This window comes from Pelmatolapia mariae, linkage group LG4 (genome assembly GCF_036321145.2).
Source record: "Pelmatolapia mariae isolate MD_Pm_ZW linkage group LG4, Pm_UMD_F_2, whole genome shotgun sequence".
Lineage (NCBI taxonomy): Eukaryota > Metazoa > Chordata > Actinopteri > Cichliformes > Cichlidae > Pelmatolapia > Pelmatolapia mariae.
Window position 1 is genome coordinate 10,633,947 of NC_086230.1, and position 237,220 is coordinate 10,871,166.

The 237,220-nt window shown below is 41.3% G+C and overlaps 14 protein-coding genes and 2 pseudogenes across 17 annotated transcripts; 10 read left to right on the plus strand and 6 right to left on the minus strand.

Annotated features, from left to right (window-relative positions):
• The first annotated feature begins 7,501 nt into the window (after window positions 1-7,501).
• Window positions 7,502-22,975, plus strand: LOC134625978 (interferon-induced very large GTPase 1-like; annotated as a pseudogene).
• Window positions 22,976-24,526: 1,551 nt separating this feature from the next.
• Window positions 24,527-25,779, plus strand: LOC134625979 (interferon-induced very large GTPase 1-like; annotated as a pseudogene).
• Window positions 25,780-31,829: 6,050 nt separating this feature from the next.
• Window positions 31,830-34,043, minus strand: LOC134625306 (galectin-2-like). The gene is made up of 5 exons (XM_063470526.1): window positions 33,975-34,043; window positions 32,818-32,872; window positions 32,597-32,676; window positions 32,199-32,370; window positions 31,830-31,976 (listed from the first exon to the last, which is right to left on the minus strand). Exons 2-5 carry the CDS (start codon window positions 32,818-32,820, stop codon window positions 31,830-31,832), a joined length of 402 nt encoding a protein of 133 aa, XP_063326596.1. The 5' UTR covers window positions 32,821-32,872; window positions 33,975-34,043.
• pick1 (protein interacting with prkca 1) lies at window positions 33,603-41,388 on the plus strand. The gene is made up of 13 exons (XM_063470525.1): window positions 33,603-33,740; window positions 34,228-34,301; window positions 34,521-34,632; window positions 34,850-34,978; window positions 36,047-36,113; window positions 36,247-36,336; window positions 36,407-36,460; window positions 36,583-36,645; window positions 36,944-37,077; window positions 37,300-37,392; window positions 37,488-37,538; window positions 39,601-39,745; window positions 39,870-41,388. The coding sequence occupies exons 2-13, from the start codon at window positions 34,261-34,263 to the stop codon at window positions 40,124-40,126; spliced, it is 1,236 nt and encodes a 411-aa protein (XP_063326595.1). The 5' UTR covers window positions 33,603-33,740; window positions 34,228-34,260; the 3' UTR covers window positions 40,127-41,388.
• A 642-nt stretch (window positions 41,389-42,030) lies between these two features.
• Window positions 42,031-50,377, plus strand: LOC134625728 (phospholipase B-like 1). The gene is made up of 11 exons (XM_063470979.1): window positions 42,031-42,100; window positions 43,071-43,293; window positions 43,386-43,469; window positions 44,606-44,741; window positions 45,221-45,361; window positions 47,504-47,648; window positions 48,258-48,458; window positions 48,603-48,743; window positions 48,837-49,022; window positions 49,507-49,613; window positions 49,733-50,377. The coding sequence occupies exons 1-11, from the start codon at window positions 42,031-42,033 to the stop codon at window positions 49,907-49,909; spliced, it is 1,611 nt and encodes a 536-aa protein (XP_063327049.1). The 3' UTR covers window positions 49,910-50,377.
• A 5,410-nt stretch (window positions 50,378-55,787) lies between these two features.
• On the plus strand, window positions 55,788-69,651 carry LOC134625729 (phospholipase B-like 1). The gene is made up of 11 exons (XM_063470980.1): window positions 55,788-55,857; window positions 57,684-57,906; window positions 58,184-58,267; window positions 62,595-62,736; window positions 63,221-63,361; window positions 65,758-65,902; window positions 66,485-66,685; window positions 66,818-66,958; window positions 67,052-67,237; window positions 69,242-69,348; window positions 69,475-69,651. The coding sequence occupies exons 1-11, from the start codon at window positions 55,788-55,790 to the stop codon at window positions 69,649-69,651; spliced, it is 1,617 nt and encodes a 538-aa protein (XP_063327050.1).
• Window positions 69,652-74,435: 4,784 nt separating this feature from the next.
• LOC134625307 (phospholipase B-like 1) lies at window positions 74,436-80,648 on the plus strand. Its single transcript, XM_063470527.1, has 11 exons — window positions 74,436-74,576; window positions 74,928-75,150; window positions 75,255-75,338; window positions 75,655-75,796; window positions 76,247-76,387; window positions 77,384-77,528; window positions 78,132-78,332; window positions 78,477-78,617; window positions 78,711-78,896; window positions 79,711-79,817; window positions 79,928-80,648. The coding sequence occupies exons 1-11, from the start codon at window positions 74,507-74,509 to the stop codon at window positions 80,102-80,104; spliced, it is 1,617 nt and encodes a 538-aa protein (XP_063326597.1). The 5' UTR covers window positions 74,436-74,506; the 3' UTR covers window positions 80,105-80,648.
• Window positions 80,649-81,870: 1,222 nt separating this feature from the next.
• Window positions 81,871-87,475, plus strand: LOC134625309 (uncharacterized). 3 transcript variants are annotated; one of them, XM_063470530.1, is made up of 4 exons: window positions 81,871-81,976; window positions 82,802-82,959; window positions 83,249-83,431; window positions 86,818-87,475. In XM_063470530.1, exons 2-4 carry the CDS (start codon window positions 82,857-82,859, stop codon window positions 87,138-87,140), a joined length of 609 nt encoding a protein of 202 aa, XP_063326600.1. In that variant the 5' UTR covers window positions 81,871-81,976; window positions 82,802-82,856; the 3' UTR covers window positions 87,141-87,475. The 3 variants fall into 3 exon arrangements, with proteins under 3 accessions (XP_063326600.1, XP_063326601.1, XP_063326599.1); XM_063470531.1 differs by having other exon boundaries at window positions 82,849-82,959; XM_063470529.1 differs by lacking the exon at window positions 81,871-81,976 and having other exon boundaries at window positions 82,743-82,959.
• Window positions 87,476-88,157: 682 nt separating this feature from the next.
• gucy2ca (guanylate cyclase 2Ca) lies at window positions 88,158-105,634 on the minus strand. Its single transcript, XM_063470532.2, has 27 exons — window positions 105,433-105,634; window positions 103,762-103,874; window positions 102,253-102,320; window positions 101,948-102,169; window positions 101,733-101,851; window positions 101,402-101,501; window positions 101,186-101,291; window positions 100,963-101,107; window positions 99,054-99,139; window positions 98,842-98,959; window positions 98,653-98,734; window positions 98,356-98,449; window positions 97,808-97,870; window positions 97,649-97,720; window positions 97,455-97,559; window positions 96,021-96,107; window positions 95,636-95,768; window positions 93,460-93,597; window positions 93,177-93,265; window positions 92,918-93,009; window positions 92,554-92,712; window positions 91,352-91,544; window positions 90,986-91,160; window positions 89,734-89,832; window positions 89,511-89,605; window positions 89,287-89,363; window positions 88,158-88,359 (listed from the first exon to the last, which is right to left on the minus strand). Exons 1-27 carry the CDS (start codon window positions 105,632-105,634, stop codon window positions 88,158-88,160), a joined length of 3,234 nt encoding a protein of 1,077 aa, XP_063326602.1.
• An 11,044-nt stretch (window positions 105,635-116,678) lies between these two features.
• Window positions 116,679-126,524, plus strand: LOC134625980 (phosphomannomutase 1). Its single transcript, XM_063471411.1, has 8 exons — window positions 116,679-117,088; window positions 118,165-118,282; window positions 119,244-119,320; window positions 119,522-119,613; window positions 119,856-119,955; window positions 121,502-121,577; window positions 123,484-123,599; window positions 124,877-126,524. Exons 1-8 carry the CDS (start codon window positions 117,005-117,007, stop codon window positions 124,997-124,999), a joined length of 786 nt encoding a protein of 261 aa, XP_063327481.1. The 5' UTR covers window positions 116,679-117,004; the 3' UTR covers window positions 125,000-126,524.
• Window positions 126,525-127,668: 1,144 nt separating this feature from the next.
• LOC134625981 (cold shock domain-containing protein C2-like) lies at window positions 127,669-135,344 on the minus strand. The gene is made up of 4 exons (XM_063471412.1): window positions 135,186-135,344; window positions 133,334-133,705; window positions 132,319-132,441; window positions 127,669-129,875 (listed from the first exon to the last, which is right to left on the minus strand). The coding sequence occupies exons 2-4, from the start codon at window positions 133,513-133,515 to the stop codon at window positions 129,713-129,715; spliced, it is 468 nt and encodes a 155-aa protein (XP_063327482.1). The 5' UTR covers window positions 133,516-133,705; window positions 135,186-135,344; the 3' UTR covers window positions 127,669-129,712.
• Window positions 135,345-135,908: 564 nt separating this feature from the next.
• polr3h (polymerase (RNA) III (DNA directed) polypeptide H) lies at window positions 135,909-145,552 on the minus strand. The gene is made up of 6 exons (XM_063470533.1): window positions 145,311-145,552; window positions 144,497-144,593; window positions 144,231-144,317; window positions 143,200-143,263; window positions 142,835-143,069; window positions 135,909-136,467 (listed from the first exon to the last, which is right to left on the minus strand). The coding sequence occupies exons 1-6, from the start codon at window positions 145,419-145,421 to the stop codon at window positions 136,417-136,419; spliced, it is 645 nt and encodes a 214-aa protein (XP_063326603.1). The 5' UTR covers window positions 145,422-145,552; the 3' UTR covers window positions 135,909-136,416.
• A 12,511-nt stretch (window positions 145,553-158,063) lies between these two features.
• On the minus strand, window positions 158,064-168,050 carry smcr8a (Smith-Magenis syndrome chromosome region, candidate 8a). Its single transcript, XM_063471413.1, has 3 exons — window positions 166,885-168,050; window positions 163,463-165,235; window positions 158,064-161,623 (listed from the first exon to the last, which is right to left on the minus strand). Exons 1-3 carry the CDS (start codon window positions 167,484-167,486, stop codon window positions 161,167-161,169), a joined length of 2,832 nt encoding a protein of 943 aa, XP_063327483.1. The 5' UTR covers window positions 167,487-168,050; the 3' UTR covers window positions 158,064-161,166.
• Window positions 168,051-168,621: 571 nt separating this feature from the next.
• top3a (DNA topoisomerase III alpha) lies at window positions 168,622-187,820 on the plus strand. The gene is made up of 19 exons (XM_063471414.1): window positions 168,622-169,134; window positions 170,501-170,560; window positions 170,649-170,722; window positions 170,809-170,884; window positions 171,057-171,165; window positions 171,282-171,425; window positions 171,527-171,697; window positions 171,796-171,896; window positions 173,449-173,523; window positions 173,681-173,763; window positions 174,055-174,265; window positions 174,415-174,600; window positions 174,765-174,894; window positions 175,668-175,781; window positions 175,875-176,040; window positions 176,170-176,316; window positions 177,139-177,261; window positions 182,926-183,674; window positions 186,263-187,820. The coding sequence occupies exons 1-19, from the start codon at window positions 168,904-168,906 to the stop codon at window positions 186,424-186,426; spliced, it is 3,114 nt and encodes a 1,037-aa protein (XP_063327484.1). The 5' UTR covers window positions 168,622-168,903; the 3' UTR covers window positions 186,427-187,820.
• Window positions 187,821-191,606: 3,786 nt separating this feature from the next.
• On the plus strand, window positions 191,607-197,201 carry cbx7a (chromobox homolog 7a). Its single transcript, XM_063471415.1, has 6 exons — window positions 191,607-191,947; window positions 193,054-193,097; window positions 193,251-193,316; window positions 193,431-193,497; window positions 195,192-195,492; window positions 195,585-197,201. The coding sequence occupies exons 1-6, from the start codon at window positions 191,879-191,881 to the stop codon at window positions 196,109-196,111; spliced, it is 1,074 nt and encodes a 357-aa protein (XP_063327485.1). The 5' UTR covers window positions 191,607-191,878; the 3' UTR covers window positions 196,112-197,201.
• Window positions 197,202-202,936: 5,735 nt separating this feature from the next.
• On the minus strand, window positions 202,937-234,595 carry ep300b (E1A binding protein p300 b). Of its 2 annotated transcripts, none has more exons than XM_063471416.1 (30): window positions 232,447-234,595; window positions 230,242-230,840; window positions 228,979-229,158; window positions 226,654-226,966; window positions 226,100-226,213; window positions 225,708-225,950; window positions 224,775-224,880; window positions 224,550-224,678; window positions 224,297-224,414; window positions 223,999-224,182; window positions 223,703-223,780; window positions 222,995-223,074; window positions 222,700-222,858; window positions 222,088-222,594; window positions 221,568-221,807; window positions 221,283-221,463; window positions 220,608-220,726; window positions 218,458-218,697; window positions 217,390-217,478; window positions 216,207-216,317; window positions 215,190-215,246; window positions 214,962-215,039; window positions 214,409-214,476; window positions 211,206-211,356; window positions 209,630-209,890; window positions 209,354-209,519; window positions 208,959-209,126; window positions 208,688-208,849; window positions 207,586-207,867; window positions 202,937-207,431 (listed from the first exon to the last, which is right to left on the minus strand). In XM_063471416.1, the coding sequence occupies exons 1-30, from the start codon at window positions 232,538-232,540 to the stop codon at window positions 204,333-204,335; spliced, it is 8,376 nt and encodes a 2,791-aa protein (XP_063327486.1). In that variant the 5' UTR covers window positions 232,541-234,595; the 3' UTR covers window positions 202,937-204,332. The 2 variants fall into 2 exon arrangements, with proteins under 2 accessions (XP_063327486.1, XP_063327488.1); XM_063471418.1 differs by having other exon boundaries at window positions 216,207-216,287; window positions 232,447-234,594.
• Window positions 234,596-237,220: the final 2,625 nt, after the last annotated feature.

Sequence of the window (237,220 nt, forward strand, 5' to 3'; positions counted from 1 at the left end):
ATTAAAATATTTATTTAGGTCATTCACCCACCCCAAGTCTCCTGCAGCCTGGGGGGTTGGTTTTTGTCCTGAGATTGTCTTCAGGCTGTTCCAAACCCCTCTGATGTTGTCCTGTTGCAGCTGCTCTTCCATCTTCCTCCTGTAGTTTTCCTTCCCCTGCCTTATCTTCCATTTCAGCTTCTTCTGAACAACTCTCAGCTCCTGTTTGTCTCCAGATCTAAAGACTCTCTTCTTCTCCTTGAGGAGAGCCTTAATTTCAGGATTTATCCATGGCTTGTTGTTAGAAAAATAACGTACCATTTTGATGGGTAAGGTGTTGTCCACACAGAAGTTCATGTAATCCGTAATGCAGTCTGTGATGCTGTTGAGGTCATCCTCCAGGGGGCTGCAGAGGTTGTCCCACACAGTAGAACGGAAACAGTCCCTCAGGGCCTCTTCAGTCTCTGCCGACCATTTCCTAACTGTGTGTTTCACAACTGGTTCTCTGTGTACTAGAGGTTCATACACAGGCTGGAGATGAACCAGATTGTGATCTGAGCCCCCCCGGGGAGGAAGAGGTGGTGAGCTGTATGGCTCCTTGGTGTTGGCATACAATAAGTCCAATGTTTTATTGTCTCTGGTGTGGCAGGTAACATACTGGGTGAAGGTGGGGAGAGTGGAGGACAGGGAGATGTGATTAAAGTCTCCAGCAATCAGGAAAAGGGCCTGAGGGTGCTGTGTTTGTAGTCTGCTGGTTACAGTGTGCAGGACCTCACAAGCTGCTGCAGCATTAGCAGAGGGCGGGACATACACAGCTATCATAATCACGTGTGTAAACTCTCGCGGTAGATAGTACGGTCTCATGCTAACCGCTAGCAGCTCAATGTCCTTACAGCATAGCGTCTCTTTGATAGATAAATGCCCAGAGTTACACCATCTATCGTTCACAAACACAGCCAGACCCCCTCCTCTCTTCTTACCACTCTCCATTGTTCTGTCGGCCCGGATCAGATGAAAACCATCCATGTTTACGTGTGAGTCCGGAGTTAGCGCATCAGGTTGCACTCCCTGTAGCTCTCCGGACAAAGACCTCTTACCTCTTACTTGGGGTTTAGCATCTTGCTGAAAGATACTTCAGCAGACAGACTGCAGAAGCTGCCCTTCTAATTAGTAGACAAACCACACTATTACCTAACCCACAGCTGCCCAATGGGCTGTGGATGCAAAAAAAGACCTTTGTGGACTAAAAGTGGAAATGTAGATAGCACCGTGTTTCTGTATCATGTTGAGTTCATTTATTATTCTTGGAGTTATTCTATCGGTCCTAAGTTGTTTAGTTTATTGGGTTTCCCCTCCTTGTGTTTTATTCCATGTGTCCCTAGCCCAGAGGTTCCCAAAGTGTGGGGCCCGCCCCCTAGGGGGGGTGCAGAGCCATTGCAGGGGGGGCGCGGTATGAAAAGAAAAAAAAAAAAAAGAGCGCTTGGACACTGCTAGCATAATGGACAGGTTTTTGACGGGGCTCCCACACAAACGCAAAGCAGGAGATGAAGCATCGCCAAATATGTTTCCAAACCAACTTCCTTCCAAGCCAAAGACTAGAAAATATGGTGAAGCATATCTTCCCTTTGGCTTCACCTGAACAAGTGCCGAGGTAGGTCTCCCCTGCAGAATTAGTTTTCCCTGTGTTGGGAGCACGCGCTGAGCTCTCCAAATCACGGACAAACAGCATCCCACATTCTTGATTTTTAGTTCACAAACACTTCTTGTAATAACTAACTACTCCTGACATTTTGGACATGTTAGCTCTTTATGCAGTAAAGTTACAGTGGGATACAAATAATATCAGGCTGATCCTGCCGTAATTTGTTCCCCCGGTTCAAATCACGGACAAACAGTATCCCACAGCTTTTTATGTGTTTAAACCCATTTTGCACAGAGAGGCATTTTTTGAAAAATGTATTTATAGCAATGTTGAATATTATTACACAGGAAAAAAAACAACTACACGTAAAATAATTACACCGTGACGCCTCTGCCTTTCTAAATGGAGGGACAGTAACTGCATGTGTATATGTAAGCGTGTAAAACCTGCAGATAGTCAGATTAACAGTAACAGTATTTTGTCTCTATCTGCCATTCTGCAATCCAGCTCATGTAAACAATAACGTGGCGCACAGCGTGACGTGAAAAGAGGCACATACCTTTGACGTTGCATGACGAACTCTGTATTCCTCGTCCACACGTAAACGCAAAAAAGGAGTTTTAAATAATCTCCGTTTTTGGTGAATCGCAACGCCGTTTACGTGTTGACGAAAGGCCCAAACGCATAGAAACAGCTGCATTTTCAAAAATACTCATGTAGGTGTGGACGTAGCGTAAAAGAGTTAGTAGTGTATTTTATTACTACCTGTAATTTATTGCCGTTTACTTGTATTTGCTTAATTGTTTACTAAATGTTTGAGGTGTGAAATAAACCGCAATGGAGTTTGTAAACAAAATATGGGTGTGTGTGTTTGGAGGATGTGCTTATGCGGGCGGGAGGGTTAGGTGGTGGGGGGGCGCGAACATTTTTCTTGTAAAAAAGGGGGGCCTGGCAAAAAAAGTTTGGGAACCACTGCCCTAGCCCGTCACGTCTGTGCTCTCCCTTGTACTCCTCAGTGTTTTTCTCTTCCCCTCTGGTCTGCGTCTCTGCGTATTTCCTGTGTTACTTTGAAGGTCCATGTCTTATGTGAATGTGTCTAGTCTTGCTTCTCGCCTCGTTAGCCCTGATTTCTCCCAGCTATGTTTCCCTCCTGTCTCCTATTCCATGATTACTCCCCTGTGTGTAAACCTATATACTATTAGGTAAGTATACACTAATATATAATATATATTAGTGCTGTCAAACAATTAAAATGTTTAATCAGATTCATCACAGGGTTACTGAGGATTAATTTTGATTAATCACAATTAAATATCATTCATTTTTATTCTATATTAATTGCATTTCATTTTGCAGAGTCTGTTTGCATAGAGCAAACTGACTCGAGAAAGAAGGAAAACAGACACACTTAACATGTTTATTGAACATCTTGAACATTCATGTTAACAAAAAACTCTGTAAACATTTATCCTCTCTCTCTGTCACTCTTGGGGAGGCACTTCAAGTCCTTGAAACGAGGAACCAAAGCTATGTAAAGCGCGTGTTCTCAACGATATTAATAGGTCTTCAGTTTGTTGCAATCCACTTGACAATTGTGTCAGTCAATATGTCCGAGGTAGACTTACTGAGCCCCCGATGCTCCGTGAGTGGTTTGTCGCAAGCTGGTTGACGCTTTAGCCAAAGTCCTAGCAGCATCCTTGACTAACATATGCTTCATGTCAATGTGATATTTTAAGCTGGGAGTGCTTCGGTGAAAAGAAAATTCCTTCTTGCACAATGTGTATAATACTTTATGTCGGTCGACTATTTCGTCTTGTTATTTTTTTTAATAGTCAAATTTCCCATCGAGAGGGTCAAATTGCATTTATCATCTTCGATATTGAGTTGATTGGTTCAGCTGCCCGTCACTATCAGATCTACTGCCCATTTGCGCATGTGCGAGGGTAACTGTACTTGGACAAACTGCCCGAAATGCGATGATGGAATTATTTTGTCACGGACCTGGCTCTGGAGGACTCGGGGGTCCGTGAGCAGGATGGACCGTTATTATTATTATTATTATTATTATTATTATTATTATTATTATTATTATTATTGTTGTTGTTGTTGTTGTTGTTGTTATTTGGGGATGTGTGTTTTTCTGCACTATGCTGTGTTATTCTGTGTTTCACTTATTATATGTTGAGGCAGGGTGTGGGTGTGTGTGTGTACATGTGTGGCTGGAGGATGGAGGACAGCCACAGGCGGGCCTGATGGGTGTGGCCCTGCAGGAGGACTGGCCACACCTGAAGTTCCTGCCACACACCTGTTGGTGATCAGGGCTCGTCGGGGGAGCTACTTAGTGTTGGAGCTCCCACCAGCGCGGGATCAGGGGCTGTGTCCCAATTCAGGGTCTGCACGCTTGAAGTACGCACACTACGTACGGTGCGTACTATAAGTACGAGAAGTGCGGAAGTGAGAGGCTTGTGAAATGGGACGGTCTAGCCTTCGTCGTGCTGTTCAGGTTGCCTAGCAACCATGATACAAACTGCGATAAACGTTTCATACAGCATTGTGTGACAGAAATGAAGGAGAAAAAATGTTTTGTTGGTCATTCATATATGGGTCAAAGATTCAAGTTGCAGTTATTTATATTTCCTATCACCTTAAATCTTCACTCAAAGACAAGTATCTTTGACAGTGTATATATAGATGTATTATATATAAGAGACAAATATTGTTCGTTTAATATGTTGGCATTATTACATTTGGCTCAATGCTTACATACATGTGTAAAAAGGAAAATGTACGAGCTGTGAAAACTGATATATTAAATATTCCTTTATTGGGTGAGAAAATCATACCATGTCATAACTGCTTTAAGTCATACAGAATAGATATCAGAGCCTTAAACAGGCTGACTTCTGCTAAATGGGTCAAACTGGGCAGAAAGTATACAAACACATAACATCCTTATAGAATATGATGTAACACTATAGATCAACTTACCTCAGAATATATAAAGCACATAAACAATTACAGCAATATGATGCAACAAACACAGCAGTACTACTAATCCAAAATACTCAAAGCTTCATAGAACTGAAACAAACATTTATTTTTAGCTCCATTCTGCTGCTGATACATACTTTAGGTTTCTGAATATTAAACTTGTTTCTGCCTTTCATAGTGTTTACCTTGAAGGCCCTGAGTACTTTCTCCCACACTGAAAACACTGGAATGATAAAATTATTTGAACATTACCTAATAAGACTGATTCAGGACAGACAATTAGTTATGTTAAACTTTCCTAGCAGTCCTTCACAAACAGGAAACAGTCTGTCTATTCTCTCCATCTGTCAGCGCTTCCTCCTCCTCTTCCTCACACACTGCTGAGTTTGTCCTGGTGGATCATCAGGGGTGCAAAGCCTCACAGATGATGTGCAGCAGTGGGTCCCTCAGTCTGTCCTCACTCTGGACACTTGCAGTTGTCACACATGGAAATCAAATGTGTGATAAGCTGCAGGATTCAAACACAAGTGTAACTTGTAAATACATGTTCATACTTTTATTACACAATCAGAGAGAAAGAAAAAGAGAGAGAGTGCAGGACAGACAGACAGCTGACAGTCTCAGGTGTATACACTGCTACAAAACAGCACAAGAGAAGGAGGATTTACTGTTTGTGTTATTACGAGTGCTAAACAAGAAGAGTTCCCAGATGGTACGGTGGACACATGTGTGACTCCTGTGATTAAAGCATCTTTCTTTCAGCTTAACGAGTGAACCGTCAGCTCGTTCAAACACACGTTAAAGTCCGTTTGGCTCGACACCACCGAACAGAGGCAGCAATATAACATAGCTAACATTAACAGTGCAGTGAATCCTGCTTGTGCCGTGATATTCAGGACTGCAAACCGAGCAGCATCACTGACTTTCAGCTTGTTGTGTTTGTGGATATATGACTGACTTTAATTATCCATAAAATCATCACATTCTCTGTAAGATTAAGGTCGACTATATATATATTTAGAAGTAGAGGCTTTAAAACCAAGCTGACGCTGAAAGTACAAACATCACTAATGTCACATAACTTTGCCGACATGTGGCCAACAGTAATGTTTTAATGTTCTTCATTATTAAACATTCGCACATAAATAAGTGACATAATACTCAGTACTTACTTTTGACAGTTCACTCTTCGGCCGCTCCCTTCTGCCGTATTTTGCGGCAAAATTATCCACACCCACCGCTGCGCTATGAATTGTGGGATATATGGGACCACGAAGCGTGCAAAGGACCACGCTTGATATTTGGGGAAAACGATGGCGCATTTGGAGTATGCATTTGAAGTGCACTTCGGATTGGGACAGCCGTCGTCGCGTGGCGGTGATGTAATCGCACTTAAAATGCGTACTTCAAGCGTGCAGACCCTGAATTGGGACACAACCATTGAGTTGTCATCCCAAGTTAGTGTGTGTCAGCGTATGACAGTGCTGTTCGTGTATGCCCACCGGGGTTAGTGTTGACGGCTGTTTCTGTGGTTTTCCTGCAGGAGGAAGAGTGAACCAGAAAGGCAGCACACACGGGGTGTGCGGAAACACAACAGCGGGGAGCACGAGCACAGACGTCGGAGGGAAGCACACACACGGGATTCAAGGGAGCAACGGGGATTTATTGTGTTTACAGCTTTCACTCTAAATAAAGAGCACTGTTTGCATCGCAGAGTCTGCATTTTGGGTCCTCATTCCCCATATCCCCACGGTCTGCCAGCCAGACTGTGACAGAATGATCCCACGCCGGTGGGAGCTCCAACACTCTCCTAAGTAGCTTCCCCGACAAGCCCTGATCACCAACAGGTGTGTGGCAGGAACTTCAGGTGTGGCCAGTCCTCCTGCAGGGCCACACCCATCAGGCCCGCATGTGGCTGTCCTCCATCCTCCAGCCATACATGTACACACACACACCCACACCCTGCCTCAACATATAATGAGTGGAACACAGAATAACACAGCATAGTGCAGAAAAACACACATCCCCAAATAACAACAACAACAATAATAATAATAATCATAATAATAATAACGGTCCATCCTGCTCACGGACCCCCGAGTCCTCCAGAGCCGGGTCCGTGACACATTTCAGGGAGCCATTCTGCACTCATATATATGTATGGGTCAGGGCTGTTTTGACATTTTGCTGTCAAAACAGCCCTGACCCATCAGACATGGACTCGATTTCTAGGGTGGTGTATGTGATTAATTAGAACACAGTTGGATGTAAAAAAAAAAATAATAATAAATAAAAATACATAAATAAAAAGAAGAAGAAGAAGTGTATGAATAACACATGTTGTTTAAAGCAATTTGAATACTCAAGTAGCACTATATACAGTAAGAACCAGCCCATTTGAGATATATTTTATTTTTATTTAGTGTATACTGTATATCAAAGAATGTTTTGGACTGATATACAAAATAGTCAGAAAACTGGCAGATAATTACATTTAAAGAGGAAGACATTATGTTACATTCTGAGGGTAAAGACATGGACTGACCTCTTCTGTCAAGAACTTTTACAATACAGCACCACATCAAAGCATTTGAGAATAAAACTGCATCCATCGTGCATTGTATTTTGGATTTCATGTAAACTAGTAATTTTGTATATATTTCATACTTATGTTTATCATTATTCTTTAGTTTTCCCTGGCATTAAGATGTTTTGTGTATACTTGCTAATTTTTTTTTTTTTGCTAATTTAAAAACAAAACTGAAACCAAAACTGTCCCAAGCTTAGCCTTGATCCCGCGAGACTTTTAGTGTAATTCAACATGACGAAAACTCTTTTGATCATAAACAACCGACATTGAAAATCGAGCTAAGGATATATTCCCCACGGATCCCCTATTTTCCACTTAGACCCACTGGAATATTATATCAACTCTTGCTGCGACAAACTGTTGAAAATGGAAAAGAAAAAGCAGAAATTAGCTGCTACAAACTTCACACCGTGATCAAAACCCCCTGATTATCCTGACTCATTTACAGATTCACCGACCCAGACAGACATCGACGTGTTTTCAAGGTCAGTGGCGCAATCATTTCTTCAAAGCAAAAACTGTCTCCGCTAAATACAAGCAGAGCCCTCGAATACTAAGAGTCGCGTCATCTCCGTTGATAGACTTCGTTTTTTTTTTGTTTTTGTTTTTTAGAGCAATGGCGAATCATAGGCCCTCGCAACAGTACCCGGAAGTTAGTAACTATCCATAGAGTTGAAGCAGCACAGAACCTAGATGCACTGCGAAAAAGTAAGATGTTTAAAAAGAAAGCAGGACTGTATGTTATCAGCACACGTAATTTGTGTTGACTAGTGTATTCAAACAAGGTAGTAGATTTTTAATTTATTAGTTAGTTGATTTTTGACATATTATTTTGATGCCCAGTTAGGCTGGAAAATCCATAACTCAACACATAACTAGGAAAAACTAATTAATTGTAAAAATGCTTATCTTGATGTCATTTCTTCCAAAACAAAACAAAACAATTAAGAAAAGCCGTATTATCAGTATTATTACTGACTTCTGTCTCTCTGCAGTCACATATTCCAAATGCCCTCTCACCCCACATTCATCATCTCTGAGCTGATAAAAAGAGATTCCAACAAACCGAAACCAGTAACTGCAAGATTTGAAAATTACAAACACAAAAGGACTAAATACAAAACTCAAAAGGGAAAGGGAACTTGCTCGTTATCACTACAGGATAAATTCCACCTGAAATCCTAGAAAGGCACGGTCACTTACCTCCCATAGAAAGTACCTTGAATAAAAAAGGAAGGCAGTAATTGGCAAAGAAATATCTCCTTTGCTGTAATAACATAACAGTGCTAAATGTCAGAAGGTGTCATAGTCTATGGGCATGTGAACACACACAAGTTTCTAGTGCTTCTCAGGAATCCACATTGTTTATCTGTACTGCATTTCCGACATGCATCGTGTTCTGTTATATGTTTAGTCTTTTCTCTATGTGCTGTATGTCACTTTTTTCTTCTTTTTTTTGTTGCTACTCACTCATCAACGTTAGTCTACCTAAACACCAAATTTTTAATTACCCACAAATGTCCAGGCATGCAGAATCACACATCCATCAAAACCATAAATTCATTATTACCCTGTCACATTTTCACCAAATGTTCATGCTCTCTAGACTGGTTAACTTTATAAGTTAAAAAAAAAGAGAGGAAAAAAATAAAATATCATATTTATCAGTTAAATGTAGAACCATAAAATGGAGGCTTCTAAATCTTCTAAATATGTTTTTAACAATTCAAGTTTAGTCTTTGCTTTTTCCAATCATGAATTTAGCTTTACATGAAAACAAAGGAGACTTTTTCCTCCCCATGGTCCAGTATATATAAGAAATATACATATAAACAGTATACGGCCAAACTGTCTGACAAGGGCAGCCTAATAATCTGCATACAATTGTTCAAGTGAGTTAAATTGGAATCTCCCTGAATGGAAATTTGATTCCTATTTGAGAAGCATGTTCATTACATTGGCAAACAATATCCTGCAATGAGTGATCTGGCCCCGACGGCTTAGGCGGTTAATCATGAGAGGTTACATGAATGATTCTTTAAGCCAGGTAAGGAGAGAGAGGGACAACTAAGACATTCCGACACAGGTTTTAGTTTCCAGACCATCTCATGTTTTCTCTATGTCATGTTAACACTGCTATTTGATATGCAAGGCAAAGTAGACATATTCATTACAAACAAATAGTACAGCTTCTAACACGCCTAGCTAAGATCTGGGGCCAGATAATGGACTGGGAAGAAGGTTTCTTGTTGTTTTGTAAGGACAGAACAGAACTGTAGGGCTTGAACATTGTTGCAGTGGGAGCACACAGTTGTCCAATCCAGAATGCATTTTAAGATAATGCATTGAAAGAAAAAATTATATTTGTGCAAATACTTATAATATTTGACAATTGGATATTTTTCCCCACAAGCTTTGTTTATTTTTTCTATCTCACAAGTAAGTAAGTCAAAACAATTATTCATGCTCACTGAGAGGGATGGTATAGCAGCACATTTTCCCTCTCCGTCACTCCCTCAGTGAAAACTGCATTTGTGCACATCTATGCGTTATCTATCTATGGTTAGTCAGTCATATAGATGGTCATCTCTGTCTTTCATCAAGTTGACATCTTTTCTTTCCTCAGAAAGATAACATTTATTATGAGAGTAAGCAATACATATTGGCCCCAAGTAAGTTTGTGGCACATCCCCGCACCTCATGATCATGGCTGTCTGCAGTTAAGTATCCCCCATGATCTATTGACTCCATTTTTTTCACTGCATTTCTACCCTGGTAGGTAAAGACAGTTTGGCTCAGAATGCATTGCAGACATAATTCATAAAACAGTGGGGAATTAAGTAACACAAGGTGCCTAGTTGGTTAAAAGAAAAAGAAAAGCAAAATTGTTGGAATATTGGTTGGGAAGAGAAGTCACCATAACTTTCGCAAATCCCATATAGAATTGATTAAATATTAATTCATTAATTTATCCCCTCCTGCAACAAGAATTGCACAAACTCTCTTTTTGCCTTATATACTGTATTTCAATTGACATTTACACACGTTTTAACTAACGAATACTTAATATTTTAAGAAATATTTGTTTTCTCCAAAAGTTGATTCTGTTCATCTGGACGTAGCATTTTGTGGGAGAAACGTTTCGTCACTCATCCAAGTGACTTCTTCAGTCTCAGCTGACTGCAGGTTTCCCCAAATCTTATAAACAGTACATTTGCATAATGACTGAAACCAGCCCACTGAAGGACTTGGAGGTCAGTTCCTTAATCATAATTATGCAAATTCTCATGACCATTGATCAACAACCACTGACCAAAACCCACTGATCAAAGACCACTGATCAATGGCCATGAGTACCATTCATGAGAGTTGGGGAATGGCTGCAATCACAGCATTGTAAGATGGCGAATGATGTACCCTTAGGCCCCCTCCTCGATTCAGAGATGGTCTTTCCCTTTTCACGCAAATGGCCTCCTTGACTCCGCGCTCAAACCAGCGTTCTTCCCTGTCCAGGATGTGTACATCCTCATCCTTGAAAGAGTGTCCACTGGCCTGTAGGTGTAAATAGACTGCAGAGTCCTGGCCTGATGAGGTAGCTCTTTTGTGTTGTGCCATCCGCTTCGCTAGAGGTTGTTTGGTTTCCCCGATGTATAAATCCTGGCAATCCTCCTGGCACTTAACAGCGTACACTATGTTACTCTGTTTGTGTCGGGGGACCCGATCCTTGGGGTGGACCAATTTTTGGCGCAGCGATTTTTGGGGTTTAAAAGCCACAGAGACCCGGTGTTTAGAAAACATGCGTCTCAACTGTTCCGATACTCCTGACACATATGGGATCACTACAGGTTTTCGCTTGAGCAGCGGTTGTCCTTCTCTCCTGGATCGACTGGAGCTTTCTTTAGGTGCCTTTCCCGCTTTGACAAAAGTCCAGCTGGGATAACCACATTTACTCAGGGCCTTCTTGATGTGCTGTTCTTCTGCCTCCCTGGCCGCTGTGTCAGTGGGGATGGTGTTCGCTCTGTGTTGTAGCGTCCTGATGACACCCAGTTTGTGCTCCAGTGGATGATGAAAGTGAAACATTAGATACTGATCCGTATGTGTAGGTTTACGGTACACGTCAGCTTTTAGATGTCCCCCATTACTGATGGAAATCTCACAGTCTAAGAAGGCTAACCTGCCACTTTTCATATCCTCCCTTGTGAATTTGATGTGTCAGTCCACCGAGTTAATGTGATCCGTGAAATGTAGTATGTCCTGAGATTTGATTTTCACCCAGGTGTCATCCGCATATCTGAACCAATGGCTTGGTGGTGTTCCAGGGTAGGATAGCAGAGCCCTCTCTTCCACTTCTTCCATGTACAAATTGGCCACGATGGGTGAAACTGGGGAGCCCATGGTGTTGTGTGCCCACCTTATTACTAAATTAGGCAGAGCACTCTGAATTAAATCAGGACATAAAGCACGGTCTTTATCTTGCTTTATTGAATACCGTCCATCTGACAACTAGCCACTTAACGGGGCCTCCCTCAGACAACAACATCCGGTTCAAAAGTCATCACCTTAAGACATAGCCATATATCAATACATGACACATGGCACACCCATGTTTCTGCCTGTAGAACTGACCCTTGTATGTGAAGTAGGTGGAATGAAGACACAGTTCCAAAAGCAAACACACTTGGTCGATGCTGAGAGTGGTCCTGTTGCTGAGGTTGGTGTCATCCTGTAATCTCTTACGGACTACCTCCAACACTTCCGTGACTGGGATGCAAGTGAAGAGAGATGTAACGTCATACGAGACCATGGTTTCATCTGCCTCCATGATGACATCTCTCACCTTCTCAACAAAATCCAGGGTGTTCTGGATGTGGTGTTCAGAGCTGCCTACCAGCGGGTTGAGGATCGAAGCCAGAAACCTAGAGATGTTATAGGTGACAGAGTTGATCATGCAGACAATCGGTCTTAAAGGTGCACCCTGCTTATGTATTTTCGGTAAACCATACAGACTTGGTGTAGACTCCCCTGGGTACAGCCTGTGGTATGAGGTCCGGTCAATAGCCTTGTCTTGTTCTAACTGCTTCAGACAGTCTATCACCCTCTTCCTGTAGCCACTTCCTGGGTCTCGTTTCAGGGGCTCATAAGTAAACATTTCTCCCACAAACGCTACGTCCAGATGAACAGAATCAACTTTTGGAGATTTACTTTCCTGGATGATTGAGAATGCATCAAGAAATATTTGTTTTATTTACAACATACATATTTTTTATTGCTTATCATGTCTGTTTTTAACACTACATAGTGAAGAGTATTTATTTATGTCATTTTAAACTTCTTATTTGTAAATTCTGAACAGGATTATTAAGACATGGAGGACCAAGAAAAACCTTTGCCAATAACTATCCAGCTGCTGACAATATTGGAGGATTTGTTGCCTGAAGAGTTTGAAAAGTTCAAATGGATCCTGCTGCAGGATGAAGTCTCTCCAATCCCAAAGAGACATTTGGAAAAAGCAACCATAATGTACACAGTGGATAAGATGAAGGAGACTTACAATGAAAACTTAGTGAAGAAAACAACTGAGGTATTGAGAATTCTGAAAAGGAATGACCTGGTGCAGAGTTTAGAAAACTTGGCAACAAAAGGTAAGTAGAGAGAAAATGAGCAGACTAAACTGATGTACATATGTAACTAGAGTTCAGTTTGCTTGAACATTTATTTGTGATTCCAAAAGTTTTCAACAAAGTAAAGTGCAAGACAGAGCTTTCAGTTTTCAGGCCCCTAGGCATTGTATGATTAGTCTATCATGTCAAAATTATATTCAATCATCTGCCCATCCAGTGCAATGCTTGAGTGTAATGTATGGAAAAATAATGTGATTTACTATTACTATTCACCATATACATGCAGTTAAGCCAGGGCTTTTTAAAAGCTTTGTTTTTTCCTTTATAAAAATTTATATTTCTTGAAGCAGAGTTGACACAATCACATCATAAGGCATTTTGGAGGTTTGGCATAAAGTTTTAAACCTTTTAAAATTAAGACAGGTTTTATAACAATAGGCCCATGTAAAATAGAAAATGTCTCATTCTTTACAGTATTTCAACTGATAATGCTCTGACGTTCAAGATTCAATAGCAACTTGGTAATGCTTTTGATGCATTAAAGGTGGCACACTGAATTTAATTCACCATAGCACAGCACATTATAAAATATCTCAAATTTCCAGTCCGTTCTAAACTTAATTGATTTGACAGCTGATGTGGATTTCCTGCAATTTCCTGATTGGATTGTTTTTGAGACTGAATGACAATAACTTTAAGTAATAGCTTTTTGTCATTTCTGATTTAATTGAACAGTTTTTGTCATATTAATTACTGGAGGAGCAGAATAGAAATAATGGCTGTATAGTGCTACATCCTTACCACAACACAAGTGATAGTCACATTAAAATTGCAAAGAAGTCTACTACTTAGCTCACCTATTAACTGTAAACCATTCCCAGGTGACAGCCTAATGAAGGTGGATTTTTTAAAAAGTGTAAAGCTGTCATCAACAAAAACTGTGGCAAATATTACATTGCTAATACTTTATGTTCTCCACAAACATTTTCTTCACTTTTTGTTTATTGTATGTTGTTGTTATGGTTTAATTTCTTCAGTATATTTCACATGCTTAAAAAAGTAAAAATTAAAGACAAATCCTTGAATGAGTAGATGTGTACAAATATTTGAGCAGAACTAAAACATTTTCCACAATGTAGTAAGCTGTCCCTTTGCTAATCTGTTAAATCATTGCTGTTCTACAGGTACCCTCAATATGGATAAGCCTGAATACAAGGATAAGGTTAGAAACTCTTGTTTATTTTATAAAATCCAAAAGGTAGATTGTCATTGTTCTTTCCAACAGTAAATACGAACACTGATTTATTTACAAGTCATTTGATTTTTCTGAAGAAATCTGCGGAAAGAAACAGCATAAAATAGATGCTAATATACCACCCAGAAGATTTCCCCTTCAAGACAAATATAAACAGAGGTTGTCACCAGCAGACATCCTTAAAATAGGCCCTCCTGTGAAAAAGGGCCATGACATATCTGAGAAAGATTTAGCTCATATTTTTCATCAGAGGTTGATGATGTTAGACTACAGAGCCAGATATATTACTGTAAGACAAAACATTCCTGTTGTGAGCGGTTCACAGTCTGTTCTAGTTTTTGACAGTGATAATATGTTTAGTGACAGTGTAGTGTCTGATAACTCAATGCAGTTTCATTTGCATCCAATGGATGTTCAGATGGCAGTATTTCATTGTTCAGATAGCTTTCTGACGCAGAACCTGGTTACAAAGCTATCACAGTGTCAGTACGCCTTACCTTTGCTTGTCCCTGACCCAGTCACAAAGGATATTGAGTGTCCTTTGTGGATATTCAGGCAAATAACAAAACATGGACGATATCTAAAATCAAGGATAATTCACATGCCATCACCATGAAGACAATGCCCATCTGCAAAGCTGAGACACCCATGGTGTTTTTCTTCCGCCTGGGTTCACTGTCAGTGTCAAAATCTCAGCTCATGAACACTTTGATCAATGACCGTCACAGCACCTTCTTCCACAGAAACTGCCCAGGTAGTACCAAATGATGTGCTTCCAGACACGAAAATTTCCAAAATCAATGATACATTTCTCCCTTGTCAAGGCGATCTGCGGCATGAGTGGTGCAGAATAAACAAAAAACTGTGTCACCTTAAAGGAAATACTGAGGAGGAACAAAGTTAGAAAAAACAGCATTTGATGTTAATAAGACAAAATCAACACAAAGCTTCATGCAGTGAACTGATTGAGGGGTGGTGATAGTGGTTGCCCCATGATTGGAAGATTGGGGGTTCGAATTCACTGAATGGCTACCCTGAGCAAGGTACCGTCCCTACACACTGTTCCCTGGTGCGCCTGCTTAGTGGCTGCACACTGCTTCACTGAGTGAATGGGTCAAATGCAGAGAGAGTAATTTCCCCACGGGGATCAATAAAGTATACATTATTATTATTACATCATTCACAAAAAGCCTCTGGTGTTTGACATCAAAAGAGAAGGAGTACTTCCTGAAATGGACACAAATCTTAATAGATGCCCTGTCCATGAGAAATCTTCAATTATTCAAAGCTATGATGAAAAGTGGACTCAGGTCTTGACTCTGAAGAAAAAACATAACAAATCTGATCTGTTAACAAGGAAGCAAACTAAGCTTGAAGAAATACCTAAAATACTACAGTCTGCAACTTTTGGCTTTGAGCACATCTTCAGTGAAATTGGAGAAATCTATGAAGCTCTTACGGTGCGTTCACACCGAACGCAATAGAGGCGGCCAGAGCGTCAGGTTTACATGTAAAGTCAATGGAAAGAGCGCGATGACACGCGATTGCGCGTCCGGCGAAAATTCAGAAGCAGATTTGCGTCGCCAAAACGCCAAAACGCCTGAAACGCGCGTCAGTGTAGCGCGTCTGGCGCGTTTGACTCGCGAAGAAAACCACGCGTGTCAGATCTTGTGTTGCATTTTGTGCACACGCGCGTATCGCGCCAACCGCTCGAGTTGGAAAATCTGAACTCCAGCGTCAAATCGCGCCGCGACAACCAATCAGGAATTAGGGGCGTTTGGGGCGTTTTCGCTCGCGCCTATCGCGTTCGGTGTGAACGCATCGTAAGAAGGTTGTTGTGATTGATGTAGCAATACACAACAGGATGGTTAATACGTTTTATAAGGAGGTGTTTATATGTTTTTTTTACTGCTCTGCTCTCTGCTTGTACTGCTCTAACGGTGCGTTCACACCGAACGCGATAGGCACGAGCGAAAACGCCCCAAACGCCCCTAATTTGACGCGTGCACATTCGCACCTCAACGCGTGTCCAAGAAAAATCCATCGCGCCGCAAAATTGCATATTTTGACGCACGTGAACCGGAAATGTGGGAGGAATGTGGGAGGAAGTTGTGCCAGATGTGTTGTGCTGCAGATGTCCTCTGAATAAACACATTATCTTGTTAGCGGAAAGGTATTTGTACATCAGTGGGAAAATAACGGGACAGTAGGCGGGCTTGCTAGCTTTTGCGCGGCTTCATCGGGTCAGTCTGAAAATTAAAAAGAAGAATGAATGAACTTACCAGGTTGCCCAATCTCCTCACTTATGTGCCTCCAAGCTAGGTCCTTTTTATTCCTGTCTCGGTAGAAGTAGCAGCTGGCATCATATAGCTCTGGATGATTAGCCACGGCACTGATGAGCTTTTCCTCCATACTGAATGACGAATGAAGGGCTTTGGCTGGATCTGCCCCTTTGACCTAGTTACAGCCACGTCACCAGGCTCCTGATTGGTTGTCGCGGCGCGATTTGACGCCGGAGTTCAGATTTTCCAACTCGAGCGGTTGGCGCGATACGCGCAATCGCGTGTCATCGCGCTCTTTCCATTGACTTTACATGTAAACCTGACGCTCTGGCCGCCTCTATCGTGTTCGGTGTGAACGCACCGTTACTCTGGTTTTCCACCACTACATATGCTGGATCTATTTTTTTTCTGTCCACTCTGGTGCTGTAATAATGTGAATTGTCCAACTGTTGGACTAATAAAGAATGAACTTAAGTTGTTTAAAATAATCCTTTTCATAGTGTGAGTCTTTGAATGGACCTGGTGTTGCTGAACACTCCCAGCAGAATGATGGCAGCGCAGGGGGAGAAGGGGGGCACAAGACTGTATCAGTTGAAACTGAGGAGAAAGGTAACATCTTATTGAAGAATTACATTACATACTTACTAATTCAAATGTCTTTTTTGTTGTTTTTTTCTTTATCTTGTTAAATTTTTCCCCCACATGGTAGCACTTACAGCTCTTGCTGTATCAGAATGAGGCAACAGTGTAGAGTTGGATGTTATTCTAGTCGTTGCCCTCTTCTGACCCCAGAGTTTTTATCATTGCCAGTATAAAAGATTGATGTAGTTTCGAGGTCAGAAAAATGAAGCCATTGTGAAAGTGCCTTAAACCATTTTCTAGCTGAAGACCTCTAATGGCAGCAAATAGACTTCCTGTTTCATTGATCTGTGGGAAATGGCTTTCTGTCTTGACGCTTTGGCAAACAACTTGTCAATCTCAACTCATTACTACAAAAGCATGTGGTTTTGTAGTCATCCCCACCCATTCATATCACATCCAGGTTTTTGCAAATGAAATGCAACAAGTTTGCAAACAATCATATCAAGCCTTCAAAATGGGACTTCTGAAACCAGTGCCAGTAGCTGTATCCATCGTTTTTACTGAATATAGTTTGCGTGCAGTTGATATTATGAGGTTTGTACCCCTTAAAAACATCGCAGAGGAAAGATGGCGCTCTCTTCTGGATTTCTGAATTACAACTGCAAGCTATTTTTAAAATCAGTGATTTTCATGAAAAGGTGGGACGTTGGCAGCATGGTGAATTTCGATGTTTCACCATGAATTACAAAACTGTTCTGTGCTCTGTCGAATCTGCACTAAAATTCATAAACATGATAAGGGTCTCGCCCCAAATAGATTGATATGCTCGTTATCAGCAATAGTTAGAGTGCCACCTAGTGGGAACGGAAAATGTAATTATTAGTGTGGATGCTGATTAAGCATCCACAGTATTGTTCTTCTATTCTTTATTATCATTATATTTAATACTTTGATCCACTGCTCCTTCCAGGTTAAACACATCTGACTCAAAAGTGGTCAGAACATCAGATCTTGATGATGCTTCAAGATTTTAATTTTTAGTTTTCATTTAACGGTATACCCCGGCGGTTTTGCAGTTCACCATGAAAAGGGAAGCAGTTTTTGAGGGGCTTGGAAAGCTTGAAACACCATGAAATTTGGCACACACCTCCAATGAAATGAACATTTTAGCTTTTATGGCTCTGGTCATTGAATATTGGAAAATGGCTTCACAAAACCATCTATAAATTTTTTAAAAATCTTCACCTGCACTAACTTTCATCTATGACTCAGAAATTTTGCAGCCTTGGAGCCATAATAGCACATTAAAAATAATGTGAAATTTTGGCTGCAATTTTCACCATTTTCAGACCTCATTTTAAACTAATACTCTTTGAATTAAAACTCTTCCAAGGAATTGCATCAGATTAACGTGATCTTTGGTGCCACCAATCTAAAGATCTTGGGGATATTAAATTGCAAAGTTTTTGAGCTGTTGTGGCAGCATGTTGAATTTCGATCATTCACCACAGAACACGACATTGTGAAATCCCAATTATACATTGTCCAATATGATCCAAACTTTACATACTTGATGTGAGTCTGAGTCTCAAAACATCTATGTATCAGTATTAGGTCACAATTATTGTGGCACCTAGTGAAAATAGGAAATATAGAGTAAGTTATGGTCATCATCCAATCTAGATTAAAGTTAAAGTGCTGATTCCACCCATGATACAAATCATTGATTGATTAGTATTTGATTAGTATTCTCCATTGCCATCTACTGGGCATAAAAATGTTTATGTTTTGTTGGGTTGCAAGGGCCTTTTAATGACTGCTTTCAGCTTTAATCGTCTTGTTTTTACGTCAGAGCACTGTAAAGCTGTATCGATCATTTTAGAGCTTCCCTCTCAATTGTTATTTTAGCAAAAGGCTTGGTATTGGCTATAAAGCATCAAATTTTAGAAAGACAATGCAAAGCAGATGGGTTTGATAAGTATATGCATAGACACCCCACAACAGCACAATCTGGTCATAAATTCTGAGTATTGTGCAGTCATCTTCTTTTAACAGTATAGAGCTGCTTACACTTGTCAGCTCTATTTTTCCTTGTGTTTCTTGGGCCAAAAACAAAAACAGAAAAAAGAGTAGATGTCTTCAAACTTTGTGCTGTTAATACTTCCATGGTGAATTAATCTCTTGCTCTCCATGTCATAATTAATTCTGTTGTGCAGGTGCCTTCAAGGATGTGAGTGGAAACAAGGATAAGGTCAGAAACTTATACTAGTTTGCATGATGTTAGTGATGAAATGTTATAATTTCTGCCAATTAGTAAATTTCTTCTGTTTTTTTAAACTACAGACTTTGAATATTTCTGATGAGAGGAACAGTCAACGATTTCAAGCAGAAAGTGAAACACTGCTCAGAAGACTTAACCTTCAACACAAACAACAGAAAATGTCACCAGCAGAATTTCTTAAATTAGGCCCTCCTGTGAAACAGAGCCACGACACATCTGAAGACGATGTAGCTCATACATTTATTCAGAGGTTGATGATGTTAGACTACAGAGCCAGACATATTCAGGTAAAACAAGACAATCCTGATGTGAGTTGCTCACAGTCTGTTCCAGTGTCTGACAGTGAAGACTTTGATGATCTATTTAGTGACAGTGTCATCTCTGATAACTCAATACAATCTCATGTGCATCCAATGGATGTTCAGATGGCAGTATTTCACTGCTCAGACAGTTTTCTGAAGCAGAACCTGGTTACAAAGCTATCACAGTGTCAGTACGCCTTACCTTTGCTTGTCCCTGACCCAGTCACAAAGGATATTGAGTGTCCTTTGTGGACATTCAGGCAGATACAAAAAACATGGAAGAAAACTAAAATCAAGGATAATTCACATGCCATGACCATGAAGACTATGCCCATCTGCAAAGCTGAGACACCCATGGTGTTTTTCTTCCGCCTGGGTTCACTGTCAGTGTCAAAATCTCAGCTCATGAATACTTTGATCAATGACCGTCACAGCACCTTCTTCCATAGAAATTGTCCAGGTAGCACCAAATCTCGCCTGCTGATGGATGGTGTGGCAGAGATTGCCTGGTACTGCCCTGCTGGAAAACCCAATGACTCCTTCACTGACTGCATTGCCTTTTGTAATCTTCATGGTGATGCTCTGTCATTTGAAAAACAGTGTGAGATACTGACAGAAAAATCTTCAGTCACTGTTGTTCTTGTGAGAACTCTGGAAAAAGGCCAGAAAAGTACTACAGTCATCTCAGACCTTTACAGGTCACCAAAGCCTCTCATTATTCTCATTGCTGATAATGATGGTAGTGCAGTTCAAGTCAAAGATGGAAAATACAAAGTGGGTTTAAAAGACAGAAGCCAGTCAGATGTTTCTGAAGAACTGAGAGGAATTATCAGAAGGATTTTATATGAACCTCACACATCCTTCCAGCTTGAATCCATGGCCAAAGTCCCTGGAGTCAGAGTGGATGAAGATGATGAAGTCTGTCAAAAAGGGAAATCAGCTGCAATGAAAACAGTTAATATACTTCAACGGATGGAAATCTCAAAGATCAAAGATACATTTCTACCTTGTCAAGGTGATCTGTGGCATGAGTGGTGCAGAATAAATAAAGAGCTCTATCACCTTAAAGGAAACATTGAGAAGGAAAAAAGTGTGAAACAACAGCAGCTGATGCAAATAAGACAAAATCAGTGCAAAGCTTCATGTAGTGAACTGATGAAGTCATTCACAGAAAGCCTCTTGTCTTTGACATCAAAAGAGAAGGAGTACTTCCTGAAATGGACTCAGATCTTAATAGATGCCCTAACCACAGATGATCTCTCTTTGATTCTTCAAAGCTATGATGAAACGTGGACTGAGGTCTTGACTCTGAAGAAGAAACACTTCAAATCTGATCTGTTAACAAGCAAACAAACTGAGCTTGATCAAATATCCAAAAAACTGCAGTCTGCAACCTTTGGCCTGGAGCACATCTTCAGAGAAATGGGACAGATCTATGAAGCTCACAGAGAAGTACAAGCAAAAAGTAGACACACTGACTGGTCTAAATACCCTAAACTGGCTGCAGATTTGATGATTTCAGGACACCCAGTGGAGCTGATGGATGGTGATGCAGGTCATGTCCCGTTAACATGGATCTCTACTCTTTTAGATAAAGTCATCAAGAAACTAGGCGACCAGAGAGTTTTTGTGTTGTCAGTTTTGGGCGTACAAAGCAGTGGAAAATCAACAATGCTGAATGCCATGTTTGGATTGCAGTTTGCAGTGAGTGCAGGCAGGTGCACCAAAGGTGCCTTCATGCAGCTGCTCAAAGTGTCAGAGGAAATCAAGAAAGACCTCTGGTTTGAATATGTTCTAGTGGTGGGCACTGAAGGACTTTGTGCTCTTGAGCTGGAAAGTAATGCTACTCTTCATCACGACAATGAATTGGCAACATTTACTGTTGGTCTGGGAAACATGACACTGATCAACATCTTTGGTGAGAATCCAGCTGAGATGCAGGATGTCCTGCAGATTGTTGTTCAGGCTTTCATGAGGATGAAGAAAGTTAAACTTTCTCCAAGTTGTGTGTTTGTTCATCAGAATGTGACAGATATCACAGCTGCAGAGAAAAACATGGATGGGAAAAGACGCCTGCAAGAAAAACTGGACCAGATGGCTCAGCTAGCTGCTAAAGAGGAAGTATGTGATGCTGAGTGCTTCAGTGATGTCATTGCCTTTGATGTGCAAACAGATGTGAAATACTTTGCCCAGTTATGGGAGGGAAGTCCACCGATGGCTCCTCCAAATCCAGGCTACAGTGAGAGCATCCAAGAGCTGAAGAACATCATCCTGTCTAAGGCTAAACAGTCTGCCGGCATAAAACTCTCACATTTCAAAATCAAAATTCATGACTTGTGGAATGCCCTGATGAATGAACACTTTCTTTTCAATTTCAAAAACACATTAGAAATCGCAGTTTACAGAAAACTTGAGGTTGAATATGGAAAGTGGACCTGGGCCCTGAGGAGCAACATGCTGAGGATTGAAAACCAGCTTCACACCAAAATTGAAAATGAAGAACTTGACAAAATTGAGCGTAGTTATATTTTTAAAGAAATGAGCAAAACATCTGAAAAAATTAAGAAAGATATGTCAAACTACTTTGAGGATGACAAAGACAAAGAAATGTTGGTTCAGTGGCGAGGCCAATTTGAAAATAAAATAAAGGAGTTCCAAGAGGACCTGGTGACAGAAGTGGAAAGAAAACTGGATGAAGTTATTCAGCAGAAGAAAGCTTGTAAAAAAGCTGGATTATAAGAAGACAGACTTCGAGGACAAGCTGCTACAAAAGAGCAAAGAGCTCGCTCATCAGTTAAAAGACAAACCAAAAGATGACAGGGAACTTCAAAAACAGTTCAATGGTGTTTGGAGTGACTTGGTGAGAGAATTAACTACAAATATGCAACCCATTAGGGACATCAATCTTGAAGATCACCAAGCAAATATCCTTAATGACCTTGGTTTTGAATGGAATCTCATATTTGAATGCAAAAAGAATGGCAGATACAAAACAATATCCCAGGTCGGTGATTACACTGAATACGTAGTCCTTCGCAAGCACCAAAACACAAGAGATCAGGGGTTTGCCAGATGGTATGAAAAACTAAAATGTCAGTTTAAAATACTTCTTGAGCATGGGGACCAGGAACTGATTACATCACTAATAGCCAATGTTGAAAACCAGTCTCTTCATGAAATTATGAAGAAACCTGTAGCAACAAGAGGCTACAGTCCAACTTACAAGAAGTAGCTAAAACAGTTCAGGACACAGTGACAGAGTATGAATCAAATAAGAAATGTGCTTTCAAGATGGAGTTCAGAGTTGATCTCCTACTGTATAGTGAGTGCAGAATTATTAGGCAAGTTGTATTTTTGAGGAAAAATTTTTATTATTGAACAACAACCATGTTCTCAATGAACCCAAAAAACTCATTAATATCAAAGCTGAATGTTTTTGGAAGTAGTTCTTAGTTTGTTTTTAGTTTTAGCTATTTTGGGGGGATATCTGTGTGTGCAGGTGACTATTACTGTGCATAATTATTAGGCAACTTAACAAAAAACAAATATATACCCATTTCAATTATTTATTTTTACCAGTGAAACCAATATAACATCTCCACATTCACAAATATACATTTCTAATATTCAAAGACAAAACAAAAACAAATACAAATCAGCGACCAATATAGCCACCTTTCTTTGCAAGGACACTCAAAAGCCTGCCATCCATGGATTCTGTCAGTGTTTTGATCTGTTCACCATCAACATTGCGTGCAGCAGCAACCACAGCCTCCCAGACACTGTTCAGAGAGGTGTACTGTTTTCCCTCCTTGTAAATCTCACATTTGATGATGGACCACAGGTTCTCAATGGGGTTCAGATCAGGTGAACAAGGAGGCCATGTCATTAGTTTTTCTTCTTTTATACCCTTTGTTGCCAGCCACGCTGTGGAGTACTTGGACGCGTGTGATGGAGCATTGTCCTGCATGAAAATCATGTTTTTCTTGAAGGATGCAGACTTCTTCCTGTACCACTGCTTGAAGAAGGTGTCTTCCAGAAACTGGCAGTAGGACAGTGGGACCCGAAAAGGCCCCACAAGCTCATCTTTGATGATACCAGCCCAAACCAGTACTCCACCTCCACCTTGCTGGCGTCTGAGTCGGACTGGAGCTCTCTGCCCTTTACCAATCCAGCCACGGGCCCATCCATCTGGCCCATCAAGACTCACTCTCATTTCATCAGTCCATAAAACCTTAGAAAAATCAGTCTTGAGATATTTCTTGGCCCAGTCTTGACGTTTCAGCTTGTGTGTCTTGTTCAGTGGTGGTCGTCTTTCAGCCTTTCTTACCTTGGCCATGTCTCTGGTTTTGCACACCTTGTGCTTTTGGGCACTCCAGTGATGTTGCAGCTCTGAAATATGGCCAAACTGGTGGCAAGTGGCATCTTGGCAGCTGCACGCTTGACTTTTCTCAGTTCATGGGCAGTTATTTTGCGCCTTGGTTTTTCCACACGCTTCTTGCGACCCTGTTGACTATTTTGAATGAAACGCTTGATTGTTCGATGATCACGCTTCAGAAGCTTTGCAATTTTAAGACTGCTGCATCCCTCTGCAAGATATCTCACTATTTTTGACTTTTCTGAGCCTGTCAAGTCCTTCTTGTGACCCATTTTGCCAAAAGAAAGGAAGTTGCCTAATAATTATGCACACCTGATATAGTGTTGATGTCATTAGACCACACCCCTTCTCATTACAGAGATGCACATCACCTAATATGCTTAATTGGTAGTAGGCTTTCGAGCCTATACAGCTTGGAGTAAGACAACATGCATGAAGAGGATGATGTGGACAAAATACTCATTTGCCTAATAATTCTGCACTCCCTGTATGTATTTGACAGGGCAGACATTTGGCTTTCAGAGTCTCACAAAAAATTCACAGTGAAAAATGATGCACGCACTTACTTGGAAAGCAAGAAAACACAATACTAGAACATTTTTAGAAGCTTCTGCAAAGGAAACTCATCTGCTGTTGTGTTTGGAGAAATGATCCATGAAAAACTGAAGGTTTCCATTGTTGAGGCTGTTTGTAACAAGACTGCCATTGATCTCGCTGGAAAGATGAAGTGCAGCTACCCAGCATTCAGTGAGAACAGATTGAACTTAGAGAAACATTTGTTGAAGTCACTTGCAGAGAAAGAGGACTTTGATGCTTTCATCACCTACATCCGAAATCCAAGGAAGCAAGTAGAAGCTTTTATCAAAGAGAGAGTAAACACATACATGTCCGGAGAATCAAAACATGCAGCATTGGATATACTCAGGAAAAATGTGGATGACATCAACAAACTTGTCAGTCAAGCTTTATTTGATGCAACAAATCAAGTCACAACACAGAACGGAGACATTTACATGTGGGTTAAGGAGTTTTCCAGGTTCCTTAAAGATAAACTGACTCTTGAATCCATCTCTTGTCAAAACTTTGGGGACATAAACAATTTTGACTTTCTTAAAGAAGAGATTGAGAAAGGTCTTGTATCCATCAGAGAGGAGATGAATCAGCTTTCCCTGGATAAAATAAAGGAATTCAGAGTGAGACCTGATCAAATCCTCATTGATCAGCTGTGTGACTGCTGCTGGGAAACCTGCCCGTTCTGCTCAGCTGTTTGTACCAACACTGTTAAAGATCACGTGATTAAGGACAAAATTGATCACAGTTGCCCCTTTCATCGATCTCAATGGTGTGCACTACAAAAACACTAAGGAAATGTGTGTTAAGTTCTGCACAACAGAAGTTGCAAGTGATGGAAAATTTTACCCAGATGGAGTTTCAGAGGAGCTTTTTCTTTATAAAGAGAACAGAAAAGCTGGGCCGAGGTTTGCTGACTGGAGCATTACTCCTGATGAGTATACATCGAAGTACTGGACATGGTTTGTTTGCAAATTTAAGAAGGGGCTAGAAGAGCACTATGGTTTAAGTTTCACAGGACGTGGTGAGATTCCCCCTAAATGGACAGAATTCACTAAAGAAGAGGCTATTCAAAGTCTGGATCAAATGTACCGTACACACTGAATGAGTCAGAACATTTTCAACTCTGCTGAAAATCACAACAGCTGTTCTCAGTTGTTCATTCACAAAATAGATAATGATTACATATAATACTGATTTAAACATTTAATGTGAAGAATCAATAAGTGATTAAACTGGTAAACAGAAAACTCTTCACAGACATAAGCACACATGCGAGAATATACTAGCAATAATCATTTTGAGAATGCAGTGAGAAATATGTCAATGTTAATATTAAACCACTATGTCATCAACAAAGTTTGTGATTAGGAAATTTTTCTCATGTAGGTAAAGGAGAAGAATTTTTTTATTTATTTTTGAAGAAAAACACAAAGAGCAATGAAATTATTGTATGTAAGGATGTTTTAAAAATTGTATTTAATCATATCTGAAAAATGTAAAGTTTAGCTCATGCAGAATGCATGAATAGTGTTCTTCATTCCCAATGTTTTTGATATGGTATGGAAGTTCTATTAGTTTGCTAACCGGCTTATCTAATTTGAAATCACACCAATATTATCTTGAGTGTTTCAGTATTGAAAATGCTATATTGTCTATATCCTTGAATGTTTTATTATTTGCATTTTAAATGGGCATGATTTAAAAAATTTAACATGAACAGAGTGATATTATATGTTTCTGATACATTAAAGCTATTTTCTGCTGCTCCTGTCTTACAAGGGTTCACTGCACCAAATAGCTTCTCATGCTTGATTTTGGTTGAGGTTTAAGCCAGATGCCTTTCCTTGTGCAGCCCCGAAAGGGTCTCTAGCTGGAACTGAACCAACAACACTTTTGCTTGTCAAACCAATGTGTAGATCACTACACAATGGAAATATTATCTCTCAATTTAACATAGCCGAACATTACACTGAAGTTAAGATTATTTCTCTTAAGTAACAAATCTAATGCACTATGATTTTGTTTTCAAGGATAATTTTGTCTGATTACAATGCTGATAAATGCACCATTAGTAGTATAACATGAAACAATTAAGATGAATTATGAAGCTTAAAGGGGGTGATGGTACATCCAGTAATAAATCCACACTGAGAAAAACTGAAGTGCCTCAGCATGTGTCAGACTGACCCCGCAGCCAGTGAGCCATCTGTGCATGCATCTACTCATTTTCTTAACTGCTGGTCTCATTCAAGGTCATGTGTTGCACCATACCAACAGAATATAAGAATATTTGTTGGAAAGCATACCTTTAATGACATGTTTTGGCAAAAGGTTTGGAGATTTTTCTTTGGCTATAACTGCAATGTAATTATCAGACTGATAATAAACAGAGATGATATTCTATTCTTCAAGTCACTGATCGTCTGTGTCTTTTATCCAGTAAGTACAAAGCTATCACAGTTTACCTTTAACTATTAATACATGATCTTAGTCAAAGATGATAATTGTGGTGGAAGATTTCTTTTCTGATGTACTTATCATATATTTTAACCATATCACTTTAGTAACTGTAGAATCACATTGTCACCAGTTGTTTGCATGTGGACCACAAATGGGCCTTATGCTCTATCAAACATACACAATGGGGCCACTGTAAGTTCATGGGAGACGTTAAGCAGATAGTGGGGCTCCTTCTGCTTATCAGGGATGTAAATCTCTAGGTAACGGCTAAGTAGAAAACAAGTCGTAATTCTCTCTCTCTGAAGAGAAGGGTTTCAAGGATGAGCTGAGCTGAAGGTATAGACTCACCTGATGTGTTGAGGAATTTTCTTTGTCTCTGAGTTTGGTCAAGGCATATAAGACATGAGCAACCGCGCCCATTTTCAGAGACTGCTTAGGTGTTTGACCAGAGTCTCTCCATATTGCAATATGTTATTATACTCACCTCAAATCATAATCACCTTTGCAGGTTTTATTTAAAGCTTCCACGACATAATTCAGCAGGATTCCAATGCTAGATGGCTTTACTGATTTGACTGATATATGATATATTTGATTGGACTTGTTCTCTCGCACAGCTTTACTGATACAGATTAGGATGCAACCCTTTCAAAGATAATAAAACAAGGCCATTTGAATTTTGCACAGTATCATATATACAGTATATGCACAAACTAAACTTACCAAACAGTCCTACTGCTAATTGAAGACATAGGATGATGCTGTTTAAACACAAGTACCATCTTTCTTCTTGGGAGATAAAAGGTAACTTATTTAAAGTAAGAAACCGGTTTTAACATAACATAACTTAATTATCATCACAGGCAAACAGTGTTTTCTGTGAAAGCACTATAAGCTGAACCCATATTGTACTGTTCTTTTGTTTTTCTACTTTCAATAGCAAATAACTTTCAAATGTTATTTGCTGCACTGCAGTGATTTCATCATTTCATCACTATAACCCATTACTCACATATTGCACCACCCTAATTAATGAATTTATGCTGTGAAATAAAAGTTATAAAAACACCTTAGTAGTTACAGGTGCCCTGTTTCTTCACAGTTTTCATGACAAATTTGTTTTTGTTTTGTTTTTTTCCTTTTTTTATTCCCACTGATGCTTCTTGATTCAATTCAGTTTTATTTATGCAGTGCCAAATCACAACAACAGTCGCCTCAAGGTGCTTTATATTGTAAGGTAGATCCTACAATAATACATATAGAAAAAAAAAACCTATGAGCAAGCACTTTGGGGAGGAAAAACTTTCTTTTAACAGGAAGAAACTTCCAGCAGAACCAGGGAGGGACGGCCATCTGCTGCGACCAGTTGGGGTGAGAGGAGGAAGACAGAATAAAAAACATGCTGTGGAAGAGGGACAGAGATTAATAACAGGTATGATTCAATACAGAGAGGTCTATTAACAGACCTTCTTCAGAATAGATCTCGTAAAAAAAACACGAGGCATGCACTTCACCACAACCAAAACTCAAAACTGAGTAAAACACCATACCCATGTTACAAGATACACAACATCTACAGCAATATTTAGTTAAAGAGAGTTTTTTCATGGTTCAGGGGTTGCTCAGCTGAGGATGATTGATGCTAAAGTGTACAATTTATCAGAATTATGCCATTAAAATATAAAAAATGTTCCCTTTTTTTAAAGAAGAAAAAGAAATGTAGTCTTTTCATTTAAATGTATATTTTTAAACTGCTTAAAAATATAACCTGACGCTATGCTAGCTTCTAGCTTTGCTTGATAGTGTTAAGAATAAACCAGATAACACAAACTAGAAAACTTGAAAGCCGACCAAACACATCCAGAGGTTGAGGGATATGAGCAAGGGATGAACAATAACTATGTTTACAATGGATCTCTCTGCATCCTTCAAAATAACCCCTTTTATTTTCTACTCATCTCAAGCTCTCAGATCCACATTCTTCAGCTCAAGATGCTGAGAGATACATTTTTAGAAGAAGACTTGAGAATGAATGAACAATGGGTTTTTAGTTTAGCAAAAGTATTTTACTGTTTATTAGTGCTGATATTTATTATTTTCTGTTCCACCTGGAGGTTACCTGGGTCAAATATGCCCATAATTCCCTGACCTCCTCTTCCACCAGGTTGTCTTCATTCAAAGCCTATCTAGGGTAAACTGCTGATCTTTTTGTGCCTAAATTGCCTCTTCGATCAATCCCACTCCATCTTCCTTGCTGTTGACATTTGTGGAAGACCATCAAAACAGAATTGCTGCAAACAGCAAAACAGAATAAGCAGCTGACAGATCATTGTTGGACCGGCTATGCTGCAGGTCAAAAGGTTTTTGTTCCTCTAAAAATATTCTCTCACAAACTGAGTCTAAGAAACCAAATTTCATTGGACCATTTAAAATAGACACCATAGTTAACCCTGCTTCTGGATCAAATTGTGGATCAAATTGGATCATTCTGTGGATGGATCATGGATCAAACTGTGCTCCTCATGCTATTCCTGAGCCATTTCTGTTTTGTGGCAGGGCACATTATTGTGATGAAAGAGGCCAAAGCCATCAGGATGTACTGTTTCCATGAAAGGATGTTCATGGTCCATAACAGTGCTGAGGTAGGCAGTACAGGTCAAAGTAAAGTCCGCATGGATGGCAGGATCTAAAGCTTCCCAGCAGAACATTTCCCAAAGCATCACACTGCCTTCGCCAGCTTGCCTTCTTCCAATAGTGCATCCTGGTACCGGGTGTTCCCCAGTTAAGCAATGCAAACTCACCCGGTCCTCCAGGTGATGTAAACGAGAACCTGATTGATGAGACCAGGCCACCCCCTTCCATTCTTCTGTGGTCCAGTTCTGGTGCTGTGGTGGACAGGGGTCAGCATGGGCACCCTGAGTGGTCTGTGGCCATGCAGCCCTATATGCACCAAACTGTTATGCTCTGTGTATTCTGACACCTTTCTGTCAGAACCACCATGAACTTTTTTTGATGATCTTCGTTAAAGTAGCTAATCTCGAAATACACAAGCCAGCCAGTGAAACTTGAGTCCCCATGACCCTGTTACTGATTCATCACTGTTCCTTTCTTGGACAACTTTTGATAGATACTGACAAATGCAGACCAGGGACACCCCAAAAGAGCTGTAGTTTTAGAGATGCTGTGACTCAGTCGTCTACCCATCACAATTTGTTCCTTGTCAAGCTTACTCAAATTCTTACTATTACACATTTTTCCTGCTTCTAACACATCAATTTGAAGATGAAAAATTCACTTTCTACCTAATATATAGGGGTGAATTTTAAAAAAAAAATCGATTTTCTGATCCAAATCTTAGTTTGAATAATGTGAAATCGATTAATTAAATCCTCAATGGATTTTTAAATATAAGTGTATTTTGCCAGAAATGCCAAAATCTCAGGTGAAAGCTCACAAACAATTTAAAAAAAAAAAAAGTAAAACAGCTAAAACGGCAAATGAGAGCAGGTAAACGGATTCTACAAAAAGATGCTGTGCTTCACTTCAGCAGCATCAGGTAATGGTCATTTGTTGAGTCATGGTTTTGTTCAGTTTTTGTTGTACTGCAGAATATTTTTAAGGTTATCTGCTATATAAAGCCAGGCCAGGAAAATCTCCTTCATATTTTTCAGTTTTATTCTCAGTTACTTTGACACAAAGGCATCTGCTGTGATGTTTACACCTCTGAAGTCTCACAAGTATGAGATGTGTTTTTATACATATATATAACTATATGGATATGTACTGTTAAATGATCAGAATTATAATGTGACTCAAAAACTGCAAGGTGCCCAGGTCCTGTGGCAAGTCTAAATCATCACAACCTTCACCACCATACTTGACAGTTGGTGTGAGGTGTTTGTGCTGATGTGCTTGTTTGGTTTTCACCAAATGCGATCCTGTGTTGTGCATTACGGCCCAAAATCTTTGGTCTTTTCTGTCTAATTCAAATTGTTCTAAAAGTCTTGTGGTTTATTTACATCAAACTTTACAAACTTAAGCTGTGTTGCCATGTTGAAAAGGTTTTCACTACCACCATTCCAAGCATGCTATACTTTTAATCTTTTCTTTTTTTTTAATTGAACTGTCATGAACTTCAACACTTAATATGCCAACTGAGATCTATATAGTCTGAGATCTAACTCTGGTGTATTTTGAAGCTTCTCTGAGCGTTGCACAGATTAGCACCTAGCAGCTACTTACTCTCCTAATTTCTATTGAAACAATAAGGGAGTCTAAAGCACTCTGAGCTGTTTGAGAGACTAGACTAGAGCTATGAAAGTCATGTAAAAAAGAACGTTTCCACTGGACTCTATGCAGTCCTGTACACCAAATCACCAGTTAACCTAACATGCATATCAAAAGAAACTGGAAACCTATGGAGGCACAAGTAACATACAAACTCCACATAGAAAAGTGTTAACCAGGAACCCTCGTGCCCCACATGCATTTTGTAGCATTTGGAGCCATTTTTCTCTGCATGTTTTCTCTGCATGTTTACATGACTATAAATAATCAGTCATCGGATTTAGCAAAGAACTAATATATTTGCATTTTCTTCTATTGTTCCGTGTCATCATACTTTTACTCTTTCATGCCTCGACTCATGCTGTGTTTGTGAGAGGCTGCAAAAACATGATTATTTGACAAAACATGATTATTTGACTGTAAACATTTTATATCATTTTGCACAACAGGACATTTTAATTCACTTAAATGTATTCATTTCTCTTTATCTCTTAATGATTCTTCAGTCAATAACTGACTGTTATTGTAAGAATAACATTCAGACAGTCAAACCTCATCTGTAACTAAAGTGTTAAACACAGCATCTGTTTACTACAGTTATATCTCTTAGCAGATCTTAAAGGATTTCAGTTTGAAGTCCCCTGTGACTCTGATGTAGCTGATGGTACCCATACCAACACGATTTGGAAACTGGACTTCCTGTCCATCAGGAAGTTCCACCTCAAACGTGTCTTCAGCCAGCTTCAACACAATCTGAAACAGAAGAAAAATTCATAAGAAAACATTTTTTCCAAAACACAATCAAATGCAACCCAACATTCATCCCCCAGCTTAATATCTGCAAGAGTATTAGTGTGTTTTTTGTGTTTTATGTGGGTAAACCAAACATCCATTTGATCTCATCAAAAACCTTGTGATATTTATAATACTCAGACACTCAGTACATCATCAATTACTTCGATCACATTCCCTCACCTTGACATCAGCACCCCTCTGTAGGGGGTTGTGAATTTCCCGTTTTTCATCGCCCCAGCAACCAGCAATCTTTGAGTTGCACACCAGCACAGCACCATCAGTGTCATCATGGAACCGAGGATTGAAGTGCAGTGCCAGGTCATCTGCATCACAGCCGAGATCAATCTGGAATCTGTTGATCAGAGGTTGTACAAACTAGGTTTTAATATCAATGGCTTGCAGAGCTTTGAACACATAGATCACACAGTGGAGTACAAGATATAATATAATTTGTAAAAGTCCACTTTGTGCTAGATTAGATTTTCCTACTGCAGGATTGACAGCATGTGTAGCTTTCATTCAATTTATATGGTTACTGTACTGAAAAAATAAATGTTATATGAGTTTTGTTAGCTTACCTCTCTGCATCATGCAGAATTACCCCTTTTATTTTCAACTCATCTCCGGTTCTCAAATCCACATTCTTCAGTTCGAGTTCCTGAACACATGGTTAGAATATAATCTGAAGAAGTCTTGAGAATGAAATAACTTTGCATTTTCAGTTTTGCAAATAATTTATTAAAGGGTAAAATGTAGTTAATTTGCTGACATGTAGTGGCATACACAAACTTAAGCTTACCATACTGGTTGCTGGTGAACAGTCCTGGATGATGGAGTTTCAACAGAGGTACAGTCTACCGTGCCGGGAGAAAAAAAGGTAAATGGGGTAACTGTGAATTCTACTTTATTTATGATGCAAGACATGAGTTTTAGTAAGATTCTCTTTTGACACTGACTCATTCAACATCATCATCATCTTTGCCAAATACTATATTCAGTACAAGCACCACTCTGTTTAATCACCTGTAACAGCAAATTAGTATATGAACAAATTAGTGTGATTTTTGTATTTTTCATTGGAATTCATTTTGCACATTAATGAGGGCCTTCAATATACTGCAGATGACTCTAGAACAAACTAATCTATACTAGTGTAGCATACACATGCAATAAGTCTATTTTGCAACAATTGTATTTGTATGCTTGACATTTAAAATGATCTACCAACAAGATCATTAGTAAAATATACATCACTTTTTCCATCAAAACAAATCTGTAATAATATTATATTTGACAAATTTCATGCAGGTGCAGGTTGACACTCTAACCACTGGGTGGCAGTAAAACGCGTAGTCTAAATTAGAAACAAGCGAATCGTGGAAGGACTTTGATTAAATCTGCTAAAATACAATTACAGTGTTTTCATATGAGCTGATGAGAAGTTTAAAAGAAATAATCTGTATCATTTACACTGAGGAATATGGAATTATAGACTGTAAGAAAAAACTAGAAAATGATTATCCAGTCCTTCCTTTTGTAATACGTCTCAACAACAACTTCCGTCATCCTGCCGGAAGTGACAAAATAAAGTAAATAGAAGCTGTCTTTAGATCGAGAAGTTGAGATAATTGCGAATAAAAAGGGCGATTCAACAAAAGATATTTTGATTTTATGCACACTAAATAATATCTTTATGACGACTCTGTGCGACGTCTAAGAAAGGTAAATTGTTAATGGCCTGCTGACGTTTCAGGAGGGACAACATTAGCTAAATGCACCTGCTATTAGCCTACAGGCTAGCAGCTAATAATCCAACTTACTGACCTCGGTCACTGTAATGAAATCTAACAGTGACTGGTTTGTGTGTGAATGCAGATATATTAAGTGCAACAGTTACATTAATTAAAACGTATTTAAATGGTTGTTGTTAGTATGTTAGCATGCACTGCGGTTTACCAGCTGTTTGCTCTGCTCCAGCGTTTCTTCACTGACTCCACAGCGATTAAATTTGCCGCATCAGGAAAGCAAAGCTGCCAATTTTGGTGATTGTCGATAGTCCATCTGATCATAAATTACTTTTAAATTCGCCGGTAGCTCAAACTCTTAAACGTGTTCTGATTGTCACTCTTTTAATGAGCGTTTCTTGGGTTTTCTGATCACTAGATCCAGTTAAAACCTTTGATTTCTGTTTTATTGTACTCTCTCGCAGGTTTCACGGGGACAGGAGTGACGCTGTCCTGCAATGTTCACAGATATGGACTATGAATTGGAGGAGGACAAACTGTGAGTCATTAATGAGCTTTCTCTACCCATCCCGGCCAATCACATATGCTTTTTTATACATTATAAACATAAAACATTATTAAACATCTAAAACAGTAACTGATAGGGTGAATGTCTTGATATAAACTGTGATATAGTTCCCTCATTACAGAATGTCCCAGAATAAGCTGAACAAAATGCTTCAAAGCTCAATTTACTGTTTTTTTTCTCTCTTAACAGGGGGATACCAACAGTGCCTGGGACTGTGACTCTGAAGAAAGATGCTAATAATCTTATAGGCATCAGCATTGGTGGTGGGGCTCAGTACTGCCCTTGCCTCTACATTGTTCAGGTGCACACAGAATAATTTATTATGACTTTATTTATTAAAATGTCATCGATCACCAGATGTTTCCTTCATGCTTTAAATGTTATAAGATTGTATCTGTCTCAGTTTGCTGCTGTTTAGCATAGGGGTCATTAAATACAGCTTTATCGCCTCTTTTTCAGGAAAAATAACTGTACTTTGTTACGGTACTTTTTTAAATGCGGTTGCTGTTGCTTCGTAGGTCTTTGATAACACACCGGCAGCTTTGGATGGGACGCTGGCAGCAGGTGATGAAATCACAGGTGTGAACGGGAAAGCAGTCAAGGGCAAAACTAAGGTGGAGGTGGCCAAGATGATTCAAGCTGTGCAGGTACACAGACTCTGAAAGTGGGAGGTTATTAAAAACTCAGCATTACACTATTGACCATAACTGCTATTTAACATTGAATATTACCAGTGTGACAAAAATGCACACAGTTTAGAATAATAATACAGTCATTTGTGCATCTGTAACTACAAAAACTTTCACCACTTCCATGCACACTGAAGAAAAAGATGCATTTGACTGATAGCATTATTAGCTTTTTCAGATTTTTGGTAGTTGTTGTGATGTGATGATTATTTCCATGGATTACTTTGAATAAAATCTTAGTGTCATTGCAGTGAAAATCTTATGACAGCCTTGTTGAAATAATGATGTTAACATGAGCTCTATTATTAAACTCTTGTTTTTAATCTATTAAACGTAAAGACAGCGACTCTTCATACTCACCCTCACCTCTGATGACCAATGCCCCATAATGAAGGAAAAAAAGAACCAAACCACAGCTTTACTTGCATGTTGAAACACTGTGTGTCATTTAAAAGAAATTTTGAAAAGAATTCAAAGATGACTCACTTTTTTATGTCCAGCACAGTCCAACAGTTAGTGAGATATGAGCCCACCTTCCCACTGTAGACAGGACTGTAGGAGTGACTTCACTGGTTTGCTAAGCTGTGCTGAAGAGGTCGGGACAATAGCCCGTAGCATGTGGCGTACCATCACCGGTGAATAGTGGCGCTGTTGTTTTTGGCATCCTTTGTTCACAACCCAAAAAATTCCATGACTTCCTGCGTGGTGGGATAAAGATGGGGTTCAGTGTGGGATTAAAAGGATTAGGTGGTGTTGCTGGTGCCCGTCACTGAAAATACATTTCACACTTAGCACCATAAATGTTGCACATTATTAATTTTAACTTATCTACTAAGGTGAAATGTTACTTTCTTTGAAGCATGCATAGCAGTGCTTTGTACTGCATTCTTGCATAATCTCAACAAAAGCTAACACACAGTTCTATTTCTTATATTTAGTACTGCTACAATAGATGCTCTTCCTTTCACCATCCTATATTTATATTTATTTATTTGGGTTATTTAACTGTTGATCCTATTTTCACAGGGAGAGGCAGTAATCCACTACAATAAGCTGCAGGCTGATCCAAAACAGGGGAAGTCTCTGGACATAGGTATTTATATTTATGTTACTTTCTTTTGAAGCGTGCACTGCAGTGCTGTGTACTGCATTCCTGCAGAATCTCAACAAATCTTTTTCACTGCTGTGTTAGTTTGTGTTAAACATTGATATTTTATATGTTTCAGTGCTGAAAAAAGTCAAACATCGACTTGTAGAGAATTTGAGCTCAGGAACAGCGGATGCTCTTGGACTCAGTAGAGCTATTCTATGCAATGGTAAGACTGCTAGGATGGTAACTGCAGGTTTGTTCATATCTACTTAGATTTAACTCGTTGTACTTTGCAGATGGACTTGTCAAAAGACTGGAAGAGCTGGAGAAAACGGCAGAGCTGTACAAAGGTAAAGAATGATAAGATTCTTTACCTAAACAAGTTAATCACGTAGTGTGAAAACTCCATAATCACAGATATGAGAGAGCTTTTAATCCACAGAGATACTGTTGTTCTCTGTTTGCGTTGCAGGACTGATGGAGCACACGAAAAGACTACTGAGGGCGTTTTTTGAGCTTTCTCAAACCCACAGAGGTCAGTCACTATATCCAAAATCACAAACGATAAAAACAGTATTACACCAGTGGAATAATCCACTCTCACTCCAAGTGGAAGTTTGCTGTTGTTTTTTTGTTTTGTTTTTTCCCCAATAAAGGCTAAAACTTGGTGGAGCTTTTAGTTGAAACATGACCATAAAATGAAGAAAAATGTCATGTTTTCGTACAATGTCTGCTTGCTGGTGGAGTTGTATTTAATGCTTTTTGTTTTCTAACTTCAGCAGATCTTTGCTCGTAGCTATATCTGAGCGGTTTCTGGTTTTGTCCCTTTGCAGCGTTTGGAGATGTGTTTTCTGTCATCGGGGTACGAGAGCCCCAGGCTGCTGCCAGCGAGGCTTTTGTGAAGTTTGCTGATGCTCACCGCAACATTGAGAAATACGGCATTCAGCTACTAAAGACCATCAAACCTGTAAGTACAGATTTAATTTATGCTTTGAGTCATTTATTGTACTAAAAGTGCACACGTCAGTTAAAAACATTCATTTTAAACAAAGCTTTGGAAAAAAAAGTCTTTTATACTGTCTGTGTATACTTTGTATTGTGTTCCTTAAATCTGTCAAAGTGAATTTTATTATGTAAGATGTCAGTTTTCCAGTGGATGTTAGATTTTAAAGTCTCTCTGGTTGTGCAGATGCTCCATGATCTGAACACGTACCTTAATAAGGCCATACCAGACACCAAGCTCACCATCCGCAAGTACCTGGATGTGAAGTTTGAATATCTGGTGAGACCTGCAGTGCTGTCACTCTGTTTACTGAAGTTCACTGTCAGCCTGTAGGTTGAATAACAGGATTGTTTTTTTGTTTTTGTGTCTTTCAGTCATACTGCTTGAAGGTGAAGGAAATGGATGATGAAGAATACAGCAGCATTGTGAGTCACAATTTTTACTGATTTAATTATATCAGTATGATATTGACAGTTGATGTAAAACTGACATTTTGATTGCAACATTTTCTTCCTGTTCAGTAGTGCTGGGCGATATGACGATATATATCGTGCGGACGATAGAAAAGTGTCTATCGTGCCATTTGTCTTCTATCGTTTCTATCGTTTCTAACCCGAATTTTATAAATTATTACATAAAATATATCATTAACCCTTTACAACCAATCGGAGCAGGCACACTCTGTTTTGCATAACTATTTTTAAATCCCTGTAGAACTGGAACCACGTAAGCTAGCGCAATAATTGTTTTTGCATATGAAACCGGAGGAGTTGTACTTACATCTTATGCCATTAGCTTGTCCTAGGTCACGGTTTTCTTCCACATATAGCTTTGCAAAAATTGCATAAAAAGCGCTTCCAGCAACAAAAACATAATATTCCAGACTTGCAGGAACAAAAACATAATATTCCAGAAACACGCTTTGCCGATCCGATCAGCTGTTCATAACACTTCCTACGTTGGAATATAAGTCAGCGCGGACTATCGCATGTCCGCCATTACCTGTCCGAAACCGGAAGTGACGTCATTTTCGCGGAAAATTTAGTTTTTTACCTTCAAAGCCTATGTTGGTGTTTTTAAAAGTCATGTTTGACTTTATGCTTTTCTGTATCGTTTCTGGGATGCTTAGAAGTCAAATTACACTGTTGGAAATAGTTTATTTTGATGCACATGCTGTGTTTTTGCAAATTTGCATTATAATATTTATTTTCATTTTTCCTGTAGTATATTAAAATTAGTGTATCTCAAACATAAAACTATGAAGACACTCAAAATAAATTTCTTGTGGTTGGAAACTATTTTGTGCAACTTTTTTGTATTTACAGTTTTGAGGGATAAGCCTCTTAAATTTCTCTAACTAGAAATATATGTAAAAAACAAAACAAAAACGATTTTCAATTTTTTTGTAGTTTATTGCACTTTTTTGCAATTTATGTAGTTACTATGGACTTAATGCATACATATTATTAAAATTTGGGCTATAACGGTTGTATTGTTGTATAGCAACTTGAAATGCTCCCACAAATGGCACTACAGCATGTAAAATGTAAAGATAAGCTCTGGCGGACTTGGTTCTATGGTTGGTCTTAAAGGGTTAAATAGCCTGTGGCAAATATATTAGTGTTGTCTTCTCACTATACATACTCTTAACTTTATGGAAGAGAAAATAAAGTATAAAAAAATGATATTTTTCGCAAAGAAACTCTCGCTTGTGGTTTTGCGACATGGTGCTGCTTTATGTGCACCCGGATTTGCGACATGCTTTACGGTAACTCAAAACAAAGACTGCACCCTCTCCACTCGCTGTTTACAGACTGCATACTTTCCAGATGACCACAGGTCAGGTGGTATATCGTGATATATATCGTTATCGTGATATAAAAGAATTCATATCGTGATAAATATTTTTTCCATATCGCCCAGCACTACTGTTCAGTGTGTCAGATTATTCTTCTATGAGGAAAAATGTGACCCCAGGAAAAATATGACCAAAACCTGCTACTTTTTGAACGTTCTAAAGCAGAAAGATGTTGAAAACATTAGAAAAACTGACTGTAAGAAGATGGAACATCACATTTGTATCTGCAGACTCTAACTATAGATGCCCATCTTTAATTATCATGAGATCATTGTTTCTCTCTCTGTAGTTATAGGGATGGTACCTTGAAGTATGAAGCTGCTTGAGATGACTGCGCTTAATAATGTTCTGTTTTGTACACAGTTGTTAGATTAGAGTCAGACTCGGTGATAACAGGTGTTCTTTTTAAAAGGTGTAAATATTTACCATCTCAGCATGACCGCCTCTCTATCCTTCCTGCTCACAGTCAAACTTTAGTTCACCACACTGATGCAGACTTAGCAAGTGCAAGTTTTTTTTCTCTCATTTTCCGATAAGCACTCTGGGGAAGAACTGGCTATAAGGAGCAGATTTCCGCAGCTGAAAACATGTTTACTGTGAACCAGTAAATCTTATTTTTCTTCTAACAGGCCATGGGGGAGCCTCTGTACCGCGTCAGCACTGGTAACTATGAGTACCGTTTGGTGCTTCGGTGTCGGCAGGAAGCCCGCGCCCGCTTTGCCAAAATGAGGAAAGACGTCCTGGAGAAGATAGAGCTGCTGGATCAGAAACACGGTCTGTTCTTGCTGTTTTTCACCTTTAGCTATTCCCTTCTCTTTCCTCCGTGGCCTGTAAACAGATGCTGATGATTTAGTAGCATCAACATGTTGTTTTTGCTTTCTTTCTTCCTCGTCTCCAGTTCAGGACATCGTGTTCCAGCTGCAGCGTTTCGTCTCGGGCATGTCGCATTACTACAATGACTGCTACGCCGTCCTGAAGGAGGCGGATGTGTTCCCCATCGAGGTGGACCTCTCCCGCACAATGATCAACTACAGCAGCCAGCCGTTCTCCTACACAGACGAAGACGAGGAGGAAGAGGGAGGCGGCGAGGGAGGAGGAAGCAGTGCTGGCAGACAAGCAGAAAACGGAGCGGAGAAGCTAATCGATGACGAATGAGAAAGCCCGCATGCGTTTGTGTTTACCATCAGTTACATTTAATGTCTACACACTCAGCAGGCAGTGATCCTTGCAGCAGAAAGCAGCTGCAGGAACGGTTAACACTGTTCACACAGAGAGGAATGCTGATTAGAAATGCTGCTATGATACTGTATGTGGGTGTTTTTACAGTTGTTTCTGTGGAATGTTAAAAATTCTGTAGCTTTACGGTTACTTTATGATATTATTTACATTTGCAAATTTTCACTTAAAAAAAATCATTTATGGTGTCTCATAAGGTCATCACTGAAGGAGTGTGAGTGACACAATCAATTGAATGAAGCTTTATTTTGTTGTGAGTGATGTGTTTGGGTTTTAATGTTTCAGACTGGGATCTATAAGCATATGAGGTGTGCCTTCTTTGCTCTCTGTACAGTGAAGTGTACTGGGTCTGAGCTGTTTCAGTGTGGATAATATTTATTTTCTTTGCTGCAGAACCTGCTGCATCTTTGACGTTTATTTATTTACCTGCTTGAAATGATATCATACTTTAAATGTTTGTCACTGCAGAGAGAAATTCTCAGTGCAACAAACCACTGGATAATTTCACAACATGTCAGGGTGTTTGTTACATTCAGCCTTTTTCCTCCATCTTTGCACATTTTAAGTTGTCCGACCAAGGTTCTTTTTTTTCTTTGTCTAAGGTGTCTGTTTTATCTTCTCGCGCAGCATGCTTCAGGTGGAGTGTTCACATTCCCCTCACTACATTTGCATTCCAGCTGTGCCCTCACAGTATGATGAAGAAACTAAATGGATGCACAGCTTCACCGTGTTGTAAAAAGGAATTAAAAAAAAAAAACACTAGAAGTGTGTAGAAAAAGAAAAGAGGTGTAAGAGCTCTTTTACTTACTGTTTTATTTATTGTGTTTATCAAATTATATCTGAAAATTTAATAAGGAAAAGTTAATCTGATAGTTTATTAAACTGTTCCAAAGACTATCACTAGGGGACAGTGTCGCATCAGCTCTTAAATGTTTCTTTCTGTTTCTCTGAATGCAAAGAAAGGGACCCACTGTTTGTGTTTCTTGATTTTCTTGGTTGGTTGCTTCGTACTACGTCATAATGACTTTTCGGAACTTGACTAAATATATGATCATTTTAATGAATATGCTGTCAGTTTATTTTCTATTTTAACTTTCTTTTACCTCGATAGGGTCTGTTGCCACATGAATTGCGCAGATGCACTGTCCGTGACATTGTAATATATCAAATAAAGTAAATCCAAATATAAAGGAGGGTTGTGTGTTAATTATAAGAGTGTAATCTCGAAGCTTCCAATGGACATAAATATGGGGCTTTTGTTTTCAGTTGTAAAAACGGAACGGAAACATGCCGGCTGCGCAGACGGTGAATTCTCTTCGCTGTAGACGCGTCATGTTACTCTGAACTAAACCTAAAAGCCCACACATGACTCCGGACTCAGGCTCCTGTACCTACGATATGAAATCGTCGCAGGATGACTGTTATGATCTCTAAATACTTTCCTGTGAGAGTCACATAGCCGTACAGCCCCAGTGGCCTAATGGATAAGGCACTGGCCTCCTAAGCCAGGGATTGTGGGTTCGAGTCCCATCTGGGGTGAGAAGTTCTTTTCTTTCTTTCCTTGTCTCAAAACTAAAAGCCATGCGCTCTTGTTTACCAACTATCTTAGTTGTTCCAGCAGCTTGTCTCGAAGTGTTTTCACGTTTATGTACTGTTCACTTTTTCCGCTCCTGGCCGCAGCCAATCAGGAAACGCTGAGCTCGCGTCACCTTTGGACTTTCTCTGCATAGAAAACACAGATATCCTCTTTACCCGTGCCACTTCTGTTCGAACCATTTCTATGTCCCACAGCAGTTTTAGTTTTTAGCTCCATTCTCGCAGACATGTCTTCACTAAACTGGTTACATTTCTGTCTTTTATTCATCGTGGCTGCGACCTTCGGCTCTGCTGACAGTAAGTAGGACAAGTCCATGAGAAGTCACTGGTGATTGTTTAAGGATCTGAAGAATCAGAATGTCTTTATTGTCATTGTCGCAGGTACAACGAAATTAAAAGTGGTATCCGATCAGTGCATCATCCATAGAAATATAAAAATATAAATAAAAACATTAACATTTAATTAAATCACTAAATAAAATACTTAAAGTGCTAATAAGAATAGTATGAGCAAACATTCACATACATTCCCACACACATGCTTCAGTTAGTGCATGAATCATTTCAAGAGTGGCGTGATGGACATTTTTTTAGTAGCAGCATTCAGACATGTTATTGCGGTTGGGTAAAAGCTGTGTTTGACTCTATTTGTCCTTAAACTAATTGCTCTGTACTGTGTGCCCGAGGGCAACAGTTCAAACAGGGAGTGTCCAGGGTGTGAGGTGATCCAGTGATCCTTTGGGTATTAATGACCCTTGGTCGGTATTAATGATCCCTTGGAGTGCTTTCCTCTGAGCCACTGTGCAGCTAGTGTACCAGATGCATATGCAATAGGTTAGTACACTAAAATAGGGTTTTATATATGCCCGGATCTGGTCGTATGTAAAAAGCTGTTAATGATAATGGTGAACTCCCTTGGAAGGTCGATGGGCCTGCATTTATCAAACCATCTGTTGGTTTCATTCTTTCAGGAATGAAGTGGTGGTTGATTTCCAGTGTCCGTGCTGCTTGTATGAATGTGCTGTACAGATACTTTCTGTCAGCTGTTGGGTTTTAAGTTATTTTGGAGACTGAGTGAAGTGAAGGGTTTCATGCAGGGTGATCCCTAACCTGACATTTAACTTTCCTGGCATTTAACTTTCATTTTTGTTTGCGTTCACATAAGGATATCACAGTCAATATAAAGGGAAAAAATTCCATAAGTAAAGGAGCTGGGATCTGCGCCTCCCTTTTTGTTTATATTTGCATTGTGTTGATGTGTTCTCAGAGCTGACAGCAGCCACTGTGTACTGGGACCCCGATCACAAGCTTGTCAAGCTAAAGGAGGGGGTGATGGAGGTCGAGGGGGATGCTTACGGGTTCCTGAATGACACCCTATCCAGTACAGGCTGGAGTGTCCTTGAGATCCGAGCAGGGTATGGAGAGACTCCTGAAACGGATGAGATCACTTTCTTCCTGGCTGGCTACCTCGAAGGTTTCCTGACTGCCCAGTAAGTGCTGTCAGTTCTTATTATAACCTTATTTCTTTCACTCAAATTCTGAGTCTGGGCATTTTGTATTCATTCTTCCTTTTCTTCCCGAGGCAGATGATGGACCACTACACCAACATGTACCCGCAGCTAATCACCGACCCAAAGATGCTCGACCCGGTTCAGAAATTTATGGAGTGAGTCTGTTCCCTTTTCCTTTTAGAGTTACAACCCAAGCAGCAGAAATGTCACATGTACTTCACAATCTGCCATCTTTCACATCCTCTTCTGAATAAAAGTTCAACCAAACATTTAAGCACTCTCAGCGTTGGCATTCAGCCACTCTTGACCACAACAGAGGTGTGGTCAAGAGGCAGGGGAGAAATATAGGAGTGGTGGAGAACGAACTTAACCTGCGTGTCTATTGTCTTGCGTAGTTTGTGAGATGATGATGATGTGTCGGGTGGGCTGCTCCGGGTTCTGTGGGCCCTGGTCCGGAGGGTCCTGGGCCCCCTGGCCTTGGTGGATTCCAGAGAGCAGGGATGCCTCCTGGGGCTCGGTCCACTCTGGTACAGCTGGCTGCTGGCAGAGCCCACGGACATGTCACTGCAGCCCCCTCTGGCTTCTGCTCCTGGATCTCGTTCATGCCCTGGGGGACGGGGGTATAGCTCCCCACACCCTCTAGCAGATCGTTAAATGGAGAAACCCTTTGAATACAAGTGTGCTCATCCACACAGGTGTGCATATAGGTGTACACACGGGTGTTCACAAACACAAACTACACCTTTCTTGGCAAAAGCACATTGTGTGCTGTCAGTCTTGCGTGCTCCACAATAACATTCAATATTGAGTATTTACGGTTACTTACACTTAGCCAGATTATTGCAATGGTGTCGTATTTATTATATTGCTCTCTTTTTTACTTGTTTTCTTTTTTCTCACTGTCCCTCTTCACCTCTGATATTCTTTACCTCCCTCTCTTTCTTTCTTTCTCCCTTTCCTATCCCCCAGTCATGTCTGTCCCGTCTGTAAAACTGAAAATAAAATAAAATAAAATAATGAATAATAATAATGAAGGTCATTAAAATGGACCAATTCGGCAAGGCTGTGATGACCCACTTGGGAAAGTAAATCTGTTGGGCATCTTTCTTGGCCTTCAGACAGTAATTCTGACGGCTAAAGAAAAAAGACCATGTTGCAGAGTTAAGAACATTTCTGATCAGGTTTTTCTTACTGATGCAGTTTTACGGGGGGGGGGGGGGGGGGGGGGGTGTAAAGCAGCATTTATCTGTTTAGTTGCATGTCAGTCTAAATATGATTCTTGTACGTTTAGGGAGCAGGACTCATGGGTCAGACAGCAGGTGAACAAGAGCTCCGATCCTCTGTGGAAACACGCCGGATTCATCGTAGCTCAGCTGGACGGATTGCAGGCAGGAGTGGCAGCGTGGGCCGAGAAGCAAGGGAAGAAGGTAGGATAGCCATGTGGCTGGATTTTTGTCCCACAAAAGAGCAACTAAAAAGCAAGAATGGTAAAAAAAAATACTAACAAATAAATCGTCACACTTAAATGCAGAAGCATCAACCAATAATTTCATATCAGGTTTCACAGGCTTAAGTCATGTTAAATATAAAAAGTAGAAGTAATAGTACTTAAGAAGATTTTTATAAATATGCTATAGAGCCAATAGTGATATTAATGGCAGTAAAAGTAATACTACATACCAGCAGTTACTAATTCAAATAATTTATTTGTTTAAAGAATCCACTTTGATTTGCTGTAAGATGTGAATTACTTTTAATGTTTTCTTTTCTCATAAATAATTATTTTGTAGCTTTTATTCTGTGTTTTGGGGTTTTTTTTTTGATAAATGGCCGTCTCACTTCAGGGGCAGCAGCAGTGTTTGTTTGCATTTGCTGACCAGCTGTTTATCTGTTGTCCTTCCCAAAGCCGCTGACGCTGTTTGACGTCCAGTTCCTGAACGCGGTGGGAGACCTGCTGGATCTGATCCCAGCCCTGGTCCCCAGCTCCTACCCTTCACTCAGAGACTTCAAACTTCCAGGGATGGGCCACTGCTCTGCACTCATCAAGGTCAGAGGTCAAAACACAAGTTAATCACAGACTGTATATAAAAGATGGATATAGAGACCAAAAGTGAAGCTAGCGATGCCTAAAATCAACTCACTCTTTCTTCTGGTTGCAAAAGGAAGTCTGATTTTGAAGAAGCATCTGATCTATGAACAGTGTTGGGGAGTAACGGAATACATGTACCGGTGTTACGTATTTAAAATACAAAATATGAGTAACTGTATTCCATCACAGTTACAGTTTAAAAGGGTGGTATTCAGAATACAGTTACTTTGTTGAAATAAAGGGACGGCGGTCTTTTCCCGTTTCATATGTTAGGATAAATAAAATAAATAATAACAACAAAGGTCGATCAAATGGACCAATACGGCAAGGCCTCGATGATCCATTTGGCAAAATAAATCCATTGGGTATCCGTGTTGGTCTTCAGACAGCAATTCTGACGGCTAAAGAACCAAATGGGACAGGCAAAAAAAAAAAAAAAAAAAAAAAAAAGGATATGCCCTCTCTATTGTTGGTAATTCCACGCCGGTGGAAACCCAAACAAAACACGCATTAAGAGGCTCTAATGCTTGTGTCTCAATCTCGCGGCCCAGGTCACCTCTACTTGCGGCCTGCATAATGACGTGATGAAATATTTTAAAAATTATTGTTCAAAAAATTATTTAATATGAAGGCAATAGGCAGAGTGTTACAGGCATAGCCCTAAAGAATGTAGCCTCATGGACAGTGTAGTCCATTTGTAAGTAAGCTATTAAGACTCGACTGTACACTGTGTTCGTGTTTTCCTCTGAAACAATAAGTTCCGTTGGAGCAGCCTTTCAACGCCTCTCTCTGTCTCTCGCTAGCAAAGTTGACCCAGACAACAAAGTAAAGCTAGTTTTTGGCTACGAGCTCGACACGGAGCCCAACGCATTAGCCAGAGGTCCCTTTACTACAGTTTGGAGCCGCGGACCTGTTTTATATTCGCGCGGAATAGTTTTATATACGAGATCGCTGCAAAAAGTGCAGCCTTACCTAATGTCCACCCTACTGTTACTCAATTTATATTAGGATTTAAAAATCTAGTTGGTATTGGTATGGCGAGTAGCCTTCAGTAATAGTAATAAATCACACAGCAATCGTACATTCATGTAGTTGTAAAAAGCATGATAATATATTAAGTAATCCAAAGTATTCAGAATACATTACTCTCATTGAGTAACGTAACGGAATATGTTACAAAATACATTTTGGGGCATGTATTCTGTAATCTGTAGTGGAATACATTTTAAAAGTAACCTTCCCAACACTGTCCATGAACTCAGTAAACATCTTACTGATAAGTTCCTCCTCTCAGTCGCTGGTTTCAAGTCTTGGTGAATATATCAAAATGTTCCGTTTGTGCAACATAAAACGAGCAGTTGATAAGATTACTTAATAAAAATGTGGTGTCTCCTCTTGCTCGTCAAGATTGAGGGGGAAAAAATATGGCAACCGATAAAATGCCAGAACTGAGGACCTAAAACACAAGTCTGCGTACTACTTATGTTGGCCATCTTTTATTTACAGTCTACGATCCTGATCAGGCTCTTATTCTTATTAGATATTATAAAAAATGCAACACAAAAAGCAGCTGATGTATATGAGTAGTTCCTCAAATTTCCTTCACAGCAAATTAGTAATGCTTCACTGACATCAGCTGTAACCTGATTTTCATAGGTGTGCAAAATAAGAAGAACAAGAAACTACCAGTGAAGAGCAAATTTCCTGTGTAATCGAATGTGCTGGTGCATTAGTGCAATAAAGCATTATTCATCTTTATTTCATATTTAAAGAAACTAAGTTTCATTTTCAGTGTCATAATTAAATCAGGGGACAGTTTTGTACACAGAGGTGCATATTCTAAAATCTGTAACTTCAAAGTGTTTTTTGCACGGCAGCTTTAACAAATGTATGTTTGTCCTAAATAACAGGCCAAATTTAAAAGTCCTATAACATCACCTGTTCTGACTTCTTGTCTGTTTTGTTGCTTTTGTTGAAGGGACATTCTTGAATTTAAGTTTATTGTCTAACTAAACCAATGCTATTATGTTGGTTAAGCTACAATAACTGTTGGACATGACGCAGGATTGTCCCATTACTGATTTCTGTCATCATTTTTAGATGCTGCCGGGGTATGAGAACCTCCTGTTCGCTCATTCCAGCTGGTACACGTACGCTGCTTCGATGCGGATTTACAAACACTGGGACTTTCACATCACCGAGCCCAATACAGCCACTGGAAAACTATCCTTTAGCAGCTACCCTGGTATGTAAGAAAGCAAGAGCATCAGTAATGTAGCTTATTTATTTTGATTGAACCTTCATTTAACCAGGATAACATTACTTTAAGGTTACAAAACTCTTTTAAAACAATGTCCTATCCAAGACTGGCAGCATTACAATCAGTAACTGCATAGTCTAGTACAACACAGATGAAAATACACAGCAAAAACACACTAAAACTATAAGAATGTAAAACTGATGGAGTAAAATACAAACACAACCAACATTTATGAACTGCTGAAACAATAAATATAAATAAAAGTAAAAGTCACTGAGTTTATTGAACAGTACTGTGCTGTTAATATTCATGCAATACATTTGTAGTAGCTGCCTCCAGGTCATTTAAAGACGTCTTAAATGAATTTGGTGAGATCAGCTTCTTAAGTTTTAGATTTTTGCTGATGATTCCACTTTGTAATTCAGTCAGTGTCAGCCATCTCCAGAAGGCCAACCATTCATTCTGCTGTCTCTGCATAACAATTTTGGTTATCTCGCCCTCTTCACTCACAGCACACATGCAAAAAGAACATGTTTATCTTCTTATATCATCCATAAAGCTCATGTTTGTAATGTGGCTTGTTTGTGGCTTCAGGGTTCCTGATGTCGCTGGATGACTTCTACCTCTTGGGAAGTGGTCTGATGATGACGCAGACTACCAACGTTGTCTTCAGCTCCTCCCTTTTTGAAACAATCACCCCAAATAGCCTACTGGCCTGGCAGAGGGTCAGACTGGCTCACAGTTTGGCAAAAACCGGAGAAGAATGGGCCAAAACCTTTTCCATGTATAACTCTGGTGAGCATGTCTGCCTTATGTACATGGATCTTTATACACGAAGCACAAAAACTGTGCTGTGTTTTGATAGAAAAAGCTAACTCATGCTAAGGCCTCTTATCAAACTTTTTTTCTCTTCCATAAATCCACCTGTAACTCTTGCAGGAACCTACAACAACCAGTACATGGTGTTGGACAGAAGCAAAGTGAAGCTGGGCCACAGTCTCGACGACGGTGCGCTGACTGTGGTGGAGCAGATCCCCAGCTTGGTGGAGTACTCAGACCAGACACAGACTCTGCGCAGAGGTAGCTAATCTTTTTTTACTCTCAATTGTATTTTTTATTTCATTTTTAGACTTTTCTGTGATTTCCTTTCATCACTACATCCATTTCTGACAGGTTATTGGCCGTCCTACAACATTCCTTTCCATCAGAAGATCTACACAATGAGTGGTTACGTAGAAATGTGGGAGCAGTACGGAGAGGACTTCTCCTATGACCTCTGTGCCAGAGCCAAGATCTTTCGCCGTGACCAGGGTGACGTTAAGGACCTGGAATCCTTGAAGCACATCATGAGATTCAATGGTGTGTGGCTCCATCTCATCTTCTTAGTTTTACCTCATTCTGCTGACTCTTTGTATGTTGCTGTTTCATAAGCTAGATTTTTGGCTACACTACACTTCATTACTTACATCTTCTTAGAGGCACACATTCAACAAGCTGCTGGATTCAAATCACATCTAGTGGATAAAGTGACACTGGAGGCCACTTCAGTACTTTTTTTTGTGTTTGTGTAAATTGTCACTTTCAAAAAGGCAGTTTGAGATAATCTGAGCTTTGCGACATGGTGCATTGTCCTGCTGGAAGCAGCCATTACAAGATTGGTAGACCATGGTCAGTTTGAACTTTATTAGGTTGTCAAGTTTATTGTCTGATTAGATATTTGCATTAACAAGTAGTTGAACAAGTATACCTAATTAAGTGGCCTTTTTTTATTTAGCTATTCTGAAGCTCAATTCTCAAGCTGTAGCTTGAGCAAGCATGATATTTTTGGTTTGCTTGTTTTCAGACTACAAGAAGGATCCGTACTCCCAGGGTGACCCCTGCAAGTCCATCTGTTGCCGTAAAGACCTGCGAGGAGAGGGCCCTTCACCAAAGGGCTGCTATGACACTAAGGTATTCTCAGAGCACCACAATAGCCTTTTCATCAGTAGCAGTCATGCAGGTTTCATGAATTCAGATGCTTTTAAGCTCTACCCAGCTTTCTACTTCTTGGCGTTTTGTTGACTGTGCAGGTGACAGATTTCCACTTGGCTGGAGATTTCCGTGCGGAGGCGGTGAACGGGCCGACAACGCAGGACGGACTCCCACCATTCTCTTGGGACAAATTCAGCAGCATCAGCCATCAGGGCCTGCCACAGTATTACAACTTCACTTTTGTCAAGATGCAGCCCATTCTTTTCAAACCATGAGCATCAGTGTGTGACTGTGTACGCGCGACAGGGATTCTTTCAGGGTAATGAAGGTCCACCCCCATCGGTTTTATCTGTCCTTTCAATGTCCATCCTGCAGATTTTTTTTTCTGCATGTTTGCTATTGCATCCCATGAATAGATCTCCTTTCTTCTCAGCTGTCACTTTTTTAATAGGATTTCATTCAGCACTGGTAAACACAGATTTCCGATCTATTTCTAAACACGTTTTTTTTTCTCAGGGTGTCCCGTGTGCAGCCATTGGTGCCTTTGACGCTGACAGTAGCTTTATGATATGATAAAATACCAAATCACAAAATCAGCAGATGTGCCACCTTAAAGTAAAATCTTTATTTTTGATGCTTGAATGTCTTCATATATACAAACACTATTGCTGCAGGAGTAGAGGAAACAATCAGTGCAATGCTGTACTCAGGTGCTGATCATCTCTTATGATCTGATTTTTGTTTGCTGCTTTTTTTATTGTGCTGTGCAAAATTAAAAACCTCTTGTGTTTTTGTGTTTCTTTCTTTGCATGTCTACGATATGCCTTTATTTAATTTTTGTTTTACACTTAAACTCTCACAGTCTGAACTTTCAGCTACTCGGGTTTAGATTTTTTTTTCTGGTGCAGGGTCATTTGACGTGTGAGATTTTAAAACATATGTTTGAGTGATTAAGTTTAAATTTTACTCAGATTTCAGTTAGTTTTCCTCACAATCTAAACTCAGTTCTATTAAATCTACATCAAATTAAGTGAGCTCAAGTTTAGGCTTTAAATCAGATCCCCACAAAAAGAAATCAAACCAGGACATTAGGGTTGGAATCTCATCGAGCTCTGCGGTGAACTTTTCTAAATGAATGTGGCTCTAAGCCTCCATCAGTCACTTATCACCAGATTTAGCATTAGAGTTCTTAAGCCTTTGATCTTTTGTCACCAAAGTCAAATCTAGTTATCAAGAGGATTGTTCGTGTGAATTTGAAGCTTTCATAAATATTTAATGGAAAAGTAACAAAGCAAGACAATTTGAAAACATGTCTTCATCTGTAGCTGTCGTCCAAAAAAAGTCATTTTTGGTATTTGCCTGTAAACATGTCAATTTAATAAAGGCTATTAGAGCCCCTGGCTCTAATCGCCAAACAAGTGAAAATAACACCATAACACTTCTCCCACGCTTCACTTCAAATGGACCAAAATTTTCCACTCCAACAAAGCTAAACAGGGATTTCTCATGGGTCACTCTGCTTTCATGCAAGTCAGCCATCTGCTGCTGGCCTGCAGCTCCATGAAACCTTCTACAGCTCACACACCTCGACATAATGTTTCTAATCAAAATACCAGCACCAGGAACCCAGTATTTTTGATGCAGCTTCAAGAGTATGTGGTTCCTTTCACCATGAACCACTTCTTTATGAGTATGCTTCAGAATGAGATTAGAAATGTGAAGATCTTTGAACTTAAAATCTTATAAATAAACATTTTTTAAAAATAAATGTGTAGATCTTTAGCGATTATGACAGGATGCTTGGAATCTTCTGACATGACAGCCCTACTGAGACGTCCGACAGCCCGCAGCACATCATCCACTAGAACAGGATTCAACTTATGTATGTGGCTGCTTCGTTTCACAGCCTCTCCCCTTTGGAGGCAGGAATATCCTTTCGGGATATATTTTCCTCTGACAGAACTTGATTATTTGCATCTCAGCATCCTCAACCTCTCCCAATGAAAGAAAGCCGTGGCAGAACTCAACCCTATGATGAGCACCTTCAGACTGAGTTGTATCAGATGGAGACTGGAAGTGTGTCTCGTTCTTCCTGCGATGCTATTGCTGATGCTATTGCATCGCAGGATGATGGGTTGATTTTGAACCTCAAAATCCAACCCATCACCCTGATGAGACGAGTCCAGAATGAGGCACAATGGATTAAAAGGGTCAGAGAATGATCATCATAATGTGCTTGTGAGACGTCGATGGCAGCAGACACCTTAACTTCAGGATCTTCATGTTAAAGTTATTGCAAGTTCTGGGTTCACAGGCCAATTGTTCTCTGGCTGTGTAACAAAATGCAGGACCAGATATCCATTCAGTGTCACGTAGAAAGGTCTCTGCCTTCATACCTCTGGAGGCAAAGTCTGCAGGGTTATGTGTTGTGTTCACATTCCTCCACTGGGAGGCACTAGAAGCCTTGAGGATCTTTGACAAAAACACAGAACCTGGAAGTCTCATTATTGATATATTTCAACACTGTGGTGCTGTCTGTCCAAAATACTGAGTTTAGGAGAGGTAGTCTCAACTCCCTCCTCCACATTTTATCCACCGCTGCTGTCGTCAATACCATGCAGGGGATTGTGACTGCTTTTAAAGGTGCCACCCTGGACTTTCCCATTATGAAGGAACTGTGTGTCTGTGAGAAACTGGTGTGCAGCAGCAGGTAAGCGCCATACCCCTTCTCACTCGCATCTGCAAAGTGGTGTAACTGAGCAGTGGTTGTCTCTCCAAAATCAGGTTTTAAACATCGTTTGGTGCTGATGTTGTCCAAGAGATGCAATTCTTCCACCCAGCTTTTCCACTCATGAGCAACCGCCGATGGTATAGCATCGTCCCATCCTATCCCCCTCTGACACAGATCTTGAAGGATCCACTTCGCTGTGAAGATGACAGGAGCAAGGAACACCAGAGGGTCATAGAAGCTGCTTACTGTGGATAGGATCCCTCTTTGGGTCAATGGCCTATTTGGGATGGATACAGAACTTAAATGCATCTGACTGTAGGCACCACCACAGTCCCAATGCTCCCTCAACAGGTCACGATCCAGGTCTATGACCTTAACTTTCTTTGCTCTTTCCCCCTCAGGTATAACCGCCAGAATGCTGCAGCTATTACTCATCCACTTTGTTAAGTGGAAGCCACCCCTGGCACAGATATCTCTGAGATCTGAGTAAAGATTGATGGCTTCGTCTTTAGAGCCTATTGAAGCAAGGCAGTTGTCCACATAAAAACTATACAAAATGGTGTCAATCACCTGCTGGTTGAAGTATGCTTTGTTGTCCTCTGCGCACTTCCGCAGGGCATAGTTAGCACAGCTTGGAGAGGATGTTGCTCCAAACAAATGAACACCCATACTGTACTCTTGCATGCTCTGAAGTCACCACCAGGCCACCAGAGAAATCTCAATAGGTCAGCATCTTCCTCTGGCACATGCACCTGGTGAAACATAGCCTGGATGTCAGTCATCAAAACAATAGGCTCTTTTCTGAACCTCTTCAGTACTCCAAACAAAGCATTTGTTAAGTCAGGGCCACTGAGGAGCTGTGCATTAAGAGAGACACCCTGGAATGATGCTGCACAGTCGAAGACGACCTGCATCTTCCCCTTGGTAGGATGGTAAACCCCATGGTGAGGGATATACCAAAGCTTCCCATCACTGCCCTTTAATTCTGGTCAGAGAGTGCCAGAATTAATTCTCTAATTCTGGCACTCTCTTCGTGTACCCTCTAGATATGAGATCTGTCATGAAGGCCGTGTAGTCTTTGTGAAAGTCTTTATCTCTGATGAACCTTTTCTTCAAACCTAAGGCACGTTGCTCAGCAGTTGCAGGGTTATGAGGCATTCTTATGTCTCTGTCTTTCAATGGCAGGGCAATGCTGTAGTGCCCATCCCTCAAGGTCACTGTCTTGCAGGCCAACTCCAGGAACTTTGAGTCTTCCTTTGACACCCCCTCTGCTCATCATGGCTGCTCTCAGGGAAGTCCATCTTGAACTGCTGTTTCCATAGCTTATCCAGTGTGACAGCAGAAACTCTGTTGGCGGCAACTGTTGCCAAACATCCTGGCCTTCCACAGCATTCTCAATTAAGTGGCCCATTCACTGTCAAACCAAGCACAGTCTTAAAGGTGAAAGGTCCATCACCTACACTCCGGATGACCTCCAAAGGTTCTAGAGTTCTGGTCATATTCACGCCTATCAAAAGATCCACACTGGCCTTCATTTCTGGCAAATGAACATGCTTCAAATGTGGCCAGTCATCCAGGTTCTATTGATTTGAAACATTACCAATATCTACAGGCATTTTGTGCTGAGTGAAGAGGTCAGGCATATCACAGTATATGTCACTGTCCAATCCAGCAACTTCAAGTTCAGGTACAATGAAACTGTCCACCACTTTCTCCTGTCCCATGGTGCGCAGGAGAATCATTGTCTTCCTCCCAGCAATATTCAGCTTGTCCATAAGACCCACTGTACAAAAGGATGCTGAACTCCCTTGGTCCAGAAAGTCATATGTTTCCACTATTCTTTGACCTCTCTTTGATTTTACTTTAACTGGCATGATGGCAAGCTTAGAATCTCATTCACCGGCCCCAGTAAGACCACTAGTCTGGATTGTAACATGATTGTTATCTGCCTCATTATCAGGTTTGGCTTCGTTCTTCTCCTTGTGGTGGATATGGAGTATACTTGCATGTCTGAAATCACAGGTTTTACATGAAAGACGTTTTCTGCATTCTTCGCTGATGTACCCAGTATACAAACAGCCAAAACAGGTGCCATTCCTTTTAAGAAATGAAATCTTCTCATTATGAGGTTTCTTATCAAGGAGAGCACATGACTCCAGTGTGTGTCCGCCTTTGCAGAGCAAACAAGCCTTCACAGTACTGTGGCGATCTTGAGCCCCTGTTTGATTCTGTCTCTCAACATCAGAGTTGTACCAAAGCTACTTCTTTTAGCTCTTGGATGTGGCGAACGTTTCCCTCCATTGCTGCCCTTGGATGTTATATGTGTTGCTGGAACATCACATAGATTTCCAAAGATGGGATCTGTAGCAATTTTAAGTTGGTGCTCAAGGAATGAAACAATGTCCCACGCAAACACGGGGAGAACATAGCAGCTTGTAATCCACTCATTTTAAGCATTAAACATAAGGAGCATGCCAAAATCCAAAATAAAGGCAACAGCAATTCCTTCAAACTCAGTTGAACACCCGCAGAGCCACAGGACACACACGCGCACCCACCAAATCCAACAACAAACATAGCGGGGGCGTGTCACAACATCATCTTCGTGTGGTCGGAATCCAAACTGAGTTCAAACAAGCAATACGCAACACAAAACACAGGCTACACACCACTGTCGCCTTCTCTTTCTCTGTCAGACAAGCCACTTTTGTGGGTGTAATGGCGACGGTGCATGGGCTTGCGTCAGCTTTTAATCTGCACTGATTGCGGGAAGCTCCATTGTCGTCTCCTTTTTGCTGACAAATGTTGGCGACTGTCAAACCTTTGAGTCGCCGAGCAGCTGAATAGGGAAATAATGTTGATGCGCCTGCTGTTAAAACATTACTCAAAGTTCCCATTTAAAACTCATTTATTTGTTATCAAAATTCCTTAAAATCAATTGAAAAACAGTGATCAAACATTCCAGGTTTGAGCAGTCAGCAAAATTCGAGTTCCCCCATCACCCACTCATTCAGAAAAATTCCCTCGGGAGTCGAACAGGTGATATAGTAATCACTACTACTATTACCAATACCACATGACCCAAAGCTACGCCTATCCACAACACCAAAGCTCGTGGGTTCGAGTCCCATCTAGGGTGGGAAGTTCTTTTGTTTCTTTCCTTGTCCCAAAACTAAAAATCATGCGCTCTTGTTTACCAACTATCTTAGTTGTTCCAGTAGCTTGTCTCGAACTGTTTTCTGTATGAACACTGTTCCCTTTTTCCGCTCCTGGCCGCAGCCAATCAGGAAACGCTGAACTGGCATCACCTTTGGACTTTCCCTGCGTAGAAAACACAGATTTCCTCTTTACCTGTGCCACATCTATTCGAACCATTTCTATGTCCCGCAGCAGTTTTAGTTTTTAGCTCCATTCTCGCAGACATGTCTTCACTAAACTGGTTACATGTCTATCTCTTATTCAGCGTGGCTGCGACCTTTGGATCTGCTGACAGTAAGTAGGACAAGTCCATGAGAAATCATGAGTGATTGTGTAAGGATCTGATGAATCAGAATCAGAATGTCTTTACTGTCATTGTCGCAGGTACAACAAAATTAAAAGTGGTCTCCGATCAGTGCCTCATCCATAGAAATATAAAAATATAAATAAAAACATTAACATTTAATTAAATCACTAAATAAAATACTTAAAGTGCTAATAAGAATAGTATGAGCAAACATTCACATAGATTCCCACACACATGCTTCAGTCAGTGCATAAATCATTTCAAGAGTGGTGTGATGGACATTTTTTTTAGTAGCAGCATTCAGACATGTTATTACGGTTGGGTAAAAGCTGTGTTTGACTCTATTTGTCCTTACACTGATTGCTCTGTACTGTTTGCCCGAGGGCAACAGTTCAAACAGGGAGTGGTGTGAGGTGATCTATTAATACTGGGTGGTGTTAATGACCCCTTGGAGTTCTTTTCTCTGAGCCACTGTGCAGCTAGTGAACCAGATGCATATGCAATAGTAACCTATTGCATATGCATCTGGATGGTGGCTCTGTAGAAGGACACCAGCAGTGTTGGGAAGGTTGCTTTTAAAATGTATTCCACTACAGATTACATGCCCTACATGCCCTTACATGCCATAACCTACAGGTTAACCTGTAGGTTAACCTGTAGCTACAATAACCTGTAGTTTTAAAAACTACAGGTTATTGGTATGGTGAAGTTATTCGCCATACCATTTCCAACTAGATTTTTAAATCTAATATATAATGAGTAACAGTAGGGTGGACATTAATTAAGTTTGCACTGCATTGATCTCATATATAAAACAGGTCCGCTGCATTAGGATCTGGTCATATGTAAACAGCTGTTATTATGACAACGGTGAACTCCCTTTGCATTTGTCAAACAATCTGTTGGTTTCATTCTTTCAGGAATGATGTGGTGGTTGATTTCCAGTGTCCGTGCTGCTTGTATGAATGTGCTGTACAGATACTTTATGTCAGCTGTTAGTGTTGGGTCTGTGTTTCCACATGCCCTGCTAGTTTAGAGACTTATTCCTCATGAAGAACAGAAAACAAGACAGAACATCTTCAACCGGCTTTTTAACTCGCTAACGAGGGAAGTTTGGGTCAGAACCAGCTCTTGGAGCTCACGCTCCTCACCTGACCCCAGCCCAAATCCTTCAAAGAGCAGCTTCCCTCACAGCTATTTATTCCCATGACAGTTACAATACACAATACAACACAACACAAGCACCTCCCACCGTAAAACCCCCCAATGGTTCTAAGACAAGGCACTATGTGTGTGTATGTGTAAGCACCTGTATGCATGTGCAAGAACGTGTGTGTGTGTGTGTGTGTGTGTGTGTGTGTGTGTGTGTGTGTGTGTGTGTGTATTGGGGGTGCGTTTGTGTGACCTCCTGCTGACCAAAAGTATCATAAAAGCAGGAAGCTTACAACACAAGAAACAGATCTTTCAGATAGGATGTATCTACAATAAAACCTCCCCCAGCCCAGAGTGGCTGGAGAGGTGGTCAGAGACAAAGGAATGTCTTGATCCTATAGATTGAACTAAGACTTTCAAATTTAAGAAACACAAGGACAACATTCAACAATTAGACTTAACAGTTAGGTTTTAAGTTATTTTGGAGACTGAGTGAAGTGAAGTGTTTCATGCAGGGCGATCCCTAACCTGACATTTAACTTTCATTTTTGTTTGCATCCATTAAATCATCACTGGGGGGGAAAAAATCCCTAAAAGTAAAGGAGCTGGAATTTGTGGCTCGCTTTTTGTTAATATTTTCATTATGTTGATGTCTTCTCAGAGCTGACAGCAGCCACTGTGTACTGGGACCCTGATCAAAAGCTTGTCAAGCTAAAGGAGGGGGTGATGGAGGTCGAGGGGGATGCTTATGGCTTCCTGAATAACACCCTATCCAGTACAGGCTGGAGTGTCCTGGAGATCCGAGCAGGGTATGGAGAGACTCCTGAAACAGATGAGATCACTTTCTTCCTGGCTGGCTACCTCGAAGGTTTCCTGACTGCCCAGTAAGTGCTGTCAGTTCTTATTACAACCTTATTTATTTCATTCAAATTCTGAGTCTGGACATTTTGTATTCATTCTTATACTTGTACTCATTCTTCTTCGCCTCTGTCAGTGCGTCCCAGGGCAGCTGTGGCTACAATGTTGCTTGCCATCACCAGTGTGTGAATGTGTGTGAATGGGTGAATGACTGAATGTAGTGTAAAACGCTTTGGGCTCCTTAGGGACTAAGTAAAGCGCTATACAAATGCAGGCCATTTACCATTTACCATTCTTCCCAAGGCAGATGATGGACCACTACACCAACACATACCCGCAGCTAATCACCGACCCAAAGATGCTCGACCCAGTTCAGAAATTTATAGAGTGAGTCTGTTCCCTTTTCCTTTTAGAGTTAAAACCAGAGCAGCGGAAATGTCACATACACTTCACAATCTGTCATCTTTCATATCCTCCTCTGAAAAAAAGTTCAACCAAACATTTAGGTGCTCTCAGTGTTGGCATTCAGCCACTCTTGACCACACCTGTGGTCAAGAGGTGGGGGAGAGATATAGGAGAGGTAGAGAATGAGCTTAACCTGGGTGTCTATTGTCTTGTGTAGTTTGGAAGATGATTGGATGATGGCTCGGGTGGGCTGCCCCAGGTTCTGTGGGGCTTGCCAGTGCTGCTGCCGTGGGCCCTGGTCCGGATGGGCCTGTGCCCCCTTGCCTTGGTGGATTCCAGAGAGCAGGGGTGCCTACTGGGGTCAGCGGGGGAGCTGGCCCCAGGGAGGTGCTACTTGCCCCTCCCTTTCCTTCCGTCCCCATCCCCAACTGCCTCCCTCTTCCCGCTCCACCACACCCACCCACACATGCAGGGCCTTGGGATGCAGGTGTGTCACCAGGGTGCAGGGGAGGCATTCCCCCTCTGTCTCCTTCTGGCCACCTGTGCCTCAATTTTATTCCACAACCTAGACATCCACATACATATAGGGCCTTGGGGGTGGGCACATTATATGGTGTCCAGAGGACGGTCTGTGTATTCAACCTCACCTCTGGCACCGGTGCCGACCTCTCAGTTTCAAATGCATGTAGACACTGAGTCTAAGGAGCTTGGAAAGAAAAGCGTCTGGACTTCTTCTCGTCTCCTCCTCTTCTCGAGAAGACTTCTCCTTGACTTCTCCTCGAGAAGACTTCTCCTTGAGAAGACAGATGGTTTGAAAGAGGAGTAAAAGAGGCCATTTATGTCCACTGCGTCCACTGTGAGCGACCATCTTTAAACAGAGGCGGTGGCTTACGACACCAACTGTCTGTGATCTACAGTGGCTTGCAAAAGTATTCGGCCCCCTTGAACTTCCCCACATTTTGTCACATTACAGCCACAAACATGAATCAATTTTATTGGAATTCCACGTGAAAGACCAATACAAAGTGGTGTACACGTGAGCAGTGGAACGAAAATCATACATGATTCCAAACATGTTTTACAAATAAATAACTGCAAAGTGGGGTGTGCATAATTATTCAGCCCCCTTTGGTCTGAGTGCAGTCAGTTGGCGAGTGCTAATGACTAAATAGAGTGCACCTGTGTGTAATCTAATGTCAGTACAAATACAGCTGCTCTGTGACGGCCTCAGAGGTTGTCTAAGAGAATATTGGGAGCAACAATACCATGAAGTCCAAAGAACACACCAGACAGGTCAGGGATAAAGTTATTGAGAAATTTAAAGCAGGCTTAGGCTACAAAAAGATTTCCCAAGCCTTGAACATCCCACGGAGCACTGTTCAAGCGATCATTCAGAAATGGAAGGAGTATGGCACAACTGTAAACCTACCAAGACAAGGCCGTCCACCTAAACTCACAGGCCGAACAAGGAGAGCGCTGATCAGAAATGCAGCCAAGAGGCCCATGGTGACTCTGGACGAGCTGCAGAGATCTACAGCTCAGGTGGGGGAATCTGTCCATAAGACAACTATTAGTCATGCACTGCACAAAGTTGGCCTTTATGGAAGAGTGGCAAGAAGAAAGCCATTGTTAACAGAAAACCATAAAAAGTCCCGTTTGCAGTTTGCCACAAGCCATGTGGGGGACACAGCAAACATGTGGAAGAAGGTGCTCTGGTCAGATGAGACCAAAATGGAACTTTTTGGCCAAAATGCAAAACACTATGTGTGGCGGAAAACTAACACTGCACATCACTCTGAACACACCATCCCCACTGTCAAATATGGTGGTGGCAGCATCATGCTCTGGGGGTGCTTCTCTTCAGCAGGGACAGGGAAGCTGGTCAGAGTTGATGGGAAGATGGATGGAGCCAAATACAGGGCAATCTTGGAAGAAAACCTCTTGGAGTCTGCAAAAGACTTGAGACTGGGGCGGAGGTTCACCTTCCAGCAGGACAACGACCCTAAACATAAAGCCAGAGCAACAATGGAATGGTTTAAAACAAAACATATCCATGTGTTAGAATGGCCCAGTCAAAGTCCAGATCTAAATCCAATTGAGAATCTGTGGCAAGATCTGAAAACTGCTGTTCACAAACGCTGTCCATCTAATCTGACTGAGCTGGAGCTGTTTTGCAAAGAAGAATGGGCAAGATTTCAGTCTGTAGATGTGCAAAGCTGGTAGAGACATACCCTAAAAGACTGGCAGCTGTAATTGCAGCAAAAAGTGCTTCTACAAAGTATTGACTCAGGGGGCTGAATTTACGCACACCCCACTTTTCAGTTATTTATTTGTAAGAAATGTTTGGAATCATGTATGATTTTCGTTCCACTTCTCACGTGTACACCACTTTGTATTGGTCTTTCACGTGGAATTCCAGTACAATTGATTCATGTTTGTGGCTGTAATGTGACAAAATGTGGAAAAGTTCAAGGGGGCCGAATACTTTTCAAACCACTGTATAATCCAGTTTTGAGATCCCTTCCCAGACGCCTTAACGCCCACTCACACCCTGAGGTCAGATGGCCATCTGACCTCAGGAAATCACATGATAGGGTGGGGCTAGGTTTCACAATGAGCTCACCCGAAACCTTGGCTGATTGTGACCCACACCCGTTTTCACGCCTTGGCTCATGTGATTAGGTAGAGGATCATCAGGGGTCCTTTGTCCCTCTTTGGGGGGATACTCCCACAGGGTTTAAATCTGGGACTCTCCACCATTTGAACCTAGAACTGAAAAAGCTTCTCGGATGAAAGGTGAAACGTCTTCAAGCAACTTAAAGAAGTCCAGGTGCTTTTCTTTCCAAGCTCCTTAGATTATGATGACCAGGATGACTGAGAACCTTCACAGACATGTAGATATTGAGAAGTCTCGGGAGGGGCCGTGCTGACACCTGCTGCTCTCTGGCCGTGTTTTAAATGCACTTTAAAACAACACGCAGCAACACTACATGTGAGCGGGCGGAGGGAGGTATGGGGTCTTCACACACCCCCGTTTCTAGGTTAGCCATCGGAGGGGCTGGGAGGTGGAGCTGGCCATCCGGTTGGGGTCTGGGATACGGGGCCTCACCAGTACTGCGGAGCTGGGGATGGTCTGCTTGTCTCCACCCCAGGGAAAAAGGTAACATCTCCTGGGTCTAGGTGCGGTTTCCCCCTCTGGGGGTGAGGGTACCTGGACCTGGGGTATAGAGTATGTTTGGGGAGTGTGATTGTGTACAGTGTCCATTTGTGTCTGTTTCCGGGTTGAGTGCCGAGTATTTGTATATGTGTGCATGATGGTGGGAATGCACGTTTGTGTCTGTGTGTGCTGTATGTCTGTGTCTATATGTCAGGTTAGGTCTTAGACTCCACTTCTCTGGGAACATCTCAGGCCCTCCAAGGTATCAAGGCATATCTCCCCTCACCAGACTCCCTGCCGGTGGCTGATGCCCTCAGACATTGGTGTGTTGGTAGTCCTTGGTTTCCGGGGCTGGGCACTCAGGTATGTACCGGCTCACTCCCGGTGGCTGCTTGGCAGGGCCTGGCGCCTGTGGCTCAGTCGGGCCTCTTCTGGGGCCTGGGGCTCGGTCCACTCTGGCGCAGCTGGCTGCCGGCAGAGCCCGTGGGGGCATGTTACTGCAGCCCCCTCTGGCTTCTAGTCCTGGATCTCCTTCATGCCTGCTTCATGCCCTGGGGGACGGGGCTATGGCTCCCCACACCCTCTAGCAGATCGTTAAATGGAGAAACCTTTTGAATTCAAGCACTCTCATCCACACAGGTGTGCACACAGTTGTACACACGGGTGTTCACAAACACAAACTACTCCTTTCTTAGCTGCTACCCCAAATCACATTGTGCGCTGTCAGTATTGCGTGCTGCACAATAACATTCAATATTTAGTATTTACTGTTGTTTACACTTGGCCAGATTATTGAGATAGTTTTGTGTTTATTATGTTGCTCTCTTTTTTTACTTCTTTTCTTTTCTTCTCTTCAAATGGACCAATTCGGCAAGGCTGTGGTGATCTACTTGGCAAAGTAAATCCATTGGACATCTTTCTTGGTCTTCAGAAAATAATTCTGATGGCTAAAGAACCAATCGGGATGTGCGAGGAAAAAAAAGACCACAACAGACCTTAGAGAAGTTCACCCCTAACACTTATAATGTTGCAGAATAAAGAACAGTTTTGATCGTGTTTTTCTACTGATGCAGTGTTACGGTGGAGTTTTTATATAGTAGCATTTATCTGTTTAGTTGCATGTCAGTCTAATTATGATTCTTGTACGTTCAGGAAGCAGGACTCATGGGTCAGACAGCAGGTGAAAGGGAACAAGAGCTCCGATCCTCTGTGGAAACACACCGGCTTCATTGTGGCTCAGCTGGACGGATTGCAGGCAGGAATGGCAGCTTGGGCTGAGAAGCAAGGGAAGAAGGTAGGATAACCATGTGGCAGGATTTTTGTCCCACAAAAACACAACAAAAAGACAAGAACGGTAAAAAAAAAACTAACAAATAAATCTGCACTCTGAAATGCAGAAGCATCAACCAACAGTTTCATATCAGGTTTCACAGGCTTAAGTCATGTTAAATATAAAAAGTAGAAGTAATAGTACTTAAGAAGATTTTTATAAATATGCTGTAGAGCCAATAGTGTTATATTAATGGCAGTAGAAGTAATACTACATACCAGCAGTTATGAATTCAAATAATGATTTTATTTGCTTAAAGGATCGACTTTGGTTTGCTGTAAGATGTGAGAGGACTTTTTATGTTTTCTTTTCTCATAATTAATTATTTTGTAGCTTTTATTCTGTATGTTTTTGGGGTTTTTTGATAAATAGTTGTCTCACTTCAGGGGCAGCAGCAGTGTTTGTTTGCATTTGCTGACCAGCTGTTTATCTGTTGTCCTTCTCAAAGCCGCTGACGCTGTTTGACGTCCAGTTCCTGAACTCTGCGGGAGACCTGCTGGATCTGATCCCAGCCCTGGTCCCCAGCTCCTACCCTTCACCCAGAGACTTCAAACTTCCAGGGATGGGCCACTGCTCTGCACTCATCAAGGTCAGAGGTCAAAACATAACTTAATCACAGACTGTATATAAAAGATGGATATAGAGACCAAAAGTGAAGCTAGTGATGCCTAAAATCAACACATTCTTTCTTCTGGTTGCAAAAGGAAGTCTGACTTTGAAGTAGCATCTGACCTATGAACTCAGAAAACATCTTACTGTTTAGTTCCTCCTCTCAGCGGCTGGTTTCAAGTCTTGGTGGATACATCAAAATGTTCCATAAAATGATCAGTTAAGTTTACTTTATGAAGATGTGGTGTCTCCTCTTGCTCATCAAGTTTGAGGGGGAAAAAATATGGCAACCGATAAAATGCCAGAACTAGAGTTGGATGTCTCGAGACCAAGACCACTTTTACATGGTCTTGGTCTCGACGGACTTTGGCCTTGGTCTTGTCTTGGTCTCGACAGACTTTGGTCTTGGTCTTGTCTTGGTCTCGACGGACTTTGGTCTTGGTCTTGTCTTGGTCTCGCTGTCTTGGTCTTGCTGTCTCAGATCGACATAGCGGTCGGGAGATTTGGAGTCAACCATCGGCGGAGCGGGGGGTTGGCTTACTGGGCTTAAGCCCGGATCATTTTTTCAGAAGCCCGGGGTCTTTTGGAGTGTAATTTCTTTCATAGTTAGAGGCCTGACTGGCAACTGTATAAAACAAAAACTACACACAATATTTGAAGCACATAGTGCACAGTCGTAAATTCCCCCTAATTTTGGTATGAGCCAAGCTCAGACATTGAGCGACTGAGCACAGCACTTACGCATGTAAACGAGGGGAGAGAAGCTGCTGCCTGCGAGCAGTGTTGCCAACTTAGCGATTTTGTCGCTATATTTAGAGTTTTCAGAGCCCCTTAGCGACTTTTTTTTTCTAAAAAGCGACTAGCGACAAATCTGGCGACTTTTTCTGGTGTTATTGGAGACTTATTTATGACGACTTTTTGATGTGAAAGCGCGTATCGCTTTTACTCTTAACAAGCAGCGGGTGCTGCCGTGGGCACCTCGCCCTTTCCAAAGCGCTGACGGGCGGAGAATAGTCCTCCCCCCGCTGCTATCAGGGCAGGAGATGTTCACACCTATGCGTCCAAACTGCAAATGAATCGTGCATGAGCGAAGCCGCTGCTTCCGCACTGACTGTAACGCAGTCAGTTCTTCTTTTACTCTTATGCTGTTTTGTGGATCACAAGGTTTAAAACTACTTATAAACACACACACACATACATACATACACACACACACACACACACACACACACAGAGTAACTCCACCAGAGTGCCTATTTCGGGTCACTTTTGCTGGTCCAAGCCCGGATAAAGGAGCAGGGTTGGAATTGTGACATTAAAAAAACAATAATTGCTAAAAGAAATTTAATTTGTAGTTCTAAATAAACTCTAAATGCATTTAGGACGTTTTTTACTCACTTTATGTCTCTTCCACAATGTTATTTCTCTCTCCAACAACATAGTTTACAATTACATTAGCATGACCAATTATGCAAATTAGGCGATGACATAATTTAGCAACTTCTAGCGACTTTTAGGACAACCAATAGCGATTTTCTTTACTGAGGAGTTGACAACACTGCCTGTGAGTTTGCTGTTGGAGAAGTGCAGACGGCGGCAATGGAGAATGAGAAGGGCGAAAGCGGATCATTGAATGAAACGGATGAACCAGAATTGGTTTGTAAAAATGCTGCAACTTCAGTGGTGTGGAACTGGTTTAGCTTTCGTCCGTCAGATACACAACAAAGCACTATTTTTGGTAGAGCATGCTAGCGGGCCGTCGTTATTACCGTGTTTTTTGGAAAATACGGCACACTTAAAATCGATCCTTTAATTTTTCTGAAAATCGCCAGTGCCCCTTATAATCCCGTGTGCCTTATGTATGAATTCTGGTTGTGTTTACTGACCTCGAAACGATTTTATGTGGTACACGGGCTCGGAAAAGCAGCTGTTTTTTATGTTTGCAAAGAAGAATGGGCAAGAATTTCAGTCTGTAGATGTGCAAAGCTGGTAGAGACATACCCTAAAAGACTGGCAGCTGTAATTGCAGCAAAAGGTGGTTCTACAAAGTATTGACTCAGGGGGCTGAATTTACGCACACCCCACTTTTCAGTTATTTATTTGTAAGAAATGTTTGGAATCATGTATGATTTTCGTTCCACTTCTCACGTGTACACCACTTTGTATTGGTCTTTCACGTGGAATCCCAATAAAATTGATTCATGTTTGTGGCTGTAATGTGACAAAATGTGGAAAAGTTCAAGGGGGCCAAATACTTTTGCAAGCCACTGTAAGTTAATCATGTAACTAAACCAATGTTATTATGTTGGTTAAGCTGCATAACTGTTGGACATGACATGGGATGGTCCCATTACTGATTTCTGTCATCATTTTTAGATGCTGTCGGGGTATGAGAACCTCCTGTTTGCTCATTCCAGCTGGTTCGAATATGCTGTTTCGATGCGGATTTACAAACACTGGGACTTTCACATCACCGAGCCCAATACAGCCACTGGAAAACTATCCTTTAGCAGCTACCCTGGTATGTAAGAAAGCAAGAGCATCAGTGAAAATGTACCTCATTTATTTTGATTTAACCTTCATTTAACCAGGATAACATTACTTTAAGGTTACAAAATTTTGTTAAATGATGTCCTATCCAAGACTGGCAGCATTACAATCAGTAACTGCATAGACTAGTGCAACACAGATGAAAATACACAGCAAAAACACACTAAAACTATAAGAATGTAAAACTGATGAAGTAAAATACAAACACAACCAATATTTATGAACTGCTGAAACAATAAACAGTCACTGACTTAGGTCAAAAACAGCTCAGTAATATTCATGCAATACATTTGTAGTAGCTGCCTCGACGTCATTTAAAGATGCTTTAAATGAATTTGGTGAGATCAGCTTCTTAAGTTTTAGATTTATGCAGATGATTCCACTTTGTAATTCAGTCAGTGTCAGCCATCTCCAGAAGGCCAACCATTCATTCTGCTGTCTCTGTATAACAATTTTGGTTATCTCGCCCTCTTCACACACGGCACACATGCAAAAAGAACATGTTTATCTTCTTATATCATCCATAAAGCTCATGTTTGTAATGTGGCTTCAGGGATCCTGGCATCGCTGGATGACTTCTACCTCTTGGGAAGTGGTCTGATGATGACGCAGACTACCAACGTTGTCTTCAACTCCTCCCTTTTCGACACAATCACCCCAAATAGCCTACTGGCCTGGCAGAGGGTCAGGCTGGCTCACAGTTTGGCAAAAACCGGAGAAGAATGGGCCAAAACCTTTTCCATGTATAACTCTGGTGAGCATGTCTGCCTTATGTACATGGATCTTTATACACGAAGCACAGAAACTGTGATAGAAAAAGCTAACTCATGCTAAGACCTCTTATCAGACTTTTTCTCTACCATAAATCCATCTTCAACTCTTGCAGGAACCTTCAACAACCAGTACATGGTGTTGGACAGAAGCAAAGTGAAGCTGGGCCACAGTCTCGATGACGGTGCGCTGACTGTGGTGGAGCAGATCCCCAGCTTGGTGGAGTACTCGGACCAGACACAGACTCTGCGCAGAGGTAGCTAATCATTTTCTACTTTCAATTGTATTTTTTATTTTATTTTTAGACTTTTCTGTGATTTCCTTTCGTCACTACATCCATTTCTGACAGGTTATTGGCCGTCCTACAACATTCCTTTCCATCAGAAGATCTACACAATGAGTGGTTACGTAGAAATGTGGGAGCAGTATGGAGAGGACTTCTCCTATGACCTCTGTCCTAGAGCCAAGATCTTTCGCCGTGACCAGGGTGACGTTAAGGACCTGGAGTCCTTGAAGCACATCATGAGATTCAATGGTGTGTGGCTCCATCTCATCTTCTTAGTTTTAGCTCATTCTGCTGACTCTTTGTATGTTGCTGTTTCATAAGCTAGATTTTAGGCTACAGTACACTTCATTACTTACTTCTTGTTAGAAGCACACATTCAACATTGTGCTGGATGCAAATCACATCTAGTGGATAAAGTGACTTTTTTTTTTCTTTTTTTTTTTGGGTAAATTGTCATTTTCAAGAAAGCACTTTGAGATGATCTGAGCTTTACAACGTGGTGCATTGTCCTGCTGGAAGCAGCCATTAGAAGACTGATAGACCATGGTCATAACAGTCATAACAATACTGAAGTGGATTTTGGGTTAAATGAAGCTCAGTTTGAACTTTAGCAGGTTGTCGAGGTACTGCTATTGTATTGTCTGATTAGATATTTGCATTAACAAGTAGTTGAACAAGTGTACCTAATTACGTGGCCTTTTCCTATTTAGCTATTCTGATAGCTGCAGCTTGAGCAAGCATGACAGGGCTCTAGACTAACTTTTTGCTGCGGTTGTGCTCCCTAACTGCCTAACGCCTAACTTTTGTCCTGGTGCGCCTACCGAAAAAAAGTTAGGCGCACCCAAATTTTTCAGTCGCATCACTTAACACCGCAGTTTTGCATGTGCACTTTTTTGGGGGGGAAATTGCTGTCCATACAGACAATATTGATTTGTAAATGATTAACTAACAATCTTGTTCACACAAAGTTCTTTATTTGGAGCACAGTTTACAAGAAAGACACGTTACTGAAAAAATGCTTGTGCTTAAAGTGCTTTGGCACTCTTTGGCAATATTGTAGACAATGTTAAACTTAATCATCACATCGGCCTCCTCTGATGACCTGTTTGCTGCTGTCTGCCGCTGAAAGGCAGTGGGGAGAGGGGACACTTGGGAAGTGCATTTATCGGTGTATATGTTTTTTCTGGATACACTGCTTTTTCAACGTTCAGAGATTGATGGCTCCGTGTTAGAGCACTGGCTATGAATTTCAGAAGGATCAGGCCTTAACTTAACAAAAACGTTAGCAATAGTTCTTTTCATCTTTTCTTATTACCCACAGCTAAATCCACTTCTGTCCGGCCTAGGCTACTCACTAGGGCTGGATATCGTCACTGATTTCTATAATCCATTCGATTCCGATTCACAAGGTCCTGATTTGATTCGATTCAATTTTGCCTCAGACAGTCAGAAATATTATAAATCTGATCATTTATCAGTACTGATACATGTGAGACTTCATCAGAGGTGTGAGCATCACAGCAGATGCCTTTGTGTCAAAGTAACTGAGGATAAAACACAGAAAAACATGAAGGAGATTTTCCTGGCCTGGCTTTATATAGCAGATAACCTTAAAAATATTCTGCAGTAGATCAAAAGCTGAAGAAAAACATGAATCAACATATGAACATTACCTGATGCTGCTGAAGTGAAGCAGAGCAAAGTTACAGAGGTTTTATTAGAAACACAGGCAAACGTTTTGCAATTTTGCATCATTTTTAAAGTTTAAATTTCTTCAGTATTGAACAGCAGAAATAAGGCTTTCTTTCCATGGTCATTTAAGTAAAAAAAAGAAAGACAGCGGCCGACAGCGCTGTAAATAACGATAGACTGCTGGTAATGCAGAAAACAGAGATTTGAGATGGGAAACTGCTCTTGAAGTACACTGAGAAGAGAGAGAGAGAGCACTGTGTATGAAGGGTGATTTTTATCGTGGTGGAAGCAAAACAGCAAAAGTAAGAGGGAATTAATGACGACATTTCTTCTTTTGCTGCTGGTTCAGTGAATTTTGGCTGGAGAGAGACAAAACCTGCAGCTCAGAATCTAGCGCAAAAGAGACGTAAACACCAGAATCAGTGAGCTGTTGCCTTTCAGCCCCGACGGCGTGTCAGTGTACGTGTAGGATTTTTTTTTTTTTTTGTCGCACCATTGAAAAATTGGTCGCACTCTAGAGCCCTGCATGATATTATATGTTTTTGGTTTGCTTGTTTTCAGACTACAAGAAGGATCCATACTCCAAGGGTGACCCCTGCAAGTCTATCTGTTGCCGTAAAGACCTGCAAGGAGAGGGCCCTTCACCAAGGGGCTGCTATGACACTAAGGTATTCCCAGAGCACTACAATAGCCTTTTCATCATTAGCAGTCATGCAGGTTTCATGAATTCAAATGCTTTTAAGCTCTACCCAGCTTTCTACTGCTGCTGCTACGGCGTTTTGTTGACTGTGCAGGTGACAGATTTCCACTTGGCTGGGGATTTCCGTGCGGAGGCGGTGAGCGGGCCGACAACGCAGGACGGACTCCCGCCGTTCTCTTGGGACAAATTCAGCAGCATCAGCCATCAGGGCCTGCCACAGTATTACAACTTTACCTTTATCAAGATGCAGCCCATTCTTTTCAAACCATGAGCATCAGTGTGTGACTGTGTGCACGCAACAGGGATTCTTTCAGGGTAATGAAGGTCCACGCCCATCAGTTTTATCTGTCCTTTCAGTATCCATCCAGCAGATGATTTTTTTTTTTCTGCATGTTTACTATTGCATCCCATGAATAGATCTCCTTTCTTCTCAGCTGTCACTTTTTTATAGGATTTCATTCAGCACTGGTAAACACAGATTTCCGATCTATTTCTAAACACGTTTTTGTTTTTTGTTTTTTTTTTTCAGGGTGTCCCGTGTGCAGCCATTGGTGCTTTTGACGCTGACAGTAGCTTTATGATATGATAAAATACCAAATCAAAAAAATCAGCAGATGTGCCACCTTAAAGTAAAATCTTTATTTTTGATGCTTGAATGTCTTCATATATATACAAACACTATTGCTGCAGGAGTAGAGGAAACAATCAGTGCAATGCTGTACTCAGGTGCTGATCATCTCTTGTAATCCGATTTTTGTTTGCTGATTTTTGTTTGCTGATTTTTGTTTGCTGATTTTTGTTTGCTGCCTTTTTATTGTGCTGTGCAAAATTAAAAACGTTTTCTTGTATTTTTGTGTTTCTTTGCATGTCTACATTATGCCTTTATTTCATTTTTGTTTTACACTTAAATTCTCACAGCCTGGATTTTCAGCTACTTGGTTTAGATTTTTTTTTCTGGTGCAGGGTCATTTGACATGTGAGATTTTAAAACATATGTTTGAGTGATTAAGTTTAAACTTTACTCAGATTTCAGGTTTCCTCAATTTCTATTAAATCAGTTCTATTAAATCTACATGAAATTAAGTGAGCTCAATTTTAGGCTTTAAATCAGATCCCCACAAAAAGAAATCAAACCAGGACATTAGGGTTGGAATCTCATCGAGCTCTGCGGTGAACTTTTCTAAATGAATGTGGCTCTAAGCCTCCATCAGTCACTTATCACCAGATTTAGCATTAGAGTTCTTAAGCCTTTGATCTTTTGTCACCAAAGTCAAATCTAGTTATCAAGAGGATTGTTCGTGTGAATTTGAAGCTTTCAGAAATGTTTAATGAAAAAGTAACAAAGCAAGACAATTTGAAAACATGTCTTCATCTGTAGCTGTCGTCCAAAAAAGTGATTTCTGACAGTTGCCTGTAAACATATGGCAATTTAATAAAGGCGATTAGAGCCCTGGCTCTAATCGCCAAACAAGTAAAAATAACGCCATACCGCTTCATAAGACTTCTCCCACGCTTTACTTCAAGTGGACCAAAATAGTCCACTCCAACAAAGCTAAACAGGGGTTTCTCAGGGGCCATTTTGCTTTCATGCAAGTCAGCCATCTGCTGCTGGCCTGCAGCTCCATGAAACCTTCTACAGGTCACACACCTCGACATGTTTCTAATCAAAGTACCAGCACCAGGAATCCAGTATTTTTGATGCAGCTTCGAGAGTATGTGGTTCCTTTCACCATGAACCACTTCTTTATAAATATGCTATAGAATGAGATTAGAAATGTGAAGATCTTTAGCAGTTATGACAGGATGCTTGGAATCTTCTGACATGACAGCCCCACTGAGACGTCATCCTCCAGAATAGATTCAGCTTATGTATGTGGCTGCTTTGTTTCACAGTCTATCCCCTTTGGAGGCAGGAATATCCTCTCGGGATATCTTTTCCTCTGACAGAACTTGATTATTTGCATCTCAGCATCCTCAATCTCTCCCAATGAAAGAAAGCCGTGGCAGAACCCTATGATGAGCACCTTCAGACTGAGTTGTATCAGATGGAGACTGGAAATGTGTCTTGTTCTTCCCGCGATGTAATAGCAATGTCTTGAACCTCATAATCCAACCCATCACCCTGACGAAAGGAGTCCAGAATGAGGCACAATGGATTAAAAGGGTCAGAGGATGATCATCATCATTTGCTTGTGAGACGTCGATGGCAGCAGACACCTTAACTTCAGGATCTTCATGTGAAAGTTCTTGCAAGTTCTCTGGGTTCACAGGCCAATTGTTCTCTGGCTGTGGAAGAAATGCAGGACCAGATATCCATTCAGTGTCATGTAGAAAGGTCTTTGCCTTCATACCTCTGGAGGCAAAGTCTGCAGGGCGTTGTGTTCACATTCCTCCATTGGGAGGCACTAGAAGCCTTGAGGATCTCTGAAACTTGGTTTGCCACAAAAACACAGAACCTGGAAGTCTCATTATTGATAGATTTCAACACTGTGGTGCTGTCTGTCCAAAATACTAAGTTTAGGAGAGGTAGTCTTAACTCCCTCCTCCACCTTTTATCCATGCAAACTGCTACCACTGCTGCCGTCAATTCCATGCGAGGGAGTGTGACTGGCACAGATGTCTCTGAGATCTGAGTAAAGATTGATGGCTTCATCTTCAGAGCTTATTGAAGCAAGGCAGTTGTCCACATAAAAACTATACAGAATGGTGTCAATCACCTGCTGGCTGAAGTATGCTTTGTTGTCCTCTGCGCACTTCCGCAGGGCATAGTTGGCACAGCTTGGAGAGGATGTTGCCCCAAACAAATGAACACCCATACTGTACTCTTGCATGCTCTGATTGAAGTCGCCACCAGGCCACCAGAGAAATCTCAATAGGTCAGCATCTTCCTCTGGCACATGCACCTGGTGAAACATAGCCTGGATGTCAGATATCAAAACAATAGGCTCTTGTCTGAACCTCGTCAGTACCAAAGTGCTCATAAAGCAGAGTCTTTGCTTTTACATATCCAGCACTAGCAGACATATGTAGACAGTTTTTAACAAGTTCATTGGGCTGCCCCTTGGTGTACTGTGCAAGATAATGCAGGCAGTCGCCAGCATCGCCAGTCGTTGCTTCTATGGCCTGTTCAAACTAGCGCATAAAAGCTTGAAAATGTAAAGGATCGCCATCAAAGGTTTGAATCTCCCTTTCGGGCAGTGAAGAAAGACTTTGCTGACGGACCAACGCACAAGTTAAATCATCTTGTTTTTCCATAATGGACAACGGATTTTCATTGGCTACTGGATGAGCTGCTTGTTGATTAGACAAAGATGGAATTGGTCTAAAAGTGTCAGAAGGCCCCATAAGAGGGGGTGCAGGCCTTTCCCTTTTCATATTCTGTTGCACAGTTTTTACTTCAAGCTCTGCATTCCCAGTGATTGCATTACCTTTTGTAAGCATCTGTGAAGCAAAACTCTCTGCATCCGCATTAAGGGTTTCAAGCCTGTTTCCTTTTGTTTTAAAACATGATTCCATTCCACTAGATTTCCACGAAGCAACGCTCCGCACGGTGGAACCAGTTCTCAGCACATTCACTTTTGCAACAGTTGCAGCTATATCTGCCTCAAGCTGAAGTTGTTCTTTCTTTCTCCACAATTGCTCCTCCTGTTCTTCAAGACAGTGTTTTTCTTTAAGCATATGTTGATGAAAGCAGCCATTTCAGCTTCTGCCCTGAGACGTGCAGATGAAGTAGATGATACTCTTGAGCTCAACCTACTGCCTTGATTTGACACACTACTTGCAACACGTCATCCTGAACATCATTCTGGGGATTAAGAGATAACTGATATTCTTTTCCAATGTGCTCTTGCACCTCCACTTCTCCTTATAGGGAAGTTTCCAGGCCATCAGCTGCTTTGTCAGATGATGGCCTGCCTGAATGTTTGTTAGTTTCAGAAAGCCATATCTTAACATCCTCCATAAACCCTTTATTGTATTAAGCAGCGCTTGAGAGCCATTTTTTTTATCTTTCTCATCAAATGAGATTAAAAAAGTGGAGATTCAGGCAATGCACTGGCATCCTTAAACAGGACATAATCACACTTTTCATTTTGTTTACGTGCCTTTTCCGATCTGCTTGGATGGTTTCAATTTTATTTGCAAAAGCTTTATCAGTGAGAACAATTAATCTTTTATCCTTTTCAGGTTTTCCAACAACAGATGCAGCTTGCGTATCACTCATTTTAAGCATTCAACATAAGGAGCATGCCAAAATCCAAAATAAAGGCAACAGCAATTCCGTCAAACTCAGTTGAACACCCGCAGAGCCACAGCACACACACACGCACCCACCAAATCCAACAACAAACGTAGCGGGGGGCGTGTCACAACGTCATCTTCGCGTGGTCGGAATCCAAACTGCGTTCAAAAAACCAATACGCAACACAAAACACAGGCTACACACCACTGTCGCCTTCTCTTTCTCTGTCAGACAAGTCGTTTTTGTGAGTGTAGTGACGGCGGTGGATGGGCTCACGTCGACGTTAGAGTCGCCGAGCAGCTGAATAGGGGAATGATGTTGACGCGCCCGCTGTTAAAGCGTAAGTCAAAATTCCAATTTAAAACTCCTTTATTTGTTATCAAAAATCATTAAAATCCATGGGAAAACAGTGATCAAACATTCCAGACTTGAGCGTTCAGCAAAAGTCGAGTTCCCCCATCACCCACTCATTCAGAAAGATTCCCTCGGGAGGCGAACAGGTGATATAGTAATCACTACTACTACTATTATCAACACCACGTGACCCAAAGCTACGCCTATCCACAACACCAAAGATCGTGGGTTCGAGTCCCATCTAGGGTGGGAAGTTCTTTTCTTTCCTTTCTTGTCCCCAAACTAAAAATCATGCGCTCTTGTTTACCAACTATCTTAGTTGTTCCAGCAGCTTGCCTCGAAGTGTTTTCACGTGTACGAACTGTTCCCTTTTTTCCGCTCCTGGCCGCAGCCAATCAGGAAACGCTGAGCTCGCGTGACTTGGACTTTCCCTGCGTAGAAAACACAGATTTCCTCTTTACTTGTGCCACTTCTGCTCGAACCATTTATTTCTCCCACAGCAGTTTTAGTTTTTAACTCCATTCTCGCAGACATGTCTTCACTAAACTGGTTACATGTCTGTCTTTTATTCAGCGTGGCTGCGACCTTCGGCTCTGCTGACAGTAAGTAGGACAAGTCCATGAGAAGTCACTGGTGATTGTTTAAGGATCTGTTGGTTTCATTCTTTCAGGAATGAAGTGGTGGTTTATTTCCAGCGTCCGTGCTGCTTGTATGAATGTGCTGTACTTTCTGTCAGCGTTGGGTTTTAAGTTATGTTGGAGACTGAGTAAAAAGAAGTGTTTCATGCAGTGTGATCCCTAACCTGACATTTAACTTTCGTGGCATTTAACTTTCATTTTTGTTTCCATCCATTAATTCATCGTAGCCGATATAGAAAAAAATCCCTAAGTAAAGGAGCTGGGATCTGCGCCTCCCTTTTTGGTTATATTTTCATTATGTTGATGTTTTCTCAGAGCTGACAGCAGCCACTGTGTACTGGGATCCCGATCACAAGCTTGTCAAGCTAAAGGAGGGGGTGATGGAGGTCGAGGGGGATGCTTACGGGTTCCTGAATAACACCCTATCCAGTACAGGCTGGAGTGTCCTGGAGATCCGAGCAGGGTATGGAAAAACTCCTGAAACGGATGAGATCACTTTCTTCCTGGCTGGCTACCTCGAAGGTTTCCTGACTGCCCAGTAAGTACCGTCACTTGTTATTATAACCTTATTTATTTCACTCTATGGGCTATGGGCATTTTGTGTTCATTCTTATACTTGTACTCATTCTTCCTCCTCCCGAGGCAGATGATGGACCACTACACCAATATGTACCCGCAGCTGATCAATGACCCAAAGATCCTCGACCCAGTTAAGAAATTTATGGAGTGAGTCTGTTCCCTTTTCCTTTTAGAGTTAAAACCCGAGCAGCAGAAATGTCACATGGACTTCATGTGTCATCTTTCATATCCTCTTCTGAATAAAAGTTCAACCAAACATTTAAGCACTCTCAGTGTTGGCATTCAGCCACTCTTGACCACAACAGAGCTTAGAGAAGTTCACCCCTGACACTCATAATGTTGCAGAGTAAAGAACAGTTTTGATCATGTTTTTCTACTGATGCAGTATTACAGTGGGGTTGTTGTACAGTAGCAGTTATCTGTTTAGTTAAATGTCAGTCTAATATGATTCTTGTATATTCAGGAAGCAGGACTCATGGGTCAGACAGCAGGTGAAAGGGAACAAGAGCTCCGATCCTCTGTGGAAACACGCCGGCTTCATCATGGCTCAGCTGGACGGATTGCAGGCAGGAGTGGCAGCGTGGGCCAAGAAGCAAGGGAAGAAGGTAGGATAGCCATGTGACCAAAAACAAGAACAGTGAAAAGTTACTAACAAATAAATCTGCACTCTGAAATGCAGAAGCATCAACCAACAGTTTCATATCAGGTTTCACAGGCTTAAGTCATGTTAAATATAAAAGTAGAAGTAATAGTACTTAAGAAGATTTTTATAAATATGCTGTAGAGCCAATAGTGTATGTTAATGGCAGTAGAAGTAATACTACATACCAGCAGTTGTGAATTCAAATAATTATTTTATTTGCTTAATGGATCGACTTTGGTTTGCTGTAAGATGTGAGAGGACTTTTTATGTTTTCTTTTCTCAATTAATTATTTTGTAGCTTTTATTCTGTATGTTTTTGGGGTTTTTGATAAATGGCCGTCTCACTTCAGGGGCAGCAGCAGTGTTTGTTTGCATTTGCTGACCAGCTGTTTATCTGTTGTCCTTCTCAAAGCCGCTGACGCTGTTTGACGTCCAGTTCCTGAACTCTGTGGGAGACCTGCTGGATCTGATCCCAGCCCTGGTCCCCAGCTCCTACACTTCACTCAGAGACTTCAAACTTCCAGGGATGGGCCACTGCTCTGCACTAATCAAGGTCGGAGGTCAAAACACAAGTTAATCACAGACTGTATATAAAAGATGGATATAGAGACCAAAAGTGAAGCTAGCGATCCCTAAAATCAACTAACTCTTTCTTCTGGTTGCAAAAGGAAGTCTGACTTTGAAGAAGAATCTGATCTATGAACTCTGAAAACATCTTACTGTTCAGTTCCTCCTCTCAGCCGCTGGTTTCAAGTCTTGGTGAATACATCAAAATGTTCCATTTCTGCAACATAAAACGAGCAGTTGATAAGTTCACTTTATGAAGATGTGGTGTCTCCTCTTGCTCATCAAGTTTGAAGGGGAAAAAATATGGCAACCGATAAAATGCCAAACCCAAGGATCTAAAACACAAGTCTGTGTACTGCTTACAATGGCCATCTTTTATATACAGTCTACGATCCTGATCAGGCTCTTATTCTTATTAGATATTATAAAAAATACACATAACACAAAAGGCAGCTGATGTATATGAGTAGTTCCTCAAATTTTCTTCACAGCAAATTAGTAATGCTTCACTGACATCAGCTGTAACCTGATTTTCATAGGTGTGCAAAATAAGAAGAACAAGAAACTACCAGTGAAGAGCAAATTTCCTGTGTAATCGAATGTGCTGGTGCATTAGTGCAATAAAGCATTATTCATCTTTATTTCATATTTAAAGAAACTAAGTTTCATTTTCAGTGTCATAATTAAATCAGGGGACAGTTTTGTACACAGAGGCGCATATTCTAAAATCTGTAACTTCAAAGTGTTTTTTGCACGGCAGCTTTAACAAATGTATGTTTGTCCTAAATAACAGGCCAAATTTAAAAGTCCTATAACATCACCTGTTCTGACTTCTTGTCTGTTTTGTTGCTTTTGTTGAAAGGAAACTATCGAATTTAAGTTAATTATCTAACTAAACCAATGTTATTATGTTGGTTAAGCTGCATAACTGTTGGACATGACATGGGATGGTCCCATTACTGATTTCTGTCATCATCTTTAGATGCTGCCGGGGTATGAGAACCTCCTGTTCGCTCATTCCAGCTGGTACACATACGCTGCTACGATGCGGATTTACAAACACTGGGACTTTCACATCACCGAGCCCAATACAGCCACTGGAAAACTATCCTTTAGCAGCTACCCTGGTATGTAAGAAAGCAAGAGCATCAGTGATGTAGCTTATTTATTTTGATTGAACCTTCATTTAACCAGGATAACATTACTTTAAGGTTACAAAACTCTTTTAAAACAATGTCCTATCCAAGACAGGCAGCATTACAATCAGTAACTGCATAGTCTACACAGATGAAAATACACAGCAAAAACACACTAAAACTATAAGAATGTAAAACTGATGAAGTAAAATACAAACACAACCAACATTTATGAACTGCTGAAACAATAAATATAAATAAAAGTAAAAGTCACTGAGTTTATTGAATAGTACTGTGCTGTTAATATTCATGCAATACATTTGTAGTAGCTGCCTCCAGGTCATTTAAAGACGTCTTAAATGAATTTGGTGAGATCAGCTTCTTAAGTTTTAGTTTTTTGCAGATGATTCCACTTTGTAATTCAGTCAGTGTCAGCCATCTCCAGAAGGCCAACCATTCATTCTGCTGTCTCTGTATAACAATTTTGGTTATCTCACCCTCTTCACACACGGCACACATGCAAAAAGAACATGTTTATCTTCTTATATCATCCATAAAGCTCATGTTTGTAATGTGGCTTGTTTGTGGCTTCAGGGTTCCTGGTGTCGCTGGATGACTTCTACCTCTTGGGAAGTGGTCTGATGATGACGCAGACTACCAACAATGTCTTCAACTCCTCCCTTTTTGAAACAATCACCCCAAATAGCCTACTGGCCTGGCAGAGGGTCAGGCTGGCTCACAGTTTGGCAAAAACCGGAGAAGAATGGGCCAAAACCTTTTCCATGTATAACTCTGGTGAGCATGTCTGCCTTATGTACATGGATCTTTGTACACGAAGCACAAAAACTGTGCTGTGTTTTGATAGAAAAGGCTAAATCATGCTCAGGCCTCTTTATTAAACGTTTTTCTCTTCCATAAATCCACCTGCAACTTTTGCAGGAACCTACAACAACCAGTACATGGTGTTGGACAGAAGCAAAGTGAAGCTGGGCCACAGTCTCGACGACGGTGCGCTGACTGTGGTGGAGCAGATCCCCAGCTTGGTGGAGTACTCAGACCAGACACAGACTCTGCGCAGAGGTAGCTAATCTTTTTCTACATTCAGTTGTATTTTGTATTTCATTTTTAGACTTTTCTGTGATTTCCTTTCATCACTACATCCATTTCTGACAGGTTATTGGCCGTCCTACAACATTCCTTTCCATCAGAAGATCTACACAATGAGTGGTTACGTAGAAATGTGGGAGCAGTATGGAGAGGACTTCTCCTATGACCTCTGTCCCAGAGCCAAGATCTTTCGCCGTGACCAGTGTGGCGTTAAGGACCTGGAATCCTTGAAGCACATCATGAGATTCAATGGTGTGTGGCTCCATCTCAGCTTCTTAGTTTTACCTCATTCTGCTGACTCTTTGTATGTTGCAGTTTCATAAGCTAGATTTTTGGCTGCAGTACACTTCATTAGTTACATCTTCTTAGAAGCACACATTCAACAAGCTGCTGGATTCAAATCACATCTAGTGGATTAAGTGACACTGGAGGCCACTTCAGTACTTTTTTTTTTTTGTATCTTTTTTGTTTTGGTAAATTGTCACTTTCAAGAAAGCAGTTTGAGAGGATCTGAGCTTTGCGATGTGGTCCGTTGTCCTGCTGGAAGCAGCCATTAGAAGATTGGTAGAACATGGTCATAACAGTCATAACAATACTGAAGTGGATTTTGGGATTTAAATGATGCTTAGTTTGAACTTTAGCAGGTTGTCTTCACCATGTCTATGTGCATAAATGCACTGTGCTACTGCTGTTTTACTGTTTGATTAGATATTTGCATTAACAAGTAGTTGAACAAGTGTAGCTAATTAAGTGGCCTTTTCGTAGCTATTCTGATAGCTGTAGCTTGAGCTGATATAGTTTTATACATTTCTTTTAGGTACCTCTTCTGTTCAGACTTGTTGCACGTCTGTTTAAACCAAAGATGCACAGGTAGAGCATTTCTTTCCAACCAGGACCACGAGTGTCCCAGGGTTTCTTCTGCAGTAGCCAGTGTGATAGCTCAACTGTGACACAGAATTAGACTTAGTTGGATCTCTGTTTAATTTTTGAAATCTTGTCATTTCTTTTTCCAGTAGCCACCCATTTACATTCGCAAGCATGATATTTTTGGTTTGCTTGTTTTCAGACTACAAGAAGGATCCATACTCAAAGGGTGACCCCTGCAAGTCCATCTGTTGCCGTAACGACCTGCAAAGAGAGAGGCCTTCACCAGGAGGCTGCTATGACACTAAGGTATACCACAATAGCCTTTTCATCAGTAGCAGTCATGCAGGTTTCATGAATTCAGATGCTTTTAAGCTCTACCCAGCTTTCTACTTCTTGGCGTTTTGTTGACTGTGCAGGTGACAGATTTCCACTTGGCTGGGGATTTCCGTGCGGAGGCGGTGAACGGGCCGACAACACAGGACGGACTCCCGCCGTTCTTTTGGGACAAATTCGGCAGCATTAGCCACCAGGGTCTGCCACAGTATTACAACTTCACCTTTATCAAGATGCAGCCCATTCTTTTCGATCCATGAGCATCAGTGTGTGACTGTGTGCGCGCGACAGAGATTCTTTCACTGTAATGGAGGGCCATCAGTACAACCCAGTGAGTTTCTGGGAGACGGGTTTTATCTGTCCTTTCAATGTCCATCCAGCAGATGATTTTTTTTCTGCATGTTTGCTATTGCATCCCATGAGTAGATCTGCTTTCTTCTCAGCTGTCACTTTTTTTTTTAATAGGATTTCATTCAGCACTGGTAAACACAGATTTCCGATCTATTTCTAAACACGTTTTTTTTTCTCAGGGTGTCCCGTGTGCAGCCATTGGTGCCTTTGACGCTGACAGTAGCTTTATGATATGATAAAATACCAAATCACAAAATCAGCAGATGTGCCACCTTAAAGTAAAATCTTTATTTTTGATGCTTGAATGTCTTCATATATACAAACACTATTGCTGCAGGAGTAGAGGAAACAATCAGTGCAATGCTGTACTCAGGTGCTGATCATCTCTTATGATCTGATTTTTGTTTGCTGCCTTTTTATTGTGCTGTGCAAAATTAAAAACCTCTTTTTATATTTTTGTGTTTGTTTCTTTGCATGTGTACGTTATGCCTTTTATTTCATTTTTGTTTTACACTTAAACTCTCACAGTCTAGATTTTCAGCTACTGGGGTTTAGATTTTTTTTTCTGGTGCAGGATCATGTGTGAGATTTTAAAACATATGTTTGAGTGATTAAGTTTAAACTTTACTCAGATTTCAGTTAGTTTTCCTCACAATCTGAACTCAGTTCTATTAAATCTACATCAAATTAAGTGAGCTCAATTTTAGGCTTTAAATCAGATCCCCACAAAAAGAAATCAAACCAGGACATTAGGGTTGGAATCTCATCGAGCTCTGCGGTGAACTTTTCTAAATGAATGTGGCTCTAAGCCTCCATCAGTCACTTATCAACAGATTTAGCATTAGAGTTCTTAAGCCTTTGATCTTTTGCCACCAAAGTCAAATCTAGTTATCAAGAGGATTGTTCGTGTGAATTTGAAGCTTTCATAAATATTTAATGGAAAAGTAAAAGCAAGACAATTTGAAAACATGTCTTCATCTGTAGCTGTCGTCCGAAAAAAAGTGATTTTTGGTATTTGCCGGTAAACATATGTCAATTTAATGAAGCAGAAAAATGTTTATATTTTTTACACATACTTGTAATTTGCTGTAAAGTCCTATTTTACATCATCTGCCCTATGACAGCTGGGATAGGCTCCAGCGCCATCGCGACCCTGAAACGGATAAGCGGACGCGAATGGATGGATGGTCTTATTTTACATTGTTGGAAATGCAGCTACTTGTACACAGACTGGAAAACTGATCAGTTACATTCGTTGGTCACTAAGACCAACTATCAATCAAAATGAATTTCACTTTGATCTGCCAACAAAATAAAGAGATTTCCATGTCCTGGCTGTGAGACAGAAACATTTAATGTTTAAATGTATCCAGATTACAGAGCTCTGATGCGCACTCTCCAAATTAGAAACAAACATCAGCAAAATCCCAGATTTTCTGCAGCATTAATCTCTTGTCTTGTGTGCAAAGATATTGCATTTAACTGTTATTTTTGTTTTACATTCTTTATACATTTAATCGTCATCATTTTTTGAAGAAGTTGCACTCCTTTTTTTCTGCGGAAGAAGAGTCACATGACCCGAGAAATGCTCCTTTTTTTGTTTGTTTATGCGAACACAGATCCGGGGTGTACCGGAAGCAGAAAACCCGACTTATCAGAGAAAGTTGATAACCATCGTCGCGGCAATTATCTCCAGCTGAGGTTTGGGGGTTTGTCGCTCCAGCTAACGCAAAGAAAGACTGTTGTACTGAATTCCCTTCGTAGTATACCCCTCAGAGAGGGTGAGCTGCTGTTTTCATCATTGTTATCATAGCGAGCGAAATTTGAATTTGAAAGTTGTGGGTCCACTTTTAGATGGTGCCTGTTTTTGTGTGTTTTTGCTTTTTCCTCACCACAGTGGGGTTGCAGAAAGCCTCTTTACCTGAGCTCACTGTGGTTTCTTTGCTTTAACTGGCTGTCCAGTGTGCTGAACCGCATCACTGGGTGCTGAAATTTACCCGGTGATGCGCTTTGAGCATTTTAGCGGTTTGTTTTGTTCTTCTTTTTCTTTTTTTTTCTTATACTGCATTATTTCTTACATGTCCCTGCATCTCAGTATAAAACATGGTTCTTATTCAGTGATATGTGTCTTTGCTCAAGGCTTGAGGACCAGCAGCATATAAGGTCAAATATCTGAATAATTCTTGGCCCCTCTGTGCAAAGGGGTCTGAAATCTGACCCCATGGCCTGTGCATTAATTGCAAACAATATTTCCAGTGACTGGGGAAAAAAAGACAGATAAAGCCGTCATGTTGACGGTATAAACCTGCAAGCTTGCAGGTTTATATTAAACAGTCTCTTCTGCAGTGAAGAGACTGTTTAATATAAACCTGCAAGCTTGAAAGTCAGGAACTCTTTGTTTTTGAAATAGAAACGTGCTCTCTCTCTCTCTCTCTCTGTCACGCTGTCCCCAGGAGACACATGTAGTGATTCACTCTTTCCTATTAAACGGAGGAACTGAAACGTCTGTTGGGCCTTCTGCATTCATTTCACAAATCCTCCCGTCATAGCCCTCCTCTGTGTCTCACCGCTCTGTGTTTTTGTGTGTTTGTGTGTGTAACAAACAGCATTAGACAAAGGCAACAGTCCACTTTACTTCTCATTACTCACGTAGCACCAGGAATGGATAAGAAGTCTTGTCCTGAGGGAGAAAAGTTTGACAACTTAGTCCACATGTGTGTGCCCAGCAAGTCACTAATGAGATCTAACCCTGATCCACCAAAAGGTGAGTTTCACTGAATTCTAATCATTTTTTTCTGCCTCTGTCTTGGAGTATGTCTCAGTTGTGGATTCAGCATGTCTTTACAACTTTATCATGTAGACTTGAATTTTACCTGACTACCTAATACATCACAGTTATCGTCTTCTTTTTTCTTGTACAGCCGCTTATAAAATGAGTGAGCGAGTCAGACTTGAGTTCATCCTTTTTCTTTCTGAAACTTTTCTTACATGTCAGAATGCAAACTGTTTAACTGTTGAGGTAGTCAGTGTGTGGCTGTCCTCCCCCCTCACAGAGCCGCCCCTGACTGTCGTGAACCAGCTCAAAGCCATAAACACCACTGTCAAGCCCAACTCGATGGTGGTGCTGAGTCCGACTCTGTGGATTTCTGTGGTCCTGGTCGTGGTGGGGTCCATCTTGGCTTTGACTCTTTGGTTTATCATTTACAAGCGACAGACCAGACGCAGCAGCACCTCCGGTAAGGACAACAAGCTTTTGATGGTTTGTGTCACTTAGAGTGTTACGGTTTATAAGTTTGCCTAACAAGTGAAAGATCCCTGGTTCGATCACAGGAGGAGACGCAAATCCCTTTGGGGTAGTGTCAGGAAGGGCATTCGCTGTAAAAATCTACCAAAATCAAACACGCAGACCTCCCCGCTGTGACGACCGCTTGTGAAAAAGGAGGAAGCTGAAAGCGGCTTTTATAGTTGTTTCAATTTTGCTCATTAGACTAGATAACAAAATATACATCAGATGCTTTAATACATCTAGTGATCTAGTGAAGTTATAAGAGGTCTTTTCCTAAGTTTTACGAGACAACATGGTTTTTGAAGCCGTGGAGAGAAGTCGGTTTACTTAAAAAGAGGAGATCTGACACGCAGAGCTGACAGTCGGGTGGAGGAAACAGGGCTGCAGAAGGGCAGGTGATGAACTGTGACGTTCAGCACAGTAGAAACTCCACAGTTTCTGTTCTCTTCTTCTCACTTGTCCCAAGGGTCAGTCCCGCTCCCTTACCATCTATTCTGGTTTCAGCACACATCCGCTGGTTGGGCAAGAAAACGTAGGCACCCCCCACACAACACTGAAAACACATAAACAGACTCTTCCATGCCAGAGTTTGTACAGGGCTGTGGAAAAAGTATTTGGCCCCTACCTTATTTTTTGTGTGTTTTTGCTTGGTTATATTTATATGTTTCAGGTCAACAAACAAATTTTAACATTATTAAATACAAAATGATGTTTTGAAATGTTTATTTCCCTTGTTAAGGGGAAAAAGGTATCCAAACCATAAAAAAAGTAATTGTTTGCTCAAAAAATGAAATAGAACCGGTATGACAAAGTGAAGTAGGCTGAAAGATCTCAAAACAGCACAGCATGCCACCATCTAAAAAATACTTAAAGTCATTGATATCTATTTGTCTCGAAAATAGTTACAGATTCAATTCAAGTTTATTTATACAGTGCCAAATCACAACAAAAGTTGCCTCAAGGCGCTTTATATTGTAAAGTAGACCCTACAATAATAGACACAGAGAAAAACCCAACAATCATATGACCCCCTATGAGCAAGCACTTTGGCGACAGTGGTAAGGAAAAACTCCCTTTTAACAGGAAGAAACCTCTGGCAGAACCAGGCTCAGGGAGAGGCGACAATCTGCCATGACCGGTTGGGGAGAGAGAAGGAAGACAGAATAAAAGACATGCTGTGGAAGAGAGACACAGATTAATAATAAGTATGATTCAATCCAGAGAGGTCTATTAACACAACAAAGCAATTTTGAAAACTTTGGAACTCCACTGAACCACGGTAAGAGCCATTATCCACAAATAGAGAAAACGTGGAGTGGTGAACCTTCCCAGGATTGGCTGGCCCACCAAAATTACTCCAAGAGCGCATCCATCACTCATCCAGGAGGTCACAAAATAACCCAGAACAGCATCTAAAAACTGCAGGCCTCACTTTCCTTAGTTAGGGGAAGTTCATGATTCAACAATAAGAAATACTGGGCAAAAAATGGCATCCATGGAATAGGTCCAAGATGAAAACCACTGCTGACCAAAAAGAACACAAGGACTCATCTCATATTTGCCAAAAAACATCTTGATGATCCCCAAGACACAACAAATGAATTTTTTGGAAGATTTGCGTCCCGTTATGCCTGGCAACTAACGCAGGAGTTCATAAAGACAACATCATAGCAACAGTCAATTATGGTGTTGGTAGTGTGACAGTCTGGGGCTGTTTGCTGCTTCAGAACATGGATAACTTGCTGTAATCAATGGAACCATGGAATCTGCTCTCTAGCAGAAAATCCCGAAGGACAATGTCCGACCATCAGTTCATGGCTTGAAGCTCAAGTGCACTTGGGTTATGCAGCAGGACAATGATCCGAAACACACCAGCAAGTCCCCTCTGAATGACTCCAGAAATCTAAAATAAATGTTTTGCAGTGGCCTAGTCAAAGTCTGAGCTTAAATCCAATTGAGATCTTTTGGCATTCATGCCTGAAAACCCTCCAGTGTGTCTGAATTAAAACAAGTCTGCAAAGAAGAGTGGGCCAAAATTCCTCCACAGTGATGTGAAAGACTCATTGGCAGTTATCACAAACGCTTCATTGCAGTTGTTGCTGCCAAAGGTGGCACAGCCTGTTATTAGGTTTCGGGGAAATGACTTTTTCATACAGGGCCAGGCATGTTTGGATAGATTTTTTCCCTTGATAAATGAATCCATTATAATAACAGCATTTTGTATTTACTCAGGTTTTCTTCGTCAAATACTAAAATGTGTTTGATAATCCGAAATACGCAGCTGTGACAAACATGCAAAAAAACTAAGAAATCAGAAAGGGGTGCAATTACTTTCTCACAGCACTGTGTAGCCCGAGGCTGAACATTTGAATGCTACAGATTTACTTTGTGAAAACACAAAACCTGTGAAACTAAAACTGACAGTCTGACAGCCAATAGCAGCTGCTTTTAAAGGCCTCTGTGTCTGATGAAGGCCTGAATCAGACACACGAGTTTTTGTGTTTCGTAAATACACCAACATGACTGTGGCCATTTTTTTTTTTCAATCTCCTGGAATGCAGCTCTTATTCAGCCTTAACTTAATTTAAAAAAAAAAAGAGGAAAAACAAAGAAAGGGCTGAGGAGAAGCTCAAGTCACTTGGGCATCCTTTGCGTCAGTGAATACTCTGTCGACTCACACCTCTTACCACAGGAAATCTGGAATGTAAAAACATTACTAGCATTACTGCTTAGCTGCTTTTTGTTCTGCACACAATGCAATGCAGTAGTTCAAACATTTTAGTTGCACACCTACATTTTTCCCAATCTTTACTTTGATAACAGCTCGTACTGAGCTTTTTTTTTTTTTAAGTCACAGTAAAGTTTTCTCTAAGGGATGAAAAATGAGGAATTTAGCATATAGGATGTAAATAAAAAAAAAATCATATATGCACATTAATATTTAATTTTCTTAAATTGTCAGGAGGTTCACTGAACAATCAACTAAAAAAAAATAGAATTTTCTGGCAAATTTTTTTAATGGTACAGCCTTTAAAGGGGCAATATATTCATCCCAGGCCCGCAGTTCTGCCTGTGAGAAGTCCCACCCACTTTCTGTGCAAACCTTCTGTTTTTGAGGGGCAACCAGTCAGAAGAAATCCTGTGTTTCATAAAGGAGGAAACATTCATGTAATTATTTTAAAGCATGTTATAAGCCTTTAATTAAAAAAAACATTATTACCTTTAATATATAAAAAGCACCTTATTGATCAGTTGAGGAAATAAGGGGGGTATAATGTTGCAAATGGCTTTCAGCATGAACGTTCAGTGACAGTTTTTCTGTTGTTTGCGTCACAGAGGATGGCATGCCAAGACAGGAACTTCTTCAGAAAGCGCAGCCACCTGCCAAACTGCACCCTCTGCCCTCAGAAAGAAACGGTCAAGCTGAGATATTTCAGAGAGCGGCAGAGGCCCCGTCACCCTGCTCTCACGTGCACTCTGGGAGCCAAACAGGCTCAGAGTGGGAGAATGGCTTCACAGCTTGCAGGGACCTCATGATGCGTGGTGGAGCAGAGGTGGGCAGAGACTCGCCTGCATGCAGCACAATGGCGGAGCACAGGATCCCACTTCCTGCCACAGAGCTGGGTGGCACTGCTTTAGTTACAACTAAAACCATGTAAGGCTGCGGGTGTGTGGTCGTACTCTTTAAGCACGCTGTGGGGAAACACATTTGTTTGCTCACTAACATTGTGGCCACACCTCTCCCTTTTGTGGGCAAAAAGCAAGTTCATTAAACCTTAGAGTGAAGACTTGGCTTCAGGTTGGGGTACAGCTTTCATGAGTACTGAGAGGGGTGTCCATGAAAAGTGAGGTCGAAGTAATATTCTCTAAAGAGATGAAAACACAACTGTGTTCTTAAAAACTTATATTCACTGCATTTATTCTGCACGTTGTACTCAGTATACTGAGATTTCTGTTTCTACCATGTTTTTATGGGTTTTTTTTAAATAAGATTACGAATTTCTACAGCTGTTTTTATTCCTCTGCACTGCTTGTGTGAAAAAAATAGTGTACCATGTGACTGTGTATAGTTTGTTGTTTTTGCTGTTGTACAGGAAAAGTACAGGAACTGCTTTAAATCTTGTCATATTTCAAACATGTTTTAATAAAACAAACTAAAAATCAACACAGAAATATTTCTGATGCTGTGAAAACGGAAAGGTAGCATCATTACAGTGTGAAATAGTCTCGATGAGTACTGTTTGGATAGAGTTCCACTGTCTTTGAAGCAGAAAAAGATATTTACACGATAAATATATATTTTTTATCACGTGTTGCTCAATCAGTGAGCTTCCTGCAGGCAACACTGAAACATAAACAGAAGGATGGCTCAAAGTAAAGAAGAGTGCACTGGGTATCCTCATCTACGTTATCTGAATCGCTTATGGAGAAACATTTGTATATAAATAGGCCACTCTTTGTACCACAACAGTAACTACTTAACATCTTTAAAGGATCAGTAAGGTGAGTTGATCTCAAGGCGTTAGGCTGTTGGGGATGAAGAGAAGTGCTGCTGCTCCGGCGTCGTCTCTCCAACCGATGAATGAACAAAGCTGTCCAAAGAAATTCAGCAGTCCTGAATCTAACATGACAAACTTGTACAAAGTCTACGTCTTGTGCTGAAAGCTCTTCTATGATCACAGGTAGGTGCTCGGGTTCTCAGTGACAGCTAGGTGGAAGTACTCTGGCAGGCTGTCGCTCTGCACGCTGCTGTTGGTCTCCCTCCGGCGGATTTTGGTGGACAGGGTCTTCCTCTTTTTGAAGCTGTCCCCTCCACGCTTCTCCAGACTTAACACGATCATCTCTGCCAGATCCTTCTGAAGCGACTGGAAGTTCTCCCTGAGACAGTAACATTGTTTTATATTATTGTGTAATGATGTAAAACTAAAATTAGGTATCACACTGATTCTGGAAAAAATGTGGAAGGTAAAATATAAATTAAAAACAATGCTAGAAAGCCTACTATATATTTTATCTAATATATTTTATCTAATATTCAATCTATCTAAAAGAAAAATGCATTAAAAGGGGGAAACTTAGAATTTCTATTGCATAAAAACAAGCGTATAAAATATTGTTCTTTATAAACTCAGTGTGCATAACATTGGACAAGCTTTGAACCATCCCTTAGATCCATAGGTTTTTTTGGATTGTGCCACAATCATGTAATTTTGTCAGATCAAATATTTTAAATGTGACTGAAGTGCAGACTTGCAGCTTTAATACAAGGGGTTTAACAAAAACTATTGAATTACAAAGGCTCAAAAGTCATTGGACAGCTGACTGACAAGCTGGTTATTTCACTACCTATGAAGCAGATGAATGATGAAAAATGTTTTCAACAATTTGGAGCCTTCTTTGTGATACTTTTTCTTTCATAATATGAAAAATGCTTTCAGTGAGTGCCAGGTCTGAACTTCAGGCTGACCAGTTTGACTCTTTTAATGTAACATGTACACAGGGTAGTCTGGTATTGTCTCGCTAAAACAAGCAAGGCTGGCAAAGCAGTTATCTGAGTGGCAGCATGTATTACGCCAACATCCGCATAATTCCTCCTCATGTAGTAACTTTTTAAAAATTTACAGTTAATTGGTCTATTAATTAACAAATGAAGCACTTTAAAGTAGGTGGTAATCTTATAATATAAAGAACATACATTATTTATTAAATCCTAATACTGTTTATGTATTGTGTTCAGTGTATACCACAGTCCAGAGTTCTTCAACAGTTTGTGTAAAAATTCTTTATTGATGTAACTTTACTCACGCGCTCGGTGGCGTCGGCAGGTTGTAACTTCCCCCGGTCACGCCTGTTAACCAGTATGTCATCATTTTTCCTTTACCCTGTGGGTGAAGTGTAGACGCAGACAAACACATACACATACACGCACACACACTCGTGACCTCAGTTTGTGTGGTATGGCATTTCAAGTAAATATCTACATGTGATCTTTTTAAGTAAGTTAAAAAGCCCAACACCACCCAGCTCACCTTCAGATACGTCTCTCCTCGTTTTTCATACTCAAACTTGCAGTCCGTCCTCTGCAGGATGCTGATGGTAGACTGGCTGACATGAATTCTCAGAGCTGGAAAGATGATGTGAAAAGCAGCCATCGGACTCTGAGCTTGCATCTGCCCTCCCTTTGTGCCAATTCAAGCTAAGAGCCTAAGCTGCCAGTGTTGTGAGTGTGTAAAATGTGTGTGGTTGTCTTACGCAGGCCTGTGGACTCCATCCGTGAAGCCGTGTTAACCGTATCTCCAAAGAGACAGTAGCGAGGCATCTTGTTCCCCACCACTCCTGCTGCACATGGTCCTGGACACAATTACATAACAGGATTCAATTTATGCTTCTTTAAAAAAAAAATGTATTTAGTTTTTTAGTAGCATATAATTAACATTAACCTATACATATATTATTTGGCCACTAGATGTCAGCAGCTCCATGACAGACAAAGGAAAACCAAGTTTGAGGGCTACACACAGAAAGGTCTAAACTTAATGGTTTATAAAATTTTTAGGAGAACATAAAAAAACATGAAATTATGCTGGACTTCTGGGATGTGCAAACTGATATTTCCACTAATGCACCCCCATACCATCAGAGATAGACAATTATGAACTGAGTGCTTGCTGCTGAACAGCTGGATGATGCCTACCCTCTTTAATCTGGAGGATGTGGTACATCCATGTTTGCAAAAAAAAGAAAAAAAAAGAAAGAATGTTTGGATTCATCTGACTACAAAAGACTTTTTCCCTTTGCCTCAGTCTATTTTAAACGAGTTTTAGCTTAGCATAGACAGAAGTGTTCCTGCATCATGTTAATGTTTGGCTTCCTTTTTGTTTGTATTTGTATTTGTAGATGGCACGGTGGGCTGTGCTCACAGACAATGATTTTTGGAAGTGTTGCTGAGCCCATGCAGTGACAGAATCATGTCTGTGTTTAGTGCAGTGCTGCCTGAGAGTCCAAAGATCACAAGTATCTTTGTATTGATTTTCAGTCTTGGCCCTTGCATGGCGAGATTACTCCAGATATCTCAATCTGTGATCATATTATCTAGTGTAGAGATTATCAGTTTGTCAAAATCTTCACAATATTAGTTTAACGACCATTGTTATAAAATTGTTCCATAATTTTGAGACACAGATCTTTGCAGATCTGTGAACCTCTGCCAATCTTTACTGGTAAGAAATTCTACATTTTCTCCTCTTTTTTCCCAGCTTTTTGTTGTCCCATCACCCATGTTGCTGCTGTTAACCAACAGTTGCCAGGAGTTTTCATAAAATGTTACATTTATTCAATTTAAACATTTGATGTATTTTATTCTCCGTTGTGAACATCATTTGCTTTATGGCTTTATGAAGTTTGTAGATCATTTAACTCTGTCTTTATTTAGATTTTACACAGCATCCCAACTTTTGCAAAATTCAGATGATAACATAGTAAAATCATAGTGAATCTCTGGTACCTGAATGTACACCAATACGGATCCATAGAGGAATCCCAGGCAGGTGCTCCAGCTCAAACGTCCCCACAAATGATAGGATGTCCAGGGCCATGTGGGCAATGTCCAATGCATGCCTGTTGCCGTTACGTTTGGGCAAACCGGATGCAACCATGTAAGCATCTCCTATTGTTTCAACCTACGAGACAATGAAAATGTAACTTATCTATAAAATCTTTGTCTTTATTCAAAAAGAAAATATTTATGTCTAACCCTAAGCACTTTCTTAAAAAAAATATAGATTAATGCTTAAAGAAATTAAAACACAAAAAAAACGACTCGTGACCTCCTTGATAGCAGAGGACTGGGTGTGTTGTCCTGCTAAGCTACCTTGTAGACATCATGGTGATCAAGAATGCTGTCAAAGTTCTTGTAGATTTCGTTGAGCATATCGACCACCTCCATGGGGGTGCTGTAGTAGCAGAGGGTGGTGAATCCCACAATATCACTGAAATAGATGGTGACCTCCTCAAACAGCTCTGGCTCCACACTTCCCGTTTCCTTCAGGGAACGCACCACTGGGCTATGGAGACGCAGAGAGAGTGGAAAATGTGATTACTGTCAGATATATTAATGCTACATGACTACAACATGTAAACATGCAAATACAGCATGATGGGGTTTTTCAGCCTCTACACAGAGTAAATGCTGGAGTGCAAATTCTGCGCTCAGTCATGGCTATGCAGTTATAAGGCTGCATAGTCAGATAGAATGCCCAGAAGAGACGGCAGTCATTACATCAACAGTAAATGCACAAGTGTACAATCAAATTCATGATTAGATTTGTGATGGCAAAGTCACTTTGAGGATGATAATCCATCTTGTTACAGAGCAACGAATGCTAAAGCTTTTCTTGCTGAAAAGCAATCAAAGGAAAAGATCTGTATCTCTATCCAAATAAAAATTAATGAAAAACAAAAAATGGACAACAACAAACCTCCCCCCTACAAAGCTGACCCAGCAACTTATTTCTTACCTCAAAAAGTTGGAAGCAATTTGATGGCAAATAAGATTTTTCAATAGTAAACCCCAGGTCTGATACAATTCTGATCATTATAAAAGCTGGATGGTGTGCAACAAAGTATTAAGTGTTTTTAATACTTCTTAATTTTTTTTTCTTCTGCAAAAACAAAAGAATGAAGTGTGGTGATTCTATAGATTTTGCCAGGTATTGTATTACAAAATACTCCAATTATCAATCACTGATTATGATTGAAAATTTGCTATAATTATATTATGTTTATATGTTATGATACATGTGTTATATTTGATAACATTGTTAATATCAGTATTCATAAATGGTCTAAATCTGCATAACTTATGTCCCTAAACAGGTGGATATTTAGAGGGGTTTGTTTTTTTTAAACAAAACCACTGCCTGCTGCTGCTAAACCTGCTTATTTTTACATGTGTGGACTGCAACACTATAATCAGCACAACATATACAGAAACACTGTAAGGAGGAGGAGAATGACAGACTTGAAAGTTCCTGGTGTCAGATGCCTCTGAGTCAGCTGAGTGTAAAAACCTACCCAGGAAGAAGCATAAAGTTGAGGCGATCCGCTCTGTCCCTCTCAGCTTTGTACAAAGCCGTTCTCTCTTCCACGAGCTTCTCCAAAGTCCTGGAGTACATCTGCAGACGACGGATCAGGTTGTCCATGTACGTCTCTGTGGCTTGGTTATGGAGGTTACTGCATCAAATCAAAAATGTCTTATATTACCATATCAGCTGTTACTGCTACTTACTGCTCTTCATTTAAGAGAATATGACAGAAAGACATATTTTTGAGGATAACCTCCTCATTTGGGTCTTTGAGGTGAGGTGTTAGTTCGGAATGTGTCAAGTTATAAAAATTAATCGAAGCCACACTGAAGAAATACACAATGGGAATCTACCTGAAAATATTTCCAAGCATTAACTCGATTCTTTTAAAATCTGGCCTCCGTTCTGGGTCTTCCTCCCAGCAATTCTTTATCAGTGTGTACAGCTGTATAGACACAGAGATACACACAAAACACGCATAAAAAACACAAGAAAAAAAAAGAAGAAAGTGTTTTTTATCTACTTCATTTACTTGAATGGATCTAAATAACTTTATAAACTCTATAAGAATCAGGGTGTGTTGCTGTAACAGCTCCTTTTTTTTTTTTTTACCTCAATCTCTCTGTCTGACACACCCTCAAAGTTCAGGTCAGGTCTGAAGACATTGTGCCCAACAGGATGCTGCAATCTGTGGATCTTCTCTGTGGGTTTGCACAGCGGTCAGTTAAACAAGATAAGCATGGGACACACGTTACTCTGTGACCTCTGTGTTTCACAGTGTGCAGAATTTTGCATCTTGTATGTGTAAATGGTCTTTAAATCTACGAAAACCAAATGACAAAGACAGACACATTTTTTCAGTTCTGCTGTTTATGGCTGTATAATGGTGGCCTACCTCTAACATCAGTGCAGTACTGTGTGTAGAAAGGGGCTTGTCTCATAACAATCTCATGGGCAATGATGGCGTAGCTGTAGACATCGCCTTTTTGAGACACCCCGCCTTTACGAAGATGCTCCGGGGCGATCCACAAATCTGATTGGACAGAAAACCAGCAACATCAGTTTATCATCATTTACTTTCACCAGTCAGAATCACACCTTTCAATGTCAGACACATTTTTCAAATAGATTAATTCTATTTTTAAATCTGCAGCTACCCTAACCCTGAACATTTACAAAGTCAGCCCCCTTCATCTGACTTCCCCTTGTAGTCAGTGCTCATCTTAGCCTGGCTTATTAGAAAGTTCGTCAGACATATCTTCCTCCGCTGTCTTGCAGTACTTTGGATAAAAAATAAGAAGACTTATCTGAAATTACACATAACCCAGTGAGTTGCTGCTGGAGCAAAAAAAAAGGTTAGCTAGTCTTTGACAGCCAAGCCACAGGCGGTGCAATATTTCCTCAGCCTGACAGAAAAAGATAGTGACTCTCTATTGGAGATCCGTACTGTGTGTCTCTATGGGAGCTTTGTACAGGGACCTCCAGCTGCCACTGAAGCCTATTACAGGTACAGTAGACAAAACCTTCTTCAACACCTCTGACTATTCATAGTTGATGTGTTTGAAAAGATAATAATAGTGATCCTTCAGCAATGATGGAAAGTCAGGCAAAGAGATTAACTGTTTACCTGCAGAATGAGTCCTGATTACATCTAACAGGACAAACAATCCTGACTTTATCCAGCAGCCACAGAAGTTACTGAGACCTCACCCCAGTTTCCTGAGCCAGCCTGGCTGCATTTTCTGCTTCCCTGCAGACCTCAGACCCGCCACTGCTGTTACAAGGTACCTTTGAACACTAACAGAGCCGAGCATCCTGGGTTGTGGAGTAGAAGCTCCTCGGCAGTGTTACTGTTACAACCGCTACAAATGAGAGCAATCTCTTTTGTTTTTTAAAACAATTGTCCAAGTGTGGAGAACCCACTGGTGAAAAAAAAAGTCTATGTCTGGCTGGTCAAGGAAAACTTTAAAATAGCATCTATGCTACTCTGTGAAGTAACATGGGCACCATTTAAAACCAAGGTGTTTGTTGTTTATGATAGAGATGCTGCTGCTATGTGTCGCAGCCAAATAGCAAAATTCTGCTATGTGGCTACGAAGGTCGATCAGACCCTGCCCCCTCCAAAACAGGAAGGAGTCTTTCCCAAAGAAATTTTGTATTTTTTTTCTATTTCCTTCATTTGTGTCGGGGGAGGTTCTTCAGAAATAGAATAGTGCCACATTGTTCTTCAGTTAAAAATTCTGTATTAGTAGCCTATTTAACTCCTGAGAGTACTTTAAGATAACTCTTTGAATTAAAAGCAGTTTTTTTCCCAGTTTATACCTTTTATAATAACTGTTGTGTGTTTTGTGTGTTGCTGTCAGAAAACTAATTTGTTTTTCCTACTTCCCAGTCACGAGCTATGTCATCAAAATCGTTTTTTTCCTCACACTGACTTCAGAAGTCAGAGAAAAACTAACAAGAAAAACTTGTCATGATTTAGTCATGCACTGCAGTCGCCGTAAGGTAATGTCGGAGGCCAAACCAGTCATATTGTTGCTTTAGTTAAGCTAATGTTTATGTTTGATTAACATAAATCCTGGACAGTTTATGAGGGCAGGATTATTATTCAAGGAAGTCAGAATACCAGGAGCAAACCCTGCACAGAATGGCCACAGCCAACAGGGAGGTTCAGACCCTGATGCTGTGAGGTGATGGTGCTAACAACCACATCACTGTGCTCACCTGACCACAGACATATCATCCCAAGCTCAACCAACAGGTAAAGCAAGAGCAAGGCAACAATGACCATTAGAGAGCCATCAGTCTAACCCATCCTGGCAACCCTCATTAGAGAAGGATGATACAACCCAAGCATATAAAACACAATTAACCTAGTTAAACTCTCTAAGTCAAGAAATTATACGATTAAATTAAAATCAAGAAATTCACTCCAAAAGCTTCAAACACTCAAAACTCTCACACAAACATTCAACAGAGCAGGATTCTAACTCAACAGGAGCTTTTAGAAGAAAACGGTGATCTCAGAGCTTAGACTCAGCCACACTGATAACATTTTTTTTAAAGCTTACCTTTTCCTGGTTTTAGCATGGTGTTGCAGCCAAAGTCAGTGATCTTGACCACCATGCGGTTGTCGACAACACAGTTGGAGGACTTGAGGCGGCCGTGGACTGCAATATTACTGGAGTGGAGATATGACATGCCCTATCGAATATATACAGCAGAGCAGTGGTTATTATTTGCTATTTCAAAAAATTTTTATCATGTGTTCTGGTTGTTTTTTCTCTTAAGAAAATCCTGAAATTATATGTTGCTGAAACAAAATATGTGCTGGAGGTGCTTTAAATGTGGTATTTAAAAACAAAACAGTTACCCAAAAGAAAACAGGCAAAATAAAAATAAAAGAAAGCATTTAATAAATCACATAATCAGAAAGGCAACTTAAAGAAACAATACCTTTGCTATGTCATACATGACTGATATTTTAAACTCCATGTCCATGAATGTTTCATCTGGGTAAGAGATCCTGTCACTGAGAATGTACTGGGGGGAAAAAACATGAGCAAATTCAGGTTTTAACATTTTTGGAAACTGAAACAAGTCTGTGTGTGAGAGAGTCTGAATCATATGCATTCATACACACTGTAAGTGTTCTTTAAACACTGTGTGTCCATAACTTATCAACAAGTGAACATCAAAGTCACTGTGAACTATGCGTGCCACTGAGCACTGAAAAGTCAAATCAGCATAGGGTCAAAAATTGTGTTTTTCTGCATGCAGTGTGTAAATGTGGTCTTTAAACTGTTGCCATTGGAAACAGTAACTTTTCATTGCAGTCAGCGCAAGTGCTAAAGGAAGTTTTAAAATGATAACACAATATCTATTAAGTTATTGCTAAGTTTGACCATTATATAATATTAATAAAAGTGCTATTGAAATGTCATCTGCACCACATTGACAACATACACTCACTGGCCACTTCACCAGGTACACCAGTTTGACTGCTTGTTAATGCAAATACTGAATCAGCTAATCACATGGCAGTTACTCCATGTATTTAACCGTGCAGATTCTGTGAAGAAGAACTGCTGAAGTTAAAACTGAGAATCGGAATAGGGAAGAAAAGTGATTAAAGTGACTTTGAACATGACATGGTCGTTGGTGGCAGTTGGGCCGGTCTGAGTATTTCAGAAATGTCAGATCTGAAAGGATTTTCCTACACAACTATCTCCAGGGTTTACAGAGAATGGTTTGAAAATGAGAAAATATCCAGCGAGAATCCGTTCTCTGGGTTGTAACTTGTTGATGCCCGAGGAGAATGACCAGACTGCTTCAAGCTAACAGGAATGCAGCAGTAACTCAAACAACCACTCATTACAACCAAGATATCTCTGAATGCACAACATTTCAAATCGGGATGTAGATGGCCTTACAGCAAACACAAAGCTCAAATCATCTCAAATTGGTTCTTTGAACATTGTAATCAAATGGCCTCCACATCACCAGATCTCAATCCAGTCGAGCACCGTTGGGAGTGGGGGAACAGCATATCACATCATGGATGTACAGTTGACAAACTGTGTGGCGCTGTTATATCAATATGGACCACAATCTCTGAGGAATGTTTCCAGCACCTTGTTGAATCTGCACCACGGAGAATTAAAACAGTTCTGAAGGCCAATGGTGGTCCAACCCAAAACTAGTAAGGTGTAACTAATGAAGTGGCTGGTGAGTGTATTTCTGTGCTCATGGGTGTTTGTTTGTTTTTTATTGTTATACAGATTAGAAAACAATCTAAACGATAAGATAAACTGATTTACGAACAGAAATGCCAGCAGCAGGACCTGATATGAAGGTAGAAACAGTGTGTGAACGTTGCTCTGCTCTTACCCTGAGGGAGCCTCTCTGACACAGCTCAAACACACCGTACACACCATATTCAAACTTCACTGTGCCATAAAATTTGGTCAGATTGTAGTAGTCAATGCGCAGCAGCTGGAACATGAAGACAGTGGCAGGGAGAGTTAATTATTTTTTTTATGTACTTTTATTAACCTTTAAGATAAAACGCAGAGATATCTTACAGTGTTGAGCTCAATCCTCTGGTCCTCGGTGAAGTCTCCCTCTGTGGTTTTCAGCTCTTTCAAGATTACCGGCTGGAGAACACAGAGAAAAGGACCGACATGATCATTTCCCTTTTAATCTTTTTAAAATCAGATATCAATTTTTTGGATTGCTGATACCTTCTTGTCGTAGCGGCCTCGCTGCCTGAAGTATGTACTGTCCTTCCTCTTATCTTCATCAATCTGTTTCATAAACACACACATACACATTCTTATCTTGAACTGCCATAGATCTGAAAGCTTTTTGATCGTCAGTGGTAAAAACCTTGAGCTTTACATAGATTTTAGGACATTTTAGTCATAAATCTGGTACGTGTAAAGAACAGGTTTCATTTTCAATAAGATAGCTGCAGATGTATGGCCCAGAATCACTGAGCAAACAGGTCCAAAACAGAGCAGGCATCCATGACTTAACATTCACCTTCCTTCTAGGTGTATCATGTTCAACATGGGCTGCAAAGCAGCTTGCAGAGGCATTAAGATCATCTGTTATCAGCTGGGAAACTTTAACAATTTAGCACATGCTCCGACATTTTCATGTAGTCATATCTTATTTAATGTGTATCAAAAAAAATATAGCCTTATTGTGTCTTGTGTCATAGAGCTGCATTTTTTCAGCAGTCAGGGAATAAAATCTGAAGTTAAAGTTTGCTGATAAGAGCATTTACCTTCAGAGACACTTCCTTCTCATCCAGAGGGCCAATCAGGTGAGGTTCGATGTGAGACCATTTCTTCTGTAGAGAGCGTTCTTTCCTGTTCTGCCTGTCAGTAAAAAAATATTTTTAAAAAGCATGCAGTAAATGATCGTATATGTTTACTGCATAATAATATGTTGCTCCAGGTTGAAAAACACAAGGCAGTATTTAGCACTGCTGAGCAGAGCAGCTCAGCTCTAGTGATGCACTTGTGCTAAAATGTGACATGCAGCTCTTCTACCACAACTGGGAAATGAATCTGCAGTTTACCTGTAGAAGATAAGAGCGACTCCCGTCACCACCACAACGCTGAGACTCAGAACAATCACAATGATTTTCTGCATGTCAAACTCTGAAAGCAGACATGCATGAATAGAGTAGAAGATTCAGAGCTTTGCCTTGAATAAAGCATTAAATCATTCTATAAATTATTCTGCAAAAAGTTCACGTGTGTTTTACCATCCGGAGTTTTTGGCTTGTCGGGAGGCAGCTTGTTTCCTGCCCACGGCAGAGTGGGGTTTTGGGTGTAATTGATGGTTTTATTTTGTGATGTATCAAACAATAGCAGAGTTTTATACTATAGAGGAAGAGAGAGAGGAAAAATGTAAGATAAAAACAACTATTCACTTTGAAAGCAGCAGTGTTAACTGATTAATAGACAAAGGTTTCACCTTGGCAGTGTTAGCTGATGTGTAAATGACTGAGAAGTTAACATCTCTGTCCCCATATTCATCAAGCACATAGTGTCCTCCCATACCTGCTTGCACACACAATCATATAAACAGACAATAAAACATTTTGCATTATGCTTTTCCAAAAAGTTTAATTTAAAAAAAATGCTTTGACTCAATGTTACCTAAAAATTTGACATGAAAAACTGCAAATAATTATTTTATTATCAATAAATTCTGTTTATATCCTTTATTAACTGTTAGTTAATTGCAGCTGTGGAACAGAAGAAAATCTGCATTTCTAAAAGTCAAAGTTGATCTTTTAAAGCTTTGTTTTTTTCTTTTTTACACAATAACTACAAAACATAGAGATTCTTTATATACTCAAATCAAAATTATTGTCAGCTGAACGGATTAACAGACAAATCTCACACAAAATACAAAAGCACTACTCGAAAAATTAAAGTAATGATTAAGTGGCAAAAACTGCTGCTCCTGGAGTGGCCACTGGAGGTTGTCTCCTAAAGTGACTCAATCCTTATAGACTCCCATGTTTAAAAGCCCAAAAACTACTCATCCATTTGTATTTTGTTAAAACATAAAGTTCAGGATGTGGCTGCTTTGACTCCTGACGACGGTAACACTTTCATAAGTGGAAACTTGATTTATTGTATACATGCATAAAATAATACACCTGAAACTTAAATTGTTCTATGAATGTTCAAAAAGATATTCTTCCTGGCCCTACCTTTCACAATAAAACACGTGACTGCTGTAAATAAAATTGATTGGTAGAGACAGGGTACACCCTGGACAGGTCACATAAAGCATAGAGACAGACAACCATTCACACCTATGGGCAGTTTAGAGTTACCAATTAACCTAACCCCTCACATAACTACATGTCTTCGGACTGTGGGAGGAAGCCAGAGTGCCCGTAGAGAACCCACGCAAACTCCACACAGAAAGACCCCACCCTGATGGTTGAATTGAACTCAGGACCTTCTTGCTGTGAGGGAGCAGTGCTCACCACCGTGCCACTGTCCTGCCCTGACAGATTCCTAATGTTATATATAACAAACAACAGTTATGTGAATTAAACAATTGAAAAGCTGTTCATTTGTGACTGCAGCAATGACAGAAAGCATGTGCATTTTCACACAGCGTAGAACAAATCAAACCTCCATGTAGAAATCAAGAGGTGACAATCACTTCTGGCTACAAAAAAAAGAAGCCATTTTCCAAAACCCCTAACATGTAGGCTTTTATATACAGTCTGTGGCATTATTGCTGTAGTCGGTGCCGAAAAAGGAATCATAATGGAATCGTTTTCATACCTGTACCTTTTAACCCTAAAGAAAAATCCAGAAGACCAACTGACCCTTTTACTTGAGTACAAGTAAGAGGACAGGGTAAGAGTTAGCCAGAAAACAATAAAAGTTACCATAAAACAAAAGATCAAGGGCTGTTAATACTCACTTTGATCTCATACTCTGTATCTTGGAGAACAATCTCCACATTACAGTGAGCTGAACTGCAGTAAATATTAACTCGAAGAAAAAACAAGCAATGAAAATCTCTTTATCCTTTCAAAGTCATCTGAAGTCATCTTCAGGTATGATTGGTTTTGTTGTATGATAGCATCCAAAACCTCAACACAGAGCAGCAGAATTTAAAAAAGAGACGGCGGTTGTGTTTTAATGTGAAAGCCACCTTTGTTCCTCAGCTGCAGTCAAACTTTGATCTAAGCAACATCAGTCTTGTGGGCATAAAATAAAAGAATGTTTAAGTCATCCTTCTTATTTCAGCTACTTGAATAGGCATGGTGTCCTGTGACTGTGATACTGCTTATCACAGTCCTCTGGCATTCTGCCTCCAGCTGTGTTGAGTTATCTCTTGTCATACGCACCATAAAATAAGATGTTTCCAAATGGGTTGTCACCCAGAGAGCCATTATAGGTCCCGTTGTTGTTTTGTATGCTGAGCATCCTCTCTCTGAGCACTTTACCAAACAGCAGAGTCCCATCATGATATCCAGCCACATAATCGTTTATCTGCACGAAAGAATGGACGATAAAAGACTGAGCAGTTATTTCATGTGGTCTTCTTTCTGAGCTTGAGGTGCGACTCACCGTTTCATTGAATGAAGAGCCAGTGGTGTAGTTTCTCTGCGGCAGAGTGACCACTAAGACACTTTCCATACCCGCAGAAGATGTGGTGCTTAAATAATAATCAGGGCTGAATGAAGGAAAATAGTTTCTTAGTATTAAGATTTCTTGATTCCCACTTAATAAAAACATTGTGGTAGCAGCGCATGTGTGAAACAATAAATTCATGTCCAGGCTTACTTGTACACATCTATGAGAATAAACAGGAAGTCTTTGGGAATCTGGCCCACCATCTCCTTTATTGAAACTACCTCATCAGTGTTCCCACATAAGATTAAAACTGAAAGAAAGAAATCAGTTTTACAGTAAGCAAGAAGGAAAATTCTTCAGCTGTGTTAGTGCACTTCTTCAGTCTGCTGCAGTAGACTACTGGTTATTCAGCTCTTTCAGTCTTGACGACAGCTACGGCTTAAATAACCAACTTACAATGAAATCCCCAGAGGACCAAGGCATTTTCTGCTTTATTAAAAAACTATAAATTCTCAAAAACAGACAAAAAATAAATATTCACTGTTGCTGTGTCTTTTCGGAGACTGGAACATTTTTTTCAGGCCCTCCTCTCCATGAATTGTCTCTGTGTTTGTGCCCAGCATAAACTTGTTAGTGGCTGCCGTCAGCGCGTTGATATACCTGTGGCAAAGCAATGAAACAAATCAAAAAGCCGGTTCACGCTGGAGTACAAATGAAACAACAGATCTTATCCATAAGCACTTGAGCTTGGCTCACCAGAAGCAGTCCTCAGATACATTGTTGGTCTTCTTATAGACGTAGAATAGGCTCCATGGCTCCTCCTTGAATGGCAGAGTTTCATTCATAAAGTTAAGGAAAAAGTCACAGATCTTTCGTGCTGGAGGCAGAATTCGGGTCAGTTTAGGCTTGTAGTCACAAGAGAGGCCAAAACTCCCAGCAGAGATGATGGGAATGGTTAAACGCAGACCAATGTTTTCACTGGAGAAACACAAACAGGCAAAAATTAAAAACTCATGAATTAAAAAGTCTCATGAAAGTAAAAGAAAGAGATTCATACTTACTCTACTAACTGATAGGTGGCATATGTGCAGGAAGGGCCCAGCATGACACATCCAACTTCACCATTAGCCTGCAGAAAGTTACAACTGCATTAAGGAAAATGAACTTCAGAGCAGTTACTTCACAGTCTAGTACTTGCATTTATTCTTTTTGCTTCAATTCCTCCTACCTAGCTCTGTAATTTTGCAATATTTCCCCAAATCCATTTCATTTGTCTCCAGTAAAATTGGCCAAATCTGTTGCTCTTGACTGTGCTGGAGGATGCAGTATCAGCTGTTTGGCCTAATGAGGCAAAAAAGTAAGAGCTGCCCTGACTGAGCTCACTATGCAGCATGCTTTGTCTACATTGCACTCTGGTTCTATTTAGCCTGGTGTTTGTGGTGATACTTGTATCTTGACATTCCACTAATTTATAAGTATCATAACTTCTATATCACCAAATCCTCTGGTAAACTTCCTCTTTAGCTCAGCTGCCTCTGTGACCGATGTACACAGTTACCTTATCATCTTCACATAATCAATGAGTCTGTGGGATCAAGCACAAGTCATCAAGTCATCCTGCCCCCAACACCGGCTCAGAAAAATATTTCAGTATTTCTCTGATCTCTTTCACTTCTGCCCCCCTTCCTCTCAAATCTCTGCTCGTCTGACACTGGACACTTGTCAGATAATATCTCCAAGCTGCAGACCTTATATACTGACTATTGTTTACCTGAGGTCTACACTGTTTGACTTTTTGGTACACAAAATGAGCAAAAGTATTGGGTCATGCTGTCTGCCTTTACAATCACTGATGAAAGAGTGGGTTGTTCTAAAGAGCTCGCTGAATTCAGACGTGCCACTGTAACAGGATGTCATCACTGCAAGAAGTCAGTTCATGAATTTCTTCCCTCCTAGATACTCTATGATCAGATGTAAGTGTTTTTATTGCAAAGTGGAAGCATTTAGGGAGCAAAAGAGTTCCCAATCCCTCCTTGCATTAACATCAGCATAAAAACTGTCCACCGGGAGCTTCATGGCACCTTCTGTAGGTGTAACATGTAGATGTCCCATTACTTTTGTCCATATAGTGGATGAGGAAAGATGCTTTTATAAATCAAATATTACTATTATTATTATTTGAATTATGACGAATATAAGTGGTGACATTTAAGGAAAAACTCTACAGAGAACTGAGGTTATCACTGATTTCTTTGTTTTCTACTGGTGATGTTTTAGAAATAATATTTTCATACATCCCAAGAAATGAAAATGTCCATTCATGATGTTAAGTTCATGTTTACAACTAGAACTGTCCTGCTGTGTGTAATGATGCCAGTTACAAGCCAATTTAAGCATAACAATCTCAAACCGTCAGTAGTCGCAGAACTGCAAAAACCCCTCAGACCTATTTACAATATCTAAAACAAAGGCTTTAAAAAAAACTCAGGGGCTTTAGGAACAAGAAAATCATGTCAGAAAGTGTTATGTCTGATTGTGTGCACTATGTTTAAGCATGTAACCACACTTACATTTAGTTTCTTGAGTATTGTCAACCCCTCGCACGTGCTGCTCCCGCAGCCCTGCCGCTTGTACAAGTTGGTGTTGAACCCATTGAAGTTAGCAGTCAAAGTGAAGTCTAAACCTTGAGTCATGGAAAAAATTGATAAGAGTTATGAATGTCGGAAAACAATGAGATTAGATTAGTCTGACCTTATGCACTGGCAAAAATAGGTCTGATGGTTGAATTTGCATCAGAAGCAGGAATAAGAATAACATTTTTTTAAGGGGTCCCTTAATGACAGATACAGCAGATATGTTTAAATAGGTCATGTATGTCTCTAAATTAGTTTCATTTGTATCATATCTGTCAATATGTTTTTCCCCTACAGAATAAAATGCTAAAAATTACTTAAAATAGCATCATAACATGCTTTTGTCCACCAGAGCAGCTCTGGCTCCGCTGTTAACAGCACAGCCAAGGCTGATGTGTGACGGAGTACAGGATCAGAGTCAAATGGTGTTACAGGTAGCTATTAAACATTCCTGAGAACTGATACTTCTGCAAAGATGATAAACTGTGAGTCATCTTTTGTCCTTCTGTTGGCATTGACTGCAGAAATCTTGCATCAGTCCTTTTAGTAATAAAACGGGTAACCTTGAACTATTTAACAACAGCGAAAGTGACATATGATTTGATACATAAACCACAAGTTGATGATGTATTTAACTTTTTCGTAGTAAACACACACGAGCAGTAAAACACTGGTCAAACATCAGTGAGCCAGATTCCTGGAAGAATGATTTAAATACACAGAACACTTTTAAAAGCTACTTTAATGGTTTCCTAGCAGGACACGACTATTTTAGCCTCGCCTCGTACACGCAGTAAAAGGACCTAGAAAGAGATATCTTTTATATCTATCTACATGAAGCTTGAGAAAAATGTATTTATATGTTATATCTTTTTAACCTATGTTAAATACAATATAATGTGAAAATAAGATAATAGTCATACATAAATGTCATACTTCTAGACTAGACAAACAAAAACCAAGCAGTCCAGTTTTTTCATTTTTTGTTTTTAAGCTGAGTGTGAAAGTTGACAGTAAAGTATGTTTTGTGTAGGTTAATGCATTTGCAGAGAGTATCTAACAATGGCCCTTCAAGAAGTTTGCTTTCTTTGTTTTTGTTTTCTTTTTTGTGTATTTTTGGACTTGACCAAAATGAAATAACATAGCAGTGCATGGATGCACCACTGGCCTTCCCCATACTCAAAATAGTCTGGGAACAACACTAACACACTCGCTGTATTTAGTTTAGTTCAATCTGAAAACCCGTTCAAAAAATATTGAAATCACATTTCAAATATTTCTCCTCCTCAGGATTCTGTCCTTTTATTTACATAACAGTGACGAGCTGAAATCTCAATCGCTCGGCAAGATGCAAATCACTAGCCATGCTTTCATTACAGCCATCTTCATTTTGCGGTTGCCTGATTAACAGTGTGTAATGTAGCAACTAGTAGTTCAAATCCATCCATTTAAAACTTCTCCTGTCAGCTGAATCAAAACGTTCTGCAGTGAATAAAATAATTAGACTTTTAAGATATTGCTAAATATATTGATGCCCTTTTTGTTGTTCTTCAAGCCTGATGTGTTTTGTTTTGTGTTTTTTTCTGTAGGGTATCTATCTGTCCATACCATACTTATCGTTCTCCTGCTTGTCAGCTAGAATAGCTTCTTCCACGGCCGCCTTCACAAGCGGCATGCTCCATTCATAAGTGTTGTCCTCCAGCAGTACAATATTCATGTAGTAAGAACGGTTTGAATTCAAACAGTCGTCAATCATGTCACTGGCGACCATGGCGAGCGTAAGTACTCCCAGGTAAAGTAAACTGGACATCCTGATCACTGAGACTTTCATTTTTGCTTCTGAATTTTTGGCTCTAGTATAGATGTCAAAAATAGAGATCTCTGCTCAGGTAAACAGGATGCTGGAAGCACGACACATCTTCCCCACTGATGACAAAAGTTCAAAAACAGAAGTCAGCACATCTCTGCAGTAACCAAAAAGAAGTCGCTCTCTTGATCGCACACTCCTGATCCAATGCCAAGAATCCAGGTAAGAGATGTTTTGTGTAAGATCTTGACCCCCAAAACTTTCAGTAAATTCAAAATATCTAGATTGAAGACAAAAAAAAAAAGAAATAACAGCTGTTATGTTCCTCTTGGTAAAGACCGAGTTCAGTAATCGTCCACCTTAGTACAGGCTGGTCTCCTTTTGTTAATGAACAACTGCCGGGAGACAGAAGGAGGGCAGGGCAGGAAAAACTCACACACTCTACCTGGAATGACACCTTACTTTAAAAAGTGACCAGGATTATAATTTACCCTGTTTATAAACACCAAGTTTAGACCTGCCTCCCTATTACCGTCTACAAAAAAGTTTATTTCCTTGTTTTCAGTGATGATCCCGTCAAGTGTGAGAACAAATTACAATGTCAGATTTTTAACAACAGCACATTAAATCTGGCTCCTGGAAACAGAACACAACAGTACACAGTGGCACCACTTAAACACCTGTTTTGCCTTTTTTCTAACCGCTTTGTTTCCTGCACTGCAGACTTCTTTACGCAGAGGCGGGGGAGAAGCTTTCATGCTGAGGGGGTCAAAGCTCACAGGAGGCCATAAAAGCGAAGGCTTGTGTGGAGCTGATAAATATTGCCGACCATAAAAGCCAGGTCGATTAAGCCTGTAAAATTCTTTGCAAAATGCTCATAAAACCTGTGCCACTGCATTTTCCGAAGAAAAAAACATTTAAATCCTCAGAGGTGCTGTTCAATGTTTCAAGTAATTTCTGAAATCCTCAGCTAAGTACCTTCTAACTAAGATCATCTGTATTTAAAACACTATTAGTATATAGCTTATAAATAGTGTAATTACGACCCAATTAAGACAGGATTTTAATTATTATCACAAGCATCACATAAAACCCTATTTATCACATCAGGATAAAGGTCAAGAGCAAAGTCATAATAACCTGATAAATGCACTGATTTGGTATTTTCTGCTTCCAACTAACTAAAACTTTCTCCACCACAGAGTTCAAAAACCATTAAATATGAATTCACTTTAGCCAGTTATCCGACTTTTTGATTAAACGCCGAAATCTTTGACTTTCAGTGAAATGTATTATTGAATAGAATATGTATTGTCATGATTATCTTTTCATCACACCCACTAAAAATCTGCATTTTAGCTTTGCCATTTTGAGCAAACTGACACATAGCTAAAGTTATGACTATGACTCTTAATGGTGCCCGTTTCACATGGATTTGTCCAATTTGACTGGATTGATTAAAATAACTTAAGTACAGATTCATGATTCGCATCATCTGTCTTATGTGAATATTTGAGAAACTTCTTATCTGCTGGCATTTTTGGATGCAGCCTAAAAATGGCCTAAAAAAGAGGAACTATTCATTGATCATGGGCAGTGAGTTACTAACATGGACCAAAATCTGTGAGGAATGTTTCCAGTATGTCATTGAATTTGTGCCATGAAAAATTAAGGCAGTTCTGAAGGCAAAAGTGGATTCAACCCAGTACTTCAAAAGAGTACCTATCATATGAGTGCATAAATTCATAAAGGAAAAGTAAATGTCCATTGTGAGAGCATTTTGTGATAATATGAACATTTTTTAAAAGCAGAAATGAAACCATATTTAAAAGAAAACCAAAAGACCCAAGTTAAATCAAAGTTTAAACAAGAAAGTTTCCATTTCCTATAAAAAAAATTAAACTAATTAACTGATTACTAATTTTCAGTTACTGGGTTTATTGAATAATACACTAATTACTGCGGCTCCAGAAGCTGGGCGGAAAAAGGAGAGAAAATGTAAAAGTTACATTTCAGCTTAAGTAGAAATCACTACAGCAAACATTTGTTTCAAAAGGAAAGTTGAGACATCAGCTCAACGTCCCTTTCATGTGGTTGCAGTCCAGATTTATGTAAAACAGCCAGCGTCTTTCCTCTACAGAAAAAAACTGATTAGATCCCACTGTTTTAAATAATTATAGGCCAATTTCCAAAGAGAGAAAGTTGTTGCTCATCAGCTCTGTCAGCTTATTGAAGGAATTTTTACGACTTCGATAAATTCCAATCCGAGTTTTATTGAAGACTTCTAATGATATTCTAATGCACTCAGATAAAGGTGAACATTACATTTTAGTTCTGCTCGACTTATCGGCATCCGTTGATACTGTTAATCATGCTCTCTTATTAACAGACTACAAAACTGGGTTGGCATCACTGTACTGCTTTCAGGTGGGGGGGGGGGGGGGGGGGTTCATACTTATCAAACAGACACTTCAGAACTTATATTAATCAATGTATGCCCTCATCTGCACTGCTCGTATGTGGAGTCCCCCAGGGCTCAATCCTTGGACATGTTCTATTTTCTTTATATATATATGTTACCCCTGGGAAATCTAATTGATGGTTTTAACTGAATCTTCTACCACTGCTATGCAGATGGCACACAGTTATACTTTTCTGTCAAGCCCAACAACCTCAACAGCTTCTCCTGCCTAATGAATGTTTCTCTACCATTACTATTTGGATGTATTCTAATTTTCTCCTTCTCCATTCAGGTAAAACTGAGGCTCTAGTGCTCAGCCCAGACAGTTTCGCTAAAAAGGGCAGTCACTACATCAGCCACCTCACCAATAACATCAAATCATCTGCTAAAACCCTGGGTATCATTTTTGACTAGCACCTAACTTTGAAACTCATATCTCAAAGGTTACCCACTCTTGTTTCCTTCATCTCAGAATTATTGCGAAAGTTAAACCTTTACTGTCAGTCACTCATATTGAACACTTCAGATTTTTCCCACTTGAATTATTGCAGTTCACTTTACACATGTGTCGCTCAGTCCTCTATAGCTCATCTTCAATCAATTCAGAACGAGCTAGCAGGGGTTTACATATTACACCTATCCTTGCTTCCCTTCACTGACTTCCAGTGAAATTCAGGATTCACTTTAAAATTCTGTTATTAACACATAAGGCTCTCTATGGACAGGCCCCTGCTTATTTTGCAAAGCTTCTAACACCTTATCAAAGCAGCCACCCTCTCTGATCATCTACTCAGGGTCTTTTAACTGACGCTTGCTCTGATTTTAAAACCAGAGTTGACGTCAGCTGACTCTTTTATTTGTTTTTGCAACGGCTGAAAACTCATTTTTATATGTTAGCATTTCATATTATGAAAAATGCTGCAAATCAAACTGAGGCAGCCCAACTGTGTTATTTAAAGGTTACATGAAAATACTCTGCAGGTTAGTACAGGATAAACAGGTTAGTTTGCTGTACTGTGATAGATTTAAAGTAAGGAACAGTGTGTGACTGGTGCACAGTGGCTGTGGTGTCATGGTCAGAGTTAGGTTATATCAAGTGTAGCAGAGATTCATATGAATTTTAGCTGATGATGCATAGATTCATTCACTGAATTCCACCTTCATACCATGTTTATAACATCTAGAAAAAAGACAACATAAACAGTGTACTGTCAGTGTAGAGGATGGAAATCAGCCAGGACAATTCATGAAACATCTGCTGACATCTTGTTGAATTAAGTCGTGTACATCCGCAAAGAGCTGATCATAGCCTGTACACTAAAAAAAATCTACCGGAGCGCCCAATAGGAATTATTGTGAGTTATGATTTTTTCCCCAGAACGAGCAACTACAACTTCCAATTAGCTTCGCACAAAAATAGAAACATCCTCCAAAGAGCTACTTTTCACTTTCTTGCTTTGAGTACATTTCAGAGCCTGAACTTTTTAACTTTTACTTGAGTAAAGAAGTTGAATCAGTACCTCAACTTTTACTGGAGTATTCTCATAAGCACAGAACATCCGTGCTTTTCCCAACTCTGATGTTTTGCAACCATGCGTACATGAATGTGTGTATGTTGGAATGAATGTCTGTCAGTATGGCTGATTATGTTTCTGTTTATGTGTCGGCATGTTTTAACATGTGCACTTATCTTTGTTGTGTGGTTTTTATTTGAACTGTAAAGCATTTTTAAAATATTTCTCTGTGTTTTAAAAAGTCCTATATAAATAAAGTTATTATTATTATTATTATTACTTATTGAACATCACCTTGATGTCCTTGTTAGACTTTCTAGCATGAAAGAAACTTGCAATGTTGACATGAACTCATAACCTTGTGCTCTGAGACCCATTCAAAGTGCAACAAATGAGACAGAATTTAGATGTACACAAAAAGAAAAATGTAAAAAGTGTTGTTTAGGGTTTAAAAAAAAAAAAAAAGCTGTGTTCAGTACAACTAGTGTGTATATGACAAGAAGATGTTTTTTGACTGCCTGTTCACAGGTTAGAGGTCATTGTTTAAAAAGAACAAAACAAAGAGAGATGCATTAAAATATTGCATTAAAAGAGTCAGATGCAGTGTTGCAGTGAGTTTACCTGATGACTTTCAGCTGGAAGACTGGTTTGGATCTTTGTGTATCCAAAAGTGAGCACTGACCTTTCTTTACTGTGTAAAACTCATCTGGTGTGTGGGGATTATACCTTAAATTTAATATTGCAAAGTCTTTTGATTTATTGATTGATTTATTTGATTTATTGACATTAACCAGATGTGAATCTGAACATTTCATCACGCAAATCACATTTTTGATGGATGCATTTGTTTTTTCATAGTTGGTTTCTAGTATTCCAAAGTATTTCATGTGTCACTTCATTATCTTTCCATCCTCTGTACGCATTAACCAAATAAGCAACCCCCAAAGACGCCCAGCGCTGCAGTCCCAAATCTATTCCTAAATCTTCCTTGAGGGAGAGTCATTCTCTTTGCTTCAAGCCACATTTACTTGTTTCTGTGCACGTGAATTTAAATGGCATCCTGTAAAAATAAAGTCTTTCATACCGCTGTGTGCTGTGTTTACATACCATTAACATTAGGCATTATTAATGCCTAAGCCTGTTTACACAAAACCAACAAACATATCATTTCTTCCTGTACATCACGCAGCCTCCTGTCCGGCTGCCACCTTACAGGGTTGTAAACATCTTAAGCAAACACACACATATGACGGCGTAATTGCACAGTCAGCACAGGGCCACACAGTCATTAGTCCCATTGCAGTTCCATTTGAAGAGGCTTTCTATATGTTTTTACTCAGAGTTTTATCAGTCACAGGAAATTATAACATGTTAGAAGGAACACGTCTCTTTGTTTTATTATCTCATCTTGGCTGTTTAATGGCGGTCAGAAAGCATTAAAAGTGTCTATTATTGTTAGTCAGAGAAAGATTTAAATCTTCAGTATGGGCTTAGTGCAACAAGACAACTTTGGATTCAGGATTGGGTTTCCTCTTTTCATGGTATCTGACGGCAACAATTAATCTTAGTTTACAAAAGTACCAACCCGTGCTTTAAACAAAGGTAAAGGCTATAAGACTCCCGTCAGCTCGGGCTGCAGATAACAGAAATTTGTGTCAGAGTAAGATAAACAGGTATCTTAAAAATTTCAGTAGCTAATTATTAGTCTGTTTATGATTAGTCAATAATTGCCCAATGCCCCCCTTCTCATACACCATATTAACCATATCGACTGGCAGCATACTAATAAATCTGGAGCCTATAACTAGCGAGTTCAACTTGGTGGCACAGTGTTTTTTTTCCACAGCCCTTTCCACAGAACTTTATCGCTAATATTGAAATTCTGGTTCATGTGCAGTGGGGATTTATGGTTATTGTGAAAAATAAAACAGGCAAGTAATTTATGGTTCCACTATTAAACGTGGGGCTTGTTGCAAAACTGGACATTTCATCACATGCTATTAAGAAAAACTAGGTTAGTTCAGTTCAGTTTAGTCGCTGCAAAAGCATTACAATATTGATAATTGATGACAACAAATCTCACACAGCTTCATTTGGTCTGTGTTATATATTAAAAGAAATAAACCAATAAACCGATACGGGAGATAGTGGTGAGTGGGGTTAGATGAGGCTAATTTTATTCTACATTTGGGTAACCACCTAAATTTTATATATAGATCTACTGTATTTGTGGAACTGCCCTGAACTGGTTCAAGACTTATCTGACTAATATCTCTTTTTCCATTAACACTGCCAACTACTATTCTCACCTCCACTGCCTTCCTTATCAGTGGTGTACCTCAAGGTTTTAGTTTGGGTCCATTTCTGTTTTCAATGTGTAAAACTTGTGTCTCACAAAGTTTCTTCAAACCTAATGAAAATAAAACTGAGCACAACTGAGACACTCACATTATTTACACTCTTATGACACATACATATAGGTCCTTTGGGTGGGCACACAGAACGGTCTGTGCGCCTGTTTTGTCTCCGTGTTGGGCAAGTGTGTGTGTATTTGTATATGTGTACATGAGGGTGGAAATGCATGCTTGTGTCTGTGTGTGCCTGTTTTTCTATGTTTATGTGTCAGGTCAGCTCTTATACTCCAACTCTCAAGGAATATCTCAGGCTCCCATAGGTGCGGGGGCTTATTTTCCCCCACCACACTCCCTGCCAGTGGCTGATGCCCCCATCTGCAAGTGAATTGGTGGGTTCTCTGTGTCCGGGACTGGGTGCTCAGGTGTGTAGTGACTCACTCCCCGGGGCTGCTTGGCAGGGCCTGGCCCACCGGGCCCAACAGAGCCTGCAGGCTCGTGCCTTATGGGTGCCTTATGAACACAAGTGCACTCACACACGTGTACAAACAGGTGCTCACAAATGCACACTATCTTGGTCACATGTCATGTGTCTTTAGTTCTGCATGCTGCTCAGTAACACTTAATATTTATGATTTGCTGCTAGTTGTGCATATGTTGGTTGTTGATGTGACCCTGCTGTCCCTGCTGTGCTGGTGTTTGCTTGTTTTTTTATTGAGCAGATACTGAAGCAGATTTTCAGTGTCTTTTCTCTCTCTGTCCCTCTTCTCCTCTATTTTTGCTGTGCATTGCTGTGCAATGTTTTCTGTTGTGTCTAAATGTGTATTATAAATTATTTTACTTGATTTGCTTAGATTTTATTTAAAAAGTGGCTGTTTCTTGTGCCACGCCCTCTTCTGGCAAACATGACTAGTTCATCTTGTTTGAAAAGAGCAGCATGACTGCTGCTGGATGTGACAGTCATGCTGGACACTGTGCATTTGGATACAAGTGATGGTGAATGCATTTGCATTTGTGCTTGTGTTTAGGTTAGAATATGACTGCATTAAAGCTTTGTAAATATACTGCATTTTAACACAGGAAATCTGTGATATTCTGTTCTGACTGCTACTATCGCTCTCTCATTCTTCCCTCTTGTGGCTGCTGTGCTTCAATGATGATGATAAGTTGTGGAGAAGATGTAAATATTCTGTTTCTGTTATTCTGAGTTTGCATGTCAAAATACACTTTGACACGACCCACGAATAAGGTTGCAAATACCCTGAATTTACATGAAATTTGCAGGAAACAATGAAACAAGTACACTGTAAGCAGAAATGGGCAGTAACGCGTTACACGTAACAAGTTACTATAACCTGATTCAATTTTTTTCAAGTAACGAGTAAAGGGATTCCTACTGCAAAAAAGTAATTAGATTACTGTTACTTTCCCATAAGCACACTGCGTTACTAAACTGTGATTTTGTTTGTGAGAGTTTCTCATGACAATGACGTACGAGCGTGCGACGTCCGTGGTAGCAACAGACGTGTGCAAATCAACAAGGGATAATATGGCGTGCGGGAGAGTGTCCGACCATGCAGCATTTAAAGCTTGGAAGTATTGACATTACTTTCAGTTTGATTGTGACAAAAACATTACCGTCCGCTGTACACTGCATGGGAAGAAAACTTCTTTCTACAGTGAAAAATTAAACTTGAAATCTGAGCAAGCACCTAGCACGCTGCAACGGGAATGTGAAATTCACAGAGGAACCCCGGATCCCCCCACTGACATGACCGCTGCTGCACCAGGCAAACCTCCACCGGCCCCACTCCTGCTAAACAGGTGAAAATTTAAGATTTAAGAGCGACAGGACTTAGTGCTGCTGAATCTTTGATTTTATTTGTTTTTTGCTGTGTTTTACTTGCATCTATGTGAAAGTGTGAAATAAAAAAATATTTTATATGCTGGAATATGCAGAAAATTAATTAAATTAATTTTTGCTTGATGCAATGTGCATAAAGGTAAAAGATTAAAAGTAATAAAACAAGTTTTAAAAAGAGACTTTTTCTCTTGATTCAATTTTATATGATGGATTATGCAGAAAATTGGACTGAAAGGTCTATTGCTTTATTACGTATGTTTTTAAAAGTAACTAAGTAATAAAGTAACTAATTACGTCACTCAGTTACTTCACTCAGAAGGTCGTAAATTCGGCTCACTGGTCGGTCAACCCCCAGGTGTCTCAGTGGCCGACGCGAGAGCCTGCCTCTCTGAAATGACTTTACTGATGTGTCTGGGAGGAGTTTGAGATCGTAGCCAGGGGTTATAGTCAGGGGGCTTTTTCCAGTAAGTCAGGCAGGAGAGAATTTCTGGTCACTCGGGGTCGCAGGTTTTGAGCGAGGGTGGTGGTCATAGCCCCCAAACAGCTGTTTCACAGAGATAAGGTTAAACTGGACCTCCTGCACTCTCTCATTGATCAAAGCGAGAGCCTGCCTTTCTGAAATTGCTTTACTAATCAGTGGTTTTTCCCAAAAAACTAGGGCCACATCTATTTTAAATTGCTTTATTGGTGAATCGGGGAGGAGCCCCAGTTTGGGGGTCACACCGTTGAGTCAGAGAAACTGTCATTTTACCCACACTGGCTGCTGTGTGAAGACATTTTACTTTTCTCTGGGATGCTCGCTCCTATACGACCGTCTCCCACTGAGGTTGAGTGTTTGTAAGTCTTTGATTTTCCTTATTTGGATTAAACAAACGCAAATAAAATGTAATAAAGCTTTCCATCAGGCACGCAGCCTCTAACTGCTCCATCCTCACTATTACAAAAACACCGGTTTAACTAAGAATAACTTAAATGTAACTAGAGCCCAACCGATATATAAATAATAGAGCCAATTTGCCAATATATCAGTACTCCCACTTACAACAGCCGAAAAATGAATATTTAAAAAGTAAAGAGGAGGTCAGAGAAATGCCCTACAACACGGGTGTCAAACATAAGGCCCCAGGGCCAGATTTCAGTCTGGCAAAGACTTCAATGATGCCCGCTGCATAGCTCTGGAAAAACTTTGGACTTCTAACTGTATTTTCATAGGTTTTACAGCTTTTGCTACATTTATCTTACATCAAAGTAATTAAGTAATAGAAAACAATCAAATGACAGAAAACTTTTTTTTTCCTTTTTTTCTTTTCTGTGAATTAATAAAAATCTTCTTATTTATACTTACAGCGCAGTCTGGGCAATGAGCTCCCAGACTCTTATTCTGCATTTGTACACATGTAGAGAACAGCTTAATCCCACAGAGTCATGCAGACTGAATTCTTTCTTTGCTGGAGCAGCATTTCTTCATCATATAGAAAGACGGAGATGTGCAGTTGAAATTAGACTTCTTTTTCTAAAGATATCTCAGGGATTAAATGTGTACACTGACAGAAATTGGAATTTCACTAGTGGTGCTTTGTGTGTGTTTGGCACGATATAAATGAGCTGAATTGAACTGAATTGGTCTGGCCTGCTTAAGATCAAAGTGGACCACAATGTAAAATGAGGCTAATGTCCCTGTCCTACAACTATGCTATGACTAATGTTGCATAGTTTGTCCACCAGAGGGCACTCTGCAACTTCCCATTTGGAAAAGGAAGGCCACAAACAGCCAGCTGAGTAGTCCAGAGCATAAATTAATTTAACATTTTTAGACACAGTCCCCAATTTACAGAGGTTTAAATGTAACCAGACAAACATACATAATTTTATATATGAAAACTGTTTTTTATAGAAGGATGAAAATACTGAACTCACAGTGACCAATCTGCCTTTTACAGAGGCAAAACTGCAAAATGAGGCTATTGTGCAAATATTTAAAGACATAACTGCAATAAATGCAGCAAACCTGCCCATGGTCAGGAGACCATGACCAAATCAAAACCAGGGTTTAAAGGTTTAAGCCTGAGGACATGAATATAAAGCAAATGCTATTTGCTATTATAGGGTTATAAGAACAGAATTAACACATTTTTAATACAATATTAATTATTGTATTACTACATGGTCACAGCTTTAAATATCTAGCCATGAACTACAGATGAAAATTAGTTTAAAATAACCTGTGGCTAACTCTTGCATTTACAGAAATGTTTATTAATGTACATTATCCCTGGTAAAAAAAAAAAGAAAAAAGAAAAAAAAGAAAATAGAAAATAGAATGCAAAGATCTAATATGGAAAGCCTTAAGTTTCTATTCCAAAGATAAATTTTAAATGCATGTTAATACATTGAGACGAAACAGGAAGAGCTATAGCTGCATTGTGAAAAAGTCCCTGGATCATAATTCTGACTCACTGCAAAAACACAAAACTCTGGAGGAACGTGAGAATTAATTCATCTGGATCTATTTTATAAATACTGTGGCTTACTTTTCTAGAAATACCTGCATCATATGATATCCTGCTGAACCTGCCATTAGCAGACACTCTGGGCTTCCGCAATTGCAGTCAGCACTGTTATTCAGACTCTTCTCATTCATAAACAAAGCTTTACTCAGTGTCAAACATACAACACCCTCCTTATTCCAACCACTCCTAGCTCCTGCTCATAGCTTGTAGGTGAAAGGTCATCGGCCGTTGAATGGCGAGTAAATTAACCTGCCCCGCCTCCTGACGTCACTTATGTCCCCCGGCTGTGATTGGCTGGTGTTTTAATGAGCGCTGCAGAACAGAAACAGAGAAATCCAACACGTACGGCACGCTGCGTGTATTGAAGTGTGAGCAGAGCTGCTTCACTGAGCCAAGCGGACCCGAAACAAACCAGCAGGACTGCGGCTCAGAAGAAAGATAAGGGAGAGAAGAACCTCTCCGCCACTGAGAGACATAATCATCCTTATTTATAAAGTTAGAAGCTCATTTTATATTTTATTTTGTTGGTTTTTACACTGCAGCTGATAGCGGATGCATTTTTTCTCCATTATGTAAATGAGATATTTTTATGCGCCTCTTTGCACGAGAGTGGACCTTGCAGTAGCATTTCTGCTGAAAATCTCTAGATAAGAACAGTGAGGGAGCAGAAGACATGGAGAAAGCACAGGGCTTCTCTCCGGACAGAAACATCCTCTGCCTGTTTGATGTGGACGGCACTCTGACACCACCGAGAGAGGTGAGCTCGCTTCCCATCGATAATCTTATTATTATTGTTATCGGTTATGATCAGCTTTCATGACAGCTCTCTCCTCTTCTGCCCTCATCATTTACCTCTGATGAGAGGTACCTTACTTTACCTCACTGTAGAGAGAACATGATGTCCTGATGACTTCACGTGCTCTTTCTCACAGTGTTTACTTTCCTTTTTGCGCTCTTTGCGCCTCCTGTACAAATACCCAGGTACGGGTCTGCGGGGTTGCACATGGGTGTATATCTTCAATGTTATATTAATGGTGCTCCAGGGCGATCTCTGCAACTGACCAATCACAGGGCTGTGATGTCATAGTTGCATCTCGGAGAAAAAGACCCAAAAAAAGTGTAGGGCGACACTGTGCACTTTAAGATGCAATAAACTCATAACTGTCAACCAGGAGGTTTCAGTCCGATGTGAATTCAAACCTGGATTTATTATTTTAGGTGTTTTTTACAATTTAATTACAAAGTTTTTAACTTTTCACAACATCAACTGTGCATCAGAAAGTCCTTCTATCATAAGGTACTGAAGGCAGGTTTCGCCATGCAGCTGCAAAGCCTCTCAGTAAGGTGCACATGTTGCTGTGCAGAATATCTGGTAATGCATTGCTCAGCTGGCTTATTGCAGGAAATTTAAAATAACCATTTTTGTTATGTAAGGTTTAATGGGGCCTTTGATTTTTGTATCTGGAGCATTTGATTTATGCACACTCTCTTGTTCTTTTGTCTTTGACTTTCTATGCTCAGTTTCATGCAGGATCACTGGTGTGTGTGTGTGTGTGTGTGTGTGTGTGTGTGCGCTCGCGCGCGCGCGCGCGCGTGCGTGTGTGTGCAGGACGCGTCAGCGCCCGGATATTGCATAATGTGGTCTCTTCTGAGTGCAGTTCGGGGAGTTTTCCTCCTTACATTGGGAAACTTTAAATCTGCTCCAAATAAATGACACTACATCTCTTTGCAAGATAGACTAAGCTTGTTGATGCTGATATGTGTGTGTGTTTAGGTGTGTTTGTGTCATTAAAACATAAAGTGATAATTAAAGTGTGTTTTTCCTGTTTGTAGAAAATCGACCCGGAGCTGGATGAGTTCTTCCAGACTCTGCGTAAGAAGGTGAAGATCGGCATCGTGGGAGGGTCGGACTACTCGAAGATTGCAGAGCAGCTTGGGGAGGGGGATGATGGTGAGTAGACCTCTTCCTGTCTCAGCCACAGACGCTTGTGATTCAGCAAGCTCCATCCCAACATGCCCTGACACAGGCTGCAGGGAGTGGAGCTGAGGTTATGATTAATTCTGGAAATAATTTTGGATTTAAGCCGCAAATTAAACAAAAGCAAGCATCCTTCTAAAAGCGAGACCTGCCATAAATAAATAACAGCGCAAGCTGGTTCGGCCAGTCATTAACTTCATGTGTGTTGCAGTTGATGAGAATAGGTTAGTAAATGTCTCACAGTGACTAACAGGTCGAAACATGCTAAGCATCGTCGCCCCTGCACTGTGACTACCATCTGATTTCTCATGGTATGTTCACTTCACTTGATCTTGTGATTCCCCAAACCAGCAGCCAAAGCACACATTGTAACACTGGGCATTGCACCAGCAGCCTCTCAGCTGAGTTCACGCCCAGCTGCAGCAGGCAGACTGATAACCTGTCTGTCAGTCAATATGAGGTTACTGCTGGAATGCAGCTGCATTGTGCCTAAAAAGAGCAAAGCAGTTTCATTTACCCTGCCAAGTGTGCCAAAGGTGAACCTTCACTTACTTTGCGTTACAATGTCACAGGTAATATTAACGTTGTGTATTTGAAATTTGATACAGCTATTGTAACTAACATGTTTTTATGCAGTTCTGCATGCTTTTGTTTTACTGGCTTTTGCCACTGTTAAAGTTATAAAAGCAGCTTTAACTCAGGCTCAGCTACAGAGCTTCCTCGATGGCTGTCATTGTCTTAGCGCAGAGTGAGTGTGAAAGTCAGGAGGATTAAACTCGTCTAGCCAGCGTTACATACGCTTTAATCTGCTGTTGGGTAAATATAGCAGGTATGTCTTCAGATTAGCGAAGGAGCTGCTCCAAATTTAGTATGTAGGTTAAAGAGAAATAGATGAGCACATTTAGGTACATTTGACCCGTCTCTTTTCTTGCAGTGATACACAAGTTTGATTATGTGTTTGCTGAAAATGGGACAGTGCAGTACAAAGATGGGAAACTCCTCTCAAAACATGTAAGTGCTCCTGTACTCAGATACACGTTTTTATGTCCTGATTCAAAAAATAACAGTGAAAAAAATACAAGTAGAATTGTAATGAAAGGAAGATTGCACAAAAGCATAAACAAAGTAATTTGCTGTCATAAACCATGTTGTAAAACTTAGTTTTACTCCATTTGTTTACCCTGGTCATTTCGTGTATTTTAATCCCTGCAGGCCATTCAGAACCAGATCGGGGAGGAGCTGCTGCAGGACCTGATCAACTTCTGCCTCAGTTACATGGGACTCATCAAGCTGCCAAAGAAAAGGTGAGATAGTAAAAAGAACTCAGAAGAATTAGGCTACAAGCTATTTTAACCTAAGGCAGAAAGACAAACCTGAATTCCAGCTTTGCAGGAATGTGAGGTATTTTAGCACTGACCTGAGGCGCTGAAGCGAGAGAACACAATTGTGTTGTAATTTCTCATCTAATATGAAGCTATAACAATATTTTTAAAGTTTTTTTTTCACAAGTCAAGTATTATGTCCTGACCATGCCTTTCTGCTGCAGGGGTACATTTATTGAGTTCAGGAACGGAATGATCAACATCTCCCCCATCGGTCGGAGCTGCACGCCAGAGGAGAGAATTGAATTTTCTGAAATTGACAAGGTAAACTTCATTGGCAGAAGTACTTTATTCAGAAGCAAACACCAGTGTATTTATTTATTGTCCCTGCAGGCATTTTAGCAGCAGCAAAACTTCTGCAGTGCAGTTAAGCTGCCATTTCTTTGCTACAAAAAAAGGGGGAAAAAGCAATAAAACATTGTAAAAAAAAAAAAACATCTGAATAACATCTAACTTCTGGGACAAAGTCCTTTTGACAGACGAGACCAAGGTTAAGATGTTTGGCCCTAATGCACAGCATCATGTTTGGTCAAAACGAAACACAGCATATCAGCACGAACACCTTAGACCAACCATTAAACACTAGGTGCGGTGGAAAAAATCGATAAAGCATAGCATTACAATCATTTGTGTGGCAATATTGTACTGATAAGGATACAAGGACAGGTAAATATTTATATTTTATAAATTAAATTAAGACATTCTGGGAATACCTGTGAACAAGACTGAATACTGTCAACATGCACTGCCTTCTAGAGATAACATTAACCGAGCAAACTCGCATTAAATCGGCTGAACTGAAAACTCATCCAACACTGAACACGCTTACCTTGACAAAGCTCTCTGCTAATTCAGATCAACATAAGGTATCAGTATCTCTGCATGAGTAAAAATAGGACAGCAACCTCCTTAAGTCTAAAAAAATCTCTGGCTGTCTGCTGATCCTTCTACCAAGCACAGTAATGATTAAGCTTTGATTTACACCCACAGGACTTAGACTCAGATATTGAGTTCACCATTAACTCCTCTGTATACCAAAGTACTCTAGACTCAAATGCGAAGCCATCTGTTTAAAAGCTAAAGCTTGGTCCAAATTGGGTCATGCAACAGGGCAACGATCCCAAGCATATCAGCAAATCTACAACCGAACGTCTGAAAAAGAAAAGAATGAAGGTGTTGCAATCAAAGCCCAGACCAGTTTGATTAAAAGGCTGTGGTGGGACCCTAAAAGAGCTGTGCATGAACAAATATCCACAAATCGCAATGAACTGAATCAATGTTGCAAAAACGAGTCGGACAGAATTCCTCCACAGCTCTTCGAGTTATTGCTGCTAAAGGTGTTTCTACAATCTACTGACTCATGGGGTGCACTAAGTTTTTCACACACTGCATTTGATTTAGTTTTAGATTTAAATAATTTTAGAAGCTTTAGGACCAGATGATTGATTTTATTATGTCCTGACATATGAACCTTAAAATTAAATATCAAATATCAGTCACTGAGAGTTACAGCAAGTCGTGTTACTGTCTCGGTTACAAAGACAGAGGACGTTAAACAATGGCGAGCTTTCAGGACCGCTTAACAAGCTGCCCATTGATGGCTCACAGAGACAGGCGATATGGAGGAAGTTGAAGGTTAACTCTTCAGTTACCTGCTAACATTTAAATTACTGCATCCTCTGCTGTATTCATAGAGAAAATGACATGGCTACTGCAGCGGTTTCTGTGAACTTGACGAACTTTTACTTTGCAAAAGCACTTTTACTTTGTTTTTGCCATCGACCTAACTGGGTTGCCATTCCCTCCACAGAGAGAGAAGATCAGAGAGAAATTTGTTGCTGCTCTGAAAAAGGAGTTTGCTGGAAAAGGACTACGGTTTACTAAAGGTGAGAGAGTTTAAACTGAAAGCATCTTCACACCCACTGATAAATATAATAAAGCTCTCTGTAAATCTTCATGCAAGAAAGCTCCCATTACTGAGACACACTTCTTGAAGCAATGATTAAAATAGTATGCAACTGATACTATATGACTCTGATTGTAATGTATTTGTCTTGGTAATCACTTCAGTTATCATCAAAACATCAGCCAAATCAGTTTACCATCATCAGCTTAACACTGGTTCTTTAAGGCTTTGAACTATTTTAAGCGACTCACTCTTCTGGTTTGTCAGACCAGTAAGACCACCTTTGTTTTTATGTTGTTTTCATGTTCAGTCAAGTCAGTATTTAGCTCAATACCATGTAGTTTAATGACAAACCACATCTATCTGCCTGCTGTATCTTATCTCAGTTTACAAAGAGGCCCCTCTGTCTCCCACCTGTATGCAGTGTCTTGGACCTTGTGCTGTTGATCAGAGGCCTCGGTTAACTATTACACACACGCTGTTCCCCGTCTGGCTTTATTAAAGTGTGTCAGGGAAGGTGAATCAAGTACTTGATGTTTGCTTACGTGCTCCGTGAGGTGTGAACTTCAGCTGGTGATGCATGAAGGCTGCCCACATGCGAGACAGCTGGCCTTATTTACCCACGGCAAACTTGCTTGTGAACATCCTCGGCATGTAGCAGCAAAAGAAGGGATTAGATCTTACTTCCCCAGATAAATGAATAGAAAGATACTGAGCATATAGTTGTATTCTCTTTTGTTTAAAGCAGCTGTGTGTGTTTTATTAATGACACCTAAAGAAACAGGTCAGTCAATCCAGAGGATGTGCAGCGGTGGTGATTTATTAGTTTGTTTTGCTCAGAGTTTATCTTCTTGCGAATGGCTGCCCTCGTTAAGTGATATAGCTGATCTCTGCGATAGGAGTTATATAACTGAGTGACACTCTATCCAAGTACAGAATGTAAGGGACACTCTGCACACAAACCTTTAACACGAGGTCAACAACACCCTGTGTTTTCTTCAATTAAATCATGCCTGTGGTTTAAAGAGGACTCTGTTTATATGAGGAAGGTGATTAAGAAGTGGATGTATAACTATTTAGTTGAAGCGGTTGAATAAGTTTTGATAAAGGTCAGATGTGTACATCTGTGCAGTGTCAGCAGTCATCTGGGGGCAGTTGATGAGGGTGAAGAATGCATGTCGAGGGGGATGGGTTGATTATAGATGTGACTGACTGTTTAAAGTCTGAGGTTGAAGGTGTTTAGGACAGAGGCGTGTGGAGGGTGTGTGAGGGAAGTAGCGCTCTGACTGGTTGGAAGCTTCTCGGCTTTTGTTGTTGTTTTTGAGCTCTAAAGGCTTTAACTGAAAGACAAGACAGCAAAAAAATGTAAGGTATGATGGGGGAAGGATGAGAGAAAGAGGTCCTGCTAAAGGCCTCCGAGCCAGATGTTTCACCCACATTTCACAGTTCAAATGTCACCGGGGTCATTCAAGTCAGCACAGAGCAACGACAGAGCTTCTTCTGTTACATTTAAAGTTAAAAAAAAAAACTTGAGCTGTAACATAAATCACCCTGCAGCCATGATAATATCTCTGCTCCTATGATCCCACACATCACAAACACGACTCTTCAAACACAGAAAAGTGCTCAACGCTGTTTAGACAAAGATTAACGTACACAAGTGTGTTTTGGGGACACATTCCTTTTCCTAGTATGGTGTTTTCTCTGCCAACAAAGTTCCTAGAAAAACAGTGCTGTATGTTGTCAGTAAGAAGCCAAAAGTTTAATTTTTTTACTTTATAATACAAGCTATTCTTTGAAGTTATCATTCGCGAAACTCACAGTGTACATTTAAAGTCTGAGTCATTATAATGACAGCCATGTTTCTTGTCATTATCTCCTCTTAGGTGGCCTCATCAGCTTTGACATTTTCCCAGAGGGCTGGGACAAGAGACTGTGTTTAGAGGTGCTGGAGAGGGAAGGCTTGGATGCCATCTACTTTTTTGGCAATGAGACCTCAGATGTAAGTTCAGCCATAAACGGTTAAAAAGCAGGAATGTTCTGGAGACTACAACACCCCAACTGCATGTGATTGTGAAATAGCTCATTGATTGGCCAGTCAGGCTTTCATTTTTCATATTTTGTAAAGCTCTGTGCTTTGGCATGTTGAAGACAATTGTGAAAAACTCTTCACATTGTCACAAGTCATCAGCCACAGTGTAACCACTCTCTAAGTAAGGCCCCGTTGTACCTCTTGTTTTCCTATGGTGACCATAATTTATAAAATGAATGTCCATTCTATTAAAAATGACTTGAAACTATAACTTGCAAGGAAAGTGTTTATGATTTCTATCCAGTCTGACTTGTTATAGCTAACAGAGAAGTCCTCACCCCCCACCCCCCCTGCTGGCCATTAGAAAGAATGCTGGTTTAAAGGTTTACATCTGACTTGCTTTCACTTTTATATGAGAGGTCTAATTGGCACAAAGGAGTTTTGCAGTTTCAGTAAGCCTGTTTATGTTTTTCCTAGATGTTTTCATTTATGAGCAATTGCATATCTAGAAGAAGTGCAGAAATTTGACAAAGTGACTTGAATAATAGCATTAGATTCTACATGCACTGGCCACTTCATTAGGTACACCTGCTCAGCCACTTCAGACTATCAGAATGGGGAAGAAGTGACTTTAAACGTGCCGTCGTTGTTGATGTCAGATGGCCTAATGTGAGCATTTACACAGAAAAATAGAAAATATCAAGCGGGCTACAGAAGCAGAAGATTTGTTGTAAACAGCATGAAATCCATCCTGCCTTATGACAGTGTTTCAAGCTGCTGGTGGTGTAATGGTGTGTGTACCAACTGAGCATCATTTAAACACATCAGCCTATCTGACTATGTTCATCCCTCGTACCATCTGACAAATTTTCAGCAACTGTCTGATGCTATCATGTTGATATGGACCAAAATCTCTCTTTGAATCAGTTTGATAAGTTTTGATCAAAATATATTTTTACCATATTTGACAGAAATAACACGAGATGTATAACTTAGTTTTCTCTATGAGAATGTAAAAGGGTTTAGATGTGAAGAGAAACAACTGCACTACTGAGAAACCCTGGAAAGACTCCTGTTTGTTAAGTGTCCATTCAGTTGTTTTGCAATCTCAGTCCAAAGGTCCCAGAATAATCAGGCCTCAGCCAAATGAAGATTTATCTGTTTTTTATGGTTTGTTTTGCTCAGAGAGAACAAAACAAGCCAAACCAGGCGGCACTAATCTAATGGTTTATCTTGTCTCTCTGCAGGGAGGAAACGATTATGAAATTTTCAACGACCCACGGACCATCGGCTTCACGGTGTACTCTCCAGAGGACACAGCTCGGCTCTGTCGGGAGCTTTTCTTTGACGCTTTACCACATGAGTCCTGATGTCCCGAACTGCCCCCTTTCTCCTCATGCACAAGCCCCGTCTGAACACAAGTCTGTGGCCGTCTGCTGGCGACCCCAGGCTTTTTTAAACTGATGAAAGGTACCAATACCGATCTCTCCATGTTTTTAATATTTCTATTAAATTTAAATGGACTGAAGCGGGGTGAATGAGCTACACCTGTTTGGAAAGTCGCACTTCTTTTTTTTAAAAAAAGAAGGGACGTTGACGAGGGAAGTGTTACATGTGCGGAGGACTGTGCCCGGAGATGTGCTCTGACCGGAGAGTCGCGTTACTGTGACGTGTTATCACGTTCACTTTGAGAGATTGTAACACTTGATGCAGTTTTTTAAAAATGTAAGACTCCAGATTGATGATTTGCACTAATGCTGACATAATTTTTGCCAATAATTGGTATTGTTTTTTAACTCTGCTGATGGAGGAGCAGTGTGAGAGACTGACATTAAACAGGTGATTCTATGAGATTTTCTATGAAAACGAGATCGGAATTTAGGGCCTTTTTTAAAATCTCAAGTCGAGGATACAGAGGAATCATTCCAGATGTTTTTAATGTCTGAACTGTACGTGTTTGACTGTTTTACCATGTGATAACAGGAACATTGGATTTTTGTTTTAACTTCTTTAACAGAAAGAAGCTTGCTGCCATTTCTCATTCTGCTTCTCAAAGCTTTATAAATCACATCTAAGGGAAGGTTCTAAAGATTCTGACTCTGTAAATTTACTGTAATCAGTGAATTAAGCTACTGTCACTGTATACTTATGTGGCTCAATATGGAAACTTTTTCTTACAAGCTGTGCTTTTGCCTGCATGTGATACGCGTGACTGCATCTGCTGATGGGTTTCCAGTTGTATGACATTATCAACAGCTGCTTAAAGTGGAACATTCAGGCTCATTTCCAGCTGCTTATATTTATTCTTTGACTCATGCTGATCAAACTAGTCTTTATTTATCCTACACTGAGCCTTGCTGCAGATCGTCCTCTGTCTGAAACAAGCCACTTTAGCTCCTCTCCTCTTATGTAAACTTTCTTCTGATTGGCTGCTTGTCCTAAACCAAAGGTTTGAGAACAACAGGAGAGAATTGGGTACTGAGGATATCAGTAGATGGAGCCGATATTGGAAAAAACTCAGTGAAACTGAGGTTTTAGAGCAGTCTGAAGCCTGAGGTGTTCATTCATGTACAAGCATAATAGGTCCTCTTTAAAGTGTTTCAAAAATGCCTTTTAATCATGTTTAAAATGTGTTGGCATCATTTTTCAGTCACATCTGTTATTGGTTTGAAAAAATTCATCGTACTTCATGGATCATTGATGCGAATATGTGGATTTTAGTAAGTCATATATGGAACATATCTGTTTCTGACTGTAAGCACTCCTTCAACCTGAAAGACTACCAGGGTTGTGTAGACTGACATGCGCATCTGAATATGAGCTTGTAACACTGACTATACTGTAAGATTGGTAACATATGGATGAAAATGAACTGTATTAAATGTTTATTCATTTTCTGTTTCGTGTGATATGTTGTCTAAGGACTACAGTGTGTTTTCCAGTAAATTTTTATTGAAAATCAAAGTGTGCAGGAATCACTTGTCTACTCATTTCTCCAGCCAGAGCTCTCTGTTGGTGTTGTTGTTTTTCTCAGCTATTTTACATGGGAAGCACTTCAGGCTGACAAAAACTTTCTCTGTAATCTTGTCACGATTCCTTTCCTGGGTGTGCTCACACTGCAGAGACAAAAAGTTCAGCTCCACCTCTCTGTGGTTGGATTTGAGACTGAAGCCAGAAACAAAGCCAGATTGGGACAGTGGCTCTTCAGTAAACAGCCTTTTACCTGTCTTTCTCCACCCAGTCACTAGATGGCCTCTGACTTCGAGCTGTAAGCTGTCATTTTATTCATGCTTTTTGTTGCAGCTCTTTTTCTCACTTCCTCCTTCTTTGTTGTCAACTCCTTTGACTGTTGTCAGCTGATTATTGTGTGTTAAGCCCCTGTTCCTGCACATGATCCACATCCTGCCTTCCACCCTGACCACCACGCTTTCCTCCCACTGACTGGACATGTTCAAGTTGTCCTGTCCATCAATCAAGCTGCAAACATCATCACTGCACTGGCTGACTGTCCACTACGACCCTGAACTGAATGGTGGATGAATTATAATATTAGGCTGTACTTGTTTATACTTGGTTTTATATTGAATATATCTCAAACAAACCTTAATATAATTTCATTTCTAATTAAAAACCCATTAAACCATTGAATATTATATTTCATGTAACTAACTGTGCATGAAATAGTTACTGAGCAATAATAGAGGCTTGTTACTCATAGTCAGCACATACTCGCATTTAAAATGGGCTCAAAGAGAACTTCTATTGTTTTAGAAGCAAAATTAATCAGTCTCTAATAAACTGTGGCAAATTAGCTCTTGTTTAAAGAAAAATCACCTTTTTCCTTGTTTACTTATGCAATATTTTTATCAGTGCTTATTTCTTATACATATTAACAGCTTAACAGTTTAAAACAAGATTCTCCAGCAGCTACATCCACAAAAAACAGCTATTTCCTCTGCAAGCCGTCTACCACACAAGCTGCCTGAGTTGCAGTGGTCAGTGGTCAAGCATTTTTCAAAATAGACACACCTTCAAAGAGTCAAGTGAATCATAACCTGCTTTAATGTTCTTTCAAGGCTCAGTAGAAGTGATGACTAGGATTACCACAATGGTGGCTCGTCTACAGAAAGACAAAAACACCAATTAATGAAGTAAAATTTCACAATGAAAAAACAAAAAAATCAGGCAGTGACACTGACAGAAAATGATTTACAGTACAGTTTTCAACCTGAAGAACAACAATATGACAATATGCACTATTGGCACCCAGCTCTGCAACTCTGCCGTCAAGTTGGTTGCAGCCCGTTCTCGTTCTCATGGCGTCTAATACTCCCGTTTTGGTAAAGCCACTGGCGTCTCCCAATTACACACACGGTGGCCTTTTAGGTTTAGACATTAGGTGTGTTACAAAAACCCTTTGGGATCACATTTTTTCCCATCTTTCAGGATTTATTTTTCACATTTTTGCATTTGTTAGTTAGTACAGCGACAGGAAAGTGGTGAAATAATTATGGTGGATAACATGTCATATTTAAACTCGCTGGGAAAGCAGCTCTTCATAAACCAAGCAGTGTTTAGTGCCTAAACATGATTAGTAAGTAAAAGTGAAAATAAAAAGCGCCTGAAAACTAAAATCATCCAGCAAAAACCAAGTAAACCACATTTCAAAGTGTTACGCTCTCAAACAGGAAGCAAACCACTGAATCCTGGCTAACTATCTTCTGAGTTGCAGTACCACCATCCCTGCAACCTCCTCATGTGGACTTTAAAAGAGGGCCATTAACTTGCAGCATGCACAAACGCCACAGGCAGTGTGTCGAGGTCCAGACATCAAAGGACATCTTATGCATAATTTGGCAACACAAGCCGCATCTGAGAGAACAGCAGGATTTGACGCTCTGGGATGAGAACGCATTGGAAGTTCACAATCACAATGACTCAGTAAATCACACACATATATATTTCTATGAATAGAAAACAAAACGTACACACAAGTAATCCATGGCTCCAGATCCTTTGACGAAAGGATTTCTTTAAAAACAAACTAAGACAAATGTCTCGAGTACCGCTGCAGTTTTCGTATTGAAAGTTTCTTAAGTGCAACTTTTAACTGCATTATTTGAAAAACAAAGCCTGTAGTCTGACATACAGACACACAAACAAACCAACAAGCGAACGATAAAATGAAGTGACCACAAACAAGACAATACAGTAATGCGGTTATTCTTACAGGAAACGCTTGCAGTAGCCTGTATATATTTCATGTTTTTGAAATGTTAATGTTTGATCTTGTCTGCCTCGGTCTCCCATCACAACAGACAACAGACAACATTTAAAAGTTTACTCTAACATTGACAATAACACAGAAGAACACTTCCCTCTCAGTTGTGTGTCTTAAAATGGTGATCTGAAACAAAAAGGAGGTCCTGTCAAGGGTGCAAATATGGAAGTAGTTACTGTAAGATTTGTAGGGATTTAGTTTTTGTGGGTTTTAATGCTAAACCAGTTTTAACTTCTTTCTCTCAGAAACAGAGTACTTCCAATCTTTTCAGACTTAATACTCTTAATATTTTTTTAAATATTTAAACACATTGAATATGAAGTTCCTACTCATCTGTTCAAAGCTGGACATATGAGTATGTTGTGATAAGTGATCTGACCCAGACATGTGATCCCTGAAACATGGTGAGCTGCTATCAGGGGAAGTAAAACCGAATCCAGCCTGTTGTTCAACTTTCTCTCCTCAGTTTACTCCTCACTTATGTCAGTTTTCAGAACAATATAACAGAGCTGCATGATGTCTTTTCTATTATTTCATCCTTTACAGACCCATCGTTTCAAAGCTCTCACAGGTCAGTTTCCAATCCCAAACAAAATTCATGAGAGCAGTGGATACTTTTGAACAGGATATGTCAGCTCTGTAGGGTAGTCACAACAACAACTTCATTATTGACTCTTATTAACACCGGGCATGTTTTCTGTGAAAGGAAAACCTTTAAAAAAAAAGTGTCAGTCCCAGAGCACCTCTTTCAACGCACACCAAATCCAGTCCAGTGCAGCCCAACAGGCCCACAGCTCTCTCCCTACGAGCTGATGATCTGCCCAGACCAGGTCTCATGTTTCGTTCCTGGCTTGAGATGTGTGATCTTCACCTCCACCGCCTGCACCTTCAGGTTTTTGGGTGGGACCCGGCATACTTTGTATGTGACTTCATCTCCCTCGACTGGGACATATTCCCCCTCGATGCTGAAACGTAGAAAATTCAGGACAATAGAGCAGAATTAGAGCGTTTTGCTTTGCAATGAGGATAAAAGCTGACAGGAACACAGAGTGAGGGAAATAATTATTTGATCCACTCCAGAATTTGTAAGTTTGCTTGCTTACAAAAAACAAAGTCTCTAATTTATATGGTAGATTCAATGAAAAATGAAGCAACAAAAGAAATCCAGAAAAAAAGAACAGATTACATGAAAGTTATCAAATGATTTGCATGTCATTTGGTAAAAATGAGTATTTGATCCTCAAGCAAAACATGACCTAGCATGTGGTGGGGAAATCTTTGTTGGTTAGCACAGCGGTAGGACGTTTATTATAGTATACCAGGTTTGCACACATCTCATGACGGATTTGCTACTTCTCTTTACTATTACTACTACTCCTATGTTACTCTTTACAGAAACTCTACATCTTTTAGTTTTCTTTGCTGTTGCTTGGCAACTTAAATCACCAGCTCCCTCCACAGATTTTCTATAAGACTGAAGTCTGGAGACTAGTTTGGCCACTCCATGACCTTAATGTGTTTCTTCTTTAGCCTCTCCTTTGTTGGTATGTTTTGGGTCAGTGTCATGTTAGAAGACCCATCCATGACCCATCAGTGTTCTGCCTGAGGGAGGGAGGATCTTGTCCAAGATTTTGCAGTACATTGCCACATCTATTAGTTCCTCAACGAACTGAACCTGTCCTGTACCCTTAGCAGAAAAATAGCCTCAAAGCATAATGTCTCCACCTTTGTGCTTGGCTTTGGGGATGGTGTTCTTTGACTTATACTCAGTATTTCTCTTTGTCCATGCGGGTCAAGTTCGAGGCCCACCACAGGTCCAAAACTTGACCCATCATGGAGTAGATTTTGGTTTCACCTAACCATAATCCTTTCTCCTAATCCTTCTCTGAGTTATTTAGGTGTTCATTGTGAAACTTAAGATGGGCTGGTACATGTGCCTTCTTGAGCAGAGGGACTTGCAAGATTTCAGTCCATTACAGCGTGTTCTTGGTTACTGTGGTCCAAGCTGCCATTAGATCATTAACAAACTCCTCCCATGTAGTTTTTGGCTGATCTACCACCTTTCTCATGATCATCCTCACCCGGTGAGGCAAGCTCATGCATGAAGCTCCAGATCGAGGGCGACTGATATTATATTTCTTCCATTTCCCAATAATCATGTAGACAGGTGTCTCCTTCTGACCAAGGTCTTGCAGTCTATTCCATTCTTTTGCAGGTCTACTGTCTTGTCCCTGATGTCGCTTGGTGGGCCTTTGGTTTTGAGTATCATAGTGGAGAGGTTGGAATGGGAGAAACTGTCAACAGATGTGCTACATGTGCACAATGAGTTTGGATCATAAACATCTGTAACTGATTGATTGTAAGCTGTGTGCCACATAGGTACACAGCCAATCTGTGAGAGCCAGAATTCTTGCAGGTTTGTAGTGGATCAAAGACTTATTTCACACAATCACATGCAAATCATTTTTTTGTGAGTTAGGAAATTCAAAAATCAGCAGGGGGTCAAATGATTATTTAATAGCTGTTCAGGAGGCACCATCAACAATTAACAATCCGCCTATGTAAAAATTACAACAGAAAATCTGTTTTTAACTTTTTCACGTTATTCACACAACATGTGAGAACCTGTTTGAAAATCACGACCATTTGAAGCCTCTTCTAATTTAACTATTCTGTCTAAATTTCCTCCACACTGCACAATGAACCAAAGAAGCAGCGACTTACAGGGGTAGGCTGACATTTGGGAAAATACCAAAACCATTCACATGATTAAAGTGTGGTGCTAGAGCACACAGAGGAGGAGAAAACAGCTTTTCTCCCTTCAGTCAGAGCCTAACATTGATCTCTCGTCTCCTCTGAGCCCTACCAATTAACTTAAAAAGATTTAAAACAGTGGCTGTTGTTTTTACATTTATGTGTACTGACAGAGAAAGCTACATGCCTCCTCCTTCCACTCTCACAAACAGACATGAGAGTAGTAAAACGCCTCATCTCAGCAACTCAATCCTCTCCAAAGTGTAAGACTGCTCTCTTTAAAGGAAATGTTCCCTTTACACAATAAGGTCCAGACATCCGTTCATAGAAAGAAAATTGGAAGACAGCTCCAGGATAACAGGATCATCCTGCATAATCAGTTTGCACCAGTTTGCAGAGTCTTTACTAACATTTGCTGCATTGCTTGTCAAAAAATAATTTTAAAAAATCACTACAGATGAGCTTTTCCTGGATTCAGAGTAAGAGAAGTAATAAAGTGAGAGAGAAAAATGCTTTCGATTTGAAAATAAGTACAGAGATGTTTGCTCAGTTCTTCCTGTCCTTCCTGTGCAGTTGACACTGCGGATCTGCTATTTTATATTCAGCTAACACAACATATTAGTCTGCTGTGCGTTCAGCTTTATTTCCACTCACTCTGAGATGTGAACAAAGATGTCTTCACCGCCGTGGGAAGGTTGGATGAAACCGTGACCTTGTGACCTGGAGAAGTTCTTACATACTCCTTTAAAAACTGGACCTGAGTGAGCGCGCACAGTGCTGCGGACAGAAAGAGGAAGACAATGAAATCGCTTACATCAACAATAAAATAGGCTTTTTATAGTCCAAAAGCTGTTCTATTCCTCCAGCGGAGAGTAAACAAACAAGACAAAAAGCAGTTTGGAACAATGCTTATGTGATACATTTAATGGGTCACACTCTTTCAGCCTGACAAATGGAGGGGTGGGATAACAGAGAGAAACATTTAACAAGGAGGTGAGAAAAGCAGATGAAGTGCTGACGAAATCTGCTCCCACACACACTGCCTCACAACGTCACAGCGCAACGACAGCAGAGACGAGAGCACTAATCTGCTGAGGCACAATCGTTCCACGATGTGTCAGTCCTTGACACATTCTGAGTAACAATACTACAATTTAAAATTACTCTGTAGCAGGTAAAAGTACTCAGCAACCTGTGGTAACCTGTCAGTCAGTGTTGGATCAGATAGTTTAATGTTGCTGCTGTATTGAGTCAAGGTGGAACTACATTAAACTATTTTATATACCTTTAATTAGCAGAGTGTTATGTTTTATCACTTTATCATGTGTTTTCTATCTAAAACTTCACCAACGAGCAGCTTAACCAGCAATTAACTTATTTATGACCCTTCGAAAATCTATTACACCAAAAAGATCAAGTGTTTGTATCATACACTTAACACTAAACTTAATGCCTAACTTAAGCATACTTAAGTTTAAGCACACTTAAACTTAAGCAGTATCTTAATTGCCCCTTGGGGATAAATAAAGTCTCTCTGATTCTGATTATTCTCTTAAATGTAAGCCAAGCATTTTTTTTTAAAGTAAGAGATGGAAACATTGAAGTAAGATGCAAGTGCATGAGAACTTTTCATCTCTCACTGCTTTGTAAATAATCTAATGATACGTACGCAGAGTATGTGCGGGTGCGTTTGGTCGGCAGTGGGCTGGGCAGTTCTCGCGGCAGGGGCTGCTCCCTTCCTTCCTCCCACACCCGGCTCCTCTCGCTCAAGAAGGGGAAGGACAGGGTGACAGAGCTGCTGGGGGAGCGCAGAGGGGTCCCAGAGGGCGATGTGAGACTGGGGTCCGCCATGTCAGATGTGATAAAGAAGAGGACGATTTAGGGGTGGGGGGATGTTGTAGATGTAGCTGCTGACACTGCTGTCTGTCTTCCTGCGTATCTGTTGGCCCGTATGCTCAGAGGAGCCCGCTTCAGTTTGGGAAAACAGGTCTGGGGGAAATTCAGGTCAGCGCTGTTGCCTCAGGTCTGTTAAGAGGACTAGCTGTGAGGAAACAGAGAGCAAGAGAGACCAGGGAGATTAAGGAGCTGTCATATTTTGGCCTGATGGTTGAAGCCAAAAACCACAAACAATTCAAAGAACTAGATCCAAATGTATGTCTTCATAGATAGATAGATGAAGTTTGCTGAAGGAGAAGAGTTATTGTGCAAGCAAGTAGTGTAAATCGCGTTAATTAACAATACATACACTATAAATCTGCAGCCCTCCATGCACATAATGATTCACAAAGCTGGGAGATTTGTCACTGACAGATTAATAAGATGAGCAATGCAACTGGATGCCAACATCTCACATTTTTAAATCCTTAGCAGAGGTCCTATAGTGCAGATGTATAAGACGTGGCACATGATGACACAGTTAAAGCTCAGTTCTTCCTTTCAGGTTAAGAAGAGTCACTAAAAGCATTATTTAGCTGTTTCCGTGTTTGGATAAGTGCATAAACTCATTTAGGGATTACCTCTTTGCAAATATCGATTATATTCAACTTACAGCTACCTGAATTCCACTTCCAATCAATGTATCAGTGTACCAGTATCAGCTGCAAAAGCAGCTTATCTATCTATCTATCTTACTCAACTAAAACTAATAACATGGTCCTGAAAACTAACATCATAGCCTATATTTCATATAAGCTGGGTAGGATATAGCGTGTGTGTGTGTGTGTGTGTGTGTGTGTGTAGGGTGTATTTTTCTTTACGCCCACTCATCTGATGATGCAGGCACGCTACGTGACGTCAAAACAGCTGCAGAAGTCCGCGGAGAGTGGCGCGTTCGTGACGTCAGTGTAATCCCAGAGGACTAACATAATAGAAGGCCCACTTATACTAGCACCTGATATGGCAGTCTGCATGCAAATAAATAAATTAATTAAATTAAATTTAAAGAAAAGCAGCCCTCCGCGTTAATGATAGGCGACTTTTAAGGTGTTTATCACAGAGGGGGGAAAGAAATGAAGCGACAGTTTTCACTTTTACCCACATGCAACAGCTGGAGAACATCTGAATGACAAAATGAATCAAGCAAAAAGAATTTAGATGGAAAGGCCTGACTGATTGCGGAGTCTGTCCTCAGAAAATCCACTATTATACACTTTACAACCGGATAAACTGTTGTTTCCTTTGTTTTCGTTTTTCATAGCATAAAGAAACATTTTCCTCGCCTCACACCTGCAAGTGTGCAATTTCTGCGAAAAATAAGCGGATAAAGCGCTCTGTGTTAAGTTGGAACAAAAGCAGGGTGAAAAGTGGCTTCGTCAACAGTCAGAGAGACGACGGAAGGCGACCGATCCTCCACACAATCAGGAAAACACACATCAAGCCTGTCTTTTTCTGATCCAGCTCTGACTGTCAATCAGGCGTGCAAAGAATACAGTACGTCCCGATCCAAGCACAAAGACACACTGACACACACACCCTCTCTGCTGGCACTTACACACGTATGCATTCCCAGAAATGATACTTACTGCATCTGTTCCGTTAGTAGGCTGAGGACGGTCAGGGAGTGAGTGCGTGTGTTTTAAGTCAGTGCCTATTATATAACGAGTAATTAAATAAATAAGCCAAATCCGCGCAGATCGACGGAAAACCCTGATGTGACGAAGAGAGAGGCGGGGGGAGTGGGGGGGTTGGTGGTGAGTCTGCGCAGCTGGCGGAGATTCCGATGCCGTGATGTGACTCTGTTTGTGTGGGAGAGAAAATGACTTCCCTCATTCCTTGACTTCCATGCCAGCCTCGTGTGGTGAAGCCTGGTTTCACCGTGCATGTCATTTATGCGCTGTCCAGCTACTCTGCTACTGACGGCTTTGCATTTATAGATTTATATTGATGACTGCTGACACAGTCAGAAAGCAAAGATGAGCTCGTGTTCACATTATTTAGTACCCTACATAACGCTACTTATTCAAATGGTGACTTAGTTCATATGTAACATTTCTGCTGCTCCCTTTCCAGCGCAGACTGTCCTTGTTTCACAACATCAACCATGCAGTTGTCACATGAAACAGCCCACTGATTGCACAATAAACACATCTGTGTGTGTAGGCTGACATTAAGTGTGCAGAGGGCAGATCTGACTGTGTCCTTCACTGCCCATTACACTGAAGGATTTAAAGGCTGCTCACTAATCCTTTCTGATATACTTTCTATAATCACACAGAATGAAAAATCCACAGAGCAGCTAGCTCTCATTTTGACTTTTATTGTAGAAAAAAACAGGAAGGGGTGGGGGGTTAGCACACACTGAGGATGTGTGCAGCAGATCCTGGAGGTGGAGGTATGTCAAATAAAAATAACATCTTTTACAACATGCAATGCTGGTGACATATTCTTTTTGATTTTGCCGCTGGATGCAGTTTATATATACAGAAGGGTCACACTTATTTCTCCCACCTGCCTGAAAGATGTTAACTTAATTACATTAAATGGTAAATAATATTCTTGCATAAAGTCAGTACTTCCATACAAACTGTCTCGGTTCAGGAGGATCGTCCCTTTTAAATTACCCCACGTTCTGCATGTAACACAGAAAAGGACTGCTGCTCAAAAGGCACCAAGGAAGAACTGGTTCTCCATCACACAGACACCACATGGGTGGAAACAGGCACCAAAACAGTGGGGTTCAGCGACCTTTGCCGAGGGTCCCTCGTGCCTCAGATCAGCTATGATGTTCGAACAGCTAGCGCTAAAGACTCAGTGCTAGCTGTTCCACCATGACAGCAGCCCGAGCCCTGGCTCACAGATGGTGCCCTGAAACAAAAAGTGGAAAAGGTCAGGATGGGTGTGATCCTTGACTTTTAGAAGAGTTCAAGCCACTGCACATCCACAAGGCTGTCTAGGTCTCTTGTTTCAGGAAAACGTATACGTACCGGTCACATCATAGTCAAATTCTTGGCGTAGTGGACACAAAGAAAATCAATGCTGGCTACTATGCTTTCACATAAAGCTCAAGAGCTGAAAAGAGCAACTTGTCACTATGGAAGAATTTTACGGTCTTCTACTGCACTGCAAACAGCACGCCTGTCAGGAGTTCATAGGAAATATCTACTTTAATCAAGTGTTTTAGCTTGCTATCAGGACAAAGCAGTCTCTAGATGTCCAAGCTCCCAGCATCATTTTCATGAGACCGAACAGCATGACCATAAAAAACGAGGTCTAGCTCCAAAGGTGCTCCCCCCAGAAAAGCTAGAGAACAAAAACTGCTATTGCCTTCTTGTTTTTTTTCTTAGCTTGTGACACTGACACAACACATCCCACTGCCTAACACAGAGGGATGCAAAAGTCTTGGTCACTTTAGTTACACAGTGCTAATTACTTCTTTCACTAGAGCAATGAAAAGGATGGTTTTAAAAAACTTTCTTGTGTCCATTTAGAGACAGTTTGGTAAGAAAAACCTGGTTGACTCCTTCAGCCATACAGATGAAGGCAGCGCCTTAATTACCACACGGTTACTGTTAGCGCCATAATTTGTTGGGCACTTTTTTGTCGTTTTTGCCTCTCAACATCACTGCAGTGGATTTTATTAAATAATAAATAATATTAAATAATTTTTTGAACAACAATTTTTAAAAATATTTCTTCACGTCATTATGCGGGCTGCAAGTAGAGGTGACCTGGGCCGCGAGATTGAGACGCAGGCATTAGAGCCTCTTAATGCGTGTTTTGTTTGGGTTTCCACCGGCGTGGAATTACCAAAAATAGAGAGGGCATAGCCTAACATATGAAACAGGAAAAGACCGCCGTGTAATCCATTGATTTCAACAAAGTAACTGTATTCTGAATACCACCTTTTAAAATGGTAACTGTAACAAAATACAGTTACTCATATTTTGTATTTTCAATACGTAATGCCGGTACATGTATTCCATTACTCCAGACATTTTTATACAAAGTCCCTCATGTTCAAAGCCTCAGAATTAACTGATCAATAACAACTGGTTAATTGTCATTTAAAAATAGAGATAGTTTTTTAATAACTGGATGAAAACACTTTGTAGTCAGTGACTGTGAAGTCTTGAAAGACCCGTGGTCACCGCCAAATGCTCCGTCTCCTCCTTTCAGATGCTCTACCTCATTCAGTAGCTGCTTGTTTGTGTTGTATTTGTGGGTGTCAAGTGACTGACTCAGCCACCAAAGAACCTCCCGTTTCTTGAGTTAAATTTACAGTTTAATTCGGGTCATTATCCAGTTTTGCGGCATTTGTCTGAATCTCAACAGCGAGTTCAGCGCTCTACACTTCACAATTTATCCTGCTGCTTCAAAAATGGGTAACGTCATCAAAAAACACTAGTAAACCAGTTACACAGGTATGTCTATATGTATATATGCTCATGCAATAACATTTCCACTGCAACACTTCCATGTTTGACAGGCAATGCGGTATTATGTGGCTTATCACTCCTTCATACTTTCCTCTATCTGTCAGTCAAGTTCGTCTTGTTTTCCCTTTGTTGCTCTTTTAGATGTTTTCAGGTGAGATCTAATCTTACCTTCTTATCCTTGAGTGTAACCAGCAGTTTGCACTTTGCTATAAACTCTCTGTATTTCCATTAATGAAAGTGTCTCTAGCTTCTCCAAAAGTTGATTCTGTTCATCTGGACGTAGCGTTTTGTGGGAGAAACGTTTCGTCACTCATCCAAGTGACTTCTTCAGTCTCGGCTGACTGCAGGTTTCCCCAATCTTATAAACAGTACATAATGACTGAAACCAGCCCACTGAAGGAACAATGGGCTGGGAGGTCAGTTCCTTAATCATAATTATGCAAATTCTCATGACCATTGATCAAATACCACTGACCAAAACCCACTGATCAAAGAACACTGATCAATGGCCATGAGTACCATTCAAAGAGAGCTGGGGAATGGCTGCAATCACAGCGTTGTAAGATGGCGAAAGATGTACCCTTAGGCCACCTCCTCGATTCAGAGATGGTCTTTCCCTTTTCACGTAAATGGCCTCCTTGACTCCGCGCTCAAACCAGCCTTCCTCCCTGTCCAGGATGTGTACATCCTCATCATTGAGAGAGTGTCCACTGGTCTGTAGGTGTAAATAGACTGCAGAGTCCTGGCCTGACGAGGTAGCTCTTCTGTGTTGTGCCATCCGCTTCGCCAGAGGTTGTTTGGTTTCCCCGATGTATAAATCCTGGCAATCCTCCTGGCACTTAACAGCGTACACTATGTTACTCTGTTTGTGTCGGGGGACCCGATCCTTGGGGTGGACCAATTTTTGGCGCAGCGTGTTTTGGGGTTTAAAAGCCACAGAGACCCGGTGTTTAGAAAAAATGCGTCTCAACTGTTCCGATACTCCTGACACATATGGGATCACTACAGGTTTTCGCTTGGGCAGCGGTTGTCCTTCTCTCCTGGATTGGCTGGAGCTTTCTTTAGGTGTCTTTCCAGCTTTGACAAAAGTCCAGCTGGGATAACCACATTTACTCAGGGCCTTCTTGATGTGCTGTTCTTCTGCCTCCCTGGCCGCTGTGTCAGTGGGGATGGTGTTCGCTCTGTGTTGTAGCGTCCTGATGACACCCAGTTTGTGCTCCAGTGGATGATGAGAGTCGAACCTTAGATACTGATCCGTATGTGTAGGTTTACGGTACACGTCAGCTTTTAGATGTCCCCCATTACTGATGGAAATTTCACAGTCTAAGAAGGCTAACCTGCCACCTTTCATATCCTCCCTGGTGAATTTGATGTGTCGGTCCACCGAGTTAATGTGATCCGTGAAAAGTAGTACATCCTGAGATTTGATTTTCACCCAGGTGTCATCCACATATCTGAACCAATGGCTTGGTGGTGTTCCAGGGTAGGATAGCAAAGCCCTCTTTTCCACTTCTTCCATGTACAAATTGGCCACGATGGGTGAAACTGGGGAGCCCATGGCACACCCATGTTTCTGCCTGTAGAACTGACCCTTGTATGTGACGTAGGTGGAATGAAGACACAGTTCCAAAAGCAAACACACTTGGTCGATGCTGAGAGTGGTCCTGTTGCTGAGGTTGGTGTCATCCTGTAATCTCTTACGGACTACCTCCAACACTTCCGTGCAAGTGAAGAGAGATGTAACGTCGTACGAGACCATGGTTTCATCTGCCTCCATGATGACATCTCTCACCTTCTCAGCAAAATCCAAGGTGTTCTGGATGTGATGTTCAGAGCTGCCCACCAGCGGGTTGAGGATCGAAGCCAGAAACTTGGAGATGTTATAGGTGACCGAGTTGATCATGCAGACAATTGGTCTTAAAGGTGCACCCTGTTTATGTATTTTCGGTAAACCATACAGACTTGGTGTAGACTCCCCTGGGTACAGCCTGTGGTATGAGGTCCGGTCAATAACCTTGTCTTGTTCTAACTGCTTCAGACAGTCTATCACCCTCTTCCTGTAGCCACTTCCTGGGTCTCGTTTCAGGGGCTCATAAGTATTTTCATCACTGAGTAGTGACAAAATCTTCTCATGATAGTCTTTCTGGTTTATCAAAACTGTGCACCTACCCTTGTCTGCCGGAAGGATGATAATGTTGTTGTCATCACTAAGTGATGTGAGTGCCTTCCTCTCCTCCATGGTGATGTTGGATGCTGGGGGCTTTGCATTGCTGAGACAGGCCGAAACTTTCGTCCGTAGTTGCTCTGCTTCCACTTCTGCAATATTGTTGTTACGAACTGCTGTTTCTGTGGCTGTGATCAGCTCCACTAGCGGGATTTGTCTCGGTGTGACAGCAAAATTCAACCCTTTAGCAAGAATGTTTTTCTCTGTTTGGGTGAGCTGTCTGTCAGACAAATTCTTCACCCACTTGTCCACATCCTCCGTGTCGCATCCTTCTCTCTTCTGGCCGCTGAGGACACTCTCCGTATTTTGCGGTGGTTTCCAACATACAACAAGTAAGTCAAACTTCCTTTGTTGCCTGGTCTTAGACTTCTTGTGTCTAAAAGCATTGTCAGTCTCTGTCGGATCCGCTCCTCTTGAGATTTTAGCATGTCGATGGTAAGGAACTGACCTCCCAGCCCATTGTTCCTTCAGTGGGCTGGTTTCAGTCATTATGCAAATGTACTGTTTAGAGATGGACCGATCCGATATTACATATCGGTATCGGTCCGATACTGACGTAAATTCCTGGATCGGATATCGGAGAGAAATAAAAAATGTAATCCGATCCATTAAAAATCAAAAAAGCACCTCACAAAACTTACGACATGGCGTAACTCGGCTCATAACCGTAGCACGTCGGAGCAGTGTGCTCACGTGATAGAGCGGCTGTGTGTATTTGTAGCCTCGCTACCAAACCGGCATTTCATCTCCGAGGAAGTTATCCCAGAGAGAAGTAAAGCAAATGTGTAAGTTCATCTCTGAATGTTTGTAAAGCATTCCCGCGTTAAGCTTAACAACCGATATATGGAGCGACTGCCTCTCTCCCCCTCCCTCTCCTGTTGCTACTTCAATCGTGAAATTGATTAATGATCAGCTGATCGGCTTTTCTGTCGCGAGTCCGTCTCTCTTCTTTGTTTATCGCCCACTTTGCACCAGAAAGAGGAAACCAGCGGCTGAACAACAGCAGCACGTTTAACCTTGATAAGCTGTTGTTAGAATTTATTTAATATTACTTTCTACACCAGGATCCTTTTCTACGTAGCTGACGGCTGGTAACTGTGCAGGGGCGGATCTAGCAAAGTTTAGCCAGGGGGGCCGATAGGGCAGGGAAGGAGGGGAACAGGGAGAGGGGGGCACAAAGACATACTTTTCTTTCTTATTCTCATTTAAAATATCTAGCTTTTAATAAATATTTATCCGAATCTTACACCCAAAGTTTTAATCTGATGTAAAATGTATAGAAGTCCATTACTGTATATAGTAACTATTAAGTCTAATATACCCTAGTAAGCTATAGTACTTTTTCCTTTGGGAAGGTACCATCTGTGCTGTCTGCAATTCTGTTGAAGAGAGATGTTGAATCTATTTAATTATTCTTGAAAAATAATTGATTTCTGTGCATTTTTTTTCACACTGCATCAAATTAAAGTTCATTACGTCGATTAAGCATCATGAGGCAGAGGTGGGGGGTGGTTCCCTATTTTTTTTTTTTTTTGTTGGGAGTTGGCAACTGTGTTAGTTAGGTTGTTTAATATTACTGCTAAGTACTCTTTAAAATACCAGAATAGGAAGGATGGAGTAGGTTTAAGTTTATTAGATTGATCAGTTTTGCTGAACTATGAAATATTTTGGGTGCACTGTATTTTTTGCATACAAGTATAACAGAATAGCTTTAGTGTTTTGGTTTTTTTTAACTTGAGTATGAACTTATACAAAAAGCAGCAAGATATTAAAAAAACAGTTTTATTGATTAAAAAACACACTATATCGGATTCATATCGGTATCGGCAGATATCCAAATTTATGATATCGGTATCGGACATAAAAAAGTGGTATCGTGCCATCTCTAGTACTGTTTATAAGATTTGGGGAAACCTGCAGTCAGTTGAGACTGAAGAAGACACTTGGATGAGTGACGAAACATTTCTCCCACAAAACGCTACGTCCAGATGAACAGAATCAACTTTTGGAGATTTACTTTCCTGGATGATTGAGAATGCATCAAGATGTCTCTAGCTTGTACACTTTGGCACTCCTCAAAAGTGTTTCTGACTTGGTTAGATGTTGTGAAGTTGTTTTTCTTAATTCCATCGTCACACACTTTAGTTGTCTTCTGTGGTCTTTTCAGGCCTTTTGAGGTTGCTACGCTGGTCAGCTCTTCACCAGCTTGTTGATTTGCCTCCTACTGAGGTTTCTGCTGTGCTTCTCTGAGATGTTTTTATTTTGGATTTTCAGCTTAATGACTGCTTCTTTCACTGCCGCTGACATCTCTTTTGGCCTCATATACAAATTACAGTGAAAAGCAACAAAAATGTGAGGCCACAAAACCAGTTTTCCAATTCCCGTCAGAAAATGTTGGCTGTGTATAAATTTCTTAAACAGCCAATACAATTTTTTTTGTGAAACGCTTTGAATTAAAAGCTGAAAGTCTGCACTTCAGTCACATCTTGACTTTTGATTTAAAACCGATTGCGGTAGTAAAACACAGTTTAATGATGTTTATTGAAGAGGATAAGAAAGTGTATTTTCTTACAATCAGCGTATATGGTGCCTCTTTCTTCTCCCCGCCGTCTTCTTTTGGTGGTGCCGTTGACTGTCCCGGTTGTGCCGCCGTATCAGAGGCGGCGGTGGCCGGGCCTGTTGGTGACGTGTCCACAAAGACTTCATCTGTCACCCTGAAACGGATCTCCTCTCCTTGGTCCATGTAGAGGTCATGGGCACCCTCATCGGTCTCATACTCCCAAAGCCAAACTTGCTCGGCTTCATCACTGAAGTGGCAACTAAGGAAGGCTTCACTTAAGCTAAGAAAATAACCTAAACATCATTTTGATTATAATAACAGGGATTTGGAAACAAAACTGCACTTTATGTAATTCACAGAAACATATGTCAGGATACAATTTTGCAGGCTGCTGAAGTGACTCTGGTGGAATGAGAATGTCATCAAAGAAGCCCATGGTCACTGTGAAGCAGAGAAGTGGTTTAGAAAGGTACTTTTATATTGTCTGCTGCAGATGAAAGTAGGGACACAGGAAGTTTCTTAAGCAGACTTTAAAGAAAAGCTTCACGATCTACGATCAGCTTTAAATACCTTGTAGAAAATATTTTAATCAAAAATCATATATAAATATATATGATTTTTTATATACAGTATTTACAAAGACTGCGCAATGAGAAGATTGCACATAAGATGAAGTGAGAACTAAAGTGCGACCGACCCGCTTGCATATGAACTTCTTTCTAAAGGCACAAAAATAGGGAGGAGAATATTTAAATCAAGCGTCCAAACTGATTTACTAAAATTCACAACACACAGTGCTAATTGTTCCAATATTTAAAGCCAAAAAAAATCCCGTGATCGTGGTGGTAACACTCCAGTAACTGCAACTGAAAGCTGTTTGGTATGTAGACTTGAAATAGGGTCTTGTGCGGTAAGTTTGATAACACGGTAGATGAGCTCATCCATGATTTTGAATGATGCGGTGGGACTGATTTTATATTCTCCTGTTTCTATGATCTTTTTGATACAGGGTTTGACATTTTGTAGGTTCCTGCTGTGCCTTCCATACTGCCTTAACCATAATGGAAAGTTATTTGGAGGGTACCAATGAAGCATACATGAGGGTGGCACCTTCTGGCACTGGAGACACTGACAAGTTATTTATATTTTTTAAGCAAAAGTTTCCAAAATGTTGATTTGTAGACAGTCTCTGCATTACTGCACAGTAAATATCTTAAATACTGGTTAAAAAAAACTTCTAAAGATGTCACCCTGAACTCTGGGAAATTTTGATGGTTGGTTTCGAGGCTAATATCAGTCAGCAAGGAGAATGCTTGTTTGTTGCCGCCCTAACCTTCCTCTGAGGGTGTGGAGAATAAACGTGCAGACACATGTGTTAAAATGGTGCGGCGCAGATGTCAAAAATTACCGTAAACTCCCTCCTGACTGCAGTACTTGATCTTGCCGATGAGGATCTCATCAAGGAAGGGGTGAAAAACAACATACCTGAAATGAACTGACACAAAGACCAGAGAAGGTAAGGAGGAGTTACCACTCACCACCATCTACCTTGTTTGTGCACTAACAGTAGAAAAAGGTGAGTTTTGCTCTAATGTCTGAGGTATTACAAGCAGTATATGACTTTAACTCTACTACAGCAAGGCTGTCTCAGCTATTTGATGATGATCGTCATACCTTTGGTGTGAGAGGCTCCATCTCCTGGGAATATATAGGAGTCCTCGAGTTTTGTGATGTCGTACAAGCAGATGCAGAGTCCCACGTTATAGACCACCTAATGTAAGCACAGCACTACACAATTTAACACACAAACTTCTGCTAAAAGGACAATAAATGTTCAGTATTTTAGCTGCCAAATACTGGTATTATGTGCTTGCTAATAAATGCTTTCTTGTCTTAAAGTAAAGCTTCCTGTAGTTAGGAGTGCCAAACTTAAATAAATCAGGATTTTGGCTTTTTACCCACTTTACTATAAATCAGGACTCTGCTATATGCCTAATATAAATACAGTAGCAAAATATTTTTAAGGAAGAATATAAAATGTATCTTTTTTTAGCCAAAAAGACAAAGTAAAGAATATTTTTCAGAGGTGTGTGCACTTTTTAAAGAAATTTTAATATTTACATTTCTCACAGAATCATTTCCATTCCTCATTATGGGTTAGAGTATAAACTGATGATGGCAGGTTTATTTACAGCACTGTACATGAGGTGAACGATCAAGAACTTCAGTGTTTAAAGGCTTGTATCGTTGAAGTGACCTACACTGATTTCATCTGCTAAGGGGCAAAGTGAAACCAAACCGTACTGAATAACAGAGCCACTGAATCCACTCAGTGCAGAGGTCGGGTTTTTCCTTGCATTTGCCACCCACGCGTATAGCTTAAAACTAAGAGGATGAATTTATAAAGGACCCTGTATGAACTGTTAGTACAGTTTATGTTTTGTGTGGTGAAAATTGATCCTAAGTCTGCTAGAATTGTCTCCATCACCTTGTTGGCCAGCTTCTTGTTCAGTTCCTCCGCTACAGCCTCGTTGAGTTGCCGGTGAAAATCCCACGGCGGAATCCGCACCGTGTCGACCATTTCCACCAGCACGAACATGATGACCGGACACTGGTCACCTACCCACTAATTGACATACGTTGAAATAATAATATAAGCAATAAAAATATTAATTAATGATTAGAAAGTAGTATCCACGTTTCTTGTTTGTTTGTTTTTGCGACAGCTGATTTACGGCATGTCGCAATTCTAAACGACTACGGCAGGTTTTTGGTGCCACCCATTTTCTACAGTCATTGGTGCCACCTAGTGGGTGTAACACTGCAATTGCTAACAAATACCGCAAACCATGGACTCATTAGTGTAACATACCACGGCCTGCCACGACATGCCAGAAAGTGCCAATTGCTTGGAGGTTCTGGTACTTCATACCACCGGCTGTGTAGTCCAGATGGGTCAAGTCAAGTCAAGTCAGAAAAGCTGGTCTGTTGAGTGCAATTACCAAAGTCACCTTGAATTTGGTTGCTACTTTATTACAGAGATTACGGTAAGGGTGCTGAGTAGCTGAATAAGAAGTCTGCGCTGCAATTTTGAAATTGTTAATTTGTTTGCAAAAGTTACATTCTGCTACTTAATCCAATACAGGTTTTTATAATAAATTATTATATATACATTATAAATCATAACCAAAAATGTCATGAGTCATAAATCATGTAATACCTAAATCCTTAAGAGCTGACGACAAATCTGTAAAGAAATTCCATTTTGACTTTCGCTCTATCGACAATTATTATTGATTGATTGATTTTCATTACAACAAAGATTTAATAGGTTCCTGTAAATTATTATTATTAATAATAACCATAATAATTCATGTTTAAGTTTAACACGTGTCAGTCCATGGTAACTGTCTTATCATACTAGTGTACATTTAAAAAAATATTAGTGTTACATGTAATAAAATGTGGGGTTTTTGTGGCACTAATCAATCTCGAGGAGTGGGTTTACGTTTTCATAATTTTTACACACACAGCTGACAAAAATGGACACTGGTTAATGCCAGAAATCAAATTTGACCATCTGTTCCTCACAATGGTAAATGTCTATGTCTTTAATAATGACAGACTGGACAAAATCTCCTTTAAGAGTGAATTAAGGTGATTTCAATTCAGTTTTATTTTAGAAGACCAAATCACAGCAACAGTTGCCTCAAGGCTTTTTGTTAATGGCCGTACAGTAATAGAGAAAACAGAAAAACCCCAACAATCATGCGACCCCTTATGAGTAAACATTTCGGCGACAGTGGAAAAGAAAAACTCCCATTTAACAGGAAGAAACCTTCAGTAGAACCAGGCTCAGGGGAGGGGCGGCGATCTGCCGTGACCGATTGGGGTTAGGGGAGGAAGATGGGACAAAAGAAACACTGTGGAAGAGAGCCAGAGATTAATAATTAATAATAACTGAATGCAGAGAAGTGTATAAATACATAGTGAGTGAAAAAGGGTGAGTGAAGAAGAAACACTCATGGGAGTAGACCTCATCAGATCTTAAAGCACTGTATCTCACTGATTATATTATTGTGGGTGGTGATTGAATAGGTGGGGAAACAGCAACACAATGACATGATTAATGACTTTATGGGGGGCAATAATTTAATAGATATTTAGGGGACATTAAATGCCAGGCTTATAGGAGTTTCATGAATAAAGCCTAATAGACTGAATAGATCACCGTGGGATTATAGGCTGGTTAGTGATAACCTTTCGAGTTATACTTCACAGTCTGTAATCTCTAAGCGCCACTGTACATTTAATGTGACTTTAACAAAACTGAGTAATTATCTGATTCCTAATCTGTGCTTTTTGTCATGCTACTTCTTGAAGTGTTTGAACTCAATTAAATTCAATTTTATTTATATAGCGCCAAATCACAACAACAGTCGCCTCAAGGCGCTTTATATTGTACAGTAGATCGTACAATAATAGATACAGAGAAAAGCCCAACAATCATATGACCCCCTATGAGCAAGCACTTTGGCGACAGTGGGAAGGAAAAACTCCCTTTTAACAGGAAGAAACCTCTGGCAGAACCAGGCTCAGGGAGGGGCGGCCATCTGCTGCTACCGGTTGGGGTGAGAGAAGGAAAACAGGATAAAGACATGCTGTGGAAGACAGACAGAGATTAATAACAGATATGATTCAATGCAGAGAGGTCTATTAACACATAGTGAATGAAAAAGGTGACTGGAAAGGAAAAACTCAATGCATCATGGGAATCCCCGGCAGCCTACGTCTATTGCAGCATAACTAAGGGAGGATTCAGGGTCACCTGGTCCAGCCCTAACTATATGCTTTAGCAAAAAGGAAAGTTTTAAGCCTAATCTTGAAAGTAGAGATAGTGTCTGTCTCCCGAATCCAAACTGGAAGCTGGTTCCACAGAAGAGGGGCCTGAAAACTGAAGGCTCTCCCTCCCATTCTACTTTTAAATATTCTAGGAACAACAAGTAGGCCTGCAGTGCGAGAGCGAAGTATAGGGTGATATGGCACTACAAGGTCATTAAGATAAGATGGGGCCTGATTATTTAAGATCTTGGATGTGAGGAGCAGAATTTTGAATTCAATTCTGGATTTAATAGGGAGCCAATGAAGAGAAGCCAAAACGGGAGAAATCTGCTCTCTTTCTAGTCCCTGTCAGTACTCTTGCTGCAGCATTTTGGATTAACTGAAGGCTTTTCAGGGAGTTTTTAGGACATCCTGATAATAATGAATTACAGTAGTCCAGCCTGGAAGTAATAAATGCATGAACTAGTTTTTCAGTGTTACTCTGAGACAGGATATTTCTAATTTTAGAGATGTTGCGCAAATGGAAGAAAGCAGTCTTACATATTTGTTTAATATGTGTTTTGAAGAACATGTCTTGGTCAAAAATGACTCCAAGGTTCCTCACAGTGTTACTGGAGGCCAAGGTAATGCCATCCAGAGTAAGAATCTGGTTAGATACCATATTTCTAAGATTTTCATTGCCGAGTAAAATAACCTCAGTTTTATCTGAATTTAGAAGCAGAAAGTTAGCGACCGTCCAGGTCTTTATGTCACGAACCCAGCTCTGGAGGACTCGGGGTCCGTGAGCAGTGTGGACTGTTGTTGTTGTTATTATTATTATTATTATTATTATTGTTATTTGGTGTATGTGTGTGCACTGTTCCGCCGTCTGGGGTTTTGTTCCATGTCTCTATGTATAGGGAGGTGTGTGTGTGTGCGTGTGGTTGTGGCTGTAGCTAGGAGGCCGGGCTACAGGCACCGTCAGGCCTGTGGATGACAGGCCACGCCCAAGGAGGATGCCACACACCTGCAGCAGATCAGCGTCGGCGGAGGGAGCTACTTAACGGCTTGGTGAAGCCTCCACCGGCGCGGGATCATTGCGTGTGACTCCACGTTAGTCTTCAGTTAGTTAAGTTAGTGTGTGTGTATGCCCGCGGTTGTATGTTTCCTGACGGCTGCTTCTATTGTTTCCCCAGGAGAGGTGTGGAGTGCCAGACATAGGGGTCATATGATAGTTGGGTTTTTCTTTGTATCTATTACTGTAGGATCTGTTGTACAATATAAAGCACCTTGAGGCGACTGTTGTTGTGATTTGGCGCTATATACATAAAATTGAATTGAATTGAATTGAAATTGTTCATAGCACATCTTTTATCTGCCCATCTGTATAGCAACATAGAACATCTGCATGCTATACAGATCATCTATACACATTACATCTGTACATTTGTCTGTAGTTCATCTGTATATTTGCTAAACTTATCTGTATATAATCTGCTCTTATTTGCACTTACTACTCTTCCACTTCTGATTAGATGCAAAATGTATTTTGTTACCCTGTATTTATAAATGTGTAATGACAATAAAGTTGAATCCTACTGCAGCTGAACCTTTGTTTCTGTTTAGGCTCACATCTCCCTCCAAATGCGTTTAAGCAAAAGTAACAAGGCTGTTTTGAAACTGTAAGGAGTAGAAATACAATTTTGTTTGAAAAAAATGTAGGGAGTCAAAGTAAATAAGTAGTCAGAAAAATTCATCCATCTTCAGAAACTAGTCTAACTTCCAAAATTATTTATGTTAAACCAAATAAACAGTCAAGTATCTTTTGTAATTAAGTGTTTTGTAAACAAAATCCAGCTTTGTGTTAGCTAAGCAGTATATAGTACTGTATTTATTTACTCATTTTTGAAAAATGGACCTTCAAACTGGGTTGTGCTTATAGTGCATGTCCCTCCTGTATTCTGGTCTTTGTTGAAAATAATAGTCTCTGTTTTTAAAACGTTTTCCATCTAAATGTTTTAAATCGTGCTATTATGACTAGTTGATAAATCTATTACATGAGTGATTGACTGTTGTGTTATAAATATACTTTTACTGTCAGACTAGAACACTGAACACTAGACTTAACAAGCAAAAAGTATTAAAGGGATGTTTATGTTATGTATTTCAGTAAGTGAGGTACAGAAACTGCAGGACATTTTGGCCACAACAGATGTTAAAGGGAAAAACGAGCAGCATTCCTCATCAGCACCATGGTGCTTGCGTCAATCTGCTGCCCAAGATAAATGGGAGAAAGAAAGGCCCTATCATCCGTTCTGGCTGTTGTCTTCCAACGTGGGTCCAGAGAGGAACAGAAGCTACCGAATGACAAATGACAGTCCATCGTTACTTTCAGAACTGAAGGTCAGTCAGTCCAGAAAATTGCTAAAACTCTGAATGTGTCCCCAAGTGCAGTCGCAAAAACCATCAAGCGCTACGATGAAACTGGCTCACATGAGGACTGCTTCAGGAAAGGAACCTACTGAGGATAAATTCATCTGAGTCATCAGCCTCAGAAATCACAAGTTAACAGCAGAACAACAACAACAGAGTTCCAGCAGCAGAAACATCTCTACATCAACTGTTCAGAGGGGAGTGTGAATCAGGACTTTATGGTCAAATAGCTGCTAAGAAACCACTACTAAGGAAACGCAACAAGCAGAAGAGATTTGTTTGGGCCAAGAAGCACAAGGAATGGACATTAAACAAAGTAATCATAAGAAAAGGGTGGCTATTTTAAAGAATCTAAAATATGAAACATGTTTTCAGTTATTTCACACTTTTTTGTTTACTACATAATTCCATATGTGTTCATTCCTGGTTTTGATGCCTTCAGTGAGAATCTACAGTGTAAATAGTCATGAAAATAAATGAAAGGTGTGTCCAAACTTTTAACTGGTAGTGTATATAAAAAATTTAATAACAATGTATTTAATGGAGTTAGGAGTTAGTATCAGTGATGTGGTTGTAAAATGAGTAAATACAACCTCAGATTATCACATATTGCACTACATCTAAGGTTATTTAGCAAAAGTTGAGTCAAAATGCAGAAGCAGTATGTGAAAAACTATACTCTTACTGTTTCCATAGGAATTAAAAGGGTAAGAAGCAGTCATTAGATACTAATAATTTAATGCAAATGCTCTAGATTGACTTATCGTCAGCTAGTGTTGACCATGTCTATAAAATCAGAAGGTTTTGCAGGTCTGAAGCTTTAAGATGTTTCTTAACACAACTCAAAAGAAGAAAAACAAACTTGGAGGAGCAAATGCTGCTGCACATCAATCTGGGAAGGGTTATAAGGCCATTCCAAAAAACTTGTAGTCCATCATTCTACAGTAAGAGAGATTATTCATGAGCAGAAAACATTCAAGGCAGAAGCCATTCTTCACATTAAATTGTTCACCCCACGCTTGGTAGGTACACAAGCCAACTGTCAAGCAGGGTGGTGGAGGAGTGATGATATGGGTTTGTTTTACATCCACAGGACCTGTGCTCCTTTCAGTCACTGGGATCTCCATGAATTTCTCTTTATACCAAAGTATTCTAGAGTCAATGCAATGACCCAGACAAAGTTCAGACTTCAACCTGATGGAAATCCTTTAGTGCAACCTTAAGAGAGCTGTGCATAAACAAATACTCCCAAACTTGAATAAACTGAAGCAACATTGTAAAGAAGAGGACCAAACATCTTGACTTTCAGCCCTTATTGGCCATGCTATCTATGATAGAGATGCAAAATCTATAGATTTCCCTGTTAAACGGAAGAAACCTGTGGCAGAAGCAGGCTAAGGGAGAGGTAGCTTAAAAATAAACAATAATAATAATAATAATAATAATAATAATAATAATAATAGAAAATTCAGTGAAATTATCAACATAAAAGATGTTTGAATAAAAAAGTTCCAAACTGCTTTTAAAATAATTCACAGACTCCACTAAATGTTAGTGGTGTGCCATACTGCAAATTTTGGTATCATCCAATACCAAGTATATACATTTGCCAGTTGGTACTACCAATACCGATACATTCACATTACACAGGCAGTAAAAATCAATGTGTCATGATTTAGGAGATGAATCATTATCAGTCTGCAAAACTCTGAACATATTTTAATGACAGCTGATGTTTACGCTCCACTTGAGTTAACACAGCAAAACACACTTTTCAGCTTTTCGTGTATTTTTAAACTGAGTTGGGTTTTTTTGTTTCTTTTTTGACACCTGGAATGTAAATGTGCATTTCTTTAACGCATGAAGCCTCAGGGTTTGTGTTTGTGTGAACAGTGTGATTTATAATCGCCTGCACCAACATCGTGCCAAATGCATTTGCCTGTTAGATTTTAACTCACAAAAATGTACTTGTGGGAAACTGGCACAAGTACATGGGCACTGTGTGTGCTGCCCCCATTCATGCACCCAGCAACTGAATCAGGAGGAGCCACAGTCAGCTGATCTGGAGTCAGTTTCAAAGTAGCAGAGGGCCCAAAAAATGCACCAGTGGCTGAGCCCACCAAGGACTCCAAAAAGAAGGAATCCTCTCTGGAGAGTGACGTGTGCAAGGCTGAGCCCTCAGCCCCTTGTGATGATGTGACAGTGGAAGCGCCACTGTCAGAGGAACAGATGCTCTTTAAAGAGCTCATAAATGCCGTAATTACACGTGCCTCAAGAAAGGCAAAGGTGTCGCCATCCAATGAGATTCAACAGTGTCTCTTCATAGCTCTGTGGGCGCAAGTTAAAGAAAAACCACTAAATATCAAACAAAAGAGGATCAAAAGTCTTGAAAAAGCAATTTTTAAAGACATTTCAAAGGTGCTGGATATTCCACCTAATCTTGTCATCACTGCATCACTGCTGTAGCTCAGCCGCACCAAGAAGTGGTCATTTCTATATTCAAAGATCACCTCTTCCGAAAGAAGCGAAAACTACGAACAAGGTTATTCTCATGGTGTGGAAAAACAGAGGACGATGGAGACCAACTACCAGAAACTGAAAAGATGTCCGAAAACACTTTTACAAGAGTTTGAAGATAATATATTTCCAATCACCATCTGGTGTTAGTGGCAGATCTTATGATGCTGATGAAAAAGAGCGTGTGAGCGCACTTATTCATGCTGTACTCTCACATGCTGCAAAAACTTCCCACTACAAACCTTCGGTTAAGCAATGGATCCAAAGAGATGCAGAGGAAGAGGTGGAGGAGGAGGAGGTGGTCTAGGACACCAGGGAGGAGGTGGAGGAACATAATTGGCCATCGGGCTATTGTAAATGTCCCTGGTCAGTGTGGAGGGAATGTCACTATGTGCGCAGCCATCAGAACAACGAGGAATACTCCACTGCCGTGCAATTCTAGGAACCTATAACACTATGCTTCTCCTTGCTTTTCTTGATGGTCTAAGACAACATATGTTCCAGCTGGACTACAGGGAACCAGCACAGCCAGAGCAGCCTCACTACGTTGTTGTTTGGGATATTGTCAGCTTCCATCGTGCTGCTCTGGTTCATTACTGGTTTATCAATAACACATAGCTTTCTAACATCTTTCTGCCTGCATACTCTCCCTTTCTAAACCCAATAGAGGAGTTATTTTCGGCATGGTGGCGGAAAGTGTACGACAGAGAACCTTATGTCCGTGTTCACCTCCTACAGGCCATGGAAGAAGCCTGCCTAGACATATCAGTAGATGCATGCCAGGGGTGGATCAGGCATGCAGGAGGATTTTACCCCCACTGCCTGGCCAGGGCCAATATAGCCTGTGATGTGGATGAGATTTTCTGGCCTGACCCAGACCAAAGACAGGATGCTGAGGTGGAACAATGTTTTTGGTGTGTGTTGTACTGTATGGTACATGAATAAAAATGTGCCACTGTATATACATTGGTTGCGTCTTCTGTGTTCATTATGTGAAAAGGTTTTGAGGGGAAGAACCACAAGCAACGTAACTTGCCAGTTTTGGAAATATTGTTTATAATTTATTGCACCAATGTGTAAGACTATGTTGTGTGTGTGTGTGTTTTTGAGGACGTGTGTGATGTCTGTGGGCAAAGTTTGGTTTTTCAGCAAGAGTGAATGTTTTTGAGTTTAGAGCTTCATTTTGACCTGATAATACAATGTTTGGGAAATTGGGTGAGACGTTATAGATTTGTGTTTACTGTTTGATCCTTTTGATTTGTGATCCCCTGGAGCTTCTTCTCAACTGAGAGAGCAGTGACTCCAGCTGATGGTGAGCGTGTTGAGTATTTACCTAAACAGACCATTACTCCCCAAAATCCAGACTCTGTGTTTCCCTTCCTCTTGATAGACTCTTCTACCACACCGAGCATCCAGCTTGTACTGTCTCCAACCTTGACATCCCAGCTGTGAGTCCCTGAGTTAAAGCCCTCAGAGCCCAGGACAGAATAGAACCAATCAAACTTCTCTGGATTATCAGGAAGCCGCTGCCTCTCTCCTTCTCTCACACTGTTCAGATCTTCAGACAGGATAAGGTCTGGATGAGCAGTGTTTGGGTCCAGAATGAGAGGAGTGTAGGAGACCATGTCCTTCATGTTGTTCTAGATGTTGAAGGTCAGGTTGCCCAGGTGTTTGGCTCAGTCTATCAGAGCTCCTGAGGGCAGCTGTGGATCATCCAGCAGGGGGCAGCGCTGGACTTTTTCAAATGAGAACGAACAGCTTGTAGAACTGAGGGATCATGTAAGAACCGGAAAGGGCATGTTTAGAAGTGTGGGCCTGCTCCTGAAGTTAAGATATTTTATCTCCAAAAATGTGTGAGTGTGACAGCAGAGTGCCGATGTTTATTGCAGGTCAAAAAACCTTTTCTGAAGCTCAGAAAATAAATTGTGACTCAGTGTTGTCAGCTTTTGTTTCAGGCTTTGTTCTGGTTATTTGTCAGTTTCCCCAACATTGGGAGTGTTATCCAGTCACACAAAAACAGGTGGTGTTTAGATGGATTCACTTTGTTACAGACCTATAAAAGTGAAATGGATTGTAAACGTGTGTTTTTGGCTCCTCTCACTGAACAACCAGCAGTTACTGCAGGGGTGGGCAACTCCAGGCCTCAAGGACATCACCCAGAGATGGGCCTGAGATAGCCCTAGAAATCTCAGGACACATACACAGTTTGTGTGTGTGTGTGTGTGTGTGTGTGTATAAATCTCACACACACCACACACACACACACACACACGTTACTTGCCACTTGTAAATCTGTGGCAAGTAAAATCATTGGATGTGCTGTGAGAACGGGCTCGTTCAGTGAAACTTGTACATTTTTGCACTAATTTACAACATATTTTATTCTTTAGTAAAATCTTCAAAAAAACACCAAATATGACAGTTTGACATGTTTAAAATGGTATTTTTGCACCAACAAGGGTTTTTTAAAAAAAGAAAAAAGAAAAAAAAAAAGAACTATTAGCCAAAAACTTGGCATAACTCGGCATGATGTGCTGTGTGTCCTTACAATACAGGGCCAGTTGAATGGCCCCCAAGGTCTCCCGATCTGACCCCCTTAGACTTAGGTCATCTGAAGGCAATTGTCTATGGTGTGAAGATACGAGATGTGCAGCACCTGAAACTACGGATACTGGATGCCTGTGCTGGCATTTCTCCTGCGGTGTTGCTATCAGTGTGTGAAGAGTGGGAGAAGAGGGTTGCATTGACAATCCAACACAATGGGCAGCACACTGAACACATTTTATAAGTGGTCAGAAACTTGTAAATAACTCATGAAAGAATAAAGTTACGTTGAAACCAAGCACACCATTGTTTTTCTTGTGACATTACCAATAAGTTTGATGTGTCACATGGCCCTCTTCCTATTGAAAAAACAAAAGTTGTATCCAAGATGGCCGACTTCTAAATGGCCACCATGGTCACCACCCATCTTGAGGAGTTTGCCCCCTCACATATACTAATGTGCCACAGACAGGACTTTAATATCACCAACCATTCCCATGTTATTACGGTGTATCCATATAAATGGCCCACCCTGTACATCTGAAGAAACAACAGACTAATAGTATCTGGACTTCCCTGAGCCTAGTTCTGTCTAAGGATGACTATTGTTGTGATTTGGCGCTATATAAATAAAATTGAATTGAGTGATGAATCGAATTTGAAATTTTTGGGTTGAATCATTTTTCAGCATGACAATGATCCCAAACACACTGCCAATGCAGTAAAAGCAAACCTGGGGCCCGTTCTTCGTACCTCGCTTACTACATCCAAGATCAAATGACACATCCAAGATCAAATCATCGCGCTAACTTTGAGCTCGCTAATCCGGTTCTCCGAACACACCTGTTGTTGACGATTAGTATAGCTGGATGAAGTAATGTGAGATCACTGGGTGGCTTAAAAGGGGCTACGCATCAATAGTAGAAACATTGATCGGCAACCCTGTGATTGGTCGGCGAAGATGTCGAAAGAGCGCGCTCAGTATTTTACGGCAGCAGAGCAAGAACTCTTGATTGAGGGATTTCAGGAGTTTCAGAGTTTAATTAAAACGCAAGGGAACACTGCAAAGGCTGCAAAAGCAAGGAGAGAGGGCTGGCAGAAAGTTGCTGACAAATTAAACTCGTAAGTAATTTATTATATCATATTACATGATACCATATTATATTATATTACATTATATCCTCTTTCACATTAGAGCCACAACAGGACCCACTAGAACATGGGAACAAGTAAAAGTGAAATTTAAGAATATTCTACAGAATGGTAATATTTATCACTTATATTGCTTTTAGTCTCTTGAAAAGAGACCCTGAAATAATCTGTTTGTTTGTTTATAACAGCAACCAAGAAAAGGGCAGAGCAAATAAAGACAGGTGGTGGTCCCTCGTCACACCCCGGCAGAGGAGCTGGCCCTAGGGTTGGATGCCACCAGACCCATTGTGGAGGGCATCCCTGGGGGCAGCTCTTCCTTAGACCAGCAGCCGGGGTGCAGTAGCAGCAGCACCTTCATAACTGGTAAATGAGCTCATAATTCTATTTGTACAATGTAAAATATTTGGTTGTTGCCTTAATTAAAATGCTTTTTGTACTGTGTAATTTATTGGCATTGTGTGTTTTTTGTGTGTAGTTTCACATAACACTCCATCACTTTTACCTGTTCCTGAAACGTGCCACTCGCAAAGAAACGCAAGGCAATGCACACAGTTTGTGCAGTTGTTAATGCCCGACTACGGTGAGTGGAACTCTTAACATAGGGATCCAACAAGTTGGTTAAGTAAATAATACCCTCACGGGAAAATCGATATCTCTCTATGAGCACACTGTCGCGCTGAGCTAAAGGATCCTGTCTATCCCGCAATATACGCTGAATTCTGAGAACTCTCCTTATCAATCTTGCACCTTCCGCAATGGGTTGCTCGCGTACAAACGGACCGGACATGGCTGCGACAGACTTCCCAAATCCACCTTCGCTTTTATAGCCGTGGTCTCTCATCTTGATTACACGAAGTAATTTACTATTACTACTCTAAAATATGAATTACATCTGAAATGATCAAATACATGTAATAGAATGATTAATAGTACATTTCCCTTTTTTTCGGAAATGACCTGTATGTATCTGTATGAAATCAATAAGAGCATCAAATGCTGCATTATATTTAGTTACATTGATAATATTTATTTATGGTAAAACAGTGGCGAAATATCGCCGTTGCTTTCATATAACTGCAGCGGACATACCTGAGTGGCCGCGATCTAATCCTGTTTACATAAAGTAAACCTGCTCCCAAGCAGGTTTACGCTTACGGATCTGTTGCTATGACAGCAAGTCCCAGATGAGGTTCGGAGAACCGAACGATCCAAGATCACGCGAAATCGTCAACATTCAAATCCGGCTAACTTACTTAGCGAGGTACGAAGAACGGGCCCCTGGATAGGAAGAGAAAAAAAAACACACACACACACTGTGGAAAACAATCAGTCATGGATTGGCCTCCCCAGAGCACAGACCTCAACATTATTGAAGCAGGATGCAGGATCCAACATTGAAAAGAAGAGCTTTGAAGGTCCTTCAAGAAGCTTGGAGAACTATTCCTGAAGACGACTTAAAGAAATGTAAAAAAAAAAAAAAAAACTGAGAGAGAAAGAGAATAAGTGTGTTGAAGAATAAAGGTGATCGTACCAAATATTGACTTTCAAGCTTGTTAGAATTGCACACAGTTTTTGTCTTATATATGCACCTATATTTCCATTTCCTAGCTAAATATAGAGAAATGAGGAGTGACTTGATACTTTTGCACAGTACTACACATTTATATTTCTTCCAAAAAAACATTCTCAAAAACAAGATATAATGAAGACAGTTTATCGTCATTGAATTTTACCTAGATGCTAAACAACAAACAGCAGAGACATCAAGGCATGTTCCCTACAAAATCATTTGATCATTAAAGATTGAACCAAATATCACAAGTTAGACACTGACCTGCCCACACGTTCAGTTCCTGCAGAGCATGAAAATAAAATCAAGAGGAATCATTTCTGTATTGGTGCAGACTTTTTTCTCCCCACATTATTCATTTACTGGCACTTTCTCCACCCTAAGCCACTTTTCCTTCTGCTGCTCCAGCATTGCAATTAGATGTATTCACAGCTGAACATTTATTATTCATGACACCTCAAACACTGACACCTCTGCCATCACTAAAGCCACTCACGCAGACACAAATCTGCTGGTCTCTGTCCTGCTTAAGGGTGATTTGTACTGCGGGTTGTGCTGGTCTGTCTTTGCAGTTTCTCACAGTAAGGTTCAGCATTATCAACGCGATTACAAGTGCTTAATCAGGCAAAAAAATAATTTAATAAATGAATATCATCAACATGGCATTAAAAACATCAAGACATTCACAACGTGCTTTATTCAGGTCACTGGCAAACACACCGCCGTACGGAGCGGAAGACAGCTCAGCGCCCCCTCATGATGAGATACAAAAGGTAGACATGATATGGCAACGTAAGGACACTGAGTGACAACATGTTAAGCACACTGTGGTATGGCTTATTCAGATTACATTCAGCTTTTTGCATTAGGGAGACATTAGCTACTAAAAAACAAATGCTGTAACATTTGAGCAGAAACAAAAAGTAGCTTTCAAGCGCTTTAAACAGACATCACATGCAGCAAATGAATGATAATCACTAAGCCCAAACTGCACTAAACTGAAATAATACACTGAATGGAATTTTAAAATTTTCAGATTGCTATCAATTGTTTTAAAAGCCTTGATTGTAGTTAGAAGACAGCAGACTTGATCCTACGCTGTTTGACCTTTCACATTAAAACCATGCATTCACAAGTACAGTTACCATGACAGCTCCAATCACTGACGCCACAGAACTAGGAACAATAAAATTTAAAGACACTGTCGAGGACGCTTCTTCATTACTGGCCAATATAACTTCAATAATTAAAGTGGACCTATTATGCTTAAAGGTTGAGGAGTCTGAACCACAGGCTATAAGTGACCTGTAAGTTAGTAATTACAATGAAGGGCACATTTACATTTAGCTAAGCTGCTCTTGCAGTTATGCTAAAGCTTGCGAGCTTTGATTAGAAGTAATAGCAGTTATACTGTACTGTCAGAACATTTTACTGGCCACATACCTTTGGTATTTCTTTACAGTTTTCCACTTTAGTGTCAATTTCAGCCACTTTCCTCATCTATACAACTATTAAAGAGGATATACTTTATGCAGACGCTGAAATAAATATCCAGTGTTCTGTCCCACAATAAGCAGACAGCGTAAACTTGTCTGTAAAACCTTAAACTCACTATCTTCTTCTTCTGGATCGAATTGGGAAGTCGTGAAACTGTGCATTTTAATAGGCTTACAGTTTGTTTTCAGAACTTTATAAACGGGTACATGGAGATGGCGCCAGTCACCTGCCCAAGATTCTGTAGTAAAAGTCAGGTGAAGAGCACCCAATCAGCAGGAAGGTGGCTAAAAGGGACAGCTTGTTTCACACATTGGATGAACTAAGGTGCCCAATATAAAGTAAGATAAATACCGACTACTGTGTGAATCATGGGAAGTTACACTACTGGAGCCCAGCAATGAAAGCATGGCTCTAAATTAGAATAATAATAATACAGCCACTTTAAAATGTCTTACTTCTCCAATTGTCCAAACACAAATGTGCACAAATCACAGACAAATGGTCAGAATCAAAATAACAATAAATACACAACAGAGATTTTTTCAGAACACATCCCCAGCAAAGGTTTGTTAAATAAAGGACAGGCAACTGTCTGAAATCAAACCCCGGATGGCATGAGAAAGAATTCTCATAATAAAAACTATACAAAACAAAAAGCGTCCTCAAAACTGTTCAGCGTCTGGTCAAAGTCACTTCATCTAAACACGACGAAACCGAAAAGATTATCAGTACAGCGATCACCCCAACACCACGACAGCCTCACACAAGTTTAAGACAACAGTGAAATCTAATACATTTAGGTTAAGAGGCTATAAAATCTTCCTGACTGTGTGAGTAATAATAATAGTGAAAATGCACAGCAGGAGTGAATACCAACAGGTTTCGGCAGCTGCTGGCTCTATACATGGTTAAATTCGTGTGCAATTACAGTACATGCAACTTATCACATGGAGCTGAATGAATCCAAGTTCTTCTAACTTCTTCATGCATGAGCAACCCAGCAGCCCTTAGTGCTCTCATGGGTTAAGTCTAACTCGGTCAAATTCAGACGGTAGCAGGACATTCATCTGTGCAGGAATGTGCTTTAAAATGAATTCATAACAAAGAGAGGATGAAAAATAAGTGTGGATGTGCAAAACGAAGAAAATTAAAGTGTTTTGACCTTTGAAAGTTCTGCGGTGATTTTCAAATAGATAGGAATGTCACAAAAACCTGCTGTAATAAGCCTCCGCGGTGCTAATTAGGTGTCGTAAGCAGACGTCTGTCCTCGATGGGCACAAAGTGTCAGCATATGTGAGTTTGTTCCCATAAGCCTGAAAAACATGTTTACATATAGCGCGAATGAAGTCAAAGCTGACAAACTGCTCCGTGACTGGTATGTGTTGACACTTAGCTGAGACCGAACCTGCTTGCAAGCTGCCGGCTGAGCACACACGAGCAGTGCCGTCAGATTGAGTTCTGTAACATTTAACAGGTGTGTGTGTGTGTGTGTGTTTGTGTGTGTGCCAGCCTTCATCCGCTCTGTTGCTCTGCTCGGTGGCTGCGTCAATATGCTCCAGATCGAATACACTCAAGTGATCCGCTCACAGACAGTCACAACTCACTCTGTATCCTTCTCCCTGCTCCGAAGGAAAAAGACAGCAAGGCAGAGAGAGACGGAGAGATGGAGCACAGATAAAACAATAACCAGTGCACAAAAACAATAACCTACTGACCTTAGACCTTATTAAGATCACATTTGGTCCATTAAAAAGTGAAATATCACAGATGAATTCTGCAAAAATGTAACAATCCTCCTCCCTGTGTAGTATTAGATCTTATATAAAATGCTGGTGGTGTAGTTAAAACTAAAAGACGGTGCTGCTGCACTACTGCCATTGGGCTGTAGGTACTGCTGAGTGATGAGCTGACTGAGGTAGAGCAGTATCTTGCTGTCCTCCTCGCCAAGCCCCAGCTGCTCCTGCAGGAAGCACCGGCGGCGGCTCTCCACGACCTCGGGCCCCTCGGTGGCGCTGACTGGCAGGTGGAGGTGATGGGTGAAAGTGAACAAGAAGGCCTTGGCCGCTAGGTGACAGAGTGTACTCTGTAAGTGGAGGAAGTAGGTGGAGCCCCGGCGGATGTAGGTGCGGTGGTCAGCGATGTTAGCAAGCAGCTGGCCACGATACGGCGGGCAGCGCAAGGTCTTCTGGTCAGCGTCCAGGATGGAGATGTAGCGACTGTAGCGGGAGAGCGAGTAAAGCATGCTAGAGCCCAGCGGGGATGCGACCCTGTGGGGAAGAGAGAGCGAGACAGCGATCCTTGTTAGTTCTCCCTCTCTCCCGTTACTCAAAAACAACTAAGGCAATTCTGAATGCTGCTCAGTTCATTAGAGTCGCATGATAGAAGGAACTATCAGGAGATCAATAACCACACTTGGAACATTTCAGGCTCCTGAAAATTCATCTCATTGCATCCTCCCTTATTTTTGGCATCATCACATTGCCTAGCAACTGGCAAAAATTACCTGTGTAGGGTTTATGCACCTATAACACCTGGTAAAAGACAAGGTCATTTTTAATTTTATGCCAATAACACCTAATCTCTAAAAAAAACTTATGCATGATACATTATGATGTCTCTATTTTGCCTAGCAACCACCTAACAGAATATAATCACAGGCCAAACTATACTGTAGCATGTGCATGTAATAGTTAAACCTAGTATGCAAAGGGCTGTGTTTGGAAAAACAATTAGACTAATGAGAACAATCTGAGCAGATAACTGAAACAATATTTTAAAAGTGGGTAAAAGCACCAACTTAGGGGCTCTGTGGAGTCATTAATTAAAAAAAATCCAATTAGCCACTTGAATTTTCAGAGTTACACAATTTTCCAATTTGGCCTGTATTACAGTTTTGGAAAACTGCTGTTTTATGGCAGAATTTCAATCACTAGATACATTTTGAAGGTTTTTCTTTTGTTTTTTTTATATACTTCTGGCTATAAGCAAGACTTCAAAGCTTCTCCATTGCAAGAAAAACTAAATGTTACTTCAACAGTCCAAGGACAGCTACAGTTGCACAGAGCTGGGGAGATCAAGGAATTAATTTTTTGTCCCTTTGATAGCACCATCAACTGGGTAGCAACTGGGTTCGGATATTTAACTCTCATCCAGTGACAATTTATTTGCATGTGAGTCATTTAATTTCATGCATTCAAGGCAACAACTGTTCAGCTCTCTCTCTCTATTTTTTTTTTTTTTAAAAACAGGCTAACACAGGAAGATGGATAGCCGTTTACGGTCATATAAACAGCCACTTCATATTGGTCTTTGGACAGGTTCAAGCTGACTGATACACCACTGCACTGCCCAGCTATTTGTTATATACAGTAACTTGTATAATTAATCTAACTATGCTACCAGGTGTTTGAGATTAGTTAATGTTCTCCCCTTTCCTTGTTTACTTCATTGTAAAGTAACACAGCGAGGAATCTTTGATTCTTTTTCTAATGATATTGATAATTAATTAATTAATAATAAAAGAGTTTATGTACCAATTCTGATACTTTATCTACTTATGAATGATTTCACTGTAGTGTTACATTACCTGCTGCACAGCCTTAGCATTGCACAATTCAGCAGAATCTGAATGTTATACTTGTTGTGTATGTATCAACTGAATGAGTGTAACAAATACACTCAGTCGCCTTGGATCCCCATCTTGTGTGAATGACTTTGGGGGATTCGCAGCCCACGTTGTCATCAGAAAGATGAGTAGAAATGAAAAAGAAGTTCAGGGACAGATGTGCTCAAGGTTGTATTGCTGTATGCTTGGCTGTGTGAGTCATCAAAGTGTGAGTCACGGGGGATGAGTAAGAGTAGCGTACGGCGCAATACAAACAAGAAAATGTAGAATAAACAGTCACTTCAAACTTCACATTGATGGAGACTTGCTAAGGTTCTGTGAAAAGCAAACTTTATGCTTTATTTAATCTTTGTTAAAAGCATCATCACTCTTTAGTTTGATTTTCCTAGTACTACCCTACCTGAGCTTAGAAAGTATGAATGTCTGTGATTAACTGCCTATAATACCGAAGTGCATCAGAGTTTCTTGACTCCATTCATACCTCTGCAATCCAATGAGTTTCCACCTCTGCAGGTCGGTCAGGGTGAAGGGACAGGACAACCAAGCTTGAACCCTCTCTCCACACTTCCCCGGAGCCGGTACAAAGAGAGCCAGAGCCGCCACCAACCGGCGGACTCTCCCCTCGTCTGCCCCGAGCACCACCAGGGTTCTGCCACTCAGCAGGCACCACAGGGCTTGGATGGCAAAGGGGTACTGACGCACAAACCTCAAGGCTCCTTGGCCAGCCTTCTTCCTCTGACGCAAGGTCACCACCGCCCCATAGCCGAGAGGTGACGCGGTCTGATCGGACCCCGTGGAAGCACTCATGGTGCAGTCTGACCCATCCTCCGCCGAAGTACGGGAAACTGCATCTCCAAGGAGGCCGCTAGGCAGCTCCAACCCAGTCACAGGGCTCTCCGAGCACGGAGAGCCGACAGTGTAGTCATCCTGGAGTGGAAGGAGGGCCTGGGGTTCCTGGTTGACCACAAGGGCTTGAGAGGGCTGCAGATGGGAGTTTTGGCAGAGACGAGGCACCGCCTCTGGGGCAGAAGCCTCATAGAGGAAACCCTCCTGGGCCATACAGCATGCTGTGTCTATCGGAACCAGCAACTCGGACCCACTTACTCCTTCGCACTCCTCCTCCCGGTTGGCCTCAAGCTCAGACACCACTTCCAACAAAGACACGGGTGTCTGGTCTCCACCATTCTCACCTTCATCCTCCCCTGCAGTTGTCTCCATCTCTTCACTGCTGCTCTCTCTCTCCAGGTTATGGTTTGGGTCAGGGGTCAAGTCAGAGTCAGGATCAGGATCAGGATCAGGAGCTTCTAACTTCATACTAACCAGACTCTGCTGCATCTCTGCTAGACCCACTCCACTCTTATCACTGCTGAAGCTTCCTTTGGTCTCCTCTGAGCTCTCCTGGGTTTCAAGAGTCTGGTCTGAAGGGGAGGACTCCAGATGACTCTCCCCAAGTCCGAGCTCACTCTCCTGAGTAACACTGGTCTCAGAAGCTGGGTCTAGATGCTCCGGACGTTCCAGCGCATCCAGCTCATGAGGTTCTGGTGCCAGAACAATAGGAGGCGGATTTAAGAGTACATAATTATCTACGGCATGGTTCACAGCACAGAATGGTCTTAGTGTTCCCAGTTCATCCTCGTCATCATCACTGAGGTCCTCCTCAAACAAAAAGGCAGTGACTCTCTGTTTTCTCTGCAGTGCCTTGTCCAGGCGGCGTGTGTAGAGGTAACACAGGTCACCCCGGAAACTTCTTTCTGTCTCCTTCAGGAGCTCCACAGTGGCCTCATAGAAAGTCTTGTCACACAGCTCCTGCAGGGTCTTCAGGCGCTTGTCAAAACATTTGGCAGATTTAGCTTTGATCAGCTGTGGCGTGTAGGAGAGCTTGCGTTTAACACCCTCCTCCTCCTCATCATCATCATCTTCACCTTGTCCACGAGGATGACCCTGTCCATCCTCTCCTTTCCCCGCTTTCTCACTGTAACCACAAGGGTAGGCAATCTTGGCGTATTTGTTCAGCAGCTCTTCACACTCACTCAAGCACTCGTCCACACACTTTTGGCAGGTGACAGCGTGAGGATCCCGTCGTGGACGGCGGTGGTAGGAGCTGATCTGCTTCAGCAAGTCTCTGTGTTCAAAAATGCTCTTTTCCACGTTGGCCAGTTCGTTGGCCTTTTCCACAGCATGAGCAGAGTACATGCTCTGAGGCCCCGCCTCTCTCTGCAGGCCCTCCTCCCGCTGCAGCACAGAGTGAGTGTACCTGAGGAGAGGACAACAGAGATAGTGATCGACCTGTTTTTCCACACAGGGATATAAATATTACCTGACACAACAGGATAAGACTAACCAAGCACAGGAAACACTGGATACCTGCAGCTGAGACCCACATCTTGGAGCAGAGTGGGGATCATTTTATTTTTAGCAATGTTATTATTGTGGCTCCAATGATATCTGCATTGATCTGCTAACTGATTTTACCAATACATTGATCAATGGTAAAATATCATACCTATTACTGAATGAATTCAGTTTAGTGACCATCTAACACATGATCATCTGGATTTTGTGACAGCTACAAAATGGATTAAATTCTGTACAGAAATACAATCACAGGTCACTTTACGAGATTTAGCTGTTCAAATATCTAATCAGTCAATCACGTGGCAGCAACTCAAAGCATTTAGGCATGTTTGAAATATTTCAGAAGCGACTGCTATTACTACTGACTGTGCCACACAACCATCTCTTAGGTTTACAGAGACTGGTTTGAAAAACAGAAAATGTCCCGTAAGCGACAGTTCTCTGGGAGAAAATGTCTTCTTGACACCAAAGGGGAATTTCCAGATGGCAGGAAGGCTACAGCTACTCAAATAACTGCTTGTTACAGCCAAGTTATGCAGAGGAAAGTCACTGAAAACACAACATGTACAGCAGCTGAAGACCACACTGGGTCCTGTCAGCTAAGAACAAAAAACTGAGGCTACAGTTTCTTGTTACGTCACAGTCCACCTGAGTATTGTTGCTTACCATGTCCATCCCTTTATGACTACAGTGATCATCTGATGGCTGCTTTCAACAGAATAACACATCATTTCAAAAAACATTAATCATCTCAAACTGGTTTCTTGAACATGACAATTAGTTCACTGTACTCATACGGCTGCCACAGTCACCAGATCTCAGTGGAAGATCTCCACATCTGCAGTAACTGTGTGATGCTCTCATGTCAATACGGATCAAAATCTCTGAGAAAAGCTTCTAGCGTCTTGCTGAATCTAAACCATGAAGAATTAAGGCCGTTCTGAAGGTAAAAGGGGGGCCAACACGGTGCTTCAAAGATGTACCTAATGAAGTGTGTGGTGAGGGCACATTGTCGCCGGAGGACAGGATAATCCTCTCACATTTCATTTAGCATTATAGCAGTTTAAAAATATTTTGAAACCTATCAACATAGTATCAATTAAATGTCAGATTACTCACATTTTTGATGCCATCATGTTAACATTTGATTCAAATAACAGCTGTGCCAAAGCTCAGCCTCACAGTTCAAATCAAACTAGTTAATCAAATTATATCAAATCAAACTAATCTCTCATCACTTCTTTTCTGCTGGCTAAATGTCCAAACACACATAGTTTTTCCTTTAAGGGTTGAGAATCCCCTACCTTCCATTTAGAGCACCTGTTTGTGTTATAGAGTGTCAGTACTCTACAATGACACCCATCCCTGATCCTTCTAGCCCACAGAAACACAGAAGCATCATTCTAGCACACATCAGTAGATCAAGCTGACAAGAAATCCTGCTCACTGAGAATCTGAATACAACTATCTGATGTAAACTTCTTATTTGGATGAAGTCTTTTTAAACTGTATATAGGAGAACAGTTAAGGTTGCGCTGGCATTCTTACTCAAGGTCTCGGAGCTTCCTCTGGAGTTCCTTGGCAAATGCTCTCCTGTTCCCAGCCTTCAGGCACTCTGAAGCCTGCGAGAAGCGAAGAGAAAGCTCCTGAAACTGCAGCATGATCTTCTTTTCATCTGCTGCAACGTAGGCCATGCAGAAGGGCCGCACGAAGCCTCTCGCCTCAAGGTCATAAAGGGTAAGGTGATGCACATAGGCAAATGCCCCCTCTTTCGAGTCGCCCAACACCACCCTGGAATCCTCCACAAAGCTGAGCCTTGGGTAGCCAGTGCCAGGCGGATGCCCCACGAAGGAGGCCTGGTAGTCTACTGACATGATGCGCAGGGAGAAGTAGTTGAGGTCGAAAGTGCCACAGACTTTGGGATCATCTGGGATAGTAAGGAGAGGCTGTGGGCCCACCTGTTCAGAGAACTCTGAGATGAGGATGAAGTCTTTGGTGAACTTGGCATAGGAGGTTTTGGCCCAGGGGTTGGAGTCAGCCAGAGGATAGAGGGGGACAGAGAACTCCTCTGGGAGGGGCCAGGGATCAGGACTGGTCTGCCCATACTCGTCCTCTTTAGCGAAAGCCACCACATCCGGGGAGCCTATCATAGTGGTGTTTCTAAGCAAGACATGAGAAACACGAGACACGACTGCAGTTCCACTAATAGCCTTAAAAAACAGTTAAATTGGTCATCCTGCACTCACACAGTCCAGAAAGCACCTCGCCAGGTGATGCTGATTAAGCGACTTGAAAAGGGTCCAAGAAAATCAATCTGTTTTATATAACTCATAAAGCGGGGAGACACACAGGTGTCCCTAAAGGCATCTGCGCCCCTGCATAGTTTAGTCCATAGAAGAGGATCGCTTATTTTAAAAAAAAGAAAGAAAGAAAGCAGCTGACTCACAGAAACACAAATGAGCGTCTGTGTTAACAAAAGCAATTATCCAGCGCCAATCACAGCGTCCTAGGAGGCATCAGGCCATCTCTGCTGTGCAAGAAGGAGAAAAAAGGATAAAGCTGCATTAGCGGAGAGCTTGTTCTCTCCTCCTCTTCAAGTCTTCACGTCTCCCCTGTGTGACGGTAATTTCTGAGTCCGTGGCTCAAACACCGGGGCCGCAGAAACGCCGCTTACAGCTTGAAGCGCTGCACTGAATTCCCACAGTCAGACACGGACGCCATGTTTACTCAGCTGCTTGCCGCCCGGTCACGTGATCAACGTAAGTCCCGTGTGAAGGAAATCCACCCTGAAACCGAAATTCAATTCAATTTATTTTATTTTATTTTATTTGAATTCGTCAATATAGAGGTTTAAAGCACTCCACGGGTATAAATACATATTAGGAAATAAGATCTGTTTTTTTTTTCAAAATTATTATAGAGCCTTGAAAGCTACTAATTAATTATCACTTTTACATTTTACAGATTTTTTTTAAAACAATGTAATATATTCTAGAAAGTAAAACCCAATTATCAAACTCCAAATTACCAATAGTAAGTTATTCTGGCATGTAAAAAAAATGGGTGTATTTAGAGTGTATTTTATTTTTTAACAACCGAGTAACATTGCGTTAGCGTTATTCTATTTTTAAAAAAAATTATAAAACATATGCTACACATCTAGACAACAGTAAAATTGAATGGACGTATTCTAATATTCTTTCTAAGCCTGTTTTAAGGTTTTCATTTGAGGTTTTGCGTCAGGATTTTTGCGACAGTGTTCCGACCTTGATGACGGCAGTTTTGACAGCCAGGCGCGGATTTTGTAAACAGAAGTAAGAGTGTTCCTGTGTCTAAGGTCCTCTTCATTTTTATATTGCTAATTGTTTGTGCGGCAGGCATATATTTCCTCTCTGTTCGCTGTTTTATTTGTGGGAAGTGAAGTTTTGGTTACCTTTTTTGCTCTTTGTTGAAGTTCCTGGGAGCTGATAATATGTAGCTCCCCGCATCAGCTAGCATGCTAACAAAATGGGACGAGAACAGCGCTGAAGCTGTCCGTTGAACCGGCTGCTTCACGTGAGAGCGGGTATGCTAGTAGCGTGTCTCCTCAGGAGATCTGTGCTTTTATCGGGACTACGGCGGCCGGGAGTCCAGCGGAGGTATTTCTGTGCGGCGCAGAGTGTCCTCCAGGACACATTGCAGCAGGAGGCAGACATGATCCGAAGCCGGGGGCAGATCCGTCGGGTCCTCTGCGTGGCCGAGAAAAATGATGCTGCTAAGGGGATCTCTGAAATTATGTCCAGCGGCAGGGCCAGGAGGGTCAGTCACATCCCCTCACACACTCACCTCAGACAGACAAATCTGCCAGGCAGTGTAAAACTTACACCAATTGGTCAAAGAAACCTTTTGCCAAGGAGAATTGCTAATGTGTCAACTCTCTATCAGTTCCAAAATGTGTAGCACTGGTAAAAAGTCTTGAGCCACCTATCATTTCTTTATATTTTGCTAAGTAAACATACACAAACATACATGGAAATACAGTATATAAGGCAAAACAGAGTTTCTATAATTCTAACCAGCTTGAAAGTTGATATTTGGTACGATCACCTTTATCCTTCAACACAGTCTGATCTCTCTTAGGCAGCTTTCTTGACATTTCTTTAAGTATTCTTCAGGAATAGTTCTCCTGGCTTCTTGAAGGACACTAAAAGCTCTTCTTTGGATGTTTGCTGCCTTTTATTCTGTTCTCTCTCAGGATGATCCCACACTGCTTCAATAATGTTGAGGTCTGGGCTCTTGGGAGGCCAATTCATGACTGATGTTCCATTGTGTGTGTGTGTGTGTGTGTGTGTGTGTGTGTGTGTGTGTGTGTTTTTTTGTTTGTTTGTTTTTATCCAGGAACACTTTTACTGCATTAGCAGTGTGTTTGGGAATATTGTCATGCTGAAAATGAAGCTGTTGCCAATTGGACATTTTCAGAGATGGTACTGTTAGAGTGGATCAAATCTAATCCATCCAATTCTGTATTTATAATTTCCCTAACATTACTGACTGAAATGCAATCCCAAACCATGGCAGAGCCTCCACTGTGTCTTACAGATAGCTGTAAACAGTCTGATTTCCTCTGTACATGCTGAAGTGATTTGAGTAAAAAATTTCAAGTTTGGGTTTGTTTACTTCCTTAAGAATGGCTTTATGACAGGCACCCTTCTACAACCCTGGGATATGTTATTGTTGTGAGTAACAACTGTGATATATCAGGCTTTCTCCTGGCTAAAAACAGGCCTTTGGGAGGATGAACACTCACAGAAGCACAACTGGTCCCACATATAGCTGGACCAGCAGTGAGATTGTGTTACTTGTTTCTGTGAATTTGTCTGTTATTTTTGGTCATTTGATAAACAAAGATGTATTTTAAACTCGAGTAAATTAAACCCCATTTAAATAATATGTGCAGGGAAAAAGTACATATATACACAATAACAAGATCTCTGACAGACACATTTGTATTGTGTAGCTTAAATTATTAAGGTTAATAGGAAACGCCTGACAGTACAGTACAGTTTGATTTGGAAAACCTTCAAACACTTGTCAACCGTACCGATTTCTCCATCTATACATCTGATAATATAACAACAAATCTTTGGTTGCTCCAGCACTCATTGTCTTGTTTTTTTTATTTTAGAGGGAAGGAATGTCGAAGTTTAATAAAATCTATGAGTATGAATATCATCTCTTTGGGCAGGTAAGGAAAATTTCATACATTTACCTAAATGTCTGTTCTTTGGCGTTTCATTTTGTGTCTGATTTTGTCTCTGTGCTTCCTTCACCAGAATGTGACTGTCTCAATGACATCAGTATCAGGGCATTTACTGGGTCTGGAGTTTAAAGCTCCATTTCAGAAATGGTAAGTTTAAAAATTTTTGGGGGGTATAAAGCATCAAACACGCTAACAGAAAAAGCTTATTGTTTTTTATCCTTTTCTCTCCAAAGGCACAGTTGCAATCCGGTGCTGCTGTTTGATGCAGAAGTAGAGAAATATTGTCCGGATAATATGTTACAGATTAAGGTAGGCTCGTTAACTGTCCTCCTAATAATAGGAAACATCTACTGAAATAAATGATTATTTTGTATTTCAGTTAACATGTGTGACGCTCAAAGTTTACTGTTTATTAAGTCAACTGCTATAACATTCTTCCTCTCCTCACTTTCCTTTTCTCTATCCTTTTTTTCTTACATAGCGAACGCTAGAGAAGGAGGTGAGGCTGTGCCAGGCCTTGGTCATCTGGACTGATTGTGATAGAGAGGGAGAAAACATTGGCTTCGAAATCATAGATGTTTGCAAAGCAGGTATAGCAGAATTCTGGATGTTTTTGTAGACTGTGTAAGGCCTCAGAAGTTCAGGCTTCATGTGAAAAACCTGCTGCTAAAAACATCTCCTCTGTCTGTATTTTGTTTTCTTTCAGTGAAGCCAAATTTACAAGTCTTTCGGGCAAAGTTTTCTGAGATCACACCCAACTCAATCCGAAGAGCCTGTGAGACTCTAACAGAGCCTGATGCTAACGTCAGTGATGCAGTTGATGTCCGCCAGGAGCTGGACTTGCGTATAGGTAAGACAGCACTCACTCTTAAGCACATGGAAGGCTTTGTGGGGATAATGGATTGGGTCAAAGGTCAGTGATTCAACAAATGTCTGATGCATCCTCCATAGGTGCATCTTTTACTCGATTCCAGACACTTCGCCTGCAGAAGATCTTCCCAGAGTCCCTGGCCAATCAGCTGATCTCATACGGCAGCTGTCAGTTTCCCACTCTGGGTTTTGTGGTGGAGCGCTTCAAAGCCATCCAGGCATTCATACCTGAGACTTTCTATAAGATCAAAGGTCTGTCTGTGCATACACCCCAATACTCAGCAGAAATTCAGTGATTTGGGTTTTAAAAGAATATTCACCTCTTTCCTTCGTGTCTCTCTTTGCCTCAGTGATCCACGAGGTGGAGGAGGACTGTGTGGAGTTCAACTGGAAACGAAATCGCCTCTTCAATCACACAGCTTGTCTAGTGCTCTACCAGATCTGCATGGAGGTATGTGCCTGCATGTTTTATGCTGAATATCCTGATGAATTTTTGTATACTTTTCTAAAATGCTGAATTGAGGTAGATGAGTCTGGGTAACATATAATCTAAGTGCTCCACTTAATTAGATTTTCACATGAGCATGTGAAAGACCTGTGGCAGTACACTTTGTTCCTTCAGTGATTAAAAACTCATGAGCTGTTCATGAAATAGTCACGACCTCTGATCTGTTGGTTTCATGGGTTTGTTTTAGTTGTTATTCTATGTTAGACTGTAGCTGCTGTGATTTTTCTGTTTGTTTATACAGCCCTGAGTGTTTTGTTTTGTTATATTTTGGTTTTGGGTTTTTTTGCTTATTGATGAGAGAACAAAGTTGTCATCTGGCTCTATGAGTCTCATCGAGACACGTGTATCGTTTACCGTCGAGCCCAGTAATTAACACTTCATTCTCACTGTTGCCCACAGAGAGAAGTGTGAGAATCGGAAGAAAAACTTAGGTCAGAGAGACTCAGCAATGTTTGTCTCTGTGCGCCGGGTGTAGTCTGCAGTCCTTTAGAGTATTGGAGGATAACAAGTCAAACTGTAGGTGTGATGAACTTATTCTCGTGGGGGAGTGAGAGCCTGATTCTGGTTAGAGAAGGCCAGCAAGGAAGTCCCTGCATTATACCTTAAAAGTGCACATTATCTTTTTATAGTAACATGGTGAGACGGCTCACATGTAGTTCCAAAACCAAAGAGTTCAGCATTCAGTTCTGTGGTCCATTTATGGCTCTACTGAGCTTTCTTTCTTTCTTTCTTTCTTTCTTTCTTTCTTTCTTTTTTTTTCTTTTCTTTTTTGTAAATTTGTTCCCCCGTGTTGGCAGAGAAAAACTGTTAATGGACTTTAAAATGTGTCCTGAGGAGACAAACAGAAGTTCACATTTCCTGTTTGCATTCACAGCTTTTCACCAAAACAGTTTACCGGTGCTGAAACAATTTCCTTCCTGACAAAATATTTGTTCCTTTTTCTGCTTTCAATTTGAAAATCTGTATTATTTACACCTCACACTTGAGATTGAGATGGTCTTTAATTAGGTAGGCATCTCACATTATCAAGCACTACAGGTCCTGTTACTACTAAATTAAACTATCCATTGTGGGGGGTCATTGTGGCCATTCAAGAAGCTTTTCAATGCACAAAAAACCCCACACCAGCCGGAGCTGCTGGTGTTTATTTCAGCTGTTGCAAACAGATAAGTAACATCAATAATATTTTTGGAGATGCTAAACCTAACCAACAGCAGAAAGTACAAGAGTGAATTTTACATGATAACATATCAATGGGGACATTTTGGTCATAGGAATGGAGGTATTTCTTGAATATAAAAAGTACAATCCAAGGTTAGTATCCACCTCGAAAGGCAGTTGGACATGTACCAACTGTGTGTGAGGTTAGCGCATCTCTATGCTGCTCCTGCTGCTGTTAGGACACCACAGTAATTTTTAAGTGTTTTCAACCTGCACAAATAAAATGATTTAAAAGCCGCGTGTGAAAAGAGAATATCACTTCATTCATTTCCAGGATCCCATAGCAACAGTCACCTCAGTAACCAGCAAACCTAAGAGTAAATGGAGGCCACTGCCTTTGGACACTGTGGTAAGAATAAAAAGCCAAACAGCTGCACATAAATGTAAAACACACAGCAACTTAAAACACTTTTTTTTTCTTTCTTTTTTTTTTAATGGCATTAGAAGATTTTGTCCTGCTGCTTTGGCCCACTGCAAACAGTCTTCTTCATTTGTCTGGCCTACAGGAACTGGAGAAACTGGCTTCACGGAAGCTCAGAATAAGTGCCAAAGAGACCATGAAAATTGCAGAAAAGCTCTATACTCAGGGGTGAGTGTGTGAATCTTTTAGTCGAAAGCATTTTATGTGATGTAAAAACTGCTTTCCAGAGAATAAACTAATGTCTCGATGTCTGAACTTATTTCACTCTTAAGCCTGATGTGTGAGAGTCTCTGTGGGTTCAATGAAACATACAAGTGCATTTAGATGTGTTCTTAGTTTTATACACAAAGAACACCCACTCTGGAGATTCGGCAATCAGTGATTTTACATTTCCAGAGCGTTCCTACATCGTGAATCATATGTCCTTTTCTTCATTCTTTTTTTTCTTCTTCTGCTCAGGTTCATCAGCTATCCCCGCACAGAGACCAACATTTTTCCAGCAAACTTGGCTCTCACCCCACTGGTGGAGCAGCAGGCTCACAGCCCGGTGTGGGGGGCGTTCGCCCAGCAAGTGCTTGACCAGCCGGGGGGACCCAACCCAAGACAGGGCAAGAACTCTGACCAGGCCCACCCTCCCATACATCCCACCAAGTTCACTAACGCACTGCAGGTAGCTTGGTGTGATCAATAACAGGGATTTTTTTTTTTTTTTTTTTTTTAAATTTCAATTGTTTCAATTTTATGAACAGAAAACAACCACAGAATTTGAGAAGATAATTACAGTAAACACTGCTTGTTGTCTCTTTGTGTTCTTCCCAGGGCAATGAAGGACGTCTGTATGAGTTCATTGTTCGCCATTTCTTAGCTTGTGTATCCCAGGATGCTTTGGGACAGGAGACTGTGGTTGATATAGATATCGCTCAGGAGAAGTTCTCCGTCTCGGGACTCATGATCATTGCAAGGAACTACCTGGATGTTTACCCCTATGACAGGTGGAGCACAAAGGTACAGTGTGGGTGTTTAGACTGACCAAACTTTACCAGTTTTGCTCTAAACCCACTTAAACAGCTCAAATAGTGACTGTGAGCTGAAACATTCTTGGCATTCATTACACATCTCTACGTTATTGCTTTTTGTGGACAACATATTCTGGTAAATGTGCTTTACAGGTGATTCCAGTGTATGATCAAGGCTCTCAGTTCCAGCCCTCTGCTATTGAGATGGTGGACGGACAGACGAGTCCTCCGCAGCTGCTCACTGAAGCCGACCTCATATCGTTGATGGAGAAGCACGGCATTGGTATATAATTGACGCACAAAGTCAGAAATTCTGTTTTTTTGTGGGTTGTTAGGTTTGTTAGTTTGTTTGTTAGTTAGTTAGTTTTGTGTATTTGTCGACTTGTCACTGGTCCATAAATACTTTAAATGATGAATATATGTAATGTGTGATTTTAGACAGTATGAGAGATTTAAAGACACAGTACATAAAGTGTCAGTTTAAAATATTTTCCTTACAAGAACAGCTCACTGTCATGTGATTTAATTGAAGAAGTATTTCATTATAAAATATGTTGTTAGTTTTTGATCATTTAGTGAATTAAATATCATCTTTTAAATTAAATATTACCTTTAAAGTGTGATCTCTATAAAGAGATTCATGATTATGTAAGACTTGTAGTCAAAGGACGAAAGCTTTAGTACTGTGAGATCTCTGGTTTCCTTTTTAGTTTCTTTGTAGTCAGAGGTGCCATTGCCCATTCACATTTACAGGATTTGGCGGTACGCAGGTCAATAGTATTCGGCAAATGAGGGAATATTACATTTTACCCCCACTTTGTTGAATTAGGGCCTCGGACGATTAAGGCAAAAGAAAGTCCAACTTGGTCCAACCCAACTAACAAGTTGTACCTAATAAAGTGTCTAGTGAGTGTATGTGGATATTTTTTGTGTGTTGATCTGATTTAATAAAAGCAGCTCCACCTACTAACTTCTCTCAGTATAGACCTTCTTTGCTCCGTACTCACAGTTTGGCGTCTAATGTGAGTGTTACTATGCTAACTGTTCACATTACAGGTACAGATGCAACCCACGCTGAGCACATTGAGACTATAAAGAGTCGCATGTATGTGGGCTTGACAGCTGACCAGAGGTTTACACCTGGAGAGCTGGGCATGGGGCTGGTGGAGGGTATGTGCACGCACGCTCGCACTCAGTGTAAAGCTCGGTCACTCAGTTGTGCTGCGTACATATCAATGTGTGCGTGTGTGTGTATGTGTGCAGGTTATAACTCCATGGGCTATGAGATGTCAAAACCGAACCTGCGTGCAGAATTGGAAGCAGACCTCAAGCTGGTGTCAGAAGGCCGAAAGGACAAACGGAGCGTGCTGCAGCATCACATCCAGAAATACAAGACCGTCTTCATTGAGTCTGTCAGGAAAGCAAAGAAGTTAGTTGCATTTACCTTGTAGTTTACACATGTGTATGTCTGCATCCTCAGTATTAAAACTAGTGCGTAACCTTTCCTGCTATCGCTGCATCCTGCTGGTAAGAAGTCGTATGTCTGCTGTTCCCTCAGGTTAGATGAAGCGCTGTCTCCCTATCTCGGTGCAGCTCACGAGATCCCTGAAGCAGAGCAGCAGGACATGGAGATCCCGCTGCCGGTGAGGAAGTGCCCTAACTGTGGTCGGGACATGGTGCTGAAGAAGAAGAGAGAAGGAAACAGGTGAGACGATGCAAACAACGGAAGCTTTAATAAAGAAGGATGCGTTCTTCCAACCTTCCTCAGCAGGCAGTACAGATGTTTGTTAAAAATACACCGATTGGAGAAAAAAAAAAAATTCACACCTTCTAATATTTTAGCCTTTACCTTTGGTAAAAGCACACATGCGCTGTGGCATCTCCCAGTGTGAGAAAGTTGGACCGTTATATAAAGTCTTCTCAACACATCCCAAAGATTCTCACTGGGGTTAAAGTCTGGACTCCGTGGTGTGTGAAAATGGAGTGTCATTCTCCCTGAGCTGAACTATCACAGTTTGAGCCTGATGAGTCCTGGCATTGCCATCTTTAATGTGCCACCAAGGGGCATATTAATGGAAAAAGATCAGGTAATTCACTATATTCAGGCAGGCAGTCAGCTGATCTCTTTGTTTTGTTTTGTTTTGCTGAACTTTAACTCGACCAGCTGAAGGAACCTCAGATCCTAACACTGCCACCACAGTCCTGTGTGGTAGGAACTTCACGTGATTCTCTTTTTACCTGATGCACCCATCACATCTGGACTCCACAGACCACGTGACTTCAGTCTTTACTCTGCCAGCAAATTAAAGCCTTTTGGACAGGCAGTGTATAAAAAGGCACCCATACAGTCATTTTTCCCACTTTTTAAAAATGATTTTTACTTACATTTATTCATTTTAAGTTGTTTGTTTGTTTGTTTGTTTGTTTTCATCGTAGCGGACATAAACACTTTTTTTCTTATTCTCTCATGTTTTCTGCACCCTCGCTGCACTCTGACCTCTCAGCTGTTCTCTATCTCCTCCTGCAGTAAATACCTGTCGTGTGTGGGCTTCCCAGCCTGTAAAACAGCAGTGTGGTTTCCCGACGTGGTGCTCGAGGTCAGCAGAGATGAAAGCATATGTCCCACCTGTCAGCCACACCCCATTCATATGTGAGTATTTATTTTGTATTAATCTGGACAGTATTAAAGCCATTCCTCATAGAAGTGCTTGATAAGTTACCAAACTGTGATATGTCCTAAATGAAGTAAGGCTAGCTTACTGGGATCAAGGGTTGAGTAATGCTGTGACAAGGCTGATCAGTCTCTTCCACAAAGACTCAAGTTTGTAATTTGCTTTGTAGTACAAAAATATTATTTGTATTTTCCCTTTTTAAAAAAATAAAAATTATAGTGTCCAAAAGTTGATTCTGTTCATCTGGACGTAGCGTTTTCAGTGGGAGAAACGTTTCATCACTCATCCAAGTGACTTCTTCAGTCTCAGCTGACTGCAGGTTTCCCCAATCTTATAAACAGTACATTTTCATAATAACTGAAGCTAGCACCACTGAAGGAACAATGGGCTGGGAGGTCAGTTCCTTCATCATAATTATGCAAATTCTCATGACCATTGATCAACAACCACTGACCAAACCCCACTGATCAGAGCCCACTGATCAATGGCCCATCAGTACCATTCACAGAGAGTTGGGGAATGGCTGCAATCACAGCATTGTAAGATGGCGAAAGATGTACCCTTAGGCCCCCTCCTCGATTCAGAGATGGTCTTTCCCTTTTCACGTAAATGGCCTCCTTGACTCTGCGCTCAAACCAGCGTTCCTCCCTCTCCAAGATGTGTACATCCTCATCATTGAAAGAGTGTCCACTGGCCTGCAGGTGTAAATAGACTGCAGAGTCCTGGCCTGACGAGGTAGCTCTTTTGTGTTGTGCCATCCGCTTCGCCAGAGGTTGTTTGGTTTCCCCGATGTATAAATCCTGGCAATCCTCCTGGCACTTAACAACGTACACTATGCGTGTTTTGGGGTTTAAAAGCCACAGAGACGCAGTGTTTAGAATGGATTCTGAATAAATGAATACATTTTTAAACATCCATTTATATCTACATTATCTTTCTTCTGTATTTTCCTGTATTTATTTTTGATATTTTCATCACTTTTTTCATATGGTTTTTATTGAGCCATATTATTTGACCGTGTCACTAACACTCCAGCTGAAGAATAAGTACACCTCAAATACAGACTCGCAGAGCTGTAAGCGTGGCTGAAGAGTCTTCACACACATGTGGTCCTCGTTGTTCACTGTGTCCTTCTGGCTCTGTGTGTTTCATTAGGCTCATTTAAACTATGCACAGTAGATTTGTAGTGCTACTCAGTTTTTATGCAAATGTCCTCTGATGCAATGTGAGTGACAAATAGGTAAGAAGCATTCGTATTTACGACTGTCCTGCACTAAAGGAGTTGGGATTGTTTTTCTGTGCGATTCACTGCTGTCCAGCCAGAGCAGTGATTGTACATTATGTGGTCAGTGCTGTAGATAAACGGCCTTCATGAGAGGCCAAAGAGTGCCTCCTACTTGATGTGTGTACGTGTGAACAGTGTTAGCCTTTGTTTTTCTGTGTGTGTGTGTGTGTGTGTGTGTGTGTGTGTGTGTGTGTGTGTGTGTGTGTGTGTGTGTGTGTGTGTGTCTAATGCTTGTAGTCTTCAAGGTCTTTCAGGAAGTGTAACACCAACTCTCTGCTCTAACCAGAAGAGCAGAAGGTACCCTAAGCATTAATAAGTACGTTGGAAAAACAGCTGACAGACTGGTTTTTGTTTTGGTTTTTTTCTTCTTCTGTTTTTTTGACAGCCTACTAATGTTGACAGTCACAGCTTTAACACGAAGTGCTCTTTTTGTTTCACTTCCTGCTTGTCATATGAACCCAGGAGAAAAATATTAGTTTACTAATTATATTTCTGAAGTCCTCAGCACTGAAGACACATCCCCAAAAATAGATAACCAGCAAATGTCAAGTTAATTTGGTACTGTTAGAATAAGAGTGGACTTTAACTGCAGCAGTCTTGTCCTGCATGATTACTGATTGCTTATTGTACTGAGATACATCTATCTCAGCCTAATTGACCGCTGTTATGTATCAAAGTTCAAATGCTGATTTAAAGAGCAGCGACCTTCCCTGCAAAGGTCACACAATACAGTACAACGCAGAAAAAAATCTGAATACGTACAGAACAAAAACATGTAGACTATCAATAACGTGTAACATGTAAAGTATGTACTCTGGCCTCAGATTTCCAAAAGTGTTTTACATTTACAAAACTCTTTTAGGATTCGGTAAACGTCCCCTAGCGTCACACCGAAAAGAGTCTCAACCTAAATCATCTCCCTAAATCATGCCTGCTGATTTTGACTTTTGTCAGGGTCTGTGCTACAAGGGGCATTATGTGTTAATTACCCTGTGTTAGTGTCCTGCTGTTTTATAGTCGATAGAAATGCAGGGGCTTTTTTCTTTCCTGCCCCCCCACCCCTCTTTGTTTTGGTCAGTTTTGTTTTTTTCAGGGACAAAAGTTTTCACTTCTGTTTTTCCACTTCTTTGTACATTTCCTCACGTCCATTCTCTTTTAGGAATTTACTGACATTTGTGAGTCATTATATATCTATTATTAGCATCAATATAAGGACAATGGTTGTTATTCTCTCACTGATAAATTCAAAAACTGCTGCAACAAAGGGTAGCTGGAAATGTACAGGAGGAACCGTTACTGAACAGACCAGTCAGTGCAGATGCACGCTGTGTCACCACGACATGTTGTTGCATTTCTAGGGAGGTACACATCAGCGTATGGCATATGGTTAAAGCATAGGTTTTCAGAGAGGTTTGCGTGTATGACGTAGCTATGGTGTAGATTTCCAAGTAACACGCTATCTTTCAGCTTAACAGTGGAAATACCAAAGAACCATATGCTTTAAAGTATTTGCACTGATGTTCTGTTGCACTGAACTCCAAAGTGTTTAAGTGCATTGGACAAACCTTGTGTGACTAGGTGAATGAGGCTTCTAGGAAAAAGTGCTTTGAGTGCTCAGATAATATAGAAAAGCACCGTATAAGTACCAGTCTATAAGCAGACTGTACTACAGGTAGATAGATGTATCTCAGCTCAGTTAGTGACATGTGGCCTTTGCAGACTTTGACAGTTAGATGAATTGTTCTTCATGTGCTGACTTACACAATGAAATAGTTTTGAACATATCTTGGGAGTCAAAACTACTCAACTGATAGAAAGGTGGTCAGTTTTAATCACAAAGACATATTCAACCAGTAACTGGTCAAACTCTGGACACTCGGTCATTTGCAGAAACGTGCAGAAACATTTGCAAATGCTTCGCGTCTCTCTGTTAGAGTGCTCACACGCTGTGCTCAGTGATGCTTTTTAATCAGCAACTGCTTCATGGCTTTCCTGTTGTCTTTAACTCATTTAAATTGCTCCATATAATCCAGCTCTGAGGTCTCCATCAGACCTGGATGATCATTTCGGTTGTCATGAGATCTCTCTGAAATTAACACTTTCTCGAATCATGCAGGAGCAGTCCAGCTTTCTGCATGTGTTTGAGTGTTGTGTTTTTGGTAACTGGCACCTGTACATGGTGTTGAATGTCCTTTCATCACAGGCATAAGGCACAGTAACACGATTAAGCCAGAGCCCTTATGTTGTGAGGGGTTTCACGTGTTGTTTTGCTAACTATATTTCAGAACGCATGATTTTTGAAGGTGGTTTGTAGTTGACTGATTTAGGGAGGGATGTCTAAGTTATGAATGCTTTTGTAAAAGATTCGTCCTCTCAGCACAACAGAGACTTAACTCACACATTAACTGAAAAAAACCCCATGTATTTATTTATTTTTTCAGTGGTCACGTCAGTGCTAAACTCCCTCCGTGCCTTATGCTACCCTCTCAGGCATACAAACAGCGACGGCCCTGACGCTCTCGAGAAATTTCTCCAAATTCTTGTTTACACAAGTAGGCGTTAACCCTACAAGCACGTGGCTCAGCTCAGTCCAAATATAGGGCACGCTCGCTCGCAGTGAGCCAAAGTGCTCCACACCAGCATCTGTTACCATGGCGACCAATCTGGTGGCGAGCTCAAAGTTGAGCTCCAGCCCTCTCTCCAGAACAACGTCAGCGCTGTAGTTTTTTTGTTTTTTTTTTAAATCAGATATCACTGTGCAGCTTGTTGGATAACTTCATATGCTGATAAATGCAGATGTGCGCAGGAATAGATTGTTGCTTGGTGCTACCGCCTCACTTGTTGCCACGGCAACTTGCCCTGTTTTACCAACTTTTGTTATGTACAGGTTTTTGAAAAAGCCACTTTATGGTGGACTATTGTCCTCAGTGCTTCACACAGTTTTCTATGAAAATAAATATTTTATTACATTTCAGTCATAAGTCATGGTATGTGCTCCTGACTTACTGGTAATTTCAGTTACCTGCAGTTGGAAAACAGCCACTAAACTTGACACTCAAGAGAGGGTGACAGGAAATGTCACTGCATGGATTTAAACTTCTATATGATATGCCTTTGGTTCACTGATAACTTATAAATCGTCTCTGTGGATCAAATTTAATTATGCCAGTGAAGCACATATTAACCAAATGCCCATGCAGAAGCGCAAAAGTGACTCACACGTCGTTACCACTGAGCCAATTATATCATATTGGAAACCCTGTACCTTAAGACATCCAGATGTGTGGGGGGGTTTTTTAAGCGTTTCCTTCTAATGTCTTTTAGTCACAGCCGAGCACAGAACAACAGAATGAACCTCATTGTCAGGGGAAATATTTAAGTAATTAGGATTCATCTTCTAGAGTTTATTCACATCTCTACATAGTTTTATGCCAAACAATGATAATCGTCATTCTGCATCAAAGGGGTGGATTAGCAAGCTGATAGATCCATTCATGGGGCCATGCTGGAGTGTCAAATACATGTTGGTATTGGCACAAATATTGACCAATAATAATTAATAGAAAACTTTTTTTTTTAGAAAAAAGTGCAGAAAGCAAAGCTTGGGCTGATTTAGAAATTTGTCATTATCGATGTCTTAGCTTCATGGTCTTTCTGCAGCACATGTGCAGATCCACATGAGTGTGGTGAACTGGAGCCAGTCAAAGGGCGAGAGGCAGGGTCACGAGTCTAGCACATCAGTAGATAACACAGAGAGGCAGACAAACACTCACATTCAGAGTCGGACCTACAGCCGATTTAGAATCCCAGTTAATGCGAAAAGCATGATTGGACTATGGGAGACAGTCGGACTATCTGAAGAAAACTCACACAGGTACAAGGAGAAGATCCCAATCCACACAGAAAGGTCCCAACCAGACAGCGCCACCACCCTTCTGCCCTCCTCTGCTGTAATCTAACTATTTATGTCAAGAATGTGTTTAAGAATCTTTGCTGCAATAACGTTATGCAGGAGGATTTTTTTAACAGTGAACTGTGAAATCTTAATACTCCACACCACAGCCAGCACATACCCACTTCACTTTTGTGGGTGGAAACAGTCGGCCTGCTGAACAAATAGTATAATAATTGAAATTACCTGAGGTATTTGATTCTGATTGTGTTGATTGTACTAAAATTGCCCACTCTGAATGAGTCAAGCAAGCTAAGAGGACTGAGCTTACCAGTAGCTTACTTGACTCATTTAGAGTGGCTTACTCTCTTTGGATGTTAAATAAGTGATGGATTGCCACACAACACAGTTCATTTATTAGATGTGCACACTGAGGTTGCCTCCTGTGTGTCCTCCCTTCTTAAGGTTGAAGTTCAAGTTCCGCAGGGGTAGCCTTCCTCCCATGATGCCTCTGGAGTTTGTCGGCTGCATCGGTGGCTGTGACGAGACCCTCCGAGAAGTGCTGGACCTGAAATATCTCAGACCGGGGGGAGGTGGTGGTGGTGCAGGAGTTGGAGGAGGGGGTGGAAGAGGAGATGACCCTCACCCTCCACCTCCAAGGCCACCCAGACCTGATCCATCCAGAACCCGAATCTCCAATCCTCGCTCTTCTCTCCCGCCTGTGCCCTCCTGGACCCCACAGCCGACGTCTCCACCAGGTGGCCGCAGTATGAGTGTAAACGCCAGCAGTGACGCGATTGTGTGCAACTGTGGTCAGGATGCACTCCTTCTGACTGTGCGCAAAGACGGCCCTAATCAAGGCCGGCAGTTCTACAAGTGCAACGCCGGGAGCTGCAACTTCTTTCTTTGGGCAGATCAACCGAGTCAGCAGGGGGCGCCACAGAATCGAGGGCCGCCACCGCCAGCACCGAGGACTTCCCAGCCTCCTAGGCCATCTCTGGGATTCAGAAACACATCTGAAGGAAGCAGAGGGCAGGAAGCGGGTGCACCAGGACATTTGGGACAGGTGATGTGCAACTGCAACGAGGCAGCCGTGACGCGAACGGTGCAGAAGGACGGTCCAAACAAGGGTCGCATGTTCCACACCTGTGGGAAGCCAAGAGAGCAGCAGTGTGGCTTCTTTCAGTGGGCTGATGAGAACGTACCTCCACCAGGTGGGGCTCTCACACACAAATCCTCCTCTGAGCTCCTAATCATAATCCAATGTAAGACCACATACCTCAAACAGGGCTGAAAATTCCCGCCACACCATGCACGAACAGTGTCACTGTTATCTCTTACTTCAATTCAATATGCATTTGTGAAGATATGATGCACATTACACACAAAACAGTGAAGAATGCTTCCTAAAATTCCTGGATCCATACACAGTGACTCTTAATAGTCATCAGTCACTTACACATGAGTTAGACCCCGCCTCTGATAAAAATGCAAATCTTTCCACACCCTTTTGAGTCATTCGTTTAACAAACAGGCAGACAGAAAAAACAAACAGTCTGAACCAATCACGTAACTTCTTTGGCTCAGGTAGTGAAAAGGAAAAGTATGTGACCTTGCAGTAATTAGCTAGATTCCTTTGTTAAATGGGCATAAAATTAATTCTGATCTTTATTTCCTTTAACAAGTATGGACAAACACATTGCTGGCAGGACAAATAGTTGAACAAGTGTTTCTAGCAGCAGCATGATTTTCAGGGAAATCTCGTCACAAACTTCCTAACAGAACTGCTTTATTGTTACAATGTATGGAGTCACCAGCTCTATTGAGGTCATTGCTATTGAGCCTGGGCTTTGACGTGGATGCGCTGCAGATATACTGCCTTTGTATTGGCTTCACCTGAAACACATATTATGCGTAGGAACGAGTGAGTCACAAGGAAAACATGAGGATGAGCTCATTTTCAGATTGTGTTTTGCCTTCACTGTGAACCTTTATCAACAAGTTGATCTCATATGGATAGCATCTACAAACTACACGTATCTTTTTTCCAAAACATAAATACAGCCTAAAAATAGAAAACTAGTTTGACTTATGTTTTCTAAGCTGATCTTCGCAGCGCATAGACACTGATCTTGTACTGGTGTACCCACTTTCACTGCATAACCACAGGGTTAAGTCACATGGTTGACATCGGCAAATGTTTGTAAACAACAAATTCAAAATGTCTCTGATATGACCATATTTTGAGACAAATGTTAGAGCCTGACTGATTCATCCGCAGGCTGATATTAACTATGCACCATTATGTCGTTCTTGACAATTATAACAGTCAATAAATGAAAATTAAAGAAATAAAGAAGAGGCAGGAGAAGCACCCTTCAGCCATGTTATTAGTGTTGACGTTGCACAGTTTGTCGACCACGTGCACTTTGCAAATTCACTTGCAGTTTCTTAAACTGCTTGTTATCTTAAGTGCCTCAACAGTGTATTGAATAACTACACATAACAAATGTCAGGGATCTCTCTTTGTGTTTGGTGTGGCTAAAAAGTAGTATCAGCCAAAATATCGGATTATTAAGTAACCAAAATATCGGTATCAATATCGGTCTTAAAAATCCTATATTGATCGGGCTCTAATACTTGTAAATAAATACAGAAGTGTTTTTTTAATAACCTTGGCTCTGTAGATGCCCACATGAACCAATTAAAGCTTTATCTGTAATAAATGAAGCGGTGTGGTTTGATTAAGTATAGTCACCCTTCAAAACACACTGTTATTATCAGGTTCAAATTTCTTTATTCATACTGCAGCGAGAGTTCACGTGTGATAAGAAAATAACACACAGCGAAACATTATCAACAACAAATTATAAAACTGATGCAAGAAGTGATAATGCATACTAATAAAGTATGGGCCAATAAAGTATTGACAGGATACTTAAGGAAATCCAGTCAGTGTTATTTACTGTTACACGTCACATCAAAACCTGGCATGAAGACTTTGTTTACCACCTGAAATTTTTTATCTTCATCTTAATCTTAATTATCTGGTCTTATCTGCCTTATCTTTCTAGGGTAAAAAGGATGGGCATAGTTTTCAGGTCTCAGATTGAACCCAGAGTCAAAGTGCATTCATTAAACCTGTAGTGCTTCTACTGGCCAGCAGGGACTGACTCATTCGGTGGCAGAAGGAAGTCTGAGTACAGAAGTAGATGCAAAAACTGCCAAACTACTCACTTGATCTACGAAATTTCCCTGATGCACTCTGTCACATTCCAGTGACTACGTCCACCTTTTATGTTCTTCGTGGACATATTCAGGTTTTCAGACCAAGCAATACAACAAGACTTTCTAATAGATTCTCTGTAAAGATGAGTAATCTCAGTAAAAGCAAGCGTACTTGACATTATAAATGCATTATAGACAGGCATTTGCAGTGTATGCTATTGATTTTTAGTGGACCTTGACTGCAGTGATTTGGCTGTAAAATCTGGACTGGAGTCAGTTCTACAAAACACACTATGTTTGTTTAAAAAAAAAAAAAAAAAAAAAAAGGAGAAGAAGCAAAAAAAATCAGGCACTCAGATCAAACACCAAAGAACGAGAGAGATCACGCTCACCTACACCCCATTTGATGGTAAAAAAGAAAGTACTGTCACGACTCACAAACACAGAGACCTTGAGGCATCAACATGACATGTACCTGCAGTCCCAACATGCTGAAAAAAATTCTTTGGTGCTTTCTATGCAATAGCTGGTAACTTTGACTCTTTTAACTCTGATCTCTGTTTCCCCGTGTCAGGTGGTTTTGGTGGTGGATTTTATAGTGATGGAGATGGTGGGAGGAAGGGAAGGAAGATGATGGGAGATCCGAGTGCCAACAGACCCCCCGCTGCTAAGAAACCTCGCACCTGTGGCATCTGCCACATGCCGGGACACACCCGAGTCACCTGTCCTCAGCGATGACCGCTGTCTATGACTGAAGCCACCCCGTAATTGGGCAGAGTTAATGAAGTCTGTGACTTCAGTTTTAAATTTTAAACAACTAGGACTATACATAGAGTGGGGCATCTGCAAAGCAACTGGGTCAACAGGATAAGTGTGTGCAAAACAGAAAGTGTTCCACCCACATGTGTTGGCCAAACCAATACCAAAAGTGCCTAACAGCAGCATGAGCTGCAGCTTTTCTTTCTGTTTTCACTCAGCACCGATCCCTCAGCTGTACTCAGATCAGCTCTAGATGAGTGACTCTTCTGTGGGCCTTGGGAGGACAAATAAGGTCAAGCTAATATTGAAGTGTAAAACAAACCAATCAGAATTGTACACGGACCATTTATGCTGGAGAGCACACATAAAATAAACTCTGAGACAAACGCTGAAGTGCTGAACTAGTTTTATTACTCGTGTTTGTAACCACAGCAACCTGAAAGCACTTAGCAAGTAATTGAAAATTTGCTCACCTGGCCTTGGATCAACCGATCCTCCACTCTACTGTCTTTCTCTGCTTTTCACAATCTCGAAGTCCTAACTAAAATCCTGTAGATTTCTGACTCAGGAGCAACGCCATCTCTGACAAATAAACGTCATTTTAAAAGACGGTGTATGTGCACGCCGTTCAAGACTAATCAGCCAAATGTATTGATATCTGAATATTTTCATGTATCGATTTATGGAGGTGGAAGAAAAAGGTGGGGAAAAAATTTGTTTTTACACTGCAAACAGAAAGAAACCAGGTTGAACTGGTCATCTGATGTCCGCACTGATAAAAGTTAATAAACTCATTTTAAAATTTTATAGTACATTGAATCTCTGCAATCATGACAGAGGGAACTTTTGGTTTCGCTTGGAGTGTTTGGGGTTTTCCATTAGCTTTAGCTTTTGCTTTTATTTTGAGTCTGTTGTTTGCTTCTCTTTGTTCATTTACTTTTGGTTTTGAGTCTTAAACTTTCAGTCGGCTCTACTTTGGAAACGAAACAAAATTTATGACTAAGCAGAGCACGCACCAATGAAAACAGACTTCCTCTGGACTGAAATACTCCGATGCATAAGTAAAGTAGGAATAGGGTTGCTCTATATAGAGTCAACCAAATCTAAAAAAAAGTTCCCCACAACATCTCTCAGTATGTAACTTTCATATCCAATAGCAGTTATGAAGCCATGCAAAATCTTTCCTTCATGAAGACTTTTACAGGTACATTAAAGGATGTCATATTTGTAATTAATGCGCTTTTTTTTTTTTTTACCCCCAATCATTTTGAGCCCTCATTAGTACACCTTTAATTTAATGCAATCTTATTCAGTTTGTACCAAGCACATTTTTCATTAATGATTATATAAATGACCAAGTCTTTGATTTTTATATATTTCTGTTGCACTTGCTTCATGTTTGTGAGTTTTTTGTGTATTAATAAAATAAAATATATTCCTTCTGTGTTAAAAATAATTGTAACACAGAGGGAGTGCGTGCATATTTTATACAGTTATGTTTTGATAATATAGCCATACTAAGGCCTGTAGCTCAGACTGTATGGTGTGTAATAGTATGAAGGTAAGATTTGCATGACTTCTTTCAAATCACTCCGTGATTTTTCACGGGATGAACCGCAGTGTGCAAAAACACTCGAGTACACAGACGTAGTCAAAATTTCTCTGCAACTTGGCACTCTTTCCACCACAAGGCCCGACTACAGAAACGCACACCCATAAGCCTACTTAATACCAAATGCTGAGCGTAAACAAGTTCTTTCTCCTAAAGTTGTGCAGTTTTGTGTTCCAGGGAAAAATCTGACCGGTTCCGTTTTCCCATAAACGCCTCTTGCCTTTGTTCCCTTGAAATGCACCCCCTGCGGGTGTAGGACAGGGGAAATAAACCCGTGGATTCCCGGTACTGGGCTGTAAGTTACACTAATGTTTTTCGCTGGTCGTATTCCAGTGAAGCAGCCCTGATTTTACTGGCACGTTTGGTGACTCATATGTGAGTCATAACATGTGGGTGGGAGCGAGCGCTGTGATCCGTCCTGCCGTGTTGTGTTTGCCGCTCCATCCCGACTCCCAACTCCGCTACAGTAGTATCCGGGCAGATAACGAGTCATGTGACCGCCGTATCTCTTCTCTGAATTGCAGGAATTACCTCCTACTTACGGGAAAAGAGGCGCATTTATCCCGTATTTCAGACTGATAGGTGTACTCTTCCCTATAGGACCATAAAGAACAGGCGGTCAGATCACCAGAGCTTTATGGACTTTACCGGAACTAAAACACCACAGCGCTCTGTGCAAACTCACTGCTGGATATTAAAGCGCCTGTGTGGAAATACTCACTGCACAAAATCAGATTAAAGGGGCACTCTGCCACTTTTACAAGTTCTTCTGCTCAAAAAAATCTGACAGAATAGTCCCAGTGAGGTCATCATTATGTCATCAGGGGCATCTTGGCGTAGATTTAAATTTTTAAATTGTGTGTGCAGCTAAAAAATTAAAGTTTTTAAGGTGCAGCCACTGACCAGGGAAGTGCTTATAATGGACTGGTTCTTATAATGACGATCATGCAGTAGTTCTTAAATCAAAGGATGAGGATGTATATTCTCTGCTGTTTGGACCAATAAATGATCTTTGTTTTAAGTAAACAATGAGTACGGAATTAATTCTAAATGTTAAAACGTGTTAATATTTCTGTCACTCTTCATATAACCATATAATCTGATAACCTTTCAGTTCTTAACAGTTTATTAATTCTTAATAAGGTCACTGTAAACTACTGCATTTCATACTCCTGCAAACTTCCCATTACCACTGTCCACAATCGCATCAGGTTGTTACAATATGTTACAGCTACTTTTTAAAATGCTTTCCATTGATGTTGTGTTAAGTAAGTAAAGTGTGACCAATATTTCAGACGATTTTTTTTTTAATCTTTCAGGCACTCAAAACCTAAACACATTCCCCAAACATTTAAGTGCTGTTATTTGTGAGTCTTCGCTAAAATAACATGACAACACAACTTTAAAATAATCGTGTTTTATCATCACAACAAGTCACGGATTACTTGTTTAGTCTGCCTGACTCTGCTCGAATCAGCAGGTTGTTCTTTGTAGCTTTAGATCCAAACACGTGATGAACACAGTCCAACACTCATAACACAGTGAAAGGTGTGTCTCTCATCTCACCGGTGTGTTTTCATTCTGCATTTTTAGCCGTTACAAATGCCGATACTGACATATCAGCAAATATCGTCAATAAATCGTCTATAAATCAGCCCCGCCCAAATGATGGATTAGCCCCGCCCTAAATGAGCAATAGAAACCAGCTGCAATAGCATGATTTCACATGTTTACAAGTTCTTTAAACATTTAAACATACACACAACAGTGTCATTGGATTTACATGTTTATATAATCTCAAAACTGGGAGGTCAAAGGTCGACAAGTTCAGCTCATTCTTCATCCTTGAACTGTTTGTCAACTCCTCCTGCTGTGTCATCATCATCATCCAGCTTTTCAGTTGTTGCTGTGGAAACAGTTGCCATGGCACCCAATGCGCGTAAGTGATGCAAGTGATCCAGGTGCAGAGAGAGCGTGGACCACAGGCCGTGTGGATGAATTGTGTTTGTGTGGAGTTACAAAGAGTTTTTTTTTTTCTTTTCTGTAAACTGATCCACACCAACCTCAATGAAAGATAGTAGGAATTTGGCTCTGGGCCCTTTTTCCACAATACTCGTGCCACCTTTATGAGCTGTTCTCACCTGGGGGCTGGGTGAATAGATGCTCAGGTATAAAGTTTGAAAAGTGCGTGAGATCACACTGTTAAACAACATCTTTTTTTCTTTTTCCTTGATCGCATGAGCAGTTATTATTTAATCGCTGAGACCTTCATCTTAGTTATAGTCAGCTGTATTTCCAGCTCTCCTCTCTGCAGAGAGGTTGCTTAGCATTCAGGATGTAAAATTAAGACTTTCTGTCAGTGTTTAGCTCTTTCGTTCCATATTTGGATCAAACGTGGTTGAAGGGGTGGACGTTTCCACGGGAGAGAGAGAGAGAGAAGGCGAGGCTTTCATTTCCATTGCAGATTCTGATCTTTCCTGAGCTTTACTTCTGTTACATAAAAATACATAGAGCTCATATTGTTTCATGCTCAGGCTGGAGTCCAGTGGTGCAACTAAGGACTTGTGAAAGTGGGAAAATTAAAAAACAATAAATCTCTAAAAGTCATATTATGATCTTAGACCAGACTGATATATTGTCTTTGTAGTTTTCAGTGAGTGAACTTTTTAGCTTTTTGGTGCAGAGCTTGATGGAAAGATTGATAGCACTCTAACATCTACACACTAAATGTGTACATTGACCTTTGCTACTGGGGGGGTGGGGGTGGTTGACAATATTTTGTTAGCCTTGTTCAGAAGAATCCTACCTTCTTCCTCCTTTTTCTGCATTAATGCGAAATTAAGTTGTTGAACCAAACAAAACAGAGAATCTGGCTTTAACATTTTCAGAAAACTGGATGCTATGGAAGATCTGTTTCTACAATGGGGGGAGGGGGGGCATGGAGGGTGGAATCAATCACAACAATTGGGTTATAAATTAATGTAATCCTTAAGTGTTTTTAAACACCTTTTAAATGGTGGAAATACAAAAAAAATGCTTATTTATAGAATAAATTCGCGATTTAAGTAAGTTTCTACAGAAAGCTACACATTTTAAGCTTAACACAGTCAGCTATGTTAAAAAAAATCATGTTTAATTTAGAAAAAAAAAATTCAGACAGAGGTAAGTTCAGATTTCGTGTTAGCTATTCTAACACCTGAATAAGTCGAAAGTTCGAGATAGCCAATTTGAAATTTCGCGCTATTAAGTAAAAATTATGGGTTTAGGTAACTCCAGATATGGAGTTATTTAGTAGAAATTTCCAGACAGTCACCCGAAATTTTGACTTACGAACGACAAAAACAATAATAATTTAAGAAATCATGAACAAAAAAGCAGCAGTTTACTCCCCTAGCTGTAACCCTTAACAATCCTGTCCTCGTGATCTCTTTCCCTCTGCCCCTCTCCTGCACTCTAGTCTAACTTGCGTGCGCGGCCTCGCGGGTGCGGGCACGTATCTTGGGGGCTCGGCCCCTACGCAACAGTATGAGAGCGCGCATGACTTAAAGCTGCTGTTGATGTGTCGCAGATTTTAAAAACTGAGAGAGGCAGGCAGCAGGAGCAGGCGTGAAGGGGAAGAAGCGAAGGCAGAAAAACAAGCGAGCGGCCGCTGTGACACTGCGAGGGTTTTCCCCACACATACTCGTCTTTAAATAATATCTGTTATTTTAATTTTTGCACTGCGACAAACAACAACAACAAAAAAGCCAACAAAAACAACAACAACCGAAAAAGCAGAGATACCCAGTTCGCGTCCTGCTCAGGAGTCACCGATCAGCGATGGAGCTGTCTTCAATTGGAGACCAAGTGTTTGCAGTGGAGTCGATAACAAATAAGAGAGTGAGAAAGGTAAGAATGAGCACGTAACTCACAAAAAAACTTAATCGCCTGTGTTTGTTTTCCCTCTTAAAGGAGAGCTCGGCTCCGGTTGCCATGCACAAACAAAACCAGGCTACGCACTTTTATCGCTCCCAAATGCCTTCTCCAGCTTTTACGCTAAGACACAACACCGATCTGTTTTCATGCAACTGCGCAAAACTTTAACACTGTTTTAGCGCACGAGTCGTATCCTGTAACCTTCTTGTGCAACGGCTGGCGCTGCTGCTGCTGCAGCGTGTTCGTGTTTTGGAGGAGCCTACGCAGTTGTAGTGAAATGTGTGGAGGAAGAAGAGGAAGAAGGGGGGTGTGTGACCTGAAAACAGGTCTGACGGCCAGTAGCTATGCGGGCAGCTGCGCACTTTATTTTCGGTTAGATGGTGAGCGCTGCGTAAATCCGTCGCTGACTCCTTCGTGGTGGTGGCCCATTGATTTTTTGCAGTTGGGGGTGGTGGGGGGATTTGGGGGTGATATTTGAGCAGCACGAGCGCACTATAATGTAGAAACGCGCTCTCGCGTAAGTTTCATAGAGCCTGTAAACAAACACGTTCTTCTCCTGAGAGCGCGCACTGTGCGCACGTCGGAGCTGCTCTTGTTTTGTTTTTCTTTACTCTCGTCTTCACTGGGACAGACTGTGAGCATTGATTTTCGAGCTGATAATTTAAAAAGTAAAAAAAGAAATTTTTTTTTAAGATAAAAATGCGCAGCACCGCGTTGTTTACATGCCCCCGCCTCCCCTCACCTTCACATGTGGCCCCACCTATACGAGCGGAGGGATGTTCTAGAATGTGCACGAGAATCGTAGAAACCGGCACCTGCTGTAGCCACGTTCGGTCACGTCATCGCCAGCGAGAGACTAGCTGCAGCCACTCAGCCTCGTTGTCATTGACGTCACCCTCACAAAAACACCCCTTTTAAAAAAAAATAGAAGTAAAAATCCTCGTGACCCTCCCTCTGTCCCTCCCATCCACACTTTAAAGCGACAGCAGCTTGGTTTGTATGCGCTGGAGCACGTGTTTTGTGTGTGTGCTGCATCGTCTCTAAGTGTACACCACCCCCACCCCTCTGTCTCTCCTCAGGGTACTGTGGAGTATCTATTGAAATGGCAGGGATGGCCCCAAAAGTGAGTAAGCCTTGAGTCATCATCTAGTGACCTCATCGCCCTCCTCCAGTGTATATTTATGAGCGTTTATAGAATGTGCTTCTTCATACCAGAGCACCATCTCTAGATAGACTGACAGCTTGGGTGTGTGTGTGTGTGTGTGTGCGCTGGCAGGTACAGTACCTGGGAACCAGAGGACAATATTTTGGATCCTCTCCTTGTTCTGGCCTACGAGGAGAAGTGAGTAATAACAGAAACTGTTGTGGTTTTTCTTTCATTCTGTTAGTCACACTTTAATGTTCTTGTTTTTGTTTCTGACCTCTCTCTCTCTCTCTCTGTCTGCTTCTTTTCCAGCCGGGAGAAGATAAGAACTCTGACCTATCGCAGGAAAGGTCTTAGACCGAGGAGGCCCGTCCTGCGGGTAGCGACACTTACCTTTGCTCTTGTCTCACAAACCTTTGTTGTATCTTCCTTCATTAATCCTGACTGCTGGCCAGGCTTGTTTGTTTAAAGGCAGTTGCACATTTATCCAGGTGATGACTTTTGGTATTTGTGCACACACACAACAAATAAATAAAAAAGATATTAAAGGGGTATTCCATCAATTTAACATTAAGCTTACAAATTTTTGGGATGTAGGAATCCTGGGACTTTTTTCCTATTAGTTACTTATTGGCCTAAAGTTCCTCTGATGGGAGCGCCTCAGGTTCAGTGTCAAACCACAGACCTTACCATTAGCAGACAACAAACTCTGCCTTCTGCTGCCTGAACCGCCTGACCTGTAACCCTGCTGCTAATGCAACTTGATCTCAAGCTCCAGCCCAATAACCCCAATGACATCACCATGACATCAGTAGGATTATTTTTCAAGCTCTTTTTACCAGCTGAATGGTACTCAAATGAAGTTTCATGTATAAAATTGCCAGAATGCCCCTTTGATTGAAAAATTTACTTCTCATAAACAGCTGGAAATATGAGGAAACAACAAAAAACAAAACAACGCTGCATCATTGTGAACAATTCTTTTGTTGTTTTTTCTTCACAGTGCATTATTGTCCAGATGTTTTAACAGTTTAAAACATCAGTTTCTTTACAGAGTGACCCATTAGCGCTGATAATCAATCACTAAGAGACAAAAGCCCAGCAGAGATCAAGGCGCAATAGCCTCGGTAGTCTTTAAAAGACGTGTTTCTAAAGCGAGGGGTGTGTCACTGTGTCATTATCACTTCAGCCGTTAAAGGTGCAATTTGTAAGAGTTGCTGTCAAGCTTTGTCCCACACGTGGATATCGGAGCATCACAAATCAGCCAAGTCGAGCTCTTGATATCACCATGACGATGAGGACCAGAGAGGGTCCTTAAAAGAAAATCATGCATTAACACTTGGACAGAGTCACAGCCTGTGCGCACTGTGCAGTGCTGCTCCTTCTTTGGACCGACACAGTATGGATGCAACACTGACTCACTGCTGCCTCTTGTGGTAAATAGGTGGTATTTAAAAAAAAAAAAAAAAACAAGCCGGGCATAGCTGGTTTGGAACTTGCATGTTGCACCTTTAAGCTCCATTTACTTGTTTTTGAAGCGAGTTCAGAACAGTTCTGGTGTTTCGTGAGATGATGACTGTTGTCCATTACTTGTATCAAACTGCAGTAAATCTGTAAATATACATCTTTAATCTGATTTTAATGACAGATATTGGCACATTTTCTGTACTTATAAATATTCACAGCAGGATTGTTTTATTTATTTATTTATGTATTTATTTTTTGATTAGTATTCCACCATCCTAGTTAATCCTAGCTAAAACCATCCTATCAACCAATTTCCGCAGAATTAAGAAATTCTGAAAAAAAAAACAAAAAAAAAAAACAAAGATGTTAAACATGCTAAACAGCTAAAGTTTGCAGCTTGGATAGCGGTGTTGGCTGCAGAAGTATACTGAATATCACAGCATTTTCTTCAGGACTACATTTCCCATACATGTGCTGTCTGTCAAAAAGCAAATGCATCCTATGTTTCCACTGTAAGTAACTCAAAAAGCAGAACTGTATTTGCTTCCTGCTTGTGTGCCACAGTCATGCAGCTTCTGACCTGCCACCATCTCTGCTCTTCCCCAGAATGTCTTTGCCATGGACCTCCGCAGCGCTCACAAGATGACGGAGAAGCCTCCGCCCCGCATTCGCCTCTCCCTCACCCGCTCCATGAGCACAGACGTGGACCACGTTGAGCGCGGCAGCATGTACCAGCGCCAGGTGAGGAGGAATGGCCGGCAGAGAGTGGCCAAAGGAGGGCGAGATGGCAAACGCATGCATCTGCAGAAGAAGAAGGTGGAGCCCATGGAGGAGGACTGGGGTGGCACCAGTGAAGAAGAGAAGTCTGAGAGCACCATGGGGGAGAGATGTGAAGGCAGTTTATATGGTTGGTTTGTCAAGCTGATAACAAAACGCAGTAGCCCCACCATGACCTTTGACCCTTAAAAATGAACAAGATGTGTCACCATCTCTTTTCAGGCCTGTCAGATTGCAGCTCACCTGCTCTGCTCGAGCAACATGACCTGGAGCTGGAGGTGGGGGAGAAGGTGGGTGGTGACCTGATGCCGGTAAGCTCGCACACGTGGATCGACATCATGGGCGAGTGCGATTTGACACCGAAGCCAATGCTTGTGCGCAGCCAATCAAAGGACAGCGCCTCTGCATCTGAGGCCAGACTGGGCGATGTGGTTTCTGTGAGTGACAGGTCAGATTCGGACAGAGGAGAGGAGGGCTGGGAGTCGGGCCCGAAGAGAAGCAATGCAACCTCAGTGATAGTGAGCATTCGGGGGAGCAGAGGGACGGCAGGTGACGCCGCTACCGTCTGCTCCCTGGCTGAGGTGAGGAAGGAGGAAGCGAGAGGCGACGATCCGATCGTCGCCCCAGAGACTGCTTCCCCAACAGCAGACCAGCCGGAGACCGTCATCTTGACAAAAGTGACTATAAACTCTGTGACGGTGACATTTAAAGAAGCGAGGGTGGCCGAAGGCTTCTTTAAGGGCTACTGAACAAGGGTGACGAGTGGCACCGAGAGCGCAGAATAACCATAATTAGACTTGCCACTCATTTTGTACATGTAAAACGGTCACGTATGTAAGATAACTCTACATGTTTACAAAGCTACATTCATTTCCCGCTGAGTTCGGTGAAGAAATTCTTGCCTTTGCATAAAAAGTGAGTGGTAATTTTATTATTGTGGCTCATGTATTAGATGTGATAGGAAGCCTGAGGCCCTTAAAAAAAAAAAAAAGTGCTCAAATTATCCATAACAGTCCAGCAGACTAAATAGGTCTCTGGCTGGTTTCTTCCCCGGGGCCGCTGGGTTTACCGAGAGTGAGACACACGTGAGACAGCAGCCTGAAACGATGCAGTTCAGATAACTACTCAGATGCAGCTACTTTTCTCAGTGCTTTCCAGCAAGACATCGGTCTCACACTCAGATCGGTTCTCGGGGCCCGTTTTCAGTCGCTCCTCTTTCTTACAAATGATTTTGTAAAGATGTTTCTTTTGTCATTTAATTTGTTTTTTTTAGTATTTGCACAGAGCTAACCGCATGCCCTGTCAGTCTGTGCCACACATGCTCAAAGCCCTGTCCTGTGCTTTGTTGAAGAGGTTTATTTCTGTCACAAAAGAAAGAAAGGAAAAAAAAAAACAAAGACAGAGAATTAATGCCTGTCGCTTAGATGAAGTTCTGCGCTTCAAGGAGGATGGATGCACAAAAACAAGTACTCAGCCGTGTTTGCCGTTTGTCTGTCCCTTAATTTTTCAAGTATGAAATGCTACCTGGTTCTATTTTTGTATTACCATTTGATAGTCCACTCTCTTCACTAGCCTTTGTGCATATCAAAACAGGAGGTGTCATTTTACTCAGCTGCTGTGTAGGTAATGTGCAAATGAAAGCAAGTGTACATTAGGCCGGACCGTAGTGAGCTTTTATTTATTGCATGTCACACTTATAAGCTAAACTAACTTATGTCACTCGGTGTGTCCAGACAAGTCTCTTTCTCTCTGACAAACATGAAATGTCAAAGATGTCTTCTCTCTTAAAAAAATGCATTTTTACTTTGACTGTATTTCCAATAAATGTGTACAACAGTAGCTGCCTCCTGAAGTGTGCTTAGAGCGGGTGGGTATAAAGACATGTTTCTGTGTTACCCTTCTGAAAGAGATGACGAAGCCAGTCATGAAACACAGTGGCATGATAAATATAGCAGAGAAAACTTGCATTTGGTAGCTGTTCACTGAAATTTGGAGAACAAGGCACAAAAACATGTAAGTGAACCATTTATTTTGGGGGTTTTTGGCCTTACACAGCGAGCAAAAACCAATTGGTACACTCTTCAAAAGAGAATGAATGCAGCTCAAAGCAGCGTGAAAGACCAGACCCTGGTTAGATGTTAGACCACATCCAACCAAGTCAAGGACACTCGAGGAGGGGAGGTAGGTGTATCGTCAAAGTCCGAAATCAAAAGACGCCTTCATGAATGTTCACAACAAGGTACAAATCACTGGTGAAACTCAATAACAAGAAGGTTAGATTAGACTGTCAGAGCCTGCACAGTTCTGGAAAATTCTTTTAAAACTAACTTGTAGCAGAATGATGCAAAGAGAAACCACTCATGAGCTGACCCGTTTTCACAGAAATGATCCCCACTCCAGACACCTTATCAAATGGTGATTAAACCTCCTGTTATGTTCATTTCTCAGGTACAGCAATGCTGTTCCTGGGTCAGTTTGACCTGGGGCATATTTAGTTATCTAAAAGTGTCAGAAACTTTTAGAAAATTACGATACACATTATTTAGCATTATTAACTCCATTACTAACTATTTCATTCAATATTTAGTGCACTGGCATTTTTTACATCTCACAGATGGGGGTTCAGTGAGGATATATCACTAGTTTTTCATTATATACACTGGAAGGACTTACATATAAAATACAATCATTTTTCATGACATTGTTTTTTTTTTTTAAATCTAGTCTAACAATAGGTGTCAACTTGTCTTTCTGTCATCTGGCAGTGCTTGTCTCTCAATTGTCAAATTGGATTACTCTGCAGAAAACGTAGTCTCCAGGACCATCATGGCATAAAATATACGTCTCTGCATCCCACAGACTGGCTGTTGATTGAACCTTTGACCACACATGGGACCCCCAAACATCCATACAAATGCATTTTATCCAGCTTCCAGTTCTCCCCCCAAAATGCACAGTCACTTTAGTCATTTTGAGCATGTCTGTCTGTCTGTATTGAATATGGCTCAAAAGCTGACTTGATGTCTATCACATGCCATCCTAGTGGGCCCTGGTGCTGTCTTCATTATGTTTCATGCCAACAGTTTTGCCTGATGTGCATTTGAGGATGAAGATCACTATATTTTACCATTTTTTGATGTGATTGTCATGCTTGCAGGGATATGATTGGCATTTTCCTGATTTGGAAATCATCAGAATCAGAATTGACCCCAAGATGGTTTTCATCTTCAGACACATCCATCCTCCTCTGTGATCAAAGTTGAGTTCCAGAGCCTCCAGGGCTGTCAGCACTTTACCTCCGCTGCTCGTTTTTGTAAAACTCTCACAGGCGAGTAAATCACATGTGGCTGCAGAGTGTCATGTTGTTAGGACTCGTCTTGATGCATTCTCAATCATCTCAACACTACGTCCAGATGAACAGAATCAACTTTACAGAGAATCTTTATATGCTTCGCTTCTGTATTGCTGCACATGGCCTGATAAAGGAGATGTGGAAATCACTTCAGTATGTCGGTCAGAGTGAAGTTAATGTGACTGATTGAACAGATATTCTTGGTGTTTGTCCTGTGTGCTAGTAGCTGTACTTGGAGTAAAAGAGAGTCAGTGAAAATGTAAAAGGAAAGAGCCAATTTTACACCAAAGCATAACCCACTCCATTTACTTGTTGTTTAAGGGTGTGAGAGCAAAGTTTAAATATAAAGACAAAATTCAATTTGATGTGAGGTCAGTGAGAGGTTGTGGTAAAATTGCTTTCAGGCAACAGGGGAAAAGCAATTAAGAATTAAAGTTGTGTCTAGAGCATGCCTTTCAGTTATCAAGTGCAAAACTGAATGTAAGAAAGTCCTGCTTTATTCCACATATTTCCGTTTCTAATGACCAAAGAGGAGACAGTAACCTGAACACGTATTGCCAAACTTCTCTTCATTTCTCTTCAGTCACTCACACACATCTATCAATGCCTCTTTAAAGACAAACAACACTGTATTCTTGATCCAGTGGCTTGAAATTTGGTTGTCTTTTTTGTTTTGTTTTTTAAACCCTCCACTAGAGGGCATAATGCTGTCACGCAAAACATTCCTGTAAGTGACGCCATGAGATTCTAGTGAACAGTGTGATTCATCGGTCAGCGTGTCAGAGGTGTGCAGCACGGGAAATGGTAGAGCTGCTGAAATAACAGTGTTTAACTGGAAGAGGGAAAAATCAGTGTCAATTCCCACGATCATGGGGAGAGAAAAACTAGCACAGGGCTTTCAATAACATCAAGTAGAAATGGATGAGCACAGGGCATGCACTTTTATGGAGCATGGCTTTTACCTAATGTATGTGAAGGGAATCCTTTCTGTTGTAATCAGAGGAAGTTAGGCTGTCTATTATCTAACAGGGAGAATTACCCAAGACACCAAGAAGTGTCTTTGCAGATTTTGTTGAATGTGAGGGAAACTACAAAAAGGAAATGAAGCAGGAGCACACAATAAAAAACTATTTTCTCTCTTTTTTGCTTGAGTTACTGTTTCAGTTTCTCACAGGGGGTGGCTCATAAAGGGGTAAAATTGCTTTGATTGTCATATATTGTTCAAAGAAGGTATGCCCACCTACGGATACATCCAAACTGAAACACCAAAACTGTTGCCAGACAGCTCCATTCATGGCATCTGTCAGTTTCTTGATCTGCTGACGATCAACCTTTTATGCAGCATCCGCGGCCTCCCAGACACTGTTCAGAGAGGTGTGCTGTTTTCCTTCACAGTGACTCTCCCACAGGCTCTCGTGGGATTTAGGTGTGGTTTAGGACTGAATCCATGTGTCATTATTCTTTCATCTTTAGGGCCTGCGATGGAGCATTAGCCAGTATAAAATTCACAGTCTTCTTGAAAGATGCAGACCTTCTCATCTTTAATAACACCAGCCCACACCAGTACCCCACCTCCACCTTGGAGTCTGGTTTGAAGTGGAAGAGCCACCATCCATATCCTCTGTCAAGAGTTACTCTCATCTCATAAGTTTGTCCTTGGATATTTCTTGGCCCAGTGTTGACTTTTCAGTTGGATACGCAGCTTCCGTGTCTCTGAGCACTGAACGCCTTTTACCATCTGGGCACTGCAGGTAGGCTGCAGTACTGGATTATGACAGCGCTGGAGGATAACGGGTTCCTGGCACCTTCACATTTGATTCTTCTCCAATTTCTGGCAATTCATTTGCATCTTTTCTTTTCACAGCATGTTTTTTGTGAACTTTTTGACTACTTCCAACAAAATGTTTGATGGTTCTGTGATCATGGCACATGCTGCACTCCTCTCACTCCTCTGAAAAACTTTTTACTTTTCTATTTTGCTTGTCAGAGTCAGTCAAATCTCTTTTTTTGTCCCATTTCGCCCAAGGAAAAGACACTGCCAATTATTTATCTTCTATCTTGAAATGGGCTGTTGATCTCCTTAGGCCGCATTCTCCCTCATTACACAAAGACACATCCCCTGACATCCCTGAATCCAATATCCATTCAAGTGTATACAGCCTGGAGTTGGAAATTATGCATAAGATAGACGATATGGTCAAAATACTCAGAGGTGACAATACTGTACTGGAGGATTTAGAAGTTATCATTTCTAAATCGGACTTACTGAAGAGTAAGTGCTGCAGATTTCTACCGTCTCCCCTCACAAACCTTAAGTACAACTTAATTAATAGGGAATTTGTGTGAAACATGGAGGAATCAGCAATGCACGGATGCAGAAATAATGAAGGAGTAATGGAGAAATTGGTGGATTAGGTCTACTTACTGATAACCATTAAGTAACTGTTTATGTTTAATTAATGATACACTCATATAAGCTCTTCGGGCTGGTTGTTAATTAGTTATGATGTACCGCTCTATAACCATCAGGGTGTTCCAAGCTTGTTCTTTGAATTTTGTGTCCTTTATTGTAAGCTATCTTCCGTGCATCGCGGCTGGGAGCCTTCAGCATGAAGCAGGTTCAGGGTTTAGCAAGCGTCACATTTCTTGACCTTGTTCTTGGCAATGACAAAGTGTTCAGGGTTAGATGTTACAAACAAAGAACTGAACTGTAATGCCATAAATGGGTGCTTTTTGTAACTCCACACACTCACAGAAATATCCAGGGAGATGTGGACATAGACAAATGCTGTTGTTTCTGTGATGTAGCAAAGAACAAAGTAAGCATTACGTTAAGTTTAAGTAAGACTTCACTGGCAAATAAATCAAATCTATACAAAGTGCTCTGTGTTTGCAGCCTCAGCCCTTCTTCTTCATCATTTCTGCCGCTGGATATCAGCTTCTTGGCCAAATCCTGATTGATGGCGATCACAGTTTGCTGGCTTCTCCTTGTCCACCTGCTTTTAAAGGATTGACCACTAATCCTCAGTTGGATTAAAATCTGGGGAGTTTCCTGGCCACGGATCCAAAATGTGAATTTGATGATCTCCAGGCCATTTAGTTATCATTTTTGCCTCGTGATATCACGCTGGATAATGTGCAAATTGCCCCCCAGATTGAGGATCGAGGGCAAGCAGAAGCCTGTAAACTGTGATCATCTTCATCATTGATCATGTATTTTATTTTTTTTTTTCTCTTTGTCTTTGTAAGTGCCCTTTCTCACTGTCCCTCTTCCCTTCTGTTTTTCTTTTCCTTCCTCTCTTTCTTTCTCCCTTTCCTATCCCCCAATCATGTCTGTCTCATCTGTAACAACTGAAAATAAAATAAATAATAACAACAAAAGTTGATCAAATGGACCAATACGGCAATGCCATGATGATCCATTTGGCAAAATAAATCCATTTGGTATCCTTGTTGGTCTTCAGACAACAATTCTGACGGCTAAAGAACCAAATGGGACAGACAAAAAAAAAAAAAAAAAAAAAAAAAAAAGATCATGTATTTTATGTCATAAGACTGGATTAATGGGAAGTCTGGGACAGCTAAGTGATTCTTCTAAGCTTTCAAAACTGTATCCCTGAGAGATCACTTCGGAATGGTTGTGGTTTGGATGTGAGCGCCTGATGTGGAGCTGTTCTGTAGCACATCTCATCCGTCAACACCAACACTGGTATTGGCATCAGATCGATACTTTGTTTTTACCCTCTATGTTAAGCATGTAGCCCACTGAACTGAGTTATATGCATTTTTCCTTATTTGGAATGAAAAATGTACCTCAAACATGCACTGTGAAAAATGTCTGAATCTTTTTGTCAACTGTCATGTCAATTTTATTTAGTCTTTAACACATTTAAACTACTGAAGTTGACCCAAAGTGCTTTAGCGACAGGAACATTTCCAGGTCTCTGAAAGCCTAGTTTCAAAATGCATGAAATGCTGAAAGATGTGTTCTTTATATCAAGTAATTATTGTGAAAAGTAAAAATATTTAGTAATCCTCAATCCAGTGCTTAGAATGTGCAACTTATAATTAATCTGATAAATGGCACACCGATTCTTCCTTATACAGGCTGCCTTTATAGGTTAGAAGTATCGTATTGGCTGGCCCTGTGTTTATTTGATATCGGATCGATATTGCACAGCACTAACAAACAGTCACACACAGGACGCACAGCTATTGGTAATTTTCATTTTATTATAAAAACAGTATTTGAGTCCACAGTTTGTTTCCTTTGTACAGTAAAAAATATTAAGTTAAACTCCCAAAGGTCTTAGCAGAAAGATAAAGAGGATGGAGTTCATGGGGAGGAAGCTCACCCCAACTCCCTCTCGAAGAGTAGACAGGGGGGATTTAAAGTCCAAGGGAAGCAGCAAAGGGGACGAGGCAGAAAGAGACGGAAACCAGCTGCTCACATCACCTTCTTTTGCCTCAGTTCTGTGCAACACAGTTCATTTGGATCGTTATCCTCTGTTTACTTCAAAACAGCAGAATCCTAAAAACACTAAAACCCCACCCCACTCTTTTTGTTTTTCATATCCCAGCCAATGTACTCAAAATGTTACAGGCACACAGGTATGCACCCCCCCTCCCCAAGCCTCCACTGCTCCGTTTTAAGCGTCTTTAAAAAGGAAGGAGTGCACACACATTCGAGGGAGAGGGCGTTGCATGTTTGTGAGGCAGGGGGAGAAGAGTGTCTTCCAGCATGACTGATGTCCCAGAAAAACAAAAAGCTGTCCGGGAACGTCGGAAACACATCCGTTCAACACGTCAGACTCGGAGCAGACCCTCAACCTCTGCGAGAAAACACTGACATTTTCCCCAGCTGGACAGAGTCGACTACAGACGTCTAAATCTTAACAGTCAATAACAAAAATATATTTCTATAGGAATCGTAGCAGTCTCAAGGTACATAACCCCGCCCCCTCCCAAAATAAAAGAAATAAATAAAGCAAACCCAAACATTAAAAAATAAAAAAGGGGAAGATATGCATCATGTTTGGATCTACATTAACAATTATCCACATCACTCTAAAACAGAAAGAGTTTGACAAAAGCAAAAGAAAATGGATATATATTTATTTAAAAAAAAAAAAATTTGTATGCATGAAATCATTTCCTCTTTAATTCTCAACCACTTTTAAAATCTTAAAAACCATTTCTGAAAAAACAACAAGAAAAAAAAAAAAGGCAAGTACTTGTATTTATCCCCCAAAAATATCACCTTTCGTGTACTCTGTAACAGGTGGCAGGATGGGGGTGGGTGGGGGTGCTAGAGAAGCCGTCTCCCTCTTTGTCCACAATTGGCAAAAAATATATATATATTAACAGCAATAACTTACAATTTATTTATTCTAATTCATTTAACAACTGTTTGATTTATTGTTCATCTCCCATAGGAAGTTCAGTTCAATGCATCTTTATTGAAAACATTTTAAATAACATTTAATAATAGTATTAAAAAAAGAAAGAAAAAAGAAAGGGAAGGCTGAATAATAACAGTAATACTGTCCTGGGCGAGTGCAGTCTGTGCGAAGGATCACGGAGAACTTCAGCTCAGCTTGACACTTTGAGGAGAAGTCCTACATGATGTTTAAAGGGTTGTGATTCATGTTCTGGCTCAGCGGGTCCTGGCTGTTGCCCCCCGGCCCGTGCAGACCGGCCATGCCACTCAGCTGGGACAGCATGGCACTCTGGTCTGACCCAAATTGCTCCATAGTGTTCTGCTGCTGCTGAGTCGTTGGCTGCTGCTGTTGCTGTGAAGGAACTACCATTCCCGGGTGGTGCTGGTTTAGATGGCTTGAGTGTGGCGAACCTGTCTGCAACTGGGGGGAGATGTGGTGCGGAGAAGGCTGAGGCTGCATGCGTGGGGACGGGCTGGAGTGCGGCGGCTGGGACTGGGGTCTGGGTGACGGCTGTGGGGACCGCACCTGGTTAGCCAAGGATGTGGGCAGAGGCTGGCCCTGCAGGTGTGGATGTGGAGATTGGGCGATCTGCTGCGGCTGCTGAGGGCTCATGGGGTTACTGTGCTGGGCTGGTGACCCACCGGGGCCCATATGTCGCTGCTGGAGCAACCTCTGGTGGAGCACTTGTAGGGCCTGAGAAGGTTGGGGTCCACTTTGTGCAGATTGAGGGACCTGAGGTGGCTGCTGAGGGCCTCCTACACCCTCTCCACCTGGACCTGCATCACCCCCTGGCAGGCCAGCCATGGTATGTTGCTGCTGCTGCTGCATCTGGAGGTGATGCTGTTGTTGAAGCCTCTGTTGGAGTGCCTGCTGCTGGGCCACGGAGCCTGGGTAGCCTTGCCCCTGCTGGCCCGGTGGACCACCAGGCTGCTGAGGACCAAGAGGCGGACCTCCAGGAGGACCCTGTCCCACAGTGGGAGGCTGCATCCCCGGCTGTCCCATGAATCCCTGGCCCTGTGGTGGCTGTGGTTGCTGAAACTGACCATGATTTATACCCATCTGCTGCTGCTGCTGCTGCTGCTGCTGAAGATGCCGTCTCATGAACAAGTCTCTAAGCTGAGGATTGCTGATGTTTCCCATCTGTGGCCCCTGGCCCTGGATTCCTCTCCCCACTCCCTGCTGCTGCTGCTGCAGAGCTGCAACCTGCTGCTGCTGTAAACCGCTGAGCATCGGCCTCTGCTGCTGCTGCAGCTGCTGTACTTGCTGAAGCTGAGCCATAGTGGCGATGTTCACATTGGCCCCTCCCTGACCCCCCATGTGCATGCCTGGCTGACTAACACCAGCAGCATTCAAGTTCACCTGTGGTGCCCCACCTCCAATGACATTTCCAACAGGCCCCCCTGTGGGACCTGGTCCTCCCGGCACACCCCCTGGTCCGCCAGGGCCCCCCTGCCCCCCCTTATACTTTGATGCCCTCTGTTTGATAAAAGCAGCCATCAGCTGGGGGTTTGACCGCAAGATGTTGAGGACTTGCTGTTGCTGAGGTGGAGAGCTAGGTGAGCGGAGCATCCGTAACAGCTCCTGGAGGGCTGCTTGGGGGAAGTTTCCACCAGCAGCGCCAACCCCCTGGATAATAGTGGCTCCAGGTACACCTCCCCCTGTGACCCCGCCTCCAGCGCCTTGCTGCTGCTGCACCATATTCATCAAGGCAGCATGGCCCTGAGCCTGTTGGTGCTGCTGCTGCTGCTGCTGAGCGGCCATCATGCTAGTGTGGCCCACTTGGTTCATCATAGCTTGCCTCTGGTGAGGCGGCATCCCCTGGGCTGTCCATTGTGTTTGCTGCTGTTGTGGGTTCTGAAGTGGAGCTCCCATCCTCTGCTGCTGGAGCTGTACCTGAGGGGGCAGCTGGGCCTGTGGGATGTTACCTTGCTGAGGAGGCTGCTGCATGGGCCCGCTGGTGCCAACCATCATCCCCGTAGGAGCACCTTGCTGCTGATCCATGTGGGCACGAGCAGCTGTCACTGCCACTTGGGTCTGCGGTGGCATGCCCTGGGGTCCTACCATGCCTACAGACCCTGGGTGTCCCATGCCCATCTGCTGACCTTGACCTTGTTGATGTTGAGAGTGAGAAGGCATCAACTTTCCAGCTGCCTGGGCTGCCTGTCTCTGTAGTGCCATCTTCCTTTGAGCGTCAGCCACCTGCTGAATCTTCATAGCGATTTCAACAGCTGCCGGTGGAGGGCCAGAAGGTTGCTGCTGTGGAAGGGAGGGCTGGCTCGGCGGCTGGTTAGGAGGTTGCTGGCTCCCAATGTTTCCAGTCATGACAGCGCCGCCAGGCTGCTGCTGTTGTTGGGGAGGCGTGGCAGAGCCAAGGACTGGTTTACCTTGGGACTGGTGGACCGGTGAGGAGCCTGGAGGTCTGCTGGAAAATTGAGGCAAACTGTTGTGGTGCTGCTGGAGCTGCTGAGGGTTGGTCACTGCTCCACTCGGCTGCTGCTGTTGCTGGACCTGAGGAAGCATCTGCTGCTGCTGATGTTGTGGAGAGTTCATTATCCCACCACCACCTCCCCCTCCTCCTCCTGGAATTTGCTGGAACTGATGATGAAGGGCAAGCTGGGGAGGCATCCCTCCTGACTGCTGCTGCACTCCTGGACCAGGACCCATTCCCTGCTGCGAGACTGGAGGCATTGACTGAGTCGGGGTTTGAGGAGTTGGGGGTTGCGTTCCACCAGATGTTGGGGTACTAGGCGCTGTGGTAACATTGTTTCCTGGTGATGGAAGTCCAACTGCAGATCCGCCCGGTGGCCCTCCAGCCGGCTGGGTCACCCGCTGCATGGTGGCCATCCTCCTCCTCAGCATCTGGGCCTGCTGCAGTCTGTGCTGCAGCTGCTGCTGCCGGAGTTTCTGCTTAATGTTCAGACAGAACGGGACAGGACATTTGTTCTCCTGGCAGTGTTTGGCGTGGTAGCAGCACAGAGCAATGAGCTGCTTGCAGATAGGACAGCCGCCATTCGTCTTGCGCTTGCAGCCCTTTGTGTGCTGCACAACGCGCTTCATCTTCTGACAGGACGGCAGCGCGCAGTTGGCATTGCGACACTGGCAAGCATGGACCAGCGATTGGATGCAGCGCTGGATGCTGAGGCGGCGAGAGTCACCGGGGCTTTGAGTAGCTGCCGCTGCCTGGTTGCTGCTGTCGTCATCCAGGCCAAGCCCCAGCTTTTCCATCTTGTGCTCATGACCCTTAGTGTTGTAGCAGGTGATGCACAAGTCGTAGTCCTGGAAAATTAGGCAAAATTAATAGTTTAATAACACAAAACTGATAGATTAACTAAAATATGCTACTGTGAAATTAAAAATTGTGCTTTAAAAAAATGATTTGCATATTACAATATTTTGCATAAACATAAAGTACAGTTTAAATGTTTCTCACCTCGCAGACAGTGCAGTGGAAGCGAGTCTCCACGTGGTGTTTACACTCGTTGCAGGTATAGACGAAGCGGTCCTGGCTCTGGTTGTGGAGCTCCACCAACATACACATGGAGCTCCACTTGGACCTCCTGAGAGAGCTGAACTCCAAGTGCTTGTCTCTGGCCAGAGTTAGAAAGGCATCACGGCCGTCCATCAGATCGCAGGCCATCAGAGGATCTGGGTCGGTGATGGGGGGCAGTGAGTTGGCGGTGGGACCAGCAATGAGGCGGATGACGAAGAAGACCTGCCAGTTAAAAGCGGGGAAAATATTTAACCTAATATTTAACCAACCTTTAACAAGATCTGATTTGGTATTTTTATGCGGGAAGATAAAACTGAGGGAAAATGTGTCTTTTTTCCCCTGCAGATCAGTGAGTCAGTGCTTCTTTTTTTTTAATAAAATGTTACCATCATTGCACTAAACAATTTTGGTCTCTTTTTTTTTGCCTTAAAGTTGAGGATCATTAGAAGCACGGCTGCTTTGAAGGACAAGTAGGTGTCACTCAGACCACTAGCTTCCTGCTAGGTGTCACAGAACTGGACCTCTGAACTGGAGGAGACTTAAATGCAGCTGCTTGCTTTGTGGCTGCTTCAAAATAATTTATTTCAGTGCGTGAAATTAAAGGATTTTATTAGTCTGTTGCATACAATGTATGCGTGCAACTTGCTTTTTAGTGTCAGCTGATAACTTCACTTCCCCCCTTTTGTCCAGCTGTAGTCACTTCTGGTGCCAAAAACACAGCTGACGACAGATCATGATGGTATGGATGAAGCTTCAAAAACAGGAGCTCACAAACCAGCAGTGGCATAACAGTGGCTGTTTCCATCTTTTGTATACAGGCCATGAAACAAGGTGACTTTCTTGTTAGTGGTTGTGTTGCCAAAAGGCATCTTTGAGGTTGCACTAAACACACGGACTGTATTTTAATGCAGCCGTACAAAGTAAGTAATATCAGAACTGCTCCACAAATCAGTTTGATGGCTGATAGTGGTATAAATATGCTGCAGTGTCGAGTAAGAGAGTAAGCAGCAGCAGCAGCTATGACTAAATTACACTTGCATACCTCTTTATGTTTCTCCATTGTGGCGTAAAGTTTCTGGGAAAGGTCATTGGAAACGTTGGGCATCCCTGGTTTTTTCTTATTGGCTCGGCTCAAGCTGCTCTTGTTCTTGCTCGTCTTTTTATTGTTCTTCTTTTTGGCATTCTTGCTGTCTCCTTTAGTGACCTGTGAATGTTTAAATGTCAATTAAGCAAGAGGACACTGCCAATATATATTGTGACAAAAATGAGCCTTAAACTGACGATTCCCTTGTTGAGGACCTTGTTCCACTCACATCTGTGCTCTCATTAGAGGTGCTGTTCTCCTCCCTCTTCCTCTCCTCTTCCTCCTGTTCCAGTTCCTTGATGCTCTCCTCCAGGACGTTAGGCCAGAAGTCGCCCTCAAAGTATGGCAGCTCCTTGGCACTGGTCAGTCGGTCTTCTGTTGCCTGCTTGAAAATGTCCTAAAGGGATGACGAGGAGTTAATGCTGTTAATGTCAGAGGTTTTAGAGGGTCACACAAAGCATGCAAGAAAACTATTTTAAAGACAGTCCAGGGCGATGGAAACTGTAAGAAGCCACATGAAACTACCAGAGTACCTACAAGAACAGCTTGTAAATGGACTCGTTTGCTCAAAGAATCGGGGACAACCAGACGCAGAGCATGAGAATTAGGGCTAAACTGTCTCACCTTGTAATCATGGACTACGCGCTCAGACACAGCCTTGTCCAGCATCTTCTTGTACCATTCCTGCAAGCGTTTAGGCTTGGGGATCTTCTGGTCCGGTGGGTGACAGTGGAAGATGTAGTCATCCCCTTCACTAGGAGGACAGGCCCAGATATGCCCTGTTGTAAACCTGAGACAGGGAGACAAGGAGCCTTTTATATAAAACTGAGCTTTTCATGCAACTAAAAGCATTCAGAAACAGCAAATGTAACACAAAGAAACTCTAAGCTCCTGTCTTACCCCAGCCTTTTGACATACTCCAGGTAGCCCAGCAGGATCTCGTGATAGACTGCAGTCCTGAGGTGTCGAGGTTTGAAGAAGTGCACGCTGTCCAGGTAGGAAATGTACACTCGCCTTTGATTGGGAGGAGGGCAATCTGAGCCGTACTCTTGAACGTGCATGCCGAAAAAGCAAACGTCCACTCCGTCAATGTCCTCGAATGCAAACAGGGCTTTCATCCTGTACGGGAAAGACTCGGCCATCTCTCCGTTGTCCACAAACCTGACGGGGAACAAAATAAATAGGTGAAGAAAACTGGTGTCAAACATTTATCAGCAAATGAAGAAACTTGACTGTGGGACGTGTGAACACAGACTACAGCCATGCAGCGCTTTTACCGAGTGAGCTAAAATCTGGTTAGGACAAAATTGTCAAAGCCAAAGGGGTTGGATGTTAAATCACTGAAATAAATTCAGATTGCAGCTTTCCTCATTCTCGACTTGCTGGACACTTGTTTTAATCTTTAATCTCCTCACTCACTGCTGAGTCACCTCTCATCTTCCCCCTTCGATAATCTCATAATGATTTGCCTCTTCGCTGTGAAACGTAGGGAGGTATTCTTCTCACTGATTCATACATACTTGCATGCAGAGGCCGACAGATACAGAATATTTGGTAATTTAAAACTGATATATTAGCTGATGTTTTTTTATTCATTTCAGACACACAAAGCAGACACAGATTTACCCAACATTTGTTATCTGTAGTTTTTCTTAATTAATTCCTACTAAGATAGTATGACAATGCAGTTTAAAATACTGTTTTGAGCGTTTATCGGGTTTCAAACAAATGATATTAACAGGGAAGGTGCAGAGTGCCCCCTAGAGGACAATATACACAACACTACATCTCATAACCTTGTTTAGGATATTTCTCTCCTATGTTTTTTACTTTAATTTTCATTCATTGACCATTACAAACACTGATATAAAGAATAATACCAATAACATATCAGTATCAATATCCACCGATATATCTGCCACGCTGATAAATCTGCTCTAACTCTATGTAGAACAGGGATCAGTGTTTTCTCACACTCACAGATGCTCCTGAGCAAGACTCCTTCCATCAGCTGCTAAATTTGCAGTGATTTAGAGGTGATTAGCGCTGAGACAAAATATCAGCCCCAACAACTCCTGAATGAAGAAATGATGATCCATTCTCCACTTCTATTAGTCTCTATACCACTCCACCGACTATTATGCACACTTTTCTTCCATAGTCAAATATTGTTACATTTTTGGGCTTTATTTAACTAAACTGATTTAGAGTTGTTAAATAATTTTTCATTGTTCCTGCACAAATGACAAACATGATCTTAACTTTTTACCTTTCAATTAAATTTTTTTTTATGCACAAAATGATTATTATTATTAATACATGTAATAATATGTAGCACCTCAAAACTTTCACCTACCAAAAATCACAGCTTAATAACTCCTCCCATAGAAATTAGGAGTTTCCATGGGATTCCCACCTCTAATCAGTAATTATGTTCCCCAAAAACCTGCAGCAGCAGTGAAATTTAACTGTTTACCTGGACTTCATTCCCGGCTTGACTTCAACCACCTTGTCTGAGACATGGACCACACGAATGGTGACCTCTCCAGACTCGGGATGGTTTTGCCGCTTGATGTAGTCGTTCACGCGCGTTTCTAAAAAGTTCCCCAACTTGGTTTGAGGAAGCCCTGCGGAAACAGAGAAACAGGTGTGACCAAATAACAGAGCTGAGAGGTACCACTATTCTCACACTGTCGTTTTTGGTGAACAAGTATTTTACTTTCTTTATTTGTGAAAAACTGGCAGCAGCTGTGGGACAGAGCCTTTGTCTGACTTCCTTCATTGAAAACCTCCATTAATAAATAAATACCTACTACCTTGTATCCAGGAAATAGACCTCCATACAACACATCATTTCATCAGTCTCACTCCAGTACAATCAATCTAATCTTTTGTCCTCCATTTGTTCAGTTTCCTCAGGTTTTTAAAGCACACACTGCACACCCCGCAGAGATATGGGAGATATCTCAATGAATCACCTCACTGGTGCAAAAACACCATTTTATGTCTGCCAAACTGTGTTACCGATGGCATTTTCATAGATTAAACTAAAGAAAAGGGAACAAACAATGTGTTTTTGTGACAGGCTGCTAGTAACAAAGTGTTTAAAGTAGGGGTGGGAATTTAACGCATTAATTGCAATGAATTTGAAAATATAATGCATAAAAAAAAATAACACATTTAATCCCACTTTGAATTCCAAGCTAAGGGGAACTTTTGTTGATGCACGATTTCCTGGTATACCGATTACACTGATGCACACATCAGCGCTACAAAGCATCAGAAGAAAGCGCATTGCTAGAACTGATGGGAGGCAAATTTCATTTCAAAAGACTACCCGATCGAACTGGACTTGAAAAAGGTGAGATGCAAGGACTGGACTGAAAATGCAGCCAATGTCCGAAAACTTTGAAAGATGAAGAAACTGCTGCTCAAGACCACTAAAACACAAAAAACTAAAGTCAGGACAGTCTGGATCATTGGAAAGCAAAGTGTAAAGAAATGAAGGGAAACTCAAGTTTATGTATAGTATGGCATTTCTAAGTTAAATGTACTTATAAAAAAACTGAGGAATCCCTTCTTTCAGCATGGATGACTAATGCTAACCAGGCATAGTTTTCTGAGTAAAATCCAAATCCACATTAAAAAACAAAAAACAGCCACGTGTCACAATATCCTTAGGCTATGTTCAGCATGAACATCCCTACACAGCAGGATACTCTCTACTTTCTGATACACACAGACTAATGATCCAGTGTGTTATTACTCCTAACCTTGTTGCCAGCTTTCTTTACCGTTTTTCTGAGTCTGCTGGTGACAAAACAACACCATTAGAGTAACTTTGCACGATTTACAGTTCAAAATAATCCTCATTTATCCTACAGTGTATAGCAGGGGGGTAATACTGAACAGAATAGCAGAAATGGGTATTTAAAAGTGTAAATAAATAAATTGCACTATCATACTGTCTGCGATAATACTGGTATAAAGACATAAAAAAGGTCATATTATTGCTATGACAATGCCATAGATTTACACTCCCTAGTGCCTGCAACAATTAGATGATCCTGAGCATTCCTAAAAGCTGTGTCAGATGATGACTAAGTAGATATAAAGGACACTGCCTCAAAAACATCTGAAGTGCAGTGCTTTTCAAAATATACAAGAAACGTGTTCCTGCTGAAGGTGAAAACAAACTTGTTTAACCACTTGAGGCAAAAACCACACCTTCGAGTATAACCAGGCTACGAAGGAGGAGACACTAACAGCTGCTGATGTGCAACCCAGATGTGAACAAAAGAGCCTGCCGAGCACCGCTGGAGCACTTGTGAGCTGCACTCCACATGACAGGAAGAGCATACAGTGGATAGAAATCACTGATGCGGTTACATGCTTCGAAGTGAGGGCTTTAAGCAGCTAAAAAAAATCAAAGATACAACAACCCAGACAGATTTTCAAGGTTAGGTTACTTTAGTTACTGTTGCCTCAATGTCCAGGGAAAATACTACTTTGGCTACTTTTGTGCTTTTAATCTCAGCCTGATCTTTTTGTTAACACTATTATCGTTTTTCTTTTAAAGGAAAAAATAATGAAATTGTGGACACAAGCGGCGGAAATAAGCTTTCTCCAAAGGGTGGATGGGCTCTTCCCTAGCATAGGGTGAGGAGTTCAGTCATTCAGGAGGGGCTCAAAGTAGAGCCGCTGCTCCTCTACATCGAAAGGAGCCAGCTAACGCAGTTGCCTCTTAGGTAAGGTGTTCAGGTTAGGGATGTCCTACTGAGAGCAGGCCCCCCTGGGGGAGACCCAGGACACAATCTCCCTCTTGGCTGGCCTGGGAATGCCTTGGTGATTCCCCAGATAAGCAGGAGGAGGTGGCTGGCAAAAACGAGGTCTGGCCCTCCTTGCCCCCGAGACTCAACTTCACATAATTGGGATAAAATGGGTTGATGATTTATTGTTTTGTTATTTTAGATTTTAACTGTGTTTCCTAGTTTTAGACTGGTCGGTCAGTCTAATTTTTTGCCCCTCATCCCTAGGTCACACTTTAAATGAGGAAGTAGAGGGTGGCTGATATTGCCTTGAAATTATATCACAATATTTCACGACAGATGAAAAAAAAAAAAAAAAAAAAAATGTACTGAAGGTTTTATTCATGCTTGCGCTTGAAACATATATTAGTGGAAGTAAATCCATCCTTACTGCCGGTGACACAAACCTTATTTGTCTAGATTAATTTATCAAGATTGTTTAACAGTGATGTAGCATAATGTAAACATAAAGACAGTCAACATTGATTTTATTCTGTGGCAAGTTTTGGTAAATTTTTTAAATTATATACATTTTTCATTTATCTTCTAAGAAAGGCATTGAATTCATGTGAAGAGAAGATTTGTACATAAGCAGGAATGTAGCACACCAGTGTTATAACAGTGTGAACGCAGTGTTATGTTTATGTGACAGTGCAATAAAAACATTTGTCACTACAATAAATATTTAAAAATCAATGACTAATCCTGACACATAATCACAATCTCAGCACTGATCAAAATAATTGTCCAAGCCAATTTTCTTTTGATTAGTTGCCTCTCTCAAACAGGTGCTTTATTAAAAATATGTGGGTAGGGCGAAGAAGAGAAGCAGAGCTGTAAGGACTAAGCAGCCCAGCTTTATTCCACTTACTTTTGGCGGCGTATTTGTTTTCTTTCCGTGTCTTATTGGCCTTTTTGAGACAGCTGTCACAAACAAATCTGGAAATGAAAAGTCAACGGTTAGATTTGGAGGTTACCATCAGCTCTGTCACAATAATCAGCAGTGACAGTGACAAAGCGGCTCTAATCAAGACATGACTCGGCCTTTCATGCTAGTCCTCCTTTCTTTAAACAACTCTAATGAGTGGGAAATCACTCACATCTCTCAATTAAAAACAGACCACACATGTAGGGAGATCAATCTTGGAGGAATGAGTCTCTTTGCTACGGGACTGCCGCCACGCTGTCAGGCATTTTTGACACCCCCACCCCGATGTAGCGTTTGAGATTTAAAACCTATTTTTAGCAGCAGCAGCTGGAAAAGTGAATGTCAGACCCAACATTTGTAGTTGGGCACATTAAGTGATTTTAGTTTAAAAAAGAAAAAGAAAAAAAGAATAGAGATTATATTCCAGACCCAGTCACGCAATGCACTGTGCAGAGAGCGTGTGTGTTCGCGTGTGTGTCTGTGATAGCTGGCTCACCCTGACGGCCATATGGTTTCGTTATGGAGGACGCAGATCTGGTGCATTTTACGGCCGCAGTCGATACATTCCACAAGTCTGAGCACGGAGAGAGCGCAAGGAGACAAAAGACAGACGTTCAAAAGTTAGTACAGTGAAAACATCACATCCGAGGAAATAACCCGCTTGATTCCTCGAGAACTTTTAACACAATAATGGCTCTCAAATGAGTGAAGAAGGGCTACATACAGCTCGGGGTCAAGCGTGTCGTTCTTCTTCCGCTGGAACTGGTCTTTGTTGATGGAGCTGTGGGAAAAATCAAAAAGAACCAGCTATAATCAACTCAGCCCTCTGCAGACTGCAGGCTGCGTTTCCTTCATTTGGAAACGTTTGCAACAAATTCAAAATGTGCCCACTGCCTCAACACTTCCCCTCTACATGCTCTCATCCTGATCATCTGTCATGGAAGACAAAGCAATAATAGGAAGCTCTTCTAACCCACAGAGCCACCACAAACTAATCCTGTGCAGCTCAACACTGTTTAATCCTACAGGACTCACTGTTAATTATCTGGACCATTTTCTTGCTCATTTAACAACTGGGTCAATAAATATCAGGACTAGAACTTTGTGACTGATTATTCCATTATTCATTTGATCAGTAAAATCTGCAGCCTGTTTCCTAAGCTGCAAGACGCCACTTAGCGAATGTTTTGCCCAGGCTGAGCTCAATTTACTATCATGTGTGATAAGTGTGTGGCATTGGTTCTCATTTTGGCTAACAGAAAGCTCCAGGACAATTATGTTACAGTGATATCAAATACAGACGAGCAACAAATCCACACCTAAGAGAAACACAAAGACTTAAATTATAAAAATGAAAGAAGTGAAGCTTCTTTCAGCAGATTTTACACCAGAAGTCCTCCTGATCTTGAACTGGAATCTTATGTGTGTTAAGCAAATGAGTGAATCACTACAGTGTGGCGCCACTAATAAAAATACAATGCTTTTACAACAGTAACATTAATTAAGAAAAAGCAGCTTGAGGAACTAAAAACAAAACAAACACTCAGGAGGACAGAAGCATTTCTTCTTAAAAAAAACAAAAACTAAATAAAGTTTCCAATTAGTTTTCAATAAATTCACAAATATATTTGAGAGCCTAAAGAAAAGGAGTGGGTTTCAAGCATTACACAAGGACCTCTGAGATGTAGCAAGCTGTCTTGTGTTGTGCGTTGCATGAAGGAGACAATGTGATGGTACTCACGTCTGAGGCTGGGAGGGGTCATCCCCCAGGGAGACACTCTCGCCTTGGATTTCGTTGAAACACTTCTCACAGAAGTGATACCTGTCAGCAAGAAGCCCATATTTTGGTGAACTACACCGTTCGTCATCAGCACAGCCAATCACAGAGAGGGCACGAAGAAGCAGCCGCCAATCAGGGCAGGACAGGCCAGGGGGTGGACACACAGGAGGAGGCAGAGGGCAAGGTAGGTCGTCGCCGGCAGCCAATCGTGATGCAGGGTTTTTGTGTGGGCGGGTGTTTTGATTTTGCGCGTAAATTTCGGAGTGGATGATTGGTCACACCAAAGCAGGCCAATGCAGACATCACAAGCGTTAAAAAACACAAGGAGGGAGAGAGGGGGAGGAGAAGGGAAGGGAAAAGGGAGGAGGGAGATGGGGAAAGGGAGGTCAAAATGAATATTAAAAAAAAAAAAAAAAAAAAAAAAAAGCGTGAAATAAAACGTTACAGATCAGACGGAGACGATGAAGGGAGGGACAGAGGGAGGAGGGGTCGAGGAGCATGGAAGGAGAAGGATGTGAACAACAACCAACAGAGGACAGAGAGCCAAGGCAAAGCAAAGATTAGCATCAGACATTCAGTGATAAACAACAACAACAACATTACAGCAACATGAGAGACCACTAGGAGCTGTGGAGGAGGAAGGGAGTGAGGAGTCTCCATACATGAAAAGGTGGATGAGGAAAAAAATAAATTATTAAATGGTAAAGCAACAGAGACCCATCATCCTTTCTGGTCATTTATAAAGTGGGAACCTTTCTTCTGGTGACGAGCATGACACCACCACCACCACCTCCCACTCTGCTCATGACGGTACATTTTAGAAAATGTGAAATCAACTTGGTTGTGAGAACAGTGGTGCAACAAATTTAAAAAAAGAGGAACTGTGCAGGAAGACAGGAGCCCACTTTATGAATGACAACAACATGGAAATTAAAGTGGTGAAGTATGGAGATGGTGCCAGGGTAACCATTTGAAGCCAAATTAAAACTCATCTGTGATTGAACTGACTGATTGATGCTATGCTGTAGGAAATATCAGTGTGAGGAATACAACACGACACATACGAGGTGATCTCACTGTCTGCATTGTCATAGCAAAAAAATAAAAAAATAAATGAGAACTAAGTTCTGCCGACAGCCCTTACCTGTTCTGGTAGCTAAAATAAGCAGCGTCACGTTGGATGGTGCATAACTGTTTTCCATAGCAGCATAGCGTTTGGGGGGAAAACTCAAACTGCAATTAGAGGAGACAAAAAGAAATCTCATATGAATAAATGTTTAAAAACACACACTAACACTAGATGTACCAGGTTTACATTAAGTCACAGACTGTAAAAAAAAAAAAGATGGACTCCAGGGTCTTTGTCTCCAATGGCAACCAGGGGACAACTTATCTGAATTCAAAACTAAATCTGGTTGTTTAGAAGTCTATGGGAAAACAGCCCTACTGCTCACCTGATTTATGACCTTAGTAAACACATATTAGTTTACATTCTTCTTCAATAATACACATTCATTTAGCAAAGTATGGTCCCATTTTGAGTCTGTCAGACAAAAAACACACAATGTTTGGTTAACACATTACATTTCTTTGCTCCCTTTTCAGCTTCTTCTAATCCTATATCCTAATCCACGCAGTGATGTGGAGGATTTGTCTGAGTGGTGACAACTAAGGTTATTATAATTAACTAAAACTAAAGTAAAACTAATATTAAGATGTGAAAAAAAAACATTTTAGTTAACCAAAATAACTATAAAAACTAGACTTTAAATAAAATAAAACTAACTGAAATGATTTTGTGAACTTCAAAAACTAAAATTAAAATGCAGGAAAAATCTTTAGTTTTAGTATCTGATAGTTTGGTTAAAAAAACAAGTATGTGTTTACTGAGACTGGGAGTCAACTGCTTTCAAAAAGTTGTGTTTTTATTGCAATACCTGCCTCTGACATATGCTCTCCATATAGTAATCATTAAAAAGACTAAAGTTAACACTGAACCTAATAAAAACTAAAATGCAACATTTTCAAACAACAAAAACCAAACTGAAATAAGAAAACCCACTCTGTAAACTACCTGAAACTCAACTAGATTCAAAACAAAAAAGGTTCTGTTCAGCAGGTTTGATTTGCAGAAATGGTAGATCAAGTTTTTCACTTATTAGTCTACATCTGCAGACACACAGGAACGATAAAAAACATGGTTCTGCCTCACCTTCCTCCCACAGCAGTACCCCAGGCCCTGCATGACGGGATCAATCTCCGACTCGAACACCTCGGCCAGCTTGGAGCAGTACTTGTAGACGCGGGAGGTCTTGCGGTTGTACAGCCAGGCGTTGTTGAACATCAACCAGATGTCCTCTATATACTGCCACGGCTCCTGGTACTGCCCCGTGTCCAGCTTCCGCTTGATGGTCGACAGGTCCATGGGGTTCTTCACGATGTCAAAATAGTCCTGGTTTGGAAGGGACGCCGTCCAGGTAAGAATGGCAGGTCAATGTAAAGTTCAGGTAGTTGAGAAAGATTTAGAAGCAGGGAGAGAGGAAAGAGCAGCAAGACGTGGGAGGGTTTGATCACCCAAGGGAAGAGTTTGAGAGATGGGGAAGAAGAGTATGATCAAGGTCATCGTCGTCGTGGTCGTCACGTGAAGGTGCGATGATGGCGTCGCAGTCAACCAGGCGGGACCAGAGTAGGGAGAGAAGAGGGTGCAGGGGGACAATGTTGTTGAGCGCTGTAGAGAAGAAGGTTCGCGTGCAAACAGAGAGACATGACAACTTCTGCCCTCCAGCTCTCTGCTTTGCACCCTACTTTAAAAGTCAAGTCCCTGTCTGTGCTGTCAGCTCATACACCCATTTAAACACTACCTAAAGATGACATGTAAACATAATGCAAATGACACCCAGTAATGTGACTGCGAAATTATTATTTATCAATTTGCTTTGGGAAGTATGTCGGCTCATTTTGCCACACAGCCGGGGGGAAAATGAGTCTCTGGGTTGTGATCAGGGTGCAAAACCAAGAAGAACAGAGCAGCGGCAAAAGCAACAAGGCAGACAGAGATAAACTGTTTCTAGCAGCCGAGTGGTCGGCGTCAGCTACGCTAGCAGCACGAGCGGCAATATGTTGGCTGAGTTAAAATCAACAGGGCTGAGGTGAAGCGAGTGAGTGTGAGAGGAGGGACGACTCTCTGGGTTGTTTTTCTTTTCCTGTCTTAGGCATTCTGCTTCTCCTCAAACTAAAGCACAGTTTGAAAAAGAGGCAGAGGACTGTCAGAAGAAAGGAACCAACAAGAAAGGAGGTCCATCGGCTCTGAGTGAAAACACTCACAAGAGGAAAAAAAACCTGATAAAAACAAACAAGCAGTGCCTAATTTCTATTACAGGGCCGAATATATATCACAGCAATGTGCTTCATTTTGTTTTTTATTAATCCAACCTATTGTAAGTTACATTCCCCAAAAAAACAGCTGAATGGTTATTCAGCAGCAGAAAGTTACATCCCTTGAATGTGGGTGCTCCAGAAGGAGATGTGAGCCAACAGCCTGAGGCTTGCTAATCACTGCTGTTTATTAATGTTCATATTTGCAGTGGGAGGACAGACACAGTTGCTCTGATTCAGAGTAAAAGCATCCTGAATCTTATCAAGTAGTCTTCCCTCCAAATTGGACCCACTGAAGGTCTCCCACCTCTACACACTGCCCACCTGAACACCGTTACACTACTACTGGTGAGGAACTGAACTAGAAAGCTAGCAATGGGACACTACCACGATGATGATGATGATGATGATGATGATGATGATAATGATAATGATATATTTAAAAAAAAATTTTTTTGAAGCAATGCAACTTTAAAACTTGATGTCAAATGGCAACAAATTAAAATACATAAATGAAAGCGACTGGCTCGTGAACTGCAAATCATCCAGAGTGTATCCCGTACAAAGTCTTTATTTTTAGGTATATGTAATATTCTTTCAGCCGTTTTTTTTTCTTATATTATGAAGTTTTTAAATATGGAGTTAAAATATATTTCAGCTGTTAATACCTTTTGATGTTGTTTCATATTAAATTTGCATTCATAAGAGCCACTGCTTTCATTTACAAATGGCAAAAAGTAGCATACAAATACAAACACGTAAACATATGACATGCAGTGGGGGGGGGGAAACAACAACAAAAACATTGAGGTAGGAGTACAAAGTAAAATTAAAGTGTGGAAAAAAAAATACGAAAAGTATGACAAAAATATTTAAGATGGAAGAAAAGAAAACAAAAATAAGCTAAATTTTGAGAGGAGTTGAAGCAAAATGGCAGCCAGTGCAGTCCCTTACCAGGTTAGTTTTGTTACTAGTTCGAATACGTACGGGTATTCCCAGTAACTGGGGGTCCACCGGCTGACGGAAGGGAAGGGACTCCGGGTCCTGCCGGTACAGAGATTCCAGGGTGGGCATCAGAGCCTGACGCAGCTCCTCGGGCTTAAAAACTGGAAAAGGAGAATCAGTCAGGGAGTGGATCAGGGAGTGGATCAGGGAGCGGTCAGTAACGCCCCCGCCCCCCAACTGCATTATTAAAAGAGGACGTCTTGTGCTCATTTCCAGCTCTGTGTTTTTATTCTTTAATTTATTCATTGTTCGTTTTCTTTCTGTCTGATTTGGGGGGGGGGGCAATATTTCCTAAAAAGGGGGAAAAGAACAGAACCACTATAATTCAGGAATAATGGGTGCAGGCATAAGCAACAGCTTGTGTGAGCCTACCACTCATACATAATGCAATGTTTTCCATATTATTCTGCGGTATGATGAACAACACTGTTAATAAGCTACGACAGCCTTCGCTACTTCACATTCACAGGCCAGCACTGTCAGAAACAATGATAAAGTTTACAGAAGTTGATCTTTCTCCTTGAGTAGATTCATGTGATTTCGACTTATTTCTCTATGACAGTGCTTCACATGAGTCACAGTTTGTGGTTACACAGCTGTCACTGTGGAGATGCTACAGCTGTTAAATCACTAACAAAGACAACAGTGGACGCTTACTTTTCTTCTTGCTCTGAGTGTTAGCTGGGGAGCTGTTGGTGGCTGCTGACCCTGACCCTTCCTCTTTCTTCACTTCTGGCTTCTTGTCTTCACTTGTTGCTACTGACGATGACACACAAGATGAAGACGTGTCCATGGGCTCTCCTTTACACCCGTCTCCTGATGGCTTCTCTTTCTTTATCTGAGAGAAAGGTTTGTGTGTCAGTTAACAAATTTCTTTATCAGAATGAAGACTAAAAGAAGACTAAAATAAAACATCAGGAAGTTCATTTTGAAGAGCCTCACCTCTGGTTTCTCCTCCATCTTCACATCAGCTTGACCCTTTCCCATCTTCCCCTTGCCGTCTCCTTGAGCATCGGCTCCTTCGTCATCCTCTTCTTGTTTCTTCACCTCCATTTTCACATCTTCCTGGCTGGGAGCAGGGCCTTTGGCTGGAGCGAGCTGAGAGGTGGGATCAGTGCTGCTGGTGACTGATGCTGGAGAGCAAACCTGACCATCTGCTGTCAGAGAAGGCTTCGCAGATAGCTGAGGCAGATCAGGCAGAGATGGAGTGAGGTTTAGAAAAGGCAAGTTAGAAATCACAAACGGGACACGTGCCATGTTATGTTGGGTTTACACAGTCATCTGCTAAAACTAAACATGATGATTTTTTTCCCATATTTCCTGTGAGTACAAAAAAAATAAGAGAGTCAGATAGGGAACCAAGCGTACCACACAATTCAAAACGAAAGGCTCACAAAACTTAGTCTTAGGGAAAGAAGGTGGAGTAAGAGCAGACAAAATAAAGAAAGACTAATTTGCTCACCGGGGTCTGTGGCTGCTGTGATGGCACGTGGGCATTCTGATTCAGCACTGAAGAAGCCTGATTTGTTTGAGGGCCCGAGGAGGTCGTGTCCCCAAGTGTCTGCTGTTGAAGGTGATTAGCTTTCTCAGAGTTCATCGTGTGCACTGATGGCTGCGGCTGCTGCTGCGAGGCTTGCTGTTGCTGCTGCTGAGGGTGCTGGGGATGGGGCAGCTGGGGTGTGCTGGGGGTCTGCGGCTGCGGGGTCTGACAACCAGGTAACCTCGGGGGCGTCTGATGGGGTTGAGGTGTTAAGCTGCGTGCTGGTGACGGGGAGTTTGTTCGCATAGGCGGACAATGAGGGAAAGCGTTGGACTGGTTGGAGGATGGAGGCAGGTTAGGCAGAGACCCAGTGCCACCAGCATTCACAGACCCCATAGAGCCTACGGGGGCTCCGGAGCCTGGAACAGAAGGGGCGGACTGGGGAGCGGGGCTGCTGGCTGGGTGGGATGGCGGTGTTGACATCTGGTTCTGATGCAGAGAGTAGGACACAGGATAATGTTTAGTCATCCTCTTTGAAACTTTATCATTACAAACTTGTTACAAAATAATGTCACTCTTCAACTCAATCCTTACCGCATGCACAGCATTCTGTGTTCCTGACTGATTCATACCAACGGCACCAGCACCAGGACCAAGTCCTGGACTGGACCCAGGAAACTGGCCTGGAGGGAGGTACTGGTTCTGTAACGGTGTGGCGTTAGGCTGACTCATCCTCGTTGTTCCCATACCCATCTGGAAACAAAACAAGTCACGTAAAGTCTCATGTAACCTCTTCTACTGCAGTTAGAGCTTTTCACAGCACATGAGTCAATAAATGATATTCATATGAACCCAAAGTAATGAAAGAGAATGCAACAGTGATGCCAACCTGGTTCAGCGGAGCTAGAGGAGGCGTCGACCTCTGACCCATCGACTGCATCCCACCCATCTGACCAAACTGGTTCATTCCTAAAAAAAAGAATCAGGACAAAATCGAGGCATGTGAAAACACTTTTCACTGGGCATTGCTGTAACTTGCACTGTTTGGATTATGCAGACATATTAAAGAAAGTGATATAAAGAGTAAGTATTTCCTGGTCGTGGCAACGTGTAATCTCATTTAAATTTGGCTCAAACTTTTTCTGAAGATGTTTAAGCCTTGGTTCACAAAGATTAGAGTGATAACCATATTAATAATATAGATTATCAGCAGTTTATATAAGGACATTTTTTTTGGTAGAAAGTTTGAATTAACAAAAATGTTAAGCAAAGTCTGTAGCTTTTAAGATTTAACATAAACTGCTGGCAAAAAAAAATGGCAAAAATGAAAACCACAAACAAAATTCGGCTCACCTCTGATGATTTGGGATGGCAGCAGAGAGAAAGAAATAAATATCTGCACATAATTTGGGTGAACCAACCCTCTAATGTAGCTCTCTGCTAAACATTTCCACAATGGGGAAAAGCCATATCTACTTCCTGGTTTCTAAATTTTTTTAAATACTGGTCTAGAACTCCTGTCTAAAATAAAAACAGTATATGACATTTACTCAAGAAACCATTGATTTTAAGTCATTTATACTTGTTTGAGGTGTACCTGCTGGATTCTGCATCCTGTTGACCATCTGACTGGGGCCGGCTGGTCTGACCATGGATGGATCAACGTGAGGCCCATCTGACAGAGCAATAACGAGGAATCAAAGTGAGCTCCTTTTCTACTTCAAAATTACACCTTTGCCTCTGGACTACATTTCATTTTTGAGAAGGCAATTTTGTGTTTTGTATCTTGTACCAGGCAAAGATGTGACGGGTGGCAATCAGTTTGATTATTTGTATGCCAGCAGTATTTGTAGACGAGTGTCTGACTGAGGTAATAACATAATGTTTACTCACTAGGTGGTTGCCCCGGGGGCATGGGAGGTTGTCCCATGCCAGGAGGCCCCTGTGGGAGGCCCGCAGAGGGTATGCCAGGCTGGCCAGGCATGATGCCCTGCTTCTGGAGCCGTGTCCTTCTCTTCTCTTCCAGCTCTTTTTGGATTTTGTAGATCTTCTCTGCCAGCAGGTGGTAGTACTCCGCCTAGAAGAGTCGCAGCAAGCGGATTTTACAGGATAAAATCACAGCACATAACACTAATGTATGTAAAGTTATTTTTTCTATATCTGCCAACTAATAGTCACACTGGATTCTTACCCTGCTGTTGGCTGACTCATACATATCCCCCTCTACTTTTCGAGCGTAAGCCACCAGATTATCCATCCGCCGGTCCTTCAGTGCAGCTGGGTCAGGAGTGGGGAAGATGGCCTGCACACTGCTCAGATACACACACACGAATAGGAAAAATGTGCATCTACAATTACGTTTACACCGACTGTTGGAAATAACTTGTTTATTCATTTCATTGCCTCTGTTCTGTTGGAACGTTTGCAGGACACGACAGACTCACAGCTTGTGGACAAGGTGGTTGCGGAGGTCTTGTGTGATGTCTTCATGCCAAGACTTTCTCATGCCTCCAGCGGAAGGTGAAGTAGCTGTGGGCAAGGAACCAAGGCTCCCCACACTATCATTCATCAGACTGAGAGAAATGACAGATGAGTTAGTTAAGATCTCAGCCAGTGCAACCCGAATGAAAAAGTAGTAAATAGATGTGGCCAATGAAAGGCAGTCTGACCTCTGTGCGGTCATACAGTTGTGCAACATGGCATCTGGCAGTAGCGAGGAATGCTGGTTGGAGGTCTGCACCCCAACTCCACCGTTCACTCCCATAGAGTTTCCCCCTGGAAAGAGAGGGTTTTGGAATTAGAATAGAAAATAGGAAGTAGACTAGTGTTTACCTTAGATTTTAGAGTGTACTCACACTACACTGTCTATATCGTGCCCTATCACATTTGTCTGATAAAGCCAGGTTGGTCTGACTAGTGTGATCACTGCGTACCGATCCCACTACACGGTTCAGTTGGACCCATATATGGTACGCATCTGGTGTGATCGCTAACCACGCCAAAGCATAAAAATGTCACGCTTTTACAATGACAGCTGGCACCATGGAAATCACTGTTAAATAATTAGAAAACCTTTAAGGCATGTGAAAAGACCGTTTCTCACCGTTTATAAAAACGTCTCAGCTTGAGCCACAAAAATCACATTGTGCTCTAACAAAAAAAAAAACACTCTTTGAAAGCATGTATGTGAGTGAGTGAGTGAGTGAGTGAGTGGAGCCGAGATGTCCAGACAAACTGAAGTGTACTTGGGTCTGGATTGTTAAGTACAGTGTGAATATAGGTGGGGAAGAAATACAAACGATGTTAGCATAGACTGTTGCATTCAGCATCACTGAAATGTAAATTAAACTTCAGTGGAGAGCTGTAAAAGATTAAGGAGGAACTAAAGAACACTCAGCATTCACCAAAGACTTGTAAAGTTACATGTTTAGGCCTCTTTCATAACACCTGATGCAGCGCCAGCAACTGATGAGAAGCTCTGAACAACTTTAAACAGCTCATTCAAAGTTTCCGAAAAGCTCTGCTTAAACATTACAGGACTGCTTAAGTTGTTCCCCAAAGGTTAAGGACATCATATTCCTAGCAGGTTTCTATATACTAACCCATGCTGTTTACAGTCCTAATCCCGGGCTGTCCCTGCAGCCCCTGGTTTGGCACGCTGGCCTGCGACGGCTGCTGTGGCATCTGGTTGCCCTGGTAAGTGAGGCCCAGTGCAGCATAGGCTCTCTCTATGGAGCTGGGGTCGATCTGGTTGGGAGGGTTCAGGTTCGGTGCGTTGGACTGTCCTCCTGCCACACCTGAACCTAAGGAGTTCACTAAACCCACCCCAGCACTGTTGCCCAGAGCTGTGGCAACAGGAGAAAGAAACAGAGGAAACGAGAGATGAGTATCGTGAATTCTATCCCACTGCAACGCACTTTATTGTTTAAATTAGAAATAATAATTAATTAAGGAATTAATGTGCAGATACAGCCAAAGATTGAGAAGGACTCACGCTGCTGATTCCTCTTGTCCCCAGCATTTTTCAGTGGCAGACAGACGGGACAGTCGTGTCGTGTGCAGTTCTTCCAATGAGAAATGATCTGTCTGGATGAGGCACAGTGCGCCACTGGAGGAGAAGACAAGGGTGAGGAAATGTTTTAGAAAAGGAAATAAAAGATGAAGAGTAAAAAAGATGGGAGAGCAAGTGGAGGGAAACGGTGAGAGAGTGAAGGCAAGAGATGATTAACATGACAAGGATGAACAAAAAAGCAAAATAAGAGCCAAAAGGTAATAACTTATTATATGAGTCACTCAGTAAAACAAAACTACGTCCAGATGGAGACTCGGTGAGACAAGGAGAGGAATTACAGTAAAACAGCCAGCTGAAGAGAAAATAACTCATCCTGATAGAGAGAAACTGGGAGGCAAACCAACAGGGATTAAAAGAAAATATGTAAAAGAACAAGAGAAGGGGAAAAAAGTGTTGCAGATGCATGACAGCATCGTGTTTATGAGATAAACCACACACCCTATAAACTAGCTATCGGTGTAATTCAGCAGACTCACCCTGGCAGGACTTGCCAAGCTGGCAATGAGTCATGTGGTTCAGCACGTTCTTCATGGTGCGACAGTGAGGCAGGTTGCACTGTCGTACCTCTCCGTTGGCCTGCTCCCTCCGCTGGCATTTGTGCGCGTGCAGCAAAAGGACCAACTGCTGTTGAATCAGCTTCCGCTTCTCGGGGTCTGCAGTAGGAGGTGTGGCGCCGGGTCCCGCCCCCACAGCATTGAGTCCAACCTGCACCCCTCCCACTGCTGCTGCTGCCCCGCTGACCGACACACCGCCAACTGGTCCAGGCTGCTGCTGCTGCTGAGGAGTCGTCTTAGGATGGAGAGTAGAAAAGAGGCACAGGCCACATTAGAAAGAATTATCCACCACAAAATGATCACTTTCAGTAATCAATCTTATAACAGCTGAGCAACTAGCAGCTAAAGATCCATGCTGCAAGAAGTATTGGAGCATGGATCTTTGAAACTGCAGTTTTTGCCATAAGTTTCAGAAGTTTAATACACTCGGTAAGATCAAGTACTTGATTCAACAATCAGTAAACTAATATGGGAAGAAATGAGAAAAAGTCTACTTCTGAATAATGCTTTCAGCTATTTAATAATTAAAAACAGCAGAAGAATCTAAAGCACGAACGAGCCTGCTGAAAAGCACAAAAAAGGCCAGTTTTTAATTAGAGCCAAATGGTATACAGCATAATAAATAACTCTGTAATGTAACCGCAACAGAGCAGGTGACAGTGCCCAGCTGACTTCTGATCATCTCTCTTGGCTAATGATGATCAGTGCAGAACATCCACCTGCTCATTTAATTGGAAATGTGAATGAACTCAAAAATTGGGGGCAGCTCTTACACTCAAACACACAGACCGAGTTAACAACCTGCAGTGAGTCACTGCAATCTGACACTACACTCCTGAGGCTTTTGGTTGATCTTTATGATGATTCATCTCTGTGAGATAGGTGGGATTATTATAAAGGTGATCTGAGCTACTTATTTACCAAAAACTCCCTCCACCACAACTGTGTTCATTAAGATAACACGGGACACAGTTATTTAGCAGAGGCAGCCCATCTTTTCTAAAGAGGTAATGACAAACCAAAAAAAAACTGGAAGTCATCAATGAGACCTACAAGCTGACTGAAGCCAAGTGTGGAGACTGGGTGCTGAGATCGAGTCAGAAATATGACCCCATCCCAGTCTGACAACGCACCAACAAAAATGGGAAAAAAATGACATTCAAAACTTTTAAACCCCCTCTCCCCAGTGACGTGTCAGTTTTCTTTGGAAGAGCCCAGCACATAAAAATCACAGCTTAGCTGCACTAACTTGCAGTATATTTCTTGCACTGACTTAATAAATGCAACTCTGTCAGGGAGTATGACAGATGGTGTTAATTATTTGTTCAGCGTGGTTTGTAGACAACTTAAAACGAAAAAAAATTTTAACAGAGAGGACTTTTACACGAACCCTGGAAATGTGCAGCCGGAAATCAGCAGTCTTGAGCAAATTTGTCATTATCAGCAGACGTTTTAAAAGGTACCTGAAAACTGTGACGGAAACCCCGAGCTGTACTACGATGGGGATAAGGGAAAGTTTTGGGGGGAAATAAATAAATAAATAAAATCATTTCAGGTCGAGTCATGCAAGTTTTTAAAAATTATTATTATTATTATTATTATTATTATTATTATGTGTCAGCAAGGCTCTGTGTCAATGTCATCTCAGCTGCTACACTGTCTGGAAGGGAGTAAAAGACTTCTTGTACGACTACCAATGAAAGGCCAATATTTGAAACAAAAAAAAAAAAAAAAATGCTCATCTGGACACTGCCTTTCTGAGTAATTAAAGGCACAAAATAAAACAAATTCCCATCTGTCTCTCAAACTGTGATCTAGTTTATAAGACACATCATCTAATCGCCTCTGACAGGATGTGTTGCAAATGGCAAAACTCAAAAGCTGTGTAATCATATATAGCAATGTAAAGTTACTGAAGCAATTCTGTAAAGAATAAGGTAAAAAGTTTAGGCTCTCTGGCGTCTACTTTTCCACCTCCACACATTTGCCAGTTGTCAATACTGGAGGGAAAAAAGCGCCGGAGGCAACGATAGTTGGTTTTCAGGGCTTTCAAAGGATATATTTAATACAGTAAGGATGACTGTGAAATACCCTCAACACTTTTTCTTCCAATCTGAATCTCATTTAATATTTGGTTTTACTTTGAATCATTCAGAGTTAAAATGTGTGTTTAATTTGCAGTAAGGGCCAAAAGGCTCCTATATGGGCTACAGAGTTTTAAAGAGAAGAAAAACCAACAAATCCTACCATCCCAGGCATGCCTTGACCCGCTGGTGTCTTCTTCTCCATGCTAAACTGGGCAGCCATATTGCTGGGGAGGCCTGCTTTATTCTGGAGCTGTGGGCCCAGCCCTGCTCCAGGCACCCCCTGGCCAGCGGTCTGGCCGTACGGACCGCCATAGGGGCCCGCGTTGGCCATCATATTCATCTGGAGAGCGGTGGAGAAAAGGGTGAGGGGGTTTAAAATGAAAAGAGGGGGAGGAGGAGACAAGACAATGTAAGAAAAAAGTGTGATAATAAACAGTTTAAAAGGTTACTTTACTTTTCACAACATGTACTATAACCAGACAATCAACACATTCAGTCACCTTTTAAATAACATGACTGTCTGGTTACTGTACTTCACCTCCCTCTCCACAATAAACTAACGACACAGACATGATTTATTGCCACCTCTTCGACTTGGAAAACAATTTCAGTATCAGCGATGGTCTTTAGCATCTGGCCAAACTATTCTCTTATCACAGCAGCAAATCACGGCCTAAACTTCAGTGAGAGTGAGCCTTTAGTACCAGCACTGTGAGGTGGGTGGTAACCTGCTGCCATGTGTAAGTGTCTAATTGAACTGCTGATCCCTACTTACAAGCTCAGAGAGAAAATAAAGCAATTTACTGGGTTTAACAGTGCGATTTCCTTTGCGCACATAAGAGACAGTCAAAGTAATAAAAGAAACAAAGTTGCAGGTCTGTTACTCTTGAGAAAAAGTCCCAGAGATGCAAACTAACGCAAAGAAGTAATCCTTGTTTAAAACCATTTAACCGTCTTTTCCGATAACGTCTTTACACCTCTAGAATAAAAATCACAATCATCATGTGGCTAACAAGTCACCAGCAAATGGGTTAACCATCGATACCACAGAGTAAACTGTGATGCAGCTGTACATCCAACATGTAACCGCATTTCTATCTGCACCTGTGCTGGAGATGAGTAGTTTTACCCGAGTGGCAAGTGCACAGCTTCGTCTGCCTACAGCTTTCCATGCTCTTATCAGACATATACCTCCAGGCTTCAGCAGTAATTTCAAACTTTCATATTTTATATCCATGTGAGGAATTGAACTCTTACAGGTACATCCCAAATACTTTAAGATAACTTATTTTAAAGCTGTTACTTTACAAAAAATAAGACTAAAAGCATGCCATAAACTGTTTAACCTGACAGTCTGACCAGTTCAATCTCTTTGAAAAATAGTATTTTAAACACAAATGAGACCTGCTTTGAGTCTGCCTACCTTGTTCAGTGCTCCAGGCTGCTGTGGTCTCATCCCTGCCTGACTCCCGGCTCCCATTTGCTGACCGCCTTGCTGCTGATGTTGTAGGCCATCTGGCAAAAGATTACTGTTGTTTCCCATGCCAGCACTGCCGGGGTAGCCCATTCTAGGTGAGCCATTAACAACCTGGCCCCCCATCAGCCCCTGCTGAGGCTGCTGTCCACCATTGCCCTTCTGGGCTCCCACCATAGCTGCTGCCCGATTGTGCGCTCCAACCATTCCGACCTGCTGCATTAATCCAGCTTGCTGCGGCTGGCTCTGGGGAGGCATGCCTTGAGGTCCTCCAGGGGCAACGCTGACACCCCCCATCATCCCCATGGATGCCCCAGATGGCGTGCTATTAGAAGTGGGGCCACCCTGCTGTGGTGCTGCTACTGCGCGCAGGAGCTCAGACAGCTGCTGGTGTTTTGCAGCTGCATCCTGACCACCTCCTCCTCCTCCGACCCCTCCGAGGCTGCTGTGGAGTTGACTGGCATCCCCTCCGTTAGTCAATCCCAATTCCGAAGAACTGATGAGCTCATCTGGGAGGTCATGCTCCAGTTCAAAGAGTGAACCGAAATCTAGGCATACAGGAGGAAAAACAGAATTATTACCAGCCAGAAAACTAGAAGATTTCATTAACAGGGTTTTTGTGTTTTGTTTTGTTTTTAAATAATCAACTATTAGAGTGTATAGGCAGGAAACAAGACCAGAACTAGCTGCCTCTCACAGCCTGGACCTCTCCCCAGAGCCCCAGTTTGTGGTTTGTGGGATGCCACACATGGAGTCGGGACAAGGCGAGAAGCCGCAGAGGTAAACAGTGCAGCACCTTGGAAGGTGTGTGAATTTGAACTGCAGTTCTATGGTTCAGGGGAACAAACTGCAGAGACGTGCAGGAAGTCATATCTACTGCAACAGGAGGCACATTAAAATCATAATCTGTTTTTAAGTAGACCTTTCATTTAAAAGTGACAAGAGCATTACCTACATTTTTATGGTAGTTTATGAGATGTTGGCACCTCACTAAACTTGAAATTCCCATAATGACTTCTCACTTTTTGGATCAAATACTTCCAAAGATTTCACTGCGCCTCGCATGAATGTCTTTGCACTAACAGATCCAACTTCACATACGAGGTGATACACGTCCAGCTGCCCTGCCTGCGACACGCTTTGTTGTTATTATATTTGAAAAGTGAGCTGCACCAAGTGCGGCGCAGCGTCGCCGTGTAGCCAAACAATGGGGACAGAGAACCAGAATGGGCTCTGATAGTACGACCAAAAAGCTAAAAGGAAAAAGGCCTCTGAACAAAGGGCACCAAAGAAGACATGTCAAAGTCTGTGGCTTGCTTACTGTTTCGTTTAAACCCGGCAGCAGTGAGAAAATTAACAAAGCTGTAACTTCTGCGGGACAAGGACGCTCTGCCTAACTTATTCAAGTCGAACAATAGCTAGCTTGTATATAACAATAGTTTATTAAAAACCCAGTATGCTTAGCGCTAAAGACACAATAATCATACCGCAAACGGTATTTCTCTCTCCAGAGTCACTGGTTATCGACTGATACTCAAAAAGACTTGTTTCATTGAGGTTTTTGTCTTTGCTAACCAGATGCAGGGTTCAGTTGAGCCGGTCTGGTGGGTTTATCTGCCTAGCTACTAGCTAGCTGCTCGGCTACCCTCACTTTCTCTTAAAGCTGCCTCGGAAAAACCCTATCTTTCTCTAGTTTTTATCGGGATATCCAAGAAGCCTGGTGCTTAATGTGTCGGCACTTTAATTCTACAAATTACTCAATTCAAAACTACCTCTACAACTTGAAGCAAACCGGGCTGACTCGCCTCTTCCATTGTTTGGAGGTGGACCCTAATAGTTGCTGCTAGCTAGCCTGTTGAGGCTAACGCATCAAAACACAAGTGCTGGAAAAGTTGTTCCTGCCGTCACAACTATTACCGTGTTCCCCAATTAGCGGCCAAAAAGTCTCGGATTAAGACTTTAAAAAATAAACAAACAAACTCCCCAAGACAACAACATGTTGCTGTTCGCAAGCAGCAACTTTTGAGCATGTCAGTCAAAGCAACTAATGCAACTCTGCAGGGACTCCGAAAACTGACCGGCAATTTACACACACCTCACAGTGAAGCTGGTTTATATTTTATCCAGCCTTAATAATGCATGCCAAATATTTACCATTTCCATCACTGGCAGACACCGAGAGAGCAGGAGAGGACAGCTTGGGCCTCTTGGCTGAAGGCGGGCCGGACTCCAGAACATTATCGGCCATATTTTTTTGGAAGAATTAAAAATAAAACGCTTTAGATCCACGGAGAGCAAATGCAATCCCCCACCCCCTTTATTTGCGTCTCCCAGTCCTTTTAAGAAACCTTTCTGATCGTTCCCCCACCGCTCGGGGGGGACGGTAGGGGAAAGAGGCACAGCAGTGTTGAGTTCTTTCAGTTCTCCCCTCTCGTTTTTATTCCTCTCTGCAGATATCAGTCCCCCTCCCCAGTCGGAGATTTTGTTTCTTCACAGATTTGAGCAGCAGCAGCAGGAGGAGGAGGCGGCGGAGGTGGGAAGGTGGAGTCGGCAAAAAAGGCAAGCGTGCGGCCCTCTGACAACCTCATGTAGCCTCTTCTGCGACACAAAACCCGTCCCAAGATCTGTCCTCCGGGCTGTACTCAGTCCTGCCCGGCATAGTCGGCGGAGAAAATCTCCGTTTCAAATCCGAATCGCTCCAAGCCCGGTGGGGGGGGTGGAGAGCAATTTGTCAGGGCACAAAAAAGACAACTGCGATCCAGCAAACAGAAGCCAGGAGTTGTTTTTTTCCTCCTTTCTTTCAGTCTCCTGTGTTAACTCCAGGAGCCAAGCTCTCTCATGCAACAGATTTCTCTCCTCCTCTCTGATCGGACCTCTCTCAGTGCCACTGATTTCCCTCAGAAGTAAAACAAGGCAGTGGACACGGTTAAAGCTGCACTACAAACAGCCTGCACCAGCTTTAAAGTAGCTGAAGAAATTAGTCAGCTGCACAGAGAGAACGACACGCCGGGCTTACGGTTTCTCGGGTAAAAAATAAGTCTATCGCGGCTGTATATGTCTCACTACATATAACCCAATGATAGCATTCGTTGTGTTCTGCATGTACATGCCGACTTGTTTGTGCACTTAAGTGTTTGACCATGCAAAAGGCACTGTAGTCAGAAAGAACAGGACTCGTATTGCACGTAGTGGTTGTTGCAACCCGCTTGCGCGAGATGTCTTGCAGTCAGCACGGCTGCAAACAGAAGATCTTCAAAACCAAAAAAAGAAGAAAAAAAATCACAGTTCTTGTGCAATCTCCCCACATGCACACTTTATCTCTCCGTACACTTCCCGAGGACGATCACAGCGCAAATTGCCAATCAGCGGGCAGTCAGATTGATCCAATCAGTTTTTTTCCTCTCTTGCAGAGGACGGTCTGTTGGGTTACTTATCTTGTGCTCCACAAGAGGTTCCTCTCCTGGTTTTTTAAAAAACACTTGAGAGAAAAAAACCTCAGATTAAATCACAAATATCGCCGCTTTTAAGGATGTCTTGGCCACGCGTGGAGGAGGAAAAAAAGAAAGAAAAGCTCTGAAGCAAAAGCAGAGAATCATCGGCGACTGGAGAAAAATTGATCAAAATCTGACGGCTATTTCGGAAGCGGAAAGCTTCAGATCGGCACAATAATGTTGACACCCCCTCCTCCTTGAAATATTTTTGGCTGACAAAATCCTCTCATTGACTCTTTGTGATGGTGAATGCCCCCCCTCCGCGTTGATCCTGGCAATTTTTCCCCCCCTTCTCTTTAAACCCGTCTTTCTTTCCACCTCTCTCTTCTGCCCGGCAGCAATTTATTTATATAATTGTCTATGCGGGCTCTCTCCTTCCTCCGCGACGGACACATTATGATTTTTCATGTTGATGTTTTCCCTCCTCTCTTTTTTTGGCAGGTTTTTCCCCCCTCGTTATGAGACACAGTCCTCTTCCGCCTCTCCTCCCCGTCTCCGCTCCGCAAACACCCCCTTCCTTGGATTTTTTCGGAGTATTTCCTTCTCATGCATACATATACACATATATATGTCACCGACTCGGTTTTCCCTCCACTGACGTCTTATCGGTTTTCGTGATGCTTTCTCTCCCCGGATAGCACGGACAGAATTCAGGCACTCTTTCGTCCCCCGGCGGTTCCCGGAGCGGCTGTCGTGGGTCGCGGAGTCGCTCCTTCTCTCGGTTATCTCCTCCTGTTTCTGACGGTCTGTCCGCACAAACAAAATGGCGGCTTGTTGTTTCTACTCCTCTGATACGGGGGGAGGGTTTGAGGTACAGCAACATTAGGCGTGAAAGGGGGGAGGAGGGAGCGCGCGACGACGGGAAGAAGAGGCTGTCTTCGTAAATGTTCGGGAGTGTCCGGAAACCGGTTCTGGGCTCTTTTTTTCTCATTTTTTTTCCTTTTTTCTGAGGATTTTTGCCGATTTCAATCTGCAGGGGACAGTGGCGCGCCACTTTTATCTCAGTCAAATACAGCGGCTTTCACTACAGCGAAAGTGGAGAGCGACTTATTTGACAAAGTACAGTTTTTAAACAGGGGTGCGTCCAGAATTTTTTGGTGGCCATATAGGGGCCGCTAAAAATATTGGGGTGGCACACCAAAAACAGAATTTCCAGTTTTATTGTGCTGTTGTCAAATATAGGTTACTCGAAAAAAAATGGCAACAAAAAGAGAAAATTTATTATATGCCTACTTAATTTCCTGCTAATATCGTTGATATCACTGAAAATAGGTAAATATAAAAACATAAATAACCTTCAATTGATCCATCTGCTTTTCACTGAGCATCATCAGAAATGGTCTCAGTAGAAGGGTGGCTGTCAAGAAGCTATTCTTAAGTAAAGGATAACAGAGAGAAAAAGTTGAGGTGTTACACAAGAACTGAACTGAAAATGAGTGACAACATGTCTGATGGACTGATGAATCCAATTTTGACATTTTTCTATTTAAATGTTCATCAGTATGTTTGGAAGAGGTCAGTAGAGAGGTACAACAGTGAGTATCTACAGCCATCTGTAAAGCACAGCGGAGGCTGTGTCATGGTTTGGGGATGCAGTTCAGCCAGTGGTGTTGGAGATCTTGTTGAAATTGATGGAATTATGAACACAGAAAAGTATCATCAGATTTTGATCCTTCATGCAACAGGTTTATGGTTTTTTTTCTTTCTTTGGACCCGACAGTGATAACAAACGCTATCAGTTATGGAATCAACATTATGGAAGCAGTGGGCGATCATCCTGAAAAGACAACAGAACAAAAGGCAGGCAACGGGATCCAAAGAACAGCTTTGAATGTCCTTCATGAAGCTTGGAGAACTATTCCTGAAGACTACTTAAAGAAATGACAAGAAAGCTGCCTAAGAGAGATCAGACTGTGTTGAAGCATAAATGTGGTCGTACCATATATTGACTTTCAAGCTCATTAGAATCACAGACATCCTGTTTTTGCCTTATATACTGTATTTACATGTACATTTGCACATGTTTCAATAAATTCCCGCACTTATTTCCCATTTTTCTAAGCAAAAGAATATAAGGGGCGAATAACATTTACACATTAGTGTTTAATGAATGTTCTAAAATAACTTTGATTCTATCCCCAAAAGTTGATTCTGTTCATCTGGACGTAACGTTTTCAGTGGGAGAAACGTTTTATCGCTCATCCAAGTGATTTCTTCAGTCTCAGCTGACTGCAGGTTTCCCCAATCTTATAAACAGATAGATCAAAGATACTTTGATTCTAATAAAACGCCGAATTCTTTAAGTGTTTTCTATTACAGGGACAATAGACTGCTCCAAAAAAAAAAAAAAAAAAAAAAAAAGGATCATGTGATCACTCCAGAGATATCAGTGTGTCCAGTTATCAAACAGAAACCACTGTGGATCCAGTTCACCTTCCTTGGTGCAAATGAAAGTGACAACAGGTGCTCTGAAGAGCCAATAAAAAAGGAAATGGTTTGCAGGTGGTGGCCACAGACCACTGCTGGTGATGAGAGATGAGAGCAGGTTCAGACTGAGCACATGTGACAAATGTGTGCGTCTGGAGACACCGTGGGAAACCTGCTGCCCCAACATCATATGTGCAGTCATGGATCTGCCAGTGGTGAATACCAGCTGAGTTCCATAGCGCGCTGGTCTGTGAACACAATCCCAATAGCAGAATAATAACCCCTTTAAATTTTCATGAAATCTTTAACATCACAGCCCTGCATCAATAAATATAAGCATGCTATTTAGCAGAAAAGAGTTAATATTACTTAATAAAGTTTAAAAAAAAAAAATCTTATAAAATATTCAATCATGTACAGTTTTGTCATTTGGCCGATTTGTGCTGGTTGTATTTCAGCTTTTTCAACACAATTTGCATATTTTCATTGGTTTCATAGGTGTAACTGGACAGAACGACCAATTGGCACAGATGCAAACTACCTGCCTTCATTGCAGCAAGACCCAGATTAGGCTGGCATTTAAACTACCAACAAACAACTTCCAGTCCACTTCATTGTAACAACCCATTGCACTCAAAAGACCTTTAACATCAACACAAAAGATAAAATCATCATCCATTTGGACGAATGGAATAAGATCATTCTCAAAAATTTGATTTCTGGAGGCAGGAGGTTTTTCTCACTGAGGCGACAGTCGCTTCCTTTGGCACATCTAAATCTCATTCCAGTCATTTAACTGTGCCTGAGTGAATAACTGGGAGACAGATGAGCTGCTAGAAGATGAATTTTCAAAGTCCCCATCATTACAATGTCATGCATCTGGAGACAAGACACTCTCACCACCATTTTTTTCCAAATATTATTAACATTAAAACAGAAAAAAAGAAAACAAAAGGCATATGGAAACATTTATCACATCGATAAACACCAATCCATATTAAAATAAAACC

Excerpts from the sequence above, each read along its gene's own strand:
- ep300b (XM_063471416.1), bottom strand. The coding sequence starts at position 232,540 with ATGGCCGATAATGTTCTGGAGTCCGGCCCGCCTTCAGCCAAGAGGCCC. Across the intron at positions 229,159-230,241 it reads AGCCTGGAGCACTGAACAAG|ATGAATATGATGGCCAACGC; the intron begins GTAGGCAGACTC and ends ACCGCTCTCCAG. Across the intron at positions 226,967-228,978 it reads GTCAAGGCATGCCTGGGATG|ACGACTCCTCAGCAGCAGCA; the intron begins GTAGGATTTGTT and ends CTCCATCCTAAG.
- cbx7a (XM_063471415.1), top strand. The coding sequence starts at position 191,879 with ATGGAGCTGTCTTCAATTGGAGACCAAGTGTTTGCAGTGGAGTCGATA. Across the intron at positions 191,948-193,053 it reads CAAATAAGAGAGTGAGAAAG|GGTACTGTGGAGTATCTATT; the intron begins GTAAGAATGAGC and ends GTCTCTCCTCAG. Across the intron at positions 193,098-193,250 it reads TGGCAGGGATGGCCCCAAAA|GTACAGTACCTGGGAACCAG; the intron begins GTGAGTAAGCCT and ends GTGCGCTGGCAG.
- pick1 (XM_063470525.1), top strand. The coding sequence starts at position 34,261 with ATGTTCACAGATATGGACTATGAATTGGAGGAGGACAAACT. Across the intron at positions 34,633-34,849 it reads CTTGCCTCTACATTGTTCAG|GTCTTTGATAACACACCGGC; the intron begins GTGCACACAGAA and ends GTTGCTTCGTAG. Across the intron at positions 37,393-37,487 it reads ATGTGAAGTTTGAATATCTG|TCATACTGCTTGAAGGTGAA; the intron begins GTGAGACCTGCA and ends TGTGTCTTTCAG.
- LOC134625306 (XM_063470526.1), bottom strand. Across the intron at positions 32,371-32,596 it reads ATTCTGCATGATGCAGAGAG|ATTCCAGATTGATCTCGGCT; the intron begins GTAAGCTAACAA and ends TCTGATCAACAG. Across the intron at positions 31,977-32,198 it reads AGAGGGGTGCTGATGTCAAG|ATTGTGTTGAAGCTGGCTGA; the intron begins GTGAGGGAATGT and ends CTTCTGTTTCAG.
- LOC134625307 (XM_063470527.1), top strand. The coding sequence starts at position 74,507 with ATGTCTTCACTAAACTGGTTACATGTCTGTCTTTTATTCAGCGTGGCT. Across the intron at positions 75,339-75,654 it reads CCAGTTAAGAAATTTATGGA|GAAGCAGGACTCATGGGTCA; the intron begins GTGAGTCTGTTC and ends TTGTATATTCAG. Across the intron at positions 76,388-77,383 it reads ACTGCTCTGCACTAATCAAG|ATGCTGCCGGGGTATGAGAA; the intron begins GTCGGAGGTCAA and ends CATCATCTTTAG.
- LOC134625980 (XM_063471411.1), top strand. The coding sequence starts at position 117,005 with ATGGAGAAAGCACAGGGCTTCTCTCCGGACAGAAACATCCTCTGCCTG. Across the intron at positions 118,283-119,243 it reads GCTTGGGGAGGGGGATGATG|TGATACACAAGTTTGATTAT; the intron begins GTGAGTAGACCT and ends CTTTTCTTGCAG. Across the intron at positions 123,600-124,876 it reads TTGGCAATGAGACCTCAGAT|GGAGGAAACGATTATGAAAT; the intron begins GTAAGTTCAGCC and ends GTCTCTCTGCAG.
- gucy2ca (XM_063470532.2), bottom strand. The coding sequence starts at position 105,634 with ATGTCCAGTTTACTTTACCTGGGAGTACTTACGCTCGCCATGGTCGCC. Across the intron at positions 98,960-99,053 it reads CATCAGCTAACACTGCCAAG|TATAAAACTCTGCTATTGTT; the intron begins GTGAAACCTTTG and ends CTTCCTCTATAG. Across the intron at positions 91,161-91,351 it reads ATCACCATGATGTCTACAAG|GTTGAAACAATAGGAGATGC; the intron begins GTAGCTTAGCAG and ends ATTGTCTCGTAG.
- polr3h (XM_063470533.1), bottom strand. The coding sequence starts at position 145,421 with ATGTTCGTGCTGGTGGAAATGGTCGACACGGTGCGGATTCCGCCGTGG. Across the intron at positions 144,318-144,496 it reads TGGAGCCTCTCACACCAAAG|TTCATTTCAGGTATGTTGTT; the intron begins GTATGACGATCA and ends TCTTTGTGTCAG. Across the intron at positions 143,070-143,199 it reads CTTCAGCAGCCTGCAAAATT|TGATGAAGCCGAGCAAGTTT; the intron begins GTATCCTGACAT and ends TTGCCACTTCAG.
- LOC134625728 (XM_063470979.1), top strand. The coding sequence starts at position 42,031 with ATGTCTTCACTAAACTGGTTACATTTCTGTCTTTTATTCATCGTGGCT. Across the intron at positions 43,470-44,605 it reads CCGGTTCAGAAATTTATGGA|GGAGCAGGACTCATGGGTCA; the intron begins GTGAGTCTGTTC and ends TTGTACGTTTAG. Across the intron at positions 47,649-48,257 it reads ATCCTTTAGCAGCTACCCTG|GGTTCCTGATGTCGCTGGAT; the intron begins GTATGTAAGAAA and ends TTGTGGCTTCAG.
- LOC134625729 (XM_063470980.1), top strand. The coding sequence starts at position 55,788 with ATGTCTTCACTAAACTGGTTACATGTCTATCTCTTATTCAGCGTGGCT. Across the intron at positions 67,238-69,241 it reads GCACATCATGAGATTCAATG|ACTACAAGAAGGATCCATAC; the intron begins GTGTGTGGCTCC and ends GCTTGTTTTCAG. Across the intron at positions 69,349-69,474 it reads GGGGCTGCTATGACACTAAG|GTGACAGATTTCCACTTGGC; the intron begins GTATTCCCAGAG and ends TTGACTGTGCAG.
- smcr8a (XM_063471413.1), bottom strand. The coding sequence starts at position 167,486 with ATGATAGGCTCCCCGGATGTGGTGGCTTTCGCTAAAGAGGACGAGTAT. Across the intron at positions 165,236-166,884 it reads AGGAAGCTCCGAGACCTTGA|GTACACTCACTCTGTGCTGC; the intron begins GTAAGAATGCCA and ends TCCTCTCCTCAG. Across the intron at positions 161,624-163,462 it reads AAACTCATTGGATTGCAGAG|GGTCGCATCCCCGCTGGGCT; the intron begins GTATGAATGGAG and ends TCTTCCCCACAG.
- top3a (XM_063471414.1), top strand. The coding sequence starts at position 168,904 with ATGCTAGTAGCGTGTCTCCTCAGGAGATCTGTGCTTTTATCGGGACTA. Across the intron at positions 174,601-174,764 it reads ATGACAGGTGGAGCACAAAG|GTGATTCCAGTGTATGATCA; the intron begins GTACAGTGTGGG and ends TGTGCTTTACAG. Across the intron at positions 176,317-177,138 it reads AAGAAGAGAGAAGGAAACAG|TAAATACCTGTCGTGTGTGG; the intron begins GTGAGACGATGC and ends CTCCTCCTGCAG.
- LOC134625981 (XM_063471412.1), bottom strand. The coding sequence starts at position 133,515 with ATGGCGGACCCCAGTCTCACATCGCCCTCTGGGACCCCTCTGCGCTCC. Across the intron at positions 132,442-133,333 it reads CGCACCCGCACATACTCTGC|CACTGTGCGCGCTCACTCAG; the intron begins GTACGTATCATT and ends TTCTGTCCGCAG. Across the intron at positions 129,876-132,318 it reads ATCTTTGTTCACATCTCAGA|CATCGAGGGGGAATATGTCC; the intron begins GTGAGTGGAAAT and ends TCTACGTTTCAG.
- LOC134625309 (XM_063470530.1), top strand. The coding sequence starts at position 82,857 with ATGGATAAGAAGTCTTGTCCTGAGGGAGAAAAGTTTGACAACTTAGTC. Across the intron at positions 82,960-83,248 it reads TAACCCTGATCCACCAAAAG|AGCCGCCCCTGACTGTCGTG; the intron begins GTGAGTTTCACT and ends CCCCCCTCACAG. Across the intron at positions 83,432-86,817 it reads CAGACGCAGCAGCACCTCCG|AGGATGGCATGCCAAGACAG; the intron begins GTAAGGACAACA and ends TTTGCGTCACAG.